This window comes from Argiope bruennichi, chromosome X2 (assembly GCF_947563725.1).
Source record: "Argiope bruennichi chromosome X2, qqArgBrue1.1, whole genome shotgun sequence".
NCBI lineage: Eukaryota > Metazoa > Arthropoda > Arachnida > Araneae > Araneidae > Argiope > Argiope bruennichi.
Window position 1 is genome coordinate 75,273,038 of NC_079163.1, and position 265,827 is coordinate 75,538,864.

Here is a 265,827-nt window from a genome sequence, read left to right on the forward strand (position 1 = left end):
CAAAATATTTGCTGGAAATGTTATTCGATTGAAATACAAAAACATACTCATTGCACATATTCTTTTTGCACACTATATAACATCTTTGATGAAATAAATATGAATGACATACTAAATCTGATAAATTCATGGAATTTCTTAGGACGACTTCATTTTATATAACCTTAAAAAAAATAATTTAGTCGACTTAAATTTGGCAATCGAGAGGTCGGCTCGCATGAACCAATGATATTATTTTCAAATGTATTGCTCATGAAGGTGCATAATTGAAGAGATTTAAGAGCGAAATCCTCATCATGATGAACTCACAATCTTGGGAAATCCAACAACGAAAAAAATTCTTCCAAATGACAAAGTAAAATGGTCCAGATAAAATAGCCTCACATTTAACCCTTTGCACTCGGATGGTGCATGTCACTCATCATTCAAGACGGTGCATAATTTTGATTGTTTATTTATTTATCTTTCAATTTTTGATTGCTAAAAACGCTTACAGAATGGTAAAAAGATGTAGATTAATTTTTCAAAGAAATTCGATTAAAAACAATTATGTGTATTTACTTTTCAGAGCTATAAGCAAATCTTTGTATTAGGTGAATTATTCATCGAATTACTTTTCCGAGTGCTAAGGATTAATTGACCTTAAAACAACATTGGAGAATGGCTGCATTAAAGTACTCTTCCGTATTTCGCAGCAAATGTTCATTGACCAACGCACTTAGTGCCTATTTGACTGAATATTGAGAAAATTTTCTGGCGTCCAAAAGTTATTGTTCTTAAATTCCAATCCAGAAATATTTTCTCAGTTGCACAAACATGTATTTTTTTCTTCAATTTTTTTACATCTTATATTCATTATTTTAAACGGATTATATTTAGTTTAATCTTTAATTTCTGGAGCATGACAAATAATATTGAGGAAATAGGCTTTACTTCAAATTCGAGATCTTAATATTCTTATGAATATTTCGACTTCATTTTAAGGGTTTGGAATAAATAAGTTTAATTTTTATTTCTTATAATGTTTTTTTTAAAATTTGTTTATTTGTTTCTCAACAACACAAAACAGATTACAATTTAGAAATCAAATTTTAATAGACTAGAACTTTTTTTATATGCAACTCTTCATGTGGCATTAGATTGCGACCTAATAGCTAACCTAATAGCCTCACCTAATAGCTAAGAAATACATTTCACGAGTCAAGCGTCTTCCGATTGATACAATGTGAGAGTGAGGTAATAGCTCAGATTGTTGCTTCTACGAAGCTTAGTCCAAAACTACTAAGTCTATAACACTTTAATCTAACCCTGTATACTTTTATTTATTTTATGCTTGTAAAGACGGCATTTAATTTTTCACCCAATTTTAGATTTATTTCCTGGTGTCCTAGACTTTTGAAATTTAGTACACTTAAATATCGCCGACGAAAATATATTATTTTAATTTTGCAGAACTTATTTAGCAATTAATTGATTAATTGGATTAAATTTGATTCAGTATTCGGTGTCGTTATCTGGCACTAAATTTGAAAAAAAAAATGAAATTTAACAGTTTATAACATTAATTATAATGAATTATGAAGCAAAAAATAATTATTTAAAAGTCATTGTCTAATAGAACTTAAGAAATGCTGATTAGCAAGCTTCCTTAAGCTCTATTTTAAATGCTTTAAATTCATCTTTACACCTTTGAAAGTGATAATGTTTACAAACACTTGAAAATATTTTAACTCGCACCTTTTTTTAATATTTATTTTTTTTCCCTTCAATTTTCAAATCGAAAACGTCCTTTCGATACAAATATTTCTTTTATCAGCGGCAAAATCCAGTTCTTTTTGGTTTGGGTTATTCAATGTGGGCTGATTCTAGTTCAGTATCGAAGTTCGAGGATACAAGTAGGTTATCTAATAGATTGCACGTAACGGAATCGTAGTTTCATGCATTTGTTACGTAGACATGCTTATCTCTAAACTGTTGTCATTGTTTCCTCATAGATTAGTAACATAGTTCAATTGGATAGGAAACTACCAGTGAAACGAGATATATTATATACGCCATTTAGCGCGCAAATCTTTAGTTATATCTCTTTGAAAATAACCGACGCATTACAAAAGAAGAATTAAGTGAAAGACAGTTAAATATTTGTTTTCACTTTTTTTATCAGGATTTTTAAAAATTGTTTAGTAATTCGCACATATATACTATGCATGCGCTTTGTCGTAATTGCTTTTTTCTGCGATGTCTTGTGGTAGTGCCTAGAGAGTTCCATTGCAACGAAACTCCACCTTTCATAGGGAGTTAAATGCATCGAGGATCAACAATCCTTCGTCCGGTATGGTGTGGTAGTTTGCATAGAGAGCATGGGGTCAGTTGCAGTCTGACCATGGCTCAAAATTATAAGGCCAATCCTCAAGATAATCCTCGTGTTGCTTCTAAACGGAACATTAACATAACTGAATAAAACACAATGATTCCTTTTCTGACCAGAAAGAGAACAAATCATGTAAATGAGGTTCCAATTATTCCCAATTTTTTATTAAAAATCAAATCGTGAATTATGAACCTGGTTCTATTATTGACACTTCGTATACTATATCTGTAGATTGAGAATGTACCCTAGCTGGTTAAGTATGGTATGGAAGTTTGGAAACTGGCTCATGTGCCATCCTATATTTCTTTCAAAATAGCCCTAGTATAGTTCCAAAAATTGTTTTAATCAAACTAAGCTATTAGGTGATAAAGAAAAGTCTTCACAAAAAAGTACACTCTATTATGGTATCTGAACTGTCTAATAACCAAACGGTCTTCTTTCATTCTTATATTGCAAATGCAGCGTTAAAAATTGTAAAAGCAATTTATATACATAAAAAAAGAGCCAGATTTCATTAATATAGCTTTATTTTCTGTAATCACTTTACTAATGCATAGCTGCTATAAATACATAAACTACTTGTACTAAACTATGAGTATTTATTTACTGTTACTTCTCATCAAGATTGCAAAAAATCACAGGTGGATATTTTATTGATAATAGCATATTTATTTTGATGTATCAAATTTCTTAGATAATAAACTGCTTTTCACTAGTACACTTTAAATAATTTGTTAATAATCTTTCGTTAACTTATTCCAAAGAAAATTTATAAAAGAAATTAATCTTCAAAGGAGCTATTCTAATAACTTATCATTGAAGCAGAACTCTTGCAGTATAGTTATTTCAATAAGGAAAACGCATGAAATTTTTAAAAAATACATATTTGAAAATTTAATAATTTAGTAAAATGAAATTATGTCGATAAAAACATTAAAACAATGATATATTATCTAAAAGTAAATCAAGTTAAATAAAAGCTCATAAATACACAGATAAGTTAGTAAATGATTAATAAGAAAGGCAGAGTTGGAAAAAATTTAATTAATTGAAATTTGGAAAAACCATTTACATTTTGGGTTTTTAAATTTGACATTTTTAAACACCTAGCTCATTTATTTTTATCTGTTATACATTAGAAATGAAATCAAAGATTACTTTTAGTTTTCAGTTACACTAACTGATTAAAAACTCAGTCAGGAGTATAAAATGAATTTATTTTTGCAAAACCATTTACGAATCCCTGAAAAAATAATAGGTTCAAGTTTATGTCTTTGAAATAATGGATTATCTGTTGAAAGTAAATGAATGAATATATTTTGATATAAATCAATAAATATTTTATCCTTAAAAGTAAAAATTATTTCTGTTAAAATATATTTTAAAAATCTTATTTGAATATAGAAATATACGTTAGGAGGTCCCGAAAATTGGAATAAGCATTTATTTCCTTTACGAAAAAGGAAAAATTCATTTTATATATTATTGAATTATTAACTATATTTGACAAAAATAATAAGTTTGCTTATAAATTTATTTTCATAAAAAATGTATTTTACCATGTAAGAAATTCCTAATCGTATATTTAGTAAATTATTTCCCACAGATTTTAATTTTCTACCTTTTAAATGTTACCTAAATTCATGATATTAAGTTTTATAATTGTCAACCCAAAGAAACCTCAACTTCGTTTTTATGCTCTCAGTTTTTATGCTTCTCAGAAACAGCCATTTTTTAAAGTTAAACCATTAAATTAAATGACTAACTGATAGTTAAGTTCCGAAAGTAGTAAAATAGTACACTGATCCATTGAGAATATTCAAATGTACAAAATTTCAAAACGGTAGAGCAGGTCAAGAAATAAGTAAAGCCTCGAGTACGTAGCTTTGGCCTTACAAACAAAAAAACAGTGGAAACAAATCCCGTATATACTGATACGTAAGAAAGGTAAAAAGGCACTCAGTTATTAAAGTGAAGAATATTAAAAAATTATTATTTATTGCCATATGTGATCTATCAGGGAAGATCACGAATATATAAATTTAGCTACCGTTCATCTCCTTCAAAAACAAATTTCCCACTCAAGATGGATTTTTAGGATAATGTGTCTCTTGCGTGATATGCTGCGATATACAAAATTATTGACTATTTTTTTTGATGTACTCAATTATCCGTATATATTAATTACATTAGTCCCATATGATAGTAGAATGTCACTGATGAAATTTTTAAAATATGCAATGCTTATTCACAGTCTTTTCAAGTGATATCTAGAAGATTGATATATTACTAGATTATACCCAAGCTTTATGTTTCTTTATTTAGTCTTATTGTGAAATATAAAAATCGTTGCGACTATAAGATTGCCCTGAAAACAGCTGCTTCTTCCGCAAATATGACTTTTTCACCGATATTATGTTTATATTAGAAACTAACTTTACCAACCACAACCAGCCTTAGAAAAATCCGAGTGGTATAAATAGATACTTTATACACTCCAAAAATAGTCTGTACATAAAAAAATATGGTAAAGAATCTTGCGAGAAGCATGCATATATTTATTATGTACGTAAGTCTTCAGATTTATTAAAATTCATTAAATTTTTTACGAATATTGCTGAAAGACAAATAAGGTTGTATTTGTTGAAGAGAGCAAAGATAACGAAAATGTAAAATTAATAGCAAATTTCTGTTATAACAGCCATATCAGTAAATATCCGAAGAGGTACTTCGCTAAAATAAACTTTATATCGAACGGATGTGACAATAAATCAGTCTTAAACTATAAATATAATAACAAACAAAATACTTATACATTTATATCGCTATATGACTTCTAGTGCTGAGTGATATAGTTTTAAAATACGGATGGCGTTAAAATAATTTAGAGTTACGAATTTTAAACAATTAAATAAAATAAGAAATTAGAAGTTTTACTCAAAAAGAAATGACCCTTAAAATAAATTGATTTCAGCATTATTTATTATGTTAAATCGCAATAAGTTATACAAATCTATATGTTTAAAATAGTAAGGATAACCAAAGAACCAATAGCCCTGCCGAAACCACTGAATCTATTTCAATAATTTTGGTTTCATATGAAAGCTCATGACCCTTAGATATGTCATCAAGGATCGCCTACTCTTTTCCCTCACTCCATTTTTGAGATAAATCGGAAAAACAAAACTGCGTAATGTATTCTCTATGGAGAAATCTTGCGACAGATTTCGCAACCCCAAACCGATTTCGATAAAAATTTCATGTGAAAACTTATGATCCCTAGATGTGTAAAAATTGTCTAAATCGATATATTAGTTATTTTATTTAGTGACATTGATAGATTCATTCTGTCAGGGTTTCCCCACACGGAGAATTTACAGAAAAGTATTGTTTTGAAATATATCTCGGAAATAGAAAGGTGGTGAGAGAAGGGCGATTTTGATTTCATATGAAATTCATTTGATCTTTATGCGATCATTTATGATAATTTCATATGGAATAAAAATTGTCAAATGCCGTATAGTGTTGGATTGGAAAGGTTCTTTGGTTTTGCCGATTATTTTAGATATAAAGATGATGGATGAACAGCTAGTCGCCAAAGGATGCTAGTTTCAGATTAAAGTTCATAGAACTGAAATGATCATAAGAAATGTTCAAATAATCTAAACATTATGGGAAATTGAATCGTTTGGGGAGAACTTATTAGTTTTTAATTTATATCTTTAAAAAACCATCAATAATAAATCATAGTAAAATTTCAGTCATTTTAATTCTTTACTATATTTAGGGGAAAAAACATTTTTAAAATATAAAAGTATAAATTCCTTTATCTTTACCAAAACGTTCATGGCTCACTGAAAAATAAGTTCACATTTCACTCTTTAGAATATTTAAATATCGGTTGATGGTAGTTGAATTCGTGTATTTTGATTATAACTCCAAAAAATAATTTTTGCACCAAGTAAAAAAAATAAGTTAGTGATTTGAACTGAATTCTTTTTAAAAAATCTTATTTAGATAAGGAAATATATAATGGAAGTCCCCCCCCCCAAATGGATCAAATATTGCAATCAGGCATATGCTTCCAGTTGCAAAATTTCATTAAATAAGGCACGAGAATATTTTATTTCTGTAAAGTTTGATAATAAAAAAACTGCAAAAACTTTTATATGCAGATCCCATAATGAAAAAATATAAATAAGCAGAATGTTTCTCTTATGCTCATCTATAAGCAAGAAAAAGTTTTATGTTTCGCTCTGAAAAATGTGCTAAGATATTAAAAGGCAAATTTATTAGACCACTTTTTCATGCCTCAAACTAGTGTGCGAGGACATTCGTTGTGCTTTTGTGGGATAATACATATACATAAAAAAATTAATAAAAGAGTGGGATCAGAAAATAAAAATTCATTTTATTAATTCTTATTAAATCTTATAAATGGTCAAATAGCATATTAATTTGAAGTGTTCAAAATGTATACTCTCGAAACCTTTACAAAGCTGCATTCTTCCAAGAATACATGCCTACACGCAGTCCATTTTATCACTTGTGATATCAAGACAAGCTTTCGGAATTCGTAATCAAAATATGATATATCAACAGGAGACGTTTTATTCACACAAGAATGTAAGTGCATCCTTAAATAAAAGTTAAGTGATCTTGGAGGAAATTCAACAGGTTCTTGTAAACTAATCCATCTGTCAGAGAATTCTGCTTTCAATCGATGTATTATAGGTAACGTGTGGTGAGGAGAAGCACCATTTAATTGCGATCACATGTCTAGATATACTGCCAAAGGTAACTCATTAATTCAGATATAACGCCATCCAAAACTAAATTAACGTGTTGTTGTTGTTTCTGATCCCAGGTGGTATAGCTGCGCTATACCGCCTCCATGAAACCAAAGATCTCTAAAAAGTCCAAAAACAATAGCGGATCCCTTAAAATCTCAAAAATAGTAAAATGTAAACATTTAAGAATATGATTGGGGAAGGCTTGATTTGCCTTGCACCAAGGACATTCAGCAAAGATTCCCCGTCATTGTTGGAAGGTGAGGGATTTGGTGTGTCCACTCAAAAAACGAGAGAGCCGTTTGCTGTTTTCTAGAGATATTCAGACGGTGACACCAATCGGGACTATTACCAAAGTACCAAGGGTGAGCAGGTGGGGCTCTCCAAAGTGCACTCGGCTCCATCTTTTTGATAGATATTTCAAAATAAGTTAGTGTTGCGTCACCATGAAATATGCCAGCTGAGGCAGTCTTAGCTAAGTTATTCGCTATCTCATTACCATTTAAACCAACATATAAGGGGACCCAGTGAAAGTGTATAGAGTGTTCTGCGGAGAGCCTGGCAATTAGGTCTAAAATATAAATGAACATGTCATCATTCAACGTCCTGTTGTACAAAATAGGGCTATGCAAAGTTTCTGAAAATGGCACACCATACGTTTATAGAAAATTGCTACTGTTGATGAATCACTCGTGCTCAGAATGGATTTTTAAGTTTCGAAAGTTATCGTTTCGACGATTAATGCTTTTATTTTGATTAAAGTGACATTCGATTCTACATTCTACTGGGAAGAAAGTTGATTCTATCAGAAAGTAGAACCTAATTGCAAAATAGACGTAGGTTATGATCAGTGAGTCCGCAATTGATGTATGGATGTCGGTTACTATGTTGAAATATTCTTTGTACTGTCGCTTTGAGAATGTTGAGTTTTGTACAGAATGTTAGTATTCTAGCATACGAGTAACTTGAAAAATAAGCTAAAATGTCAGATTTGTATCACTTATATAACGCTTCTTCATCCCTTTTCCACTAGGGAGAATAAAGAATCACGTAGCTTGTAGTCGTACAGTCGTTCTGTAAATAGACTTTCTGGAAGAATACCGAGAGTTCAGAAAAATCATTTATAATCTTCTGCATTACGGTCAAACATAATGTGATCAACAGTTTTTAAAAAAGTCCCTTGTTATTGAAATATGTCATTATTTAAGAAAGATTAATATCACTTGCATAGTTGTGGGCAAAGAATTTTATTTTCTTGCTCGGTATTGCAATATTTCTCTTAGATATGCTAATTGCTCAATATCTCAAATTTCTCTTACCATCTTTACAAAATCGAAATTGCAGCTTTCAATCAAACAAACCGAACGATAGTAAGCATGATTAGCTAATTTCTTTCAAATCAAGATGATTGACTGATGTACTACTAGAAAATATGTACATACGATTGTTTTATTTTTCTACTGAATAAGATTGAATTTCTAAGACAAATATCTTCCTCTAAAGGAGGATAAGCTTTTCTAAATTTAAAAATAAAGATATCTCTGCAATTTTTGTAGATAAAATAGTGAAATTTTACATGTATTTAGATCAATACAGGACATTCCTTTTATTTACTTGTTGTTGATCTACAAAACTTTAATAATAAAGCTTTTGTATGAGATTTATTAACGGTATTTCAGTTATCCTTAAAGAAACTCTAAGACTTCGAAGTATGTAACATTTAAACGGCAATTTTAAAAGCCAGAATTCAAAAACACTAAAGAAAATTTTTGATAATCATATTCTGGCATTCAAATAAGATAATATTGCAGTATTCCGTCTTAAATTGACATTCAGACACTGAATAAATTTTTAATCCTTTACAAACTTTAATTATTCGGTATGGACATATATCTACCAAACAGCCACTAAGCTAGCACGCTCAGTCAATGGCGTAACTAGGATAGGATATGCAAAGCAAGTGCCCAGGGTAGCATTATCAGGGAGCATAAAATTGAGAAATCAGTTAGTTGCACATACTTTATACCTACATTTTTCTAAACTCTTATTCCGGATTCCTAAAATGAAAATGCTTCCAATCATATGTGGAAAAACATACAATCCTTTTTAGAATTTGGGACCGATTCAAGTAACGTTTCCTGAGACAAAATAATAAATAACTTTATTTGAAAGGGATATGATGACCAAAATCAAATTTATTTAAGAGAAAGCTCCTTAAGGCATTTTTCAAAAGTTTTTATGTCACTGATGAAGATATATTTGATAATCCTCAAATTTTTTTTAGAAAAGTGGAATTAATATACTGATTAATTCCAGAAGCTACCTCAGGTTTCTTTATGATATACACGGAGATATAAAGTTATAACTTCCATGTTCATACTAGCTGGATATCGACGACTTCTAAAGTTCGTGATAAATAATTAAGTGGCACTCTTATTGTAGTAAATGCATGCAACTCAACTAAACAGACAATGAAAATCCCTATCAAAGAAATCTTAATTCGCGATTTTGCATTTGTAAATTTTCTTTGAGTCCAGTGTTATGCCATTTAAAAAAAATACTCTTTATTAATTTTTTTCTATCAAATCGTCGTTTTCTATGTAAAAAAGAATTATCAGTTTCATTAAATGCCTCAATCTGTTATGAGAATTGTTTTGCAACAATTTTTCCTGCTTTGTTGAAAAACGGTTGTCATAATATTTCCTAATACAAAGACAAAGAAAAATCACAGAAGGAAATTTTACGTTTCTCGTGTTGGTGAGGCACGCATCAAAAGCGGGCTTTTCACTCATTGTTGCGATATCACTAGATAACGTCATTATGTTAAAAATAGTAACTACATGCAAGATAATTTACAATATTTGATTGCAGAATTTATCTGAAATATTTTTTTTTTCAATTTAATGAAACGTTTACAAATAAAACTACTCATATTTTCAAACAGAAAATTTACTGATCAGATAAATTCACTTTAACCGGTTATTAAATTTTTTTTTTATTTTTATTTTGAAAGGACTTAAGTAGCAAATTATTTCTTCAAATGCATTGAAAATATGAATTTAAACTCAAAAATAGGCTATGCAAAGTAAATATGAGTGGAATTAATTCTTGGCTCAATTTGTCTGTAGCACGGAAACAACATATTTTCTGCATTTTATTCATATCTGAATTTGCGATTTAAAAACATGAATAAGCAAGAGATTAAATTAAAGATTTTTGAGATATATTTGGTTTAAAACAACACTTCTACTTTTGTTATATATCATAGCATTTATTCATTACTGAAGGTTGTATGCAGATCATTATTTTAGCTGAGCTGAATGCAAATTCAATGAATAATTAATTAATAGTTGTTATAGCTGCATAATCTAAACTTCCAGTTCAAAAGTCTGCTCTGATGTGTTATAGCCTGGATCATATTAATAGATATCTGTTATTTAGCACTTTCTAGAAGAATAAAATGATAGAGTTTATAAACTTAAAATGATAGAGTATATAAAATGATAGAGTTAAAACTATATTACATTATAAAAAAATATAACTTATTATTTTTATTATAATGTAATTAAAGTGAGGCCTACCACATAAAAATATTAATTTAGAAATATCTACCATTATTTCCTTTTGCTTCATTTCAAATAAGTGAAAAAATGTAAAATATGAAGATTATCATGAAAAATATGCAAATTACCACCACTAATATACATGGAATATAATTTTAAAACTGCATTTTTATGTAGGCTAAAATATTCTAAAATTAAGATTACCGTTGTGTTATATTCAGTATCAAAATTTTTGTATTTTTCTTATTGTTACGCTCATTGATATGGATAATTTTAAAAAAATAATCCCTATAGTTTTTAGTTAAAATAAATTTCTTTCCCCGTATCTAGCAAAAATGTCCAACTATTCGTTTGCTATCAATCGGGAGACTGCAAAATAAATACTTTAGATTGCCAGAAACTTCCACTATCATTTTTTTTAAACTAAATAGTGTAAATATGACATACAAATATATTAGGTCCAAAGCCGGTTTGGATTGCTACTGGTTGTGACAAGCGCCAAAAGATACAAAAATTCGGAGAAACAAAATATAAAAATTAATATGCGATTTTGACTGTAAATTATTGTTAACTGCAAGATACTGAGAAAGATTGCTTTCATAGTTTGCCCTCTTGTTTCAGCATTTTTCGAAGTTAAGATATGATTACGATAAAATATATCTTGATATTTGGCATCAAGTCAGTCCTGATGTGAAGAATCCAAAATCATATAACTGAACCATACAGACCTATAAATGAGCATATGATTGTCTGTTCAAGGAGAATATCAATGTTATCTAGATATTATCAAGCCTCGTATCTGTGGAAGTTATTGTATTTGATTGCAGTGACGCAAGCTGGTAATCTCATTAAAGTTATTCCTCTACTCTTAATTGCAAAGATAATTAATCCCTTTTCTTCTGTGAAAAAAAAACGATATCAAAATATAGGTTGCCCCGAATGACTTAGTCTTATAAGCAAACATTGAACGCTCACAACAATGAATTATAAATAATCAAAGAACTGAATATCAATATTCATTAGCTAGCGCATTGTTTGCCAAAGTAAATTAATTAATTTCCAAATGAGTTCTAGAAAGATTCCATGGTTCTTCTACAATCAGTCTTCGAAATTCTAGTGAAATCTTGTAAAATACGTTGGTAACATGAAAGCTGTTGTAGGTCTTCTTTCCCAAATATTTCCACATTAGCAATCAAAATTCATTAAAAATTATTTAAATTTGAAAGATTTTGTTAAAATATGCCAAATAACGATTTTTATTTTAATTTCACTTCGACTGTTATTATTAATTAATATTTCATTTTTTTTTATTTGCATTTAACAACGGTGCCGTTATAAAATTTTTCCAACGAAAATAGGATTACAGAATTTATTCCATAAAAATGCGTCATGAATCTGACACTTTTATGACCTGTGACTTATACATTAAGTAAAGTATGACAAATATTATGTGACTAAGTTCACTGATCCTTATATATGAAAAGACTTTTCAATCAATTATCGCTTCACTTTGTGAATCAAGAGTCTGAGTAACAAAAAATTGAGCAAATAAAATCTTTCAGCAGTCAAGTTAACAAAAAAAAAAAAAAAAAAAAAAGAAAGAAAGATTCTAACTATTGTATAATGCATATAAAGTTATAAAATAGCTACAATGTGTTGCACTGTGCCTAATAAGATAACTCGACATTAACGATAAGTTTTTTGAGCTCAGATTAAGTGCTAAATAAAGTTAACACCTTGGAACTAAAAAAAAATCGATTATTGTCTTGAAACAAAAACTATCATTTATCGTAATTCCTGCATAATTTTATTAAAATATTAAATTTATCCAACCTGTAATATAGGATTAAACCAACAATGTACTGGAATGAGAACATCTTTCAGCAGTGATTATAATGCTTTTAAAGAAATAGACAATAAAAAATTCTAAAATATCTCCTTAAAAGAACTCAATCATTTTCTAATTCTTATCTCCGAAAATATGAATAGTATTTCAAATAATAAAGGTAATAAGTTTCTATTGGGGGGGGAGAGAAGTAAAATATTAAAGTTACAAGCATTTAAGTTTTATATTTTAATTCTGGAAATTCATATTTTTTTATATTATTTTATCGCGTCATGATATTATGCAGAAATTATTAATTTTAGTATAACTTGAAATTATAAAAATACTTTTAAAATATTCTTTAATGTTTTTATTATATTCATGTTTTAAACTACATTACACATTATATTAATGTTTGAACTGAAATTAAAAACAAAATATTTATTCCTAAATATGCTTTGCTCCAATTGTTGATATTTTATTTCATGATTTAAATACTTAGTTGAAATAATTATCAATGCAAAAAAATTATTATGAAGTGACACCCTACTTACCCTTCAATTCCACCGTACTCAATTACATATAGCAAAAATTATATAAAAAATTTGTAAAGCATGCGATAAAAAATTAATGAAATTTTCAGTAAGTTCTTTTTTAAAGGAGATTTTCGTACCGCATTTTAAGTTTGTTAAACTAATAAAAAAAGTTCAGTAAGAGAATTAAAATTTTAGCTTATTAAAAACACGAGGCAAAATTTCCTAACTGCAGTCTTCCTTTCAAGCTAAATTTTTTTCACAGGAAATTGAATTTTGATTTATTAGACGATCTTGAAACAAGTGACGCAGCGACGGAGAAGATGTACATAAGTGGCATTGATGTCTCCGTCGTCATTTTTAATGCACTTTACAGAGAAAAAAATTCAGTGTGCTAAAGTTATTCTTTAAGACAAAGTTCGAAGAAATAATAACACGCTGGGAGCCATTCACACCTGCTAAGCCTTTGAGACAAATGGGGAGAAAAATAGTATATTGTGGCATGGGGGGACTCCCCCCCCAAATGCAATTGCATGGAATTTCACAAGGTTGACAGAAGCTGGAATTACTGCTGATTTCGCTTAGAAATAAAATTGGATTTTCTTTGATAAGTCAGATTAGCTTCAGATTTCGAAATTGTATAAAATCGATTGACAAGGACCGGTAAAAAAAGTATACAGAAAATGCAAGGGTATACTAATAGTTTTTCAAAAAATGATGTAACATTAGTTTCTCAAATAATTGGGTATAAAAAGGTCTTTGTATTTCTCTTTTTGTATTTTCGGAAAGAACTTATACGTATAAAATTGGTGATGTTGGTTAGGTTAGGTTTGGTTATATTAACGTCCCGTTTGAAGCAACACTAGGGCTATTTTGGGACGGCCCTCGTAATTTTGAACCAAGGTCAGATGACGAGGACGACACCTGAGCTAGCATCCCCCCCCCTCCTCTCCCCACCACACCAGCGGGAAAATTGGTGGCGAAGGTGCATTGCAAATGATAATGATTTCTTTAATTTCTTTTTATTGTAGAAAGTATTATTTTGGCATGATATGAATTCAGAGTATGTTCAACCCATGAGCATGATTATTGTTAAAAAGTGCAGCACATGAAGACACAACGACGCCAAATGAAGGAGAAAAATTTGGCTGACTGACGATATGTGATTAAAACAGGATACGCGAATTCTAATCATTCTATTCCCCTGGGCCTTGTAATGCTGAAAAAGAAGTTTGCCATACATAGAGCTTCTTTTAAATTTTGATAATAGCTGAAGGTAAAAGAAATATATTTTGAGGACCAAATTTTTTCCCTAAAAGTAATTAAAGGTGAAAAATAAGAGGAAAAAGAAAAGGATGATGATGAAAAGACTGCGAAAGCTAATTATACTAGATTTTATGAATTAAGATCTGGAACTTGATTTTAGAATAAGAAAAATATTATTCCTTTTATTGATTTCGTATTTTATATTTTTGGTATTATGTTATTTTACTTTTTTTAACTCATTCAACTTTGGTTTCTTTTAAATATCTTTAATATCATTCAATTTAGTTTCTTTTAAAAATAAAATATCCTTCTCGAATAGAGATTTGAATGTCATAGTCATCCTAAGCACCCTAGCCTTGGATGTTCATCTAATTTTTTAAATTAATGCTGTGCTAAAAGATAGGAAAGAAACTGATTAAAGGAAATATAGGAATTCCTCATGATTTAATGAAATAGTATTTACAATATCTTACACTCAGCGGACCCAGTTCAGCAATTGCACCATATGGAAATTTTAATAACTGAATGATATGCTAATTAATATACTGTCTATTTGATGATATGCTAATTAATATACTGTCTATTTGATGATATGCTAATTAATATACTGTCTATTTGATGATATGCTAATTAATATACTGTCTATTTGATGATATGCTAAGTATATTAATTAGCATATCATCAAATAGACAGTATATTAATGTCTATTTGATGATATGCTAATTAATATACTGTATATTTTTACAGGGTAAATTCAATCCTAATGCATTAGTGGTGCAACCATTTGCTCCTTTCCAGACTCAAAAGATGGTATGGTATTTTGAGATTTAGTGGCGCAAGAGCCAAATATGGCTATACTGCTCCAAACAAATCCAGACTACATTCTATTAGCACATGCAAAAAAATACATTCTATTAGCACATGCTTGTAATTTTCAGATTATTGAATGATGTTAAAAATTACTTTTTTTTAAAATTTATAATCGAAAAATTTCACTTTATGTTGTAGGCAACAAATAAAAAGTAATTCTACAGATTCACATCTAAGTAATTTATCATACATCATATCATTTTCAATGTTATATTTTAGACTTGAAAATAAAAAAAGATAGAATGATTGATTGATTGACTTTATCAGCTTCCCATCGATAAGGTAATGATGTTGATGCTTTATTACATCAACAGAGATCAAGGCTGTAGATTTTCTCTATTATATTAATTCTTTTCTTTAAAATAAAAGAAGATAAATTATTGTAATGATTTTGATTTGTTCTGCTCTATTTTCTTAACAGAAGAGTCTTGTTTGATTCTTTTCTAAACTCTGAAACTTGTACAAATTTCCACTAAATATTTTTTATGCAAATTGACTTCCAAAATCTTCTGGTGTCATTCAGTTATTTTATTCAATGTAACAGGTAACTTTATCTAAATTAATTTTAAAATAAAAGTGTTAAGTGCTCTCTGAAGTTAGAATAGCACATGAAGCCTTAATTTTTGTTTTAATATAATAACAAAAACTTTCTCAGAAGTATATAGCAATGTTTTACGCTTGTTATAAATTTGCTACAAAATAGTTTAGCTTTAAAGTTTGTTAAGTAGTGTAAACCATAGTAAAAATTAAATCGTAACTTATTGAAAGTATTTATACTGCACTCAATTTTTCTGTCATTTCCTCACATTTATAACACTACTCTTACCGAATGTATAGAGAACAAAAAACAGTATCTTCTTAGATTTTAAAGGGTGATGAAATTAGGCACGTTCATTCTGTAAACATTATAAACGAGTTTTTTTCATCTAAAATAATTTACACATTGACTTGTTTCCATTCTATTTCATTTTGGATACACTTTGCCTTTAAAATGCAAGAAAAAAATTGAATTAATGTGACAATTTAAGTAAACATGACTGATTGGCAATCCGGAAAAAAATGTCAATAATTAAATAAATTCAGAGCCTGAATCTCCCGTTACTTTTTAGCAGATCAATGCATTATTTCTGCAGTGAACTATTATTCATATATAATTCATTAATATAATTATGAGCATAATTTTTATCTTTCTTTAAAAAAAATTAGTCTTGAATAATATAAGTACAGCTTGATTAAATCATTTTTTTACCATATGTTTGTCTTTAAGAAGGAAAGTGTTTTACAAGTAAAATTTCAATTCAACAACTGTTAAAATAATAATTTTAATTTAACAATTGGCAGAAAATTAATTTTTTTATTACTTTTTCTGCATTTAAACATTCATTTGTATTAATTAACGTAACTTTATACAAAATCATCATGCGATGTATGTTTAATAAGCTTATTTTATTCTAAATATTTTCTTTCAGAAGAATCATGTATATTGATTTTTCCAAAGTAAAAAAAAAAATTATTTTCTATATATGTATTGAAAATAATAGCTTTATTCCATCATAACTATGATACTTATACGTTTTGATAAAGTTCAATACATTTCGAAAACGACTACAGCTACCATCGAATTCCTGCCTTTGGGGATAATTCTATCAAAAGTGAATGAAAACATGAAAATGGGCAAACAAAACTAATAAATTAATTAGTTAAATCAAAATAAGAAGAAATGCTTTAAGTTTTTATCACTGCGAAATTTCATTTACAAATTATAGAAGAATTCAAAATTTAAATTACAAACTCTTAGGAAAAATAGGAATTAAAGGAAATCGTGAAAAAGAAATATCAAGAAAATACTAACCAAAAAATAATTTTTTACTTATCTGTCAATGATTTTAAAACAATAAATGTGATGATTGGATAAAATTGAATTTTTTACCATCTAAAGAATTAAAAACAATAAAAACAGCAGATAAAAGAAATAAAAGAATTTTTTTTTCATTAATTTATGGCCGTAGATATCTGAAGCATATTCTCAATGAGTTATTTGAATAAGCGAACAATACTTTAAACTTAAACAGAGATAAGCATTTTTTATGATTACATTTTTATCGCAAAAAAAAAGAAACATAAAACAGCCTCAGAATTAATTTAGAAACTTAATAGAAATATAAAATGAATACAGAATTTCAAAAATGTTGAATGCTATTATTATGAAATTTTTAACCAAAAAAAAACAGAACTGAAAAAAATGGTACTTGTAAATACAATCTAGTTTCAATTTGACAGTAACCATGATCAAACAATAATAATAAAAAAGAATCCAATTAATATTTCACTCCATTCACCAAGAGATTATTTTATATCAAACCCACTTAAAAATATTTCTTGCAAATGTTTACATTTCTCCCGTTGTTTATTTTTAAAACATAAACAAATGTATGGTTAAAAAAATCTTTCGTTGTTTACGATTTTATTATTTACATTAACATCAACGCAATGCATTTTTTGATTGCATTTCAAAAAGTGATCATGATGGCGGACGGCTTCATGGTTTCTTAAAAACATTTTTCATTTTTTCCCATTTCCAGATTTTGAAGTTCATTTTCAAAAAAGTATGAATCGACATGTAATCGCGTGCAGTATATTTAAAAAAAAAAAAAAAAAAAAAAAAAAGATAAGCTAGCCTGCAAGATAAGTTAGTTACCTAACTTGCATCACGCTTAATCACGTGAATACGTCACAGATTTAAAAACTCGGGATGGGAAAAAGCGCAAACATGTCAAGTCGTATTTCACAATATAAATAACTTCTTAAATCACAAACAAAAGTATTACTCACTCAAATTTGCTTCTCATCAACCAGAATTCTGATAAACACGCAGCACAACCAAAGACAGTTCGTTAAAAGTAAGATGAGTTAGGAACTTGTAACAATGGTTGTTGTCCTTTCTTTCCAAATGTAGAGAGCAAGTAAATTCATCAACATACACAAAAGAACACAACAAAATGAAGTTTCAGTCAGTTTACTGTTTCAGAACAGTATTAATGATGCAGTTCAGTCCGTAAAGTTTTGACCAAAAGAAGTACAACAAAGCAAACAGTTCAAGCAACAAGAAATCAGAATGAGGTCTACAGAAAAGTCAGTAGATATTGAAGTGCTTCATTGCTTGTAGATAGACTTAAACGGTTATGAAGAAAATATTATCTTGCTTATTTAACTGAAATATAATCCACAGCTCGCCCCTATAACAAGAGTACTTTTTGTACGAAAGTATTATGAATGATGTCATGAACCTTGCCACAATCATGACAAAGTGGATCATTTTCGAGGCTAAAATGATTCAAAAGTCCTGGTGTTTTAATTGCTTTGCTGATTAGTCTGGACAAAACTACATCTTTCCTCCGATTTTTGGTTCAGGTAAAGAATGCGTCAATGCTTGGAATATCTCCCAAGGAGATGAAATATATACTGTTTCGATGATTATTAATTGTTATATGATGCGACGTTTTTTTTTTTTTTTTTGCTTGAAATAATGTTTTAGGAGAGATTCATTCAATTCAAGGTGTACATGCTGTAACTTCTTTGTCTAAATGATCTATTAGCTCATTCTAGATTACATTCGAGTGACCAGGTATCCATAGGAAAGATATTCTTTTATTTAATTTGGATGAAATGTATACTTTGAAGGCTATACGTTGTATGACATTTGGAGATTGGATGGAGATATATTACAAGGATGCAAGCGCAGAATAGCAGTCTACAGTAAAAATGGAGTTGACTGGATGGGTTCGAAACGTAAATTTTAGCCGAAAAATAGCAAACAAAATGCGTGAAATTAGACTATCCTAAAGTAAACCTCTGATCAGCATTTTGGTACTAAAAAAAATAATGCCACCGACGAATCGTGAAAATTTGGGTTAAAGGAAGTTGGATAACCACTTTGCAATGTTGCCTTTTATACCAAGCTGTAAACATTTAAAAGTAAGGCCATCAGTATTGATAGAATCATATGCACTCTTGAGATCAAGATTTATACCAACAAAATATTTTTTTTAAATTCATTGGCTTTTATGATTTTTATTCCAATATTGAAAATTGCGATTTGGTTATCTATGAAGGGTATGAAACCATACAGGCTATTGTGAAGTTAAATAATAAGTAATGCGCTATGTGAAAATACGTTTAATTCCTTTACAAAAAACCAAAGTTAGGGTGATTGGACGATATAAAGATATTTTGGGTTTGTTTTTGGTTTGGGAATCTCAGCAAAATCAAATTGATGCTGAAATAATTTGAAGTTGATCGTTATTGTGATTTTTAAACCAGTCACTGGGATGATGTCAGCTCTAGAAGTAAAGTTTTTAGTTCTATGGATTGCTTTCTTAAGTCCCTAAATTTCAAATTTATTGTTAAGGAAGGAGTTTTTCCAGAAAAAAAATCTAAAGGTATAGGTTCAATATTTTTTGTTTGATTATAAAAGCCATTAACAAATCATTCACTTTGGTGTGAGGGATCAGTTATTTTGCAAAATAAAGTTGTTGTATTTGGAATTCAGATTCATATAATTTGAAAGTTTATTTAAAATTAAAAAAAAAAAAAAGATTTTTGGATTTCGAGATGTAATAAATTATTTTATACCGATATTCTCTTTTCGTCTTTTTTTTTTACATGTTAACGTAAACGACTTACGAATTCCTTATGTTTTATCCGATCTGTCACAGAAATTTTTCTGACTTCTTTTTTTTTTTAAATATTTATTTTTTTATAATTATGGACAAGACAGATTCCATCAAGAAGGTAAGTTCTATGCGACAAAAATTTAAAGGAAGTATCTTGAGTAATTATCTCGGTTGCATTTACCGAGATTTCTTCTATGGAATACTGGTTGATATTGTTAAATATTTTGTTTTTATTGTGCAATTCGCGACCATTTATTTGCTTTCAAATTTCGATTGGCGCTTTCTAATACCGATAAGGAAACAAGTATAGGGTTGTGATCGGTATCGAAAGTTGAATCCATCACAAGCAAGTGGTGTGATTATAAATATCAGTCGAACAAAGAATTAGATCTAAGACTGAATGACTGATTAACACCGAAGTTGTTACTTAATGTTGTTGAATGGATGGTCTCCAAAGAATGTGGTGCATATTAAAATCACCCAAGATGAAAGTAGGCAGGGACAAAGAATAAAAGAACTGTTTTGTTTGATCAATATCGAAACCTTGCGGAGTATATAAATTAATAACATTAAATTTGAGTATTCAGTAATTAGATATCGACTGCCAAAAGTTCCAAATTCAAGTCTTCTCTGATGTTGAGGGGAATTATTCTACCGGACTTGCTTGCAAGAATGCTTATTAGAAGACTATCACCTGATCTATTTTGTCTATGTGTTCTGGAAAATGTCCTGCTCTGAATGGAAGATGTTTTCTATTTTGAAATTCCTCCCGAAAAACCCAAAAAGGGGAGGAAGAAAAATGGAGGACTTGTAAGACGGAGCTTAACCCCCTTACTTCCCTTACAATTCCATTGTATAAAATCATAAAAACTGACAGTTTATACTAAAAAATTATAGAAACGGAGCCCATCTTGAGACTTCAAAAAGATCAAAGGAAAAGGGTTTTTAAAACGGGAGGCAACCAAATTCAAAACCGAAATTTCAAAAAAAAAAAAAAAAAAAAAAAAACCCTTACCTCTCCCCCCCCCCCCCTTCCTTGTTTGGAAGAAATGAGGTGGGAGGCCGTAGAGGGAAATTTCTTATGTTGGTGTTTGTAGCTTGTTTGGCAAGAAACAAAGCATAAACAAGAAGAAAAAGGGAACAATCTTTTTTTTCCTTAGCAAACCAAACTTGAAGGATTACCTGTACCCATTGCGTAGGAATAACCGTAGGTTGATGCATGATTTTTGTTACTTTTTTTCTTCAGTTTGGAGATTTGCTTAATTCTCCTTGATTAAACATGTTGTCAAAATTTTGCAATAGTGTTTCAATAGTTTTTTTTTTTTTTTTTAATTTCAATAAGCATACTTGTTGCTCTAATTTCACCGAGATATTTTTAACAATTACTTCAGCTTTTTGGTTTACAATTTCCTCGTCATCATTCACAGACATATTTATTTTGACTGTATTAGAAAATTTGATTTTAAAGATTGTTGGAAGTGACATCTCACCTATCTAATCATTAAATGATTTCGACATTTAAATTCTAGCATTTTTCCTTCTCTGATGTAATTGGGACAAGATTTTGATGTCTCTGGGGGAGGCCCCAAGCAATTGATGCACTTTTCAGGAACTTGGTATCAGCTTTCGTGTGTTTCACAACATATATGAAAGATATGTGTGTTACAAATTCCAGATGGATGCAAAAAACTGTGACATGTTATACATTATATTGATTTATCTATAAATTTCTAAATATTTTGATTTGTAAACCAAATCTTAATGGATTCTGGTAAGGCAATGTCAAGTATGGCAATGAGAACAAGAGGAAGATTCTCGAGTAGAGTTGGATTTTACAAATCTTCTCATTTAAATAATTTCGTTGTCGCTATTGCGTGCTATTTTCTTAGCTAATTCTTCAAGAGGAGTTTGAGTGGGAATGTCAAAGATCAGGAATCTATCTATCACATTTTCCCAAATAACACAGGTCGAAATGGGGATTTCAAGGATTTTATCCAATAACGCACATGTGGGCTGATGTCATGAAGACAATCTTTCCTTGTCCTGAAAATTTCATATTCGAAATATTGCTGTGCCGATTGATGTATTGTTTGATGTAGGCTTGGATAAAGAATGGATTTGCACGAGGGGTTTTGGATTTTACATATCTGGTACGCAATTATGTTAATTGCTTCATATTGTCTTTGATCAGTTCGAATGATAAGTTCATTAATGATTTACCACTCATAAAAAAGATTTCGCTAGGTTGCAGTTTGATGTTATTCGAATCCTGCATAATTGAGATAACATTTGCCAAAGAGTCCAAAACAGTGCAGACCGTATGATTCAGTTTATCAGAGTGCATAGGGAATATAAGGAAATAGGAAAAACGCTTCATACGATGGAGGAAAATAAAATAATCAAATTTGTTCTAGACCTGAAATTACCAGTTATAACTTAAAATGTTTATTTAAGTTTTTGATAATTAGATTATCACATCTCAAATATATTAGTTTTATTAATTCGATAGTGTATGGTATAATTTCATTGTATCTCTTTATAAAAAACTGTGAGCACAGATTTTTTTCATAGCCGTTGAGTTTTCACATAGTTAATCCTTTGACAACTATTTTACAAAATAACAATAACATATTTTTCATTTGATTCGTATAAAATTATTAAAAATCTCAGATTTCTGAAGTTATTTTCGTTCTTCTAATTTTTTGATAATCACGTTTTAACGAAAATTAATCACTTCTAATTAATTAGTACACCCGTAGTACAAATGTTTTTTTACAAAGAACGATTAACAGTATCCTTTTAACCCCTTCCAGTAAAATGACGGGTATAGATTGTCATTGGTTTTTCATGCCATAAAGCACAATGACCAGCTATACTCATCATGCGACTTAAGTTACTGTTATATATAATTACAAATTTGGTTTAAAATTTCTAATGTATTGTATTCGGCAGTACTTTTATTACTTATGTTGATATCATAGATCACTATCACATATTTTTTACCATTAGATCATTGTGGTACAAATTACGGCTAAATAGTTGTTAATCAATGGATTTCATTCTTATAAAATTTAACGTGATAATCTGTCTTACTAAAGGAAAAACATACTGTAAAATAAACAACGTAACGAATAAGAGTAGTGCACACTATGAAGATCAAGGTGATTGGAGGGATTCAGAAAAATCAGTAGAAATAAGCATACATTTACCTGATACAGATAAAGAAACTAATGATAGTGAAATATTACCAGGAAGATCGAAACCCGCTAGCGACTAAGTGATTTTATTGAATGCTTGCTCTGGACTCATAGACACATCATCAGAAGAATGGGTTTGAAAGAAAATAAGATGATGTGTCTAAAATAAAAATAAAAATTATGGGAGTGCCCAGCGTAAATGCGAAAATTAAGTGTTAATCCGAAGTCGTTAGAGGTATGAACTTACGAATTGAAATTATATCCATATCAATAAGGCAATTTTAATTAACAATATGTAAGAATTATAAAATGTACTAAGTATTCTTAAATAAAAATGAAATGGTTGTTTCATTCACAATTTTTCATCATTAAATCCTGCTGGAAGGGGTTAAGCTCGTATTTCGTAATCATGTATCTTCGGATTTTAATTTCGAGACACATTTCATTAATAACTAAGATGAATACTTTGATGGAAAAAAATTTAGCAAAATACACTTTTCAAAAATTAATCTAAAAAAATAATACAAATTTATTTCAATCGTGAGATTTCAATCGTAATTATTCGCAAGAAAGTTTCTCAACCATTAAAGAAAGTTTCTCAACCATTATGAAATAAACAACATTCTACACCTAGAAAAGAATAAAAATAATCCAAAGTGGTCACTGTTTCTTTCTGTCTTTTGACCTACTGAAATGAGTACCACTAAAATTCGGCGTTACAGAATGAAAACAAGATCAAGTTCCTTTTTAAGGCACACGTATTTCCCAGAGGCGTTTCTTCAGACTCAAATGGATTTTCTGACTTGTTTTCCTCAGCAGAAGTTGAAATAAAATGCTTGTGACTTTGTTTTGAATCTCAAAATGTGTACATCGAAAGAATGTTGGTAATTATCAGATGACACAAATTGGAATTTTTACAATTTTTTTTTTTTTTTGACATTTTTACGAGATAAGAATGTTAAATCTTAAAAGAGAACATTACACTGAAATTACAAGATGCCAATTACGTCTGTGACCAGTTAAAAAGAAATGTAACTTTGTAAGCATATGTAATAGCAAGAATCCGTGTAAAGGAAGAGATTCTAATAATTCATTGAGTTTTATTCTATTAATATAAACTAATATTCCATGAAATAATATGAAATCTAATTATTTATACATTTAATCACTTTTCATCTTTTAGCGATATATATTAATACAACACATAATTAATTTCAAATCAAGTAATAGTTTTTTTTATTTTTAATGCAATTATGCTATTTAATTCAATTTAATACCGGTACATTATATGAAGGAATATTTATTTCCTTTGCATTTACTCGTTTCAAAATTAATTCCTTGAATTTTTATTGTTTCTCTCTTTATTCAGAATGAAATCCGTTTTTTAAATTTTCTTTTTGAAATTTAAAATAAATGTTTCCATTCCCTTTTATAAAAAAATCTTTAAATCAAAAATGTATGAGCTTGCTCTGAATTTCTAAGTCACTTCTTCAAAAAAAGCTCTACAAAACAGAGCATGCTCTTATAATGTTCTAAGCTTAATATGCAATTTTAATACAATTCTATTTTCTGTTCCATTATTGTGATTAGTTAGCTCAAACGTTTTTGTGTATTCGCTCAAAAGCATTGTTTTAATAAATATGTCAGAAAATATATTCTTGTTGTGCCATTGTGATAGATTGTACCAAATGAGTCCTATCAAAGAAAATCCATAATTTTCATATTGAAAAAATAATTTAAAAAGAAAATTTCGTCAGAGATTTACTGAATTCTCTAGTGGGATCAATTTAATATGCTCGAATTTTAATCTTGTTCCAAAAAAAAAAAAAAAAAACATCCTGGTAGTGAAGATTGCTTTTAATATTTGCGTTTGGATTCTAATTTAAATCATTGTGCATAGAATTTATATTCTCCAAAAAATTCTTTTATCATTTTAGCGGAGCACTAGATAATATCCGCGACTTTATAAACATTTTTAACGTTGAATCAGAACGGACAAAAAAAATAAGATCTAAAAATGTTTCATAGTTTTTTTTATTATTTCAGTTTAATTTCCATAGGAGTGCCTTCTGAATATCGAAATATATTTATTCAAAAACAGAGTATTTATGATATTTAGGAATATCGAATAATATCATTTTTTAATCTCTAAAAAACCCCAAGATGCAGAAAAAACAAATCTTCCAAAAGAAATACACATATGTCTATTCCCCTTTTTAAAGTGTTCCAAAATTATAATCCAGTCTAACAAATTATTTTAATATTTCAAATTTTCTTTACGTTTGATTATAACATTTCTAAACTCATTTTAATGGTCCATCCGATCCAGTTATCGAATTTCATCTTTTAATTTTCCAGGCAATATACCGAGATTTGCCAATCTACAGTTTAAGGTTTGAAAATAAACTTTAAATTATAGAATATGCATGGATATTTATGTAAGCCTGAATATGTAATTGTAAGCCTGCATATGTAAGAATGAATAATAAGTGTAATATTTTGATTTTAAATTATTTCTTTAGATGGAAATCTTTTTGATGTTGCACTATAGACTTGCCTGCATATCAAAACTTCTCCTCAAATAATATAACTCTTTTTTAAACAAAGAAATTAAAATGTTTTCTTCATATCCATGTTCTCTACTTTGAAAATCAAGAAAACATGTTTCTGTTTATACTTTTTACAGCATCTCAAAGAAATATGCATTAAAATAAACTTGCTATATATTCTTTTGGTTTATGGTTATCAGCACAAAATATTGTATTTTTATTTTATCTATAACTTTTGGACTAAAATTTTATAAACATACAATCAATCAGAATAATAATTTGTACTCTCTCGTAGTTCAAATTTAAAAGACTAATTACGTTTTCTTTCGATTTATGCTAATTTCAAAAAACTCTTCAATTTTTTGAGCTATAAACGTTGGTGATATTTATTTTAATGCACTTAAAGTCAAATCTACTTACTACTAATGTAATTATAATAAAGGCATTCATGCCCAATTTAGATTTCAAATCTTGAATTATGAAACCAGAAATGAAAACTAATAAAGATTATGGAAATAATAAGTAGCAAATGAACTGGTCACGTATAGAATGCTGAATCAATTTAACAAAGTAAACAATTTGTCTGACAAACTTAGACAATTTTCTTTTATAATCCTTCTTAATCTTTATTTGTAACAATGAAAATAAAACTACTTTTTATCACGCTAAAATCTCAAGAGACCTTGCTGATAGTTTTTTAGGTGACATATTTTTCGCGGGCGTAGAAAAATATGTCAGAATGACTGGAAATCTCCAGATCAAATGGATCATCTCAAGAGCAAACCCACATTCACACACATACACACACACACAAAAAAAAAGAAACAAGAATATAACAAACAGGAACAAAGAGTTTCTGATTACATACAACAAGATATCTGCTAACGATTAAACAATTTTTATTCACGTGAGTGCACGTGACAAAATTTTTGTTGCATTCATATCCTTGAACTTGCCATAAGAAAAATACGCCTGACCGTTTTGTGTTTTTAATATGAATAAATTTTTTTCTCTTTGAGATAAACTTTCTTTAAATATCTTTTATCCTAATGGAAAATGTTAAAGAAATCATTTACAAAACTGTCCAAAATATATTTTAAGAGATTATAGCGTGTAATGCTCTTAATAAAAGGCCCCAAGACGATATTTTACGTGACTGCAATATCGAATAATTCTATGACCTGAACAGCTCGGGTGCTCGTTTTTTTTCACTTTTTCTCTCATATATTAAAGAGGTTATCACATTAAAAACACATACAAAAAAATCTTTATTTCTTTCGTTATCAAAGAATGTTGAAAGTATCCAGAGGGAAATCCAAGTTCTCTTTCAAATTTTGACTTTGAAGGAAATCATTATAACATGAGGAAAATTTATTAACTCAATTTATCATTCCAAAAAGCATCTTGTGTTAATCGTGTCGTACTTGTCCTCAGTTTATGTTTTATGTAGATTTTAAATCTTTTGCCCCGCACTGAGCTAATAAACTGGAATATTTCTATTAAAATAAATCTATGCAACATGATTTTAAGTGAACGGGTAGCTTTATGTAGCATTATTTTTTCAGTCAATTTTTATAATTCATTCAGTTCTTGATTCATTTAAGGGGAATGTTACAAAGAAGCCGCATTTTTAAATCAAAACGTTAACACGTCAAATTATCAAACTAAATAACACAGAAGAGAAAAAAAAACCCTTTTAGAATTACGTGTTATCCATTCCAACAAATGTATGAAACATTGAGAGCTGACACATTGATAAAAAGAACAGGTCAGTATTTTGAACAAAACAAGTCAAATGAATTTGCCCTTTTAGCAAACGTTATGTTTCTTTTTGATCAGACTATATATAAAACATTTTTTTGTAAACCTAAACATTTTTTTCTTGTAAAATATGATATAAGCATGCCTTTTAATCATCAAATTCGGGTAGAATTGAAGCAGTAGAAATTTCCAATTTCGAAATGAATAAAGTTATTCATTTTGGATTAAGCTTAATTTCAAAAATCAGAATATTAATACAATAAAGGGTTCATCATGGAAAACGAAATTCGATATATATATATATATTTTTAATTATTGATCTGTAAGTTTACAAGTACATTGATTAGTATGAAAATCTAGTTTTCTTAATTTATGATTTTATATAAAGAATATTAAGAATTTAATTATTTCGGCTGAATTCAAACCACATGGTTTGAGTTTGATTGCAGCGTTTAATCTTCTGTTATGCAAAGATTCATTTTTTTTCTCTCAGACTTTCGATTAGGTGAAAAGATAAAACTTCTCAGTTCTTATCTCTGAGATGCTCTGGTCAATGTACTAATGTTCACCTGAGATATTTTGTCAACTGAGAAATCTTATCTTATTCTTAAACATCCTTCGAGTAATATGATATATCGTTATCTTCCTTTCACTTTCTTGTTCATTTTCTCACTTTCAGAGTGAGAAAGTGGCAATCTAAGTTCAAATTTCATTTATTATTTTCCCACAAAAGTTATTCCATTTTAACAATATCTTTTTATATTTTTTTATTCAATCATTGTTTTCATTTTATGATCTTATATAAAAAAAGCTATCTTTTAATGAAATATTTCAGTTTGTAAGAGACATATCGATAATCGCTTATCAAGGAAAAGTTACACACGGGACATTCTTTTTTGCCTCTTACATTATATTTGACGTTAAAAAGTGAAGCGCGTGTTCTTTTGTTTGTCTTCGAGGCGCCACGAATAATTGACATCTTTACGTGCAATCACTACTTACGGCGTCGCTAACTAATGATTGAAAATTGTAAATTAAATCTACATCTTAATTTTACTTGTTTAAATGTTTTCGTTTAAAATATCCCAAATGAGAAAATAAATAATTATATTTTTAACCAAATTTTGAATAAAACATATTTTTATGCATTCTGTCTTGCAAACAATTTTACATTATATAGACATGACCGGTGTAGTATCTAAAATATGGACGATTTAATATGTTAGTTCTCACTTCCATTTAGATGCTATAGTAGAACCTGATTAACGAACTTATCGCTGGAAGGAACGTACCTCTTAATGCAATGGAATTGCGTATAGTTAACTCTATAAAAAAGAAAGTTCTTTTTTTCAAGCCACAGTAGCCAAGCAATTAGCTGTCATTCAGAATATACCAGATATTTAAATTCTAGAGCGGAGGTTTTATTTGTATTTCCTTTATTGAATGATGGAATCATACAATTATTATATACTAGCCGCCTTTGGCGACCAGCCGGTTCGCCAATCTTAATGTTCGTTAAAATTTTAATAATTAAATATTTTATGCAATTCCTACATTAATAGCTTCTTCATCAAAATATTTTAAAACTTCAAATTTTGATAGTCTTATAATTCACTCGTAATATTATAAACGTCTTCAGTCATAACGTAATATGTATCTCTCTAATTTTCTGTTTGTTCCCGTAGAATTTATACTATAAATTAAAGTGGAAAGGATTAATCTGCAATTAATATAATATTTTTTACTGAAACAAAGTATTTTTTTGTAATATGATTACTGAAAAAAGTCACTGAGCGTTTAAACTTTATGGGCACTAAAAAATATCTTTCCTAATTTAAGTAATATTTCAAGAATTTGTCAACAAAATATTCTCAGATTCATCATGACCAGAACGATTAATTAAAAATGTTTAATTTTCAATGCATCAAACACTAAGAGAATAAAACGAATCGTTTAAAATAATCGGTTGAAAACAGGTTAAAAAAAATAAAAAAACGATGTACTTAAAACTATAAGCGTATACAAAAAATATATAACATAAATACAATTTAATTACAAAAACATGCAACGAACCTAAAAATAATTTAAATCATCCGTTGATAATGGTTGTCATGTCAACAATCAGAACACAATGCGCATGCGTGAATTTTCAACGCCAGTTACGGTAACGCAAATGCGTGAGTTTCTGAGTGAGCCAGTTGGGTTAACGCTATGCAGATTAGAAATTTTTAATTTCCTTTATTCTGTTTTATTTTAATTCAAAAGTACTTAAGAATGAATCTAAAAGATCGATTAATTAACAATGTTTAATTTTAAATGCATCAAACATTAAGAAAATAAATAGAATCGTTTCAAATAATCAGCCGAAAAATCTTAAGCCTAGCCTCATGACTGTTGGGAAAAAAAACTGAAGCCGTACTCATTTGGCGGTGGGGAAAATGAAAATATTTTTTTGGCGGGAAAGTTAGTTTTTAATTAATAATTAAAATTCTAATTAAAAATTCAAAAAAAGGGCTATCCTATCTTTTAAGTTAGATCAAACTGCACACGGTGTGCAAATTTGATTAAAATCGGTTAAGTAGTTTAGGAGTCCATCGCGGACAAACAACGTGACACATAATTTATATATATTAAGATTGCAGTTTAATTGATTTGAATTCAGTGTCTTTTTCATCATCTGCGACGGCCAGTCATTCAGATTATAACAGATTCTAAATTCCAGAGCGGAGGTATTATTTGTATTTCCTTTATTGAATGATGGAATCATACAGTTATTATATGTTGCAGTTTAATTGATTTGAATTCAGTGTCTTCTGAAAAATTATTAGAAATCCATAACCTTCTTTTTCTTGTGGATAAAAGGGGAATAAATTACAGAAAAGACAGAAATAGAAATTTGAACTGAAATTTCTCTTATTATTTTTCTCAAATTTATTCATTTTAAGCATCATCTTTAATTTTTTCAATTCTACCTTTGTTTCCATTTCATGATCATCCAACTATTTTACACAGATATTGAAAGTTATCAAAGAACATTTTATTTTTCTGACGCATTATCGATAATGGCATAGTTGGATAAGAAACATCAGGGATATTTTTCTCCCATCAATTCTTGGAATTCGAATATTTTCATACAATTTCATTACGTTCTGATATCTTTTAAAAGATATTGCAAAAATTAATTCATGAGAAGATTAGGTGCCACTTATAGTGACTGAAGTCAAAAGAATTCTATTTAAAAACTTTTGTATATAAATAATATAAATATTATCTAAAAAAATTGGAAATCAACTTTCATGCTTTCTATTTTTGACAAATTATTTTACAAGAAAATGTATATATAACTATTAAAATTTTCGTATTAATAATTCTTTTTAAAAAAATTAAGTAATCCTATAAATTATCCATAGCGATGATAGGAATTTTGCCTTCTGATGATACAATGAATATAGACTATTGTAATAAAATGAATGCAAATAGCCGCGACGAATTCAAGTGGATATAAGATGAATCTGTGAAGAGCCGCTGAGCTGATTTTAAATCTCATTTGTTTATATATTCACTGAATTCTTAATTACAAAGTTAGCAAAAATAGAGAACAGATTATAAAAAAAATTCATAAATACATACAGATAGAATATTAACCAATTATTGTTTAGAATGTGGTTTATTTATTTACTGCTTTCAAGATGATAACCGAAACACTAAAATTTCTTAAAAGATAACTTTTTTCGCTGGTAGAAAAGAACAGAGCAGAAAAGAAAAAATCATGATGAAAATTGGCGGCATATATTCTACTTTAAATTTATAGTCATACCTCATACTTTAAGTTTATAATTAATAAATTCATTATCATATCATTTATTATAGTTTTCCCATAACGTTGCCTTCTATTGTTAAATTCTATGATGTTTATTTACAAAACAAATGCCTACAATAAAGAATTTATAGCAAAAGTGAGGTAAATAAGTTATAAATTGGGATCCAGAAATCGAGAATTCTTTATAGCCGTATCATGAGAGCGAATAGATATTAGTCAGTAATTCCGAGAGCGTGAAAGGATTTCTTAGAATTATTCTGTGTAATAAAAATGTTATCGCATCAAGAATAGTGAGGAGTGAATAATACTGTGAGTTAATATAATGCTAAACTACAACTCCTGTAGGGTCCGTGAAACGCAGCTGATTTATGTATTTAAGTTAGTTTCTTGATTTCTAAAATTTAGTAATTTAATAGTTATTTAGTTGAATAATTTTACAATTTTATATTTAAGTTAGTTTCTTGATTAGTCAAAAGTTAAGATAATTTTTAAGTTAGTTTCTTGATTAGTTAATAGTTAAGTTAATTTTTAAGTTAGTTTCTTGATTAGTTAATAATTAATTTTTAAGTTAGTTTCTTGATTAGTTAACAATTAATTTTTAAGTTAGTTTCTTGATTAGTTAATAGTTAAGTTAATATTTAAGTTAGTTCTTGATTTTTAAGATTTAGATTAGTAATTTAATAGCTATTTAGTTGAGTAACTTTACAATTTTAATAACTTATAAAAATTGTGAAATTAATTAAAACTGATCATTCATAATTTATTAAAAGTTTAAATTATTAAACGAAAAGAGTTCAGCATAAATTTAATAGTTTAATTACAATGTATTGTATTATATAATCATATTTAACAGCTAAAATAAAAGGTTAGTATCTCATCAAATATAAGAGGTTATTAGAGATAATCATCATGAATTAATCATAATTCTTGAATTTGAAGGTCAGATTCAGTAAAATTGGAAAACCTGTGAATTGAATTTCAAATTTGAAAAAGCTTTAGCTTTAAATTAAAGACAGAAATAGAAAATTAATGATTATTTAATTAAAATAATACATTGAGAATAAAATAGTTATAAATTAAACAAAGTTCTGCTAAATACCCGGCCGGTTTACTGATTCTGTCGGCAAATTATCACGGAACTCTCTAACTTTCAAGTTCTTATCAGAGATTGGAGGAACAACTAAGAACATCATGATTTAAAAGCTTCTGAATTATCGGAAAGAATGAACTTAATATTCAAGAAACAGCGCGCTTGTTTTCATATCTTTATGATAAAATTCTAAAAAGGATTTTCATTATTTCACCAATTTTTTTGAAAATTTAATTCTTTATGAAATAAAAATACGCAGATGACCAAGAAAGGACAGAAGAGAAATTTTTAAATGAGAGCATTCGGCATAGTTATCGGAATCAAGGTGAATTTCCATATCTAAACACAACCACAAAATGTAGAAAAAAATAGCATTTTTCAACCTTCTCCATGATCATACGAAAAAAGATTAAAATTTTATCGAACATTTTCTCTTTTCATTGTCGCTTCTACTTTCAAATCATGCGTTTTATTCACGTGGCGCTTCTTATCCGCGATACGGAAGTATTTAATTCTTTTCTTTTTTTTTTTTTTTGTGTGTGTGTTTATGACACACCTTACAATGATAAAATACTCATCTTTGCTATTAAGAGTGAGGTATTAGAAAATATTTGGGGATTATGATAACAAAAATTCGAAACAAAAGGATTACTTGAATCTTCTTCTTATTAAATTATCTTCTTTTATTATATCTTCTTTTAATTAAAATATCTTTATAATTATGTCTTCTTTTTCTGATATTTCTTGAATTTATGATCGCTCTTGGATATATACAAAATACTGTTCGTACTCTAATTCAAGCCTAAGTAAAATAATTACACAATGCTATATTAGTAACTTGAAATGAAATGCGGAAGTAATTAATATTTTTTCGATATTTTCATTTTTATTATTTAAATATGAAAAAATCTCCTCTTGTTTATTCACACACTGATATTACAAAATGTTCAGGGGGTTATAACTGACTTCTGTACTTAAATCCTAACTCGAAACTATGCATCTTTAAACAATTTTTTCTACCCATACATCTTGCATTTATGATCAGTATTCAATAAACACAAAATACTGACTTGTTGTTAATGCTAGATTCGGTAAAATAATTTTAGTAATAGCGTTAAGTTCATTTACGACTTTTGTGAATTGTAATAAGATCGCTATGTTTTCTGAACAGGCCCAGCTTTAGGTGGAAAGTAGAATTGCTTGGGAGGATGGGGGCTTCCTAAAAAAGTTATAATGATTATGTATTAACCGAAGGATTATGCATTATGAGATACTAAATACAAGAAGAGAGTTCACGTGATAAATTATTTGAGCTAAATAATAAATTTTTTAAAAATTTTATTTAACTATTGTAAATTATATCGTAAGACATAAAAATCAGAATCAAGCGATGAATTGTATTGGAGAAAAAGCGTCCAAATTGTTGATTCTTATTGACGTCCAATTTATTTCTCTTTCTTTTTTCAAATATACAGGGTGTTTCAGTGAACTGTTTCAGAACTTCTAAGAGGGGTAGGGTACATTCTGACAACTCGAAAACATAGAGCAATGTGGGGTCGGAAATGCTTTCCTGAAGCGGTGTTGTACACAGAAGCACCATAAAGAAAAGAGACCGTAAATGAGAAATCGTTTTAATAATACATGAAAAGAAGCAAAAGGTGCATGGATTAAAGTAAGTATTCGTAGTTTCTTCCACGTTCTACAATGCACGCCTCACATCTCCAACGCATGGACATCCGAACATTCTAGAATACTCCAGGCATATCTCGAATCTCTCCGGCAGCTACTGCGATTCTTGCAACGAGCTCCTCAGCAGTGTCAACAGAGGTGTAATAAACTAGCGATTTCATATGACTTCAGAAATAAAAATCTAGACATGATAAGTCGGGTGACCGAGCAGGCCAACGCACGGGACCCCTACGTCCGATCCACCGTTGACCAAATGTGACATCCAGGTAGTTACGAACATTTCCTCTATAATGGGCAGGGGCTCCATCGTGTTGGAACCACATTGTCTGTTGCGTCGATGCAGAAATCTGTTCATCTCTCAAAAGTTGTGGCAATACTTGCTGTAGAAAGAGCAAGTACGTAGGTCCGGTTAGACGACCCGGAAACAGGTAAGGTCCGATGAGGTGATCTCCCACAATACCGGTATTGCATGCGTGTTCCGACCGCCTATATATGGTCGTTATGCATGTTGAAAATGCCTTCCCTTGTGAAGGATGCCTCATCGGAAAACAACACTTCAGCAGGAAAAAGGGGATTGTGCCACATTTTCCCAGTGCGAAAGCAATACGAGGTACATAATCCTCCGCTTTCTGTGTCTGGACACGCTGCACGTGAAACGGATGCATGTCTTCTGCTCGGAGAATCCTCCAGACGCTGCAATGGGAAACCCCGACTGCGTTTGCTACACTTCGTGTACTCGTTCTTGGATTCCCCTGTACATGCTGCAGCACATACTGTTCGGCGTCTGCAGTCCATGTTGTTCTTACCCTGTCTCTGTGAGCTCTTTCTAATGAACCTGTCTCAGCTAACCTCTGGTGCAGTCTTGCAAAGAAATTATGACTGGGAATACGCCTCGTCAGATATCGTTCCGCGTACAAACACTGTGCGGCTGGCCCTCGACAATTTGCAGCCCGTACGCCAAATGCATATCGGCTAACTCTGCGATCGTGTAATCATCCATCTTACTAATTTGGCGTTCTTGTGTGGAATGAAGATCCCCTGCACGAAAGCTCGGACTTTTCGCACAACGCCATCTACCGCGTCAGGAAAGCCTATGGGTATATGATTTTGTACCCTACCCCTCTTAGAAGTTCTGAAACAGTTCACTGAAACACCCTGTATACATAAAAATGTAGAATAGCCTAAATATTACTCTTTTAATTTAGCTGTACACTAAATATGACTATAGCGAAGAATAATAGATTAAAGTCCAGTATGTCACTACAAGTAACGCTGATGTTTCAATGAATGAAAGCTTTTGGAGCATAATCGATGTTCGTGACATTACTGAAAAAGGATCAGCTTATATATTGTTAGAAAATTTATAAAAGCTTACTTTAATTGTTGATAATCTCTGCAATCAAAGCTATGATAATGGCTTTAAGATGAAAAGTGTTCAAAATGACATTCATAGACACAGTTTGATCATGAATTCTTATTTTATATACCGTATGTTTCGCTTACATTAAATCAAATGATCAATGACGCGACATATGTTAACTTCTAAAATATTAATATTTCCAATATAGTTCAAAAAATTTATAAATATTTTTAGTTCCTGATATAAAAAAAATGGAAAAATCTTTTTTTTTTTTTTAAATCTTTTACTACTATTAAACAACATTAAAATCCGTATGTGAGTCACAATGGAACGTAAATGTTGATGCGTCCTCTTATAAATAGCATCAAAATCAGATTTTCCAAAACTGATTTTGAGTAAAAAATTAAATTTAGTGCCTTTGTTTTGGTTTTATATTGCACGAAACTGGACTTTTTATGTGGCTTAATTATATGGTATAAGATCGTCAGTTGTGTAAAACTGCTGAAATGGGCATCGCAAAACATAAATTCTTTTGTAGACTCCTTAACATTTACATCATATTCATGTAAAAACGTAATTATTTTGTAAATAATGCAAATGAATGGCATAATGAATAATGCGCATGAATGGCAAAAAAATTCCAAAGTCTCGGCTAAGTTTAAAATTTTTTAAAAATCATGAAAAACCGCGTAAAAATAATAATTTTGACAATGGAAAAGAAGAAACGAAATTAAACAAAATAGGTAAATTTAAATTACGTTTTATTTTATAGTGTTAGATACAATTTTAGACTCACCAATAACCCAATTTAATCAAATAAAATATCGCCATAAAATGTTAATGTTTTGTTTAATTCAAATAACATCAATATATCTGAAGAATAATTTAAGCAAAACTCTCTAGTTTAAAGAGAAACAAGATATAAATGAGAATGAGATTTTTGAAGGAAGCAAACTAATCAAAAACAAAATATCTGTTACATGATTCCGGCTTTCTAAAAGACACTTTTTAAAATAAACTGGAGACATGTTCTAAAGAGCATTTTTTGTTAAATTTGATCATAAATTCGAGAAATTTTACTTACATTATGCGTTTCTGTAATAATCGGAAAAATAATTTTTTTCGCATGAAAATTATCTAGGAATTATTTAAGACCCATCATGCTACAAAGAAATTTCAGGTGGAGCTTCATTAATTTCAATTGAGTTAAAAGTTCTGCGATTTAGTAATGCCAAAGATATCGTTGACGAGATTCCCTCTTCAAAAATGAAACTTTGTTAAAAAAATAAATAAATAGGCATTTATGTATTATAAAACTTAGTTTTTTTTTAAAAAAAAATTGTTATATTTTGTGTTTTATTGAATCATTATCATTTCATTTATAAAATATACTTTGACAATTGCATGTCTTAAGTATAGTTAAGTATAGAGTCAATGTTAAGTATTTTAGGCATTTTCTCATAAGCATCTTTATTATTAATGATCTCTATCATCAATTTTAATCATTAATATCATTTTTGTTGTTCTTTTTCAAAACATTTAATTTTAGTGCATTAATTTTTGGGGCAACATTTTTAATAATAATTTTCTTTAAAATTTTTCCTAAATGATTTTATAAACTTTTTAAATAGATTGAGGTGAACATATTTTATACAAATTTATTAAGACGCATTTATAAAGACGTTATTAGACTTTATTAAATTGTATCTCCTTTTACTTTATTTAGTTATTATTGAAAGAGTTTCTGGAGACAGCTCTGAACTGAACATAGGGCAGCGGTGGCCTGGTGGTAAGGTCTCGACCTCGGAAGCGGAAGATTTCAGGTTCGAGAGCCAATTCCGCCGAAGAACCGTCGTGTAAGCGGGGCTGGTACACATTAAATCTGTCGGGGTCAAACGCCCTCCAGCTAATGTGATGTGGAAGGTTGGAGAAGTTGTGCTAGCTGAGGTATCGTCCTCGTCATCTAACTGCTGTTCAAAATTACGAGGTCCGTGCTAAAATAGCCCTAGTGTTGCTTTAAAACTGAACATATGTATAACTCAACTAAACTAAAAATGGGAGCTAAGCATATCGCAAAATTAAAATGTTTCATGAGAATAGGATTGATGATATTGAATGAATCTTGAAGTGCTGGTGAATTGAGCAGCAGGAAAAAACTTCGAGTACGAACGTGGGGCTTTTAATGAGATGGGGCGTTATTGGAGCTTTAAAACACCAATCAGTGAGGAAATAGCTGCATAATTTTATTTATTATTTTATTTTATTTTTTTTTTTGAAAAATTGTGCCTATTTTATTTGAAACCTGTTTTTATTAAGACAAGTCTAGATGATAAATTTGTTGGCTTTATAATCCATTTTTTTTATTTTGAAATAAATGAAATATATCATAATTTTAGTTTTTATATAAAGCAGGGGTGGGCATTAAGTCGATCGCAATCGACCGGTGGACCATCAAGACGTTTTGGGGTGACCGCCTTTACTAAGATCTAAGACGAGCATACTAAAAGGAACATATTTATGGAACATTGTATTCTCTTTATCGCTTCAGAAAAACGAAATTTTTCTCCTTCAAAATGACATAATTTTAAAAGCACATTTTTCAGAACCTAAGAATAATTTTTGGAATATAATGGACGTATCCTAATTTTAAGAAAGTTCCACATCATTTAACATCATTCTTTGGTTCTACCTACCTGTGTGAATCTGCATTTTCAACGATGAATGTAATTAAGACAACATAACAAAACGCCATCCTGTGCCCCGGGTGCCCATAACACTAAGTTATCTAACCAGTTGGATGAGTATAAGATGAAAGGGGAAAAAAAAAAAAAAAAGAGGGGGGGGGAGAGAAAAGAAAGAAAGAGACGACAAACCATCCAGAGATCTCCAGAGAGAATTCCATTGGTGTCACATCCTACACGATTGTATTTAATGTTTTGGCGAAGTAATAACTAAATGGAGGGAACAAGAATACCTAAAAACAAATGGTGGCAATGGGTTGAACTTATAGAGAAATAAGATTACTGATTAAAAAGGAAAAAAGGAAAAAAATTGATAAATTACATTGTGAACATTTATATGACATGTATAAGTATATAAACAAGTATTGTAGAGTCAGAAATCTGTAGCGTCCACCTGGGTCCTGGGATTTTGATTTTCTTCTTGAGAACGTGGATCTGTAGGGTATTGCACTTTTGAGGGAATAACTTCGGCTGATTTTGACGTGGCAATTATCTTTTAGCTATTGTGTGGTTTTGAAAAGATCTTGGTATTTATGCATATGATTTACTATCGAGTGAATCTTGCTGCATGAAAGGGTATTTGATGCAACTTTCCTGTACCATTCTTCCTCGGGACTTCTTTCTGGCTTCCTCACGTGCCATGAGAGAGTCAGTAAGCACTCGGTGTCTTAGTGAACTGGGAAACAACAGTCCCACAACTACAGCACGTATCGTTCCCGTCTCACAGACAACCCCTTAGAATCCAGTGCAAGATTAGCAATTAGTAATTATATGCTAAGATATTCAAGATTGGGGGATAGTATGCAGACTAAGTCTTCTACTAACTATAACTACAAGAACTAAATTTAGAGGAGAATGATTTATTTTAATATATTTTGAATTTTTTAATATTAAATGCATAATTTTATATTATTATATTTGTAGATATGTAGGTAAGTACATATTCCTTATTTATTATTAAATATAAATATAATATAATAAATAACGTAGACTTACGCCATTGGGTGGACCGCAATACATTGAAAAAATTAGAAGTAGCCGCCCGTACCCTGAAAAAGTCTACCCACCTTTGATATAACGAGTATTTCCTCCTTTTATTTCCCTATTGTCGTTTTATGACTGATGGCTAAGATCACTTATAATTTTTAAAATATTAACTATATATCCTTTACATATATCAGTGGAAAATTTCACATTTTAAATCATCTCACATGAGTAAAATCCTTCCTTTTCCTACCATAAGTCTGAAAAGTTATCAAACAGATATTATATAACAACATAAAAATAGATACTACAGTTGTTGCTCAAGTTGTATATACCTATCTTAATAGTAAAGTGAAAAATATAAACATTGTGCAAAATATTTTTTAATAAAAAAGGAAAGAAATTATTTGTGTTTTAAAGTGACATATTTAAGAAAATGCGAAAAAGAATTTTACTTAAAAAGTCATTAATGCAATAAAGGAGGAAAAGATAAACACACGGCAAGATTGTTTAACGTAAAATATGGAAAGTATCATCACTAATGATTCAGCCATTAGAAGAGAAATTGGTTGAAAAGCATTTTGAATTAGACTTAAACGAAGCTCAAAAACATTTTATGTTTTATCAACTGTTCAAACATGTGATTCGTTTAAACTAAAGTGAATAGATTTATGTAGTAGATTAAAAGATGTTAGAATGTATTATTAACAGTTATAATATCCAATACATGATTGGAATAATTAAAGCAATAGAGCTAATTTAAGATGGCATATCTCACAAATATTGGGATTTTCAACAGCGAAAATGCATGGTTAGTAACAAAGTTATCGATTAGCAAAAGTTTACAGCTGAAATTATGAGTTCAGCAAGCTAAAAATATTTTACAAAATTACATAAAGAGAGGTCATATCTTTCAAAAAAACAAACAAACAAATTTCTGTTGTTTTCATCAGAAAAGAACATGTTTTCTCTTAAGTAATGATAATCAAAAATATTACCACAAAGATTCTTTTAAAAAATCATTGAATCGCAATGAGTTTTTTTCAACGCAAACAAACCTTTCAACAAACTATAATCTTCCCTCAAAATAGCCACTGAAATGCGTTTTTCATGATTCACTCTTTTGGGGAAAGACGTAGATTTGGCAATAGGATGATTCCATGGTCAATTGAATGAACGTATTTTGAAGATACGTCATCCTAATACTACAATTAGGAAAACATCTGACCCTCAAAGTTTTCTCGGCATGTTACTATTATTGAACAGATGTGTATTTCGTTAGTCACTTTTTTTATCTTTCATACTGATTAAATCGCAAAATATGTTTTATTCTGTTGTTTGAGTTGGTCAGTTATGCAACTGGAATGTGACATCTTATGATTATTAGTATTAAGCTAAACGTCTATTATTCGTATTAAGTTAATAATGTATTTTCACGAACGCAAAATGAAAAAAAAAATGAGTAAAGTAAATTCTAAGAAAAAAAATTCCTTTCGAAACTATGAGAAATATAATCTTTAACGTGGCATTCAATTTTTTTTTTCACAGAAATCCAAAAAGAAAAAATATTTTTTCAGACGCAAAAAAAAAGATGAATCCTTCTCTTAATTCACGAGCTATTCATTTATTTTCGCAATACATTACGGAAAACCAAAAATTGGATTCTACGATTGTGACATCAAAGTTCCGTCACGTCCATTAAAAAGATAAAAAAGAATATCGCAATCCTGGATGCATTAAAGTTTCGCAATACAATGAATGCTAAGAGTCAAGTGATTGTCTGCTATCATGCGGATACTTTTGTACATTTTTTTCGTTCAAAGTTTTACAGATACATTTATAATATACATTTAACTCACCTTTGGTTTATAGATATATTATATAATGCACTTTTTAGTTCGACGATTTTCAGATAAATTTGTGAGATGCGATTCATGAGCGATTATTATATAATCCAGAATTAAATGGTCAGTTGATGTTTTAATTAAGCAAAAAATTGTAGTTTCACAATCTTACAATAAGAGACAGGGCAATGCTATGCTACCTTTAAGTTTTATCAACTAACAATAAGAATTGGATTAGAATAAAACCAATCGACATTTTAAAACAATTTCCTTAGTTAAGATGCTCCTACCTTTAAATAAATACGAATTGTAATGGACGCTGTTACTTCTAACTTATTAATTAGCCTTTGATAGCGCTAGAGATACAATTCATTAAAAGTCAGAAGCATCGTGATTATATAATTTCAAATTTATTAAAAAGTTACATTTTAAATAAAAATGATTAAGAAATCAGTATTCGGGCTTTCTGAATCGTTTAATTATTATTCAAACTTAAAAAATCAAATGAAATGTTTCATCAGACGTTTTTTATTATAATCACATTCTAAAAGCATAGCTTGCACTACAAGTGGCTTTCGTCTAACCTAAAAAAAGTTCTTTTGAAGATTTATGAATTACGCGACCTTCTACGTAGAAATATTGGTCAGGAAATCGTCGAATCAATCGGTGCATTTGTATGAAATTTTAATTTTTTAAGACAATGCTTAAGACTTAAATAAATGCAGACACATGACTTAAAATGTCAGACAAGAGATTCTTCCAAAGAGAGAAGCGAAAAAATCAGCAGCATTCCAAAAGAATATTGCATCATAGAATCACCCAAATATGTTTATTATATAATTCATTTAATAAGGACCAAAAAATGTTTTTAAATACTAGGAGATTGTTAAGGCCCAAATTGAATTCATTCAGGTTTCAGACTGATTGCTTCATTGTATTTTAATGATACAAAAACGAGATAAAAGAGAAAAGCTAACTTTAACCGTACGGTTTAAATAAAAAATATAAGATTATATGTTTAAGAATACACGCTTTTACGATTTAGAAGAGAAGAGAGGAGAAAAAAAAAGAATCCAAGTAATAGATACAGTATAATGGAATCAAAATCATCAATGAAAAATTGATGAAATGTTGTTAAGAAAATCATATGGATGATAAAAAACAAGTAGACTTTGCAGGAGTTTTTCCTCTCTCCGAATCTTGTAAAGTTAAGGACAATGAAAAAAAAAACCCCAGATGAAATAAAAATTAAAATCTGACAATTATGAACATGCAATCGCTTATAAGACTCTAAAAACTACAGACTTTGGATGCACTTTTGAAAATAATGTAATATCACTGATTTTGTTTTAGCTATTTATTGGAAAACTATCTTAAAAGTATTAACTATTTCAATCTACGAAAAGTTGAAAAGAGATAGGAATATACGAACACTTCGAGAACTGTCTTTAGAAATAAGCGCCGCCGTTTAAATTATTATGCATTTTAACGGATATGAAAATATTAAGTACATATAATAGACTACATATAAAATAGTTTCCTTTTATTCTAAGAAATAGCATGTATTAAGCAATACTAAAGTGCCAGTATCTTAGCTAATAGTTCTGGGATGGTAAAGCATAATTTTTAACTTCTCATAATTAAAAAGTTCTACAATGCAATAAATAAATTTTTTAATTTGTTTCATCGTTAAAAATTAAAATATATGTGGGCTTTAAGAAATCTAAAAATCTTCCAAATAATATTTTGAATTATTCAGAAATTTATCACCACTGTCTGTTAGATATCGAACCCACCTAAATGATACAATACTGAAATCTACGTCAGCAAAAGTCTCGATTTTCTGGATTACCACCGCACTCGAAATTACACTCTAGATCTTCAGAAATCAAACGTGACTGAAGGAATAATGTGTAAATAAAATGAAAAAATTTTTTATGGATTTATTTACACGCGTAATTTTTATATATATATATTTTTTTATTTAGAGAATAGAAATAGCTCAACACCACTTATTCATCAACGATAAGAAACACTCCAAAGCGGTTGAGTTCTGCCTTTTAAAGATAAGATATTTCAAGATGTTTTCATTTGAAAAATACTTAATTTTAAATTAGATTTGATTATTAATAAATTTTTAACTTTTTATCAATAAAAAAATTTATATGTATTGTATGTATTTTAGATTTATTAGCTGCTGCCCAGAATGTGCATCACTAATCATCTTGCTCTTCGGTGGAATTATAAATCTGAGAGAAAAAAAAATTCAAGTAATAACCACAAAAAAGTTACCCTCGCCTTTCCGTAGCGTCCGGCATCATCATCGTTGCGACAGAATTTTAGCGAGAACTACGGTTGAATCCTAACCGGCAACTGTGCAACTTCCCGTGCAGGAGGTATGTCCCGTCATCGGAATAGAAATAGCAAGCCGTAGATCTGTACTGTACTGTACTTTACTTACTTAGTTTACTTTTTATCTGTACTTTACGTACTGTAGAAGAGAGAACCAGCCACCAAATCGGAAGCTGCTTTTTCTTCTTACTTAGAGGGAGCTAGGAGTAGGTAATTTCGAGTAATAAATCAAAATAATGAACAGTAATTACAAATGACCAATTCTGAATTGTCTGAAAACTTCAAGAAATCAGCATCTGATGTAAAAATACGTTAGTGGTAATTCACAAAGGCCAAATTTAGAAACCCAATTGATTGAAAAAGATATCTGATCTCCCCCTCCTCTAATGAATAAAAAAGAAAAACTGAAATTTATTCACAATCGGAGATAAATGTACTGATATTTTTTTTATAAAAAAAAGCAGATATATTCAGAAAGACAAACAGGATTTATTAAAAAATCTCAAATCTTTCGGAATGTTTAGAATTGTTTTTTCCGAATGAAAAAATATTGGAAAGAAAGAACTGGGTTTGTTTATAAGAAAAAACACCAAATCTAATTAACCAAAATGAAATTTGACAATTTTTCTTCCTTTTCCAATTTTTCTTCCAAAACGTCATTTCCATTTAATGTTCTCTTTATAAAATTTTCGAAGGAAGGAAGTTTTAAACTGCTTTTTCCATAAGTAATCACAACTCAGTAAATCACATGTAAAATAAATGAATAAACCTAAATAATTTTTGAAATTATTTAATAGATTGCTGTTTTCTCATCATCATCAATGTAAAAAAAGAACGCTTTTCAAGAAGAGAGATGTTTTATAAAATAGAAAAACTGTGTATGATAATTCTTTTAAAATAATAAAGCAATATTTCAGATAGATAGATTAATTAATTAATTACAATGGAACGTTTAATGATAACAAATATAATTGCATTTAAATTTGAAAGCAATTCGAATTTAAATCATCATATACTGATTTTAAAGTGCTCTCTGTAATATAAATTCGAACAAATAATTCCTCTAAAAATAACCCATCAATCTGGATTTGTAAACAGTCCAAAGCAATTGAAAATTAATTATTTAATATCCCTAATAAGAAAAAGAATTCACTAACGATAACGAATTCAAATTTAACTTTCGTTTGAAAACAGACCATTGAACTTCTTGTAAAAACCGTAGACAGATGACATCACTCGAACAACCTTTTTTGAAAAAGAAATCATTAAAGTCATTCAACAGTGAACATGCGGCAGATCACTTTTCCCTCCTTTCAACGAAACGTAATCACGAGGTCTGTAAAACCATGTGCTTTCCATTTTTGTTATCTTATCTCGCGCTTACTTCACAAGCCGTAATAAAACATACATAACCAGCATCAAAACGGAAGCTTCAACAGTTCGAAGAGACATATCTGTTCAGCGCGGACTACTGAATAAACAATAGATTTGGAAGTGCGTATTGGAAAAAAGTTCCATAGAGAATACTGATCGAATGCCTACTGGAAATATGGGGAACAATACGCAGGTATGCTGCCTTTCTTTCTACTCGAAATATTTATGATAGTGTTGATTTTAAAATATTTTCTTTTGTTTTAAAACTGAAGTAATCATAATAAAATTAACTATTTTTCAGAATTGTTCTTCACTAATGTTTTTTGCATTTTGGATATAACAAATTATTTTAATTCAGTTTAAAAAATTAATTGGGGTCTGATTTGATTTATTCCTAGTTTCAGATCTGTAATCACTATTCAGTACGTTAGTGTCATATTATAATTTAAGAAACTTCAATATTTTTATTCACTGTCTTTCATATATTACATTAGCAAATATATATATATTGCCGATGTATCCAATTCAGCTTATTGTTTTCGAAGTCCTTAACGATGTATACCGGTGAAGGATATCGTTAATTCCGAAGTGATTTTTTTTATCAAAAAGGAAATATTTTTTACTATTGGTATTAAGGTATGCTAATAAAATCTCCCGAGTTCTTAAAATTTCTATAAAATTCGATGCTATGACTAACAGTAAGACTAACCGCTTTATTAAGTTTGTTGGCTTACGTATAATTTTATCAAAGCAATTTCCTTTTGTGTGAAGTTTTAAAACTGTTTCACTAAACATGTACATCACTGATTTTATTTTTAAATAATTCTAACATTTTCTATTTTTCCATACAAAGAATTCTCGGAATTTTTGCATATTTGAACACTTTAATTTTTGTCTTATTTTTTGCTGCTTTTCGAAATTTGCCTTTATTTCAGCTGAGAAAAATAATTAAATAATGCAACGGTGAGTTTTAAAAGCAATAAATATACTAGATATTTATATATTTTCTAATGGTTATTGTTATAATACGGCTTACAATATCAGAAATATTACTTTTATTGACTTTATTATATTCTTCTTTTTTTTAAAAAAGTTATATTTATGCCATAATTATAACTTTTGCCAAAATGTATCACTAGTCATAGCAATGATAAAGAGTTCAAATCATTCATATAAAACTTTCTTCCAGGTGACCGTCGTTTCTGTACATAGCCCATTAATACAATTCTCTGCCTCTGGAAGTTATTACACATCATATGCCATCAGCTTGAAGGTAAACTAAAATTAATGTTAAATTTAAAATTAGAAATTCAACTACTAATATTTTATTGAAAAGAAACATTTTTTGTAAGCAATTAGCTGCATATTTCTGTTTCCATCTTCCAGAGTAACAATCCTTGTTTCACTCATTCCTATTCTCAAGTTCGGAGGCGTTACTCTGAATTCCTGCATCTGAGACGTCGACTGGCAGCTCATCATCCCACTGTGTGAGTTTCAAACTTTTGCAATCGTGTGCAACATAAAATTTTTAAGTTCTGTTTTTGGTTTAAGCATTGTGAGTAATTTAGACCTAAAGATTTTATATTTTAGCAAATTATCTGCCATTTATTTTACTTTTACTAATCTAACTTTGAACAAGAAATGTTGATAGGACTATCAGTTAACTAAAAAACGCCAAAAAAATCTACTGGATATTATGAACAAATTACAACAAATAAGTTTCAGCATTAAATCTGACATTGGAACTCTGTACGAATCTGTTCCTTGGAAGCTAGTCTTTATCCTAAAACTCGGCTTTTATTTTAAATTATTTCTAACAAGAATATTTTCGGCATTCATGAATCCGGGCCTGTACGTTAAGTTTTAAGTTAAGTTCATTTGCTAAAATATTTAACAATGCAAAAATTGAAGTGAATCGAACATAAAAACTGTATTTAGTGTTTTCTTAAATTTCAATGAGAAGCTTTTTGAAAAGAAAAAAAATACGATTTTCTTAAGCAGTTTGAAAAGTTTTATATCATTTTGCATGAAATGCTTGTATGCAACTATTTATCTGAAATTCGGTTAGTCTCTATTATACATTAGCAGGCCGTCTCATGGGGATAAAATTTTTTTAAATAAAATATCAATATGCATTATCCTTTTTAATAAATGTGCAAACACAAGGAACATTAATTTTTCCCATAAAATGTTTGGGCCAAGATGGCCTGGTGGTAAGATCTCGGCTTCGGAGGGTTTCTGGTTGGAGACCCGATTCCACCGAAGAACAGCCGTGTAAGCGGGTCTGGTGCACGTTAAATCCGTCGGGGTCAAACGTCCTCCGGCTGGTATGGTATGGAAGTTTGAAGAGGGGGTGGCAGCTCAGGTGTCATCCTCGTCATCTGACTGCGGTTCAAAATTACGAGGTCCGATCCAAAATAGCCCTAGTGTTGCTTTAAAACGGGACGTTAATATATCTAAACTAAACTAACCTATAAAATCTTTTTCTTTTGCGTGCGTTAAACGTCTATGCATAGAAAGTATCTATATTATTTTATCCTGCTTTTAACTATTTCTCCTATCTAATCGTCCTTTCTTTTCTTTACTTAGTAGTAATCCACCTGCTCTTCCACCTAAGAACTATTTTCATCGATTTGATGATGCTCTTATTGAGGAAAGAAGAGGTGGCCTCCAAAAATTCCTAGACGAGTAAGTATACAATAGCTTTTTCTTGGCAATTTAATTGAAAATGCTCTTAATGCTTATAATTTTCACGACAAACTTTCAAGTACAGTTGTACTTGAGCATTCAGAATGATCACTCATTTAAATTTGTGACTAAAGACAGAAAGATATTTCTAAATAGCACATTAACTTGAGGTTTCGCTTTCCAAATCCAAGATGCTACAACACATTTATAATCAACGCCTAAAATATAAATGGAATAGGAAATATTAAAATAATTTAACTATATATAATTTAAATTTTAAAATATCATTGTACTGAAATCTTTTTTTTATATGGAAAACAATGTCTCGTTTCATTATTACACTCCATCAGTCTTCTATGGAGATGTTTGAGCAGAAAAAAGGTTCTGTTTTAAATTATTAATATTTAATATTTAAAATTAAATATTAATTATAAATTAAAATTAATATTTAAAAATTTTAATAAACTATACTTCTTGTTTAAAACGTAATAGTGTTTTTTATGTGTCTGTATCCACTTATTAATTACGCGAATTTTCTTATGAAATGTCAGGATAAATTTGGATTTTGTTTTAATTAAAATTATGAATAGTTAAATTATTTACCATGCCGTAAAGGATCTTTCAGTTGCTTTTATAACAACAGAAGAAAATTCTTTCGGTAAGTCTAAAGAGAGAATATTTTGTCCATCTTAGAGATTCCACCGCTAAAATCTTGTGCGTTTATTAGATGACGAGTCATTGACTACACATCATTCCGATTAAGAATATATTATACAGCTAATGTTAAGTTTTAAATTACGCTGAAGAATATATGATTCCTCCTCACCCTAATAAAATATTACTTTTACTTTCAGAGTTTTAATAATTCCCGTCTATCTGTCTGATAAAAGCTTGCATATGTTCCTTCAAACATCATGCAGCATGACAAAAATTGATGAAGAATGTATTGGTGACATTCCTGTCCCTCATCTTATGGATGAACAACTGATGGAGAAGCCTTTCGCCATATCATCAGGATCAGAAACAAGGTCAGTAGATTTTTATAAAATATGTTCTTTTCTACAAACAAAAATTATAAAAATATTCCTTTAAAAATTTCTCAAGCATTCTAAATTTTATTCTCAAAGCACTTGGACAAAAATTCCTCGTAAGAGAATTATCGATTCTTAATGGGCAAATTTAAAAGTAGATAAAATTTATAGTAGAGTATAAAATTTGGTAAAATATAAAAGTAGATAATAAAGATTTTAAAGTATAAAATTTAAAAGTAGATAATCTGTAATCTAGTAACTTGTGCAGAAAGAATTTGCTACTTAACATAAATAAATAGTAAGTCACATCCCCAAACGAGATCGGAAAATGTGGGTAAGTTAGAACCATGCACTTACAATGCATCACTAACAGAATGTTCAAGATCATTTAGGAAAATAAATTTTAAGAAAATAAATAAATAATACATACTATTTCACATTCTGATGCTCAGATTACTTTTGATTTTGTAAGAGACTTTAAAGAATTAAAAAAAGAAACAATTGAACTCCGGTTATTTATAAATTCTATTTTCGAAATTAATTAATAAAAGAATTGACAACTTGCTGAAAATTGTTTGTAACGAAAACTAGTTACTAGTGAGCGAAAAATCAAAGTTTTGTTTCCTAATATAATTTTCTATTGGCAACTGACATTATCATAAAAATTGAAATTGCGCAAAGGCCATATCTTTATCATTATACCTAATTTCATGATGTTTTATCGCATGTTTCCAGATGAATCATGATCCAATTTAAGATTTTTCTTCCTCGATATGTAATAAAGTTCAATATTACCTTTTGCAATGGATTGATAATCATCCTTCCATACAAAACAACTCTCCTTCCATAAAAGTTTACGCATACATTTTTATTTCTATTATTGAACTGGTCTTCCGTTCATCAGAAGTTACTGTTGATACTTCTGAAGAAATCGGTCACAGGTAAACAATCTAAAGATGTTATGTCACTATACGAAACACTAATCCAAGATACTAAAACCGTTAGGAAGTAAATTACTTTTTCGGTTTCTAGTTGTATAGTATAATAAAATTTGTTACCGTGGATGGTTCAAAAATTAAATCACATATTGAATGATTACCATAAATTACCCTCCCGTTTATTATTACGGATTCTATATTAGAACATATTTGGTAAACGTTATATAAAAATGCATTAATAATCAATTAATAGCCAATTATAAATGTCAATATTTCTTTTATACTATAATAAAATTTATCTGTACTGTACACTTAGGAACATTTTAACTAAATTCGAGTTATTTGTATATAAATGTACATATAAAAATATAAAATGTAACAGATTAAAAAATGGGCTATTCTAGATTATAAAAGGAAATATGCAATTATTTTTCTACTGAATTATCTCCCCCGAAATATTTCTAAACATGAAGTAATTTGTAAACATGATTTTTTTTTATCATTTAGTATAATTTAAGGACTCCGTAATTTTATTAGTTATAAGCAGAAACTTTTAAAATTATTGTTAAAATACTCTTCACGTCCCTTGGTAGATACTAAATTCCTCTTTATAATTTTACAGATTTTTTTGAGAGATAATCCATATATGTTGTGGAAATGAAATGTAACGATCCCTTAAAGCAATGAACCATTATTTGCGGTTCTTTTGAATTTAATTATATTAGTCTGTTTTACTGTAATATTGTTTCAAGATAATTTTCGAAAATAATTTCGATTAGAAACCGTATAAATTTTTTTCTCTTAAAAATTTATTTTTGTTTCCTTTGTGATTTGTTGCTACAATTGCATTCTAATAAATGCATGAATTTTCTTTACAGTTCCAATGATTCATCAGAAAATGTAAGCAAAATGGAAGTTAGCACATTCCATGTAGAAAATAAGACTTCTGGATTGAGCACTGATTCGGACAGTGGCTATTCTTCAATGAAAAGTTTGAAGAATAAGAGAGTTACTCCTTCGATACATATCAGTAGACCTTGCTCAATTCCGAAACGACAAGGCAGCCTTGATTCCAGTCCTTGCTCCTCTATATCAAGTTTGGATACTAGCTATTACTCTCCCATGGATTTCAATAAATCTCGTCGTGTATCTTTTAATGAAAACGTGACAGTAGCTGTTGTTTATAACCAACTCTGGAATATTGCTACCGAACCCATAAGAACAGGTATATAAAGATTAGATCAGCAAATTGTAGAAAGTCAACTGGGGCATTCCTCTCACAAATATCATGTGATAAAATATTGGAATGTACATATTTATCTGACAAAGCAACTAACTCATGTGAGTAGATATCATAAAACATACAAGTCATATGAATGAAATTCTTTTTGCTCAAACTGTAATCTTACATACAGATTTCATATCAATTTCATAATAAGGTTTTTCTTTTACATGTATCGTTTGTTTTTCATGTTCATCCACATCATTTTCGCTTGTAATCTAGTCACGTATTTATTTCTAGTGTATTGAAAGAAACAAAAGCATGAACATTGAATAGACTAGTTATGAAGAATCCTTATGACTGGTATTATCTGGTATTATTAATTACGAAATAGCAGATTCCATTATGTTACCTTCATAATATCTTAGTTGTTTATCTATGATAACAGATTTTTCAGCAATTGTGTTTGATCAAAAAGATAACTATTGGCAAATTGTTACACTTTAATTTTCTACCAGTGGAATGCATGATAAAATTGTAAAGATTTTTTTAGCTGATTACAAGGTTTTTGCATTATGAAAATCATTAAATTGATTTTTGCAACCAATTCATATTACGATAAATATAACTTGGTATATTTAATCAGTGAGATGAAAGAAACTGAGAAAAGTAAAACATATTAAATAATCCAATAATCAAATGCTAAAGTTTGGAGTTTTTATAAGTGATTATTTTTCTCTGTTATCAAAATTAGAAGTAAATAACGGTCCCAAAATTGCGTTAGCGGGCATACGGTACAAAACGAAATCATTATTAAAACTTATAATTATTATAAAATTTGTAATATCGTTGATATTATTTACTATAGATAGAAATATAGAAAATATTTATCCAAATCTAATAATATCAAAATATTTCTGCCTTTATTTATTAGCATATTAGAAAATACTCAAATGTTGTGGGTCACTCGGTTATTGCTTTAAACAAGTAAAATTATCGTGAATTAACAATCACAGAATTTCTAGATATGAAATAACGTAAAATATATTTAGTTTATACAACAAAAAAACATATTAAATTTATGCAAATAAAAAAGGCAGAAATAATCACCAAACTTCATTAATTTTATAGTACTGAGTCATGCATATCACGTCCAGTGATTTTTATGTGAAAATGTTTAATAAAGTTTATATTGTCGTTGCGTTTATTTATTAAGTTTTTTCATCAATTGTAGGAAAATGTTAAAAAAAAGTTGGCATTTATACAACAACTTTTCTTGAAAGCTACATTCCTTTATGTTGTTGAGAAAAAATATTCTGTTCTTATATGTTTATTTCATTTTCATTATTTTTAATGTGCGTTTTTTTTTGAACAAATGTATAAATAAAGTCATTATATTCTAAAGATGGCAAGTCTTCATTTTTGTACTTTCTTTCCTACTTTCATTTAGTTGCAATAACATTTGATTTAAGCTTTTGTATGAAATGAAATTAAACAGGAAAAAATATATTAGAAAAGTTTCCTAATTCTGCTTCTCTTATCAATAAAGTATAAGTTCATTTGGAAATAAGCTTTTAATAAATTTGTTATAAACTATATCAGCTGGTTGATTTTATTCATTTGACAAAATATTTGAGAAACAAAATATTAATAACTAATAATAACTATAATAATATTTGAAGAAATATTTTTATGAATACAGTGTAAAATACACTGACGGAAAAAAAATCCCAACACCAAGAAAAAATTATTGTAGAGTAATGAAATTTGGACAATGCATTTGCCTAGTTAACATGTTTAATTGATTAAATTTTCAAGATCACAAGTTAATTTAAGCTCAAGAAAATGCATTTCAAATGTGAAATTCTGTTACATTAATAGTCTGTGTAACCTCCAGAATTTTGAATGCAAGCCTGCAAATGTGCATGCATTGTGTCATACAGGTGCCGAATATCACTTGTATGACACAATGCATGCTTACCATGCGTGTTCCATGCTTGCTTACTTCATTGTACTGGGACGGCCAGTACTGGTTGTGGATGATGCAGGAGTTGTCGTCCAATGATATCTCATACGTGCTCAGTTGGAGACAGATCTGGTGATCTCGCAGAAAAAGGTAACATGTCGACACTCTGTAGAGCAGGTTGCGTTACAAAAATGGTATGAGGGCGGGCGTTATTCTGTTGCAAAACTCCCCCTTGAATGCTTTTCATGACTGGAAGCATATTAAGTTGAATTACCAGATTGGCGTACAAATTTGCAGTCAGTGTGTTTCTGTAGTCAAATTACTGCTGAAGAATAAGGGGTTGTATATAAAATTTAATAACACTTTATAGTTTCACCTAAAAATTTTCCAGACGTTCCGGTTTTTTTTTTTTTTTTTTACAGCTGTGTTTGATTATAATTTATTAATTACGGAAAGACGCATTTGGCATTTGATGTTGAAATATAGCAATGAAATAGTATATTTGCATGTTCGTTCATTGCTGCATCAGAAAATTTAATCATTCAAGAGTTCTCTCTCTCTTTTTTCTCTCTTCATTTTAAGAGTTATTGATATAAATAATTTACTGTGAGTACTTAAAAATTCTTATAAATTTTAATTATGTATTAATTAAATCTCAAAGCAATTGCTTGCATTTATTTATTAGAATATAAAGAGAATATTGTTTTAATGTTGAGAACTTATTAAGATATTTGTTGATTCATATCTAAGAAATAACTTCATTAACAATGTAAATTTTCAATATTTACTAAAATTTATTAATTTAAAATGACAGAATAGAAACACAGGGCAAATATTATTTTATGGAAAAAATATTACTTTTCTGGTTGGTATATACCAGCGGTTCTTAACCTATAGGTCGCGACCCAAAATTGGGTCGCGAAGCATATTTCTTGGGTCGCGCTGTCGAACCAAAAAAGTTAGTAATACACCAAATTTCAGGCATTTTAGAAATGACGACTTGAATAAATATCAACAATCGAAAATGAGAACCTTGTGCTTGAATACATTCATTAAAACTGTATGACTTGCATTTTAAATTTAAAAGACTTAACATATGTATTGATATTTTTTTTTTTAGGAATAAGTTAAAATGTCAATTATTTACAAAAAGTTATAAATATATTTTAATTTGGTCAATAAAAATTATTAAAAACACTTGATTATTAATTAAATTTTCCTTGGATCGAAAAGTACTTTTGTTTATCTTTATTATTAAAAAAATAAATAAAAAATTTGTAAGTTAAAAAAAATAATCGTCGTAGGATTGAAGATTTTTTTTATATATATTTCTCAAATTTGGGTCGCGGCTTAAAAAGGTTAAGAACCACTGGTATATACCCATTAATATTTTGCAGGTATACTGCCAAAATTATCCAAATCAAAAGCTCTCCTTTTCCTTCAAAACGAATCTGCATACCCACAATAGCTGTTAAATACTAAAATATGCATACTACGAAAAAATGTCCGATGTTATGAATACAGCAATCAAACTCCGAATTTCTAACCAAAGAGAACGTTTGCTAGCATTTTTTTAAATTATGTTCTTTGATTTAAGCAATGCACAAAATATATAATACCAGCCAATTTTCAAACGATTTGCAAGGAAAGAATATTTAATTTGTTATTTTATATTTAAAACTGTTTCAAGAGCTGGTATGGGGGAGATTGAGTTTTGAAAAATAATTAATACTATTTAAAATACAGTTTTCTGAAACAATAAGCAATTTAATACATTTTTTTTTAATTTATTATTTTTACATACTTTCCGATATTTGTAAATTATGGATTGGGCCTGAAAGTTGGTCAAATTTCGTAATGGAAATAATCTTATTTACTATCAAATTTGATATCCATTCAATAATCTGTCCCGATTTATCTATTTTCGAAAACTTTAATATCATCTTCGTTAACAGAATCATTTTCTAACGAAGTAGAAATTTGAAGTGACAAATCCAGCATCTTCCTCATCAATTATATCAAATCAGATTTATCTGAATCTTCAAAGATTATTTTATTAATTTCTTTTTGAGTTAAGACTTTCCGATAACCCGGTATTTTAGCAAGAGATTTTAGTGGCTGACGAGCATAAAGCGTACTGTAAATTAAACATCTGCCCTCAAACACTTTCTGGAGACACCAATCAACACGGTTCTATGTCACTCGCGCTCGATAAATTTCCCCCTTTCCGCTCAAGTGTCAAGAAAGACTACCACATTATAAACTTTATCTTTGCATGTAAGATTTGGCGATTTTACAATGTACGCCAAATGGTAATCAACTCACTATGAATGAGAAAGATACTCCTTGTCTCTGATAACGAAACGAAACTTCCTTGAGAAAAATGCTGTATAATAGTGAGGGTGATTCTTGCTTATTCAGAGATTTGCTAGATAGCTGCTCGGAGTCCAGTTTTGTCAGTGAAAATGTAATAAATATTTTAGGATTAAAAAGAAAGAATGCTAGAGTGGCTCTAAGTGGAATAAGTGGGGTTCAAGCAGGAACCACACGTGGCTCAGTTAATTTAAAAATTGGGTCAAGATTTAGTGAAGAAAGTTTGACAGTTAATGCTTTTATTTTAAATAAGATTACTTCTCAAATCCCAGTTGAGAATATTAACATTAAAGAATTAGATTATTTGAAGGGGATCCCTCTATCAGATGAAGATTTTTCAAGGCCATCAGCATGTGATATAATTTTAGGCTCTGATTGCATTTTCTCAATCCTTCGCAATGGAAAAATGAGCGGGCCTGAAGGACAACCTATTGCGCAAAGCACAATATTTGGTTGGGTTGTCGCAGGTCAGTTTCGAAGGGATTCTATTTCATCATCGTACACGCAATCGCATCTGATTTCGGTCGAAAATGATTGTAACTGATTCTGTTTTGCAAAAATTTTGGCAAATGGAAGAGTTGCCGGATAAAAAGTTTCTTGTGTCAGATGAAGAAGAATTTTGTGAAAATCATTTTAAATCGACTTACAGAATAAATGATCAGAGTCGATTTGTTGTAAGATTACCTGTTTATAAAGACATTAATCAGTTAGGAGATACAAAGGGAATGGCTGTTTCTAGGCTCCTAGCAATGGAAAAGAACTTTAAATTTGACTCAGAATTTGAAATGGAATACAAGAGTTTTATGAGAGAATATGAAGAATTGGGGCATATGTCACCTAATAAAGATTTTGATTCTTCTAAACCGGATTACTTTCTTCCTCATCATGCTGTGCAAAAGAAAGACAGTATTACAACCAAACTTCGAGTTGTGTTTGATGGATCCTGCAAACCGCCTAACTTTAATTCGTTGAATTCAGTTTTGGGGGTAGGAAAAATATTGCAACCAGATATATTTACTATTCTTGTCAGATTCAGACTAAATAAAATTGCTTTCACTTCCGATATAAAGCAAATGTATAGACAAATTTTAATTGATTCAGAAGATCAAAATTTGCAAAAAATAGTGTGGAGAAATTCACCTGATTCCACTATTAAGGAATACAAACTTTCTACTGTAACTTATGGAATTTCCTCCGCTCCATTTTTAGCTACTAGATGTTTACATCAAATAGGCTTGGATTCTCAAATTATAAATCCTGAAATATCTAAAATAATTCAAAATTCCTTTTATATGGATGACTTGATGGCTGGAGCAAAATCTAATGAAGAAGCAATCGCGTTAATTCAAAAATTGTCGGAAATTCTAGATGTTCGGGAATTTCACTTAAGAAAGTGGCGTTCCAATTCCCCACATGTTTTAAATAATTTAGCTGAATGTCTAAGTGCTAATGAATACAATGTGGAAATTCATCCCGAAAACTGTTCTAAAACTCTGGAACTTATTTGGAACTCTTTAACTAATTGCTTTGTTTTTTAAAATTGACTTTAATTTTGAGAATGAAATCACCAAAAGATCTTTTCTGTCACAATCAGCAAGGCTATTTGATCCTTTGGGTTTTCTTTCACCCTGCACAATATTAATAAAAATCTTTTATCAGCAGTTATGGTTGCTGAAACTTGATTGGGATAGTGCCTTACCAGAACATTTTGCAGTTAAGTGGCGTAAATTCAAAAAGGAATTTCAGCAAATACGTCACATTTCTATTCCGAGATGGCTTCTAATTACAGAAAAGGAAATTACTCTTCATGGATTTTCGGATTCATCGGAATCAGCATATGCCTGTGTAATTTATGCGGTTCAATGATCTGATAATGGTGTTACTAAAGTCACTATTTTAGCAGCTAAAAGCAAGGTAGCTCCGTTAAAGCCTGCATCCATTCCACGGCTAGAGTTAAATGGAGCTCTCCTGTTAGCCCGATTATTATCTGTTCTAATTAATACTTTTCATGATTATGATATTAATATATGTGCTTGGACAGATTCTCAAGTTGTTCTTTCCTGGTTGTCTTCACCTCCACGAAATTGGAAGCCCTTTGTTGCCAACAGGACTTCAGAGATCTTGGACCTCATCCCTCAAAATAGATGGAGGTATGTGCCATCAAAGGAAAATCCAGCAGATATAGGATCCAGAGGTTTGTCTCCTAAGGATCTGCCAGACTGTCGTCTATGGTGGGAGGGCCCTACTTTCCTATCATCATCAGAGGCTGACTGGCCAAAGCAACCAGTATTCAAAAACCATGACTCTGTCCTTAAGGAAAAGAAAAAAACTGAATGTGTATTTGCTGCAATTTTGAAAAATGACTTAATAGATTCATTAATTGAAAAATATTCGTCATATACTAAGTTAATTACTGTATTATGTTTTTGTATTAGATTTATAAATAATTGTAAAACTGGTAAGGTTAATAATTCTACAGGTATAATTGAACCTATAACTTCAAAGGAAAGAATTTTTGCTCGTAATATGATTGTAAAATATGTTCAAACTGTATTTTTGATGCTGAAATTAATTGTTTAAAGTCAAACCAACCAATGCCAAAGAAAAGCCCACTATCAGCACATTGTCCATTCATTGATAAGGACTGGTTGCTCAGAGTGGGAGGGCGTCTTCAAAATGCATCTTTGCAGTATAATGCAAAACATCCTATCATATTACCTAATCAGCATAAATTAAGTATTCTAATTGTACAGTATTATCATATTTTAAATTTGCATGCATTTGGTAATTTGTTAATAGGTATTTTATGCCAAACATTTTGGATATTAAATGTTAAAAGAATAGTTAAAAAAAATGTGTATTAAATTGTGTTGTATGTTGTAGATTTAGAAGTAATATGTCAAAACAAAAAAATCGGAGATATTGCAATTATTAAAGAAGACAATATTCCCCCAGCAACGTGGCCTCTTGGTAAGGTTGTTGCTATACATCCTGGTAAGGATGGGGCCGTAAGAGTAGTTACATTAAAAACTTTGAAAGGCTTTTTTAAAAGACCTGTAGTTAAACTTTTATGTTACCTATGCATCAAGAATGACTTCTTGATGGGTGGGAGTATGTTTATGCGATTTTAATATTTATAATATTTTGTTTTTATTTAATTACTTTATTTGTATTTTTTATTCTGTGTATATTTATTCATACAGTAAAGATTAATACTGAACATAGATGGCGCAGTATGCGCTAACCCATATGTATGTTTCGAATGTGGGGGAGGCGCACTTAAGCTGTTTTGGTAAGAGAGTTGGTGTGAAACTGGTGCAAGTAGGCACCGCTCGCTCTTTTGTTAGCGGCAAAAAGAAGTATTCGTTCACTCTTTGTTAGCGGCAATTTCTACTTTAATTGTATATAGTATTATGTGTTACCTTATATATGTGTAATCATCGTCCATGTGTTGTTATATGTGTGTGTGTGCAAAATAAATAAGAAAAGAGACAAGAAAGCGTCGTTCCTTGGCTTAAATACACACAACCAGCTACACTGACCTATAACGAATTATCTGGATACAAACACATAAACCTTTATAAAAAATTGTTTTTATCAAAAACCATGGAAGGTATTAGTACAAATGTAAAAAACAAGTTGAACAACAGATTTGTGAGTTTTGAAAGAATCCACCAAATGTCCCTTTTCAGATTTCTTGCTTTAATGCCGTTTGATTTTTAAAGTTGGTACATTAAACACTAGTTAATAATTCTCGCAATCTTAATGCATTTGACTTTAAACGAAGAAAGCCGATGTTTGCAACTGTATTAGTAACAATAATATATATATATATATATATATATATATATATATAATTACATCCTAAATAATTTCCTAATTTTTATTTTAAATTTGCCCATGTTAACCTCATTTTAAAATGGTTTCTTTATTTCCTGATCCAATTCCATTTTTTTATTTAATTAATGCTACACATGCTCTAAAAACTACAAGTCTCAGCAGGTTCTCACACTCCGATTGAAGGGATAAAAATCCTTAATGCTTGCAACATTCCTTTACAGATACCTAAATTTCCCTATCCTAAATTTACACGTGTCAAAGAAATCCCTATCAAAATCTCATTATAAAATCACTGAAGGAAAAATTTCCCTCTCTTTTGCTTCTTCTGCTCTTGTATCGCGATATAAACGGACTTCAGTTTTCATCATTGATTATTGTACATAATATGCTTCCCGAATGAAATAATTCAAAGATTTAAAATCTTCAAAGATTTCTTCTATTCGGCCAGCAGCTGATTAAATAAATGTGTGTGTGCTTGTGTGTAATAATATCTTTCGATTTAATTTAAATCCTACTTAATTTTCTAATTTTTATCTCAAATTAGTGCACATTACATTATTCTAGAATTTTCTTTTATTTCCCATCCAAATCTCTCATTTTTATTTAATTATTTCTAACACGCGCTCTAAGACATTGCTGATTCTGATTCCCACACACCGAGGAAAGGGATAAAAGTCTTTAACAAATACGGTATTGTTTCAAAGATACCTAAGACTCCCTTTCCTAAATCAACACGTGTCAAGGCAATCCTTATCAGAATACTCTTATTAAAATTACTAAGGGGAAATATTTCTGCGACTTTGCTCTTGTTTTCTGGTGCGAGGAAACGTCTTCCACCTTTCGTTCCTATATAAGAATTTTTTTTTCCCCGTGAAAAAATAAATTGAGGTTTATACAAAATTTGCCTTCATTTGGTTCAAGCCTTCATTTGGTATAGCATTCAAAAACTTATTCTATATATATATATATATATATATATATATATATATATATATATATATATATATATATATGTAGGGTGTTGCCGAATTCGACCGACAAATTCAGAGAAGTGATAGGAAGCACCAAGAGGACAAAAATTCACAGTACAATATAGGGTTCCAAACGTAGTCTAGAAGGTAAAAATTTCAGAAATATAAGGTGTCCGAAAATTATTGGGAACTGTAAAAAACGTATAAAAAAATAACAAATATTTCAACTATGAATTTTTTTTAAGTGAAAACACAAATTCTTAAAGATTTTTTTCTTCTTTTTTTTCATGTAGGTAACATACCGATTTGATGATCCAGGGAGTCGTAAATTATTGAAAAAGAAAAAGTAGTTTAGAACTCCTATCTGCAAAAATATTAAAATTTGAAGAAAAATAAAAGCTTGAAAATATAAAGAATACTATACTTTTTAATTTGGTATAAGCATGTAGTGGAAAAACAGAGGAATTTTTAAGATATTCAAGAAAAACTAAAATGGGCACAAAAAAACACCGCTGCAGCATCGGCATCGATGTTTTCAGAGGGTGTTGCCAAATTCAAAAAAACAAATTCAGGATGGTGATAGTAGGCATTAAGGAGATAAAAGATTACCAGAAAATATCGATCGCAGGGTTATAAGGTCGCAGGTAACGTTTATTCAGTGGAAATCACAAAAACAGATTTCGAAAAGACAATGGGCCAGGTGAGGAGAATGGCCCTATGAATGCGAAGATTAGGAACAAGGTAATCGAGAAGAAGAAGCCTTTTCGTATGTAAATTTTTCATGCGTTCGAGAAAAATAAAAACAGCGAGCAATTATCCATTAATGAGCATTGAAGAATTGATGGACGTTAAACTTCATTCGCAAACAACTAGTCAGATTTCACGAATGTAACAAAAATGTGCTGGTGCTCCATCATGCATTAACCAAATGTTCTGGCGTACAATTGTCGGTGTTCCCTGCAGTAAATCCGAAGAAACGTGCTGGAAGAAAACAAGGTACTTTGTGCCGCTGAGGCGTTCGGGTAAAAGATACTGTCCAAACAGACAACTCTGCCCAGATGTTAATATCAAACTTGTGTTGTACGGTCGACGAGATATAGTGATGTGGAGATTTTCGAATGATCAAAAATGCATATTGTGCGTGTTGAAGACATCTTCTCTCGTAAAGCAGGTTTCATCTAAGAATAACAGAGAAGTATGCATCTTCCTGCTTGGCATCAAACATCCAGCATGCGAACTCCATTTGCAATGAGTAATCATCATCGCACCGGAGTTGGACTTTCTGCAAGTGGTACAAGTTTTTCTGTATTTTGAAGGATCCTGTCTCCCACAGCCGTCGATCGATGTATGCAAACATGATATGGTGAGTACAATGCATCCTCGGATATTGCACTTGGTACATTATTTGTGATAAGTTTCCATTGTCATCTGTTCGGCCGTACGTTAAATGCATATCCGCATATGTGTCATTCGTGAAATCTGACATGTTGTTATCGAATGAAATTTAACGACCATCAGTTCTACAATACTCATTAATGAATACTTGCTCGTTCCTTATATTTTCCTCAAACGCAGAAAAAATTTACATAGAGAAAGTTTCTTTTTCTCGACTACTTTGCTCCTAATCCTCGCATTTATGGGCCATTCTCTTCGCCAGGCTCATCATCTTATCGACTTGTGTTTTTGTGATTTTCACTTAATAAACGTTACCTGCGACCCTATAACCCTGTAATGTATATTAATAGGCAATCTTTCATCTCCTTAATGCCTATTATCATCGTTCTGAATTTATCTTTCGAATTTGGCAATACCCTCTGCAAACATCGATATTTTCTGGTGCCCATTTTAGTCTTTCTTGAATATCTTAAAACCTCCTCAGGTTTCCATAACACGCTTATATCAAATTAAAGAGTATAAAATTCCTTACATTTTGCAGGTTTGATTTCTCTTCAAGTTTTAATATTTTTCCAGATAAGGGTTCTAAACAACTTTTTCTTTTACAGTAATTTACGACCCCTCTGCATCAAGAAATCGGCATATTACCTACATGAAAAAAAAAAAAAACTTTTAAGAATATTGTTACGAAATTTTCCTGATTCGTTTGAATAGTGGGAGTTATACGGTGTGAAGAACGCTCAATCAGCAGTAAAAAAAACAACGACGTTTATTTACACGAAGACACACAGGACAGCACAAAGACGACAACTATATACAGCATAGAAGACGATTATCTTCAGACGAGACGTGCAGCATATAACAGCATACACAGCAGCATACAACCAGACTCTACTGCAGACAGTAGGGCACAGCTTAGTTCAGCACTAGCTTCACTCCGTCGCTGCTCCGCTTATCCCTGAAAGACCAGTTCTTCACCGTTGATTCCGACTACTCTCCTCAATTCACGGCGACTGCGGCAGCTGCAGGTTGCTCCTTTTATACGTCTCAGGAGGCGGGGCTAGAAGCCTTTCAACCAATCAGGAACGTTTGAGGCGTAACTCGGTTCCTACTGGACGGAACTTGAAAATTATCGATGTTTCGGGTATAATATATTTGGGCGCCAAATTCGTCACCAAGTCGCCAAATGGTCGGCAAATTTGTCGCCAAGCTCCGGGACCTCCGACGCGACACACGGACTCCGTCCGATACAGATGACTGTAAAACATTCTTTCCGATGATGGAACCAACTATGCTGGGAAGCAGCATTACAGATTCGTAACATTATGCTTTCACGTAAAAAAAGTTTACAGTTGAAACATTTGTTATTTTTTTATTAATTTTTTCCAGTTTCCAACAATACTTGAACTCCCTATATTTTGGCGATTTTCACCTACTAAACGTCGTTTGGGACCCTATGTCGTATGGGGATTTTTTATCTTCTTGGTGCCTACTATCAATTTGTTGGTCCGATTCGGCAACACCTTTATATATATGTATGTGTATGTATAATGACATTTTCAAATCTAATTTAAACTTAATTAATTTCCTAATTTTTATCTTAATTTAACCCATATTAACTTGAATCTAAATTCTCTTATTTCCTGATCCAGTTCCACCTTTTTTATTTAATTAATGTGCCACGAGCTCTGTAAAAATGCTTAAATCTGCACTTTCATACGCTTCGAGTGAAGGGATAAAAAACTGTCAAGCCAAGCAAATTCTTTTAAAAGATACCTATAATTCCCTTACCTAAATCGACACGCGTAAAGAAATTCCTATCAGAATCTCATAGTATGTAATGACTGGAGATAAATATTTCTACCCTTTCGTTCTTTTCTCTTTCGCTCTTGTATTATGATGTAGATTGATGTATCAAGTCGCTTCTTGCTTGTATATAAAATATGACTCCCGGGATGTAATAAAGCGAAATTCAAAATTACAAATCTCTTCGGCCACGAACCTGATCCAAAAATATATGTTTTTACATTATAAATAGAGTCAACAAAATAGCTTTATGTGCTTAAAAATTTCAAATTATTAAAAGAAGTAAAGTTAAATTCCTGGGAGAATATGCAATTCGACGTTGCGGTGATGTGCCGTGACTCTCCGTTGTTCAGAAGATGGTTTCGTAGATTGTCGGCCTCGTCTGGTTCTGCTTCAAGTTCTGCGATACCTCTCAGCATAGTTTCCGGTCCAGGACGCTCATGGAATACCCAATATCATTTGCTATCCTTAACTCTGGTGCCCATGCTTCCTTTACTGCCTTAATTCATTTGTGCTCCTTGTCATCTTACTGAAGTTCCATTCAACCTTGCCTGTACCAAATGACCCATCCAGATTTCTGAGATGTCATTTTCGTGTTTCATTTTCACCGCAATAATGATAATCACTTTCCTTCAAGCTTAAAAATGTTGCTCTACAGTCCAGTGTTCGAAATTTCGCCTCTCTGTGATTCATCAAGAAGTGGTTAGTGTTAAAAAAATATCCATCAGAAGTTCTTGACTCAACATTCGAACGATAACAAGTGAATCCATCAATAATATTATTATTATTTGCATAAATTCAAGATTTATATTGTATATTTTTAATTTTATTTTGAATTGCATGTTTAAATTTACTGCAAATGATCTTTTTATAGTATTATTTAAAATATTGAATTTTTGAATCTTTTATCAAATTTATTATTCAAAATTTATGCATAATATTAAATTGTGTTGCATTTGAAATTTATTTTTTTGCTTTTTTAAAATCAAGAAAAATGATTTACTCAAATAAATTAAATTTATCTAACCCCAAGGTTTTACATTAAGAAAAATAAATAAATGAATAAAAGTAATGACACATGATAATTTGAAAAAAATGTGTGAATACCTCAGAGGAAATTTTTCTACACCTCCGATTGTAATTTAAACAATCATCTGTCATTTATTGTATCAGAATACCTTCATGTTTAGTGTGCATACAAACCCTGTGAATAAAGAAAAATAATAGACCAAGGTTCTTATATACTTCATGACACGTGATAAGCAGCATATGGTAGTAAATACCTCAGGGAAATTTTTTTATTCCTCTGTCCATAATTAAGCTATCTTCTGTTATCACTTGCGTCAAAATACTCCCAAGTTTCCAAATACAAATGTTTTGTTTTTTTCAATTGCCCAAGTATTTTTTTATATTATTTATGTCCCAAATGTTTATTATAAGAGTATTTTGAATCGTGTTTATTACATTCATTTACAAGTGTTTTGTAAGAAATCTTTGAATCTTGCATTTATTATTTTAAGTTCCAAATGTTTTATATGAAACCTTTCAACTTTACACACATTATTTTCTTTTCCAAGTTTTCCATTTGAAATTTTTAAATTTGATGTATATTAGTTTCAATTTCAAGTGTTTTATTTAAAATCATAATTATATTGACATTTCATTTGGGTGAAATCATAACAATGTTGATATTTTATTTAATTATTTAATATTTTATTTCTAATTTAATAATTTTTTAATATTAAAGCAACAATAATACAGATAAACATGCCATAGACTATCTTCACCAAATTCAGTGAGCTTCTACAGAATAATGGCTGGAAATAACATCTTTGCAAAATATCATTTTATTAATTAATATTTTTATATTTTTCATTATTTAGGTTTACATGAGATTGTTACAAATATAATTCTTTATCTTTTAATATTTCTAATATCTTTGTTGAAATAGATTTTTATGTGAATATAAGGATAAGAGAAACTTAGGTATCACTTTTAATATGCTTTTAAATTTTAAACTCCTATTTGGAAACCACTGTAAGGCAGGGTTGTGTGTCAAAGGGTCTCAACGCACTTCCACGTCTTGAGGTGGAAACATTTTTTAATTATATTTTAAAATCTAATTTAAAATTAATTAATTTCCTAAATTTTATCATAATTTAATCCATATTAACTTAAATCTAAAATGTTCTCTTATTTCCTGATCCAGTTCCACCTTTTTTTATTTAATTAATTCGCCAGGAGCTCTGTAAAAATGCTTAAATCTCCACTTTCACACACACATTTCGAGCAAAGGGATAAAAAACTGTCAAGCCAAGCAAATTCTTTGAAGAGATACCTATATATGTTCTGTTGGAATTCCTGGCTTAACCATAATATCATGTAACTCTTTTGCGCACACGCGCTGGCGACGTCAGGAAGGAATCCCATGATCCAAAGTGTGTAAGAATGGAACCAAAGATGGTTGTATGCTATATAAAGAATTCGTGCACGTAAAATGAAATATATGTAAATATTTGTATATAATTATCTGTGCCTGTTGGAATTCCTGGCTTAACCATAATATCATGTAACTCTTTTGCACACGCGCGCTGGCGATTTCAGGAAGAAATCCCATAGTTCAAAGTGTGAAAGAACGGAACCAAAGATGGGTGTTTGCTATATAAAGATTTCGTTCACGTAAAATGAAATATATGTAAATATTTATATATGATTATCTGTGCCTGTGTTCTCGTCCAGAAAATAAAAAGGATGATCAAAATGAGAATGCCTGGATTAATGATTTCGATTTTTAATCCAGGCATTCAAAATCGTGATTTATAACATGTGATCGAATTCATGATGTGATTAATTTATATTTATGTGATCCAATTCATGTTGGAATACTTCGATTCTTCTGATTTAGAAGTTCCCGGAATGACAGGTAAGAGTTAATTTCTCTTACATTTCGATATTTTTGAATTTGGGGCCATGAAATCCCCAAACTTTCTTTTCTCTTTCGCTCTTGTGTTGTGATGTAGATTGACGTAATCGTCGCTCCTTGCCTCCTGGGATGGAATAAAACGAAGTTTGAAATTTAAAAAGTGCATCTCTCTTCGTCCACAAAACTGATTCAAAAATATATGTTTTTATATAATATAGCAGAATGTAATTTTGGCCATTTTCTGTGTAGTAATAGGAGGATGTATCAAAAGTAGGCGTTACCTCTCACAGATGTTCCCTGCCATGCTCATCATAATCCAATATTGAATTTTGTAAGTCTGTTCGTTTTTCGTTCGATCAGAGTATTCCGCACTGGTACTGGCCATTTTCCGTGTACTGATAGAGTTGAAAAAATCGAATTCTGAACTCTCGCCCTCTACGACAAAGATATATGTATAGCCGCAAAAAAACACGAAACAGTAGGGTTTGAAATATTGATTATTTTATTTTATGATCATTAATTATGTTTTTCAACTATTTTATTTTCATAATTGAAAAAAAAAATGCTCGATAGTATTTGACTTGAATAAGGGAAATATTTTTTTCCATTTTCAGTCTAATACCGCGTTTTGCTTATGAATAAACAACTGACGAAACCAATTTTGCTTTTCCTAAATGATTAAATCACTTGAACAACTATTGAGCTTATGCAAGATTATATTTCATGGCTATAATTTTTGTTAAATAATAAAATTTACTAGACCTGCATCAATTTATTCATGCTGCGTATATTCTTTTATAAGTAGTTCAGATTAGAAAGCCAGTGTATTCCATATTCAATTTGCGATCTATAAAAGACAAACGACACCATGCCCAAAGTATTTGCCGATTGTCGATTTTTTTTTTCTATAGTTAATCAAGATTTGAACTTGATCTCAATGATGAAATAAATAAATAAATAGTGCCTAGAAGAAAGATTTTTCTATAATATTTTTCCTCCTGATATCATTAGTATAGATTGTTTGCTGTAAGAAGTGGCAACAAAATATATTATTTGTGTATATGTGACTAAATTCTCAGGTTTTTGAAGTTTTAGCAATGTGTCAGTCAAATATTTTATTTCTAATTTTAATTGCAACCATGTATACCCGCTAAATTTAAAATTTTATTTTTATCAATAACACAATTTACGAATGCATTGAGTATTTTTTCACCAGAGCAAATTATTCATTAAATCAACTTAGCGTTTCAGTGATCGGAAAGAAGTAACCATCTTGCTAATAATTTATATTTGTGGAAGTTCTCGTACATGCATTTTATTATTCCATTTTATTCATCTTCTGAAGGAAACTATGATATAGCAGGAGCTTATTTGTGCGTAAGTTAAATGCCAAATATTATTGAATTATATTTTCTGTTTATGAAAAGGCCAATGCACTCTCAAAACAAGTTTATGCTAACTTTCGCATGTCATATGCTGCAATTTTTTTTTTTTTTTTTTTTTTTTTCTTAATGCGCGATTTATTTTTCTGTCATATCTGTTATTGTGTTGTGCATACATTTTTGTTATTTTATTTGTGTATATTTTTTGTATGCTGTATTATATTTATCATAAAGTCATATATTTTTATTTGCAAAGGTAATAATTATGTTTCTTTTGCATTAATATATATGTGCCATATTATTTTACATTCTGATAGCTCTGATATAATGTTGCTTGTGAAGAAATGTAAATAAGGTAGTATGATTAAATGAAAATGTCTTTTGGATCTATAAAAGTGTCAATAAAAATTATTTAATGTGATCAGGATTATATAATGTTGATCTGCTCTATTTTTAAAAGAACTATTATCAGGTATCCAGAATGTATTGTAGTTACTTCATCAATACTATATGGATATTGAACTTAATGACATATTGATAAAATTAACTCATTTTATTTATGAATTTCATTCATTTTGAAAAATAGTTCACAATGGCTTCATTAACATATATGTTCAAATTATAATGATATGTCATGGAGGTATTTTATTTGTTTGAATAATAATACATGCAAATTTTATTTTCATTGTTTGAAAATAATGACATTATATATTTATTATCATATCTTCATTTTAATATAAATAAAATTACATGACAGTCATTTTTCCTCTTCATAAACATGTTTATATTTGGATGCATGTTTCTATTGCCATGCAAAATACCTGGAAGTATTTATAAAGTTTTTATGATTAATATCATTTACATAGAAGCACTTCTATAATGCATTTTTTTCAATGAAAACAGCTTTTAATTTGTTATTACCTGCTGTCATTCTTAAAAATTATATGATGAAACAATTTTCATAGATGTCAAGAATTTATCAGAAAATTGAGGGAGTTCTTATGCTTTTGAACAATTGTAGTAAAAGCAATTATTAAGTATCTTTTTATTTAGCTATAAATTCAGTCCAATATAAGAAATATATTTTTCCTTGTGGTCCATGAATTTTGGATAGGTGAACTTTTTAAGATTCAAAACAAATATCTGATGTAATAACCATGAATTGATTAAACCAGAGAAAAAGTAAGTTATTTAAAAGTTCAGGGCTGTGTAAGATTTTAATAAATTGCAAGTAATGCTACGAAATGCCCAAAATATATTTGGTACGCCTGGAAGTTCATTTTTATTCTATACCATATACGAGGTTGCCATGCCACCAGGGAATTTAAAAATAATCATAAATAAATAAATAAAAATGGGAAAATGCAGGGAAATTTGAAAATTTTAATAAAAACAAAGAAAATACAGAGAATTTTAAATTTGATTTTTTTTCTTTTACTCCATCTAAATTATGCCAATTTCTACAATTTTCCATACTGTTAAACCATATTACATTATAACTAGCACATGAGTGTTGTTCATATATTTCCTTGTTCAATTTTGTGTGTAGCAGAAAGTGTGTATTCTGTGCTTCGTTTCTTTGCAACAAGCAAACAAATTTGAAATTCGTATGTTAGTTGAACAAAACAGAATTGTCATGTTTGAAGCATTATATTTTTGGTTTTTATTTAGAAATATTATCCTTAAATATGTAACTTAGAAGTTATAGTAATGATCTGTTACTTATTCAATTGTTTTTTTTTTATTGAAATTATTTTATTGAATATTTTATAACAATGCCCTTTTAAAAGAATATCAAATATTTTCAAACGAAACATAATTTGAATATAGTTTAACTGTTGCACAACTTTTTGCACATATATATAACTTATCTGGCCAAAAATTTCAAAGGAAAAGAAAGTAGTTAATGGGATAAAAAAATTTCTCTCATCTTGCATGTTTTTTAAATTTTATAAAGAAATGTAGTCATTAAATATCAGAAATTGAAACGTACCTGAAAAAAGGCTTATTGTGTACAAAAATTTAGAAATTTGTAACATAAAATAAAAGATTACTTGTTGGATTGTCTTTAAAAGTAGATGCATAGAAAAATCCATTTTAAGAGCATATTTCTTTAAATTTTGAAACATTTCAGAATATATTTTCACTAACTAATATATTCTTTTTAATATAATTTAATACAATAATTGGTTTTTAATTCTTTGTTTAATTCGTTTTAATTCTTCTAACTCTTTTTATTTATCTTGATAAATATCTTTGTGGGAATGTACTATAACAACTTTTTAAGTATTATAAAAATACTTTACATATTTTTTATTTCGTTGATTTAATTTTTTTAATGGAAATAATTTAGTAATGTGCCCAATTATTTCAAAGATGCATATAATCAAAGAAATCTGATTAAAGACCATTTTTTTTTTATTCTAATAAGAATAAAAAAGAAAGACATAGGACAGGAGTAAATAATTTCTAATAATTCAAAATAATTGCTTTAAAATTAAATAATGGGAGAGAGATTAGAATATGACATTTTATTTGATAATACTAGGAATGTAATACAACAATACTTGAAAATCTTTTGCATTCTTATGAAGTTTGTACAATTTCATTTTTTCAGGACGTCAATGATTTTATATAACTATTGGAGGTTGATTGTTGAAATATTATACTAAATCAAATTATATATTAAATGAAATTTACCTTATTTGCTATGAAAAAGTTGTTTCTGAAGAAATATTTTTAAAATCAGACTGTACTTTAAGCCTATCAGCCCTAACTCTCCCAAGATTTTTCTATATGATAGGGGCCTAACTCGGGTGCTTTGGGACATTTAGTCGAATTTAAAGGATAAAAGGTATTTTGAAAAAAATGCATCACATTTTTGCTAAGAGGTTTTCCTCTACCCCTGACAGTGGTTGATGAGCGATTTTTCAAGTCATGCTATGCATGTGAAGGAAAAGGATATGTCAAATGGTAACTAAAGGGATAAAGCATTATTTATCAGTAAAGAAAACTTAAATTCAATGATTGGATTTTTTTAAAAACATTTTATTACTGTTGCCATACATTTTCCACTTTTTTTGTGCATATTAAATATTTTAATTTGTATAGCAATTAAAAAAATTATTTCCTTCCTCTTTATTTTTATTAACAGAGATTATTCAAATATTTTTTTGAAATCTCTTTGCTCATGTTTTCTTTTTTGTTACCTTGTTTAATTACAAATTGACTAATTTTTAAAAATTTATTGCTTTACCAAAAAACTCCAATTAGATATTAAAAAAATTTTTTTTTTTTTTGTCAATTGCTGTTTTTTCCCCCCAACTTTTTACAGTTAGTACATTTTAGAAAAACATGGCAACTGTAAATTAAAATCCATTGTTGTATAAGATATAGAAATTAGACAATTTGATGCACTCAGCTTCAATTTTGAAGAAACTTCTACAAAAATAATTGAAAAATTATAAAACGATTGAGAAATGTATACATGTGTGCGAATAGTACAGAAAATGTTATATTTATTACCTTATTTGTCAGAAACTTCCCAATTGTATAGAAATTCAAAAATCTTGCTGTTTGGAATAAAATTTATTATGTCTTAATTATGAATTTAATATAAAATATTAATTTTAATTCAGAGACTAATTTGAGTTACTGTATGAATTCTATAAGATGTATATTGCCAGAACATTTCCCCCCTAATTATGTACTTTAACTGCGGATATAAAGATTTTTTTTTTAGGAAGATATAGAAATGTGTTAAAATACTATTCACAGTCATCTTTACTGAATTTTTGTTAGGAAATTTAGTTTTAGTTTTGTTAGGAAATTTAATATACAGTGTAGAAGAAAAAAAAAAAAAAAGATTTTTTACAAATTGCATTCTGTATTATTGCTGTTATTTGGAAATTAGAGATATGTTTTCAATTTTATATTGGCATAATAATATTGTATCGTGGCAAAATAATAAATTTTAATGGTACATTTTTTAACCTTTTCATTAGGTTCCTTTCATTTTATCGAGTCACAAAGACCTTATTTAATATGGCACATATCTACAAAGTTTGTAAAAGTATTATTGATGAGTTTAAAAAACAAATAAAAGCATGCCCAATTAATTTATTTACTTTAATAATTAAAAACACTTGCATTTTCATGATTCTTGTTGCTAAAATAATTTCCCATTCATTGAAGATTTCATGATAATTTTCATATACTTTATTTAAAGGTTCAAAAATATGAAAAAACATTAATTCTAAAATACAAACTTACTTAAGCGACTTTATTTTTATCATCAAATGTTTTCATGCTTGATAAGAAAATATTGTTTTGAAAAAAATCCAAAGGAAATATGAAGATAATAATGTTTTATGTTACAAAGCACACCCTTCTGTCAAACCACAAACAAAAACAGGGGGTTAAAAATTGACCATGCATTTCAGTTACAGCTCAGTAGGCATACCCTTCCTGTAATTTCTCTGAAAAAAGATGATTCCATTCAGTTTTCATCCATGAAAATGGCTCAGAATTTTGAGGCATTCGAATTCTTACACTTACCGGGCATATGAAGTAAAACATTCCCAAATTGTAGAATATTTCTTATTCCAGTGAGAATTCCTTGGTTCAAGAATGATAAGAAATTAATGATCCAATTATAATAAGATAACAGCAGGGAGTTATTGGAAGCATATCCTGTTTATGAACATTAATATGTCATCTATTAGAAATGCATTGTAATTCCCTTCATAAAAAAATATCTAATAACTTAAATGTTGGGTAGAGATATGTGTTTAGGGCATGTTATTTAAAAGAGTCATAACTTTAACAATGGAAAAAGAATATGATTTGGTTAAACAATAAAATTGATTTGAATAGCACTACAACAGTAAAAAGTACTGTTACAAATACTAAAAATGAAATTTAAAATTCAGAGAAAATTGAACAAAAATCAAATAATATTGAATGGTAAAATTTTAAATGTGTGCTAAAGGGAAAATTGTTTCAGTTCTGTAATATGTTCCAAAGTTGACATGGGGTCCAAAACCAAATGTTTCATTCTAAATTAATCAAATTCTAGTCAAAATTTCAAAAAAAGTCCCAAAGTATATGTACCTATTCTCCTAAGTACAGTTGCAATAACTCTCTGTTTGGAGCATTTACAACTATAATTAATGAACAGAACAAAACCATATTTCATATAGACTATGGGAGGCATGAGCAAATGAATCATCCCCTCTTCCCCAAGAAATAACAAATGAAAAGAGGTATAAAAAATGTACGGAAAATGAATTGTACGAAGTTTCAACAATGTTTGCTTATATATATATATATATATATATATATATATATATATATATATATATATATATATATATATGTAATATTATTTGTTGTGAAGCATGATGCAGTTTGAAGACAATGAAGATACTTTTAATTTCGTGACGTCGTTTTATTTCATTTTGAAGAAGCAAGCATATGTACAAGCGACGAGTACACAGAACGACACAGAAAGGAATGAGGGAAGAGCTCTCAGACATTTTATCCCTGGTCTTATATAACCTATGATTTTGATAGGGAAAATACTTCTTCACAGTGCTAATGTATTATGAGATTGCGATAGGGATTTTCATTACAGGCGCGGAGGAGGTAGGGGAAACACAGGGAGATTTTAAAAAAGAATTTGCATGATCAGCGGTATTTTATCTCTTCACGCGTAGTGTGGGAAAGTTAGATTTTAGCTGATTCAACAATTTAACAAAGCTTCTCTTGAATTAATGAAGTAGAGACAGTGGAATTGGATCACGAAATAAGAGAATATTTTAGAATGAAGTTACTATGGGCTAAATTAAGATGAAGTTACTATGAAAATTAATTAAATTGAAATTAGAGTTAAAATATTACATATATATATATATATATATATATATAAAATACAGATACAGAAATGAGTGACATACATTCCTAGTTTCACTGGAAGTAATCTTTTATTAATCAGTAGATAGGTCATCTGGCCTAGTTGCAACATTTTTAATATGTTAACTTTCCATATGTACAAGAAATTGCATTGGCAACTAATTTTATTTTACTATTATTATTTTGTAGAAATAATTTCCCCAACCCTTCCATGCATTTATGGTTATAGTCTGCATTTATGGTTGCTGAGATTTAAATGCTGCACGTGCTGAGATTTAGATGGATTTTTTTTTTCTGTTTTTTTAATATTAGCTTCTGATGCCTTCCAACAGGTGTTATTTTATGGCCATCCTATATGTTTTTGCCTGGTCCTAGATCTAATGGGCTATCAAAGATTGTAGTTTGCTTTTATTTATTTGTAGAGATGAAGGATTATGATGGTCTATATTTATTGAAATGAAAACTGAGAATTTTATTTAGAAATGATTTACTGATCTGTTGTCACTTTCTAAATATGTGCATTAGATTAGATTTCTAAATATGTGCAAAATTGACTCTTTTATTGTGTCTATGACAGATTACATAATTTAGTTAGTTAAATTAACATCTCTTTTTAAAATGACACAAGGGCTATTTCGGAATGGACTTCATAATTTTGAATCACAGGCAGATAACAAGGATGATACATGACCTGGCACTCCCTCTTCAAATTTATGGTTGTTGCTGTTTCTTATGGCACTTGTCATAGACAGCCTGCTGATGAAGTCATTGATTTTAAGCCGATAAAGCGTCTCTTGTTTCAGTAGCGCCATCTAGGGCCAAAAGTACGACTTAGCTACTCATATGTCACAACCTTTTTTACGGGGCGGACTTCATTCATGCATTTCATTCACTTAACCACAGATCATAACTTAGACATGAATCAGAGAATGATCACCTCTGAACTAGTACCTCCAGTGGTATTGTCTCGACATGGAGGACTTTGTGGCCACGACAGATTTATACATGCACCAGCCACCACAAACACGGGGAGTCCCAAGGGATGCAAATCCAACTCCCTACCAACCAGGCTATCCCGGTTCTTCAAATTTACACACTACTTTAGCAAGAAGTCATTTGGCTCTGATAGATTTAATGTGCACCACATCTACTTATATGGCAATTCTTTAGTGGGATAGCATCTTGGAATCCTCCCAGTTTCAAAACAAAGTCCTTACAACCAGGTCACTGTGTGTATGACAGAGATGTAATGACCACAGAGTAAAGGGGATGTTATTCCTTTGGTGCTTTGAAAACAAAACATTTATGCCAACATCACTTTAAGTCTTTTGATCCAGTCAGTTAATTATTTATTCTTGCCAAGCCACTGATTAAAATTGGAGATAGGAATTAACTGCTTCTGAATATTTACATCTTTCACTTTGGTATGTAATCAAGTACTCACTTTTGCCCATTAGCCAATAGAGGTTAGTATCTGAAAAATTGGATGATGTTGCGAAGCCAATCCCCCATGCATGTACCCTTTAAGCATGTGCCAGTAATTCAACTATGTGATTAGAGTAGAAAAATAAATAATTCCTTTTTATGCCAGTATGATTGAGCTAGGAAAATGAGAGCTGTTAATAAAATTGTTGATTAAAATGTGGATGAATCATTTTGCTTTTAAATCTGAAGATAAATATTTTGCCACTATCCTATTATTTCTCCATAATGGTAACTGTAAAAAAAAAAAAAGTTGAAATAATTACAATTTTAGTGACCCACATCTGTGGTTTGCTATGTGCAAACGAAGTGACTGATAGTTTAACGAAATTTTACTACATTGTGTCGAATTTGCCACTGGAAGCCTCCACTCTAATATGAGGTATCATTATAGATCCCAAAGAAGTAATCCATATACTGCAATTAGAATGCATCTCATTCAAAGATGTGGTTAGTTGTTGCAGCAAAAAATTCTGAAATTGCTATCTGAAGAGGAATTAGGGGAAAGCCTTCAGAATTATTAAAGACTATGAATCATCAAGCTGCTTCACATAATGTTTCAAAAAAACTTATGCTGGAACTTTTCTTGCAGTAAATGCCAACTTCTCTTCAAACTATTTTGGCATCTCTTACACCAATAACTGTGGAAAAAGCTATGGAAATTGCTGATTGAATCCTTAAAGTGAACTCTTCAAATATTTGTCAACTAATACAATATCTTCAGCCAATGATTCTTCAGGAAATTGAAAGTCTTAATAGGCGAATCGATAAACTTACAATGAGATACAAAAAACAAGATTCCATGCAGTGATTTATTTTCCCTTCCTGAGGAAACAATTCGTAACATTGGAAATTTTAGGAGGCAGCAAGGAAATGCATTCCTTCATGCAATTTTTCGACAAACTCATCCAGCAGGGAATAAATGTGACAGCTTCCTCTCTGCATCATGTTTCATGACGCTTATTTATCAAGGATGGACCATCGAACATTTCTTGTAGTATACAGCAACTGTCAGCCACGAATATATCTCCCATCAATATATATGGTAAGAGACTTTTGACTGTAGACTTGAATTTGAGAAGGATATTTGATGGCCTTTTCTAATTCCATCTGTCATTGGCTATCATAGGAGCTGACTTTCTATACTATTTCAATATTTTCCCTGATCTTCATGATAGAAAATTAGTAGATAATGCACCAAACTAAATACCCATTTAAGCTTATTTCATCTGAAATTCATTAAAATAAACTTATTTCAGTCAAGAATATTTTTCATGACATATTAAGAGAGCTTCCTGAAATTGTTAAACCTCATTTATCTTCTATAGAAATAAACATATTGTAAAACATTACATTGAAACCTCTGGTTGACTTGTTTTTGCCTTGCCTAGCCTAGCCTAGCCAAGCCAGTTAGCTCCTGATTAGTTAAAAGCAGCCAAAACAGAATTTCAGCATATGCTTGATTTGGGCCATACAATACATTCTAAATGCAACTGTGTAACTTTTTTTTTACATATAGTACTTAAGAGAGATAGTAATGATTGGAGATTAACATGCCTGGAATGCCCAAACTCTAAAGGATAAATACTCTATTCCTAATATTTTAGATTTTACTTCAGAGCTACATGTTGAAATAATTTCTTCACATATTGATTTAATTAAATCTTATCATTAAATACCTATTCATGAAGATGATAGTCATAAAATGGCCATAACCAGTTCATTTAGGCTTGTAAAAGGACTAGAATGTAGGTGAGGCCTTTGCAACACCACCACTACTTTTCAAACATATATTCATGAAGTTCTGAGAGGTATAAATTTTGTGTATATTTTCATCAACAATATTGGTTGCATTTAGTTTAGTTGGAGGAAGAACATCTGCAAATCTTTGATTACTTTTTGAGTATTTGGATCAGTAGAGATTGTCTATAAATCTTTCTAAATATACATTAGGTGATCCACATTTTTAGGATTTCGAATATGTAATGGTGGAATAAAACTTTTACCAGATAAAGTAAATGCTATTTTAAACTATGAATAAATTCTATTACACAGTTTCATAATTTTCTTGGCATATTACACAGCTATAGATGTTTCAATAGGCAAGCTTTCGTAATACATATACTTTACCCCTTCCTCCATCCAGTAAACTTTTTAGGAAGCATAAAAATTGAAAAGTGTTAAAAGTTAAAGTTAGCATCAATGGACAAATAATGGACATTCATGGATAAATAAGGTTATTACAGCTTTTGAAAAAAGAAGAAAACCCTTGCACAGGATACTTTATTACATCATTCCAAAACTAAATGCACCACTAAGTGTTTGAGTTGGGGCTTCAGATTTTGCTATTGGTGGTGCATTAACATAATATAGTGATAATCTCTGCTAACCATTGGCATTCTAGCCATTATAATTGACTTCTTCTCTAAAGAAATGATCTATATATGATAGAGAACATTTAGTCATTGATATGATGGTCAAATGATTCAGATACATGTTGGAAGAAAAAACTTTGTGATTTATATTGATGAAAAACGTCTTATTTATATCTTTCAACAAAAGACCGACAAATGCAGTCGATATAAATTGAAACACTACATGTTTTTCCTCTGAGGGTGACACCAATTAAATATTGTTGATGAAAGCATACACAAAATTTAAATCTCTCAGAATTTTATCAATAATCATTGAAAAATAGTGATGGTTTTGCAAAGGCTGAACTGCATTCTAGTGAAACAAATAAGAACCATAGAAATAAATTGGGTTGATAGCAAAAATCATTCAGAGAGAGAAGTATTTGCGCGGATAAACAAGAGATCTTTACTAATAAGACTGCTAAGAATGACGATATATAGCTTATGTCTTATAAAAAAAAAAGTTAAACACGTTCTGCTGCTTGAGCGTTTTATACCTGACATTAGAAATCACATTTAACGAAAAAATAAAAAATAATGAAGTTTTGAAATCTTACAATTTGACAAAATAAAGAATTGATGCTTTAGATCAGATTGTCAGAAAATATTCAGTGAAGTCCTCATCTAGAAATTAGGCTGGTTTTTTTTATTTTTTTTACATTCTTGTTTTGGTTGCAATAAATGCTTGGGCAACTTTAGATCAGATTGTCAGAAAATATCCAGTGAAGTCCTCATCTAGAAATTAGGCTGGTTTTATTTATTTATTTTACATTCTTGTTTTGGTTACAATAAATGCTTGCGCAATTTACAAGGAGACAACTGGATATCAAAACATCAGCTACCATGATTTTATTTTGGATGCAGTCAAGGAGCTATGAACAATAATCATTTCATCAAAATTCCCTAAACTTTCTGCTTCTAATCGAGAGAAAATCGATACTTGTCAAGAAATGAGTAATCTGTATACATTGCCATTTAATTCTTTTATATACTTTTTAATAAATTAATTTCATAGTACAAACTATTGTGAGGTAATTTATAAAATATTGACATATTTAAAGATAACTGGAATAATTTTTGATAATTTAAACCTTTTTTAATGTTTATTTTTCTTCCATTTACATATGTTGATTATTTAATAAGACTTAGAATAGTTTTTGACTTTCAGCTCTTTCATATATCTGATTATCCTTTTTTTAAATGTACGTTTGCTTATTTAAAAAAAGCAAACTTTAAACTTACGAGATGTAACTTTACATAATATAAGCAAAAAAATGCACTTTTCTTTTATTTAGAACAAGTGGTCAAAATAACAACAAATCTTAATTAAAAGTATGGGAAACGCTGTAATGTTAGTGTTGATATGTGTCAAATAATCATATGTATGCTCTATGCATAACTATGTATATCTTCTGAGATTACTTCTTGTATTTTAAGTCATAAACTCTAATCTAATACCTGCTTTACTTGCAGCAGTGAATAAACTGAAATTATGCATAATAAATGAAATTACATAGATATTGCCTATGTCATCAAAGAAAGTCTTAAAGACAAGTTATTATGTATACAAATAAAACTTTAAATTTCCTTCTGTATTATGGCCAGTCTTTTGTTTCTTGTTTTGATTTATAAGGAGATGTAATCATTGTAATTGTTTTGAAAAGTGCATTGCAACTTCCCTTAAAGTTAGCCCAATGATTAAAGAAAGTAGTAAGAAAGTAATTTATTCTTACATTTTTCTTAAAAATTGGATTAAACAATTTCATTTGATGAAATTTCAGTTGCTTGACAGAAAATATGGTTGACTCCTTATAGCTCAGAGTTAAAAATTATCTGGTCTTTTTGCCATCTATCTAGGTCCACTTATGCTATTTTTTCTATTGATAACCCTTATGCTGTAATCTGTCTCGTGTTAAGTAGTCATTGAGGAGAGTAGGACAGTATCCGACCGACCTTTTAAGATTAAAAAAATATATATATATTTCTTTTATGGTACCACAAAAAATATATGGATAGATATTTGAATGTTTCTAATATTTTTTTTCAAAAAATATAGTATCAATGACGATTAATTAAAATATCCTAAAAATGACTTTAATTGCATGCCTTTTCTGATTATGAAATTATTTTTCATTTGTAGTGCAAGAAAATATTCAGATTAAATGTTTACCGAGAAAATTTTTTAAAAAATTGAATGAATGTATTCAAAATAAATTCAATAATAAAAAATGCAATTTCCTAATATGTTATTGTGATGAAAAATGTGGAATAAAAATATCCCACCTTGCATCTAAGGCTTATCAGTCAGTAGGAGAATGTACAGAAATTTTTATATTAGTTTCTTTTAGTTTTGTTTGAATATTACTGTTCTTTTAGATAAGTTATAAATTATGTTAAATGAATTTCATATAAATCACCATTGTAATCAGGAACTTTACTGTGAAAATAATAAATATATTTTATGACACAATAAAATTAAAAAATTATTAAAGATAAAATAATTCTTCAAAGTATTTTAGAAAAAAAAATGTTATATCTCAATTTATTTCGAGCTAACTTACTCAGATAAAGATATTCCTGTTTCATGTAACTACACAGCTCATGCAAAACCAAGTTAATAGCTTTTCATTCTTTTCTTTTTCAACAAAATATGCTGTATTTTCTTAGTTTATCTGAGTGTTCCATTGGCTTACCATTTCTACTTTTTTTTAAAACTCAATTCATATTTCCCAGAGCATATTCTTCTGTATAGTGTCACTGAATATATTCAAGGGAAAATCCATATACCTTTTCTTTGGGGGATAATTTACAATTGGGAGGGGGTCAGTGATGCTGTTCCCTAAAGTTAATGTCCATTAGTGAGCTTCTGTATCTAGTTTCTTTATTAGAACTATCTGTATCTAGTTACTTTATGAACAATTACCAACTTGTGCTCGTAATAAATTCCTGCTTCTTTCTTTCTAAAAACTCGAAAAGAAAGTTAAGATTTTCATGATAAAAAGCAAATGATCAATTTTGTAATAAAGCTTTCAGAGAGGGTGGCATTCATATGAAAGAGTATCAGATTGAGTACTGTTTGTGGAAAAATCTGTCTATTTTAATCACAGACACACATACTTATGAGGCTTTTGAAAAAAGAATGACTTTTATGCTCCTGTTGTAAATGAGACATCATAAGCAATGGTACAACTCTCAGAAGGGTATTGGAACATACTTGAATCCTTTGAGCAGCAGTGAGATATATATTGCCCTGCCTCCTGGTGAGAAAATTAAAGGCATGGAAAATTCTTCTGTTTTCTAATATTTTGTTTTCAAAGTTGATTACTTAGAACTTCGACCAGGCATTTTTTTAAGATGAAAAAAATTATAGTGACTGTCAAAGGTTTAAAATAATATTTTGTTCCTTCATATTTAATGATATTTCAGATGTATTTTTTCTTTTCTGGTGTTTTTACTTCTTGACATTTTGATGTCCTTATCAAATTGGAATAATTCTGAGCAATTTCTCTTCAACTCTTATTTAAATAGTTCTGTATGTTAAAGTCTTTATTCAAGTTTTTATTTTGAAATAGTAGTTCTATAAATAAATTAATAGACACTGGGTTATTAATTATAGCATTTATATAGAGATATGGGGAATTTCCTCTTCCTTTTCTCATCAAAATACATTGTATTATGAACTAATGAATTTGTGAACTAATGAGTACACCTGTTTTTATGTATGTCTGGGGATAATATATTCAGATCACAGGATTTGCTTTAAGTTTCAGTTAAAATAACTGAAATATGCTGTACTAGTCTTCTGGAAATATTTTTCTTCTGAATGAGTGATCCATTTTGAAGGGGTAAAAGCATACTGGCAAAGCTTACAATGTTTTATTTTTGACGGCAATTTTGTATTCTGCTTGCAGTATATAAATTATTATAATGAATGAATGAATACTGAATTTAGTTTTTCATTGTAGTCCTAAACATTAAAGTATATTTTTGAAACTCCTGTTGGTCCTTGTTATTTTTAGTATAAAAAATGACAGAGCTATAAATTTTTATTGTTAGTAGATTTTGTTTCTTTTAACATTTCTTCCAGAACATAGCTTCTTATTTTCTCAATATCCATTTTTTTGTTGGAAACTATAAACTCAGTTTACTATATCATTTTTATTTGAAAAATGCTTTTACTCCCGTATTTTATTTGTACTCTTTTGATAGAATATAAAAAAATCATCAAAAGGGTTAACCAGAAATTAATTTTAATGAAGTATATTCATAATTCAAATAGTTTGACTAAAAATTCTTTGCCAAGAATTTGTTGGGAAAGTTTTCATGCTAAAATAATTTATATTGTTCTCATGCAAAGAATTCTTTGTTATTGAGACATTACAAATTTGGATGTTTATGATACCATTAATATAAAAGTAGACTTCATCAATCTGCATAATATTTCATCATCTCATTACGTGAATCATTATTCATACAAAGAACATGTAAAATATTTTTCTTTATATTCTAGGTGTTACAATAAGCTTGAACAGCAATAGAAAATACAATTTTTGATTTGAATACTTAGTTCTTTATTAAGGGGACATAACTAAACAAACAATTAAACATCTCTGTAGGCATATTGGATAAATCAAAGTATAAACCTAATGATTATTTATGTGATATTATATCGTAATTGGGGAATTTTTTTGTAACATTTTTATTATAAAATTGACCAGGTCAGTTATCTGCAATTTAACTTTTGCCTTATTCAGAACAACAAATTGTCCAGAAATTTTTTGTGTATAATTTACTTTTTGCTAACTCACTATATTAAAAAATGTTTTGAATTATCTGAAGTTTTGATTCTTTTATGAAAGATGTAAATTTTCTTGATAACCAACAACATCTAAGAACTATAATATAATAATAAAGTATTTTAACTCATTACACACAATGTCAGTTTTGAAAATTGTCATAGTTAATTCTCTGTAATTTAGATACTATCACAACATGCAGTACATATACAGAATCAGTCATCAGTTTATGATGTCCTAATTTTTTTATTTAAATCATAGAATCAACTTTTTGAAATCCTGTATTTTCTGAAAGTATATGTTTTGAAGAATATCAAAGCATAATGATAAAAAAATAAAGAAATTAATAGAATTATATTTATCAAAAATGTTCAAGCTTCATATGGCCATCAGGGAACACATATAAAATATTTCTATTTAAAAACTTTCTTCACATTTGTTCAATCTACTATATTAAGAGGATTGTATTTACAAATACTTTATGAGAAAATCTCAAGATTCAATAACAATTGGACAATACCACAGTAGAAAACCAACGAGTGTGTCCTCCATTGATTGCTGCAGCTTTTTTTTTTTTTTTTTTTTTTTTTTAATGACTGCCCTGTGTGACTGACTAGACCAGTCAAAAAGATATTTGTCAGGCCATCTTCCTATCATGCACCCTCCATAGCATATTTTTTGAGTTGTTATCCTGCTGAAAGATGAATGATTGTCAAAGTTAAGTGTGTGCCTAAGGCGTCCTAGTATTGCTGACAGTATTCAAATACAGAACCCTGTCCATATTGATGTAAATCAGGAAACAAAATCTATGTCTTGTCTAGTGATTGCACTATGCATTATGGCATAGATTCTCTCCTGCTTCATGACCAGAACTTAGTAAACTAAGGCATGCTTTCTCGTTTTAGGATGTCTCATACTATGTGCCATTCAACAGAAATAAATTGTACATAGACTTGTCTATTCATACAATGTTTTTCTATCGATTGAAGTCTAAATGATATATGTTTGAGCTCTTTCCATTTTAATGGCGCGATTTCACCAGACGGTGTTCAAGTAGTCACTTGACTGCCATTAGAGGTCCGTAAAATACCTAGAATCATTGCCACCAGCAAGCACAGTTCTGTTGATTCTTATCAAACACTCCACTGTTTTTGGTCTGCTAGGTTTTTGGCTGATCATCACCTCTCATCATTTACAGGATTTCTTCAGACATCAGTCACAAACATTCTTAAGGACTTCTAAGACCTCAAAAATAATGTAATGGGATATGCTTTGTCGAGCAGCTTGAATAATACTCTCCTGCATTTCTTCCAACAGTTTACAACTGTGTGTATGCATACTAAGAAACAATAATTGATTGAAAACAATATTAAAAAATCAAGAAATTAATTATAATACAATCAAGAATGGAGTGGCTAGAAATGCCTTTTTTGATGATTTCATCATATGGCTGTTGACGATTATCACATAGTTGGTCTTCCAGTATATAGAAATAAATGAAAATAGATAACCTTCCTGACTTTCATTGAAAATTTCAGCATAGTTTATCTGTGTTGAGTCAAATTATCTTATAAATAAATAAGAGGTCATAAGTTTACAATTTATAATGTATGCAGTTGAGATAATCTGGATGGTCAGGTTTTGATACCCATATTTTTAGTACTTGTAGTTATAAAATTAGATGACTTATAATTTTTTATTTCGTATTATGATCTATTTTGTTATATTTAAATTTTGCATATAAAATTATTACCAGAAGACATATTAAATAAAATCCAATGACAATAACTAATTTCTTTTAAAATTGAGTCTTCAAGAAGCTATCACTTTATTGTTTTTGTGTTTATTATATTAACAAATGATATTTTTATATAATGATATTATTTCCTAATATTTTCTTTTGACTCATTATTGTGTAAAATACATATATTGTGATGTTTTCCATTTGATTCTAAACTGTTTTTTTATCACTTTAGCCATTTAGTGATGATTTTCGTTATTTTCAGAATGCAGGAAGTGATGGATTTGTGAAACAGTTATGAGTCTGTGGAGTGAATTGTGAATTCACAAATCCATAAAGGTGTCATAAATGGAGGATTCCTGCATCGTTAACTGAAAGCTGTGCCTGAATGCTCAGAAAGGTGTTTATTTTATTCATTTATTTATAGCAGTGGATGATATTGTATCTGGTACATAACAGTATCAGATGTTCAAATATGTACAGACTGCAGTTATCAGATAGTTCATATCAATCCTCGATCTTGATAACAAAATACAGTATCACCCAACTCTAATCTGTCATTCTGTCTCAGCAAAATGATTAGCATAAGCTCTTATAAGGGTTGAGTGTTACTGCATCAACTGCACAAAAGTGATATAAACCAGAAGCACTGGACTGAAATGATATTGATACATAATCTCTTTGATCTCATTCTTTTTTGGTCAAGTGATACTCATCAGTCTGATGCAAATAAATGTCAGGTCAATACTATATTACTCAATCCTAGTCCACCTTTCTGCTTCATCAACACTATTAGCATGTTTTATGTGTTTTTAACTAGCAAATTACTACCTTAATATTTGTTATGAATTTTTTCTTTCATTTATATGTTTATAAAATATGCGATTAATTTTTTATGACTAAATAACTGTATTTTGCTTGAAACATTTTTTATTCAACAAAATAGCAAATAGGTAGCTCAGATAACTGAATTATTATTAGTAAAATAAATTGAATTTATGTAGAAATTAAAAGTTAAAACATCAATAGAATTTTTGAAATATAGCAGTTTAAATAAATAAATAAAATATTAATATTTGAACTATAAATATATAATTGAATATTTAAAAGCAAATTAAAAATGAACTTTTGTCAATATTTTAAAATTTTTAAATATCCTTACTTTTTAAGAAGGCTTTGAAAAACAAAAAGTATGGGGAAAAAATTTACTACCAAAGCTATAGGTAACAAGAAATTTGATTAGTTTTTAAAGATAATATGTATTATTTATGCAACTAATATATATTAACATTTAATGTCCACTGTTGTGAAAGGAATTGGTTACTGATTATATTGAGTACAACTGATTGTCAGTATCAACTTGTACCTGATGTAACAAAACTGTAAATCAACCCAACCCTATTTACTCTTTGCTGTTGTAATTAATAACCATTGTGTAAAAAAATTTGATTATTTTGGGGGTTAATTTACTGGAGCCCTCTATATATATTATCAAAACTCATGAATTGCTATTCATTTTTAATGAACTTGCAATGGAGTTTTTACATTCCAACTAATCTGATAGCTGTTGGTTTTTATCCAACTAATCTGATAGCTGTTGATATCACTCTTTAGAAAATGTACATTAATAAAGACAATAGGGAAAATAATGAATATTTTATATGTTTTATGTTAGCTTATCAACCACACTTATTTAATAAAATGATGATTATATTAGATTGTCATTTTTAAAAAAACACTGATATGATTTAGAAAAATCATTAATTGTATTTTAAATGTCTGCATTAAAATTAATTCATAGGAGGAATTGTCCTTTTGTATATTTTTTTCCACTTTTAGTAACATTTCCTCAAAACAATAATATATAGAATTAAATCATTTCAAAATTGCCGATCGACTCTTATCTAATTGTTTCCACCTTGTTCTGTATCAGCTGCCGATTTTCTTTAATTTCAAATTAATCAAGTTTTAAAAAATTTGAAGAATCAACATGTATATTCATAAGTTGGGAAAGAAATCCCACGAACCAGAAAAAATTATTCTAAGTTGGTAAAAAAAAAAAAATGGTTATAAATTGTAAAAATGGTTAGGAATTCACAAGCATATATGTAAAAATACATGAGCAACTGTAAAATGTGATGAAAAAATTTCTAGAACAAAATATATCGCATCATAAATAATCCCTAAAAACTGCTTATTTTTATTGGCCCATATATAAGGCCCTTAAAAGTACTTTTTATTTTTATTATTATTTTAAATCCACATGCACATTTTCTGTTTGAAGATTTAAAAAAAAAAAGAAAAAAAAAGAGAGATTTTTTTTGGGGGGTTGGCCGATAAGGGAGTAATTGGTCTAGAGTTTAAAATTTATTCAATTTGATTACTAACAGTTAAGAATTCTTCATACTTTAATTTAGTGGTTCCTACTATTCCTTTATTAACCCATTAAACGCCAAAACTCAAAATCTTTATTTGTTTTCGATGCAAACAATACAATTTCTTATTATTTTGACCTCTTATAATAGTAATTTAATATAAAAATAAGGAAATTGCACTTATCCTTAAAAATATAGGGTTTTGCGCTGCCGCAACGTCAGCGGAAAAGAAGTACGAATGTTGATCGTTATTACCGAGCACTACGCCGCATTTCCTTCACGTTTTAAAAACTAGAAATTTTTGTGAGCTTATTAAAGGATGTAAAATAGCAACTTCACAAACATTGCAGCGATAAATAGTTTGGCTGTGGCAATACTTGCAACGTAGTCTTCTACTGTCTGTAGACTTAACAATAAAATGTCCTTCGGATATTGGTTTTGAAAAGGCTGAATTTGCTCGGACGTCCTGTAGCTGATCTTTTCTTATTTATCTCACAATCCAAGGGCATCTGTAACAGATGTAGAACAACTTCTCTTCTAAAATCCAACAGAAAATCTTAATATTCTCCAAGCATTTGTTACTGAAACATCGATGAAATTTGAAAATATCGGCTACCACCATCTTTTGCCACTGACCCTAATTTTGTAATTGGAAACAAAATTGTCACACAAATCTACACCACCTATTTTCTGATTGTATTGCTCAATGCAGTGATGTTGGGCTACTAATATTTTCTTCTTCTGATTTTTAGAGTATCGAGAAACATTTTTTAGTGGTTCAATTTTTTCAAACGTTGACCCTATTGTCACAACAGAATTGTCGTGCCACCGAACAACTAGTATCTTTTTGTTTTCTTCATATTGAAAAAAAAAAAAGATTGAAAATATCTGCACTAGCTTTATCTTCTATGATTTGTTTGATACGATCAATTGAAGCTTTTTCTTACTTTTTTTGGTTGAGGCCTATCAATTGGTTCCTTTTATGTCCATCGTAATTCTTTCTTTTTCCGTTTTTTTTTTTTTTTTTTTTTTTTTTTTTTTTTAGCAGAACTTTTGGGAGGACCTAATTTCTCCTTTACATGAACTTCAACTTCCTCCGCAGTATCTCTAGGTAAAACTTCATTATCGTAATTTAAAATATTTTCATTACCTTCTTCATCACTAGCATCTGCTGTTTCTGGAGGTACGACAACAATATCGGTCTCATCTGCATCTTCGTCATCGGAATTTTGTTTGAAAATTTTTTTCCAAAGCTTCTTCTAACGTAAGATATCTTGTTCTACGCATTTTAAACCACAGAGGATAAAAAAGTTGCTACCAATAAGACGCACAGTACTGAAATGAAATCTTTCAAGAAGGATAACAGTCTACCCCCTTTTCGCTGACGTTGCGCGAACGCAACACCTGATTTAACTTCCCCCTCCTCCCCCACAGAAATACCTGCTTTGTGGAATGTACTGACAAAGAGTGACCTTGGCTGATGTCTTTCACAACCAAACCCCTATTTGTTTTTAATTTTTATTTTTTCTAAGAAAAAATAAGTTTGGAAATTTGAAAAAAAAAAAAAATGCTTAAAGTAAAACATCGATTATTAGGTGTAAAATAATTTATTTAAGTCAATTTTTTCACTGATTTGTTAGTAGTGCTATTCTTTAACATAAAACTGTAATTTATTCAAAAATTTGTTTAATCGTTATTTTTTTTTAATATTTATTTATATTGACCGTTGCGTCAACGCAACACCAGCGGTTAATGGGTTAATAGAATTTAAAGAACTTAACACCTGCCCCTCAGATGCCTTCAAAATTAGGTACTCTGAGGGGGGGGGGGATAAACTTCCAAATTACATCTTCAGATGAACAATAATCAGTTATCTTATCTTTTGATTTTTCAACTAAGTTATACAACTTTTTTAGTTTTAAATTAGCCCCCATCATATTTTTAGCATTATCGCTAATCAAAACGCTATTTTTTCCACGACGAGCAAAGAACCGTTTTAGACAAGCTATTAGCGCTTCTAAAGTTAAATCATCAACCATCTCTAAGTGGACAGCCTTTGTGGCTAAGCAAACAAATATTGCGAGGTAAATTTTATGATAAATTTCCTTTGCGTTGGTTTCTATATTTAATTAAAAATGGGCCAGTAAATTCGATACCTGTTTTGTTAAACACTGCACCAGGGTTAATTCGATCTGGTGGTAGACTTCCCATTATTTATTTAGTAACTACAGGTTTTAGTTTAAAACAAACAACACAATTGTGGAAAATCTAGATAAGTTCCTACCTTGTAAAGACCAAAACTTTTCTCTAACAAAATTTAATAAGGCTTATGGCTCTGCATGCAGATATTTTACATAATGTTGCACAAACAAATTGGTTAACTTATGTTTTGCAGGTAAAACAATGGGGAATTTTGAATCATAATTTAAATTCGATTGTTCCAATCGACCACCTACACGAATAACATTTTTATCTAGAAAAGGATTTTAAAACCGTAACTTACTTTTTGGAGATACTGACTGCCCTTTATTATTAAATGAATTTATTTCTTCCTAAAAACTCACCTTTTTGAATGAAACTAACAATTATTAATTCTGCTTCTTTGATTTCAGCAGACGTTAATGCACCGATCACTCTCTTGTTAGGATTTCTGCAATTGAAAAGAAACCTGCGAATGAAACTAAAACTTCTAATTAGCTCAAGATACTTTGAATAATTTTCAGTTAGATTAGCAATGAAGTTACAAGTATCAGTTATCACTAATGAAAAAGTGTCCGGCTGCAATTTTAGTTCAGATAAATAGTTACTTGAGTTATTACATATTAATTCTTTATCCAAAGTTGGTTTTAGTTTGTTGCAAAAACGATGGACCATTCCACCAGCGAACTTCCGATTGAAGCCTTTCAGGTTCTAGACCACGTGATACCAGATCTGCAAGATTATCTTCTGAACACATGTGGTGCCACTGAAAGTCACTTGTCAGTTCTTGGATTTTACTCACTCTATTGTTAACGAACACCTTGAGTAGATGTGGTGATTGTTGTATTCAGGATAATATGATATTCGAGTCTGACCACAAACGAATAACTGATATAGCTAGTTTTAAGGACTTGACAACTTTTGTCACAAGTTTAGACAACAGCAATCAGTTCAAGTTTAAGAATTGTGATTATCTTTAATGGGGAAACTCTGGATTTACTACAAAGAAGATTAATAGTGATTTTTCCATTCGATGCGATACACCTTATACATATGACGGCTCCATATGCTTTTTCACTTGCATATGAAAATCCGTGAAGTTCTACAACTTTTAAATTTTCCATTAGAACAAATCTGTTGATGTCCAAATCATTAACCTTACGAAGTGAGTCCAGAAACTGGGTCCGTTCTTGAGATTATTTTGTTGGAAGTGAATCATTCCAATCTATATTTAAAAGCCAAAGAGTCTGCATGAAAATCTTTGCCTTTGTAATTAAAGGTCCAAGCAAGCCAAGGGGATCATAAATTTTTGATAGAACAGTTCTCTTTGTATATTTAGCAGAATTATCTACAGTATTCTAAAGGCAAAGCAATCAACTTGAGGTTTCCATAAAAGTCTCAGAGCTTTTACTTCGTTTAAGGAATCGAACAAGTAGTCACTATTCAAACAATTATGACTCAAAAGTTGAGGGCTATTAGAGCACCATTTGTGCAGCTCCATCCCACAACAAGCGAGCATTTGAGTAAGTTGGGTTTGCAGTTCTTTCGTAATATCCAATGTGTCTGATCCAGATAAACAATCATCCATGTAGAAGTCTGACATGACAATAGGTGCTGCTATTGGGAAGTTTTCACCTTCATCAATAACCAATTGTTTCAAGGTTCGTGTTGCTAAAAATGGCGCGTAACTTGTGCCATATGTCACGGTTTTTAGTTTGTAAATTTTGATAGGATCAGCGTCACTATTTTTCCATAAAATTCTCAAAAGATCTTGCTCTGATTCCTCAACTGAAATTTGCCTATACATTTTTTTAACATCCGCTGTAAATGCAAAGCGATGGGTTCAAAAACGACACAAAATTGAAAACGGTTCTTCTTGAACAATTCCACCCTTCAATAGTAGAGAGTTCAAAGAATATCCAGTTGTAGTAGTTTGTGAGGCATTAAAGACAACACGGAGAGGAGTTGAGCTATTCTGTGGGCGGTATACACCTTGATGAGGAATGTAATATGTAATATCGGGCTCTTCACAGTCGACTACTTCTGACGCATGACCCACGCTTTGATATTCGTCTATGAAATTTTTATATAGTTCCCACATAATTGGTTCTTTTTTTAACCGTTTGTATAACCAATTTAATCTCCGAAGAGCGATGTCTTTCGATTCGCTTAGTTGAGAATTACTTTTTTTCTCTCATTGGCATTTTAACCACATAATGACCGCTATCCGTTCTAGTATGAGTTTTGACGTAATGCTTCTCACATTTCTTTCTTCATTCCCTTGATTAACATTTTCTTCTTCGACAGATTCAATTTTCCAATGTTTCACTTAGATTTTCAGTTTCTCTTGATAGGCCACAATGCATTCGATTTTCAGCTATTGGATTTTCAATTGTTCCACTAACCACATATATAAATTCAGAATCATGCAATATTATTTTTTGTTCCGAAAGCTGTATTCTATTAGGTTTCAAAATTTTCTAAAGAGATCTCCACTATTAATAAAACGTCAATTTTCCCAGGGTTATTAAATGATGGATCAGCTAAATTAACATTCTTTGGCCAATTAATATGAGAAACATCTATATATTTCGATGAGGGTATGGTCTGTTATTTTTGGAACAAGAAATTCTAAAGACCTTGAAAAACTAAAATCGTTTGAAACATTAGCCTTTATTTTCGACTTAACGGACATCTCTAACCCATTAATGCCAGAAGCCGCGATTTTTGTTTTTTCTTTCTTTAAATCTAATAAATGTATACAATGAACGCGTGCATAATCCGACGTCTAAAATTGCTCTCAAACACAGACTTTCTCCACTTTTAGAATCGATATAAACATTTGCTGTAACTAACAAGATCTTTCGTCAAAAAACAGCTGGTGTTGGAAAGCAATAATTCTTTTTTCTTCTGCGCTGTTAATACTTTCAAGGTCACTGGGCCTTGTAGCAGAAACACTTGAATCGAGAGATTTATTGGTATTAGAGATTGGCTCCGGCAATGAATCATTCGATAAAACATTCTGCTTATAGAAGGCACCAGAACTATTTAATTCTTTAGAAATATGTAACAGACTATTATGCTTTTCCCGCATTGATTGCATAATAAATACTTCGATGAATAACTACTTAAACGATGACCCGTCATTAAGCAATTAATGCATAATTATTTTTTTTCTTTGGCTGCATCATATCTTTCTTTAGGAGAGAGTTTTTTAAACATATCACAAAAATATACTGGATGCGATAAATTGCACAAAATAATTTTTGTATTTTTCGCATTAGAATTCAACACAAAACTTTTGTGAATCTGAACGTAGAGTGTGTAAGAACGATTCTGTGATCTAGAGGTGGCATCCAATTGTGAGAGGTGTCCTAATCTAACAGTCTACCTGAAGAGGCACAAGGAATGTGCCTGAAAATAAAATGGTGTTCACCAGAAAGAAGTGAGTATTATTTGAAGAGAATTACATTAAGTGGTCCGTCGACTACGCAGTATTGAACCATCGAGAGTTTTGAGAAGTCGGCGAGTGTTTCTGTTTTGCCGCGTGTGTTTACTTGATATTGTTCTCAGTGATTTCTGAATCGTTTAGAGTGATCTCCAATGGATATAAAGTGTAAATTCCTATGATTGAATCATCCGATGATGGGATAATTATGTCCGTTTTGGTTTCAGGGTAACTGTGAGTATACTTTTGTTCTTCAAATTTGTGTATTAGTTTCGTTTTTATGAGTTGCATATATTCAGAGTTAGTTTTGAGAAGTCGGCAAGTGTTTCTGTTTTGCCGCGTGTGTTTACTTGATATTGTTCTTAGTGATTTCTGAATCGTTTAGAATGATCTCCAATGGATATAAAGTGTAAATTCCTATGATTGAATTATTCGATACTTTTGATTTCCAAATTTGTGTATTAGTTTCGTTTTTATGAGTTGCATATATTCAGAGTTCTCTTTTCAAAATGCTTTCAAAACTTAAGAGTGAATTAATTGAAGTTGCCGAGGAACTAGAAATTGATATTCCTTCGGGTGCTAAAGTAATTACTATTAAAGATTTAATTGAAAAGAGCGAGATCTATAAAGATAATTATGAATTCGTAAAAACTGTGGTTGAGTCAATAATTGAAAAGAAAAAAGATTACGAGAAAAATGAAGCACAGAAACTAGAATTGGAAAAACTTAAACTTACGCATTAGAAAAAGAACTTGAGCTTGCAAATTTACAAAAAGAAGTAACACAAAAGGTTAATGTGACAAATAGCGATTCTGGTTCTAATTTTAGTTTAGAAAGTTTGATAAAAAAAGTGTCAAAACTTTAACTATGCCAGTTCCTACACGGGCAGAGTCGTATAATTTATCTTTCCAATCGCTTGAAAGAGCTTTCAAAACCAAAAATGGCCCAGAACAATTCAAGCCGGAGATCCTATTAAATATTTTAGGCGAAAAGTTACCAAATTAATGATATATTTAAATGAGGATGAATTGTGTATGTATGACAAATTAAAGGAATTAGTGTTAAAAGAATTTCAATCCGCCCCACAAGAAGTTTTAAATAATTTCCGTAAAGCGAAAAAGCGTCCAAACGAAAGCTATATCCAGTTTGCATCGCGACTTAGTGCAGCATTTGATTATTATTGTCAGTTAAGTAAGGTAAATGATTTTAAGGGAGTTTGTGAACTCATGATTTCCGGAAAAATATTTGATTCATTAGATCGTGAACTACAAATTCATATTGGCCTGAAACAAGGAGAATCTTGGTATGTGCCACCAGATTTGGCCAAGCGTTGCTATATTTATGTATCGTCAAAATTTAAAAACGATAGTAATGTGTTTTCACGACCGCAAGTTGTAAACCATTCTCAAAAATATCGTAAAGAATACAATCCACAAAAAGAATTTGTATTGGAAGTTAAAACTCCGAAATGTGTAATTTGTAAATCTAATGAAAATCATTCCCTGATCCCTGTGTTCAAAAATATGCTCGTTAATGAGAGAATAGAGGTCTTTAAAAATGAGCAATTATGTTTTAATTGTTTAAATCTCCATAAAATTGCTAATTGTTATTCAAAATCCAATTGTTCCATTTGCAAAAAACGACATAACACTCTTTTGCACTTGAGAAATACTCAAAGCGAAGCTGAAACTCGTTCGCAGAATGCTAACGCGGGATTAAATCCAAGGTCAAATGTATTCGTTCCGCGAATTGAAAATCCCAGTAATAATTCATCACAACTGACGAATGAGTCACCTTTGAACAGTACGCATTCATTCACTGCTACCAACTTAAATCTAAACAAAATGGTTTTATTAAGTACTGCAAATGTGATGATTCAGAATAATGTAGGAATGTTTATGAGTGCACGTGCGTTATTGGATGTCGGTAGTATGAGTCATTTCATTTCAAAACGGTTAGCCGATAAACTGAATTTGAAAAAAGAAAGACGAAACATTGTGGTTTCTGGACTAAATCAATCATCTTCTGTTATTAACTGGATCGTAAAAACGAAATTTCGAACGTTAGCGGAAGCTTTGAAAACGGAATTGAGCTATTGGTAGTACCGCATATAACAGATTGTATCCCCGCCAAACAATTTGACATTGATACGCTAGAATTAGATAGTTTCAATTTAGCGAGTTTCAATGAACCTGGAGAGGTAGATATTTTATTAGGTGCCCAAATATTCTATGAACTTTTAAGATCGGGTCAAATTAGGTTTCCGGGAACAGACATTGTTTTTCAAAATACTGTGTTTGGGTTTGTTGCTACCGGAAGTGTTCCAAACGAAACTACTGTTCATTGCGGGTAGATAATAGAAGATTTGGATGCAAATTTAAGAAAATTTTGGGAAATTGAAGATGTTGAGGGGGATAAATTACAAAATGATGAGAGTTTAATATGTGAAGATCAATTCATGAAAACACATTTCAGAAATGACGATGGAAGCTATGTCGTTAAAATGCCGTTTAAAATGGACCCCCATGTTTAGGCGAGTCAAAACACATTGCTACTAAAAGATTTAAATCACTTTGGCAACGTTTGAAGAGAGAACCAGAGTATACGCAACTATACTGCGAATTTTTAACTGAGTATGAGAATTTGGGGCATATGCAGGCAACTTGCGAAACTCCAAGGTATATTATACCTCATCATGGCGTTTTTAGGCCAGAAAGTAGTACTACAAAATTACGCGTTGTTTTTAACGCATCAGAGGCAACGTCATCTGGACAATCGCTTAATGATAATTTGTATTCAGGATCTGTTGTCCAAGATGATTTGTTCGCTATTTTGTTGAGGTTTCGAAAACATTCTGTAATTTTCACCGCCGATATAAAAAAGATGTATCGTCAAATTTGGATACATCCAGATCAGTGTGATTTACAATGTATTTTATGGAAGGATTTAGAGGAAGAGAAATTACGTGTATTTAAGTTGCTCACTGTTACCTACGGAACCAAATGCGCTCCTTACTTGGCGACTAGAGTACTAAAACAAATATGCTGTGATGAGCAGGACAATTATCCATTAGCCGCTGCTGCTGGCAAGGATTTTTACGTCGACTATATAATCAGTGGTACCGAGGATTTATCTTCTGCCATTGAACTACAAGACCAGTTAATACATTTGTTAAAATCAGCTGGTATGGAACTTCATAAGTGGAGCTCAAATAATCCTATTTTGTTACAAAAAGTTCCAACATCGGACCGAGAATACAATTTCGATAACCCTAACTCAGCAATTTTAAAAACTTTGGAATTACAATTCAATCCTGAAAAGGATACATTTAGTTTTAGTGTTCAAAAAATTGCAAGTCCTGCAACAAAAAGAACAATGCTATCGGACATATCCAGATTGTTTGACCCTTTAGGTCTCTTTAGGACCTTTGATAATCACAGCGAAGATGTTCTTGCAGAAATTGTGGATTTTGAGAATTGATTGGGACGATGAAGTTCCCTTACACATAAATAGAGAGTGGGAAAAATTTAGTTCTGAACTGAGTCAATTGAAAAATTTAAACCTAGATCGTCATGTGTTATATTCTGAAGCTCTGAAAGTAGATCTGATAGGCTTCGGAGATGCTTCGAAAAATGCATACGGTTGTACTGTCTACACCAGGTCTTTGTCAAGATCTGGTGAGATAAAGGTGTCACTCTTATGCAGCAAATCTCGAGTTGCTCCCATCAAAGAAATTAGTATCCCACGTTTGGAGCTGTGTGCAGCGGATCTGCTTTCCAAGCTTACCGTTAAATAGCTGCAGAAAAATCGTTCATCAATGTATCATTTGTTTCAAAGCCCAACCAATTGCGCCTACTCAAATCATGGGCAATTTGCCCAAGGAAAGAGTATATCCAGATTTTGCTTTTAATTGTGCTGGTGCCGATTTCTGTGGGCCGTTTTATATTAAGAATAAGGCTCAGCGTAAAGGTACAGAAAATTTATATTTGTATTTTTGTATGTTTTTGTTTTAAAGCTGTTCATATAGAAATTGTTTAAGATTTGACTTCTGGTTCCTTTATAGCGATTTGAAAAGATTCATGGCTCGAAGAGGTAAATGTGCGAAACTGTTTTCAGATAATGCTAAGAATTTTGTAGGAGCTAATAGAAAAATTAAAAAACTTCATGAAATGGTTAGAAAACCAGATGAAAAGCTGGCAGGCTATTTAGCTGCAGAAGGCATTGAGTGGAAATTTATTCCACCAAAATCCCCACACTTTGGCGGTCTTTGGGAGGCAGCTATAAAGTCATTTAAATACCATCTAAAAAGAGTTAAGAGAATAAACTTAACTTATGAAGAGTTCTTAACTGTAATTGTGCAAATTGAGGGAATTTTGAATTCTCGACCACTTTGCCCCTTGTCAGCTAACGAGGACGATTTTGAGGTTCTTACTCCTGCACATTTCTTAGTAAATAGGTCTTTAACCTCTTTAAATGAGCCTGATTTGACAAATTTAAAAGAAAGTCACCTCAAGAGAAGGCCAAAGGTAACTAGACTTGTACAATATATGTGGAAATTTTGGCATCTTAATTATTTAAGTCAATTACAACAGAGATCGAAATGGATGTTTGGCAAAAATAATGTAAAATTAGGAGATTTAGTGTTATTAATCGAAGACAGTTTGCCTTGTTATAAATGGGCTATGGGTAGGATAGTTAAGTGTAATTTCTTATCATCTTACACTTACATATTACACTTTCTTTCTTTAAGTGTAAGTTCTTATCATCACCATATTATGGTGATGATAAGAAAATTCGTGTAGTTAAGATTAAAACGCAGTAAAACAGTGTAGCAGCCTGACCAGGACGAAAAGCATCGACGAAACGAGAAGTCGCAACGCAACGTCGAATTGAAGTCGCAACGCAACGTCGAATTGCCTTTCCTCTTGGAGATTTAATTTTAATTCTTTTAATTCATTTGACAATTTTGGCACGGATAATTATTCTGTCGGCTCTAAAATAGAAGACACTTTCAAATTTTAAACTTCGCTTTTATTACATCCCAGAAGGCATAATTTATGTACAAGCAGGAGCGAGGGGGCACATCAAGACAGAACAACACAAGAGTGAAAAGAGGAAACGCTAATGAAATATTTTTTCACATGATTATATACTGTGGGATTTTCATAGAGATTTCTTTACACGTGTCGATTTAGGTAAGGTAATTATAGGGATCTTTTAAAAAGAATTCGTTTAGGTTGACAATTTTTTTCCCTTCACTCGGAGTGTGGGAATTTATCGACTTCAACAATTTTAAAACTCGCGTTCGTTTAATTAAATAAAAAAAAAGTGGAATTGAATCAGGAAATAAGAGAACATTTTAGAATGAGGTTATTATAGGCTAAATTAAGCTAAGAATTAGGAAATTGTTTAAATTAGATTTTAAAATATCACAAGTTTTATTGAAAAGTATTTTTAATAAAACTCAAGTTTTACTAAACTTTTAGTAACTTTAATTTTATTAATTTTTAGTTCCTATTATTTTTTTAATTTCTTATTTATTGACACTTAAATATTTTTGGACAGAAATCTATTATTTTGCACTCTTTTTCTGACAGAAATTAAATTTAATAACTTATTTTTATGCTATCCTGGAGGCATTATGTCCACTTTCACTAGATCCCATCCCATGCTGGGGCTGAATGGCAAAGACCTTGCTGATGCCTTGGCCAAGATTGCTTCTGCTGAAGCCATGATTGGAGACAAAGCACTCACTTACTCTGAAATCTCTTCAAATGGAAATAAGCTTTGGAAAGCTAGACCTAACATTCTACTTTGGTAGATGTCCTGGAGAGCCTCTTCTTTTTAAGACTAAACTGATTAGAAAAAAACAGACCACTCTCATGATTTATTAATGTGGCTTTGAGTGTGAATCTCAAAACCAATAAAAACGAGCATTTGATCTTTTAAAATATTTTTTAAATTAATAATTAAAAGGGACTGCAACATTTAGAACGAGCACAACACTTAAAATAATGAAAGGCGAAAGGTAGGCTGTCTGCCTTTTACACAAATTAAAAAAATCTGCATCACAAGTTCGCCTTTTACGAATTGCGCGAAGTACTTCCAACTCTCTCCCTCTAGCGGAGAAAAGCGATTTTCTCCGCTAGAGGGAGAGAGTTGGAAATGACGTAATTTCCATGAAAGTGACGTAATGACAACACGCATGGGGCTAAATCTATCCCACACGGCCGTCTTGCATACCATACGTCCACGGCTGAGTTGAAGTTGAGAGTAATGTAGGTAACAAGGCTGAAATGAGAAGGGGAAGAAAAAAAAAATAAAGAAAGAAAGAAAAAAAGATTTTAAAAAACGCACATTTTTAATGGTGAATGCTTAAACTGAGCACCATTTCTTCATTTTATCCGCAGCAGTTGACGTTATGATCGGACTTTCGTGAAGTCCTATCATCTTAACATCATATCGTCTTGTGCGCAACTTTAGACCCATACCAAATTCTGCACGTTGTATAGTCACTGTGTCGTCGAGCTTATATTTACAGGCAGGTTTACGGCTTTTATTGTATTGATGTTTATTTTCCTGCTGTAATTTCAAGATGTTTCGCTTGGCTTCGATGCGTAGCTTGTCTTGAATAATGTGTTCATAATGTTCCTCTTCAAGTAGTGTTTTGATCTCGATATCCTCTTTTTGTTTCCTTTGAATACCAATTAAGAGTTGAAAAAGTGTAAATTTTGTACTACGTGTTGTAGTGCAGTTTAAAAATCGTTGTTACCGTGGTACATATTTAAACCATTTGTCCGGCACATTAATAGACAATTTGGTTAGAAAAGGAATGAATGCGCCGTGGGGCTTTTCAGTCTGTCCGTTCCCACGTGGTACTCCAGTAGTGATTTGAATATGTTCAATTGACTGTTTTTCCCAAAAATTTTGAAATTCTATTTGAAGTAAAAGAACTACCTTTATCAGTAATTATTTTCAAAGGGTTTCCAAATGTGGTCTGTTGTAACATCAATTTGTCCAAAGCATCTTCAGTGGAAGGAGATTTAACTGGATAAATCCATACAAATTTTGAAAAAGCATCAATAACAGTAAAAATATATTTATAACGCTTTTTAGTGGATGGAAGGGCCATAAAAAATCACAATGGTAACAATCGAGGGGTTTATCACCTTTTGAAATAGGATGAAGCAGTCCTTGTTTACCGCTTTTTCTAGAGGAGAGTATGCAAGGTATACAATTAGAAATAATTTCTTGGGTAATAATAATTTCTTGGATCTCGAGAAACAATTGCTTCAGTTTTTTGAGACAGCAATTGCTTCAATTTTTTTTGGCTACAGACACGATTTTGTCGATTAAGATCAACTCCCTTCGGTTGCTATAACCCCTTAGAGTTATAAGGGTCTATAAAAGTACTTTCTTTTTACACAGGTGCTTATTTTTCTTTCTGAAGATAAAATAAAATTTTCTAGAAGTTAGTTTTGTCCTAATATAGGAATACATTTTCTTTGTTTTGTCTCAACCTTCAATGAAAATTACTGATCATAAAGAAGGAAGTGATGCAGTTCACTGTTGCACTTTTGTTTCTTGGTTACTTCTTTGCAGAATATTTATTATATTTTAACATTTTTATCTATAAATTATTTAAACGTTTTTACTGCATGTAATTTTTGTGCGAAGATTTTTTTTTAACAATATGCCGGGAAAATGTGTATTCAATTCACTGTGGGCTTACAAAAGTGAACTGAACACACATTGAATGGTTGAAGGCTTCCAAAAAGAAATATAAAGCGAAATGCATATGATGCTCCAAAGAATTTGACATTTCTAATATGGGAGAAGCAACTGCAAAAGTCGAAGACAAGAATTTTTGGTATCTTTTAAGCTTAAAAAATTACCTCTTAAATTCTATAATTATAGATGGTTAGAAAACGCTACAGTGAGCTTACGTGCATTTGAAATCTGCCAAGATGTGATAGATTATATAAAATTAGTTGAAAAAAGTAAACTTCCCTTAGTTACGTATAAATCATTTTTCACTTTTTCCCAAGCTACTAAAGATAAATTAATAGTTGTGACGTTCAATTTTTTCGCATGTTTTGCAGATCACATTAAGCTATTTCTTCAAATGCAGCAGAGTGATGGCCCACTGTTGTGTATTTGCTATTTATAAGTTAGTAAAACAATGTTTGCATTTTTAAAATAATTTTAAAAGAAAATTTCTTAGCTGAATTTGAGAAAAAAAAATTAAGAAAATTTCTTCTCCTGTAAATAACTTATGTCAATTTAATTGTTCTGAGAATGAATCCCAGTATGCAATTGTTAAAGTGAGTGTAGGTATAAGAGGAGATAAATCATTGGAAAAAATCACATTCCAGAATAGAAATATAATGTAAAAATTATCTGCTTTTCAATTATGCCTGTCAGAAATGTGTTGGCATACATAATAATTAAGTCTTCAAGGAATTATGCTTTGGTAAGAAATGATATATGTATTGACCTAGTATACATGGCAGAGAAAACTAGTTGGTGTGAAAACAAAATGAAACGAATTCTTCTGTACTTGCATCAGAAGAGACAAATAGATTATGATAAATGTGATGCTATTCTAATAGAGTATATAGATTTCTTGGAAAATGTCAAACCTTCCTTACTTGATTTCAAAAATTTTAATGTCAGAAAAATGAGATTGGATATTTTTTTAAGGCAGTAAGTTTACAAAACTGCGAAAAGTTTTGAAAATTATTTTCATTCTTTCTTATGAACAAACATCTATAGAAAGAGGATTCATTATTAATAAAAAATATTGAGGTGGAAAATTTGAGTGAAATATATTTCACAGCATTTATTTTATGATCATGTAAAACAATCTGGTGGAATCCACTCAATAAACATTACTAAAGAACTGAATATCAGCATCAGCAGCCCATTCAAAATATATTTTTAGTTGAACAAACAGCTAAAGAAATTACTGCCACTTACATAAAGATAAGATGTCAGAATCCGATTTGTTAGTCCCTTTATGGAAAAAGAAATCTTTTTTAGAAAAGGAGATTGCTGAAATTGAATGTAATGTTAACCCTCTCGCTGCGTAATTCGTTTTTCAAAACAGGTTCAAAAATTGCGAAACGTTTCCTGCCAGACATCTTTGAGTTTAGAAAAGAAGCTGCAAAATGTTGCAAAACATGCTTGTATATTTCGCAGAACCATGGACAATTAACGCTATCTGTTAACGCAGGTCTGATTGAAACCAGAAAACCCGAAATGAAACCACGAACGGGAAAAGAGCGGGTTGCACAGCTAAATAGACGGAAATATGCATCCTCGCGGAAATTACGGGTTGCGTAAATATTATTACTTCTATGTTGCCCGTGGAAATTGAAGGATACTCATCGAGAGGGTTAATGTACTTGATCAACAAGCTGATCAAACCAGAGACTTTTTCACTTTCAGAGACTAAAAAAATATGAGATGCAAAAAATTATCAACAAGAAAATTGGAACAGTTGAAAGATATAATGAAATTTCTATTACTTATGTTCTTAATCTTTTTTTTTTTTTTTTCTATTAAGAAATTGAAATGTTAAAGAAATGGCCATGTCATATTTTTCTTCTTCTTAATACAGACTGTAATGCAAATAAAGTATTTCAAATGTGGATTGAAAGTGCTTGAATTAGATTTTAAAGAAAAATTTGCAGAAAAATGTTTTAAGTAACTTATCATTTAATGTTTATGAAAAATATGCTGTTGTTACTGGTGTTATTCTGTGTTTCTATTTTTTAAAACTAAATAGTTTTTTTGGTTGTTTTAGTGATTTTCATCATAACTTAGTTCCATAATCAAAATTGTTATGTTAATGTTGGTTCTTAATTTTTGCCTCTAAGGTGCTTAAAAAGTGCTTATAAACTACTTATTTTTTAAGATAAAATTTGACTACTCACTCTGTAAATAAAATTTAATATTCATTTTTTTCCCTTCAGGCTGTCATTAGTTCATTCATCTGTATATAGGATGCCTGGTGAAGGAGAAGAGGCTGTTGACAATGATATAGATCCAGATACTCAGCAAACTACTCTTTCCAAAACTCGTTCTCATTTGCCAAGAGCTGCTTCTTCGAAAGAAACTACTGAAGTTACAGAAAATGATGTTGCTACTAGTGCTACTACAGAAAAAAAGTTAAATAATAACCAGAGGTGTAGTAATCGACTCACTAAACGCCTGAAAAGAGACTCTAGTCCTGTAGATACAGTTACAAAGAAATCTGGTAAAAATAATTTTATATTTAGGTTTATTCACTTTTTAACTTTATAAGCAAAATTTTTGAAAAAATTTATAGAGTATCAAAAATGAAGGAATGGATTGAAAAGAGTCAAGTATCAGGGATGCAGTTGCAGTCCATTTGAATCTATACAAGGTGATTCAAAGTAATGTCAACAAAACGAAAAACCAAATCTGGTATATACATAAACAAGCAAATATTGTATAGGTTTATGAACCATAGACAGCTTCTGCAAGCATTGGAATTCTTTTAAGTAATACATAATGCGGGCGTGGGGGGGGGGGCAAACAACTATTAATTATTAAAAAGCTATTTACATTTTATTTTATCATGCATTAACCATTATAGTTTCTCTGTCCAGTCTGACTGTCAATGTGCAGTATGCCTCGTTTTCATATTCTTATTGGGTAATGTTTATTATAAAGGCCATATAATAGCAAAAACGTTCACATTTATTTTTAGTAATTATAACAAACCTACAATTTGTACTGAGATTTCTAAATACTAAAAGGAATCCTTACACTCACACATGTATAATAATGCATCTCATTACTTTTTGGAATGGTAAGGGTTAAACATTTAGAATGATAATGCAACAAAAGTGACTGAAAAGTTCTTGTCAAATTCATTCGCAGCACTTATATTACTTTGAATAATACATATTCTCAAAATTTCTCAATATATGTCAGATGCATTCTGCCTATACTACTCATCCATCTTAAGTTGCCATACGTAAGATGCATATCAGCTAATGTAGAATGTTATTTGTGAGGATCCACTGTTCATTTGAAGATGACATGCTTCATCTTATCATTACAGTGCTGCATAGCAACCTTTAATAACCTTTGTTACTGTTAAGTTCCTGTGCGATTCCCCTCTCTCCTCATATATTTGCTATTTCATTTTGTCTATGCTAATTTTGAATCCGCTTGTATGTACAGTGGGGGCGAAAATTGTGGACTCTTGAAAATTTTTATGTTTTATAACTTTGTATGCTTATAGAAAATGTAACGTTTCTCAAAATGCAAACTCTTACATATCATTTTAAAGAGAATTTAATGCCAATTTCTATACGAAAAGCAAAATTCAAATATTTGCTATACAAAAAAAGTTGAGAGGCAATAATTATCAAGATGCATTGGATGCTGATGACTGCAGTGAATTATCAGTACTTAGTAGGGTAGGCTTTATTTATTTTTTATTACAGCTTCATACTGATGTTTCATCGAGCTGACAACAATTTTAAGCTATTCTTTCGTTATTGCACGATTCCAAGAAACAATTATAATCTCGATTAATTCTCTTTTATTTGATGAATGCTTCATATGTACAAGAGTTTTCAAACAATGCCATAAGTTCTTAATAATTTTGAGGTCAGGACTGTTTCCTGGTCATAATAACTTTATAATAACAAATCAATGCTCTTTGTACTAAACCATTCATTCAATGTTTTTGCTGTATGGCAAGGAGGTGGATCCTGCTGAAAAGTAAATGGTGTGTTGTTGGGAAAGAGATCACTGATGGAAGGTGTACATGTGTTTGTTATGATTCTGTATTATTATGATATGAAAGTGTTTATATATTTTCAACATGTATGTTATTTCGTATTGAATGTTATTATTCTTTTCTTGTATATTTAAGGGCAGTTTTATACTTAGAAGTAAAAAAAAACTGATAGAGCTTGTGAAGATTTTAAGTTGTTATATAACAGCAGGTGACATATCAAGAATAGAAAAGTATTTTTATATGCATACAATTTGTAGTTTTTAGAATGTGTCTTCAAGTTTGTTGTTTATGCCCTAAGCAAATAATTTGTATACACCTGAAATCCTGAGATTATTCTTTGTATCTAATAAATTAATCAAAAGTTTAACAGTATTGTACATCTGACTGATTTTGCAAATATCTTTCTTTTTCTGATCTGTTGTGATAATGTGTGTGTCTTCTTTCAGAAACACAATAAAAGCTTTTTCTCTTTTGAATCTACAATAAATTTTGAAAACACAAACAGATTAATGGATAAATTTTGATTTCTTTTTTCTGTTTATTTTCAGTCTCTGTTAAACAACCTGAACCTTCTGTAGAATCAAAAACACGACGACCATGGGAGTTGTGGAGTGTTGAAGATAAAAATGCCTTTTTTGAAGCCCTCTGTGAAGTAAGTTTTAATATTAATAAACATAATATTTCGAATTTTCTATAAAAGAAAGTTACTTTTGATCATATATTTATAATTTAATGTTTAACTATGATTCTTCCTCTGATTATTTAGATTTATATTATTGTTGTGTTGTCTATCAAAAATGAGAATTTAACATGTGTCCATTTATTTCAAAGTTTCCTGGCATTCTACATTGTAGCGATGTACTCTGGTGTCCAAAAGTTGGTAATAACATAATTTTCAATTATGCGAACAATGAAAGAATTCTTAAGTCGGAATGACAGAAAACAGTAAGCTGATTATGAAATAAGAAAGAAGCGTTAAAGAACGATAATAGTTACTTTTATTATCCGATGAAACAGTTTGAAAGAAAATTGGGTGTTAGAGAAGTTCACACCTTTGTTAAAAATACAAAAACACGTTAAATAAAAATTATTTTAATGTTAATGGTTTAATAATGTATGTGTCACCTCAAAAAGCTAAAATCGTCAAAAAAAACTTTCAGTCCCAGAATGAAGCTTTGTTGCTATAGTAGGGCTGTAAATTATCACACTAGCATACCTTACATGTTTCATGGAAACACTAACTGAAATGTTTGCGTAAAGACAAGAATTTCACTTTCAACACATGAGGCCGGGATAGCCTGGTGGTAGGGCGTTGGATTCTTGTCCCTTGGGTTGCGAGTTCGAACCCCGCTGGCCGAAGACTCCTCGCGTGTGTGGTGGCTGGCACACATATAAATCCGTCGTGGTCACAAAGTCCTCCATGTCGAGAGTAATACTACTGGGGGTTCTGGATCAGGGGTCATCATTCTCTGATTCAGGTTTAAATTATGATCTATGGATGAGTGAATGAAATGCATGAATGAAGTCCGCCCCGTAAAAAGGGTTGTGCCGAGTGTTTAGCTAAGTCGTACTCTTGGCCCTAGATGGCACTACTGAAAAACAAGAGACGCGCCCTCGGCTTAAAATCACTCACTTCTAAAGTCAGTGGACTTGTATATGACAAGTGCCATTAAAAACACATGACTTTCAACACTTGAGTCTCCAAGTTTTTACGAGCAAATACACCTATATTTATTTACGTTTCATGCGAATTATGCTTAACTTTTGGACCCTAGTGTGTATATGTAATAAAATTGAGAATAAATCCTGAGAAGTTTTTCCTCTTTGAAAAAAATTATTGTATTGTTCAGCAAAACATTTTTATATTCTTCATCTACAGAGGGAAACATTCTAAAAGGACTGAAATTTGATCAGAAACAACACATACAGAATGGAAGCGGAAAGTCCTTTGATTGTTATACAACATTTGATTCTGCATTTTAAAAAAAGATTGTGATATGGTGTGACTTGGTGGAGAATCTCATTCAATGCATTAACCATGTCATTATTTCCTGGTTTCATCATCAAGCAAATGTTCGCACCTTTTAAAGGATTTTAATTTTTTTTATATCATGGAATTTAACCTGAGTGGTGTCTTCACAACCCCAATGCCAAGGTGGAAAGCAGACTGTGGGATTTTATGAGTATGAGAAGAGATTTAATTCAAATATGTCTATGCCAGCATTTTTTTGGCATGTGATTTCCAAGTGTGACAACTCAGTGTGGGATAATTCCAGAAATTAGACCCTGAGAAGCAGTGGACAAATCAGTGTGCTGTTTTTACTCTCTTGTATACGAAATATAGAAAGTGTTAAAATCGACAAAAAATTCGAACTGGGAAATTTTTATGAATCCCCATATTTTCCACCTCCATGAGTCCAAAAAACACAGTTTTGGAATTATGTTTGTCTGCAAATGGGATAACTTAAAAATGCTTTGAGCTAGACGGATGGAATTTGGTATATGTTCTTTATACCAAATTTGAAGATTTCAACAAATTTTGAACTAAATTTATTCTGATGAAGTTTCTTTGTCTAGTTGTCCGAATAAAGTTATCACAAAAGCTACAAAACAAAGAAAGCTAGATGGATAAAATATAGTACACATATTTAATATCTAAAATATAGATATGTAGCAAATTTGGAACAAAATCTGTCAAAAGATTGATCATCTATCGGTCTGTACTTTCACATGCGTTTAAACGGAAAAAAATCAAAAACGCTTTGTGAAATATATGTAGTTTGTAATGTGATTTTGAGTTAACAGTTGTATATCTATGTCAAATTTTGGTTTTAATCGATCATAAAAAAAATGTATATTTTTGTATTAAGGTGTCTCAACAGTTAATCTCCAAACCTCGCACTCTAATAAGCTCTTTTGCAACTGTTGTTCATCAGTTACTACGGTTAATAATACATAAGTACATTTATTAGAGAATGCAAAAAAAGTTTCAGAAAGACTACTCCCATTAGTTAAAGTTTGTTAGAAAGAGAATTAAGTAAATAAGCATTTATGAATTGAATTTAGCATACATAAACATACACTTGTATTTATAACAATAAACATTCAAACCCCACAAATTTAAATACAAAAATTTATCAGGAGGGAAATATTCAAACTGTTTTCAAAATGGTGCTTTTCTACATAGTGGTTGCCTGTAGCCCAATAAAAAAAAGTAGTGGAGTGTAGTTTTTTAAACAGTTTGTGAAACTCAACAAATGTGTTAATTAAATTAATAAAGCATTAAAGTATTACAACTTTTCATCACCCTCGCTTAATAGGAAGAAATGTAAACAATAATAAGTCAGAGTATTTCGTCTCCTGCTTAGTAGAGGAGCAATTATCTCTGGGTTCAGCTCATACGAGAACTCGGTCTGAACTGAGGGGTTTCATCTTTCGCCACCCCAGGTGGAGTTATCGCTGCAAGTGAGCGTAAACATCCCGGCACGCGGTGGAATTTTAAATTCCAACACTTAAAAATACATTATACATACATATACACTTAATGCATACTTAACTTTTCTGACAAATTTTAAAGAAAATTTGAAAAATTCTTAAATAATATTTGGAATAGAAACCCTAAATTTAAAATAATTAATGTAAATATATTGCAATCCAAACAATAACTAGACAACATTTCAAATACAAATATGAATATAAGATAAAGAAATAATGTATGTTTCATGAAAATACTATAGGATTGAATTATAATAATTGAAATACAATACACAAACACACTTTATAAGTATATAACAGAGAAGACATATAAAGATCATATGCTTATTAAAAATAATATAAAATTAATTATCGGTTTTAACAGGTAGTAAGCAAACTTTAGATATCGGTCGGTCTCTTTAAAGTGCCGTTTGCTGTTCTTACATTCACTACACATACACATTCATCCTTACCAGGTATTACATCAATTATTGGACCAAGTGTCCATTTACACTTGGGTAAATTATCTTCTTTTATTACTACCATCATGCCTGGTTTTGCATTACTTTTTAAAAATTGTCATTTTTGGCGTTGTTGTAAATGACTTAAATAATCACAACTCCACCTTTTCCAAATATGTTAGATTAATTTTTCTACCCTCTGCCACCTAGATAAGCGATTATCTGACATATTAATTAAATCAGCTTCGGTAATTGTACTTATCGTTCGTCCAATAAGAAAATGTCCTGGCGTCAAAGCTTCAAAGTCTTTTATATTAGAATTTCCTCAATTTTCACAATAATTTTGTTGAATTCTTCATATGGTGAATTCTTCTTGTTATTCATTCTTCTGTTAAATTAGCATTTCCGACCTCCCTTCGAAACTGATGTTTGAAAAACTTCACCCCAGCCACCCAAAGTCCGCCAAAATGTGGTGAACTTGGTGGAATAAATTTCCATTTACTAGTATCAGAGGCCAAAAAATTACTCAAATTATTGTTGTTGTTGTTTCTAATAGCACTTGCCATGGACAAGCTCGCTGACGAAGTCAGCTATTTTAAGCCGAGGGTGCGTCTCTTGTTTTTAAGTAGCGCCAACTAGGGCCAAGAGTACGTCTTAGCTACTCACGCATCACATTCGCTTGCACAGCCCCTTTTTACAGGGGGGCACATTCACACATCTCACAGATAGAGCAGATGAAGAACAACCATGCCCGAACCGGGACTCGAACCCAGGACGCCCAGATCACGGGGAAGACGCGCTACCCCTATGCCAGGACGCCGGCACTCAAATTATCATCTGCATAAATAACTATACTGTGCAGTTTTTTTCAATTCAGCTTCAGCACCAACGAAATTTGTAGCATTATCAGAAAAAAGAATAGAGCATTTCCCCCTTCGTGCAAAATCGTTTTAAAGTAGAGATAAAAGCTTAAGAAGTCAAATCATTTACCATTTCAATGTGTATAGCTTTAGTGGCCATACGAACAAATATAGCTACATAAATCTTATGAAGTGTGTCTTTACGTTGACCTTTATATTTTATAAAAAATGGGCCGGCAAAATCAATACCCGTGTTAGAAAATGGACTACTGACATTAAATCTTTCTGGGGGGGGGGGGTTACCCATTAATTGCTCTACAATAACAGGTACATTTCTTGCTATATTTCTGCCATTAATGGGCCAAAATTTCTGCCTTGTTAAATACAAAAGAGTTTGAGAACCAACATGTAAATACTTTTTATGATAATGTTCCTTTATCAAACGAGTTAGTTTACTTTTAGCTGGTAAAATTATCTGATTTTGCTGATCATAGCTTAATTTAGCATTAATGAGTCGACCTCCGACTCTAAGTAAATTATTATGATCTAGAAAAGGGTTAAGAGATTTTAAGTAACATTTACCTGGAAGTTGTTTTTCCTTGAAACCATTTCAATTTCTTTAGAAAAATCTTGGGCTTGTGCCCACCTTAACATATAAACCTCAGCATTTTTAAACTCATCTGAAGAAATAGGTCCCTTTTTAGGCACAATTCCTGTTTTACAATTGGAAATAAATGTGAAATTATAGCTAAGAATCTTAATTATTACTAATAGAAATAAGATGAGAATACAGAGTTATATTCAAATACTACTTGTGGGCTACTGTCGTATGTAGTGTGCTACTGTGTGCTGTCCTGTGTTCGTCTCTGCTGTAAATATTTGTCGTCTGTGTACTCATCGTCTTTGTATTAGTGTCTTCGTGTAAATAAACGCCGTTGTTTTCTACTGAGGCCTGCTGATTGTGTTCTCACACCATACACCCACTATAAAAAAACAAAACAAACTCGGCGGTGAGGTTAGGTATCAGAAGTGGGGTAGCAGTTAACAGTGTATGGTGCTGACGAGATCCCAACAAGTATGGCGGAAAACGTCGATATGAACGTTTTATTGGCTGAATTTAGGAAAATGCAAGGAAAAATGGATGCCATAGAAGAAGAAATAAAGAACGAATTAAAGAAATTTCGTCTTTGAAAGAAATTTTAGAAGTTAAAGGTAATAAAATCGGAGATGTCCAAGATATTACAGAAGAAATTGAAGGAAACGGCGAGAGCCAAGCGAGAGAAAAAAAGGCTGAAGATCGAATGGAGACCGGTGTCACCGAAAAGAAACTTAGCCATCCGGATGATGAACCAAGGTTCAATAATGTGGTGCACGAACAAGGAGACTGACAAATAATTTCAGAGCTGAAACAGTCTTATCCGAATGAGTCCCCTGAAGTGGAATCGGAAGTACAGGCGCTTGGGGATGGAGAAGATGAACTCCCTTTGGACGGGTCTGTTAGTGGCGACCCGTGATCGATGCCTATGGGTGCAGGAGACTCTATGTGGATTGGATTCGTCCCAGAGGTTAAAGGGACAACTTCTCTGCAAACCTCTTGGTATATCCTTGCATAGTGATACGGATGAAGACTACATGGCTGGAATCGCTGATACTTGTGGTCTCGGCCTTGACTTCCCTCAAGAATTCGGTCTTGTTGTGGATTTGCATAGGAGTGTGATGCAAAAAGGAGCCGGCGAATTTTCTGTGCATCCGGATAAGTTATGTCTTCGCAGAGAAACCCTCCCTCAAAGGCAGATGCGCTTTTTAGAAGATCCTGTGTTGAGAGCTGCGGACAATTCTCGAGTGTCGAGAATGAGCCGGGAATAGTTGGAAATACTCCTGTGAAAGCTCTGCCGGCGAAAGTGAATCCCTGGCTTTCAAGTGAGTTCCAGAAGGTGATATTCAGTTGGTTCAGTGGAAGCCGACCAGCCTGGCTAGAATTCGTTCCGGAGAGCTCTGCTGCGATACGATGTTTGGATCTTGCATCTCAAGAAGAAAAATCAAATTTTGATGTACAACCCGAAACGGCGAAGAGGTCTGAAGACAAAGTTCGCAGTTCAAAAGAATTCGCAGTTCAAAAGAATTAATTAACTACCAAAAAAATCAAACTTACCTTACTATACTTAGTTGGCACAAAATTGTCCCACTTTATTGCAGAGATCCATGCTCTTCTAGTGTTTTCATCACTTGGAAACGAAAATACAGAAACACTTGGACTATTTTTTGTGTAATTACTTTTACAATTTGGAACGCAACTATGACTAACTGTTCTTTTTTACACCACTTGCCTTCAGAATTTTCTAGAGAATACATCCAACCTCATGACGTCACGGGCTGAAAGCGTTGGGAGTTGTGAGGCCTTGTATTACGAAGGTCATGGTTAAATCCGTCGGGGCCAAATGTCCTCTCGCTGGTGTCGGAAGTGTTTTCCTCGTTCAGAATTACGAGTTCATTTCCAAAATAGCCCTTGTGTACTTTAAAGCGAAACGTTAAAAAAACTGTTCAATCAACTAACCATTCAGTGAAAGACAATTTTAAAAGCCAAAATGAATTTAAGAACACCATATGCCAAACTTCCTCTCCATACCAAGGCAATTTCTCTCATTAAGGGAATAGAACTAGAGTGTCAATGAAATGAAATTGTTGAAGCATTAGGAAGTCTCAGGTGGAACTAAAACAATTCGAGAACAGTAAATTCAAGTATTGAGTTCTCTTGGCATAGTTAATGGCTTTGATGATCTATAACCTTTTTTTAAAATCCTAATATCTTTTATAATGAATCATAGACATGTTGTATTATCATGTCGCATCGAAGAAAATGTTGTCGTTGATGAAAAGCCATAAATCAGTTTATTTAAAATGGGAAGCTGGTTGATATAAGGTTAAAATAACAAAATATTTTATTTGTGAAATTTAAGTTCTAAGAGATTAAAAATATAATAAATTCAGTCAATCTTATTCCTCTAATGTCCTTGTGGTATTAATTCATAATTTTGTATAAGATTCAAATTCATTTCTTAATGTATCAAAAAGGGAAATCCTGAAGTTATATTTATATAGAGGCATCAGCTGGATAGCAGAATCTCTTATTTTTGTGCTTGAAAAGTGGAACTTTGTACAGGAAATTTGTTTAATGTGTAAAACATACAATAGCCCTTATGTGTAAGGTGAATAGACACTACTACATGCTTCGAGAAATTTCATTCAAAATATGGATTCATTTAAATTTTTATAATTTTTGTTTGAAATTTAATTATTGAAATATAAGTGTAAAGAATAAAGAATACTGTTAGGTTGTTAATTATAATTTTTGATTTAGATTTCTATTATATTGAAATGATTTTTGTTTTTCTTTACATAGACTGAGTTTGTACTTCTATGACAAAAATTATCTTTAAATTTTGTACATTTAATATTTCAAATTACTTAAATTCATTTCAACGGTTATGAGCCAAAAATATTCATAATTATTGCTACTATCATAAAAAAAATGTAAGTTTATATCTTTCAAAATTTTCTTACAAATCAGTTGCTTAATTAGTATTTTTTTTTAATTATAGAAAAATCTGTTTATACCACCAACTAATCCATTCATTGATGTTATTATTATTGTACTTCAAAATTTTCTGATAAGTCATGCTAGAAAGTGTTGAATTTGAATCTAAATTTGCCATTCATATATTGTTAATGAGCCAATTGGAAAGAAACACGATACATAATTTACCAGTGAGAATCTGAAAACGAAAAAGAGGGTTAAAAAGAAACAAATTGGAATTTTTATCTGGTCAGGAGGGGAGATTCCCGGTTTTGAAAGTGAAAGTAAGAATTCTTAAGCATCAGTTTAAAGCCATCCAAGTTGCAACTATTAGATCCAAAGCATGTGCAACTCATTCAATTAATGTTTTTTTGGTTTGAATTTCCGCTTCCGGAAAACACACTGTTTTTCTGTCTACGCATAAGATATCTTAAAAGCTGTTTGAAACGGACATATGAAATTTGGTATATGATCTTAGCACCGAATTTGTAAATTTCTGTCAAATTTTGCACAAAATCCAATCGGAGGAGGCCTGGCTGGCTATTCAAATGTTAGTTAACATGATGACTACAAAGCAAAGAGAGCTAGATGGATAAAATTTGATGTACAGATTTAACATCTAGGCTGTAGACACATCAAATTTTGAGCGAAATCCAAATGGGGTCAACTGTCGTCTATAGGTCTGTGGCGATCCTGCTTCCATCAAAATGACTGTATTCGAAAAACTATTTTCCTAACTGCGCACCGGAAGTACGAAGCAGTTATCTACGATCAAGCGCGCAAGCTGTGCGAATTAAAAAGATCAATTTCCGGTCTTTCAAAAAATCTGTTGTCTGTCGATGTGTTAGCGTTAAAAATAAAAAGATGTTTATTTTTATATAAAAAAAGTCGTCGCTCCTTCTTTATGTGTGGATGTAACTTAACTATCCCAATTTGCAACCTTCTCCACTAAAACATCCCACATTTGGTGACTCGAAAAGTGAAAGGATAACTTTCCCAGTTTTCTTTATGCATTAAATGGCGCCATAGCGCATTTCTTCCTAATGGCGGTAAGCGTATCGTTGAATATTGTTTCTATTTTCACAGCCTAAATAATTTCCATCGGAACTTCTGTTATATAATTTGGATTAGCATTTTCATATTATTTACTCTGATTATCAGTATATTATTTGTATTTTCGTATTTCAAAGCAGTTTTGTGAAATTATATTTATAACGTGCCTTTGATTTCTTGAATAAAACATGCCAGGAGATACTCCAAATTCCGCCAACAACGACGCAACAGTTTCTCGTGTTGGCGTCAAACTTCCGCCTTTCTGGAAAGCTAACCCTGCATTATGGTTTGTTCAACTTGAGGCGCAATTCGCCTTGGCGGGAATTACTGCTGACGATACAAAATTTAATCATGTTATTTCTGCAGTTGATTCTGATATTTTGAATTGTGTAAGCGATATAATATTGAAACCTCCTGATACTGATAAATATCCAACATTAAAAAAACGTTTAATTGAGTTGCATTCTGAAAGTGAAGCTTCGAAAATACGTACGCTGCTACAAGGCCTAGAATTTGGCGACCAACGACCATCTCAGTTATTAGCTCGTATGAAAACATTGGCGGGCGATACTGTTGGCGAGCCACTCTTAAAATCTCTTTGGCTCGGAAGACTGCCAAACAGCACACAAACTATTTTAACTGCTTTGAATGAAGATTTAGCTGGTTTAGCATCAGTTGCAGATAAAATAAATGATTTGGCTGACCATTCAAACATTAATTCCGTTACTCCTCAATCTTCGAATAATCAAATAGCCCAACTTGAAAAACAAGTCGCCCATTTGACGACTTTAGTTGGCGATCTTACTACAACAATGCGCCAATCACGCTCTCAAAGCAGAAATAGAAATCGACCTTTTAAAAACAGTCGTAGTTGCTCTCGTGATCGCTTAAAAAAATATAAAGAACCTGCTGATGGCATTTGCTTTTATCATACAAATTTTGGCACAAAAGCAAAAAAATGTAGTTTGCCTTGCTCTTTCAAGAATTTGGGAAACTAAATCGGCGGTCGTCCACTGGCCTTGGCCACGATCGCAAAATTAATAGAATTATGCTGGCCGATAAAGTTAGTAAATGGAAATTTTTAGTGGATACAGGCGCAGACGTATCTATTTTACCAAACAATTATGCTCCTAAAGCTGATTCCTCTAATGAATTACTCCTCTTAGCTGCTAATGGCACAAAAATAGCTACTTTTGGTAAAAAACGCCTTACGCTAGACTTAAATTTACGGCGAAATTTTACTTGGTCTTTCATAATTGCAAATGTGAACCAACCAATTATAGGTGTTGATTTTTTAAAACACTATAATCTTTTGGTTGATGTTAAAAGTGGTTGTTTGATTGATGGCATAACTAAATTAACCACTCAAGGCAAATATACAAACACAGATTCATTAACTTCTGGTATATCCATTTTGCTTGGTGATTCAGAATTCTATGACATTTTATCGCAATTCCAAGACCTCACTAATCCATCTCAACCAACAAAAAGCAAAGTATCAACTAAAATACATCACTTTATTGAAACAACTGGTCAACCAGTATTTTCGAGACCTCGTCGCTTATCTCCCGAATTGCTAAAAATTGCACGTCAGGAATTTGAATTTTTAATGTCTCAAGGTATTATCCGTCCTTCTAGTAGCCCATGGGCAAGTCCTCTACACATGGTGAAAAAGTCTAATGGAGAATGGAGACCGTGTGGCGACTACCGTCGTTTAAATTCAATTACCGTTCCTGATAGATACCCAGTTCCTCATATTCAAGATTGCACTCAAATGTTTTTCAATAAAACCATTTTCTCCACCCTGGATTTGATCCGAGCTTATCATCAAATTCCTATTAACCCATCGGACATTCCAAAAACAGCAATCACAACCCCATTTGGTCTTTTTGAATATGTTTATATGCCCTTTGGTTTAAGAAACGCGGGACAAACCTTTCAACATTATATACATCAAGTTTTGTCAAATTTAGATTTCTGCATTCCTTATTTTGATGACATACTGATTGCATCAAATAATGTAGAACAGCACAAACAACGTTTAAAAACAGTATTTGAACGATTATCTCAGCACGGATTGAAACTAAACCCTTCAAAATGCGTCCTTGGGAAGCAATCGGTAAAGTTTCTAGGTTGTCTAATTACATCTGAAGGCGTGAAACCTTTACCGGAAAAAGTTCAAGCCATTTCTGATTTTCCCAAACCTCAAAATATATCTGAGCTAAAGCGTTTCTTGGCCATGCTCAATTTTTACCGTCGATTTTTGCCTCATGCCGCTCAGACTCAAGCTAGCCTACACGAACTTTTAAAAAACTCTAAAAAGAATGATAAGCGACTTGTTCCTTGGACTGACCTCACTACAGAAGCTTTCGAAAAATGCAAATCTGATATTGCAAATGCAGCTACTTTGAACTTCCATTCACCTAACCAGCAATTATCTATCATGGTTGATGCTTCAGACTCAGCCATCGGATCTGTCCTCCATACAACTACGTCTAATGGTCAACAACCTCTAGCATTTTATTCCCGAAAACTTACGCCCTCAGAACGTAAATACAGTACGTATGATAGGGAACTTTTGGCGATATATGCAACTATCAAACATTTTCGACACTTGTTGGAAGGTCAAAATTTCATAATATTTACAGATCATCGACCTCTTACTTTTGCTTTCACCAAAAAATCTGACTCTTCTTCTCCAAGACAACTAAGATACCTTGATTTCATTGCACAATTCAGCACCGACATCAGGCACGTATCGGGCTCAAAAAACGTTGTAGCTGATACCTTATCTCGTATTAATGAAATACAGTTACCAAAAATAGACTTTTCTGCCATGGCGGAAGCACAAGCATCTGATGAAGAACTTCAGACTATTTTGGCAAAGAATGAACTGTCACTTTGTTTAAAACCTCTCTCAACCGACCCCAATTCATCTAAACTTTACTGTGATGTCAAGCAAAACAAAATTAGACCTTACGTCCCAGAAATTTTCCGAAAGAAAGTTTTTCTATCTTTGCACAATATTTCCCACCCAGGTATCCGTGCCACTAAACATTTGATTTCAGAGAGATTCTTTTGGCCGTCCATGCAAAAGGACATTTCAAATTTCACCCGTTCATGTCTAGATTGCCAAAAATCTAAAATAGCTAGACACACCAATAGTCCTCTTAAATCTTTTCAATTACCTGCAGCCAGATTCGATCATGTTCATCTAGATCTCGTAGGACCTCTTCCACCTTCAAACAATTGCGGATACCTACTTACCTGCATAGATCGTTTCACACGATGGCCTGAGGCAATTCCCATTCCTGATATTTCTGCTGAAACTGTTGCGCGTGCATTCATAACTCATTGGATCTCACGCTTCGGTTTGCCTTCAATAATCACGACAGATCAAGGACGACAATTCCAAAGCAACTTGTTTTCTTTGCTCAGCAAACTCTTGGGTGTCCAAAAGATCCGAACGACCCCATGCCACCCAAAAAGCAATGGAATAGTCGAGCGATTCCATCGATCTCTTAAACAAAGCCTCCGATGTCATGCATCTACGAAATGGACCGAATCAATTCCTTTGGTTTTGCTCGGACTCCGAGCCGCATTAAAAGAAGATCTACAGTGCACATCGGTCGAACTAGTTTATGGCTCAACCCTTAAACTACCATCAGAATTTTTTGAATCCCCTTCAATTAACGTCGAGCCTCATGAGTTCCTAATAAATTTACGGACCTTGATGGATCAACTTAAACCTGTTGCTACTGCACCTCATGACACCAAGAAAGTATTCGTTCATCCAGCTCTGGACACTTGCTCACATGTGTTCGTGCGCCACGATACTGTTAAAAAACCTTTACAAGCGCCATACGATGGACCATACCTCGTACTCAAACGAACTGATAAAATGTTCACAATTGAAAAGAACGGCAAACAGTCCACGATCAACATTGATCGCTTAAAGCCTGCGTTCTTCGAGAACTCTCACCAGTCCTCTGCACCAGCAATATCACCACCAGTTGCAGTTCCGACTTCACCAAAACCAGTACCTGAACTGTCTCCATCGAGTCCTGTGTCACCTACAAATTCTACTCCAGTACCTTATGTGACCAGATCTGGCCGACGAGTTCGCTTCAACACTCGTTACCTCTAACTTCAGTGCCTGCTGCACTACTAGAGGGGGGAGTACTGTGGCGATCCTGCTTCCATCAAAATGACTGTATTCGAAAAACTATTTTCCTAACTGCGCACCGGAAGTACGAAGCAGTTATCTACGATCAAGCGCGCGAGCTGTGCGAATTAAAAAGATCAATTTTCCGTTCTTTCAAAAAAATCTGTTGTCTGTCGATGTGTTAGCGTTAAAAATTAAAAGATGTTTATTTTTATATAAAAAAAGTCGTCGCTCATTCTTTATGTGTGGATGTAACTTAACTATCCCAATTTGCAACCTTCTCCACTAAAACATCCCACAGGTCCATTCTATACAAAGAATGTAAATATCATATCTAAAAAACATAATGACTTAAATATATCAGATTGGTATGTAATTTTGTGACTACAATTATAGTTCTATGTCAAATTTTGGTTTCAGTCCGTTTGAAAAAATACGTCTAAAACATAAATTCAATTTTCTTTTACTACAAACTGTATACCAAGAATTAATCACCAAAAAACTCGCCAAAGATCACACGATAAATTCCCGCCAAAAGTTAATGTTTTGTTACTTGTTTACCACTTTCATGTAAGATGTTTTCTGTTTTTTGTGAGATGTGGATCATAATACTTTTATTAGAGTATGTGAGATAATTTTAGGGGAGACCACTCCTGCTGGTTTATTATTATTCCTTAAAAATGTAGCAGGCATTAAAATATTATTCATTATAACTGAAAAACAGGCATGCTAATATCTCCTTCTGTAGAATCATATTTATATTACAAGCCTAATTGGTAGTTATTTTTTCATTTTAGTATTATGATTTAGGAATGCTGAAAATCAGTTGATTCCAATTGAATAAATGATATCACCATCATCAAAGCATAAAGCAGAATGCAATGATTATGGTGGTCAAAAATGTGGTTTACAAAACATTCAGAAATACTAAAAGTTTATTAAGCATTTAAAATAACCTGACCTGCTTAACCTAAAATAACCTGACAGAACCTGACCTGCTTATGAACATTAAAAAAAAAGCCATCTCACATCCACACCTTTTATATATCAGAAAGGTTTACATATATATATATAAGAATACACAAATGCAAATATTCGCACTTTTGGATTGACCGTATTATAGACCACCAATCGGAAATTAATTAAGTTTTAGCTGCTATCTGCTGCAACTAAGCATAACACATCGCTAGATGGATGGTTTTAGTAACAGTGTTCGAATCGGAAATTCCAATCATCTAAAAAAATCTTGTAAATTAATCATGGAAGTGTAACAGAAAGTAAATGCAAAATTTGATGCCTCAAAATAGTTTCAATGTAACAATGATTTTTGAAACATAAATTATATCATACTTTTAGAGAGAGAGAAATATTCCTTTTTGTTCTCTACTTTTCCGTAATAAATAAATTTCAATAATTTTTTAATTAATTAGATTTTTGTAATTATTTTTTAATTTTTTTTCATAGTATGGAAAGGACTTTGAGAGCATCCAGACTTACATAGCTCAGAGAGGCAAGAAAAAAGGTGTTGCAACTAATATGATTAAAAATAAGAATCAAGTTCGACACTTTTATTACAGAACTTGGCATAAGATTTCAAAATATTTGGACATTAATGAATGTAAGTATTTTCTTATTCATGTAATCTTTCTCTTAGTTGCAATTTTTAACCCTTTAATTGCTGGCGAAATCCCATGTAGTTCACTCCACAGTGTCACTTAATTTTACATTATCTGCTCTTCTTGCCATCTGCGCTGTAACGTTCCTTTCCATTTTTCTAAGACATAAGCATATTGTTGGAGCTAACAGCATATTATAGAAGAAGGTATTTTATTAAGACATTTATTGGATGCAATATATTAATTTTACCTGCATTTATTTTCACAATCGTTGGTTGTAGGCATGCACTTCAAATAACAAAAAAAGAAGAAAAAAAATCTTTCAAATGAGGTAAACATTCATTTTATGTTATTTTTAATATATATATATATATATATATATATATATATATATATATATATATATATATATATATATATATATATATATAATGATATTTTAATTCTAATTTCAATTTAATTAATTTCCAAGATTTTATCTTAATTTAGCCCATAGTAACTTCATTCCAAAATATTCTCTTATTTCGTGATCCAATTCCACTTTCTCTACTTAATTAATTGAAGAGTAGCTTTATAAAATTGCTGAAACGACTAAACGCCGACGCATTCTCACGTTCCGCGTGAAAGGGTAAAAATTGTCCAGTAAGCACATTCTTTTTAAAAGATCCCTGTGTTTCCCTTACTTGTGATTGACATGCGTCAGAAATCCCCATCAGAACCTTAATAATATATTAGCACTGTAAAGAAATATTTTTCCTATCAAAATCTCAGGTTATATAAGACGAAGGATAATTTATTTCTCTCTTCTTTTCCACTTCTGCTTTGTGGCGGACATGTCTTATCCGCGTCTCTGCTTGTAAATAATTATGCTTTCCCGATGGATTAAAAAGAATTTTAAAATGTAAAATGTAACATTTTTACTGAGCATCTGTCGCATTAATTAAATAAATAAAAAAGTGGAATTGGATCAGGAAATAAGAGAACATTTTAGAAGTAAGTTAATATGGGTTAAAATAATAAATTAATATTTAAATTGGATTTTAATATATCATTACATATATAATAAAAATAACGAAATCTTAATAATTTTCATATAGTCCCCAGTTCTCTTTATTTATATTTTGTAAAAGTTTGCACTTAACTATTCGTTTCCGGTTTCGGAGACTAGCTCTTTTCGACGGCTATACTCCACTAAAGAATGTTTCGCAAAAAATTGTGCCTCCTAATTCTGAAAGTAATCGAGATCACCCTATTACTAAATTTAAGCATCTTTCCTCTTCTTCTTTTTTTTTTTTTTTTTTGACGTTTCCTGACGCATTGCAAAAGCATGGAAAGACTCTGGATCCGAGAATGAACAGTACTCTACTGAATATAACACGAAAATATAAAAATTTATATAAAAATTTGTGCTGACTGAGCATATAATAATTTTGACGATATACTACATTATAAGTATTGAATACAGTAAATTAGATAGTTAGTCAATACTCTTGTAATGAAACATTTTTAGGGAAAAACTGGATAAGTGGCAGAGGAATATAAATGAACCATTGGAAATATAACTGTCATGCAAATCGAGATTATGAAAGTTAGAATAGAATCGCAGCTAGATATAAACTGAGTTAACTGAAATTTTACTATGAAATAACTGTAAACTTTTATCCTAATCAAGCTTTTTATCTTATATTCCTTATGTGAGAATTTTTACTAAATATGAAAATAAGGAACAGGGGTCCACATAAAAAAAATTAGATTTTGTAAGTGTTATAAAATTATTTTTTTAACGCCATAACAAGAATATTTATCAAGCAGCAAAAAATCGTCGGCCAATCATTGGCCAAACATCGCTACACAGAACGCGCGAGGTTGGAGCAAGATCGCCTCCGATCTTGCTCCGACATTGGTCATGTCCCCCGGCGGGACGCGGCGCGACGATCACCCGGGCTTGTTTCCGACGAATTTTCCGATCTTTTTCCGACGTGTAATAAATATCACGGGCGACTTTATACCAAGCATTTCACGATGTGTTTTATCAAAGGGCAACCCAATACCGATCATTTCCCCATATATTTTAGTAATGGCGACCAAATGACAATCATTAGGCGATTTATTTCTGAACACTTGCCGGCGTCAAATTTAAATATTAGTTTATTGATTATTCAGTTTTCTCAAGCTCTGTAAATTAGTGTCATAATATTTAAAACTATTATACTTTCAAAATTTATCAAACGATTAAAAATACGAAACATTTTGAGTAGTTTACTTTTCTTTTTTAACCATGAATAATTTTATTTGTTACTTATTTTGATAAATTTAAAATTCCATAAAGCACTTGCTTTTGATAGAATGACATTTTCCATGATTTTAACTTTTCTTCGACTTTTTTTAACTATTATTATAGCATATATTTTACCACAATCTTACCCAATAAAAACAAATAAACAATATTAAAATTATGTGAAATAATTTTAAATTTGATTACCTGCACATCTCTCTCTCTCTATATATATATATATATATATATATATATAGAGAGAGAGAGAGAGAGAAGATTTATTTCCTTCATTTATATTTCCTATTTATTTTCATTGTTTAATGCATGGGAAGAAATGTTAACATAATCATAGTTTCAATTGTATAATTAATCAGTTTAATTTTACTTATATATATATATGTATATAATACATCTACTTTTAAATTTCTAATATTGCCTATATCATCTGTTTTTAAAAGTTATTTCATAAAAATTCAAAACAAAAAAATATATAATTCTTATTAAAAATTATTTTATTTACTATACACACTTTTATATTGCTTAATGTGAGAAATAAACAAAGAATTACTAACAAATAATGAATAAAATACAAATTTCTATTTTAATATATTTTGAACACCTGCCCCCCCCCCCTTTTTAATGCATTGGTTAAAAATTGTGTAAAATACTAAATTATATAATTCCTATTATATGTTTCTTCATTCGACAACATATTACAAGCACAAATTAATAAGTTACCTCAAATTTCAAATATTTTCATGATTTATGTTTAGTGAGATTTGGATTTGTGGCAAAATAACCAAATTTGATCTATGTTAAACTCTGTTGTTTGTTGTTGTTTCTTATGGCAATTGCCATGGACAAGCCCACTGTTACGAAGGTAGCAATTTAAGCCGGTGGGTGAGCGCCTCTTTTGTTTTTAGCAGCGCCAACTAGGGCCAAGAGTACGACTTTGCTACTCACACATCACTCATTCGCTTGCACAACCCCTTTTTACAGGAGGGCACATTCACACATCTCACAGATAGAACAACCATGCCCAAATCGGGACTCGAACCCAGGACGCCCAGAGCACAGGGAAGACGCTCTACCCCTATGCCATGACGCCGGCATGTTAAACTCTGAATATTTCAAATATGGTTCACAAAAATTCCATGCATAAAAATGGAACACTCCTTCGAATTTTACTGATTCTATTTACAATTAACTTACAAAGTTAGTAGAAAGTCATGTAGAAATTTTATACCTCATTATAAATGTTAGTGTTAGCTAATAACAATAGACAGCAATTTACAATCACAAATTAATAACTTACTTCAAATTTCTAATATTTTCTTGATCCATGATTAGTTAGCTTTTGTTTTGTTTCGCAAGAACCAAATTTGATCTATGATTAACTCAGAATATTTCATAAATATGTTTCACAAAAATTCCATACACAAAAATGCAACATTTCTTTCACTTATACGAAATCTCTTTTATTTATTATTAACTTACAAAGTTATTTCATGTTGTATAAATTTTATACCTCATTATAAATGTTAGTGTTAGCTAATGTCCAGTAGGCAACATTTTACAAACACAAATTAATAATTTACTTCCAATTTATCTTAATTCTTTTTTTTTATCTACGATTAGTTTAGTTTGGTTTGGTTATATGGCACAAGAACCAAATTTGATCTATGATTAAGTTTGAATATTTCACGAAAATTCCATACCCAAAAATGTAAACACTATTTTCAATTATACGAAATTTCTTTAGACAAATATTTTTAAAAAAACTATCATTTTCCCCGTTTTATTTTTTGCAGAAAAGGAAAACAACTATGCAAAACAATTTATTTACAAAGACCTTCATTAAATAATATTTTACAAATACAAAGTAAAATAATAATTTATTTCAAATTTTTGACTGAATTTTCTGTAATGACTTGTACAGCCAAGCAGTATCCTGCAACTATGACTTTCAAGGATGATATTGTCACAAAGTCATTTATACACAAAATTTATTTAAACTTTATTTACAATAATATTTGTAATACTTAAAGAGTTTGACATTTCTAAAAATCCACACATATTTACATAAATATTATATATAAATCATCAGCTACATATAAAAAATTATATATAAACATTTCTTTAAATTCATTTTTTCTTTTTTATCAGATTTAATGAACCTAGAAAACAATTATAATAATAATTGATCTTTCACTTCTTTTAAAAGTACAAATAAAATATTTTTTGACATTTGGAGATATGTAATTATCGAGCAAAAGTCTTATAGAACTTCATAAGCATGATAATGTTTTCATTCTGTTATTGGACTGTGTAGGCAAATTTTGTAAAAATATTTAGGATAATAGAGAAAAATAAAAATAACTCAACTAATGGGAGTAAAATTTGTTACTATTTTATGAAATTTGAAATAATTAGAAACTATTCATATAAGAGTATTAAAAAATGCCTACATAATCTCAAGTTTTAAGTTGTTTTTTTTTTTTTTTTTTTTAGTTTATAATGAATATATTTTGTTAAACTTTTTTAGCTTCATCTCAAAATAAAATTAATTACACAAATGTTATTGTAATACCAAAATATAAGAATTTTATTTAATATATATATTTTTTAACTTCTTTCATTTGAATATTTGAAACAAAAAGAAAGAAATTGTAAATGAAAAAGAAAAATAACTAAGCTAACAAGAATTAAAATCACTTGAACTGTCATTCTGAAAAAATAATTAAAGTGCCATTAAAAAATGTTATTCAAAATACGCAAAGAAAAAATTAAAGTTGTACAAAACAAAAGGTATTCCTTTCTTATATAGGAGAAAAAGTTTTCATATAAAAAACCCCAGAAATTAACCTACTTGTTGCAATGTGATAGGCTTGAAGGACATTTGGAAATACATTTCATTACATTTTTCATGCAAAGACATTTCATATTTTGGTACTTTGTTTAACACATACATTTGATAAATCCTTGGCTACTTTCACTGGGCTGAGCAATTGCTGGTCTGGAATATCTTCAATTCTAAAAGTTCTAAAGGCATAAAGTGAATTGAGGTCTCGCATATAATTGTTTTAAATTTTCTCTGAAGCTCTAAGTCAGTAGAAACCATACTCTGTCATACATACATTATAACTGCCAATATATTGTGCAAATCATTTTGTCCTTTGTTGACTTCAGGAATAGGAACTCACACAGTAGTTTCCAGTAAGAAATTATTTTGGGCTTGTATTTCGTGATTGATTTTAGAATTTATTTTACCTTCAATTGCATTTTCAGTTTTGAAACAAAAGGTGCACAAAATTTCCATTTCATCGATTTGGAGATGTATTTCATACTTTTCTGGGTTGTCATTTGGGATTCTATAGAATGCTTGGTAAAATAAATATATAAAATAATAAAATGTATGAAATATGAATTGTTTCATATATTGCCAGCTAGTTTTAGACATTTTACACAATGTCCAGGAATTCTATAAAATATTGGATTTCATACTTTTCCAGTAACACAGATAAAATATTATACATATACTTTTCTTCAGGTTCACTTTCCCTTTTTGGCCCCTTTTGGCCAAATTTGATGAACCTACAAAACATATTTCTTAATTAAAATAATGATTGAGCTTTCACTTTTTGTAAAAGTACAATAAAATACTTTTTTGACAGTTGGAGATGTGTAATTAATGAGCATAAGTCTTATGGAACTTCATAAACATGATAATGTTTTCAATCTGATAATGGACTATGTAGGCAAATTTTATAATAATGGCTAGAAATAACTCAAACTATAGAATAATAGAGAAAAATATAAATAACTCAAACTAATGAGAGTAAAATGTATGTTGCTATTTTATGAAATATGAGATAATTAGAAACTATTCATATAAGAGTATTCAAAAATGCCAACATAATCACAAGTTTTAAAGAATTCTTTTTTTTTTTTTCTAAGCATGCAGTAAATATATTCTGCTAAGCTTTTTTTAGCCTCATATCAAAATAAAAATAATTGCACAAATGTTATTGCCATACTAAAACATAAGAACGTTATTTAATACTTTTTTAAAAATTTCTTTCATTTGAACATTTGAAATTGTTAACAAAATGAAAGAGAAAAATAATTGCAATAATTTAAGACACACGAAATAAAAATCCAACAAGAAATAAAATACGAACAAGAAAATAAATGACGATAGCTCAATTAACAAAGTAAAGTTTCAGCACTTAAATGAAATAGAGAAATTATTAGTGGATCGTTAACTTAAATATTTATTCCGCTTTATGGTCGCTTACACCTAACGCTAATAACATCACATACAACTCCATGTTTTAGGTAATCAATAAATTCTGACAGCTTTAACAAAAATTATCTCTTTTATTCACTATTTAGAATAAATACTATACTTTTTACAAATATATAATAATAAATAAATTGCACTTAACAAAATTCTTGGAATGGCGGCACCTGTTGATAAATAAATTCCAAAACAAGCCAGGTTATTCATGGGAAATTCCTAGCATGTCAAATATATTCACATAGCGCCATCTAGGAAAGACGACTTTCCAGATATCAGGGCGAATATGGGGCGATTACATTGAAACGACCATTTTCACAGAATCGCCGTGGGAGCTCGCCCCGATAAAAAGGTGACCTTTGGAGGCGATAGAAAAAATATGATCCGAGTCCGATATCGCTCCGACCCAAAGGCGACTATCGCGGAAAATGTGCGAGCTTTAGCTGAGCGATCCGGTCATTAGCTAGTCATTTAGCGACCACTCTTGCTGCTTGGGTTTATCTCATTTGAAAGGTTTTTGAAATTGGTTTTATATGTCCATAATAGATTATGGTAAAAATAAAAGCCAAGTAAAGATAGCATGCTGCACCATGTATAAATGCTCTTGGTAGTTTACAACTAAGTCTGCCAAATGTATCTGTAGCATCCCAAGAGAGTTAAAGTGGTTGATAATGAAGATTGGTTCATTACAATGGCCAATTAATTTTGTAATATATTTATTTCAAAAGCGTTTATTATGAATACAAAAAGTATTCACTATTTGTGTGTGTGTGTGTGTGTGTGTGTGTGTGTGTGTGTGTGTGTGTGTGTGTGTGTGTGTGTGTGTGTGTGTGTGTGTGTGTGTGTGTGTGTGTTTTCAACAGACAAAAAAATCGGCAATATTTTTTAATTTTCCCTGTGATATTTATAGGTGTCAAAAAGCAAACACAAGAGCTGTATGGATTAATAAATTATGCTGAATTGAGAAAAAAGATTGGCGGTTGTAAGTAAATCAGTTACTAAATACTTATCATTAAGTAATTACTAATGTTTCTAGCATCTATTGACTTTCACTGTGAATATCGTGCCTATTTTATTTTTTAATTAAATCTATCACTAGCGTGCTTTTGTCAATATTGAAGTTATTTTCTTCAGGCATTTTTACTTTTTGTATGCAGCTTTTTTGTTCAGTTTGAGTGAATTTGTTACATTTACCTTTTGAAACGTGTTTTAAAAGTTGTTTTTTAAATGTGTTGTAAATTTTTTTAACTATTTGACTAAATTTTGTCGCATATTTCAATAATTTTGATTTTAAAGCATTTGATTAATACACTATTAGTTTTTCTTACTGGATTTTAGAATGAGTTTATAGAAAGAATTGTATTTAAAAGTGAATGATCACAATGAAAATATATTTTAGAATATATTTATTTACATGTATGTTGGCATTCCTAGTGCTTACATTGATTTCACTCCCTGAAAACCATTGACTTGCAGGTATATAAATTGTTATTAAACATTTTGTTGAAATCTTATCGAATTTTCCATTAATTCCATTTTTACGGCCGAATCATTAGCAATATTTAAAGTCATTGATGATCTCTCATCTCCAGAAGATTAAAAACTTACTGCTGCTGATAGGCAGTGTCTCTCCTCTTCAAGTTTTGTAAAATTTATCTGTCAAATCATTGGGAGTTGTTAAACAAAATAGCCAAATAAAAAGTATAAGAATCCTAAATTAAAGTAAAACTAAACCAAAAGGTCGTATTGGTTTAAACTCCTGGACATTCAATGTTTCTTGGAATGAAACAGGAAATTCTCTCACAAAAATGGTCTCAGAGGCGAACGAGTATTTTAAAAGGTTTGTAATTAAAGACATTTTGAAATGAGATATAAGAATATCTCATTTCAAAAATTTCTCCTAACTTAACAAAATATCAAGAAACTTCAGGTAATATTCCTTACTCTATTTTATATATTCTATTTTATCCCTTACTATGTGGCTTAGAAATAAGAGCAGACATAATAACAAGAAGTGTAATTACTTGTGATGCTTATTACTCTGGCTTTATTAAATAAATTTGGACTAGCTGACCATCCTTATTGGCATTTCTGCAACTAAGAAAAGGGGATTGACCAAATTCTTTCGAACTATTTGAAATATTCAAATCATAAAACAAACCATTGGAGCCAGCATGATCTTAATCACAAATTAATGTCATCTATCAAAAAAAAATTTCTTAAAAAATAGTTTTTAATAATTGCCATCTGCGAATTCTTTTTAGATCATTGAAGAATTTCTTTAAAATTTAATCTCTTAAAAACGCTGCCATGAATTTAGAAGCTCCTGTATTTCTCTCATGGCGAATTTGTAGCCACATTCTAAAGAGGGACTTCAAAGAAATTTTTACGTCTATACGACAAACGCTGAGGCTAAAATCCGAATTCTTTAAAGTGTTAATTAATAGGGATTCAGGTTAAATCTCTTATGGAGTGAATATAAAAAGTCTGTAACTTAGAAGTATATGTTTTGCATTTTCTTACATACACATGGAGCAGATAGATCCAGACAGAGCTGCAGGTGCAGCAGGTAGTATAGACATATGGATAAAAAAATTATAAGTTGCAGGAATTGAATTGATCAGTTTTTTATAAGTGAATTTCTAGTATATCAAGAAAGTTGTTAAAAAGTTATATAATTATATGTCTCTTTAATATTTTCATTCTTTTTAATTGATATGTCTTTTGGGGATTTTTACGTTTATGTGTATTTTACTTTGCCATAATGATATTTCCTTCTTTTCTTTTAAGGTCTAAACGAGAAAAATCGCCAAAAGCTTAATGAGCTGGTTTTCAGTGGGTAAGATTACGCTTAATTAACAAATCATTACTTTGAAATTCAAATTTTTTTTATCCTTTTAACCCTTTGCAGCACAATATTCCACTACATGGAACACCTAACTTCACTCGCTTCTAAAATCGTTAACTATAAATGGAAAAAAAAAATAGTTTTAAGATTCACCTTTAACCTTCTTTTTTAATAATAAATAACATGAAATTAAACTGACCCACAATTTGCAACTATATCGCGTTTTATAAAAGAATATTTTTTAAGGAATATTGATTTTTTTTTTTTTTTTTTTTTTTTTTGCTAAAAAATAATTTTTGGAAAATAATTCCAATATTATTTTGTTGGCTATGTTTTAAACTATTTGTTCTATATATTTTTTAAAAAAATTTATGGAGAAAGTATGCATATAAAATTAGGTGTTCCATCAGCTGGAACACTACGCCGATCGTGCTTCTCGACAGTTTGCTATACCGGTAAGAGAAGACCTGTGTCTTCGCTTCCTGTTCTCCCTTTTTCGTGGAAAATGAACCCAATTCAAGGAATATTGTTTGGCAGGGTGGGAATTCTTGAAAATGACCGACCCTTACACTAGGTCTGAAGTTTGTGGGTTTTGCCTTTTTTTTTTTTTTTTTTAAATAAGTACTTTTGGCCAGCTTTACTTAGAGCTGCGCAATTTCCTGCTCTTTATTTTGAATTTCGCTTATGCTCGTTTTATATAATGTTTAATTGTGTGTGTGTGTGTGTGTGTGTGTGTGTGTGTGTGTGTGTGTGTGTGTGTGTGTGTGTGTGTGTGTGTGTGTTAATTATATAGCTTATTTTTATTTTAAATATAATTACAATTTTTTTATTATAAACTAATGGTTTTGAAAACAGCGCTGAGAGATAAACGAAGTTTGTTCGAAACACCAAAAATGTTTCAAATGGTGTTCTCCAATAACCAGTCTGAGCATGGCGCAGTGTTCCAGCTGATGGAACACCTCCAAAATCAAAACAATTACAATCTTCACAAAATATGACTTGTGTATTTCTATAGGCCTAAATAGGTTATCTACATCTTTTTTGTTTGAGTTTAAAATTTAGTGCGCCGCAAAGGGTTAAAGATTTTTCATTTTTATTTGAACCCAATCACTATTTTTGTTTTTAAATTCCGGTATTAAAATGAAATCTGTTATTCTCTTAACTCTAAGTGAAAAAACATTTAAGTTTTTTTACTATATTTTGATTGTAATGTGTAGTTGAACTGTGATCATGTTTATAATTATTTTCTCAGCATGAATTATCAAAAATATTAAGTTTTTCTGTAATATTTCAAATTTTGTTTTGTAATTATACTTTAATTTTTTTTTCAGGGTTACAACTGTAAAACACAAGGGTAAAAAATTAAGAATCAAAACACCAGTCTGTAGAGCTTTGAAAAAATTAAATAATGTTGCAGGCAAGTGTTTTAATAAGCTTATACTTCTGTGTTCTTATACAGTTTTGTATGAGTATTTAAAAGCTACATTGTATGTAATCAGTGCATTTTGATCTTAAACTGTAGCCAAACATTAGTTACATTTAACTTTATTGCTTGTTTCTTTAAGGTAATTGTAACATATTGAAAGTTTTGATCTTCACAAATATTCATAGCATAGTATTTAAAGTAAATGAATTTATTTAAACTATGCGCCTGAAACTTTGTGTGCAGTTCGAAATACTGGGTATGTGATATCTGAAGGATTATTTTAAGTTTAAAAAAAACTGCTTTAAATAGCGAGTTTCTCCTATCTATTTCAATTAAGAATCCCGAGGTTATACTGGAAAGCAAACAAGAGACGTAACCCGAAGGAGTATTGCCTTGGTTCAGTCTTAAAAAACCACGGGCTTTGACCTGCTTGTGGACCATCGAACATCATTTCGTCTTTGAATCGATTTAAATCTCCTCTGATGCTATTACATTTGTTTTCAGTTATTCTACTATTCGTTTGCTCTTTGTTTTTAATACATTCTGTTTGGGAATACCGTGAGAACTCAAATTTGCTGCCTATTTTATTATTAACTTTAGTAGAGTTGCATTTTTATTTTATTTATTTAATACTAGCTATTCAAGCAAAAATAATTCTTTTTCATTGTCGTTATTTTTTTAACTGTAAGATTTACATAAACTCCTAACCATTGCAAATTTAAATATTTGACCTAATTCCTCAAATATTTTAAGAAAATGCCCAGTATTAGGACATGGGAATTTTAAAACTGTAATGGGTAATCAACATTTGTTTTAGCTTTCATCAGTGCTGTGAAATTCTAATCATAATATTCTCAAATATGGACCACAATCTGATTTGAAATGCTTTCTTTCGCGAATATAGCTTTATTTCATAAAAGGTGATAAGTGTTAATTCCACTATTCCATTTTTAATTCTCCCTTATGTTGGATAAACAAATTAAATAATTAGACATTAAAAAGTTTTGAAGACTTTGTGCTGGATTAGAAATATCAATTAAATATTATTAATATCATATGAAATCTGTGGTAAGGACAGATGATTGTCTGGAAAATAGATATCTTATTGCTCAGAAAAAAGAAAGAAAAAAAGAGTTAAAAAATGTGGATACTTTGCTTATCAGCAAGTTTAAGTTAAATTGTTAATATATCTGGTAGACAGATTTTTAAAAATAATTGTACTATGCATATATTGAATTTTTGAAAGAATTTTAATTTTGACTGATATTTAAGTAATTATGAAATATGTGGCTGGCAGAAGTGATTGTATGCTAGTTCACTGGTTATCTCGCTCGAGCGAATCCAAATTACTTTCATAAGCTGGTCTGAACTCTAGTTTTGATCAATAAAAGAACTCATTAGTTATCATTGCAACATTTTGAAACAAGCCTGAAAAAAATAATAGTAGAGGCTTAAAAAGGTTATGGTACATTTTTTTTTTTTTAAGTATCAACATTAAACGAATGCTAATAAAAGCAACTAGTAAGTTTAAATGACGACTGGATAGCATTCACTGAATGAAAGAAGTAAATCTATTACCTTTTCTTTTAAAAGAGATTTGTATTTTTGTATAAGGCAGAGAAAATTATGCTTAAATACCTGGCTTATCTACTTTGTGAATAATTTCGGTATATGTCTTCAATTTTATCCACAAAGATATTGTTAGTCATGTCTTAGAAAAGTAGTTTATCTGATTCATTAAGATGGTGTGCGATTGATTAAGTAGAAACTGACATAAGCTGATACTACTAGAAGGTAGTGTGATCCAATAACTCTGGGTTCAGTTTTAATCAGAATACTCATTTCCAGAAGATCTATTCCAAATCGGGCGCATGTATAGCTATTGCAGAAAATTGCTCTCAAACATTTTCAATCTGGAAAAAAAAACAAAAAAAAAAACAGTATTATTATTGTGCTTCAGCTTGTTTCAGATACTTTCACTCCAACAAGGAAAAAAGTATCAGCTAATTTGATGCAAAGATGTTTCGCAAACAAGGATTCTATGCAAGATTACTTGTATTTGTTATTCTTAATGATAGGGAAGTACCCATTTATGTTAGACATTATGAACACATTACGTGGACCGGACAGCAGCAGATCTTTACTTTTCACAAGTGCGTCCGGATTTATTCTGGGAAATGAATCATCTCCTGTGCGTATATGGAAAAAACAAGGCATCAGATACCATCATTCTAACATGGTTGAAAGACAGAGATAAAGTAAAATTGTCTGGATTGTTACACTGACCTCCAGGTCACTCTATGTAGAATCTCCCACTGAGATATAGAGACAAGATCCTCGCTCCAATGTCAGACAATATATTGGTGCTATTAGTGAGGAAGTTATTCTAATGGTCATACTACTTAACCTCTGAGCTAGACTTGCCATAGAATATCTTGCGAATAAAAGTTTATAGGGAATGGATTGACCAAGTTGATTTCTAGACCTTTATTTATAGAACCTTCTTTGAAACTATCTCGGATGGATGGATTCTTTAAGCTTTCTTTCGAGATCGTTACAGGAACTTGAACAAGCGATGTTCTGTAAAATGGTCTTTTTTCCCATTTCCCTGTGAGATAGCTTAATTGAAATTATGAAAAATCGCTACTGCCAATACATTACAAAAATGCTACGAGGGGGAGACTTTCATTTTTAAAATTCACTTATTTATTTATTAGCATGTATGTTTTGTTAATTTTTTTCCCAATTGTAGAATTTTTTCGGTTGGGGGGGGGGGACTTATTGAGGCCAACATAGAATTTGTCATTACAAAGGTTTTCTCTTCATAATGTGGTACTCAGTGAGGAGCGCCATTTTCAAATACTTCGTTAGAACTCAATTTAATATATACTGGGAATTTAACATCACCTTCCATAATCACTGTTCATTTCTTCAGATTTTTTCAAACATATTTTTAACAGCTTATGCATTATACTATCCTTCTTCGAGACTTTCCTGTTTCATTTAATGAAAATTCACTTGAGATTGACTAGCCTAGGTAGGGGTTCAAAAAAACCATTGGCTTTCTTTGGCCATCTACAAATCATATTTAATTAATTTTCAGAGTTAATGGTGTACTAATAATCTAATGTAATGTACCTATTGTTACAAATCTGTAATGTTGCTTCCCAGCACGGTAAGTTCAATCACTGGAAAGACCGTTTTACGATCAGCGCTGTTGGGAGCTGATCGGGTGCCGCGTCATTGATCTCAGAGCTTGGCGACGAATTTAGCGACAAAATAGATATTACTGGAAATTTCCAGAAGTTAAGCGATTCAGCCAATAGGAACCGAGATTTGTCTGATTGGTCCAGAAACTTCTCGGTCCGCTTCCCGGGAACTATAAAAGGGCGGCAGTCTGAAACTACAGTCAGTCGTATTCGTGTATCTAGTCTTCGAGAGAATAACGAAGCAACGGCGGAGTAGTCCAGCGAAAAACAAGCGTTGTGTGGAGTTCACGCGATTGTTGAAATGAGCTGTGTGCCGAGTCCTGGTGTATATTGTGGAAACAGCATCGAGTCGTGTATGGAATAGCCACTCGTGTAGTAATGAGTCGGCTGTTGGATGCAGCTAAAACGAGGAAACAGTGAAGAATTGCAGACGTTTGGAGAGGCTGTAGAGTGAAGCTACGTGAATTCCCTCTGTCTGTTGAATTCTGTCTGGCCGCTTCTATGATTGTTATTGCTGCCGATTACTACTTGTGAGCTACTGTGTGTTGCCTGTGTTCGTCTCGGCTGTGCATTTGTCGTCTTTGTGTTAGTGCCATCGTTTTAATGAACGTCGTTGTTTTCTACTGAGGCCTGCTGGTTGTGTTTATTTCATCGACCAATAAATCAGTAAAAGAACCACGGCTGAAGAATCCGTACCAATATAAATATTATTTAATCACTATCATTGTTTGAAAATGTTTCTTTATAGATTAGTTTCAAGACTTTACTTGTTTCTATCTATTTTGATTGATTACTCCTTATTAAAAATATTAAAAAATGTTTTTGTTATTTTACTATCAAACGAAAATTATAATTGATTAAATATAAAGAATGAAAAAAAAATATTTTTAGTTTTCTCTACTTTTTCTAAGGATTAGAAAAAGATTGTAAAAGTTATATTACAAAAAATTTTGGTTTAATTTTGATTGTTACATTTCTTAAAATTATTTGTAGCACTTATGCAACAGTTTATTTTATCAATACAGATCATGTTATTCTGTAAAATTAAATTTTAACAAAAATACAAAAAAAAAAAAAAAATTAATCTGCATATCTATATATTTGAATGCAAGTAATTTCTTAAATGAGTAAAAGTTTCATTTTGGCATCATCTCTATCTACTTTTCTTGTCATTCTTAGATACCAAAGAGCCAGAAGCAGAAAAACTTCCAAAAGAAATTGTAGTAGAATTCAGACCACATACAAATAATGCTTGGCTTCATGTGCAAAATTTAGCACAAAATCCAAGAGTACGTACTAAAGTTTGCCTGCAAAAACGCTTAAGATCTGTGATAGAGTATTTGCAACAGAGGTGGAAGCCATACAGATTAAAAAGAGTAAGTTGGCTTTTCTATTATAATTAATGACATTATCTTAAATTTTTAATACACAAATGTACTTTTAAACTCATTTGACATTGGGAAGATCACTTATATTTTATTTTTAAATAAAAATGTTTAGATGAGATTTATTAAAACCCAAGATTTGGCAGAAAGAAACCTGAAGTTATAAATATTTATATTATTATTATATTTATTATAATTTTAATTGTCTTCTGATTAATAATTGTTAAAAGATATTAGTATTTAACAAATAAATAAAAAAAATATTCAATACCATCCAATCTGAGTTCCTTCAATTTTAATCCCTTCATACGCCTTAATGAATTCCTTCCTTTTTCTTATCATTCATTAATTTCTGCTTTACTTTCATACTTATGATAATTGTTATCTATTGTCTAAATTTAAAAGCCTGGTCTTTCTTGTTAGATACTGCAGATTGTTGCACCTTAGAATTCGTGATATTAATAGCATTATGTTCATTGATGTAGTTATTTAAGAAACGCATGATGTATTGTAGGAATTTGTATTTATGCTCATTTTTCGTGTCTTCTAACAGAAGTTGAAAATTCAGGTTTACTGGTACGATCTGATGTGAAAGAAAAATATTAAAAATGCAATCATATTTAGCATTATGTGATTTTAATTTTTTATTATTGCCATTGTCATTCTAGAATATTTTTTGATAAATTTAATACAAATTGTTATCGGTATTAATTTTTTTATTTATTGATTTCACAGAAAGAACAAATCTTATCTAGTCTTCCAACTTCTTTTTCTGAAGAATTGCCTTGTGATATTCCACCTATATTGCGTGTCAAACCGGCCAAAAATGCAAAGATCTATCCGCTTACGCTGTCTGTAATGGATGTTGCTTCCAGCTCTGATGTGTGCCTTGAAAATTACATGAAACTTTTTCATAATACTCTGTGTAAAGAAAATACCAAAACAAAGAAACCTCTTTGTTTGAATCAAAAAATTCAGAATGATAAATTAAATGAGGGCTCTGAAATTGTATCAGAAAAGAATGTTCCAAATGCTGATACCCTTCCTGATCATACTGATCTTTGCAATAATTCTGACCTGCAGGAATTGTGTTTTCGAACTGTAAATAAAACTCTTGATGATCCAACTTACATTAATGTATTAACTCCTCCAAAATCAGTTCCTGAAGAATGTCCTGAACCAAGTGTAAGTGAAGCACAGAGACCTAGATCTTTTTCACCAAAATTAGATGTTACTAGCAAACGAAATGCATCTTCGTCATCTGATGATGCTATAGAAAAAGTTGATGGGGTTCCTGAATTGAATTTTAGAACTTTTGAAAGTAAATATGGCAAAACATTGGAAGATCCTAATAAGTGTAAGCTTTTAGCTCCTGAACCTGAAATTATGCAGGATAACGATTCCGACAGTACCATGACTCTTGGTGAATTTATCAGTTTAAAAACACAGAATGATCGATTTTCTCCTTTGCCTGTGCAAGAAAAAGAGAAAAGCTCATCCGAAAATTCATTAGAAGTTACGAAAGATGGTTGTTCTTCAAACGAAAGTGATAGTATTTATTACAGGACTGTAAGGAATGGTTGGACAGTGGAAGAATCTGGTTTTTTAACATTCGGTGAACTTTATCTGTTGGTATGTATTATTTCCTCTTTATTGCCTTAATTGTAGGAAAACATGTTGCTATAAAATATTGATTCTTCTAATCAAAAGCACAAATAATGCTTACTTTTAAATTTTAAAATTCTTTTTGTTATGAGAAAAGAGCTTTATCGTTTTTGAATTGAAAATATTTTCATCATAACATTTTTGTTTGATGATTGGATTATCTGGCCCGCAGGATTTACTAAAATGTTGAAAGATTTAAGTACCTGTTTTTATTGTAGGAGATATTATTTTTAAGGAAGTAATGAGGTCCTTTTCTCTAACACTTTTCAAAAATTTTCATGGATTTAAAAATAAATTAGATTTTTAAATGTTTATAATAATTATGATAATCAAAAATATCTATCTAATGTTCTTTAATCAAATTATGACAATCATTTAAAAAAATCATTTAAGATTTCAAGAATTGAACATATGCAAAAAGTACTTATTCAAAGATATCATCATTATAACTATTTCGGCCTAATGCTGCTATTAGAATTTAATTTGCTTTTGTTGTTTTTCATTTATAAATTCTAAATTTCAAGATGTTTTAAATATAGAAATTCCATAGCAGAGATCTGGTGTCCTCTTTTACTAAACAATATTTAACTTGACAAGGCTTTGTATCATTTGAGAAGAGTCTAGAATGTGATTTCCCTTTCTTATATAATCCTACCTTACATTAAATATATTCTGTGGTATATTATAAATACTCTATCATGTATATCTGGTAAATTATTTTTAACATAGATTTTTTAAAGCGTAATTTTTGCATTTTTGTTACTGACTACTGTATTTTCTTATTATGCACTTAAAAGTAGTCTTTCAAATACGGTATATTGGTTATACAAGGGAAAAGATGTTATTTGAAGAAATGTTAGCTGCAATTTTATTTCTTCTGAATAAACTATAACAAGAAACCATAGCTTGGGGAAGCTGTGGAAATAATTCCAGTTGAACCATGTAAATTCCAAAATTGATGAACCATCAAAAGAAACATTTTAATTCTTAAGTGCTCAAATGTAATATTTTTTAGAAAATTAGGATTTTATGAATTTGCAGGAAAGTGTTGACTTTAGTTTTAATATTTCAGTTTGTATAATGTATGTATGATGATATCTGTAAAATTCCATTTAAGATCCAAATTCTGATCTTTCCACTGAATAATAAGCATGTATTTTAATATTGATTTTTTTTCTGTGTAATTTGGTAATTTCTAATTTTCCCCATTTTAGGTAGTTTCTGATATATAGTGAATTGATAAGGAACCGTCAATCTCTTGCGTGTTATGAAATTAATATTTGTGTTATTGTGCAATAATGTTTCTAGAAAGTTAAAAATTTGGAGTTAGATAATTATTTCCAACAAGCTAATATTTAAATTTAAAAGACTCTAATTTCTTATGTGTTTAAAATGTTATTTAATTTGCATTTGTTAAATAAGTGTATTAATGTGGTTCCCATGTTTGGCCTCTGAAAATTTGAAATAAATGAAAGCTCAGTAAAGCAAAAGGCAAGCTAAAAGATATGAAAATAAGCTTAAAAGCAAGGTCATGAATATTTCAAAATCACGTAATTTGAAGCATAAAGACTAAGATGTGCAAAGGGAAAAAAGGGGGGAAATCTGATTCATTGAGATCTTAAAAAAATGTATTAGAATATTCTTTTGGAGGAACACAGACAACTTTTCAATATAATTATATCATTAAAGATATGTTCAAAAATGTGAATATAGCTGTGTAATCTGCTTACTTAAAGTACACAATACTGTCGCAAATTGTGTCTGTTAAATTTCTGTATTTTTTTTTTTTTTTTTTTGCATTTCTCTGTGTAAGTGTTAATTATTTCTACATACTATTGTTACTAGTCTAATTTTTCTGATGGTGTGTAGATGTTTTTAGCAAGCTTGGAATTTAACATGTTACATGTATGAATGTATGTTCATTAATATACAGGGTGGTTATAATTAAAGTTCCATTTTGAAATGGCCATAAAAGGAAAACTACTGGACCAAATGTTGTTATCAAGCTTAGTAATAGTTTAAAGGAGATCATGCATGAGAATTTCTTTTCTACCAAAAAAAAATAAAATAAAAAACTCACCACCAGAAGGCGAAATGGCGCTGTATGCAATATTGTTGGATAAAATAGAACATGAAGACAGTGTTTTGAAATGTGTTTAATCATTTCTGAAATGTGTTACTAAACATTTTCAATGTGGCATTTATCATTTTCTGAAAGCAAGTTAAATCGCATTACTGCATTATCATCAAGAGCTCTTAGCATATCCCTCGGCGTATTCCTCTTACTGATTGATAATAACATTTAACGCGAAAAGCATGGTCTTGCATGGTTAGAAATATTGTCAATTCGTAACAATGTGGCAAACAGGCTCACTTTTATCTGGAAAATCAAACGATGTGTAAAGCGCATCTGCATAAATCATTTGCTTCTTCCTGCCGTAAGCCAATTACAAGACATTGCGGTTTTACATAACCCCACAAACAGTTTTGTTTCAAAAACGATTAAACACATTTTAAACCGATGTATATATGTCTTATTTTTTATTTTTTTAGCAATCTTGCATATAGCGCCATTTCTCCCCTGGTGGTGAGTTTTTGAACTTTTTTTGGTGGAAAAGAAGCTGCCATAACCTTTGTTAAACTATTACCAAGTTTGATAACATTTGGTTTAGTAGTTTTACTTTTATGACCATTTCAAAGTAAAACTTTAATGGTAGCCAACCTGTATATAATTTCTTTTATAATAAGACTCATCTGTTGCTTATAACATTACCTCGGTTGCTATGCGCTATAACAAGAGAGTATATTGCAGATTCACAAAACTGGTGCCAATTTAAATGAAGAGGGGTGAGGGACAAGTTTGTTTTGATCAAAAAACAAATTGACAGGATTCATATAATTAATTGACTCTTATCTTAGAATGTTGCAGTTGTGCAGGATGCAATATTTTTTAATAATTTGATTCAGGCATACCTCTTCCCCTGCTTAGGTCGAATTTCATTTCAGAATTCATGATCATTCTTTAGAAGAAGAAGAAAAAAGGAAAAGTTTTAATATTTTTCAGGCAGAAACACTTATTAATCAAGTAGAAAATTCATTAAGCTCAATTATTTTGTCAATAATAAAATATTTATTGGTTTCATTCTTAATGTTTGAAAATATTTTAACGGAATCTATAGAATAAATTGATTTTTAAAGATTTTTATATTTATAATTAAATTATACATGAATTGAGATTAATTTCGAGATTGAAACTCAATTGATGTTATCTCAGTGAAGTCTGACTGCATGATCGATATGGGGAGAAAACAATTTTCGAAATAAGTAATTTTGCTCTCTCTCTTACACAGCATAAACTAAGAAAAAGTGCTGTAATTGTTAAAAGATCCAATCTTGTCATTTTATGATATATTTATATTTATTTTAAACCTCCTTGAGTTGAAAAAAAAAATGACTTATGTTTGTGAACACAAATTGTTCAAAAATTCAGTCTAGATGGCTCAGATTTTGTATGTGACCTTACACCAAATCATTGATTTGTATCAAGTAAGAAAGTATTCTGAAAGGAGACAGTGGGGAATTGCAGACGTTTGGAGAGAACGTAGATTTCCTCCTTCTGCTGAATTCTGTCTGGCCGTTTTGTGAGCTGTAGTTGTTATTACTACCAATTACTACTTGCGATATACAGTGATAGTGCGCTGCTGTGTGTGTCGCCTGTATATTTGTCTTTTCTGTGTATTATTGTATTCCTTTTAATAAAAATCGTCCGTTTCTAAAGGACTGTCAACACGTGTCAAAGAAATCTCTATTAGAATCTCAGAATATAAAATCACTAGGGGGAAATATTTCACGCTCTTTTGCTTTTCTCTTGTGTCGTGGACGGACGTATCTCATCACTTCTTGCTTGTATGTAAAATATGCCTCCCGGGATTTAATAAATCTTAAAATTTCAAAGTTTCGTCTCACTTCGGCCACGAAACTGCTTTAAAATGTGTGTTTTACATTTTATATATGTACTTAATATTGGAAATACTGTTCCAAAGAAACCAGACGGACTGGCAGTTCACTTAAAGTCCTTTATCTTTAAGAAAATTTCAAGTAAATAGCAAATTTTTCTTGAAAATGAAACTAATAGTATTTGCAAATGAAAAGCAAAAAATATAATTTATGGAAGGAAAAAATAGCAATACATGGAGGAAAAAGAACATCTATGTATAACAAACTTGAAATTCTATTTATTCTGAAAAAAATCAGTAAATAGAAATTCCAATTTATTGAAATACTTATTGCAAATTTTTTATCATTTCCAAATGTACGGCATATTTAATTGCTTTATTCATAATTAGTATCCCAGCCATTGACATGCCCTTGCCTCAGATAATTCTTGCTCATTGCAATTGTGCTTAGTAGTTAAATTTTAAACTTTTCTCAAACAAATTTGGAGCCTGTTGCAAAGTTTAATTACGAGACTTTGAAACAACTTTCACACAACAAAATGATAATTTATATAAGTTCCCTATTTATTGCATTCCACAGATTGGTTTAACGAGGATTTAAAAAATACAGAAAAAGGATAAGTGATTAAATTTTTTTCATAAAATTATTTCAATCACTAAAAAAGCATGTAATCAAATAACAAAAATAATTGAATCTTAAATTTGTAATATACAACTTCGTATATTAGAATGAAGTTGCAATATGTGATTTTTGGATTATTTTTTTCTAATTTTTTACTATTGTCAATTTTGCTAAGATTTTTAGGTAGATGTCACGGCAATTTGTTAGGTCAATGTAATTTTTAGAAAAAGAAAATTTATATATATATATATATATATATATATATATATATATATATATATATATATATATATATTTAAAAATTCAAACAAATTGTTTTAAATATTTATTGTGATATTGAGATTTTGGATAGCATAACTCGATGGTAAATTTGGGATATCATTTACAAAATAAGTGCAGTTATTGTTGTCTTGTAACATCATATTTTAGACATTGAAGTATTTAAGAAGATCATCTTCAATCAGTTTCTAAATATTATGCGATTTCTTTTTAAATATGTAATGTTTCATGTTCGAATTCTATTTCGAATCCTTTCTTTAAAAAATATTGGCACTTTCAGATAAACTTCGAGCTGTGTTGTTGGTGCTTGCTATCAGCAAATGTAATAAAATTCAAGGTATCCAAGGATTGATAGACTTGAAATGCCAACAATTTCCGTGATGTTATTGAAATAAATGCATATTCTGATTTTTATAAAATAATAATGAATAAGACGAAGACATTTTACTTTTGTAAAATCTGTCTGGTGCAAGGCTTTGTGTGCTTGCAACCCCCTCGAATCCGCCATGGTTTTTACTGTCAAATTTTGAATTTTTGAAGGTGTCCACTCTATATGTGAAATGTCCTAATGTTTCTCCATCAAGGCTCACTTTCTCTGAGCACGGCTGACCAAATTCTCTAGTGTCTGTTCTCTCTTCAACTTCACCCTGTTCTCCGCTTTCTACTTCTTGCCTTTTAATTCCATTCCTTGACAACAAGCAAAGTAAATCTATGAAAATCAGTTGCTACTTTGTTTACTTCTTGATTCTTATGGACTGCCAAAAACTCGTTATTGTGGGCTGTACCGGGCGAATCATTAGATGGGTACATCCTGAGTGGTTAGTCTGATAGGGAGCAAAGCATGGGATGCATTTTCTTGGCTCGGTATTAAGGGTTTCCCCGAGGATGACTCTGACCGTATAGATTATGGCTAGCAATAAGTTAAGGATGGAGGCTGAGCTACCGAGAGGCCAGTAGCTGTCATAACTTATTTGGTTCCCTGATGAGCGGTGCCTTTGTGTTTGAATCCCCATCAATGTCGTAGCTATAATTCGTCACATGTCTTGCTGCTTTTTATACGAATTTGAAGGATGGTATAGTTATAAGAATTATTTTATATAATTATAAGAATAATTATATATACCTATAAGAATAATTATTGTATATAGATAATTATGAGAATAATTATTCTTTTGGATGTCTTTCAGAAGTAATCGGAAATTTATATTGCAAACCTATTTGATTTAAACGGGACAAAGTAAATTTAATTTAATTAAATTAGCATTAAAAATTTATTTTTATCAACCAGCTGTGTTAAATTGATTAATAAAATCGTTGAAAAGAATTACAAATTGTAATATATATTATTACAAAATATCAGTATTAAATGCGTTAATAAATAATGTTTTGATGCCTAATTTTTTTATTCCATTTGTGATTATATACAATATTACAATAAGTATAACTGAGACGGATTAATCTTATGAAAACTGAGACTTGTGTAAGAAATATTGGGCATTTAAACATACGTCAGTAAATTTAAACAAATATAAATTGCTCTTTACTTGTTAGAAAATATGTTCGTTATGCATAAATTAAGAACGTTTGTAGAATAATTAAATCCTACAAAGCATTTATAAATAAAATTCTCATTTTTTCTGGAATCTGTAAGTGACATTATATTAACTAACGATTAAAAATTATTGCTTGTTACAAGGATAGAGACTATTCTCCCAATTTAAAAAATAGCTTCTGTTCATGAAATATTACGGCAATTAATGAATTTTTTAAAAAACTTTGATTTCATATTTTTTGCTGCTGACGGATTTTTTAAGTATATTTATATATTATAGCAATGTGGAAAACGATATTTGTTTCAAGGAATGCATGATTACCCGCATTTCAATGCCAAATAAAAAGCTATCGATATTTTAAAATGTGTGAATACTCCCTGAAATGCATAGTTTTAAGGTCAATATTGGAAACTTAATGCAGTGGGAAAACTACTCGTAAGAATGTGTTGAAATCTTGCATGTGCCCAAAAAATGATCTTGTCCTTCGAATTATGCGGAAATTTAAGTATGTTGCAATTTAAAAATTTTTAAACTCTAATTTTGTATTTTTTTCACATATTGAATGTTACTTTTTCATGTTAAATATATATGCAACATGTGTCGAATACCTTATATTTTTATAACACAATAAATTTAGGGCAATGACTCAATAAGATTTTAAGATATGAATAAAAGCTCAAAATTTAATTTTAACATGAGAGTCAAAATTTTGTTAGCTCATAATTTCGCAACGAATAAACCTAATCTAATGAAACTTGATTTCTTAGAATAACTTTTGATGTAGTTTTAAAATTTGATATGAAGTGTAGGTGTTACCATTGGAAATTTTGAAATTTGCTGTATTTCAATTTATAGAGAACCCCTTGCGAAATTTTTAATTAAAAAATGTTTAAGAATATGTTATGACCTTTCTTTATGATTGTACGATGAACGATGCCAGAATAAAGTTGGACCCCCTATCCCCACGATTGTACTGCCCTGAAGACGCATATATTTTCCATAGTCTTGATTTTTACTCATACAATCTGACTTGTTCATTTTCTCACAACTGACAGAAATCACGAAAACTATGGTCAATACTGTAGATGTTACAGAATCTACAAAATGTTATTGATTCTATTATACTATGTGATTACGTTCAAGGTAAATTTTTTTGAAAAACTCTGTAAATTATAATGTTTTTGAATTTTCGCATTAAATCGATTGAAAAAAAAACATCAGGAAAGCAAAAAATATTATTTAAATATCAAAAGTTTTTTTTTAATAGGGGTAAAAATTGGAGGGTGGGGCAAAAAAGAATTATGAAGCAATTTTTTTTTTAATTTAAAAGTTTATAAAAAGATTTACTCAATATCTTGCAGATAGCTTTGAAAATACAATTCCTAGTTCAATTTAAAAGTTTATAAAAAGATTTACTCAATATCTTGCAGATAGCTTTGAAAATACAATTCCTAGTTCAATTTAAAAGTTTATAAAAAGATTTACTCAATATCTTGCAGATAGCTTTGAAAATACAATTCCTAGTTCAATTTAAAAGTTTATAAAAAGATTTACTCAATATCTTGCAGATAGCTTTGAAAATACAATTCCTAGTTCCGGAACTAAAAAAGAAACTCTCTTTTAGTCCAATCATTAATTATGGGCGTTCGACTGATAAAAAACATGAAATTTTCAGTTATTTTACATTATGAAGCATTAAAACAACTATAGAATATTTTTAAATGAAGATATTGTTAATTCTCTTGTTCAGGAACTACAGGACATATTGAGAAATTATTATAGAAAATTTAAACAAAAAGTATGCATTCGATTTTAATTCCATAAGAAAATTAAAAATTTTATAAAATCGAATTTAAATATAGTAAAATAGCTTTAAAACATGTGTTATGCAAATATAAACGGCAGCTCAACTTCCCAACGAATAAGCTTAGAAACGAAATTCAAGCGGTTTTATGAAGACTGTTCAGAAATTAACAATATTGCATTAAAAAATATTTGATATTTTGCAAAAAATCGACTTTTTAACGTAGTACCTACATTAAATGCACGTCTAATAGAACCATAAAGTGGTTGCCCACGTTTAATAAAATTGGCCGCGGTGTAATGAAACTTGTCATGACAGTTCCAGATAATTACATCACATTTTTTTATACGTACCCTACAATAGAAAATCTTCCCGTTTTTAATCTTGACAGAATCAGTACTCGTCGCCTTCACCGGCTTAGTCAGGGGGGATCTTAGATTTCCTTCTTTCTTCCATTATTTGCACTACTTCAAGCAAATTGTAATGGAATAAAGTTAAAACTACAATTGAGATCCACAAAGATATCTCATTTCCTATTCTGAATATAGGAAATGGAGTGATTTCTTCTGCCTTAAATGTTGCCATTACTCTGGAGGACGCATTTCTACAAGTTTCCGCAGCTGATTTTTGTGCGCCTATTTTTGTGGCGATTCGGACTGCCGCGGAACGGAAGTCATTGCATTTTCTACCCTGAGATTTTTTCCCTACAATTTTGAATTTAGAATATACGAACTGCTAATGGCCTTTTTAAAAATAGATACCATTCCTGACTCAGATGGGATCGCATATAACATACTTCGCCGTTTGACTACACTTCGCTTCCTTGTCTATTATATTAGTACCTAGTTCCTTTCACTAGGTACTAAGCTCGCGTGAGGTCACTCCCCATACCCAGTTCCTCTAACCCTTTGCACTACTGATCTGTTACGCTAACAAGTTCTTCATACAAGATACTAGAGTGTAGAATTAATGTCCATCCAGAAGAAAGCATGCATTCCACCGTTACATAGTGGTTTCCGCAGAGCTTGATGAATTTTCTATAATAATGTTTTTTCGAAGACCAAATTTCGTAATGCCTAATGAGGATTCACATGAAAGCATTCTCCTTATAACTCTTTTTATTGTTCATTTTAGTAAGATATTTATTTACTTACTTCTATCGAAAACATTTTGTATGAAGATGATTTTCAGATTTCCTATCAAGATAGCTATATGCATTTAATTGAGTGGCAATTGTAAGTTTCACATAACAAGTTGGTTACTTTGTGCAATTTCTCCTCAGAGAAGTCGATGCATTTATTTTGCTGGAAGCAAGGCATTCATTTGGAGCCAACAATCCGTATTCGGAATGCCGCCATTCTTGAGATTAATGAAATGTAATTTTTGGTAATAATATTTGACCATAAGCTAACTCACTTTCCTTCCGCATACCTTACCTACTGAAGAAATGTGACTGGTCATTGAATATTCTAAAAGTACTTTTAAAAAAGCTTTTGTGGAGCAGTTCTTACTTTCTTGCTTTGAATTTATCAAACAGTTATTTTATCTCTCATTCATTACGGTTTGTAGTATGTGGTTCACCATGGTCTCCCGTTTTATCCTGACTAGGTACTACCAATGCATTACTCTGCTTTAAAAATTTGCTCAGGAACTCGAAAGTGAAGAATCTTTGTTGTCTGTCGTCAGCTACCACTAAATTTACAGAGCTCAAAATTATCCGCCCAGTACTGTCTTCAAGGCTTTATCTATCCTGAAGCATCTTATATGTTCTATGACTGTTCATCTTCGGATATTTTATGTAGTCCACCCCTCACACATTCTTCCATTTTGTGAGAAACTGCGAATATTGCTTCATAATTCATGTGACTATTCAAACCTTTGATTTCTTTTCCTTTCGTCCCCAGGATATTTCTAAAATTTTTATATTTAAACCTCTTCTCTGGGTTATAAAAGCCGACAACGTCACTTATTATTTTCCAAAAACTTTGTAGTTCTCATCGCAGTTAATATTCGGCTTTTTTTTTGCCACTTTTTACAGTTAATTCGGAGTCAAATGGTTCTGTAAATTATAATACTACTTTTGATATGAGCATTCATAGTTATCATCTGCATAATTCTTTATCGGTTTTATCCTCTAAATTAGTGCCGATTTTATACACACTTCAATTTCATTCTCTACTAAACGCAAATTTTGTACTTACACTGAACTGAGTTCCTTGAACGCTCTTTTCCAGTTTCATAATTGAATGCACTTAAATTGTCATAGAAATCCTGGGTCTTTAAAAGAGATTACCAAATATGAACTCATACATTTTATTTATTTTTTTCATTCCCAGTCATGTCGGAATAGTTAAAAATGATTTGGCAGATAACGTTGCGAAAACAGCATCTTTATTTCTACAAGGAAAAATTCCATGTAGCAATGCAAAAATTCTTTTGCCCATCATCTGCATTCTCAATGACAAGAATCATGGTAAAACCAGTTCATGAATAAGCTTTATTTTATAAAGTCCCTTATTTCATTCTAGCCTTATCTTCCTGTACATGAGTTGGCTTCAAATTGACTAAACTCTGCATTATTCATACTCTTTTCATACATAAATATCTTTTATTCGGCGAATAAACTCCTACCCGCTGGATATACCAAGCTAATATAACCATTGTGTCAGTAGCGTAGCGATCGGGGGGGGGGGTATTTTTGCTGTAAATGCAATTGGAACTAAAGATCAATGCTTTATATCGTTATTTGAAATGAAATATCATGAAGGAGTGAAAAAATAATGCCATCTAGATCACTGGTAACGACTTGGTATCTTAATCACTGGTATCTTAATTTTCGTGTTCATCGCATGCTCTTTAATTCCATATGATTGGAATTGCTTGCTTGCCTCATTGCTTACATCATTGGAATTGCTTCGTTTTGAGGTGGGTGAACATCTTAACCAAAACTTTTTTTCTATAAAAACAATGCAATTTTACCATTTTATTTAAGATTTGAATTTGCTGAAATTTAAGTCGTATTATGGTATAATTTAGTACGAAAGTAGTATGCTATTTTGTCAGACAGAATTTCAGGCGAATTTTCGTTATATTCAAGCATTTTGCCATTTCTTGATGCAGTTATCTTAACTGTAAGATTAGCTAGGTTGGATACAGGCTAACGTTTTGAGGGGGGGGGGTCTATGAAAAGAACCAGATCGGTCTTGAATGAGGCGTTTGGGACTAAACTGTGCTTTTATGTGCTGTATGACTTTATTTTAAATACAAAATTAGGGATGATATTTTCAAAATTTAAGTAATTAATTTCGTCGGAAATAAAAGGAAATATTATTTCAAATGGTTACTTAAAGTTTCCATGGTTGGCAATCTACGACATTAAATTTAACCCAAACTTCGATCAAATAATCCTCTATATATAATATATGCAGAGTATATTGCGACTTTTTTTAATTTATATAACATATATCTCTCTTGTATAAACGCGTCATCTTGATTTGCTGTATGGAATACATTACGTCTAGTGTTTACAACAGTGACTTTACACGAGAGTCCTCGGCGGCAATTGACTGCTTATCAGTGAAAGTTTCTTAAAGAAGACGGGATATGCAAGGTCACAAAAAAGATGAATCGTAAAAATAAATCGGTATATTTCATTCTTTTACTTAACAAGTTCTAATATTATTATTTTTCTATCAAGCGTCATATATTTAAATAATATAGTTACGGAACTTTAATTCCACTACTAAGTCCGTAAAGTCAACGCACTCGCTTGTAGTGGGTGTATGGTGTTAAAACAGTCAGCAGGTCTCAGTAACAAATGACGACGACTTTTATTAAACGCGTAGACACTAATATAAAGACGACAAATATACAGTCGAGATGAACACAGACAACACACAGCAGCACACTACAACAAACAGTAGCCCACAAGTAGTAAGTGGTAGTAACATCAACCACAGCACACAAAGCGGCCGGACAGGATTCAGCAGAAGGAGGGAATATACGTAGCTTCACCCTACCGTCTCTCCAAGCGGCTGCAATTCTCCACTGTCTCCTCGCTTTAGCTGTATCCAACTGCCAGCTCACTACGACGCGGCTGGCTATTCCACACACGACTCGATGCCAGGACTCGCCACACAGCTCAGGACAATAAACGCCAGGACTCGGCACACAGCTCAGTTCAGCAATCGCTTGAGCCCCACACAAAGCTCGTTGCTTCGTTATCCTCTCGATACTTAACTACGGTTGACTCCGATTGATTGCAGCTTGAGGCTGCCGGCCTTTTATAGTTCCCGGGAGGCGGGCCGAGAAGGTTCTGGACCATTCAGGCGTATCTCGATCTCTATTGGCTCAGTTGCTTAAATTCTGGAAGTTTCCAATGTTATCTGTTTTATCGCCAAGCTCTAAAATCACTGACTCGGCACCTGAGCAGCCAATAGAACTGATCGTAAAACGGTCTTTCCAGTGATCGAACTAACCGTGATGGGAGACAACATTACAGATTTGTAACAATATATATTATCAAACAATCATTTCTTCCAGACAACAAAATATACTTACAGTTTGGGAAGGGTCCCTTGGCAGGGAAGGGCTCCCCTCCCTTCTATCCATTCCTGATGTCTGGCGCAAAATGGGCAACGCCGCTTTTGTATCATTAAATCTTAGAAATATAATCTAGTCTCGACTCGTCTTAATTTTTCATCATGCTTTTTTTCCCCTTAATAATCTGAACTTCTTTTTCCACTTTTCAATATTTTCGTTTTGGATTCTTATTCATTATAATAAATTTAAAGCTAACCTGAATTTAAAGTATAAATTTCGTTCCAAGTTGGGGAAAGAATTCGTAGAACGGAAGCTAAGAGTATCATAATTCACTGGCAAGTATTAATTGCTTTTTCATAAACAACCTTCCGGTCTTCAGTGAATTTTCATTTCTGTAAGAGTCGATGGAATAGTTTTTATAGGTTTATTTGAATTCTTTCTTATAACAAAATCACTGGTCGCCATTTGATTTCAATAGTATGCATAATTTTTATATAAAATTTTTGTCTGGTATTTAGAAATTTTATTCGGTAAATAAAAACTGTTTTTCTATTTAAAATGCAAAATCCCTTCACAGTTCGTAACGTTGTCATTTCCGCTATTTTTTATTAAAGTTCTAGACATTTGATGGTGTTTTTTAGAGTTCTAGTCATAATGTTGTGTCAAGTCTCTATGCCCATACATCTAGTCATTTTACAATGGAATGGGCATGAGACAACTGGTTAATTAATTTATTTTTTTAGTAAACCCTATTTTTTTTTGTTATATTTTCAGTTTGGAAAACCTGCTACATTAGTTCTTGAATATGAATTTGAACCATCTGATTGTGAAGATCTCTTTGGAATATCACAGAGTACATCTAGCAAGACGAATGCATTAAATAAAGTCCTGGAAGTTGCTCTGAATTACTTTATGGATACAAAAAATAAGCAGGTACATTGCATTGTATGCATTTGGTTTTTGTTTCATACATCCATAAGCTGTGCGAGTAGGTTGATTCCTGTTGAAAATATGTCTTAAAAATATTTAATCTCTTAGGATAAATTAAAACCTAATATATTTCATTTAAAAGGAATTATCCAATTTTTTCTACCTTTTCGTAATCCAGATATCGCATGTTTAGTATATAACCTGTGTAGATAATTTCAATCTGTATGACAGCTTAGCAGTCTAATAATATTTGTGCTGTCTTTAGGTTATAATAAGTTTCAGAGTTAGATTGATATCCGCTTTTGTTGTATCAAGAACAGGCTGATACTTACACTTGATTGCATCTAATACTTTTGTACCTGGCACAGCCGGCATCCGAGTCTTTTCCTAGGAGTGAAACCTAGTACTCGGTTGGTACTAGACGTGGAGACTGGAAGCTGTTACTGATATGAATATGACCCCGCATTGGGATTTGGCTTTTTAGGAAGAAATATTTATTACGATATGTTGGTGACAGATGGTTGAGAAGAGGAAAGGAAAAGCTTTGCTAATATAGTTAGTATGAAATGGTGGGGATTCTTCAGTGATATGTTCACAGTTACTGGGGGTAAAGGGCAGTAATGGCTGAGGATGATATATATATAGAGAGAAAAGTCAAAAGAAAGTAAACAGTCATGGTTGATATAGAAATTTTTTTTTTTTCAAATATATTATTGACTTATCATATAAAGTAGATATATACAATTGTTAACTTATTCATGTAGGATGTAACAGCTTGTATAAGTTTAATTAAATCAAAATGCAAAAAGAAATAATTCGACTAAAGCAGAAAAGCATCAGATTTCATGCGTCAAAAAAAGTAAGCAAAGAACACTGAAACCTTTAACTGTTTAGGCATAGCTGTGACAAGTTTTTTTTTGTTAGTTCGTGAGGGATTTTTTGTCATTTTTCTACGGCAATTTGTTTCAGCACTTCTCTATTAGAAATGCTTCATTGCCGAACATTTTTATTGATATATGGCCCTAAATTTTAAATGGAATATAGATCAGGTGACTTGGAAGATGGTCGAAAATCTTTGGTGTTATTTGGGATCGTTATCTTGTTGGAAGATCTAGCTTTGTGACAATCCCAAATTCACAACACTAGCTAGGGGCAACATTTGTAAAAAATAATATTTAAGTTGTCCATTTTGTTCATTATAGATTCAACAAACACTAAATTACAGATCCCTGCTGCTCCCATACACTCCCAGATCTTAATGAATACACCCCCATGTATAATTGTCTTAACTGAACACTTATAACTGAATTCTTCATTTTTTTGGTCTCCATATTTTTGCGAGCTTCTGTGTGCCAAATAATTCAGATTTTTTTTTATCACTAAATAAAATATTATTACAAAAATCTAAATCCTTATTTAGGTTCTTTTTCACAAACTGCAAATGTTTTTTCTGGCTCGATTTCGTGATGAATGATTTCTTACATGGAATCCCGCCATGTAACCCGTGTTCGTGAATAGTCCTTACAGTGCTTGTACTTACTGTCTTCGCTGATCTTTGTGAGGTTCTTTGAAATATTTAACAGCACTTGCAGCTGGATTAGATTTGATCACTCGTACTACTGCTCTCACTTCTGTATCAGTAAGTCGTCTTCGACTCCCTCTTCTCTGAAAATCTTTTAATCTGTTTGTATTTGGAATATTTGTCAAGAATTTTCTTGACTGTGCAAGACTACTTTCAACAATTTTTTCTATTTCATGTAAGGATTTACCATTTTCCTTTAAGTTTATTATAAATTTTCTCGTTTCTAGTTCTATTTGTTTCCTCATCACAAAATCTCCCAAATTTTTCTAGAAATTTGCATAAATTGAGTCAAAATATATGACTTTAACTTATATCAAGATCCTCTAAGAAAAAAATGTTAATATCTATAAAATTAAAGTATTTGAAGGAGAAAAAGTTATAAGTGCTTACTTTTTTTTTTATGCATAAAGTTTGATGTTGTTAGGTTCAAGTTGAGGGTTGTTTTTTTTTTTTTTTTTGTATTTTATTTTAATTGAATGTTTATAAGTTATTCGATTCCGCTTAAATAAGTTAATAATTGTATATATCTATTTTATATTATAAGTCAATAATATATTTGTAATAACACATTTTCTAAATCAATCATGGGTATTTACTTTCTTTTGACTCTCACTGTGTGTATATATATATATATATCCTCATCCAAGCCTGCTCATAGCTTCACCGAGGTTAGGCGGTGAACTAGGCTCTATTGACTTAATACTTTGCATTAAATTGATATAGTATCACTCAGTTCATAAAATGAAATCAAGGAGATTACCAATCCCAATCAATAGAGCCCAACAATTGATACCGAGTACCTGATACTTTCAATCTGTATCACTTTTATGTAACTGTCACATTTGTATGCCTGATACAAATTATCAAACTGATATAGTATCACCCAACCGTAATAGATTTATTCTTCAAGTGTTAGTTGAGATTAATTTGAATAATTTCTTTAGTTTTTAATTTCATTTTTACTTCTATTCTTGTAAACGGTTATAATGATATTTTAGCTTCCTATGTGGAGGGGGAAAGAAGTTCTTCAGCTCTATAACATAGCATAGCAATTGCTTTTTGATGAGTAAAGTAATAAATCATGTATTTCTCAAATAAAGTTCACTTAAATTGTTGTTGCCCTGATTATTTTTTTTAAATAGAGGGAAATAAATATGAAGGTTTCTTTCTTTAGAAATTTGAAAATTTCCTACAGAAAAATTTTCTTATAAATGCAACATCTCGCGAACTTTTTTGTTTGACATATTTTTATGCATTTAATACTAAATATTATTTCATCACAGAATTTTAATTGCTCAAAAAATATTTTTTTAACTATGCTAAATAAAAGTTGCAAGTTTTTTTTATGCCTAATGAAATAATTTTAATATAATTCTGAATTTAAAATGCTTCTATTCGTTTTTTGTTAAGCTTAATGTTTTAAAATTTTTGCTGCTATTTCATTGCTTTATTTCTTCAAATATTTTGATTATTGGATTATACTGAATGTATATTGATCCTGTTAGGTTATTCTGCTTTCAACTTGTAAACTATTGTTTAAATTTTCTGCGAGGAAATTAATGCACACTATGTTAATAAAATGAAATGTGTATTTTGTGGATATACATTATTATAATTTACATATGTATTGTTTTCTTTTGTTTTATGTATTCATTTTCATGTCATTCCATCTTTAATTTATATTAATGCATATTGATTGTGTTTAATTTAAGATTCATGTGTTATTTTATCTATTTTAATTTCAGTTACTTGCGAAACAAAAGGGATCTTCCAAATCTACAAAAGTGAAAACATGCAGTGCAACAGAAAAATCAACTAAAGATGCCTTGCCATTTTTGGATTCTAGCTCAGATGCGAATCATTCAACTAAAGGAACTGTTGTTCCAAAAGACATTATTTCCACAAAAACTCCTATAAATATTTCTGATAGTACTGTTTCTTCTGTTGACAAGCATGTATTTGCAATGCCTGTTGGAACAGCTCCTCGAAATGTAAAGCCTGCTGATCAAACCTCATTAAAAGAAGAAATAGGGGTATGGATTATAATAGTATTGACTTTCGCCTCTTATGATCTTTCATCTTTTAACGTAACCGAAACATTTTTAAATGTTATTAATTGCCTTATTGCCTTTGAAATGAGACTGCAGAATTTAAAGAATGAGCTGCAGAATTTATCTTGTGATAGAAGAACAATTAAAATCAACCCTATAAGCAACTAAGATTTTTTTCTTTTTATATTTGAGTGCAGCCCAAAATAGATAATTCATATTTATTTCTATGTTTGCTTTACATTTCACGTGTAAGATATTTTTATAATTGATAAATATTTCCAATATTTGTAGAAATATAAGAAAACATAGTTTAAAACTTGGTTAAGCTTGGCTTAAATATATATTTTAACAGCTCAAACCTGAGAATTCATTTTATTCTTAAAGTAAAAACTTGCATGAAATTATTCAAATAAAATACAAAGAACATTTGAATTTGTTAAAAATGTGTCATAATGAAAATATAAAGCCATCTTTTGTTATATCATGAAAGTACTTCAAACTGGCTCTTCAGAAATGCGTTTCCTTTCATTCTAATGATAATCTTATAGAGTATCTCTAAAGTATTTTCATGAACTTAACTTTATTTTCATTTACGTCTTCACACCATGAGGAACATATAAAATTTTGTTTCTAAATAAAATTACTTGTTTATGTAACACCATGACCAACAAACACAAAAAAAGTCAATAAAGGTTTTTACATAATACTAAGAAAAGTAAATTTAATTATAAATATGGAAAAATTAGGAATTTTCTTCCACCTATTTTTTTATGGCATGGGGCTCCGAGAAATGCTGCTGGGATTAATATTTAAGAAGCAATGAGATATGGAATACAAATCTTAGTTTACCATTTAATATTTTTATAGAAAGATTGCATGTTTATTATTTTTTGTGTTTCTCAATGTAGAAACTTTTGCCTGGTACCCGCAGAGGTTGTAGAGTTCGTCGAAAGCCACTTGTTGTCCAGAGACCTTTATTGCCTCGAGAAGGCATGCCAAGGCCCATGACTGTAGTTCATTTTGTGCCTTCCATTTCATCATTAACTACTGTCATACCTACGAATTGTGCGCAGCCTGAAAACAAAATTAATATACCTCCTCCTAAAAAAGTTGTACAAATTCTTCAACCAGGTAAATGCCAAATAGTCTTATGAAATTTTACAAATAAAATAAAGATGGTTTCAACAATTTTAGCTCCAGGTATTTCTAAGATTCATAGCTTTTTCTTCCTTGTGTTTACATAATGCTGTGCAACATGACAAAATTCCGAACCAGTATATTAAAATAATGTTATTAAACTTTAATATGAATTGTATTTTTCGAACTTTTTAACCTTTTATTTTTTTTATTCCTTTTGAATTGGAATTTTGCAATCAACTTTTGTATTGAAGTTTAATTTTGTATTTTGGCAATTTATTTATTATTTTATTCAAATAGCTTGATATAATTTGTAATGCTCTTTCTTCCATTTATAATATTACGGATGTTTAATTCGATAGTTGCTTTAAAATAGTTTCAAATTTGAATGTAACTACATTTCGCTAAATAAAATTGAAGGACATTTTAAAGGTTTGAATATGTTCAGCATCACTTGCTGATTTCCGGTTTTTATTATTATTATTTAATATATATTGAGTTTTCTTATGCACTTAAAATTGCTTTCACACGTTTCAAGAGATAGTGTTTGAAACTTCATCCTCTAATTTTAAAAAAATACCTTGCAAAATAGTTTTGATTTTATATTTTCATATTATTTTTTAATGTTTGCTATCAAAAAAGTTATTCCAATTCAATTTATATGCATTCAGAATTTGCCCTTCTGCTCAAGTACACTGTATTTTTTTTTTTAAGTAAATGTAGAAAAACAAAATTAAGTAATAATTTTTCAGTAAATACTACGATTTTTTCTAAATGCGTAACTGATTGCCGTGGGTTTTAAATATTTCTTCTGAAATGTTTGTTTGAAAATTTCACTTTTTTCGAAGAACATTTCTCGCTGTTATAAGTTGTTCCTCTCTAAGATGTATTCTAATCATGGTCTGTGTTTATTATCCTTTTTTTTTTTCCAATTTGTTCTGCTAAAAGTTTTTTAAATTGCTTATCATGAAAAGTATGTATTACTTAATTCAAGAAATTAAGTGAACTATAAATAAAGTAAAACACAATTGAAAACAGTATCAAATCAGTTTTTATGACACTTATTTAATGTTTGTTCTTTTTATGAGATATTTTCAGATAAAAGTAAGCAGAATTATTCTTTGCATCCCTATCCCAAATAAAATCTTTTACTCTGAGGGGAGTGAAGCTAAAAGTCATTTTCTTTTTAAATCGCTTAACATAATTGTATCTGAAAACAGTTCAGTTCTTTCTTTGTATTATGAATTATAGATAAATTATTGGATTAGTTCTTAAAATGTTTGTTATTCAATACTCATATCGATTTTTCTTCTTGAAAATTAACAGCGGGGCTTAAACAATATCGTTTGGCCAATTACTGAAAAACCTATCCTGCAATGTCAATGTATTGAATATCCAATGTGTTAAAATGCAATATTTTTGTAAATATACCTTGATAATTTTTATTTTATATTGTTTTAATATAACTAACTCTTTTTATCTTTTTAATGCATATGCAAAACTAATCTTTTATTGTTTTTAGGTGCTCCTATTGATATGCATCCCATTCAAGTTCCTATAGTCAAACAAGTGCATACAGATTCTGGTCAGAATTTGGTTTTTCAGCAGAGCCCCATTCAAGCTTCCCGTGTTATTGTAAATTCCACTGTTGGAAATTCAATTCAGATAATTAGTGATTCAAAAATATCATTAGGTACTGTTAGTACACCGAATGTCACAAGCTCTTCCATTCAACCCATTAAAGAGAATCAGCCCAGCATAGAAAATAATTCTTTAATATCTGAAATTGAGTTGCCATCACCTCCAAGTTTAGATGTAAGAATTTTATTTTTTTATATTCGTTAAATTTATTTTTTATTAATATTTTTCTGCTATATCTGTCATTATAGTTAAAATACAATTTCGCTAGTCTCTCTCTCTCTCTCTCTCTCTCTCTCTCTCTCTATATATATATATATATATATATATATATATATATATATATATATATATATATATATATATATATATATAATCTAGTTATAATATAATTAGTGGCATGCCAGTTCTGTCGTTCATTTTAGCTGTAGTCACTAGACTGCATCCGAATTACAAAGCTTTCATTGCCTTTATCATGTGATGCGTTAATAGCAATGCTTCTTTATTAACATTATTTAATTGAAATGCTGTTTTCTTATTAGTTGTAGATTGGTGCATGATGCAATAAAATATATTTTAAGTAATTATTTACTTACATGTGGGATTACGTTACAGAGAATCATTTGATATTCCAACTCCATTCACTTTGATCTCCATTATTTTTAGTTTCCGTCCATTAATTATATTTGCTCCAGGATTAACCCTTATCGTGGCAAGATTGCTTTTTTGAAGAAAAGCAAAAAAAATGTATATAGGTAGCTTCTTTACGCTATAGAAAACATCAAAAAATAAATAAAAAATCGTGATAAATAAAAAAAAGAAAAGAAATTTTATAGTGGATATTTTTATAAAGTTGTAGGTATGGTATACTATACAAAATGAACATAAGGGTTAATCATGTTATGTTTTCATTTATATTTGTTGTTGACACTGTATTGAAGTTTTCAGAGGGATAGGCTATTTTAGGTGACATTCTCTTTGTTTGGTCAGTTTCTGGCTTACTATGCCCGACCCAAATTAGTGTAATGCACTTTTTAAATAGGTAATACACAGTGTTTTGACCTGAGGAATAAGCAAACTTACCAGAAAGTTGGATGCATTTCATAAGCGAAACTCATTTTGTTTTGATATTAAATAAAGCTAATATAATAGAGATTGTATTAAGAAAATAGTGTGATGGTAGTTTGAAAATGAAAATTTGTAGATTTCAATTTCATTAAGAAATTTCACATCAGAGTATATATTTTTCGAAGTTTATTTTGTTTATTTATTATACTAAATTGTATTAAACTACTGGTTTCCTTGAAATTTTGAAAAAAATGAATTAAATTTGTTAAAATGATATGGATATTTAATCACTCCAGAATTTTACTCTAGCTTTAGAGTAAATTGTGTATATATATATTAAACTATAGAGTAAGTGTGTGTTAGAGTAAACTGTATATATAAAATATTGTATTTTGTTGAAAGAAACCTAAAGTATATATACTGTTAGATTTGATCAATATGAATAAATTATAAATAAAGCATTATTTATAAGTGCAATATTAAAAATGTAGTATCAGTGAAAAAGAAATTCAAAATGTTGTACAATACTAGTTGAATTGTTATTATATAAATTCAGAAACTTACTAATTTGCATCCATAAACATTTTTAGCTAATGTTTTGTGACATTGATTAAGTTGCACTTTTTTTTCTAAATGTGAATAAGATTATATAATATTGATTCCTTCATGCTGGTAAGAGAATAGTTCATCATTTGATTTTGTAAAATGAAAATTGTATCAAACTATTGCTATATAAATTCGTAAAAATTTGGAAATGTATTTGTAAATTACAGAAAATCAGTTTATTTCTTAACTAAACATTGCATTGTTGTTTTTCCTGTGTCTATAAATAATGCACATGGTAAAAAAGTAGCATACTATACTATTTTTGTGGGGTTTTTTTAGTTAAGTTTTTGTGTTTATACTGGAAAGAAATCCTGTTATATAATATGTGGTACTCATTATTTAAAATGCTATATCATGATCTTTCTTTCAAGACTCAATTTTGTATTGACATAAGGAGAGGAAGATATCTTAACTGCACTTAAATGTCAGATGACATAGATATTTTGTTGAATTTTGTATCTAGAACTTTTCCTTAATCCTAATAGACTGAAGTTGTGGTTAATAAACTATGTTTTTCATAGGCATTGAATCTGGGTATTTTGAACGAATCTCAAAATAGCACCATTACACCAGATGACACATTTGTTACCATGCAACAAATGGCCATGTTAGATACATCGAATAGCACATTATCAAACATCACTCCTACCGTAGGATCATCGTTTTTAGAAGGTAAATATAGCTATTTTGTAATAATTTTAATCATGCGAACTTGTGTGCTGGAAATTTTCTTAGGTCCACTTAATAGTGGTTCAATTGGCTATTTGTTAATTTATTAAACTATTGAATATTTATTATAGGTTGAATCTTCCTTATCACTATTTTATTTCTTCTACGAACTTAAATTTTCTGCAGTGTATTTAATGAATGATTCCCTTTTCAAAATACCACTTTTCTAAAATATCTATTATTATATTATATATCTTATTTAATTATGCCTATTCAAGAATTAGAAGTTTGTAAATATGTGTATTGAGAAGGGAAATTTGCTTTCTTTTGAAAAGTTTTGTAATTTTTTTAAAGAGGTTTTTAAAACAGTTGAACTCCATCAATTATCTGTAAATCGGAGATAAATGCGAAGACATTCTTATATTCCTAAAACATAATATTTAATAATTAATTGTATGCATGTTTATTGAAATTCAAATGTATATGCTTATAAATATTTAAATAAGTTTCCGTCTTATATATTTTAAAACTATTATTGCTATGTATGTTAATAATTCTTGAGTCCTTTTCCGAATAAATGCATACTATTGTTAGAAAGTTTTCTTTATGATGTACCAATTTATTTTTCTTGTCAATATCCACTTAAAATTCTTCATACTTTTATTACTTGGAAAGTATATACAGTTGTTTTACTAAGATGAATAAATTATTTACTTTGCATAAAATGTTATGTTATTAATCTGGTCTTTGTTGAAATGATTTTTAAATATTTTTTTCATGGGTATTTAGTTTATGTAGGGAATCAATCCCACCTATTTATTTTAAAAATCATTTTGAAAATTTTCCACTTTATATTTTTACTTTCACATTTTTTTATACTTTTAACTTTTATATAAGGTCTAATTAATTTTGAATATTGAGAAATTCCAAAGTTTAATAAGAGTCAATGATATTTGAAATTTTATAGAACAAACCAAATTTTATTACCTATGCCAAACATTAGGTATTTTATAAAAACTTAATGAATGAAATACACAGAATCAAGTTTTAAAAATTATAAAATTGCTGGTAATTATTTTTTTCTCAGAAAATTCAAAAACTATAATATATTGTGTAATAAAAAAAGATTCTTACAAAAAGCAATTTAGTGAAATGAAGCCAATATCAGAGGCGGCGATAGCAGGGGGGGGGGGGCAATTGCCCCCTGTGGGCAGCCTTTTGCCCCCCCCCCCCCGTCGGCGAGAGATTGCGAGTTTTGTCGGGGAAAAGTCTTCACCACTTCAGGATGATTGTAGAGAGTTGCGCATCATCAGACATGATTATTTAAAAACCATCTTAAAGTTAATATATTGTAAACTTTCCAAATATCCAAGTAATGGTTAAAGCGATTTAACTATTTTGGCAAAATAATCGACAGGGTGCCAGGTCAATAAGAAGACGTATTTTGCAAACAATTTTTGATAAACCGACTAAGAATTGAATGCAGTTGAGACCTTAAGTTCGCAGATTTTCAGGCATCTGATTCAAATATCGTTCATTCAGCTTATAATTTGCACTACTTTCGGAAATACAACCGACAAGGTAATAAGTGAATTAGATATTGACAGGGTTATAGGCGCATTTTGCGGACAATTTTTGGTCTGTCGACTATGAACTCAATGTGGCGATTGTTGATGTAAGTCTGCAGACTTTCAAATATTTGATTAAAATGCCGTTCAACGAGCTTATAATTTGTCCTACAAAGTGAAAAAGACATTTGCATTCCGCTGACAATTTTTGGACGGCCGACTATGAATTAAATGTAATGAATGTTGAGCACTATATCCACATACTCTCAGACATCTGAATCAAATGTCGTTCATCAAACTTTTAATTTGTACTATTTTTGGCAATATAACCGACAAGGCGACATGTGAACAATATATCACATTTTACCAAACATTTTTAATCGATCGACTAAGAATGCAATGCGAGGGATGTCGACGATGTTAAGTCCGCAAATATTCAGATTTAAATGCCGTTCATTCAATTTATAATTTGTACTATATTTAGTAGAATAATCAATAAACTGGCAAGTGAATAAGTTATCGCATTTTTTTCTACTAATTTTTATCTTTCGGCTAAGATGTTATCATAGGTTATGAAGAAAAAAATTGTTTTCATCGAGTAGTCTGATTACCTGCCAGTGGAATTATAAGGGAAATTAAAGTTTTTATATTACACATGAATACGGCGATAGAGTTGGTTTCGCTGACTCATCATTCAAATTCAAGCTCTAAAATAAATTTTCATCGTTTTCATCTAATTGTTACTTGCTCGGTTACGAACTAGTGATTTTTTTTAATCTATTTCACTATGAAAATTGTCTGACAAAAATCTAGTTAATGGTTAAATTAAATTTCATAAAGCACTCTTTTCTTTCGCACTCTTGTGCATATGCATGTTAAGAAGAGTTACTTAACTGTAGCCAAATTATGTGAATTCAGTATAAATTCCTGGAATAAGTAAATTGCTTAAGTGAAAATTAAGTTAATTTAGCAGTAAAATATCTGTTTAATGCAGACTAATTTATCAGGCAGCAATTATTACAGTAAGGAAATAAAACCGACCACAATTGACGGCAAGAATAAATAAATATATGTGGTATGATAGCTTTTTAGCTACACTAAAAAATTTATTCAATTGTGCATTAAATTTGTTAAATAAATTACTACCTAAATTCTTCAGCTTTTGCATTCAGTATTATAACTATATAAATGGGGAGCGTATCTTTAAATTTTTTTTCCAATTTCGTGGCAAAGACTATATAATTACATGTTCTTCTAAATTTTGAATAGACTTTGGATAAGGATGTCTTGATAAAAAGATGATTAAAATAGTCATTCATAGAATATTTATATATAACATATTAACCTCTTGATATACGAATTTACTTAATTTAATTAAATGGCACGTCGTTTTTGGACAATTATTATTATTTTAATCCCTAGAATAATAGAAAGGTATTTGAAGTAATATTGGATTTTCAAGTAATTTGTACATTTTAAATTACTTAATACTTTCATTTAATTGCTGATTTAAAATTAAAAATTTAGCAATTCTATACGCGGGTCAGACTTGTCATTGTATATGAAGGGATTAAGAAAAATCAACACATGTAACTGAAGCGATAAAAATAACTTTTTGAGAGGCTTTTGGGCTCACTAGCAGAACTTCGTTGGAAAAAAGTACTTAACCATAAGAACGCATGACTAAATTGCGCTTGCCCCCCTGTCGGAGTTGCCTTGCCCCCTCGTCGACAAATCTCTGCCTTCACCTCTGCTTAAATTGTTTTATCCATGATCTTTTCTTTAAAATTTATGTGAAATTGTAATTATTGCACTCCAGAATATCTTTTAATTCATTTTGCATTTTGTCAAAGCTTGCACACTTCATGTAAAAATACTTTTAAATAAAATGGTTTAAATTGTTTTATTCATGACCATTTCTTTTAAGATTTATGAGAGAAATTATATAGATATTGAAATCCAGAATACCTTTTGATTTGAGTTTTTCTTCTTCTGAGAGCTTGCATACCTCATGCAAACATGTTTTTAAATAAAATTGTTAAATTATCTTATGCATGCTCATTTTTATTTTTAAAAAAGGAGAGAAAATATATATTAGTTCTCCAGAAAATTCTTAAATTAGAGTTGTATAGCTACTGTTAAATATTGCACTTTATAGATATTTCGTAATATAATTGTAGAAAAAAATTTTAAAAATCTGATTGGAATGTTAAGAAGTATTATAAAGATAAAAATACTTTATATTTAATTGAACCAGTATTTTATAACAGCCAAACAATGTGTTTACTATAGAGAAAGCATGAAACTACATCACTTTTCCCGTTGGGCCGTTGAGATTGGCAGACTTCTTTGGATGACTCGCTCCAGTCGTTTAGAGGCTTTGTACTTTAGGAGGTGTTGAGTCATAGCTTCCAAAAAATGAAACAATAACATTCATGTTTGTGTAACATGGAAAGTCACTCCTTTTTTCTCTTCCCTTTTTTTTGTGAATAGCTCATTCCAGTTTCCATTTGCGAGACAGTTGTTCTTTTTCCATGAGATTTCCGAATTGCGGCTAATGAGCATGAGTGAAATTTCCATGAAAGAATAGAATATATTTCTCGGGGGCGAATAGCAACATTCAAGGTGCTGAAGTAACGTGGCAGTATTTAGTGTACCATACTTGAATTTATTCAATGGTTTGTTTATTATTTGAGAAATTGTGAGTTCATTCAAAGCAGATTAAAGAATTTTTTTAAAAAACAATGAGGTGCTCAAAATCCGTGTTTAGTATGAATGGGATGAATAAAAAATAAAAAAAATTCTTATTTTGCTGAATGGCTTTGATAAGTTCTGCAAAATTCTTTTGTTGCGTACTGCTCGCATTCCAAGAAGATAATAAGCCTAATTAATATGGGAAAACAGTCATTTACTAGGCATGTCAAGACAATAAACGTACAAGACTGCTTGCCAGTTTAAAAAAGTCATCATTGATGTTATATTTAGTATCTAAAAAGAATACAGGAAAAGATGACATGTAAAATCCGAAAACGTCAAATTTAATTCTCAAAATAAACCGATTTTGAACTTGTTAGTTCAAGAATAGTAATTTAAAGCTGAATTTTTGGGGCATTCAAACTTGTTGCGTCACATTCGTCATTTAATGCATTCAATGAGCGGAAGTATTTTCACATATGTTTACTGGAAGTGAAAAAGCTGAAAAAAAATAATAAATGTGCATTAGACCGTCCATAAATGTCGTCCCTTACTTGTTAGGGATTAGGTTCATTAGCTCCATGAAACTAATGACTGCAAAATCTACAGAAATTGATGCCCAAATATTTGAATTGGCGAAAATGAATAAATAAAACAATTAATCTTGCTTTGTAATGTTTTTTGTTAAATAATCATTAAATGATTTGCATCATGATAACAATGTTCAGTGTTTTATTTCACCCGAGTCCTTAATTTTGTGTTACCTGCAGTTAAAGAGCATGAGAGGTAATATATCCCCCTTAATATATAAATTTTGCCTTGCTAAATTCTAGATAAGAAATAAAGATAAAATTATTTTTTTCTATGTCTAAATATAAACGTTGCAATATGCTATTTCGAATAATATTAAATTGTTGCTTCCTTTTCTTGCTTTTTCTATTCCTTAAAACCATATTCCATTATAACTATCACATGAGTGCTGTTCTCGTATTTCTTCGTATCATGAATATATGTACAGGGAATTTTTTTGTAGACCCTGGAAGATATACCCTTTAGGAATTGATAAATTTGTAAGTCCAGTGTCAGTTGATGTTTTATGAAATGGAGTTGTTGCAAATAGTTCACTACTGAATTTCAGTGAGTTAATATATAGAATCATTTCTATCTTTCAGAAGAGTCCATTTCTGTTTTAGATGTTTGAAAGTGATTGACGATTTAATTTCATTTTTCCTATTTTATTTTTAAAGCTTTTCTTTCATTCCAGAATTTGGTATTTCTAATAAAAGTAAATTGTATGATCCATCTCCAAACCCAACAAATTTTGGTGAGGATCAGCTTTCTACATTAAAGCGAAACACTCCACCAGGTAGCCCTAACCATCAGCCTTTCAGAGTAAATTCGCCTGAAATTCAGTGGTTCAATGGTGAAGTGAGTAAATTTTTTCTTTTCATAGAGAGGATTTATTTCTTTTTTTTTTTTCTGTTTCTTGTATTACATTTTGATTCGTCTTATTTTGAAACATCTCAAATGGTAATAAAAATGCATATCCTTTTTAAACATTTGTTTCTTAAATTCTTTAGTTTTATGTAGCGTTATTTTTATCTTATATCAAAGAAAATATTTCAGTTCATTTTGTTAATATTTTGATAACGTACATTATGTGTGAAGATCTCTTTCCTAAAATAATTTATCATTTCTTTAGTGTCTTTTAATTGGTTTGTACTAAACAGTAATTTCTTTTCTCTTTACAGAGATGTTTAATAACAAAATCTATATATATTATCAATTTAGTTCATGGAATAAATTTCAATTTAGTTTATGAGATCTATCTGAATAATGGTTAAAGTCATGAAAGAGATTCGTTTTATTGTAATTTTTTTTTTGTTAGATTAAATATAATCAAAGCTAAATGGTAAACTAATTTGAGAAGTAAATTTTGCCTGTTTTTCGTTATTTTAAATATCAACATAATATTTAGATAATATGAAAAACTAAGCACGCCTTCAAAAGAAAAGGAAAGCAAGGTCAAATCCCTTAGTGCTGGGGTGGAAGCATTGGTGTGAGATACGAAAAGTATATTTTTCTTATTTTAAAGAGTATATTATTTTTATCCGTGGTAGATGAGCCTTTTTTTTCCCCCATTAATTTTCTCAAACTATAAAACTTGCACATTCTCATTATATTATTTATTCCAAATTATAAGTGAAAATGAAATATTTCTTTTGGGGCCACACATGCCTGAGGTCCAACTCAGGTTTCTTCTCCGTTGAAATTACAACTATAAATTAAATCAGATCTGAGGAAATTAATAAGAAAGTTAACATTACTTCTCTATGACTGCTCATTCATTTTATATCTATAATGAAACTTTTAATGTAAATACTGACTTACCTTCCAAAAAATTACTATGAAGCATTATGCCTTTTGTTCTCAGCCCACTTATGAAATAAGCACCACTGTGCTCTTAAAAATTTCAGAATTTTTTTCTCGTTTTAACTCGACTAGATTTTATGAAATTTACTCAATTTTATTTATTTAATATTAACAGAAAATCATTCAATTTCACTTAATCACACGTCCAATAAATAGTTCACGATCAAACAACAAATCATTGGTAGAACTTACGAAGATCGGATTTTACTTTATCATATATTTTGTATAGAAAGAGAAAATATCGTAAAGGAAGGATATAGCAAGGATATAGGTGTTCTTTTTGAAAAGTTAAAAAGTTATTTTATAAACTTTAATAATTAAAATTAATGTATTATATTTATACATTTGTTAAGATAATATGTGGTTTCTATCGAGTTTTGGATATCAATAACATAATAAAATATTATATACTTTACCTAAAAATGGGTTGGTATCAATTTGTCCCTTATTCAGGGAGCATTGATATACCCTTAGGGGACATTGATGCTTTCAGTTAATTACACTCATGTCCATAAATTAAGAATAATGCAAGTTCAGGAAAAGAAAAAAGTCAGAAGCAAAACAAACGTATATTTATTAAACAAAAGGTATAGAACAAAAAAAAGATGCTATATCTTTGATATCAATAATAAAAATTGCGAACTATTTACAAAAACCAATATTTCAGGGTTGGTATAATGGTTGATACATAGTATGTCTCCCAGACGATGCAATACAGTCCGTACAACGTCTAGGCATGCTGAGTATCAAATTATCGATCTGATGCTGTGAAATATTGCACCACTCATCAAGCAATGCTCTCCGAAGTGCCGGTAGACATGTAGGTGGTGGTTGACGACCTGTAACTCGTCGGCCAGCATGTCCCACACATGCTCCACTGGATTCAAGTTCGGTGAAAATGCTGGCTAGTCCATACGGGTGATATCCTCCGATCGAAGGCATTGGTTTACGATGTTTGAACAGTGAGGATGGGCGTTGTCATCCATAAACACGAATTCTGCGCCCATAGCGCCCCAAAAAAAAACGTTCTGGCGCTATGGGGAAGGCATTCTGGAACGTGTTGTTCCAGAATGACGTTCCGATAGATTTGGCCTGTCATGGTTCCAGTTTAAGTATGCAGGTCAGTTCTGGAACCCAGAATAATTCCTTCCCAAACGAGCAATCCTGCACCACCGTAACGGTGTCGTTTAGTGATGTTCTATTGGTGGTAACGAGTACCTGGCGCTCACCATATGAAAATTCGGGAGAATCAGACTGCAAGCTAAACCTGGACTCGTCGGAAAACATAATACAAGCACACTGTTGCTGTGTCCACAATGCATGCTCTCTACTCCAGGCTAACGTGGCGACAGTGAGTTGCAGAAAGTGGAACACATCTGACAAGCCTACGAGCATATAGACCAATCTGCCGTAAGCGTCTGTACACGGTCTGTCTTGAAACTGCCGTACCAATGGCTGAAGAGAGCTTACAAAACAGGTATGATGCTGTGCTCCATCTGTTTCTTTTTTTCAGTAACTACCGGCCCTCATTCGGCTTTGTAACTTGGAGGCGACCTATGCTGTAACGTCTACTCACATTACCATCATCTTGGAATCGTTACCAAAGCCTGGAGATGACACTCTGGGCGATTCCAAGTTCCTAGCATACTTCCAGCTGGGTACGCCCACATTCCAGACGGCCGATAATTCTACCACGTAAAAAATCATCCAAATACATCCTTTGTGTCATAACTATGCAGTTATTGCACTGAAAGGTTTATAAAGGGCTTGCGAACAATTTTACTTCTTTGTCTGTGTTCCTTATACATCACTCTCTTGCACTCACGTCATTGTGACGTACTATCGGTGTCATCTGGTGGATTCCTACAATTTGCATATGATTTTTGAAGATGTGTGTAGTCACTTTATGGATGATATATGTATTTTAGAGTTCGATTTCCGCATGATTCTGAATTATCCGTAATTTATGAACATGAGTGTATTTAAAATAATAATGATTGACGGGTCGAAACAAAATTTGTTTTGTCAATAATTTTTGTATTCCAAATCACGGTTTAGTTATTAAACTGACACAATTTTACTTAACTAAATATTCCTAAAAAGTCCATAAAAATAGTAAAAGTGGAATAATGTATACAACATATATACAATATATTTATAGTACAGTAGTACAAATAAAACTCTGAAAATCTATATATGACTAAATACAAATCTAGGATTCTAGAATTTATATTTTCTTTTTCACATTTATAAACTTCTAGTAATGTAATAATCACGCAGTAAATCTTAAAACAGCTATAGTAACATAAAAAAAATGTCAAAATAATCCCTCCAAATTCTTGGTGGAATGATTATGTTTTAAACTGAAAGGAGATGGCATTCCACTGTCTCCCTTAGTGACTGCTGATACTGGCAACTTCAGTAAATTTCTGAAATATAAATTGATGCATCATCGCTCACATCTGGAAACGTAGATAAACCAAAAAACTGATTTTCTTCCCTTAAAGAAGAAATAAAATAATTATGTCACTGTATTTGGAAATATTTTTTCTACAAAATGTTTTGAATTTTGCCAGATTTAAGTTGATTTGCATTAACCCTGAAAGCAATATCTCATTTGAAGAATTGTCATTAATGGAATGATTAGATTCTGTTGAATTCGATATTAAATTTTTAATCGTAAACTCGAATTTATTGAATCTGTTTAAAAGGTTGGTCAAAACTTTGTAAGATATTTTTTAGTGCATTTATGATTTTTGCTCTCTGCTTCTCACTATTATGCAGCTCTTGCATATTTCTTAGTTTCTCTTGCTACCTTCTCCTTTCCTTGAATTTAAAGTCGGGACAAAGGTCACAGATTCAAGTGTGGCTTTGGTTATTTTGTTAAAAATCATATGTGTCAAATAGATAAAGGGTCCGATATCGTAAAAGGTCAAATAGATAAAGGGTCGAAATTGTGAATTAGATAAGTGGAATTTAACATATGAATTTATTTATTACCACAATTGTAGGTATGAATCAAATTTTGGATCGTATCATGCGTCTTGCCACTGTGTCAAATCAATTTTATTTACTCTAAAACGGAAAATTCACCGCCAAAAGGTAAAAATTAACTAAAATTTAAAGTAGTTTGAAGTTTTTTCAAATTATTATGAAGTAGACAGAATTGCATCTCAGTTCAAATGTACTAGCTTTGCTATTGCATTTTTACACCATTTTTTTTCTCAAAATAATGCTGAAGTTTTAAATATATTTTTAAAAATATTGAATATCTTTTGAAAATTGCATTTATTTTGTTCAGTTTTGGTTTAATTATTTTGCAACTGCAGTTAATAAATCTTTTACATTTTTAGAGTACTGAATTATCTCTTAATACATTCTTAAATTCAGTGGAATCGCCTACTAAGTTGACATGTGCATCAACATCAAATGTCTCAACAGAAAACTCAAACTTTGACCCAATTGCAAGGTTGGCTCCTGTTGTAAGTGTTATTTTATTCTGATTTTTTAAAATAACTAATTGCTTTACTGTCGTATTTTATTTATAAATTTCGGCATTTCTTCACTTATTAGAACCTTTAAATCTGATTCAAAAATATTCCTTGTTTATATACTCAGAACCTTTAAATCTGATTCAAAAATATTCCTAGTTTATATACTCCGCATAAATCTTAATGGACGACTCCAACAGAGCTTTCTAAACTTTTTTTCATTTTCAATGCCAAGTGTCAATAGAAAAGTAAAGTAGGCCAATTAAACATTATTTGATAAAAATTAAGTTGAATGTGTATAAATGTAGTTATTTATGAAATTTCTAATCTATTCATTAACTTTATTAATTACTTGTTTCTATCTGAAGAATCTGGCAGAAGTATGTATCTCAGTGTTTTTATAACTACAAAAATTTTCAACTTCATAAGTACTTCAATGATGTACTTTGTAAGTTCTGACTACATTGAAAGTTTTTGAAAATATTGTTTCTGGCGAATTAGCTGATCAAAATCAATAAGTACTTACTGACAGTATATTATATTTAACTTTGTATTGCCGACTTGAATGAAATTTAAAAAATATGTTGCATATTTTTTTCTTCTCGCCAAATTTTAGCTGAATTTGTGTATTTATCAATTGTTTAACGTGCTATGTATTGTAATATACTTGAAGATCTCCTGTTAGTAAAATATCGGTAAGAGCATATCCACTCAATAATGAATAATATTTTTCTATTTTCCTTTATACAGGGTGATTATAATTAAAGTTTAAGTTTCAAACACTACAAAAAAAGAACCACTGATGGGAATGACGTTGAACGGCATGTTATTGATGAAGTGGAAAGCGTATGGCAGAAGAAAAAATTTAGTTTCATATTTTAGCAACAGATGGCGCTGTAAGCGGCAGAAGATGTAAATTAAAATACCTGTCATGCACGCGACACATTTCAATGTTATAAAATCGCCAGGTACACGGCTGTTCCTCATTTCGCGTTTCAGACGTTCGCCATGAGTGTCTCACTGCAGGACCTCTCTCTGCTGGTAAAGCTGTATTACAAGAACGATGATTGTGCAAAAGTTCAGTACACTGAAGGGTATAAAAGAAGGCGTTGGTCCAATAAGTGCCGTGGGTCTGAAGAAAATGATGCAAAAATTCGAAACGACAGATTCGTTTGATGTGCAATCTGGTAGAGGGAGAAAACGAATGCATTCGACGGTAGTTGAAGTGGCCACAGCATTACAAGAGGGGTCGGCCAGTGGTGTGCAACCGTCAGTGCACGAGGAATTGCCCGAACATTGGACAGGCCTACGAGCACAGTGCTGAAAATTGTACGAAACATCCTGCAATGTTATCGATACAAAATTGGCTATGTGCAGGAGTTGCTTCCGTCTGATCTGCCAGCAAGGGCGTTAGAATTTCTTGCTCGCATGGAAGTGGATAATGAATGGCCGTGGAAAATTTTGTGGACAGATGAAGTCCATTTCCATCTGAGAGGGTACGTCAATACCCAGAATTCTCGAATATGGGCAACAGAAAATCCACTGGCAACGCACCCCGTACCACTTCATCCTGAAAAGGTCACGGTGTGGTGAGGCTTTACGGCATCATCCATCCTACAGCCATATTTTTTCGAGCAGACGGGTGCTTCCGGTCCTGTTACCGCTAAAGTTACTGGTCATCGTTATGCTTATCTTTTGCGCAACCACGTCATTCCAGCTCTACAACAGCGTGAATGTGTGGATGGAATCCTATTTATGCAAGATGGCGCTCCCGTGCACATCCCGTGAAGCAGCTGCTGAGGCTCCATTTCGGAAGTGCTCGAATTATCAGCCATCATTTTCTTACAGCCTGACCGATCACCTGATCTTACTCCGTGTGTCTTCTGGCTGTGGGGTTATCTGAAAGATGTTGTGTTCCGTGCTCCAATTGCAAATTTAGCGGTATTAAAGACATGCATTTCGCAACACATTCTGAACATCACCCCGAAGGCACTGCGATCTGTTGTGGAACATGCTATTTGTCGCTTTCAACTTGTTGCACACAACGGTGGACACCATATCCAACATGTTTTGCGCCAGTCTCGAGATATTTCCGTACTTCTTTGATGAATGGTTCTTATGCGGTATGTCGCCGCAAAACTCTTGAAACCGATTTGTCCCTTTCGATGTGATATGTACAGTCATGCAAATAAAACTACTCAGCAATTCTAATTTGTCAATGCGTTTTAATGTGTAACTTACACCTTAGCCATTGTTTTACGAATCATTTCTCATTTCTCGTCGTGATTCTGCCGCTTACAGCGTCATTTATTGCTAAAATTTAAAATTAATTTTTTCTTATGCCATACGCTTTCCGCCTTCTTCAATAACATGCCTTTCAAATTTGACATCACTCTCATCAGTAGTTCTTTTCTTACAACGTTTTGAAACTTAAACTTTAATTATAATCACCCTGTAGATTGAAAAGTATATACTTTATTTATTGATTTCTTATTTTAGGTTGATTCTCAAGTCCGTTGTCTCCTTGATGAATGCAGCATTGATTTTATCACAAAGTTTGAGGACCTTGCTGATGTGATAAATAATTCATCAAGTAACGATAGCAAACCTACATGACGACTTCATTTGTATAAATCTACCATAATATCATATTGTAATATTTGCTACAGTCATATGGTAAAGAGAGATATAATTTTTTCATAATTAAGGGGTTTTTAATTTTAATATCTAAGTACTTTTCTACATAAAGTTATTCAATTATGTATTTACATTTGTAATATAATTGTATGTTAATATGTGAAAATATCTGTAGATAAAATATTTGTAAATTTTGAAGAGGCAAAATCCTTTGCAGCTTTATAATTAGTTGAACTTTTTTAAAAAACAGAATTTGTACAGATTATAAGTGATGTGTAAAGGTGATTTTGTATTCTGCCTTTTCCGTGGAATATGTATTTTTAAGTAGTATTGAAATAGCATTCAATTTTATTGGCTGTACATGTAGATACTATGCTTTAAAATGCGACTTTCTTTTAATGGTGTTATTAATATATAATTCAGATTTAAAAAAGAGTATATGAAATGAGAGAGAGAAAGAAGCCAGTTTATTTTTCAGTATGGAGGGATGGGCATAATGTTTGCCTGTATTCTGAAACACTGAAATGAGCCTTACTTGAAAACAATGAAACTTACTGGGCAATTTCATTGCCCTAGGCGGCTACTTAGAGATATATAAAGAATTTGAGGGGGGGGGATGGACTTCTCTCAATAATTATTCTATGTATATTACTTTTTTGTTTTATCTAGGAGCAAAATTTACAGAAATGCATCTCAGAATTCTTGCCTGCTGGGCCAGTGTTTAATTAAAAAGCTCTTAGTCGCAGAATAGCACCAATTCCTATTAACATCAAAAGTTTAAGCCACTGAAGAGCTTTATCTCTACAGTATGTTAAGAATAGTTTGGAAATAATTTTATTCGTCCATAAATCTGAAGTGTATATGTGAATATTTTTTATAGTTAAAATATCTAAATTTATCCATATGACATTCAAATATTCTCCTTCTTAGTTTTTTACCATATATTAATTGTTTTTTCTTACTTTCTTTAATATATTTTGATGCTTCAAAAAATGTCTAATTTGTAATGTTACTGCATTAATTAATTTGTATGGTTAATTCTATATAATTTATTTTTAAAAAGTGAAGTGAACTTATGAGTGTGCTCAAGCTGAGAATGAGAAATTCATAAATATGAGTCTCAAAAAGAATTGCTCAATATTTTGAAGAACTTTTTTCAGTTCTAATAAAATTTTGTGTGGTTTTGAATAATTTTGATCAGAAATTTGTGTTTTAATTAATTTTTGATCTTTCAAATAGTTCAAAAGCGAAGTCTTTTTGTCCTTCCCTCCCCTTTCATTTTCAAAATGAAAAATTTTAAATGCTTAAATAATTTTGAAAATGGCAAGTCCTTATTCTTGTAGAAGTTTTACACAGTAGTATATACTTTAAATTAACTTAAATTTCCTGCAGAATGAATAAACGTGAGGATTCCATTATTACTATAATGCTCTGTTGAAGGAACTAAATTCTAATTTCTTGCTGGCAGTAGTTAATATCCATGAACCATTATACTATCTTTTCACATAATATTCTGATTTTTTACCAGACTAAATAATTAAAAGTATCAGTGAATATTATTTACTCTTTTGTTTCTACTCACTATGTATATTCATCATTGGGTGGATGTTCTTGAAGCATACATGAACATCGTAAATGTATAAGGTCAGATTATGTGCCATTTTTAGAATCTAAATACTCAATTTGATCTAAAAATTTTCAAACGTTGCTTTGAGAATGAGCCTGATACTGATAATGCATTGAAACTTCACATCAATTTTTAAAAATAAAAACCTAAATTATTTTTATTTTATTTGTTATATATAAAATTTAAATTTATGAAAAGTTGAATATTAAAAGTAGAAGACGCTTTTAACTAAAGGTAACCACATTTGGAAATTTTTTTAAAATATGTTCTTTGAGACGAGGTAACTGGTTATTTTGTTACCCATATGATTTTATATTTGAATATTTTGCTTTTATTCTCATTGCTGTGCTTGCATTGCATTTTCTTTTTTTGTAATTTTGTTTTTTATACTTTTTTATGGTTTTTAATTACATTTATTGTTTAATATGTTTGTCTTTGTTCATTATGGTTTTAAACAGCAATTAATGTGTTAAATATTTTTTATTTTTATGAATTCAATTGTTGAATTTCAAAATATATCACCATAAAAGAAAGCGTTATGTTGTGCATGCAATTTTTTGAAACCACAAATTGAATATCACCAGCATCGACTGAGCCACTATATTAGCTATTTCTTAAAAGAATATATTATTATAAAGAAAGCAATGCATAAATAGGTGACTAATTCACAGTGCATATAAAAGCTGTAAGACGGATTGTATTGACAAATTTTAAATTTGAAGATAGGAATGGTAGGAATATATTTTAATATTATCATATTAATTGATCCATATCTACAAATTGGACTGTGTTTCTTATAAAGCAATTCAAAGCATATTCCTACAGTAAAATTAATTAATTAGGTGTAACAGTAATCGTTTTCTTTTTTCTGGCTGTTCGAGGGGAGGGGGCGTTGCTAGGGCTTATTTTAACATTAGGTATATGTGCCAAAAAATCCGTGTTACAAAAAATTGGCTTGTTAACAGTTGTGACCATTCGAAAAGGTTCCATTGTATATAATTTCAAAAAGATAAATTATTATATTTTCTTCATTTTATAAAAATAAAATATTTTGGTTTCACACTGGTAGTTTTGAAAATGTTCAAATAAATTCAACATAAATACGTCATTTGTTTTCCGATTTCCCCCTCCCCTCTCTTTGTGTGGAATATATTGTCTGATGTAGCTTGAAGAATCAGAAGCTATTTTCTTTTCTGTATTTGAGAGGGGGAATATTTTAATTATTTGTCTTACATCTTTCTATAATTCTCATATAGCAAATGTTTTTTTATTAGTAAATGAGCTCAGACATCAAGGGTTTCACTTGATGGCACGCGACACAATATTTTGGGCACATCATCGATCTAAACGGTTTGCCTTTTAATTCAAAATAACAAAGTTTACTATGAAGTAATTCGAACAAACGCGTTTCATAGCAAATACGTCGATAACATTGTAAATTAATCTTTTGTCTAAACCGGGTACAAAATCTTTTAGTAGATGTGACGTTAATTGATTTGGTCAATATGATTTTCAGGATACAAATAAAGTTAGATACAATTTAAATAAGTATTGTGATCCTGGAAGGCAAAATTCGACACCAAATTTTGATTTCATAAAATAAATCAATACTCTCGGTAACGTCCTTGCAGCACTTAAGATCTTTAGTCAGTTTGTAAATATTGTCCTAATAATTTTTTTAACCTATGATGCTTTATTAATATGTTAAATCTCAATTTTTTTTTTCCTAATAAAGACACTTTTGATTATGGTTAGATTTATGTAGTCATCTCTGCACGTTTAGTGAAACTCTTAAGTTCACAACATTGCCTTAGATTGCATCAGTGTGCAAAATAGCATGATAATATTTAAATATATATTATTGAGATTAAAACAAAGAAAAGAAAACTTAAGCATTTTTCTTTTACAAAATTACAATCTGCTGTGTTATGGCTTCAGAAACGTGGGTCTTTATAAAGTTACACCCCTTGGACCGTCACTGTGTAGTTCAAGAAATGAGCAGCTAATTCGCATAGGCTTATTTTCCTAGCTGTTTTTTGTTACAAACTTATGATGAGAATACAGCTCTAAATTTTATTTAATAAGTGTTAACTTGATATTTTTTAAAATTATATCAAATTTTTTCCATTGTTCTGTTAGAATTAACTTATTATTATCAAGGAATAGGCATTAACTATTGAAAAGACGTTTTAAATTTAATATGAATGAAATATTTATCATTGAATACATTACCTTGCATGAGAAGATAATATTTTTGAACTTCTGATCCCATTTCTTTTTATGTTCATCTCTTTTCGCTACTTATTGTCTCACTATCATTTTTAGAATCCTCAAAGCATTAAATTTCTGATTATTTTGTATTGATTGTTTTTATTATATTAATATTGAGCCCTGATTTTTTTTATAAGCATACTAAAAGCTTCTTTTATTTTTAAAAAAAAATCCTTGTTAATGTGTATATCATCACGCATTCTTTTATGGTGAAAGAAATGTGCTGCAATATTTTATTATACTATTATTATTCACTGATTATTATGATTTTTGATACAAAAGCCATTTTTGACTAAACTGCACTACACAGATTCGTAATTCAAATGCAGGTACTACTAAAAATGTTTTTGAAATGCAAAAATCCCTAAAAAATATATAACTTGCTAAAAACATGAATAAAATATTTAATTGCTCATTGTGAAAAATGTAACAATCAAAAAATAAAGTTAAAATATGTTAAATATGAGTAAGAAACTGAATACCTTTTTGAACATTAAAATTATTTCAATTGCGTTTTTCACCCATCAAGTCTGACAAGGTTAGAGTTGATAAATATTCTGTAAGATTGTGTTTCACCATTAAATCAGCATGACACGTAGAACACATTGTTTCTCGCCGTTTCTCGCCAAAAATGAGATGCTTATGAGTGAAACGAATATGCCCTATACAGGGACGAATCAGTTTCACATGAAATTTGGGAAGAATAGGCCACAAACTAATGGTATGTTTGCCAGATTGTAATTGCATGCAAATCTTTCGGCAAATTTTCTTGGCTCTTATATTGTTTCAAACCATCGACTTTCATGTTAAGATTTCTTAACTTAAGGAATAAAAATAAAAAAAGAAAGAAAGAAATTCAGGAGAGTTCTGGAGAATTATGACCCGTTTTAGAAAGTTTTCATCTGCATTTGAATACAATAATTCCTCACTACCTATGATATTGTTGATGTTTTGCTCATCATTCATGAGTTAAAGCACAGATTTTGCTTCAATACGATACGTTTCGGTCAAAATTGTGTAAGATGAGTATTTATTGATATTAGATTTTTAACAATCTCGTTAACATTTTAACGATTATTGATTTGATGAATCAAAGAAAACACTTCCGTGACTCAAGCATTTCCATTTAACATGGATGACCGCCCAGTTTTCTGATTAGTGTTACAGTAGCGATTGTGTCAGCTTCTTGGAAATCATTGAGTAAATATCTTGAATAATTTAGAAGTTAGGAGGCTAATATTAATCCACAAACATAATGCATATTTTAAAATAGTTTCAAACATTTTTTTTAGTTCAAAATAATAATTATTTACTACCTCATTTCATAATATAATTATTTTATTTTTTCTTAGTTTTTGAATGATTGCTAAGTTTTAATTTATATTTTGGATTGGCAAGAAATAGGAATAAATTCTGAAAATTCTTTTACTTTTTTCTTTGCTAATAACTGAAAATTTAATATGATCAGCAAAACATTTTTATGTAGAAAATGGCTTTCACTTAACTCTTCCCTTAAATTATTAGAATAATCCATAGCATCCATATCAACAGGCATTGAGTGTCTTATCCAACTATCTCCAGGAAAGAAAAGGTTATGGGAAGTTAAGAAGCAAGTTAAAGTTTTTGTCGAATGTATGCAAAATTTGCCAATCTCATTGCTTTTATTTTTGAAATGTAAGAAAAATAAAGTTATTGGTTGACTGTACCGATCATAAAACAATGACAAATTGAAATAATGTTATCAAAATAAATGAATAAACTACAAGTACAAATTTAGTATTAATACTGCACAACAGGGTTGAAGGTATGAACATGTTATTACTCTAATTTAGTTTTCTTTTCTAAGAGATCTTTTATTTCTGATAAATTCGTAACCTTATTAAAATATCTTAAGATGCTGGAAGTGAAGGAAATATGAATAAAATATTTTAATCTGTATACATGTTTGTTATCTGTCTCACTCTTGCAGCTCATACATAAATGTTTTACATGATAATTCCAAAATATAAATGGAATCTAAACAAATTGCTAATGACCACCAACCTTAATTTTTGTTTTCCTAACATAACACAATTTGATGTTAATATTAATTTCTTATAGTTGGTTTCACTTCTCTGCTGACCATTTATTAAACAGTTATCTTGAATAAGTTTTTATATGGAATATTTGAATGTGCAATACGTTTTTTGTTTGTTTGTTTTTGTTTGTGCATTTTTTGCAACTTAAATAAGTTGCTGGAAAATATTTAAATAATTGTTTGTGCAACCCAATGTATTAATTGTGAATTTCTATCTTAGTGGTTATATAATATAACAGTATATTTATTTGCATATGTTCATATTTTATGTTATGTACAAATATGTAAAACTGTACCGATTTTTATGCATGTGGTGCCATAATTATTTTTATAGGTACTACTGGCTAAATATGAATTTAATTTTGAAAGCTATGAATATAAAATTTATGAAAGTAGATATTTTATGCATAGTTTTTGTTTGGCTGTGTAGTGTTAAAAAATTTGGTACATTTTATTTAATTTGTTTTTCTTGTTTACCTGTATCATATGTTATTGAGAGTGAAGTGTTTATAGTAATGTTGTTACGTGTAACTTCCTTCGATATATTGAACTTTCTCTGAAAAGCAATAATTTTCCAGAATATTGTCCAATGTTTTCCTGCATTATGAAAAGGGTTTAGCAATACTGAAACTATGAGAGGGAAATGGTTAACAATATTTATTTGTAATGTTTTATCGTTTTTTAATGTATTTTAAATATGGTTATGCAAATAATTTGCAATCTAGAAAAAAATAGTTTCAATTTCGTGTTGCTATTAAATACAAATGAACTGTTCCAAAATTTGAGCTTATGTTAATTTTATTTCTCTACCTGCTTTTTGATAGTCTAATTGCTGCGAGATTATTTGATTGCTTGATATTAAAATAATATTTTTATTGCTAAAATTAGTTTTAAATGATTTGTGTAAGACTAAATCATAAAAAATAGTAAGAAAATGAAAACAACTTATAGCAAATTCTTTTAAATGGCTATCTTAGTTTGGCTTGTTCTGCATTCTTAATTTAAATCTATGTATCGAGTGAGAAAAAAAGCAAGCACAAATAACATTTAACTTATTAATTAAGCTTTTGAGTAATTTTTTTAGAACAAAAGTGACTGGTTTGTTTAGTCTTAAAATTTTTTGAAAGCCGACAATCATATCAATTAATGCGATTTTTATCATTGTTTTAACTTATCTTTTTATTTAAATTTTATCATGTTATTTAAAATGTTTCATTTTGTAATGAATTTAAAATGTGAAGAATTGTTTCAAGTAAAATAAAGTATTAAATGTTATTAAAACTGTTGACTTGTTCATTGTATTTTTCGAGAGTATCATAAGTTCTGTTGGATAAAAAAAACTCGGAAATTTTAAGATAATTTTTTTTTAATTTATTCAAAATTTATCTGCAGAACTTTCCTTTAATAAAATCCTTAATATCTAGAGATGATCTCATCGTCTAAGTTGGCGAGATTATGCTTCTCCAATATTTTTCTGTAGACTGAGTTTTATTTTAAAATTAATATAAAGAGAATCGATGCATTTTGATTCTTTTCAGTAAATAATGTTTTTTACAATGTCACCTTAATAAGAAACATGACTCTTTCGGTAGACATTTTTTGCACAAATTCCTGGATTAGATTGTTAGTTTTAATGTCACAAGAGCCTGAAAAGGCTATACTGAGCTATACATTTGGTCAATAAAAAAAACAAATTGTGTAAAAAGTTCAAAGAGCGCACAATAAAACAAAAGACGCATTAAGTTCAATGATAAAACTCTAAAATAATGTGGCGACGCGTTTGTCAATAAATAATAATGGAGTTTTAGATGTGATAAAAACCAGTTGCTTTTAAAAACTTAAAAATGTTCTTGTGGGGATTTTCCCCGACAACGTTCGCATGTCCATTGATGAGTAGTTAAAATAGCGTAAACGATAAAGATTAAATCGGGACATTATGTTAAAATATTAAGAACTGTTAAAATTACTTGACATCTAGAACAAAAAGGAGCTCGATCGCCTAATAAAAGATGTTGTGCGCTAAGCGAGCGAGACCAATGCGGAGTCTAGTCAATTTGACATCGAACTCAGCATTAGAACACCAGTCCAGAATGTAATTGTGGGTTTGATAGAATGTAATTTGATTTGTTGATCCTACGATACTTGCCATATAGAATGAAAACGATGCGCAAACGAGTTCTTCGCATCGTAGAATGGTACTTCAAGCTGCATAAACAAGGACGCTGTTTCTGCAGAGTTGTCCACATGAACATTTCCTGTTATTCCAACATGGATCATATCCTGACTCGGAATCCACTAGTATAAAATTTCATGGTCCCTATTTTTTTAGAGTTCTTAAGAGACCCAGAATTTCCGGGACGGTGCGATGAATTTGATTTTGAAAATGAGAAAGTATTTCCAAAGAACTCATGCGGTCGCTATAAATACAAAATTTGCGTTCAGTAGAGAGAGAGAGCAATTGTTTGTAGTGCATAGGGAATTGCTTTTAACTCAGCAGAAAAAACTGAAAAAGATGCATGCAAACGATAACTGATTATTTGTATAATAAAAATGATACCAGAACCAACATGACCGTCTGACTTGGAACCATCTGTGAAAATAGGCATATAAGTCGAATACTGACAACGATGGGAACTAAAAAACTTCTGGAAGATAATAGAGGCCTTTGTCGGTTTCTCAAACCCATGAAAAGGATTTAAAAAAGAAAACTGAGGAATATCCCACGGAGGGAATGAAAATAAACCAAATGTATGAATACTCACATCAAGGAGTTCCGAATCATCGAGGAGTGCTTTAACTCTCTCATTAAAAGGAAGAACGTGAGAGGGTCGAGCCAAATAAAGCCACCGAAGGCGAACAGGAAGCATCAAAGAGTGCATAGGGTGTTTCGGGCTGATGGAGTTCGGAAGTAGTACTGTACAGACATTTTTTTTGGCGCCGTAAAATTAATGCAACTGGTGACAGACAATATAAACTGGGGGGGGGGCCTCCGAAATACCTTGCAGAACCATACATCCGTAATCAATGCGTGAAATAAAAATTGCTTCGTAAATTCGAAGTAAAGATGTACGATCTGCTCCCCATGTGGTTCTTGATAATATCTTGGGAATATTCAATGACCTATCACACTTCTTCCGCAAATGTAAGACAGGTGGAAGGAAAGTGAGCTTACGGTCAAATATTATCCCCCAAAATTTAAATTAATCCACTACAGGAATTGCTACATTCCGAATATAAATTACAGCATCCAAATGAATACCTGCAAAAGTGAACGCAACGACTTTTTTCCGGAGAAATCGTTTCCCCGTTATCATCACATCAATCAATAAGCGTATTAACAGCAATTTGTAGTTCCATTGAATGCATATGTTTTGGTGAAGATCATATGCGGAGATCTGGAGATTATCCACATATAAGGTGCTTTGAACAGATGAAGGTAAAACATTTAGAATTTGACTAAAATGAATGATAAAAAGTGTACACTGAGGATACTTCCTTCTGGAACCGCTTCAGCTTGAATAAAAGGATCAGAATAAAAACTGCCAATTCGAACACGAAATGTTCGTGAAGTTAAAAAGTTCTTTAAAAATATAGATAGATTTCCTTTAAAACCAAAATTTAAAAGAGTTGATAGAATTCCAAAGCGCCAAGTTCGATCATGCGTCTTTTCAACGTCAAAAAATATAGAGATTAGATGATTCCGATGGACAAATGCATTGCGTATTTGTGTCTCGAGAAGGACGATATTATCAGATGTTGAACGTCCCCTGCGAAAACCATTCTGTATTTGCAGAATACATCCCTCTTCTCCAATTCAAAAACTAACCTGAAATTGGCCATTCGCCCAGTGTCTTGCACAAACAACTTGTGAGTGCTATAGGCCTGTAGTGCAAGGAGTTAGAAGAGTCCTTACCGGGTTTAAGGATGGGAATCACAATAGCTTCGTGCCATTGTGAAGGGTACTTATATTCAATCCATATACGATTAAATAAAAATAACAGATTGGAAATAGAAGTGTTAGAAAAATGGCGAATCATGTTATATGTGATTCTATCTGGGCCGGGACAGGGGATCTTGCTTTAAACAAGGCTAAAACCAATTGATACATTTTAAACTCAGAATTGTATGGAAGGGATCTTCGGGTAGAAAGCCGCAAAGCTTTTCTTTCCACGTGATTCTTAATGGCCACGAATGTAGGCTGGTATGAATCAGCTGCGGAAATTTGCGCGAATGCTTTCCCGAGCGTATTGCCAACATCTGAGGAATGGGAAATTGTCCCATTTCCTATGTTCAGTACAGGGAATGAAGAATCATTATAAATTCCGTTTGCTACTTTAACCTTCTTCCAAACCAATTTGCTCGAAATCGAGGATGTAATTGATGATGGTGAATCCAAGACTTCCTCTGATTACGACAGCGAATTCGCCGTGCATTGGCTTTGGCAAGTTAAAAAGCAATAAGGTTTTTTGTTGGAAGGTACCTACGAAAATTATTCCATGATTTCTTTTGTGCTCTATAACTATCACGGCAAGCGTCATTCCACTACAGTCTTCGAAATTTTCGTAGGCGTGGGCAATATTTTGGAATGCTGCTGTTATCTGCATAAAAAAAAGGATTAATAACTTTTTGGACTGCTTCCGTCACATCTGAAATTTTAACCATTGTCTCGGTGATCTCTGCAAATTACGTAAAAGCAGTCCAATCTGCCCACTAGAATAGAAAACGCGGAGGACATGGAGTCGCACCGTCTCTATCAGCATGGAAGACAATTAATGGAAAGTGGTCAATATTATAGAGATCTCTTGCAGCTGTGAAATGCAGAAATGATAGCATATTAAGAGAGCAAATGGCTAGGTCAAGACTATGGAAGCTACGTGTGGGTTCATGGAAGCACGTTTTCTCACGATACTAATGAGAAAACGTGCTTCCATGAACCCACACGTAGCTTCCATAGTCTTAGCCTAGCCATTGAGCAGACAGACAATTATTTGTAATAAACTATTCAATCTGTGTACTCAACACGAGAATTTGTACTATCCGAACCCCAGAAAGTGTTGTGTCCATTGAAGTCGCCGAGTATTAGAAAAGGAGAAGGAAGCTGGTCAATTAGATTGTTAAACTGCTGTTGATTAATCATATCATGTGGTGGCAGATTTATAGAACAAACTGTAACAAGTGTTCTTGTATGAACCTGAACTGCCACAGCCTGCAATGCAGTATGTAACTTTAGAGGTGTACTGGGAAAGGTATTAGAAGTTAAGATACAGACACCTACAGAATTACTTATTCTTGCATTCTTACGGACAATAATATAACCACGGAGTTTGAGAGTATAGAAGATTTAAGAAATTTTCCTTCATTGTGAAACAAGAAGGATGAAAGTGATTAATTAGATACTTTATGTCATCGATTTTGAACCTGAGACCACAGCAGTTCCAGGCAATGTAGTAAGTGGAATGGGGAGTTTTTCCTTAAAATCGTTGTCTTGAGCATGCGAAGTATCGCAACTCATAGAAAAGTCCTCCTCCTCTTCGGACAAATGGAGCGAAATATGATCGGGACTATTGGGCACGCCAAATCAGGACGGTAAGTCTTTGCGAACTAAGCCCTCAGTCGCAAGTCCCAAATCGACAGAATTCTTTACAGTGAAAGAAAACAACTTTTCCACATCTGTTTCAGATTTTTTTAAAGTTAAGTGATTAAAATTAAGTGATTTTAAAGTGCCAGTGATTTTTGAGAAGTAGACCCGAGTTTCTTTCTAGTGCGTTTGGTTGTGACTGGAACAGAAGTAGGATTATGATCCGATTCAGTATATCCAATTGTAAGTGAAACCTCGAATTTAGAGCCTTGTGTAAAATATTTTAAATTATATTGGATTCTCACCGTTCTAAGCTGTGCCTTTACCGCAAGAGCATAGGTGGTTCCATTTGTAGGTGTTCTAGCTCTCACAATTAGTTGAGCCTCAGGGAATGATACCAGTTCTTTTACTTTCACTGCAACTATTTTTTTCTGATTTACAGGTGGGACATATACGGAAGAACGAAGTATGTTTTCCTTTGCAGTTCACACATTTCTCTTTGGGTGAACATTCAGTACTTTCGTGGTCAGCTACTGCTCAATGGGGGCAAATCAAAGTCCCGCGGCAGTTAGACCTTTGAGTGCCGAAAACACTTGGCCTTGAAGCATTTTAAAGGATTTGGTATATAAGGTCTTACGGACAATTTAATGTAATTGGCCTTTATTGAATCTGGTAGTTTTAGAGAGTTAAACGTTAGAATTAGATGCTTCGTATTAAGTAGCTGCCCATCTCTTCGGATTGCAATGCGGCGGATATGTGTCACTAGAGATGCATAATCCACGATTTTTTGAATAACAAATATTTTTGCTATTGTTATTTTTAAATATGTGCTCCAAATATCTGTTATTTCAATCATATTATTAATTAAAAATTATTACTTAATATTAAATATAAAATGTATTAATTGTAACATTGAAAAAATTTAAAAATTAGTTTTTAAATTTATTAATGCTTATTTATACTCAAAATTAATTGTATATTTTTTAAATTAAAATATGCGTGTTTCCTAAAAAAATGAATCGCATCAAAATTTGGTTTAAAACATCTAAACAAATTCTGAATCGCAATTAATTTATAAGGAACAGAACTATATGGCATAGAGCAGTTGCAAATTTCGTCTTGATAAAACAGAGATTCTAGAAAGCAAATACAAAGTCGCAATTTTACTCCTGCTAACAAATTTGACAATCAAATTCTAAACCGTTTTATAATTGGATTTGCAAGCCTTAAAGCTCTTCATAATAAAATCATTCGTGATAAACCAATGCGCCTGACTGCTCACTCGCAGCATTCCAAATCGATCAGAATTAAAACAGGTAATTAATTGTGTTGGAATTTTTAAAAAATACCTTTTAAAAAAATTGTCCAAAATTAATGGAAAGAATTAACACAGTAGGACTTATAAAATCACCAAAATTAGAAAAAAACAATGAGTAAACAATAATACTTTCAGAACAGTGTTTTATTTACTTCAAAATAAAAAAAAATGGTAAAGTATAGTAAAACTATGGAAAAGGGCGGGACAATGATAATGTGTCTATCAATATGACTTCATATCTCAACAAAATATTTGTCTTATTCTTTTCAAATTTTAAGAGAATTCAAAGGTCCAGAGATAATTCCAAATTCAAATATCGCTATTTTCATTTATATTAGGGTTAGTTCTTAGTTCTGGATTTAAAACCACCAATAAATGTAATTCAAAATTTTTCATTACATTCTTTCTTTTTAAAGGCAATTAATTCTTCTGATAGAGGGGTGAAAATCACATTTTCCAGTAGTTTAATACTGAGAGCAGCATTTTCACAATTTTTATAGCTCTTAGAAGGTGCTAAAAGCCAACTATTCTTTCATTCGATAACATCAGCTTCAATAACAGGAATAAAAAGAAACTGCTTTTATTCAGTTAAAATAAGCTTACGACATTATCAATACTTTCCTGTTTTTTTATTAGTTTTCCTCTGTAATTATAAGGGTAAGCAATTTTAAATATTCTATTTCATTTTTAATCTCTTTGAATTGATATCTGTAGAGTTTTCCATGACAATGGAAGCAGATTGATCGCATTTGAAAGTAATAATTAATATATTGTTTCGTTCATGGATCTTTATGAAAATGCCTAAAATATTTTTAAAATCTTGTTTGATGATTTTGTGTTTATCAGTGTTTTAAAGTGCTTAATATATAAGGAGATAATATATTTATTTTCTGTATCCAAATGTTTCAATTGAACAAGTTCCCTGTTTTAAACTTGAATTAAGAAAAAATAAAAATGATGTATTTGTCAATAATAATTTTTCAATTTTTATTCCGTTTTAAATCGAAATTTAAATGCTTGGGCTCTGTAACGCCACCCTATTTAGAAAATAAGCAGAGACAAAAATAAATCACTGTCACTTTCTCCTTTTAATGGGTTTTTTTGCCTTACTGTGGAGGGTCGCTAAATAGTTATCGCCAAGTAGTAAACAAAGCGAGCGATAGCTCACTGATTGGTTAGCGTAGGTTACCCATTCGTTTCTTTCCTGCAAGTGTTATGATTCGTTGATCTGTAAGGTGTGAAGTGGTTCTTGTGTATCCGCTTGAACAAATAGCTCTTAATTTTTTGCCTTCACTGTAATTAGGTTTTGTGCATCCTCTTTGGCACAAACTTCCATTTAATAATGATATTATTAAAAAAGAATATTAATAAAAATGAATAATAAACATTCAGTTATATGCTAATTAGTATATTAATTACTTATATAATTGAACGTACTTTTTTAAAAAATAAATTACTTCCTATAATAATAATTAATTTGTTTAAATATATGTTATTATTTCTTAATGGCATCAATATATATATATATATTTTTGCTATATTTTAAATATTTAGTATCATTTGTTTATTCGTATTCTATTCCTTAAATTGTATAGAATAATTATTTCCTGTATTATTTTCAAACTTAATTTTTTATAACAATTAATATTTTCTTTTTCTTTTCAATTCAAGTTTCGGTATAAAACTGACGTCAATGTTGACAAAAGAGCTAAAAGTTTAAAAAATTATTTTATGAATAAAGTACTGTAAAAATGATAAAATGAAACTGTGCAAAACTATAGGAATGAGCTTACATTATTCCTGTTCCAGCTATAATGCTGTAGTAAGAAAGAAAAAAAAAATGATGAGCCATATTCAGTAAATACCAAACATTCAGAATCATTTCCAAAATACAATACAACTTTTCAAAGCACAGCAGAATAAAGTCTCTCTACACAGCAGGAGTGAGATTAAAAGTTAACAAAAGATTGAACCAGCCAGGGATTAATATTTTGATATATTATAGATAAAAATGCAATAATTTCATTTCAAATTCTGAGCAATAGATATAAGTTATATGTAGTATATAAAATGGGAAGAAAAGAAAAAAAAATGTTTCAAAATAACAAGAACTCCAGTTAAAAGCACTTCAAGCAGTTTGTTTCAAAGAAGGGTTCAAGAGAAATTTACCAGTTTATTAAATTTAGTAGTTAAAAAAAAAAAGATGAGTGATGCGTAGTATGATACCAAACTTTCTAAATCATTTCTTAAATTACAAGAAAACTTTTCAATGCATAGCAGAATAAAATCTCTATACACTGCAAAAACGAATTTAGAAGATAACAATAGAAAAGTGCTGAGTATGAGAAGTTGTAAGACAGGGTTTTCCTTTATATTTTCAATTGTTTGCCTATTAAATTTAATTTAATTTAACTAGAGAAAGACATTTAGTATTCTCAACCAAAAAAAAAACACATTTTGAAATACTCTGATATGAAATTTTCATTACATTACATATCTTATATTATGACTGTTGGACATTTGGAAAATATACATACAGAAATTTATTTCGGATCCGAATTTTTATGGCGTCCTTGTGTTTTTCCAATTCCGCTCTATGATCTCAAGTAAACAAACCGATTCGAACCCGACCATTTTGCAAGTTTCGTGATTTGTGGTTGGCAGCAACTGCAATGCAAGCCTCTTGTAAGTATTTTTTAGACTGAATATGAGAAGTGGTTTAAGTTCTTCGGCCGAGATGTTAGCTGTGTGCAACTGGTTTGTTGCTTCAACATTTTAAGATAATTTCTTTCAATTTGTTTGAATGTTAGACAGAAAGGTTGAATGGTTCGAATCTGTTGCCCAGAGTCTGGTAATGTTAATTTGAACTGTGATTTTAACATTTATTGTATTATTTGGATTACTCCAGTAATGAGCACATTGACTTTATAATCAATAAAAGTTATTTTAAGGAAACTGCTTTCAACTTTATACCTCCTTGACATAAAATTTCACTGTAAACTTTGCTAAAATTTGGGTTAATTTACTCAGAGGAATAACAATGACTATTTGCAAATTAAAAATCAACGGTGGTTCTTACCTTAATGTGAATGGTCGCCAAAAGGTTCTCGCTAAGTAGTAAAAAAAGCGAGCGATAACTCGCCGACGTCTGCTATCGATTCGTTTCTTCCCTGCGATTGTTATGATCTGTTTTTGTGAAGCAATTCTTGTTCATATAGTTCTTTGCCCTCATTTTAATGGGGTTTTGTGCTTCCGCTTTGTCTTAAACTTCTATTTAGTAATGATATTATTAAAAAAGAATAATAAAACTTCAGTTATATGCTAATTAGTAAATTAATTACTTATATAACTAAACATAGTTTTAAAAAATATTACTATTAGTAAATTAATTACTTATGTAAGTAAAAATACTTTAAAAAAATTACTCCTACTGTAATTATTTTGTTCAAATGTATCTTATTATTTTTTTTAATGATATCAATCATTCTTTATTACATTTTAAATATTTAGTATCGGTGAGTTTAGTCACGTTCTATTCCTTAAATTGTAATTTTTTTCCTGTATTATTTTCAAACTTTTTTTATAAAAATTGATATTTTTTTTTTCCTTATCAGTTCACGCTTCGGTATAAAACTGATGCCAATGTTGACAAAAGAACTGAAAGTTTAAAAAAAATTATTATATGTATAAAGTATTGTAAAAATGAAAATGCAAAACAATAGGAATGTGCTTGCATTATCCCTGTTCCATTGATATCTATGTAATCCTTAGGTTTCCTTTGTTTAATATAATATTTTAGTGTGTTTCTTTTCAGAAGTTAGACTGCAATACTTGGATAAATGGGAGGGGAATACACCTAAATTTTGCATAAAATCGGCAAATCAATTCAATAGCATTTTCTTTCTTATCTTTTATGTATTTTTATGAAAATAAAAACAAAATCCTATATAATTTCTTATAAAATTAATATTATTAACATTTTCTGCATATTGCTAAAGTTTTTATACAAGTTAAAAGGAAGTATTAAATATGGCATTTTTACAGGATCGTCTATAAATAATAGTTTGATTAAATCTGTTGATACAAATTTTTTGGACCAGCAATTGGAGCCAAGAGCATTTATAATTTTTTTTTTAATTCAACGTATAAAAAAAAATTTCTTTTTCTTTTTATTCATTTTTTGAAATTCAGAATTAGAAAATATTGTGAAATATTTTTACTGTTATATATTTATTATTAACAAGCTCAAGCTATTTTTTCAGTCAATGGGTCTGAACAATTTCGCTGAACTTTTATAATACCATGAAACGGAATCTCCAAAATCTGAATCCAACAAATTAATCAGCAATATTTTATTCTTCTAACAAGTTCAAGAAAATGAATTTAGCCGCACGATAAGGTGGAAAATGTTGTGAAACAAAATAAATAAAACAATTAATTCCAGGAATATCTAATTATTTTAAGACATATATGAAAAATTGTTACTACTTTTTTTTTTCATTATTTTCAGAAAAGGATATGAAATTAATGTTACTAATTTCGCCATTGCTCGGTTAATTCATTTTCGATAATGATTAAGTATATTTTTTAAATTTAACGGTGTGAAAATATTTTCTCCGAATTTTATTAGATTTATAGGCGTTGCTTCGATAGTTATTTTAAATACTTTTTTTCTTGCCCAAATATCGAAGTAATTTTTAATAATCTAAGAAAGTATTCAATCTCGGTTCACAAGAAATGTAATGTATCGGGATATATTTGATTGGCTCAATTGAACCACGAGCTATTTCAGTTTGAAATTCTTTCAAGAAAATTTTTCGTAAAATATATAAATTTCTAATTAGTAAAGTAAATGATAGAGAATTTTTATAATATACAAAAGAAATTTCTCTGATAAGTGGAAGGAGGATTAGCTATACAATTGTCAATTTCTGAAGTAAAGAAAGTTCTTTGGCACTTTTTAATATTTTTAAAACATTAATTCAATAATAAAACATACAAAAAAAACCCCATCTGCTGTATTTCTTTTCACAAAAGAGTGCAATGGAAGCATCTTGATGTGATCGCGGCTAATATTAACATTCACTTTATATTGTCAATCTTTTGGCCTCGAACTGATGTATTAGAATTTACACAAAAAATTTCCATTTAGTGTGATCACAACATCGCTTAATGTTATCAGTTTTGAACTAAAGAATTGAAAGATCTACAATTTGTAACAAGAGATTGACATTCTTGGAATTCTTTGCCCTCTTCTAAGAAATGTGTTGTTCCATGTAAGAGACAAAGAGAGCTGAAGCGATGATGTTCAGTGCATGCAGAAATAAAGAGATTTTATTCAAGTTCAGCAACTGTTGAGAATCGTTTGTGAAAATCGATAGAACCAGCAAATAGAGCTAACAGTCGAAAAAGTTTGTTATGTTTTTATAGTAAGTTCTTTCACTAGTGTGAAAAATTTTGAGGCAATGTCTTCAGTCAAAATTTTTTGAAGGGCTCTCTTGATTTTCAGGAATTTTTTTTATTAGTATTTTCATAATTCCTAGCATGAATTTGAAGAAGAGGCATAGGTCTTGCCTACAATTAATATCGGTCAATTTACTGGCTAGTTGTCCTGTGGCGCCATCTCTTGGACTTTTTCTCTAATAAAAGCTGTTACAGAAAGAAGACAGAAATTAAGGTTTTTTGTAACGGTAGAATTAATCTTAGTGAGCGTTTGGCACCCTTTAAATGAGGCTGTATGCGGTTTCATTACAGTAGCGTATTTAGGAATGAAGTTTCCTTCTCCTTTATTTGGACATTTTCTGGAGTCGTGATTTTCAGCGCAGTATACATAACGAACTTACAGTTGACTTCTTGAAATGTGATGGATAGAGGAAATACTACCTACGAAAATTTTTGAGTACTAAAATACAACAATTTTTTGGCGAGTGAAGAATTGAAGAATGAGAATGTATTTTTCATGCTGTTAAGTTACAAAGACGGAATTAATTAATTTTTTTAAGCTTAAATGCAGTTAATACTTATTCGATACAAGTAATAATTTGCATGCACTCTTATTCAAGACACGGAAAATAAAAATAATTGGGAGAATGCAAATTCGATATATCAAAATATTTAAGATTTCTTTTTTAATTTTCAGCCTTTACAATATATTAAAGACCAATATTTGGTCATGCAACAATAAGTTAAAATAAATTTACTCAAAAAAATATTGCATGATTGTATCGAACAAGAATATCCTTTTACAAAACAATAGAATTGCATAGATATTCACATCTTAAAAATTTATATTAAATGTATTATATATCACGGAATTCAAATTTTTGTGCTTGTAATTAGATTCTATCGCGCTTGATAACTAAAAATTAAATTTCAAAAATTTTAAATATGAGGGCTTTTATTGAAGAAAAAATGAAGGGATTTGTCAAATGTGATAAAGTATATTGAAAACTTGCGTCTTGTAAAAATTCATTGAAAACATTACTGCAAAGCACATTACGAATATAATGCAAACGATTATCATTTAAAAAATTACTACATCGTTAAAAAAATTCAATTCAGACTATCTTCAATAGGAATCGTATGAGTTGAGTAGAAATGTCAGATACATAGAATAAAAAAATTAAAAAGAAATTGACACATTTTTAAAAATTGCTTAGGACTAGAAGTCATAACTTTTATTACTATTATAAAAGTTAATTTTTAAAATATGAACATTTCAGTATTTCATATATAAACGTTGAAATACGGAAATTAACGTTGAAGTTCATTCGGCAGCTTTTGAAAAATTGTTTCAGTCTTGGAGATTATAGACTGAGAGCTCTGGTACTCCATGAACGTTTCATCCTCAATGACATTTTTCGTTAAGAATCAGCCGCATCCAGATATCATAAAATGAATTGGAATACATCGAGAACGAAAAAATGTAGGAATGAAGTCTATTAATTGCAATAAAAGCAGGCTGGAATGCATTTCATTTAACTATAAAATTTACGCGCTGCAGCTCCACCATGATTATAATATGCGTTGGAAATGACACTCCAAGAACATAAATTCAATTTCCTACTGTAGAGGCACTGCGATCGTTTGTATAAACTTCAACGAGAAGCTAATGTTTTCGATACCACCGAAGCACTTCTTCAACTTCACGAAATGACTATTTTTCATATTCCGCGGCTAACCAAATGGTAGTCGTTTCAAATATATATTGAGATTCAGATAAAGACACATAATTTAACTCCAACTTCAATCGCGTTGATCAAGTGTGATAACAAAATGAATTGGAGTAATTATCCTCTTTCTCTAGGGCCTGATTAACTACATCTCCCCAGTTTCTTATCTGGATCTTTTGGTTTATCTTTTATAACTGTAGATGGCGCCAGTTGTGAAGTTGTTTTGATGCTTGGTCTAAAGACATCTTGTGAGCTTTCTTTGGAACGAAAGCTGTTCTGTAAACTAGATCTGTGTTGGTAATTTTCCAAGCTTTGATAGGGCCTGGGAGTTACAACAGAATTTATCTGCTGTAGGAGCAATATGTATTTTCACTTGGAATGCTTTATTAGAGTGGAATTTAATTAGAATGTCAGTGAGGAAGGACAGTGATTTATTTATGTAGAGGAGATCATTGAGCCACATTCTATTAAATACTTTCTTGCATGAAGAAGAATACTTCTTGTATAAAATTGATTATTGAAACCGAGTTTTATGATGTTTCTGAATCAAAAATGTTGATGTTTACATCAATGTTTGAGTCATAAGCTATATTGCTCGTCAGGGATGATGTCGAGATCTTTGCACTGATATTTGAGTCTTTTCAATATAACTTCCTCATGGATTTTTCCCAGGTAGTCAGGAAGCTAATTGGTCCAGGAATTTCAAGAAGTTCTGGATTATTTTTTCCCACTTTTGTAGACGCATTAAAACATGTGTGATTTTCAATGTGGGGAGGAAGGATTCTTTTGGAGGAATGTGTACATGATTTCGGTCACAAGTGTGATTGTATTAAGAGTGTAGTATTTCGATGTTTCGTTTGGATTGTTATCCGGGTGTCTTTTTTCTTAGTTTTAATTATCTAATAAATTGCAATAATTTTGTAGGAATATTAAGTTTCAAGTTACCTGATTGATTTGGTTCTTTTGGCCTGCAAAAATGATTTTAGCGATTTGTCTGTTGTCTTAAAGTTGATAATTATTTTGAAAAGTACTTTAAGTCGTTCGTGGCCAGAATTAGCTTTATTTGTAAACGCTTTTTCGTGAACTTTCGGTTTGCTCCATAAATGATATTTTATTCAGGACATAGATTGAAAAACCAGTCTATTCAAGATTCTTGGCCAAACGCATTAATATCTCTTTTGCTTCAGTTGCTAATCTAATAAACGTATACTTGCACCTAAGATCAAATGCAATATGTTGTCTTTTTCTATATTTATTTCTCTGTTCATTTTTTTCGAGGTTAATTGGAAGATGTTTTCTTTGGAGAACATTTATGACTCTGGACTTGAGGTGAGATTGACAGCTGCTAAAATGAAGCTGGTAAGTTTTACAATATTTTCGTCGATTTTGACAATTGAGTCGATTACTGGATATTTTGGGAGCAAATTTATGATGATTTGGTTGAATTTAGCCCAGTAAGTGATATAAACTATCTTGGTTATATCAGGAATGTTGGCATTAATATCGAGGGCAACCGGATTGTAGTCGCTGATGTAATCGTTAATTAAATTGGCCATTCCAAAAAAAAGAAATTCTTCAGGATTCCAAAAATCAAGTGTGCTGGGACTACGGACATTATTGGGAAAGAATGTTGATAAGAACATAAGCAATAAGTTTAGATCATTGTAGAAGAAAGCGTGGATGATCGTTCCCTTTTTGATTTGTTTGCCTGAATTCCATTCGCTGTGTTTCGTATTAAGTCAGTCATTGCTATTCATTTGCTGTTTGTATTGAAACTACTGCTTAATTCTTGGATAGAAATATTACCATGCGGAGGTCAGTAAATATTTTAAATGTTTGGTTGGCTTTTAGGGAGTTAGATCGTGTAGATTATGTTTTCAAAAGAAAAGGGGAAGCGAATAGGATGATGGCCATTCGAATTTCAAATAAGAATAGCTGCGTTACCCACTTTCGATGATTGAGTCAATCCCTTCTACAGACAGAGTAATGTGGGAATTTTAGCTCTTTACCAGTGAGTTTCTTGGAGAGCAACAGTATTAGGATTCCAGTATCATAAAAAAAAGAAAGAAAGAAAGAAATGTTCTTAAAAAAACTCAACAATTTTCTTACAATTTGTTTAGTTTTTTCATGATTGAGTGGTTTGATTCAGTGTAGAAAAGATATGGCACATGAATCATAATGATAAAGACAAAGACATATGATTTGTATATCCCCAATATTATGGTTAACGGTGAACTTCATTTTTATCAAATAGAAGACGAAAAAAATAATGAAATTCTTTAAAAATTGAAAAAGAAATACTACAAAATTTTTTTCGATGTATTTAGATATTGTTCGTTATATTTTTATGTTATACGTTATTCTGATTTTGTAAAGTATCTTATTAATATTGCTCAAAGTTCTTTTGAGAAGAGAAAGTCTTTTTTTTTTTTTTTAACTCAGAAATATATGGCCTGATATTTTCTAATATTTATTTTTATTCTTTTCATCTGCCATTCCTTTAATGGATTAAAATATTTGTTTTTTGTCTTAATGAAAAACTTCAGTCCCTTTGAAGGAATTTGTTTCATTGTTTCGTTAAGAAATAAGCAAAGCTAGTTTCCTTACAGAATCCTTTTTCTCAATAAAAAAAATATAATTACTTTCTAAAATGAGAACAAAAGTTGCTTCAGGTAGTTACTTCCTTTTGTGACGCTAAATGCAAATATGTGTGAAAGAAAGTATGTCATTCTAATTTCAAGCCATTTTTAGGTGACTTCGATTTAAGTAATGTATTCTTTCTAAAGAGATATATTTCGAAGAATGTTATATTTTCTCTTGTTCCTTCGTAAAACAGCTTTTTTTTTTTTAATTTAATATATTAAGGGTTGTTACATTCAGTTCAATCTGCCCTAATATGAAGTGAAATATCACTAATGTATTGGATTTATTTGCTTATACAAAAATTAAATTAAGACTACAGTACAAGAACTTGGCTCTAGCAGTGGGAAATTTTTGACACTGCCTTTTGATGTATGTTGTGTTCATATTTTATAGCTTATTATTAAAATGCCAGAATTTAAATTAAAAAATTTATATATTACCGACATGATACTTTAACCTCCTTACTACAAAATTAAGCATATATTTTAAGGAATTAAATTCAATTTTATGATTGTAATTTATTCAGTAGTTAATTCTTATTCTAAATTACTAGTATATAAACTCTACCGTAAAGTAAGTTGGGCGTATACTCTTATCCAGTTTACAAACTATTAAAATTTGTTAATAAAAATGACTAGCGTCGCAATCGCAACATTTCTCCATATGGGTTGGGCGAATCCATTGCAAACCTTACTTTTCACTGGTAGGAACGTTTGAGCGAAAAGGACACCCGGATAAGTGTTGCCATTTATACGTTTAATTGTATCAGAACGCTTTTCCCGGTGTATAGGGAACGAATAGTATTTTTTTTTTCCCCGAAATGATGTGTCGATATATTAGCGTAAAACATTTTTCAGTAGCCTTTCTACTTGTTCATTGGATATTTAATACAAATTCCATTTAATCATATTTTATTAAATGATTAATACAAAATTCTTTTCATATTTTATAAGCTTTCCTTTGTATATTATTTCATTACAGGAATGCTGGAGAAAAATAAGTGTTAATCGTTCAGTACAAACGAAAAAGTTCAGAGTTTTTATTTTCATCAGGTGGCTTTTACCTTTTTCTACTGTTTTTCTTTATTACTTCTATTGCTGTTTTTAGAGAGTTCTGAATTTCCTAATATTAATGAATCTCGAAATTATTTAAAATAACTTTTTGCAGACGAATGTTTCCACTGATATATATTCAAAGCTGGTGATTTACTGATCTTGAAAAAAAAAATGAACAGTCATTGTTTCGTATTTGTAAAATCACGTCCCTTGTCGCACTTTGTAACTACACCAACATGGCAACCATGTAATATCTCAGAACAGTTCTAAAACTGCCTCGCTAAGCACGCATAAAAATAAATGCATTTTTACAGTCCGCTTTCTCTGTTCATTCACCAACGCAGCTCCGCACAGTAATGTCTTAGCCACTTGAGTGGTAAATCTGCTAGGGATACTAACTACCACCCATTAATACACAGGGAACCACAACCCACCATCCATCTAATGGGTCGCCACTACGTACGGTACAAACGTGGAGGTTTAGACTGTTTGTAAGAAAGAAAACAGGATGGTGACAACTTCTAACGGAGAGCTCCCCCGCCAGATATTGAGGGATGGAAGAAGGAAAATAAAGAGCAGCAAGATAATGTAGAGGAGAATCCGGAAGGCAGAACAGATCACTAGGGTACCTCGTGAAGCCAGTCACACCTTAAGATGTATGTTTGGGAACTTTAAAGTCTAAAATAACTACTTTGGCAGATAAATTCTTTCTTATTCAAAATGATTTAAATAACCGGAGAAAAAAGTGCAAATCATGGTCAAATTTTTGCGAAAAACACTTCACAAATATTAAGGCCATTGTTTTATATTTTCAGAAACATCAATAATTGCCACACACACTCGCCAAATGGACATTGTTAGGAAGACTGAAAATTTCACTGATCCACTTAATTTTCTAAAAATCAGATGCTAAGGATAGTTTTACACTTCTAAATTCCACTACAACTGCTGTTAATCATTTATGAATCCCTAGACAGCAAAGTCCACCTCCTAGAGTTTGGTGCTTAGAATTTTAATTACATTAATATTCTGTTTTAAGGTAACAAGTGAATTGTGGAGCAAACCTCATCATTATGAACCCTGCTCAGATGGTTAGGGCTTCACTTAACCTATAATTCATCTCTAAACTTCCATGCCAAAGCAACAGGAGGCAATTCGATCTTTCATGTCATATTTAACATGCCCAACATGCATGGCAAATCTTTGGTAGAACTTAGTTTCAAACTTGGAAACTTTAGTTCTGAAATTGAGACCTTATGAGCAGGCTACCAAGACTTATGATTTATTTCAAAGCAGTGATATCAAGTATAAAATTTGTACATATCAAAGAAATAAATTGTTTCAATTGATATCTGAATCATTTTATTAAAAACACACACAAAATTTATAAAAGGTTAATATAATATACAGCAAGTAAGATTTTTCAGGGTAAATAGAGTAAAAAAATATCACTCACATATATACATTAAATATCAAATTGATAAAAAAGAAAAATTATTTAACCATGAATTATACAATATTTCATTTCATATTCACAAATGATGATGATAAGCATATGTCAAGTACCAAACACCAAAATTGCTGCCTTGATATGGCACATTTATATATATGTTATAAAGAGAATTTATAAATATCTACACAATTCATTTGATTTATAAGATTTTCAAACTGCAGCCTTAAACAAGAGATCTAAGTATGAGAAATCTTGTTAACATATTCTATAATATCTATATGCCTGGTTTGATACACTGAAATTAATTTACTACAAAAATTCAAAAAATATATATTTTATATTAAGTACACCGGGGATGAAATTCAATCCATGAAATTTTACTGTAAAAATTTATTACAATAATTAAAATAAAATGAGTATCTTTATTATAATTATATTAAACACACCGGGGGTGAAATTCAATCCATAAAGATTTCCAAGCAGACTGGAAACAAATTGACATAAACATGAGCATAAGTCAGGATTCCCACTCAATATTATATTTAAAAACTTTTGCTTTCCGAAAATGCATGAATTTACACAAAATAACAAAAGCATTTGACTTTAAAGGTTGATGCAGAAAAACAAAAATCAATATAATCGTTAAACAAGAAATATCTGAAAGGGAAGGGAAGGGAAGGGAAGGGAAAAAAACTTCCCGCTTTCACGCAGTTACTTTTTGGAGTTTTGAATTTAAAAAAAAAAATAATCTACAATAGAGCTGCCAATACTTTTTGAAATTATTATATGTTCCTTAATAAGTGAGAACCCTGAAAGATTAAAGAAAATAATACAAATTTGGATATATACAAAGAACAAAAATGTTTTCCCAAAACCAAAATAATTTTTAATATACATATTTTTTCTTCCTATTTTAACATTTTCTTCTTCTTTTTGTATTTCACAAGTATACCATCAATCATGATATTTCTAAATAATAACTGACATAACACTAAATTCTTTTTGTTTACACACAAATAAAAATTCAAATACGGAATTGTAAATTTCTTTAATTATATAGTGATGATTTATTAAATATAGAAAGAAAAGAATCACATCAACTAAAGAAATGCATAAACACTAAATAAACCTTTTTGATTGTTTGCATACATATGGGAGAAAAGTGTACAAAAAAATATTCAATACTACCAAAGCAATCATTACCACATGCAATCATGCATAAGTTTTTCAAGCAAGAGGTAAAAAGTAGAAAAGAATCATTTTCAACAAGTACCAATTAAAATTTGTTATGATCCCAGTATAACAGGCGAAATTTCTCCAAGCCTTCAAGAGAATTACTACCTTAACATTAAGGAAAATTTTTGGGACAGAAAAGCTGAGAAAAGAGCTGAAAAGCACGAACAATCTAATTTTCCACAGCATATTAATTAAATATATTTAAAATTTAAATAGATTTTGTCTTTTAACAGAAATGTCAAAACAGCATTTTATATTCAAACAGTAGTAAAATAACCGATTATAAGCCACTCATAATTTACATTTAGCTGATGAGATTTTAATGAACTAAAATTTCAAAATTATCTAACATGAATTCCACATAAATGAAATAAACATTGGGCATTCATAAAAATAGAAAAAAATTAACTCTAATCAGATTCAACTTATTAAATAACCCCTGGTCCACTTCCCATGCTGTTATAAAAACTAAAAAAAACTGGTTAATTTAGATGTAGACATTAAGTGTTTGGAAATTAAAGGCAAAATGAATTCAGCAATTGTTTTTAAGAATAAAAGGTCAGACAATGAACTTTCAGCTTGATCTATAATGTAAATTAATTCTGCAGAAATTGGCACCCTGAATCCATAATATGAGCTCGAAATGAGTTTTCTTTGCTTCTTTTCATGAATAGCAATTTATTTTTCATCATACTATGACAAAGCAAATCACATATAATCACCACTGCAATACTTCTACAAAAACACTTAACTCAACAAACTGGCTTAAATTTCCAAATTATAAAAAGAACTGTTAGAAAGATAAACATCTCAGTTCTGCTTATTACCTGATTGCAAAATAGCTTGAATAAGGGCCAATTTAATTTAAATTAAGCAGAATTTATTACCATACTGAATAGTAATACAACACACTCTATTCCATGGATGGTTCTTATAAAAACGCTCTGCTTTCACAAAGCAAAACATTTTTTTAAAAATTCAAGACAAATCACCATAATATCAAATTTCAACATACAGAATAAAAAAATAAAAAATTAAAAAGAGAAGTTTTACATATATATAAAAGTAATAAAAAAAATCAATTTAAAAATTAATGAAAATTTTTTTTATCTTTGCATGATCTTACACATTGAGAATAACTCAAAGATTTGCTACATTAAATTCTGGGAAATTAAAAAAAAAATTACCATTTATTAACGCATAACATTAATGGAAAAGAAAAAATTTAATGGATAACAAAAAACGGAGATTTTATCTATACAACGTCTGGGTGTGTGAATAACAAAATGGTCAGAGAATTTTATTCTACAAGTAATGCTACTTATGTTACAGGTTAATATAAAATGTAATTGATAAACTGAAATTAATATTAGATGATGTAAAAGAAGAACGAAAAAATATAATTTATTTTCAAATCAACAGTTTTTGTTACAATAATGGTAAAATCATGATTTTCCATTATAATAATGGAAAATATCAGGAAAACAATATGAGATTCAGAAAATTGTGATTTAATGCATATAAATAAACAAACATCATATATACATCTAAGTATATACAAACAAGGAACATCAATACAACATAATAACACCCTCAGGATTCTTATTCATTGTAAGTTTTGGTTTCCTCTTTTCCCAAGGTTGCCGGACAGCAAGTGTAGTAATGATAATATTAACAGCAAACAGTATAAATGCAGACACAGCAAACCAAAAACTATAACCAAACCAAGCCTTGTCTCTTGAAGTCCATTGTTGGTCCAGTTCTTCTTTTGTCATGACATTATCATGAAGCTTCGTGTAATATTGAATAGCCCAACTAAGAACACTGCCAGCAGAAAAGAGAGCTATAAAGAAATACATAATTTACTTAAATACAATAAATAAGTTAAAACAATGAAGTCTTTTTTTAAAATCCAGCTGTTCTTTCACTTAGTTCTGAAGAAATGAAGTTGCAGGTAATTTCTTAACCTTTTCATTTTGTCTCAAAGGAAAAATCTGCAACCCTATCAGCATACAAAATTTTTTTTGACCAAGTAAATTTAAAGTGGCAAGAAAAAGAAAACGTACAATAAAACATTTGTAAATGATAATATATAAAGAAATATCTTTATTTGAAAAATTTTCATAAGTTAATTTCTACAAGTACTTTTACTTATGACACTGAAGAAATTGATCATGGCACACTAGGTAAAATATTTGATATCCAAAATTTTAAAAAAAATTATATGTGGCATTGAAGCCAATTATTTAAAAAATCCTGGTTTAGATGAACAAATTAAACTTCCGCCCTATCCTTATCAATATTGTACCAATAGTTTATAAAAATGGTTGCTTAAAGGAGCAAGAAGATGCAAAATTTATTTTTTAATTATCATTAAAAGTTATTATTAGTTTTATTTATTTTATTTGAAATCATTTCATAATAGTTTGAAAATAATCTGAATGGCACATAAGAAAATTGCAAAATCCAGCCTTTTGATTGTAAGATTAATCTCTAATCTGTGGTGTACAAATGTTATCCGTGCATCAAAAAAACACAATTTTTAACTTGCCTGAAATTAAAGACATTAGTAAACGTAATAATACAAAACAAAAATGACCGGAAATCCATGAAAATCTCAAATGCTCTGTGGATACATAGTTGAACCAATAGGACAATATATTTCCAGGATATAAAATCTCATCTAACTAAACTGTCAAGAAAGGAAAACAAGTAAGCGATGAATATTTATGTTTGGAAACCAATTAAGTTTTTTTATATATATAAATAATTTTATAATTAAATATTTATCATAACAAATATATAAAGTTCTAATCACTAGTTAGAACTTAATAATCTAAAACTATTTGGATTCATTAATATTTTATTAAATACAAACGTCTTTAATTGCTCATTAATAACAGCAAAAATTAAAAACACTACTCCGAATCTTTATTACATAACTAAAAAATTAATTTACATGCTGTCATTTTCAAGTATACGTTATTTCTAATAAGAATAAAGTAATAGTTACAGATTTTTAAAGCCAATATATTTACTTACTATAACTGCTAAAATATCAGACTTATAAAAGGAAAAGTGCTAATGCTATGCATATTATATATCATGTGTAAGTAATGTACATAATTTTGTACAAAATAATAAAAAATGCAATGCATGACAATATCAAATGGAAATGAAAATACCAATTTATTACTTTTTGGAGTGATTGTATTGAGATATTTATCTCAGATTTGGATCAGTTTGAAACTCTAGTCTTCATAGAATGCTGTTGGCCGATATGAGGTTGTTGCACGATTGGGAAACAAGGATTCAGTTAGGAAGCTTCAGAGCATCCATGATACATCCCTCGATTTGACATTCTCAGATTTCCATCCATTTGTATCCAAAAAGAGGGCCATTTCCTCTTTGTGGATACAAAAGGAGGAAATGGAGAGGTCAAAAATTTTCCGTTGATGACAATCTCATATGGACCAACAGTAGTCTATGAAACCAGGATTTTTCAATTGATCCAACACATGGACAAATGCCTCAACATCAATGGCAGTTACGTTAAAAAGTTAAATTGTAACACTTTCATTTCTATTCCACACAGTCAAGCATTGCATTTTTTTTATTACTATGTACGAAATTATGTCTGTTACTTATTGATACTCCAACATACTATTAGAAGTCCAAACACTTCAACATCAAGTGATTTGGGGAAAAAAAATTACAAATTAGAAAACTTATTAGGAATTTTATGCAAAACAGAATAAGAAAATAAGAAATGCAAAATAATTTTTATATCATATTTTTCCATAACAAGTTTTAAAATGTTACCTCCAATTCCATTCCAAAGATACAGGCCAGCTATTCCTGTAATAACTTCAACGGGTGTCACAACAGTATTAATGACAGCAAACACAGCACTAATTAATGCAAATAACATAGCAAGACCTAAACACATAATTGTCAACAGCCATAAACTGAAGGTAAAAAGTTGAGGGTTTTTCACCATTTCTTGTTGAACTGGAGAAAGAGAGAGAAAAAGCCACATTTAGTTCATTTCATTTTAAATCATCAAATAGTATTTTTTTTAAAAAAACAACTAATAATAAATTAAAAATAAATTTATAAGATACTTTTTACTGAAAATCGCCATACTTCAGAATACAGTATATATATTTTTAAATGAGCTACAGACGATGAAAATTCAAATTGACATAAGTGCAAAAGCTAATCTAAATAATCCTGCAATCGAACCTAATATATATTTACAGTAATTTATGTATTTGGTATGAAATTTATGATTGCTTGATTAGTATTTTATGTACTAAAAATAAGTTAAATATTTGAATATAGAAATATTATTTATATTTCTACATTTAAAATATAAATTGCTTAATTTCAGGGCAATTTTGCTCAGAGTCACATAGAAGTACACATCACACCATTTCCCTTCAAATTCTATGTACATTCAACTTGAATTTCCAGGCTAAAAGTAAAACTATTTTAGTGTAAAAATAAATTAACAATTACAAACTAAAACAATTCACTAAATGCTATTAAATATATACTTATAAGACATTGTATATTATATATATATGAACAATGCTGTTTAAGTAATCTTTTCAATTATTCTTATAACACCAACCTTGATATACGGTAAAACTTCTCTAAGCATCCATCCTTCTCAGTGACCATGATTGTTTGATACTGAATTTTTGACCTTTAATACATATTTATAAAATAGCTTCTAGGTATGACTATTCAAACACAGTAAAGGTAGGTATGGTTGGAACTCAACTTTGATGAAATCCATATATCTCGCTTCCCTAACTGTTTTTTTTTTTTTTTTTTTGATTAAGAGGAAGGGGAACAAAGATATGTACTTTCAAAACAGCAATAATAATGGAATAAAAATTAATCATTCCTACTCAAAGTGAAGAAAAAAGCGAGTTTTGCTGTTTTGCTTCCTGCCAGGAAGTAGATTTTAAGTGACTGTTTCCAAACACAGAACAAGAAGCCATTTTCACCATAAGCATGGTCTTTTTTTTTTTTTTTTTTTTTTTAAATCTCCGATTCATGTGTACGTTCATGTGTAATTTTCTGAAGCTAGACCAGCATATGTAAGTTCTATGTCAAAATAATAAAAAATGGCCAAAAAAGATAGCCAAATCTGTCAATTGCAGGAGAAACAGAAATAAAACCAAATTATTATAAGCTCAGTAGTCATTAGGAAAACTAGATATCATCACCCAATCCTCTATAACTACTAACAAATCAACTATGGATTTGCTTTTTCAGTTAAAAAAATTGAATTGGAAAGCTACCTTAGAAAATAACTAAAATTTCCACGCAAGTACAAATTTATCTTTATGATTTAAATAAATAAATAAAAAAAAAATCATTCTTTCAAAAACAGTAAATTAGGCCAAGCTTAAATAACTATTTTGATTTCCTAAAGTGAAAATCTTTTGAAGCAGCCAATTGTTTGGAATGGAAGATGGCTTTTGTAGAGAGATTTCACTGTGTACTACAGTGTTTAGAAAAAAATGCAGGACTGGAAGGTTGACATCAGGTAAATATAAAGCAGTGAATAGTTTTTAAGACAACTGAATCAAAATAATATTATTAATGCCATAAACAACTAAGTTCATTCAGAAAAAAATATGTTAAGCATATGCAGCTGAAAAGGATTAAAATTCAATAAAAAAGAAATCAGAATTGTATGCATAATACAGACATTAAAATCTTCATGAACCATCTTCAGGTTTTATTACAGCAAAAGGGTCAATCACAAATTTTGAACACTTCAGAACACTAATTAATATTAAATAAAATATAAAAAAAGATTTCAGATAACACAGAAACCAAATATATATTATTTTTCATAATACCAGAAAATATAAACAATCTTCAATTAATGAAATTTAGTAAATGAAACTAAAAGGAATGGAAAAAATTGTAATTACAGCAAGATGAAAGAAAAGATTTTAAAAATGTTTTATGAATGTTAAATTTTATTATTACAGTCAAGTTAGCTTTTGCACAAGTATAATGGGAAGTTACGCAACCCTATCAAGATTATATGACTGTTAATACTATCATTAAGTAAATATGGAACAGTAGCTCACTGACATGATTGACAGTAACATCTTGATAAAGGCAAATATTTTCATTATACTCAGTAAACATCTTAAAGTAAATTTCACTATATTCAAATCGGTTATAACTCTGCAGCACATAAGAGTATGAAAATTTATAAAGTAATAAAATATATCATTTTTGAGAATTCACTTGCATCTTAATTTAAAAGCCATAAGAATTCTCATTCAAAAACAGAACAAATGAAAAATAACGTAATTTGATATCTTTAAAGTGTTACATTCTATTCATAAGAAATAAGTTGGTGAAGTTCAATATACAAGATCTTTAAGACAAATCGCAAAATCATTGATGAATGAAGGTTGCAAAGAAAGACAAGCTACAAGAACCATCATAAAATGTACAAAATATTTTTTCAATTTGTCTTTCAGCATTAATGCAAATCTTCCACATTAAGGTTAAGAACATCAAAATTTGAACAATATAGATCAAAACAGCAGACGAATTTTATAATTAAAGAAAAGAAAGCAAAAATCTTTACTAGTGCAAATATGCAGGAAATTAATCAACAAGTTTTTGCACAAATCTGAGCTATTCAATTTATTTCAAGAAATATTCTGTACATAAGAATCCAGGAAATTTGACAATCTGCTGGAATTCAATAAGTCTTAATTCACAACATTCAACGATCTTCCCACCATATGCGCAATATGGAAACCGTCAGTAGTTTACAATAATGTGTGGAAGAAATTGTATGAACAAATTTAAATAATCAAGACTTTATAACCTACATACATATAAAACTGGAAATATATTTGAACTCTATACAATTCCACATCTCTTGATAGATTCAAATGAAATTTAACATGCATGTTTCTTAGTACCTAGAAGGAAGAATTGGGCTATTGATAAGTTTCTAAGCCCCTCAAAGGCAGGGGAAGGATGCAGGTAAAAATATTTTAGGTTTTTCCTCCATAACTTTTGAGCAAATTACCACAAAATTTGTTTACACCATTTTGAATGTAAAAAATGTTTATTTCATAATTATATCAATTTCATTACTATACAATTTTTCTACGATTTTCAAAACCAATTCAAACAATTTTTATCAATTTGATTTTTTTTTGTATGACTATAAACTTTGTTATTTACATGAGTTTTTCATCTTTCTTATATACTTATAGAACAGGCGAAATCACGGTTACAGTGGCAAGTCCAATATAAACAATATCGCTTTCCATCAACTTTCTGTTTTTTGTTTGGGTAGCAATTTTTGGAATATCGGATAATATTAAAATGTCTTCCTAAAACAGATCAATTAACTATTTAATAACTTATATTTTTCAACTAAAAATCTTTTTTGTTTTGATAATTTTCCTGTAATCCAATTTCCATTTAGAGTAGTCATTTGCAAGGGAAAAATATAAATCTTGAGGTTAAATATTCAATTAAAGTTGGCTTCTTTGTTCTAATGAAAACATTCTTCATTTGCAGAAAACTGTTCTACATTCAGTCTTCTGAATACCATTTCAAATATTTCAACAAATGAAAATGTTACGAAAAAGTGCAATATTCATCGGAAATGGAGTATCAGCACCATTCACTCAAATGTTTTAAGAAAAAATATAATAAGAGGTATTTAGACACAGAAACAAGGGCATGTTGAAAGACATTAATTTTTAAAGAAACCAACTTAATAATTTCTATTATTGATAAATGAAGAATTATAAATATCACATAATTAGGTTAGCTTAAACAGGCATTTCTTTTATATGAATGCTACTTATTCATAAAAAAATAAAAGTATATTCTAAAAAATTACAAAAAATATTTTGGTATTTTCAAAATTCAAGTTTTCTAACCAAGATGGCAACATGTTACAAATAAAAGGAATAAAATCTATAAATTATAGAAAATAACATTCCATGTATAAGGGTAATGATTAAACTGTTTTAAGCAGAACTCTTATATATTGCTTTTACTATAGCTTTTTATTAATATGTGCAACATGCTAAAATTCAATTTAAGGTAAAATCTCCAGTTCAGTATAGTTTAGTTTAACATAGTTTTGAAGCTACAATAGAGATTTTGAGATGGATTTCATGATTTTCAACCATGAGCAGATAACAAAAATGGACGTGAGCAAACATCCTTTACTCTAAACCATACATGCAGATATCACTGGATAATAGATTAATATGTAATAAGACAGCGAAAATCATGTATCTTCAGTGAAATAAAGTTATGAATCAGCAACCCTCAATTTCAAGGCTAAAATTCTGCCACCTGGTCAAGATAATATGAAAGACAATTACAGTAGAATTTTGTTAATTTGAATGTTTTTAATTCCAATTCATCATTAATATAGATTTTAATTAATCTCTTGAATTTCCTATTAATAAAATGTTAAAATATGGAAATTTAAATCCCTTCTTATTTAAAATAAAAATTGTTTATATTTCTGAATTGTTCATATGTCTGTGCCTTTATAAACATAAGTAAATAATCTTTTAAGGCTCATAATTAATTTGAAGCCTTTACACCTGTATAATATATTCAATAAAAAATTTCTCTTTTATGAAAGCTCAGAACATGTTAATTGTATTATTCATATTGAAGTCTTGGTGTGCAAATTTTAGTCTTATGATAGAAATATTTGAAGCACTATATACTATTCCTTTATTAAAATCGCTAACTGTTTATTAAATAGGAATCACTAACTATTAATCTTTACTGCAGTATTCAGTTTCTTTTACTTTACCCATTTTTAGAATCCCCTTTTCTTATACAGAATTTTTTTAAAAATACAAATCCAATTTATATTGTAGTATAATGAACTACGGATCAACTACGCTTTACTGTATATGCAAAGTTGAATATATAAAGTAATACTTTTATCAGAAGTCAGTGCTTAGTGGTAAATGATAGGTTTATCGGAAAGTGCAGTACTAATGAGCTTATAAAACAGCTGCTCAGCAGTATTTTATGCTTAATTCCAGTCATACATAATCAAATAGTATTTTATATAATATGCACTAGGATCAAATTTATAACTAAGAAAATAATGGTGAGGTCACAGTAATTAATTTTGTAATGTTAAAGTTTTAAAATACTTAGAAACAGTAGGCAGAGATTTTGAAACAAAGTGAATTAGACTGCCGTTTAGTTTAGTAAATATTCAAATAATTATTACTCTTAAAATATAAATTATTAACTTTAAAATATTAAACAATCTGCGACATACCATTAACACAAATTTTAAAATGTAAAATGTTCTGTTAAAACTATGAATAAAAACTTTTATATAATTGAAATTCAATAACTAATGAGAAATACTCAGGCACATAGTAAAGATAGAATGAGAGGTGCAACACCACCATCATGCTGATATTTCCAGAGTCAAGATGTTGGCCATCAGATAATAAAACTGAAGAGATAATCATATTTCATTCTCCAAGCCAATAGTATAATAAATTATTATTCTGTATAATAAATACGACTCCAATATGAAAAATAACATGGAAGTTCTACTTCTCAAATCAGTTTTTTTTTTTTTTTTTTTTGAATATTTACCAAAATTATTTCAATTTTCTTTTTTAAAGCCATTGCCTGCGAAATCAACACAATTATGTTTTTCCTCAGATAAAGATGTCAATTCTGCTTCCTGTGAACATAATGCACATATTCTTTAAATTGTTTACTTTCAAATTCAAAGGAGATTTATTTTTACACTGATGAGCTGATAACTTTTATTGCTGTTTTAAATTTATATCAATTCTCTAGAGTCAACAAGCATCGGATTACATAATTAATGCTATTAGTTGGAAAATGATAATGTTTCTGAAAGCAAACAAATAGAAATAAATTACATCAAATTTTATAAGCAATGATGAAACCTATGATGTCTAAACAATCAAAAACCATTTATTTTTTTTAGATATACAATATGCAAGCTTCAATAAACTAAAGAGACTTTGTCTACTGCCTATAAAAATTATTCAAATAAAATTTATTTAGTGCACTAAATAAGATAAACCATATAAATGCTTTGTTAACTTTAATCTAAAAGTAACAAGGTAAAAAAAGACAAGTAAATTACAAACATAATGAAAATAAAATAGATGCAGTTTATTGTGATCATTTTGCAATTTAAGAATTTTAAAAACATTAACCAACTAATAACAATCAAGTAAATCAGTAATCAAGTAAAATCAGCTATATTTTTATCATGTTAAAAGGGGGGAAATGTATTTAGACCATAATATTTTTTTTTTCAAATATAACAAAAATATTCTATAACAGTTGCCAACCAACAATTATTTCTTAATGGTTCACTTGTATATTGTTCTTACTAGAATCAGCTTTTTTTTTTTTTTTTTTTTATGGGTTTCAAAATATCACACGTGTTTGAGTTATTTCAGCATTCTTTGGTGGGTTTTCATCAACACATTCCTCTCCATTTGTATCAATAATATTTATTATTTGACAGGGAGGCCAGCATTTCTACTGTTTGAATTTCCCTGACATTTTTCGGATATTTCTAATATCTCCAGAACAATGTCACTTTATTTTATTCTCTTTCATTATTGCACAATATGTTCTTAACTTTATTTGAAAAAGTTTTCTACTCTTTTAACTAAAATCAATGTAAAATAAAATTTAATGCTCAGGGAAAAAAAATCCCATCATTTGCACTTATTGAATTTTAGACAAGCTTTAATTATGCAAAACCCTTCTCTTTTTTTACAAACATATCAACAAACACAAGAAGATACACACACATCTAGACTTTTGGCCAACCAGTCATATATCAGAACTGTTTGTCAAATTTACTGTCGAAAAATGAAGTACAAAAGTATAAGCACTTTGGTGGAGTGCTAAAGAATGAAATAATTTATTTCCTTCCAGCGTTGTCTCCTCTATCCATAATGTTTACCAACATGGCAATCAGAACCGAAACAATAATTTTACTAACAGAAAAAAATTCATTCAATTCAAATATAAAACCAATCTCTGCATAAAAATAAGAAAAATTCTTATATCAAAATTGCATTGACTTTTAGCCCATCAGCTATAAAAAAAAATCGTCTGAATGTGGGCTAAATACTTAACTTGTAAAAAAAGAGGGGACCCCCCCCTTGAAAATCGATTTGTCACTATCCTCTTTTTCTTTATTTGCTTAAAAAGAAAAATGTTTTCGAGGTATAAATTTCAAAAAAGATAGCATAAATGAATTTTGTAAATTTTTATGACAAACAGTTTCATATACTATCAAAATAAGAAAATAGCTGCCCTTTCCTTTTTGAAAAATTTGAAATAATTACAAGAGAAATATGTACCTATAATGCATCAAACAAATAAATTTCTGGTGTTCAATATTATTTTAAAATTATAGAGCATTTTGTTGAATGTAGGAAATTTTAAACACAAAATTTTAAAAAAAGTTAAAAGAAAATATTAGCAATAACATCTATAACATCCATCTATGTGAAGAATTTAATAAATCTGTATTCATAATGTTTAAAAATAAAAAATGTTTTAAGGAAATATTAGTAATAACATCCAATACTACATAATTCAACAAAAAGATCTCGAGAAGGTGAAAAAAATAAGTACAGTAAAATATTTATTTAATTAAAATAAATTGTTTAGGAATTATAATAATGGGTCAATATTTTATATCGAGTTTTAAATATTAATACCCAGAATTTATACTTCTGCTTTCGTAACAAGAATGATCAGTGCCATATATATCCTTTTAAATAACAAACCCACTAAAGCTTAAAATCATTAAGGGTAACAGTAGCTGTGTTTTAGTTAGGCTGCCTATTCCCACAGTACGCAAAACCATTTTCGCTAATAACATCAATAACTTGAAATTCTGGAAAAAAAAAAAAAAAAACTTTTGTTGAAAATATACATTAGGAGGTGAGCATTAAGTCAATCATGATTGACTAGTGGACACCAAGGCATCTTGGGAAGACCATCTTTACTAAGATCTATTCATATTAAGCAGCTTCCACTGTACTCATCAATGAACAAACAGATAAAAGTCCTGTAACATGCATATCTTAATCAGAGCATATTGAGGGAAGGCAAAGAATTGGGGGGGGGAGGTACTAATCTCCGAAACACCAGTCATATTAGGTATCATAATGGCAAATGTTTATTTAATGAAGTTAATCTAAGAAAGCAAAATTTTCATTGATGCTATTTTCTTCAGAATCCAAAAAGTTATCAACGTATTTGTAAAAGAGCAAATAATAGGACCAAAGAATTATCCCTGAAAATCATTGCAAATATGTTAATGAAAATTTGAATTTTTATCCTTATTTTTTATTCCCTTGTTACTAATATAATTTGAAATGTTAAGATTATTAATATTTTAAGATAAAAACATCTTGCAGATATATTTCAAAATTGAGTTCTAAATTAGTTCCACTATATCCATAATTTAAATTAAAAGGACGAGGTACAGCTTGTATATATAAATAAAGAATTATTACTACTTCATTAGAATATTTTCCATCAAATGTGCCAAGATAAATTTTTGATGCCAGAAATAGAAACTAGGCAAAATGGTGCATTCTAAATTAATGCAAATTTCAAAAATTCATAACAAAAAAAAAAATGCTCAAAAATATTCTATTTGCATGAATATGATCACAAAGATACTGAATTTTTCTTTTCACCATGCAGAAGACAAAAAAAGTCCACAAAAGTAACCAAAAGAAGTGCCAACATGTCACGAGACATTTTATGCAAATCAGGCTAGCAATAAAATATCTCATTTCTTCCCCAGCTATGGAAGGAGATTCGCATAGAAGACATAGACGATTGTATAGATATGAAGAAAGTAATGATAGAAACAATAAACCAACTACAACTGCTTCACTGAATAGAAGAAACTTAAGTAGCAATTGAGGCAACTCGATAGAAACTACATTATCCCAAGTATCAAAACTTTGCAATAGCTGTTGCTTAAAAGGAATTATTGGCATTAACAGAAATACGTTAAGAACCTCAAGAAATCCCTGAAGTAATTAAATGCTACAGGATATTAAATTCCACATATTGTATTAGAGCATAGAATTGAGAAAACTGGTAGAAAGAGTTGAAAGGATGGAAGAAAGCCTACGAAAAATGAAAATGTGCAGAATATCCTGAACTGCCTAAGAAATCACTCTAAAAAACCCCAATGGAAATAGACTCTAGTCACATAGAAAAGAAACAAAAGCACACACAGATGGACATGCACGAAGTTGAAAAAAGAAATCTATATACCACAGATAATGAATGTTTTCAGACAGTTCCATAAGAAAAAAAATGCCGTTTAAGTGCAAAAAAATGGAAGAAGCTAGAGATGAAGTTGAAACAGCTAACAAATCTGAAATCCTTAGAACAAGCAATACCAATTAAGAAATCATTACCAGTAAACCCTGAATCATCTATCTGAAAGTAACAAGCCATTACAATATAACACTATGACAAATCCAAAGTAAATTTCCAGCAGTCTAAAACAAAATTCTAAGAAATATGACATATATCCAGTATATTACATAAGAACAGAAACTAAAGATCACTGAATTCATTGATCATAAGAAAGAAGAGTATATCTTCTCAGAAAACATTGCAGACAGATACAGATCAATAAAGATAAAAAAGGACAAGCAGGAAACACTGAAAAAAAAATGAAACATGAGCTCGAATTTAAGAAGTAAACAGTAACAAGAATTTCTTAGTTAAAAAACTACAGAGTAAAAATTCTATTTATTATTTCACCTTGAACTGTAGAAACAGCTTATGTCCTAAACATCTATAAGGAATAAACAGTACTTCACCTCAAGATAAAAATCAAAACATTTAGAAAGAAATTATGCGAAGATCTATTTTAACTATGCATGTTTTTTCCAGGCTGCGAAAGCTACAACCAAAATGCATGAAGTGCAAAGGTGCATATCAGACTTGAAACTGTGAAATATAAGAAAAGATCAAGGAACCAGTCTGGGTCAATTATAATGAAAATAGGCATATCAAAAATATTAAATCATATTTCACTATCTAAATTCATTTATATATTAAAACACCATAAAAATATTTGTCTCTAAATGGGAAAGTTGAGTATGCATTTTTACTATCTCAGCCCCCCCCCCAATCATAAGCAAGATGCTCACCATGTCTCAGGAAATGGTCTTATTATTTGCTTCGTTAAACAAGTATTTTAAGGCTAAAAACCTTACTGTCAAGATTATAAATATTCTTTACTTGCTTTTTTTTATTTGTCATTATTATAATTTCTACTTTAAATCAATTATTTGATTTTGAAATGCTGACTTCCAGTTAAATTGCTACAAGTGGTATATTGCTTACTAAGAGAACTAAACATTAAGCTTAAAAACTATCAGCATCTACCAACTAAAAGTCGCAATTCATTATCTTATAAAGTTAAATATGTAAATTAAAAAAGTGCGAGAAAAGAAATTTCCAAACCAACTTTAACCCTGAATAAGGAACCTCCTCTCCCTATCTAGCACAGAGGTCCTTGCACATTCTTACTTCTTTTGTTGGAGAAAATTTTTATAACCCCATTTCAAAAGGGAAAAATTTATAATAAACCTAAAACTAAAAAATATGAAGAATACAGAATAAAAAGAAATTAAACTTAAAATATTTTTTCAGTAAATTTTAATGAAATTTTTGAAAGCTAAAAGGGCCTACTTACAAATATTAAAGACTAGGAAAGAAAATGCCAGAAAATTTGGGCAAGATTGTTCTAGTATTCCCACAGGGGATCAAGCAATTCTTAATTTTTTTAGGTTTAAGGAGAAATGATGAAACACATTATGGAGGGCGAACTTTCAAGACAGGAAGAAATGTTTAGAAATATTAAAAACATCTGAAAGTTAAAAAACAAAAAGTTATATTATATGTAATGTAGAAATAAAGGAATTTTCCAAATATTATTGGGAAACATACTAATATCCAGTAAGAAAAGAATGAAGTTAACCAGCTTAAAAGGAAAACAGCTGATATTGAACTTAATATACATGGCACTAAAGTCTACTGAAACAATTTTTGTAAGTTTAAGCCATTGTCCAATGAGGAGAACAGCACTCTTCTTAAAATTTGTATAGTGTCCACATTACCAAAGAATTAAAATCACAACTCCTCAATTACTCAGCTGAGATTTCACCTTTACATTCACTTATTATTCAGAAAATGCGATTCCAGAAGTTTCTAATCTTATTAAAAAATCCCAAAACATCATTCCCCTAAATTACGACTTCCTTAATATTATTACATTCTGATATTCTTTGTCTTTATTTAGCTTCTCGATTCTAAATTTTTAAAAAATTACTGAATACTCATATATTTAGTTCATATGCAAACAATCTTTTCACATAATTTTAAAGAAAAGCATTCCTTGCCATTATTTAAAAAAGTTTCAGATGCAAATAAAGACAAATTTTAATATCCCTTTATAATAAAGGCTTGTCTTATTTCCTCTTTTCTTAAGAAAAAGACAGTTATTTCCTTGAACAAAAACATTTTGTTACATATTTTTCTTATTGGTGCTCTTTGTTTCACTGAGAACAGACCAGATTAAACAATGATTTAAATTTACTGATGCAATGTTGTTAAATGTAAAAAATGAAAAAGTCCTGGATGAGTAGAAATCAAACAATATTTTAAATATTGTTTAGAACACACTTCATTTCTAAACATTATGAAATTTATTTTGATAACACAAACAAAAATTATGATACACAAGAATTAAATTTTCCAGAAAAAAAAACCTTTAAAGACCTATAAATTTAAGAAAATAAAAGATATAAAATAATGCATACAAATCTGGATTATTAAACAGGCAATTACCTAGATGCCCTACATTTTTTTTTTATTTCAGTGCAACTAAATTTTACATTTCTATGTCATTTATAAAAGTCATGCATTTAAACTTATCCAAATTAAAATTAAATATTTTTTTAAATTATGCTTTTTTATTTTTTCAAATTAATCTGCAATGCAGTTTTTTTTTTTTTTTTTTTTGTACTTGACTGAATGACTTGCAAGTCAATATTTCTAACAAAATTTGTATACGGAAATATAAACTGCATTGAGAGTTTTGTAAATGTTTTAGTACTCTGTTTGTATTATTTTTAACTTTAAATTCCTTTTAAATGCAAGTCACTGAAATCAACACTTTTGAAGACAGCTTGAAACTAAAAATTCTATTATCCAAGAATTTTTAAATATTGGTATTATTTACTATAACATCCAATATTTAAAAACTGCTTATAGAGAGAATAAAATAAATATGAAAAATAAGAGGTTCTAAACTTGAGAAGGAAGTGAAAAAAAGGTCCAAAATTTTACACTGTCTAAGAGCAAGACTGAACAAAAATATACGAGAAAGGCTGGACTATAACTTTTATTAAGGAATTCAAATATTTTGGTTAAAAAACTATCTTCACAAATAACAAATTCAAAAACAAAATTCCAAATTTGGCTGCTACCAAAGATATAGTTTCACAAGTGGGATTGATGTGTGTCTGTGCATGCCTGAATTAAACTCTTGTATAAATGATCTTACATAAATTTATATAATTAGTTTACTGAAAAATTAAATATTAACAGGCAAAATAATATACATTAATTTTATTATATTAATATAACAAACTAAATATTAATAATATTGCAAATGTTATATCCAATTACAGCTGTGTGCAAATTTAACAAACTTCTCTGGGAGGTTTGAATTTAAAATTATAAATCACATCACTGTTCCAGTCAATCATAATGAAAAATGAGTTATCTAATCAAAATAAATGCAAATATTTACACTTTTACACAGCAAAACATTTTAATCAAAACTGTTGTTGAAGTAAGAAAATTGTCAGACATATTGAATCTTTTAAATAAAAAAGCAAAAATGAACTGTTTTCAGATTAAACAATTATCTATGATAAGCATGATATAATGAAATAAGATGAGTATTACTGATAAAAGTAAAAAACATGAAAATATTCGCAATAAATTCAACAAATAATACTGGTGGAAAGTTAATTTAAGAAATGCGCAGCAATACTAATCTCGTATTGTTTGTGTAAATAATCAAGAGCACATTGATTGTAAAATGCTTCAAACATTCATATAAAGGTAACATATTTCAGAATCATGAAACTACCGCTGGATATCACGATTTTGGCTAAAAAAATTTTGATTTTCAAATGAAACATGAAAATGGCTAACAAAAAAAAACATATTTTACAGAAGAAATTTATGAAACAATATGAAATATATATTTAAAAAAAAACTTAATAATCAAGCAAACTGTTAAAATATGATTAATATTTAAGGATTGAATATTAACCAATAACATTGTAAAAGGTATATTTTTTACTTACTCCATATATGACTTTTTCTATCACCAAAGCCATAATTCAATGTTTTAGAGCCTTCGAACAAACCAAAATATAATTCGCCACGGAATTTTGTACTGTCACCTGCTGTCGCGTTACTAATGCTTGCTGGTAGTCCGGTCTTCATGGGTCTAGCTACAATCCATCTTTGTGTAGCAAAAGCTGCAGACAACAATGCTAAGCAACCACAACAAATGAAAAATGTACAAAATGTTAAAACACGTTTCGTTAAGTCCGTCCGCATTTTGTTGCTCGTCTATACTAATCATAGACTCACAAAAATTCGAACTACTTCAAACCATTACCACATCATCGGTCGGTACAAATCATTCGTTGGAATACAACGTATCTGAATTTCACTTAAATGAAAAGGTAGGCACAAATGAGGAGAAACAAGCAATAATTCCACAAAATTGTAAAAATATTTCCCTTTATCAAACATAACAAAGAAATATCTAATTTATAATTAACGACATGACGGATATTTTACACCAATTATGGCTTCTTACGCGCATGTGGTTAAGAGCAACAGGTGAGGAGAACAGGTTTCATTCGTCGCCGAACCTTAGGTTATTCACCATCCTCCGCCATCTGTCTGGCTGTCGCAAAGCAGCAACGAGCTGTAAAACTATGCCAATTTGGCGAGCTCGATTCCCCCACGAATTTTTGATTTTCTTCTTTTAAATATCTGACAGTTGCGAATAGCCTCTTTCATATTCCAACTAATAAAGAAACAGAATAACTACAAGTTATACCTACTATCACTTAAAATGCTATGAAACTGTTGACGTGAATAGTTTAAAAATGCTTTTATTACAGTTACAAAATATATTATTACAGTCGGCTTTACGCTCATTCAAGCTGTGCAGCTGCTGGGGGCACCAAAGGGTGCTAAATAATCACTATAATTTCTTTTGCTGTTATAAATGATTGCGTCACTGAATAGAAATTTAAACTCTTGTTAGAATATCTGAAATTAAGACACCTTCAAAATTCTAGTGAGGAGAAAGTTCTAAAAATCACTTTGTTCTTAATCCTTTCTCGAATTAATCTTTTAAATATCCCCGTAAACGCGTTTCAAACTGGAAAGATTCGAAGCCTGATTTCTTGTTTGAGCGGATGTTCAGCTAAACGTGAATTCTCAGTTACACGTAGATGCCGTTTTCTATTCCTGAGATCAATGAATAAACGTAATTCCCTCTCACTACTAGGGTTTTAAGCTTTTCGTTATAAATTTCTAGAAAGCAAATATTAAATTAAAAATTAAACAAATTATTTCAATGGTTACATATAAATGCCCCAACATCGGAAATAGAAAAATATCTTGCAGATGCTTATTTTTAAAATAACTTTTCAAAGAAGCTATGCAAATTATTTAATATGATATTGTGTTAGATGATAATTTCTTCTTAATTTCATATTTTTTCTCATTAATCATATTTTTGTACAATTATATTAAAATTCTAAAATTAAAACATACACATTCTTAAACTTGTAACATACAACAGATGCTATAGCCGGAAAAGAACATGTGTTACGATTTTACAATATACAATAAAAAGTTATCTTAATTCCTAAAACCTATCGTTTTTATTAAACAGTGTCTAATTAATCTTTACTTATAATAAAAATAAGAGTGTGCGTGTGTGTGTTGGTACTATACAGGCAGACTTAGAAAAAATTTGGAGAATTTTCGCGATAACTTCCAAAAAGTATTACAATACAAAAATTATTTTTTCATCAACTTAAAATTAAAAAAAAAAAAACTATCTTTTCAATGATACTATTTTTTGCCGTATAAGTTTTTTCCCCCTATTTTAAATCAACTTTTAAAGAATATTTTAAGTATAATTTCCACCAAGAATACAAAAATTCGTAAAAATTATGAACGAATATTAAACGTAACATGCTCGATAGTACAAAAACATAAGAATTCTGAAAGAATACCAAAATTATTGATAAAGGTCACTATTAAAGTTACAGATATTTTTTCGTTTTTGTTTAACTTTTTGAAACATTATCGATATTAATGTAAAAAATAATGAAACGTACAAAATAGAGAAATTAAACTTCTGTCCTTAACGAGAATCGTTATTTGACAAATCAAATTTTAAAGCAATCAGGAAATCAAATAATGTATTCCTTTCTGAGAAAAATCTGTAAAAGATTTTAATTTTTGTTTAAAATATTGTGTTCATGAAGAAAAATACCACATTATACATTCTTTTTTTGTGTGTGTGTGGGAGTTAGAAATTAAGTTACAACGTTAAAAGGCTAGAAATAGCAGAGTGCATCTATCCTTTATGAATTTTAGGGGAATTGATAGAAAATAAGGGGAATGCATAGTAAAATGATCAGGTTCCTAATTAGTATAAATTATATATCTATCAAAATTTGGAACTTAAAATGTATTTTGCCGAAGAAGCTATAAAACCAAGTTTCATAAAATATTTAATTGTAAATTTGAGCGAATATTAATTCTGGCGAACAAACTGGTGGCCAAAGGCGGCTAGTCATTAATATTTCGTTTTTTTAAAATACTTTTTTTAATTATAGAAGACCAACTCTCTTTAATCATTAATATTTCGCTTTTTTTTTCTTTTTTAATTATATAAGACTATTAATTCTTTCATTTGCCCAAGCGAGAATGGATAAAAAAGTAAGAGTATTCCAACCAAACACTGGATATTGAGGAGAGGAATCTACAGAATTTATGGAGTGTGGGAAATTTTAAAATTTTTTTTTCTTCCGTTTACATAAAATAATGATATGATACATTGCTTCTCATAAAATAACGCTCAACATCTGGAATGACTAATTAGAAAAATGCCGATCCTGAAAATCTAGAAAACTCAGATATTATAAAATGAAAAAATATCATTTAGCATCCAGATATTTTAGACGTTTTTCATTATAGTCTATCTTTTTAATCTGAGAATCACCTGTAAACATATATATTGATTATTCAGTTTTTCTATAAAACAAGTATTGAAAGCCATATAAACATTTTTGTTGTTACTGTAGTTACTGCAAGGCAGATATCAGAAATTTATTAAGTGATTGCATGGATTCATTTTATTATATGAATATTAACTCTTGTTTACTGTAATAATATTAAACCTATTTTTTGAGAATAGAAATTGCTCATTGTGAAAGAAACCAACAAAATGATGATTCTATTTCAAAACATGTTTAAAATTTCATGGATGGTTTTAAATAGAGTTTTGTTGTTGAATAATTATTATAAAGATTATAATATGGATTATGTTCTTAGAATTGAATTAGAATCTTGATTTCCAGATCAAAAGAAAAGAAGAATACTAGTAAAATAAATAAAAAAGGTTGAATGATTTGCAATTGGGTGGTATTTTTTTTTATTCGCACATTTCGATCAGTACGTGATCTTATTAGAAGTGCATTGTAAAAAAGTTAACCCCTTTTTGAAATTTTGGAGTCATATCAGGCGTAAAATAAAAGAAACATATTAATCAAAATAAAAAAAAAGTGTCCATTAAATTATATTATAGATGTACTCTTCTCTCACCCAAAAATCTTGCTGCACTCATGCCAATAAAACATGCATAATAATCATAGACTGACTACTCCAACCCGTCTGAAGGCACACAGAAAAACTTGAATGGCCGGACCGCCGCGATAGCAACTATGGCGGGAACTGTAGTTGAGTCTTAAGGGCCATCACCTGCTACGGTACAAGCCTTCCCTAAAGAAGTACGTCCCATCATCAATGGGGGTAGCCACTTCCACCCGTTCATGTACCTTTAAGGGTGGCGAGAACCAACCCCCATACCGGAATCTTCTCATCCCCAGTTACGAGGTGTCTCCCCCCAGAGGGACAACATGCATAATAAAGAAGACCGACTGATTCTGTGACTAAAACTAAAATAATTAAAAGCAGATATTCCGCTATTTGCAATAAACTGTAGCAATACTGGCACAAAAATAATTAATTTTTTTATGATGAAAATAATATAAAATAAATAATAACATAACTTTCATTTTGCATGATTCAAAGACAGCAACTTTTGAATAATATAACAGCAGAAGACCCTAGTATTTGTTATTCTATAAATTATCTTTGTTCTAATTTAAAATGAAATATATTAATTGTAATGTTTTAAAATAATATTCCAGCTGAGCAATATTACTCATTATAATGCACTGGCTAGTAATTCATTCTTAAAGCAGAGTTCATATAGTTTCCAGATTAGAAAATTTTGTAACATTCTTTAATAATTCATTAAGATCCTGTAGCCTTATTTATGATCCTGTTTCTGAGCCAAAACTGAATTATCATAAAAACAACGCATATATGAATCTAACGATCTCTTTCAATTGTAATCTTTTTTCAACCTTTTTGTTGTTGGTACTAAGGAGAACAACTAGACAGATTCCTTCTAACTAGTATAAATCTATAAATATATATGGATTTTTTTTCTTTTTTACAAATGTGGAAGTCAAAATGTTGTGAATAAGTATGCTATAAAAATCGTTATATCTGTAGTTTTGGCATTTAAGTTTACATTAAAATCCCATTTTAAGATACATGAGGACCGTATGAACAGCAGTCAAATGACGAAGACGACATTCGAGCCAGTAACCCTTCCGATCCAGGTCCCTACCAAGGCGCAGGCAGAGGGAGAGGACACAAAGATGTCCATTAAAGAAGTCAAGAGTTATATTGGCAAAATCTGCAGCATAAACAAAAATTCAAGGAAAAGACCTCTATAGTTAATTGAAAATAGCGTGTAATCCAAAAATCTTTCAGAAAATAAGTACATTTTGCTGTTTATTTACCGCAGTAAGTCCGGGGCACTGCTCCTGACTTCCACAAATGGAAGGACTTTAACACATGAAAGGCAGATTTAATGTGAAAAAGGCTTGTATGTTCGGTGGATATTTGTCGGAATCAGATCTCGAACCATATTAGATTTGTAAGATAAACTTATTTGTTTGATTAAAGAGTTGTCAGTTCATGGGACAAGCATCTATATGTCAATGCAGCATTTTTAAAAACTGTCGTCTGTAGTGTTGAAAATGTTGAAATTGAGAATAAGTATTATAGATACATTTGCCAATGTATAATGTTTGTTAATAACAAGAAAATTCTTTAGATCAATTTTAAGCATTTTCTCTCTTTTGTTATTAACAAAAGGGCAAATAAGTCTTGAATGCTTTAGAAAAGAAGTGAAAAAAAGAAAAAATTGGACATAAGAGTGTAATATGACGATTGTACCTATGTGTCTTTACTTAAAATTCAAAATTCTGCAGCCAACGTGTAAGCCAATAGTTTAGTTGAGACTGCTGAGAGTAGCAAAATCAGAGAGCAATGTTAATTGTAAAATCAATTAGAATTGTTTACGGGAGCGATACTGCGAGAATATATCGAAGTAATGTGATATTTTGGAATTTTACAAACTGTTCTAATTTTTTTTTATTTGTTTCCATTTAAATGAATTCTAGTTAATAAATTAAAATTTTAAATTATTTCTTTTACTATTAAATCTGCTCTTACATTTAATGCTGACAAGAACATTTAAATTAAAATAATTCAAAGAGGATACTTCATGTCACATTTCGTTGAGGTTTAACAGGCAGCCGTGTGGTCGTAAATTAAGTAACGTCAGAACGCTCCAACCAGGATGGGATGATGAGTGCGTAGGAAAGAGATTCAACAGGAATCAATTCACCCTCTTTTAAAACGTTTAAATTATATGATTGCTGTATCTAGGTACAGGGATCGTAAAATAATGTCAACAATGATATAAAGTAAATTTTGCAATTATTAGTTTATATTTTAGTTTTGATCAAACGTTAACATTATACACACTAAATTCAAAACATAAATATAATACCTTAAAGAGTTACCTTTTTCAGTTTTAAATTAATTGCGAGTTATAATAAAATTAAACAATTTCAACATAAATTATGTTATGGGCAAGCAATATCGAAAATATCATGCGAATTGCAAGTGGCTTATTACTTTTATTAATCTCACTGGGGATGAGAGGCTCTCGTAATGGTAGTTGATTCTGCCTCGCTGTTAGGTACACAAAAGTTGTGAGAACAGTTGAACCCTACCATGACTGGACGTGTCTCCTACGGCAAGGGTTATACAGTGGCCGGCGATGGCTCTTAGGATTCAACTTTAGTTCCCGCCAACGCCGTCGTGGTGGTCCGGTCAATCAGATTTTTCTGTGGTCGGTGTTGGAGTAGCTGTTTGCGGTTATTACATTTATTAATTTAAATACCAATGATATTTTCAAGGACGGGAATAAGAAGAAGATTCGCGAAGTTTTATGGAGATATTTTATGCTTTATTTCTCTTAAAAATCCTATGAACTTTTCTCCTTTCGAATTTCTCAATATGGATTTTGATTGTCGTTTTTTGTGCTAACTGGAGCTAAAATTTTATATATATATAATTTTTATTATTATTAATATATATATATATATATATATTATTTTTATTATTATTAATATATATATATATATAGATATATATATTCATATAGACATGAACGAACACATTTCGTTCAAACTAAATTGAAATTCCATATATTTAGTATAAAGACCACATACCAAATTTCATGCCTGTAGCTCATTGCATTATTAAGCTATTGCGCTTACAGAGCGATCGATGGGTATAATTCATAACCGATCATTCAGATCTGAAGATCGAATTTTTTTTTTTTTTTTTTTTTTTTTTTGACGATTACAATACTTTCTACTTGTATACTTCGCTTACGTGAGAATAATAAATATGATAAGTAATATCAGAACGGCGTTCTGCATCCACTTCATCCCCTGCAAACAGTTTGAATTTTTATTAGTTAGATCCTTTTCTTAAATTGCTATTTTCCTTATCGTCTATCTTTGTGGCATTTTACCATCTATGACTATAATGGCTGTTTTGACCTACGGAGAAAAAAAATCAAACTATAACAAAATTTCTTGATTATTTCATCAAACTATGTCATGAGCTTCCATTGCCTTAGCCTAGTCTGACGGAGAGTACTATAAATTATAAGAAAGTCATTCATGCTTAGGTGTTAGATGTAAATGGTCTGTTTATTTTAGTTTTGGGATACAGAGAGCATCATGCAACAGGAAACGAGGATATGAAAGTAGAATACAGCAAGTATTTAAAATTTCTTTCCCTAAATTGTAGTCTCCTAACCTGGCACTTCACCTATCCTGCCCCTTTAGTAGTCAAGCGTTTTCAAATAGGCAAGTGGGGGAGAAGGTCATTCCATGCTGATGTCAATGACCTTGGAATGATGCAAACAATAATACTCACAAAGAATTATATTTTATAAGATTTGCTATAAATAATAGTTTTCTATATAATTTTGTATATTTTGTGCAATAAATATAGATTTTGATATTAACATGAGTTTTTTTTTTTTTTTTTTTTAAATAATTCTACTAATCCTCCGCTTTCGTTAATTCATCAGCTTTCTGATCAGGTATCTGCCTGATTACTAAGAGAGTACATTGCAAATATCTGAACAAAATGTATTTTTATATTTTTATAATAGATTAAAATGAGTAGAAGACATAGAACTCAGGTATGTTTTCTAGATTGTTTTGCGTAGTTATTATGTAGTAAATTTTATCGCTATGAGCACTTGACCTTTATGTGCTAGAATCAAAACGATTTTAAGAACGAGTTTTCATCATTGCGTGGGATCTGAACCTCAAGGACAAGACCGGAAATAGGGCAGTCTTCATAATATAACTATGTTAGGATGTCTTCAGACAGTAAAGTGGGATGTAAGGATTTGTTGTAAAGAGTGGGAATTTCAATTTTTATTATTTTTTAAATTTGTACAGAAGCACTATATGAATTTCTGTTATAGTGTCCGCATTTGAAGAAAAAGAAATATCTTATTATTCAAGTGCTTAAAACTTTTATATCTATAAGTATATACCTACAAGGAAGCCAAAATAAGCGAATCAAACATTAGATTTTTGAAAACAATGAAATTCAATAAAATCTTTATCAATTATTTATTTTTAGAATTTTAAAATTGCTTTTCCCCCCTATCTTTTTAAATATATTTGCTTTTCTTCCTTTTCTGGTTTATTATGATAATTTAAAGGAACTTTGGAGAAGAAGAAAAAATAAAGACACTTTTTAAAAACACTATTAAAAATTTGGTGTATATTAAAGTAAGTTTCTCTTTGTCCTCAAAATTCAATAATATTACATTCTACAATAGACTTATTTAAGTGAAACTGAATATTCCAATTCTATGATTATACTAATATAAATTTAAGCTTTACATTTTCAGCTAAAAAGAAATCACAACTATAAGCTTTAAAGATTATGTTGAGCGACATGTGTATATAGTCTAAATTTAGTGTAAACTTTGGTTTTAAAGTTTACAGGGTAAAGTTTGATTTTCTTGTTGGAAGTATTGCATACTGACTTCCAACAGTCATCGGTAATATAGCAAGAACAAATGGCGACGGAATATGGTATTAGTTTTCGCACTCTCGTCGTGTTGACTTTAAAAAGTGATCGATACTTTCTAATACATTGCAACATACCATAGCACTTAGTACCCCATCCAAGACTGGATCCGAGAGCATCTATGTCCTCTTCCACCTTTTTTGACACGCCACTGAGTAAATATTTCTTATTATATATTATATCTTATTATATAATTATATATTTCTTATTAAATATATTAACACAGTTAATCAACAAATGGTCGTATATTTTTCGATAGCAAACTGTTAGAACAATACCTTCATATGTTTATCAGTCATCTTCAGCACAATCCATACATTTTAAAGGAGTTCAAAGGATGATTTATTTCTAAGGTTACAATATTTGAAAGAACTATAGAATATATATATATGCCCTATAAAGAACTCTAAATGTAATATTTTAAACCACAGCATTGATCTAAAGATTTATGGTGGAAGTTAACTGCCACTCATTTATTCTTATCATTACTGCAGTAATAAGCCAGAGAGACATGATTGCAACTCAAAACTTATTGCTCTCATTTAGAGGTTGGGATAAATAACTCATTGTTCATCGTATTTGGTTACCTTAAATTCTGTTTGTTATAATATTTCAGATTATTATAAATTATTATTATTATTCACAAAATTATTATAAAATAATTTTAAACTGTGCTTCATATTAGTGTACACAAATTCATTAGTGTAGCAAATTTAAACCCTAATCCTTAGACGATCTTATTAGATCGTAGAATGACTTAAACGGTAGAATAGATGAATGTTTGAAGCCTCTGCTCACAACTAGTAATTGCTAAATCATCGTAACAAAAGTTTGCCTACTTTTATAAGTGGTTAAGTTGCCAACTTTTATAAGTTTTATCAGCGATGTTAATTTAACCTGACATAGCATTGAGAAGAATATTCTAGGATGGAATTAAATATCAGTGATGAAGAAACTGATTTTTATCAAATGAATAGTTAGAACATTTTCTATTATAAAGGTACAGAGAACATTTATTAGCGACATTTCTGTGAAAGTATATAAGTAGAAAATGTAAAATGAGTGCATAATCGAAAACCTTATAATATTATTATGCTTCAGTTCTCTGCTTGCTAAGTATTTTAGATGATGAGGCAGTGTAATTATATTATAGATGTTAAATATTCGTTACATTCTAACTATCCTTGTACCATCTTTAATTATGTGAAGTATTTCAATAAAAAATAATTCACAATTTCAAACATGTACTTGTCGTGCAGCATACTCATAACTCTCAAACCTTTTTAGACTTAATCACTTAAGAATAGTATCAAAAAATCATAAACAAATGTTGAACATTTGCAGTGTCTCCATTCGATTATACAAAAACGGTTCTATGTATATCTGACATTGAAAACTAATTATAACAACCTCAACATTTGGTGAAGGTATATTTAAACAGCGAAAAAAAAAACTGATAATTTATTTTGAATGGATTAATTGTTGCAGAATCTATAGTATACATAATTTCAAAATGTGATAAGAACAATTTATGTTAGTACTGAGAAATAATAGGTCTATAATAAAAGCATAAAAAAAAGTAAAAAAAGAAAAGTAAAAAAAAAAAAAAAAAAAAAAGAGGCAAAAGGATAAATTATCATATTCAATGTGTAATGCATTTTTAAATTATTAAAAAATATTTTTTTTCACTACATTTCTTTTATTTCATAGCACAGTGATAGTCAATTTCTGTTGTCTACAATATCTTTCCGAATATCTGTAATATCGGAAATAAAAGGTGCGACTGAATAACAAGCTGCTATTTTTCGGATATCTAAATATTAGTTAACATTGCAAACATAAATGCTCCTCCGGAATTTTACGAGTCCTTATTTTATAGGAGTTCTGTAGATATAAAGAACTGATTCTGTCCTCACTTTTCAAGTAAAACCTTTAAATTTTTACTATTGCACGAGAATATTCAGAAACATTTTTTGGAATATTGTATGGACAAGATAAGTTGATGGATTTTCTTATATTATAACTTAAAATAATTAAATGAAATAATAAACACATCCATTTTCAATAACCATAAAAGGCTGAATCGGAAATTATTTATCAATCCCACGAACACTTGTAACTTTTAAAGTGTTTTCATTCTTAAGATGCGTTGAGCATGTGATGACGGTGTCTCAACAGGATTGTCTTAACAAACATGAAGACTCTAGGCTGGAACTCATCAAAACTGTAACCAGTATTTTGGGGTCTATCTTCCAATAAAAACCACCTAATGAAATAATTGAGGAGAAACTAAGCCAACTATTCGTTGATTAACCATTCATAATTATTCATATTGGTGCGTTTTAAAAATAGACCTTGTAAGTCAAATTCCGCAAGCCCTGATCGTATATGTAATAAACTTTAAGAATTACATTATTAATTTTTTTCTATTCTATATCTTTGCTCAGCAGTCATATATATTTGTGCAAATTATATAACAAATATTAAAAAACCAACTTTATTACTAATAACCATTGATATTATCCGTAACTATTATTACATGCATAGTTTAGGATTTCCTCGCTGATTATCTCTGCATAAATAATTTTTTGAATTAATATACACGTTTATGTAACATAAGAAATCTATGATTGTTTGCTTACTAGCCCTACTCATATTTTTTTCTTCTTTTAACACATTTAAAAATGTAACTAAATAAATGTTTTTGGTTCGAAACTAAAATAAAATCAGCACGGTACATTTTTATGCACCCTTGGATCCCTCAAACTATAATAAAGGAGGCAACAATACATAAAAAGTGTGCCAGATGTGGCATCTCTGGAATGTTTCGGAGAGGGGGGAAGTGTCAACGACCGGAGCAGCTGGAACGGGGTCCTTAGACGGAAGATGCCAAAAAGTGGACTTGAGAGTTGTAGTTAGAGATGTAGTGAGGATAAATGGCCCCGGGTCAAAGCGCGGTATCTCCCCCCTCACCCCAAGTTTGACAGGACTTCGATAACTCCTTTGGCACGTCTCCCGTTGTACATAGTTAAAGCTTAATGCAATGCATTTATTCAAAAATAAATAATTTGATTGTTACAACGATCTGCTTATCAAAGAATTAAAAAGTATTGTGTTCTTTTGGAGTACTCTTGTATTTGATACTTATTTTCAAATTTTTAGCATTACAAAAAGTTTTATACATGCATACGAAACTGCTTGTATTTATTTTAATATACAATATTAAAAACAAACTTTTGTTTTGACACTTGCTTCTTTCGATAGGGCACTTGATGTTAAAATGTCAAGAAGTTGCTGAAGCCGATGAATTAGAATAAGCGAATTTTAAAATGAAATTTGAATGTGTTATATATATATATATATGAAAACAATATTAAAAAATCCCCTATCTTCGTGTTTCTTTCCCTATATTAGTGCGCATTTTAGAGCAGTTACTTTCCCCCTCTACATTCTTGAAATGTTATTGAAAGTATTCTATCAAAAGCTGCAGTTAAATTACTCTCTAAAATTTCACCTATTTTTTCCTAAAATTTTCAGAATTTTTTTCAGTATTACAATATATTTAAATATTCTTTTAATATACATAGTGGCTTGATCGAAAATCACCTGTTCTGAGCGCTGTGGGGGGAAAAACCCAGTGGTCACAAGTTTTAGATTTTTTAAAAATTTTAATTTTAGTTGTTAACGTTCTCGTTTTGAAGCAACGCAAGGGTTATATTAAATCTTGGTCAGATGCAGGGGACGACACTTACGTCGGTACTCCCCTCTCCAAACCTTCACTTCAAATATCTCTTTTAAATATAATAAAAGCACAAAATATAAATTTCACAAAAAATAATGTCACAAATTTTTCAAATGTCGCCCCCCCCCAAAGAAAAAGAGTGGCAGGGTTCCTAGACAATTATTTACTTTGCTTATTTAATAATCCGGTCTTCACTGCAGAAGAATCGTGTTAAATCGTTATTTTTAAACTAAATGATAGGCACATTCTAACCCTTTTTTTATTTTTTATTCATTAATATTTTTTCACGATACTTTGTTAGAGAAGGTCGATGAAGTATTCTGGTGGAATTATTTATAATAAAAAGCTACCATAAATTTTAAATTTAGCAACTGAGGGGAATAAAGTTCATGTTTATTATTTATTTTTTCTAACAATGCTCATAGATATTTTTTTATTTATTTTTTTGCATGCCCCATTCTTATTAATGAATAAAATATTTCATTAATAAAAAAAATCCTAGTTAATAAAATAAATGTCGAAAAATCATAAAAAAAATGAAAATGAATAAAATATTCTTAAACATGGTAGGTGTCTTAAAAATGTGATGCAAGTTCACAAACCGATTTTGGATTAAGGTTCAAAATTACTTGAGCCATTCTCCTATTTCAAACATCAGTAATGAATCGAATTGACAGAATTGGTAAATGTATGTTGTACATTTTTACTCCCAATTAAACTGCCCAAAATATAATAACAAAGTATTTAAATGAAATCGTATACTACAGCCGACTTTTTTTAAATATTAGTAATCAATATTCTAAATAATAAAACTTCAAATCTGAAAAAATTCTTTTCATGGCATTCTTTCTATATCCTTATAATACATAGATAAAAGTTCCATGTCTTTCTCTGGTGATTCAACAGTTTTAGTTTTCTAAATACTCTCAATTTCAACTGTCACTTATTATATAGCCGCTTTAAGGTTGGAAGTTAATTTAGCAGATAAAGTCAAATATATATATAAAAAAATCCATATATTCAAAATAAATATTATATGTACCCTTTCCAAGAATTTAATAAATTCTTCTACCTTGAGTTTTGTAAGGCATTTATGTAAAATATCTGTCTCTTTTACTATTGGCGTAACGCTTTGAAATAGGCAGTGCACCACCCGTTACCCTGGCATTTTGCACATAAACATGTCTAGTAAAATTACTGAATGAGATCGAGACGACAATGACCTACACACGCATCCGTTTGTTTTGGTCCTATCCTTCATTCCTCATGATCACAAGAAACACGCACTCTTACATTCGCCACCTTTGACCACAGGCTGGTAATGGACTCTCTCTTCCTCCCCCCCCCCCCAAATAGCTGTAATTCAAGAGATGATTCTTTTTCTTTCAGGTCTCTTCTTTTAATTTCGATACGGCAAAGGTGAGGGAAAACAGGTTTATGTTTCTTCCTTGAAATGGAATCGGAATGTGTACCTGGAATTCAAAGAGTGACCCAATCAGGGTCGTCTTCCTATTGTTGCGAATGATTCAGGGTTACCTAAGGAATCTCAGTTTCTCTTCATTTGGCGATACTATCACCCTTAAATACCTAAAATATTTATAAAATACTCATGTGTAGCTATTAAAACTGCATCTATATTTCGTTTCTATTATTGAATTCAGTTTTAGAATATTATTTTAGCAGAGTGCTTCTTCTAATGCATCACTCAGGATTTTTTTTACTTTTGTTCTACACATAAGTAGTAAGTTCTCATTCATATATAAGTCTGCTTTCCAAGTCATTCTTGACTCATAAAGTGTGTAGCTTTAATTCATACCATATTTTTACCGCGTATATGTCTTGCTAAGTATTTCGAAGGGAGTTAAATTATAGTTTAGTTATTGAAGTAATATATATTTAGAACATTATATATGTATGTGTGAGGGAGAGTATAAGTGTATGCGTTTATTTTTTTGGGGGGGAGGGATATTAGTTATAAAGCTGGTTTCTGCCGAAGTATAGGTATAAGTAACAGATTTTGATTCTTTACAGCTATTGATTGTATAAATGGATTATAATACACTCAAGTGTAATTTTAAAAATTACTTTCACTAAACTTCTTTTTATATATTTATGCAGCTACGTGTTGCGCTTATACACTAGCGAGGCTATGGTTTTGTTTGGGAAATAATGCATCTAACATTAATTAAAAAAAAATATTACTTAGACAATAAAATTGAGTTTTGTAACACAAGGTTTATGTAAACGAACAGTACCGATGAATTAATCATTCATTTTTTTTTTAACATTATACATCTCAATTTAAATTTGTGAAATTTTTTTTAAAATTTCTTACACTAATTAAATGTTTCAAATAATGTGGAATAAGTTATAAATATTGTTGTTATTCAGTGAAAAAAAATGAGACGTTTGAATTACTGAATACAGGGTTGCCGAATTTATCAGCTTCAGTACAGCATAATATTTAGTAATTAATAAAAAGCAGGAAAGTTAAGAGGAAAAAGAGCCTCGAAAAGTAAATTTCGCTACATCTAGTTTATCTATTGTTAAAATAGAGGCGGGGAGGGAAAACAAGACAAGAAAAGCATCCTATCATGTATGCAAGTAGCAATTTAGAAATTTCTCAATTTATGAGTTATGTACTTAACAGCTTAAATGTGGCTAGTTTTTAGTAAGTCAATAACTTTCTGCTGAAAATTTATTTTTGGATATTGCATGAATGGAAAAAAAGCTTAATTCTAGATAAATAATATCTTAACTAGCAAAACAGCAAAAAATCACTTGTGTAATCATTTGTGTTCATCATCGTCATTATGAACGTTTGATTAATGATTTTTTGAGCTCTATTTACATTTTAACAGTGGAATTTAAACATACTGGCAGTAGACATGATTTTAGTAAATAAAAATTATCGAATTCATAATGAAATTTATTGCAGCAAGTATGAATGCTTTACATTTGCCATTATTTCATGCAATAAAAAATCTGAAGAAATAATAAGTATAATGTGTTTTATTCTTTTCCTAATTTTATGAATTTCGTGCCTTATAATATTCGAGCATGACACATTGACGCTATTAGTGAAAATTTCTTGTAGCATGCATATATGGGCATTCGAAATGTTTCTATTTTTATAAAATTAGAAACTCTGAATAAGTCTAATCATGCCCAGACCTAAGCCGTCAAATACGTGCCAAGTCATGCGGCACACGACGGCCTCGAATCAAAAAGGCTCTGGGCTCTATTCCATTAAAAAATTCAAAAAACAGAAATTATATATATATATATATATATATCTTCAAAAAACGAAATTTAACCTTTTATTATATCTACGGTGATGGTGGAATTTTTTAACTCATTGAAACAAGCAATTTGTCAAACTGTCTATCGGAATAGGAATATTCTCGTCTTTTTCGTACGTTTTTAATGAGAATACATGATGCTGATTTGTATATGAGGGTAGATGGTTGAAAAATTGCTTATTTATTAAGTTGAATCTACTGCTGACTATTGCAATCATAATAATCTTTGCAATATTTGTCTTTTCAAATTCAACATTGAAACTGTTGTCAGATACGAGATGATAGTATGTATGGTAGTTTTATGCATTTTTTTATGCAGTTTCATGCAGCAATTTGTTTTTTTAATAAATATAAATATATGTATAATTCTTCAATAGATGTGTTGGAGAGTAGATTTTAACAAAGAAAAAAAATGCCTACACATTTAAACAAAAATTAAAGATAAAATGTAATTTTTTAAATTTTCATACTATTTTTATGTCAATAAAACTTCATTTCTAGTGTTAACCATAAGCCATTTCCCCCTAATATCGCCACTGCATAAAAGCACTCATTAGACATTTGCACCACGGCATCATTTAGGCTTGACGCGTACATGATTCTACAATAACATATTTCATGAATTTATTTATATTGTTTTCCTGGGTTTATTTATAAAGAAAATAACGAGTTATCAGATGATGATATTTTCAAAAACTATTTTTCCCTAAGCTAAGTGCTATTTTTCCCCTGATGATGAGTTTTTGAACTTTTTTTTTTGTCGGAAAAGAAATTCCCATGACCTTTTCTAAACCGTTACCAAGTTTGAAAAATTTGGTCCAGCAGTTTTTCCTTTTATGACCATTTCAAAGTGGAACTTTAATTATAACCACCCTGTACTTAAATATTTTCAAGGAATATTTAAAAAAACAGCTAGAAAAGGCTTTCTCAAAACTAGTTTTTCTTTTTTGACCGTCTCATTACACGCTGAAAAATGCACTGCTAAAATTGCTCTTCAGATGCTGGATAGTACAATAATTTTCATTATTAAAATTCACAGACACAAGACATAACTAATAATAATCAGGTGAAGTAAATGAAGGGTGAATTACAAAAAAAAAAAAAAAAGAGTTATGAAAGGAAAGGCCCACTTAAGAAACTGAGCCAAGAAAAATAACAAAAATTGTGGTTCGATAACTAGTCTTAAAATCATGCAATGATTACCAAAGAATTTTGAAGGTTCATTAATAGAAAAAAAAAAAAAAAAAAAGGAAAGGAAATCTTAACTAGCGCAAAAAAATTCATTTTGCTTTAAAGGCAAAGTAACTTCAATCATGCGTCCGAACATTTTGCCTCGTTGTTATAATGTAAGAAAACTAAAATTTCTATCATTATTTATAATTTTCATTTAATCACGTATGGATATAAAAAAAAGAGAAACGGTTTAAATCATACTCGAGGCGAAAGTGTTCAAATTTTTATGTTATTTTATAATGTTAGGCTTATATTTCTCACCATATAAATATTTCAGACAAAGCATTTTTATTTAATTATTGAATAGAGAGAACAAATGAGGTATTTGATGAAGCACAGAATTCCTACCATCTGAGATGCTAACTTTTTGATGTTGTGTTAAATGTTTGTAAATTCATTGCGGAAATTCACAAAAATTTCAAAATTTTCTGAAATGTTTGAGAGCTTGTCCAAAATAACTTTTTCTTTTCTTCTTTTTTTTCATCAGATTTAAATTAGTTAAAATTGAGTCATTATTAAAAAAATGTATAACTACATTGAATAAAATATCTCATAAATTAATCGAAACTTGAAAATTTGATAAACGGTTAAGTATCTAGGGAAACTGTCTTCTATGTATCTTTTCTCAATAATTAGGAAGCTTCCATTTTATAGTAAAAATCTAACATGCCCAAAATTCATTTCTGAATATTTAGAATTTTCGATAGAATAATAATATATGTTTCACAAATATTTTTTTTAGTATATGTTATATTAACGTCCCTTTTTAAAGTAACACTAAGGTTATTTTGGACGGACATCGTAATTTTGAACCGCGGTCAGATGACGAGGACGACACAAGAGCTGGCACTCCCTCTCCAAACTTCCACATCACACCAGCGGGAGAACCAAATATTTTTGAATCCGATCTTTTCGCGAGTTTTAATTCATGAAAAGTGATATCACTTTTGTAGTTAATTAAGAAATTACTAGTTGCAATTATTTTTTATTATTTATTATTAATTTCCTTCACATTTTTGCAATTATTTAAGAGAAGTAGCATGTGAAAAGACGAAAGGCTTGAAAGTTTATGAGCCGAATTAGAGAGTTCTACATCAAATTTCCTATGACGGAACAATATGACATCGAATTTGCATGAAAATTACTAATAAGGAGTAAGTGTTTGCATTTCCAATTTCAGTATCTTAGCAGAATTTGTCTTGGCACGAATATCAACAATGTCTAAAAGAAGTACAACATTTTTTTTAAATATGAAAGAAATAACAAAATGAGCATACATTTGATGACATTTTCTGTAAACAGTAAATCATTAAAAGAAATGGATGGACTATACAGATTTTAATTGGATATAATTCAGCAATTAAAAATCCACTCTCAAATGTTCATTTTGTGATAAAACTATTTCCATAGAATTCTAAAGAAAAATTTTCAATGCCACATTTTTACAAAATTAATGATTGTATTATATGATTAAACTGCTATGCAACAGCATCGCAAATCTCACTCTGAGGTATAATTTTCAATTAAAAAAGCGTAATTCGTTCTTAATCGTATAATGTACCCAATTATAATAGAACATTCTAAAGCTAATTCTGCCTTTTCACAATTCAGTATACATTTCAATTTCATTACACACACACACACACACACACACACACACACACACACACACACACACACACACACACACACACACACACACACACACAACAAAAACAGGGAAAAAAGAAGGGAAAAAAATTATGAGAATAGAGTTAGAGTAGTTAACATAAGTGAATGAATAATGTTCACTTCTTTTGAATTGTGTAGTGAAAAAATAATTAAATAAAATCGTCATATTTAACGGTTTTATATTGAGTGAATATTTGACACCCATTCATATGTTGAAATAATTTATATAATACGTAATTTTTTAACTTCACCCAAAAGCAAACAACATGTTATATGACACACGTTTATAAAAAAACATATTCGTTTATTCGGAAAAAAAGCTATTCAAACAACAACAACAACAAAAAACCCACTTTTATTATTAAACCATAGTTAACAAAGTAACATACTTGACACTCCATTTTTGTTCTTCGTAACAGCGTTGGATTTTAATCTCATTTTTCAAGTTATATTTGTTCAGCATTCTTTTGCAGATTAACATAACTAAGGATAGAAAACTTTCACTGTTTTATATGACAGCGATAGTCATTTTTTTATTTATTTATATTTAAACGATTACAATTCTAGGATCAGTTTGGGAAAATATGTCAATAAAAGCATTCAAATCTTATACTACGAAATACTTTAGAATTAGGACGAATAATTATTTCCATTGAATGGTAATTGCATTTTCTTTTATATCTTTTTTTTTTCCTTCCAAAATTCCATTAGTAATCCGCTTTTGAAAACGCGAGTGTGTCCTTTACTTTGCGAAGCAACAAAACGCATGGGAGATTCAGGAAAGCGCTGGGAACGGATTCAGATTCTTTCACTTTTCGGATGATTTTTCTTTTGAAAATTATATGTTAAACCGATTAATGCAATGTATTTTCATTTTCTTCTCTTAAGTCTTAAGTTGTTTATGCATTCTATCTCTTAGAGTTCGCGCAGTCGGATTTAAGTATGATGTAATAACGCACTTCATGAGATTGCCCTAAATTTGACGCCGTCTTTACATCCTCATGCCACAAATGATAAGAAGGTAATTTTAATAAAATCAAAGAAAATGACTTGGCTTTCGTTCGTATCGAATTAAAAAAATATTATCATTAATTTGGATTTTTATTAATGAAAACTATACTTTAATTTGGAAATCATTTTCGCCTGATCCTATTCATATTCCGCCGTAATATTGTTCTCAGCAATGATTATTCAGCATTTACACTTTTTTTTCATTATTATTTCGTTCTGCCCAACATACCGACAATTGGAAGAAATATTTTGTTTTCTATTGTTGATAAAAGTCCTGTGGTCTCTCCCCAAAAAAATTTAATTTTGAATTAAGTGCATATCCATCTTATGTTCAAAGTTTCATCAGCATTATACGACTCGAGTTAATATCACGGAGAATAATGTTCGGTTTTTATTCATAAATGCAATTAAATAATTCTGAAATTGATCCTAAGTGGGGTTTTTTTTTTTTTTGAAGTTGCTGATATACTTGAAACACCAGTTATCGATACCCTGTACAATAATATTCTATATTTAAATTAAAATGTGTATTATTTCATAGAAACATGTATTATGCTATTCACTAGTGATGCGGCTGATTGTAAAGTTCTATCTATTGTCACCTTAGTCATTAATTATAAAGCCTGAATCGCTTTCCGACACATTAGACATCTAAAATCATCTATATCAATGTCAATCATTATGTCTCAAAATTTTCTTATATAATTTGAGTGAAAATGAAATGTTCCTACATAATTTGTGTGACAATAATTTGTTATACTAAAAATATCGGTAATACTTTTACTGAGCTTATAAATCTAATTAAAGTTTAATAAAAGTATTGTAGTAGGCAGTCATAAACATCATAAAATTGATTGACCATCTGTTCCAAGTTTAAAAGGAAACTGAAAATTAGACTTTTTTTTTATAAACGAGGTTATCGCCTGCGTACTTCCATTTGAAATTTAGCCATTTTATGCCCTGGATTCATACTTAGACGTAAGTAAATCTTGTGCCACCATTCTTTGAGGACAAAAATATTTAACGGTTAAATACCATTATAATAAATAACTTAATTTTAATTGAATGAAAGAAAATAATTTGATGACAGCAGTAGAATATCCCATTAGGCAACAACAGTCTGTTACGTGCTAAATGTGCTCGCTTCGTGTTTCAAGATCCCAGGGGAGGCTGAGGGCTGAAAAAAATTTACACCGCCACATATTTCCAAAATTTGGCGCAGTCAAGTAGTATTATTCAGAGAAGAGTCTCATAAATTAAAACTTAAAGCCAAGAAAAAGTTTGCGATGTAAATTTGAAAATGTAATTAATGTTTATTGAAATTATTGGGCTAGTAAAATATGTTGCTGTTATTTGTTTTGGAAGGCCTTGCCATTTATAAGCAGTTACGGTCGAACATGTCCCATTTTTGAAGTTTTCCTGTTTACCATTTCGAGTTTTCTCTAATATTACAAAAAAAAAAAAAAAAAAAAAAAAAATCATGGCACAAGAAAATCATTCAGCTGACATCACAGAGATGGTGATGTTTTAATTATTAGTGATATTTAATAGAGTAACATAGCGTCAATTACCTTCTTTAGTCAGCAATTTACTCTATGCCAATAAGAAGATTAAAAAAAAAGTCCTTGATTTTTACATATTAACACAACAATAGGTTATATTGGGGGCAATTTTTGAAAACTATGTTTGTGAATTAGTTTATTAATAGAAGGACTTCAATTCAATAAAATACAACATTTCTTGAATAATTATTTGGTTAATTCAGAGCTTAAAAAATTCTGACTATTTTAGAAATGACATGTTCGTGTTTAAAAACAAAACTAAAATGACAGCTATCTTAGGAACTTGCATAGTAATAATATTCTCTCTTTTTTTTCTTCTTTTTTTTTAGTTTTAGATTTTCGTATTTCCTCGAATACAAAATACGCAAAACATTGCAAATGTAAAAAATTAAATGGAGCTTCAGATTTTAATAAATCTCTAGATTTCAGACCTCACTTAGTTTCCCTCCACAACTTTTTGAAGTTATGCCTACCTATCTATGAACATGATTACACATATATGAAATGAATTAGTCAAATGACACATAGATGTGCTCTTTGTATCAAAACTGTAAATTTGTAGCAAATTCTTGACGAAGTTCTTCAAAAGAAAATCTATCTGTAACTCCATGCGCAAATAAAAATAAAACGTAAAAGCGAGTTGACTAATGGTCCATTCGTGCGCGCGAAAACCCGATAACAAAGCATAATATACTATACAGGGTGATTTCAAATTCATGGAACAAACTCGGAGGAGAGGCAGAGAACAAGGATAAGAATAATATTCACTTGGTCGTAATCCATTTCTTTAGTCAAAAATACAGGGTGTCTCCATTCAACTGAAACAAGATGTTTAGTTTCTAACTTCTACACTAGTGAAGATATTTTAATGAAATTTTCATCAGTTGTACATTTATTTAAAACAATCGTTTAATGTGCAGGTATGCAGGGCGTAAGGGGTGCAATTAAGAAACGAAAAGAAAAACAAAGCGTTTAGTGACGCTTGTCTAGACAAGTACAATATTTAAAAGAACTATTCAAAATTGGTTTCCCAACAACGATACATACCTGACAGAGTTGGTGGAGCGATTTGCGTACATTGCCAAAGATGCACGTATTTCACGTACTCGTGAAGAAGCTGTGGATATTTGAGCAACGAGATTTTTACACGAGTCAGATAGATGCGCATACACAAGGTTCTTCGGTTGTGACCATAAAAAGAAATCGCGGCAGTATAAATCGAGAGATCGGAATGGCCAAAGGACTCCTTGACCATATTCGATTCATTAAGCCCCCAAACTCTTTATTCTCTTTCCTTTTCATTAACTCCGTTCATCTATCTTTTCATTTCTTATTATCTGTGTTTGCGTTTCATTACTTGCACTCATACATTCCTACTACAATAAATGATTATTTTAAATAAATGTACAATTATTGAAAATTTCATTAAAATATTTTCACTAATGTAGAAGTTGGAAACTAAACATTTTGTTTCAATTGAATGGAGACACTCTGTATTATTAAGAAATGATTTGCGACCTGTGTTTCCTATGTGAATATTATTTATATCCTTGTTCTCTACCTCTCCTCCGTGTTTGTATTATGAATTTCGAATCACCCAGTATAAACGAAATTTAGTATGTGATCTTGATTTCAAAATGGAAGATTTGTTAAAATTTCGAACCCTCTATAGAAGAGAAGAGGTTCAAAATGCATTCTCTATTTTACTTAAATACTACAAAATCACTAAAAGCGCTATATAGTGTTAGTATTCAAGAGAGTCGAGGGAAAAATGTTTCCGATTTATAAATACATGAGACAGAATTAACAGCTGTTGACTTAATAAAAGTTCTGCCTAAGTTTAAAATATATAACCTGTTCTAAACAAAGAAAACAGACAGACAGTGAGTTGAACTATTTCTCTTTTTTTGCAAGAAATGATTGAATTTTTTTATAAATATTTTTTGTAATAGAATTATCAATAATTTATCCTTGAAGTGGTATATGAATATTTGCTTCTATTGACTTTTTTGCACAAGAATAGAAATATTACACATAACGGACATTTAAAATAAATAAAAAAAGTAACATGTAAATTTTTTCCACTTCATTTGGTGTTATAAAATTTTTATTTTAATTTATCTTTCGTATTTTTGACAAGAGAAGGTTTTGAAGCAGTTGAATAAAACAAACATTGCTTTCTTCATTATATATCTCGAAATGGTTACTAAGAGGGAAATGCACATATTTTCAATGAAAATGTTCTTTATACCAAATTAGCTAAACTTATTTCATCCGCCGCTTTTGTCACAAAACAGCGTTTTAGAACAGATTTCTATAAAAGTGCGTATTAAATTCCTTTTGTTTACTTTCAGTATTTTTTGACTCACAGAACATGATGACCACCGAGGCGCGTATCCGCCATACGCACTGTCAAAACTCTTTGGAATTTCTTTTATCCTGAACGGAAATCTGATGCGATTTCTGATTTTGTATGAAAAGGAAGTGCGTTGAGTTACTGATAATCAGCACTCTGTAATGAAAATGCTACATGTTGCAATAGTAGTTTTTGGAAGGATGAAAACATGTGGATTTAAATGTTTTCTCTTTGAATCCTCAAATGCTGCGCACAAAAGCAATTGAAAATTTCCGATTGCAGCCTTGGCAAATATGAAAGCAAAATTATAAGTACGAAGTGAATAGCTCAAAACTGTAATTTATGAAGAATACGTGATTTGAAATGTTTTATATATTTTTCAAGTGAACTTTATGAATAGCTGAGATTAATTTCATGTATCTGTAGAAATGTTTACAAACTAAAACTAGAGTTTCACAAGCTGTTGACTAGATATGAGGAAAATGTAATCGTGTTTTTTTTATTATTTATTTTACTTTATTTGTTTTTTAAGCTTTGAATTTCATAGTCATATGAGCAAATTCAGTATACTATATAATTATCTTATGGCGACCATTTTAACAAAATGGAAACCAGGGTTTGCGCATACGGTCACACACTAAAAGAAGAAATAGTATAATTTTAATTATAATAGACGATGCAACTTATAGTAGCTCTACAGTAATTTTTAAAAGTATATAATCTTGTCATAGACTATTTGGTGAAGGATTATATAATAGCTCTCAGTCTCGGCCGATTTTAATACTTGTGGAATTTGAAAATGGTATTGTCACTTTTTATAACATTCTAATTACAAAAAAATATACTGCTTTCACTCAGTCGACATTGTAGTGAAGACTTTTTAAAAGTGTTTGTGTGAGACGTTGACTCACCGATCTGTAGAATCCATCAAAAAGGATGAAAGATATTTTTTTTTCGATATTTTTTAAAATTAGAAACAACGTGGAAAAGTTTTTCAGTTTTTATGTCTATCAGGTATGCTAAATATACATCTGAAAGGGTAAAGTTATGTGAACATCTTAGAACATTCTAATACTTGATTTCTGAACGTTCTTTATCATCTGTTATTACTCGGCAGATTCTGATTTCGTCTTTCAGGTACGTTAGACTACTGGTTACAAATTTTTCTTGCTGCACGAAATTAACAAGCAAGTTAATCAATAGGATTGTTTCTTCCATTTAAGTGGAAACATGACCTTTACACAAGAAAAGAAACAGATACTGATGACTGATTCAGTAAAAATAAAGGACAATCTATGAACTATGAGGTACCTAAAGCTAAAGGTCAGCTACATGTACTGAAGAGCAGCAAAAGTGATTTAAAATGTATGCGTACAAGGCATAGATTAGTTGAGAACGAACTGGAACCACATCACGCCTCAAGAACAGAATGCATTGAAACCACACAGAATTCACGGAACAGTTTACTATAAAAACTTAGTATGTATATTCAAAATATGATATTCGTAATAGCTAGATATATAAATCATAGTAATTTGAGTTATTTTGGGGCATCCTGTGGGTTTTTTATTAACAAGCAAGACAGTATACACCCTTTGCGAATAGATTTCAAAATTTTAATTTTAATATAATAATGATATATACTCGTAAGAAGCTTTCGAAAGGATCGTTAAGCTTAAATAAATAAAAAAAAATTTAATTTTTACAAAACAATTCTTTTTGTTGAGAAAGTCCTAGAAATGTCAGAAATATCTCCTAAAAATTACACAAAGACGCCGGTAAAAGGAAATAATTCAGTAAAGAATAAACAATAGCCAGACACTCGAAACAAAATAGTTAGGTATTTAAAATGAGCTTGATCATGAAATCTCCATTCCTGTATTTTCCAGAAATCCCTTCTGGTCAATTCAGGGCGGCCAAATGAGCCTACGTGGGCGTATGCGCGAAGGTCTCTTCGCTCACAATGGGTCTGTGTGGTCAGTTGTATGTTTGTCGGTACTGAACCGTAGAATTCAGCGAGGCATAGAGCTAATGACCTTCGTGGGTTAGGAAGCGCTTTCATTCAAAATAAAAAAAAAAATTCTCTTAACTTTAAAAAGAAACTTAAGAAAAGAATCAACAATGAAGAAACAAATTGAGAACAATGAAAGGATAATTATGTTTCCTGGATCGTAACTATTTCTGGGTATTTTTCTAGAAACTTGAGCATGACTGAGGCTAAGTTAATATTAGCTCCATACTTTTGTTTTACTCTTTTTTCAACTGTTTTGGGTAGTAGTTTCACTCGAAATTATGTCAAACATTTAATTTTGTAGAATCATGGTTTTGTTTGAGGAGAGATCGTCACTTTCCCGCCCCTCAACAGATTTACTGTCTCAGATGAGCTTTCAAAGTTTTGAAAATATTTTGTTAATTAATTTGTCACATTAACTTGACCTTTCCTGAAAAATATTTATCAAACTATGGACATGCGATATCCACTATATAAACTTATCAGCAGTAATAATATGAAATTAATTAATTTAAATTAACTATAGCTGAAATATATATAATATTTTAAATAAATATTAATGAAATGCTTGAAATTATTTCTATTTAACTATAAAAAACTTCTAATTTTAAAATTTTATGTTTTTTATTAACTATTATAAACCCTTTTTATCACTGAGAAAGAGCAAATTAATAGTTAATTTTAATTACTAAACATTTGTATAATAATACGTTAAAATGATTTTTTTATCAAGGATTTTAATTTTTTAAATTTTGATTTAACATTCGAAAAAGAGGAAAAAGAAAAAGAAAAGCATCTAAACAAATTATTTCTGTTTTTCTAAAATTTTATTGACACTTTCAATTCTTTTTGAGTTTACAGCTTTTTATTTGTGTAGGTTTCATAAACTTAAATGTCAATTATTAAATTCGCAACTCAGTGCACTGAATTGATTTACCAATAAATTAAATAAAATAGGTAACGAAATGAAAAAAATAATTGACACATTCATCAAATATAAATTAAAATATATTTTTGCTACACTAATTTTGGCTCCCGAAAAGGAAAATTTGAAAGCTTACGAAACATGCGCACTAATGTCCAAAATTAAGATATTTAAATGGTTTCATCAGTATCTCGGAAAGTAATAAACGAAAGTTACAACTAATGCTTCAAAATCTTCTGTGTCGAATAAGTAAGCATACTCGTGAGTGTGAGAATTCTGTTTAAGGGAACAAGCGTTTAAAGGCATATAGTAATTTCCCAGTTTCGTTCCCTCTCATTCCTGTAAGAATTCCTTGGTTTTTCCTTTATTTTTTCTTCGAAATAATTGAAAAAAAAAATCAGAAGAAAACATTTAAAATTAATCATCTCTAACATTTGGATAATGGAATGAAGTAGACAATCGGTAGGATACTCGAATCAAGGCAGTCTCAAACGCAGACTTAAATACAATGACCAGCATTGTGTCTAATTTATGGATACTAGATAAGAGAAAACCTGGAAAAGGCCGTACATAAGTTACATAGGCCGTGAAGATAATTTATTCATTACAACAAGGAATATCAGGAGTACAGCAACAACTTTTTTTTTTTTTTTTATCTTTATGAGGGAAGAAAGCCGAGTTCCAAAAGTTATAATATCCAGAAGATTAATCTCTTTGGAAGGTAAGCTATAATTTGTGCCTCGCTTACTTTTGCGCACAGTAGAGTTCATTTAGCACAGTACAGAAAACATGACATTCGAAATGGGGTTAGAGGGAGATTTTTTTATTCGCTAATAACAGCATAACTACTGAATCTAGATGTTTATTCTTCTACGTGCCAAATTTTATCTATCTAGGTTTTTGCATTTTGTACTTTAAGTCGAACAGTCAGACAGACATATTTCCTCTTAATGGAACTGGCTCAAAATTTTATAGAAATATACAAATTTAGTGCAATGACCATATACGAAACTTCATCTTTCTAACTCAAACTGTTTTAGAGCCATCGTGTTCACAGAAAGAGGTCACAATACTAAAAAAATGTTCAAGCTCAGGAACCTCTAAAACGAGGAGATCCTTTAAAATTTCGAGTTCGTCGAAATTTTGTCGATTATAACAATTTCTACTCATAAATGAGAAAGTAAAAATAGGAGAGTGTATAGAGAAAATTAATAAATATATAAATAAGATGAAGTGAATAACAAGCAAGTAAAAAAAATAATAAATGATAATAAAATAAAAGAATATAAAATAAATGAAATAAATAAAAGTAAACAATAAATAAGTAAAAGCACAGGAATAAAGTAGAAAAGTGGAGTTGCAAAATTCGGAGAGTTGCTAAATTTTGCATGAGAATTTATAAAGGTTCGGTTCATATTATATTGCAAAGTTCACGAGCAACAATGTTGGAAACAATCTCTTTGGACAAACAACGAAACTTCATTTAAACACTTAATTCTTTATTGCACCATTAATTAGGCACCGAGTTTCTTTCATTTTTTTTTTTTCAAATATTGCTATGGAATAAGATAAGTGTAACTGTGCCCTCAGCTTCAACACAGTAGTATTTTTTTACTTTTCTCAAAAATCTTTTTTGATGTGTTTTGAATGAGCCATGTTTTGTAAAAATTTGATTTAAGAGAAAATCTTCTTGAAATTATTTAGCTAAGATCACTTCGAAGAATGTTTTAGTCCAGATTCCTTTATTGGACTTTCCCAATTTTTGTAACCAAATGTTCAATATATTTTTTGCTTGCAGATATTTTTGATTTGTGTTATTGAAGAGGTGAAATTGTAATTCAGAGTATTTGTATTTGTTATGGTTTTTACAAACATCTATAAAATCTTTATGGGCTTTAATCCAAAATAATTTAATATTATTTCTTTGTTCGCAAATTTTTCTTTTAATGCCGTTAATTTATTTCTTTTCATTAAGTGACTGAATTGCCAAAAGTACTGATCTTACATTTGAAATAATTTTAATATCAGTAAAGCCAAAATTAGTTGGACATTCTAATGATTCCAGGATTGCAATCGTTTCTGCCATGGAATTGTACAGTTGTCAGAAAGTTTAAATGTTTTATTTACTTTTCCCTCTTCAGTTTTGAAAAGAACCCAGTCATATCCAATTCTATTGTTAATTTTGGATTCATCTATATAATAGCGATACTCTAGTAATTTTTAAAAAATAATTGCCAGTCCATTAAGAGTAGTTCCGGTTTGATAATATCGGAGAAGTCGAAATTTGGAAAATTTTCAAAACTGTCTGATATTGATTTCTTTAAGAATATCAAATTCTATTTGCATTTTAATATATAGAGGGGGCAGCCACTTAAAGCCGCGTTCCTACGACCTGTGCGCCTGCAGACACTGCACAATTTCCACTATTCCCCTCTCTTGCGGTTTTCCGGGGTTCTTTAATGTCTGTGTACGCGATCCAGAGTTTCCCGCAAATTGTCGGTAAACTGGACAGACATCAAAGAACCCCGGAAAACCGCAAGAGAGGGGAAATAGGGGAAAGTGTGTCATGTCTGCAGACGCGCAGGTCGTAGAAACGAGGCTTAAGACTTGCGAAATTTTATTCGAAACGGTACTATAAGCTTCCGTGATTGCTAAGACGGAATTGTGCTGCATTTGAAAAATTTTATTGTTCGTTTTAAAAGCTTTCTTGAACTGTAATTTTTTACCATAGCAAATATTTATAACGCAAAAGTGGAATACATTTCTTTAACGGCATTAGTTTTAAACTCCTCTGTTGGTTTTTTTATTCATCTAATATTCTCCATAAAGTTTACTGTTTTCTTATAAATTTCGTTTAGATGCGAAATATATGTGATATTTGGGTGAGATGTGATGCAAAGATATTTCAGATTTTTTGGTATATGCAATTCTATCACTTTCAAGTGTATTCGAGGAAAATGTGTGATGCCCTTTTAAAAATTTATCATAGTTAATTTGGATTTGTTTGTGCTAATTTTTAAGGTGAATTTATTTGTCCAACTCTCAAGATTCTCTGACTACTGATTAATTTAAAATCATTATTTAGATGCAACGTTTGTTATTAAGTTCAGATGTTTTTAAAATGGAGAGAAGTGTTATTATATTCTGATATCAGTATTATATAACTCAAATCTGTGATAGTAAAAGGAAAATACATAAGCCCACGAAAATAGCTGGGTGCATGGAAAAATAGGCTGATATCCGACACGTGCATATCGCGAGATAAGCAACTGGAGTGTTAACTCCGTAAAATGAAAGGAGGTAATTGTAATTATATCATCTGTATAAGTCTGAGTTTTTATATTATCACATAATCACTAAATTAAATAAATTAAGTTTAAATTCAGTATTATTAATAACTATTATTCGGTATCACATAGAACTTGGCCAATTCGAGCATTCTGAACTCAAATTCATTAATAACTCAAATTTTTTCTCTGGTCAAGGAATTTCTTATTGCCACAATATTAAAATAATGTTTACAATTATAATTTATTTTGGTTAATTTGAAGTAAAAACTAAAATCATAAAAAATTGCATTTATTTTTTAATTTTTTGGTAGTTAAATATATCCGTTCCTTGCGTCCTTCATGTCTTTTTACTTCACTTGACAATGTTTTAAACCCCCCTAAAAAAGCAATTCCAAAGTTTGCATTGTATTGCTTTGTATTTACTATTTTAAAAAAGGCCATGCCTGTTAGATGCAAACTGTACTCATTATTTATAATTTTTAATGCACATTTGCTGTAGTCAACATACTGTTATATTATTCACTTAAGTACTAAAAAACTGTTTCACATTATTTTTGCACTGTTTACCACACACTAAGTAAACTATTCCGGAGCTCTCGCCTAATAGTGCACCAGAAATGACTAATTGCTTCAGATAATCATTCGAAACAAACTCTCTAAAATAGCCTCCAATCTGAACAGAACTTGCACAAAATTGCGGAAGAACGTCCGTCGACTCGGCTTCTTCTTGCAAGATTCAAAAATCTTCTTGTAGAATTTCAATAATGCCCTTTCATTCAACTGCGTTTAAAGCTTTACTAATAGGTAGTGAGAATGTCAATAATTTTCTTTAAAACGTCCTCCCGCTGGTGTGGTGTGGAGAGGAAGGGGGGCAGCTCAGGTGTCGTGCTCGTCATCTGACCGCGGTTCAAAATTACGAGGTCCGTCCCCAAATTGCCCTAGTGCTGCTTTAAAACGGGATGTTAATATAACTAAACTAAACTAAATTAAAGTTAACGATAAGTTTAAAGAAAAGTTTTTCAGTTACGAAAAAAGTTCACGCAAAGTATTTTTTGCCTTTGCGGAAGTCGAAACGTCTACTGTTGGGAAGTTCAGTAACTTTTTCTAATTCATAGGTAAGCCTACTAGAAATTATTTTCTCCAAGTTGATAATAGACAAACTAGCTTGTAGACCGAAGGAATTCCAAATATTTCTTTTTTCGGGGATCAAGAATATTGGAAATTTTCCAAATATATGGAAAATAACTTGATTAAAGCAATAATTTAAGATGGATACAAATCCTTCAGCGTCATTAAGAATTAGCTCCTGGATTATTCCAAATATTAAACTATCAACTCTTGTTTAGATCCACTTCCTGAAATACGTCCTATTTCCTCTTAGAGTAATAAGTAACCTCAAGACGGATCTGCCGTCTCAACAGGGAAACTTCTAATCTTGAGAAATGATAGTTCATTGTGAATTTCAAGCTATCATTCAATATTTTAGTGACTTTCTAGATTCTCCTGAATTTTAAACTGAAATTCTTCAGAAAAGTTTGTAAAATTATTTTTATCCACATATGAAAAGAATCAAATATATTCAATTAAAGAATACTGAAAAAAAAAAATTCTAAGAGAGTTTTCTTTAACGATATCTCTTGTATATTCATTTAGTTCTTTCTTATAATTTTTCTTTTGACCCTTATGAATATATTTCTTATAAGTAATTTTCTTTCTGTATCATCTATCACCCCTTGAAATCTTCCTTCCAAAGTCTCAGGTCTCATTTCTTGTTAATTCCAAATCCATGCTCCTCTAAATTTCATTTCTGGGTCTATCTTCATAGACGGTGCTTTTTACAATTCCGAATGCGTAACTTTTACCTATAAATTTATTTATACACCTATATTGTTTGTAGCTGTATACGCTTTACATGCTGTTATTCATGTAGTTGTATTTTTGTGCTACACTGTCAATTTATATCCCATTAATCCTGTATTGTACACTTTATCTATTGTATCCGCTTCTCTTACTAAATTCATTGACAAAGAGCCGCCTATCGATGCCTTCCTTTAAGCTTATTCTATAGTAAAAATTACTTGTTTCTGTATGCCTAATCAACTCTTATAGATTATCCCATGATTTTAGAATCACCCTATATATAGTTCTTTTTTATTATAAGTACTTGATTATTAATTAAAATTATTTTTAATCATTAAAGCTTTCAATTATCATTATTATTTTACAATTAAATTTAATTATTTATTATGTAATATTTGCTAAAACTTTTTAATATGAGAAATAAATCTTTACTGCCATTCTTAACATCTCGTAAACATTTTCCGTTTTCCCTCGCTGTTCTCATTTCTAATTCGAATTTTTGGATAAATAGAATTTTTATTCACTTGTGAGCTTCGAATGAAACAAGTTTCAATGTAACTGAATAGGTGAAGATCTAAATAAATAGGTAGAATTGATAATAATATGTTACTGGATTTCTAATATTTTTTGAAATTTTTTATTTCAATCGTGATAATTGTTTAGAGGCAAGCATAATTGTCTAAGATATAAAGACAAATGCGAATTCAATTTTTCTCAAGATTTATTTATGTAAAAAAATTAATAAGCTTATTTAAAATTTCAGATGAAAACTTTGAATTATTTAGCGTATTTCGCTTCATTTATTTGAAATGCTAAAAAGTATTGAATTTCAATCCAGTCGCAATGTATAAATTAGCATTAATTTGTAGGGAGATTTAAAAGATTGATATTTAATTCTAATTAAAAGTTCCTTTTTTAGTGCGCACAAGATTTATTTATGTTTGAAAATGTATAGATTTTTTTTTTTACTATTTTAGTTTTGGATGCAAATTCTCCATCGTTTACCGCAATCGTGACTTTCACCACGAAACAGACAAAAAGTGGAGGTAAAACGAACGGTTGGATGCCATTCTAACGAAACGCAAAATTTATCCTCAATTCACACTTTTTATGAAACAAGAACGCGTACTGCAACGAACGGCTGATGATAAATCACCGCCAAACCTTCGCTGCAGATGCCAACAATGTCACCCATTTTTGACAAAAAGAAAGATGAGAAATATGCTCCGCAGAATGTGTGTTGCGGATAGATATAGATATTGCCACATTCAAAAACGTCTATCCTTAAAAGAGCTATTAAAAAAACTTTTATTGTAGTTACGACAGGAAAACGGTCTTTATCAGTCGAAATATTAATTTGACATATTTTCTGGAACAGACTAAAATGCTTTTTCATATCTTCACGCTTCATATGAAGTTACAAAGTTTTTATGAATGTATGATGTAAATTTCCGAGATTAGAAGCACGATTTTTATTTTCGAAATAAAGGAAAGAATTACAAAGGACAAATATTTCTATTTTGTCCATGTCTAATTGTATTTTGAAATTTTCTTGCAAGATTTAACATGGATTTAAATTCTGCTTTAATAGTCTTCATCTGAATGCAACCGTGATTTGTGTGGGAATCTTTTAGCCTGGAAAATATTTATTTACATATCTACTTATAATTTTATCAATACTAATAATTTTAAGGACGAAAAGCATATTTAAGGTTGCGGCATATTCTTTTGTTTTACTTTTATCTTGTTTAACCTAGAAATATATTTCAATATGCAACTATGATTGCCTTCTTAGAGGTTAAAAAATATACTGCACAAATATTTGTCAGAATTTTTTTTTTTTTCCAATATGGAAATTAAGTTCTGCCAATGTCTTTTTTATTACAAAGTTTTTATGATTAAGTATGCTCAAGACTATATTTAAATTTAAGATCTTAATTTACTTTTATATTACAACAATACTTAATATGTCGATTATATTGCCTGGTAGAAATATTCCTCAAAAATTACGATATCATCAGTTTTTGATTTTCACAAAAGAATTAAAAACTAATGAAAAAGGATTTCTTTATCTATTCTTTCATTATAGAAATTATTGAGGAGTATTTATTTATATACTAATTTGCTCAGTTGCTCCAGTTTTCTAGCGTACAGTATAAAGTAATAATAAATAAATAAATAAAATAAAAATAAAATGGCAATGTCAGTTTGAATGTTGAAAAAAATTTAATACTATGTTTGTTTTAACTGAACAAATATTAATACCTATGGATTTTAGAATAATGACCGTCGTAGTTTAAATATTGACACAAATATTCAATTATTTTGAAAGTTTTTAAATAAAAGTTATTTTATATATATTTATAGTATGGTGATCAATTTACTGACGGCTGTTTACTTTTTGAAATATCTTTATAGTTTAAACAAGTATTTATATATTTTGTTTTATTTTCGGCCAAAAATTATGCCCTTTCTCTCTTTACCGCTTTTGTCCCTTGAAGTAATTTCATGACAGTGAATTATCGTTATTTTTAACTCTCCACCCCCCCCCCCTTTTCCCTCCTAGATCTGAGTATTTTCTAAAGAAATCTTTTTTACACAATTTGGAAAGATTTTTTATAAGCGTTTCATGATTGCAATATTACATTAGTACAAATAAAATGCAACGGAATTTAAACTGCCTTTGTTGAACGATAATTTGACAATACTAATTTTCAAGATAACTTTGCTATCTATTGCATTGTTTTACAAGAATCGCGGACTCTAATGCCAGAAGCAAAAATAAATTGGATATATTTTTTTGGCCTGGGAAAAGTTCTATAAATTTCTCGTCTGGCTGAACAACCTATTTTGCAAATAAAATGTAAATAGCCTGAATTAATTTTTTTTAATATGACGAAAGACCATGCTCTTGTAGTCTGATGTTGCATCAGGAACTTATAAATGATAGCAAGCGATGCGATCGAGTTTTGAGCTAATGGTTTAATATATATATTGTATATATCTATAAAAGACAAAACAGAGAGAAAAAGACATGGTTCTCTCAGACAAAAAGAGAGAAAAGTTGAGGTTTTTCCTTAAAGTGAAACCGTTTCTGTGAACAGATTTCCTTCGTCACTGACATACGGAAAGGTAAGTAATATCTCCAGAATTTTCTAGTTTGCTGATGGGATCAATGCCTTCTGTTTAAAATAACCCTATGTTAATGTTAATTGAATTTATTTTTAATAAAAAAGTTTTTGGTATTGTATTAAACATTTAAATTATATATCCAGTAATTTAAAAAAAAATTTCTGAGAGTAAAACGAGGTGATTCTTGGTTTGCATATTTCCGGTAAATTTAAATCCAGGAAATAAGAATTTTATTTGGCGTATCTTCGGTAGACTGGAAGATTTTAAATGTTTTAGCTAAAATACATTGTAACTGATTTTGGATTTCAATACTGAATTCTGTGCCATTTGGAAAGTTGTGGCTTATTTAAGAAATTTGTCGTAATGCATACTGAATAATTTTCTTAATTTGGATAATTTTCGAGAATCCAGGAGATCAGAATTCCAGGATATTTAAGGGTTTTACTTCAATATATTTCTCAATTAAGGTTGATAAATAGAATGTGTTTAGCCTAAAATATATCATAATTTATTTTATTACAAAATATTATTTTTAAATATTAATTAATCTAATACTGAATAAAGATGACGTATAAAAAATGTGATATTATGTAATATTCCGAAGCTTGATATCTTTTTGTATAGATTTCGAGTGAAGTGTTCTATAATATATGATTAATTATACTGTGGCTTTCGATTTCCTGGTCTCTTTTGAAAAAACTGCCATTAAGAATACAGTTCCATTTGACTACTTCAGAATGAAGTTGATAAATCAGAAAAATATAGTTTTTCTAGCTAAAGTGCAGAAAACTGATCTTCAGACTTTTGCCGCAGAGACTGATCCATAAATAAGCCTAATCCCTATATCCTGAGTTGAATCTGTCCATTCAGTTCTCAACTGACTGCGAAGAAGAGATTTTAATCTTCTGCTCTCGGATGGCTCCTCTCAGACACCATTTAAGACAGTACATAAGTTTTTTTGTTTTATTTAATTATTTTTTAATTTTGATCGTTAAAAATATCTATAGAGAGGTAAGAAGATGTAGATTAATTTTTCATGGAAATTTAACTTAAAGCATTTTTATATATTTATGTTTGAAGCAATAAACAAGTCCTAAGCATTTGGTGAATAATTATGCATCAAATTACTTTTCCAAGTGAAAAGGTTATTTTTTTAAATTATGATTTTAGTCAAGATACAAAAGGAGAGAAAGGAATAAAAGAGGAAAGAGAGAAAATACTATTCTTTTAAAGAAAATGCAGATAGAATTAAAGAGCAGAATCAGCTACAGGAAAAAGTGAAATCTTCATTAGATGCACATTATTTGATGCAAATGTTTGATCCCAAACAGGGGATATAAATTTAAATCTGACTGTATTCGACAGTTAGATGTAATTCTACCCGAAGCGAAGAGACAAAAGTTTCGAAAGGAGTTGTGGTTTTCATATCTCATTAATTTACTTCCAAATGTATAGCTCAGCTGATTGTTAGACAATCAGAAAAAATGACCGATGGTTATGAACAGATATTGTTGAAATGGCACAAATTGTCAGCCGAAGTTTAGTAAATGTTCATTAAGAAATTGAAGAATGCTGACGGAAAAATTTTTAGAACGAGCAAAGAAATTATTTTCAAAAATGGGCCAACGGATTATAAATAGAAACTTTCATGCATATGAAAGATTTAATCATCACCGATCAAATGAATCGCCAAGTTCTCTCAGAAAGTAAGGAATACTTTACAGACGAATGGACGCGTTTGAAATCTCCAGAAGTGCTTGAATCAGATGAATATGATAGTTTACGGAATGAGATGAAAATGAAGAATATAACCATAAGAGAAGTATTCCAGAGTCAAAGAAAATAATTTGTCATTCACCAGAAATATGACAAAAAAAAAAAAAAAAAACCCACAGAAAAAACAATTTAAAAAAAACAACAAAATTTGAAGAAATTTTTGAACAGTAGAAAAGACTGAAATGTCATCATTGTTTTTTCATGGAATAAGTATCCACTATTGAAGAAATAATAGGGGCCATCACTAGTACTTCTTCACTAGACTGGGCCATCAATGTACCAGATAATGACCTGTTACCAGTTTAGACATACGGGTGGAGTGAAAAAAAAATTAAAATCATAATGCTATATGAGGAAAATTGCTTCCTATAAAACTTATTTATAATACAAAATCTTAACTAAATCAAATGGTGGCCCTTAAACTTTAAATATTCAGCATTTTTGCTTAATTCATTATAAAATGCATTCGTAAATTATAATAGCTCTGATATCAAGCTATGAATGATTGAAATAAGTTTTTGACTCTTACGACCATCAGAATCGAGACCCTTCCTCTTTTAGTATGTGCACGCTAGCTGGAGTCGGACTCTCTCTTGCTGGAGTCGTTACGATTAACTTTGTTGTTGTTGTTTCTTATGGCACTTGTTATAGACAAGCCCGGTGACGAAGTGAGCGATTTTAAGCTGAGAGAGCGTCTCTTGCTTTCAGTAGAGCCATTTAGGGCCAAGAGTACGTCTTAGTTACTCATGCGTCATGACCCTTTTAACGGGGCGAACTTCATTCATATATTTGATTCATTCACACACAGATTGTCACACATACATTCGCTTGCACAACCCGTTTTTACAGAGGGCTCATTCACACACCTCACAGATAGAACACAGGGTAGAGAACAACTATGCCCGAACCAGGAGTCGAACCCGGGACGCCCAGATTACGGGGAAGACGCGCTACCCCTAGGCCAGGTCGCCGACACTATCATCTTTAAATTTGGTTGTATTCAATTAGACTTCATATTTCATTAAATTTGAACTTGTTATTTGTTTTCAAGTTTTCAGCGCTTATTACAGACAACCTTTAGAAAAAAAATTTGTACCAATAGCTCTTTTTGTCAGAAATTTTGCAGTAGACAACGAACAAAAATTCATTTGTATGTAACAAATAAACAAACCATTGTAAAGTATTTCGCATAGAAAGCTCAAGTTGTCTTACGAATACCGTTATTAGAATTTATAACCAATAACTTATAACTTAAAAAAAACATATTTCTGTCGGAAACCCACATATTTCGGCTTGTTTTATTAGTATTAGAATTTCCAGATGTAGTAACAATATAAGCAAAACATATGTATATACTGGATTTGAAATCTGAACATTTTCCTCTTCTGTTATGATCTTTCCAACCTTTTTTTCCTCTCTTAACCAGAATTTAATTCGATGATGAGTTTTTTTTCTTCAATTTACCTTTTCAAATCACATTTTTCTCTCTTTTTCTTCCGATTTTGCTAAGTAGTGGTACAAATTTCCATTATATATCCAGAACGTGCAAACATCCAATTTGAAATTTTCCTGAATAAACTAAAAAGTGAATACAAAGAATAGCTTGATTCATTTAATTAAGAAATTCGTCTAGATAATTTCTATTGTTGTTCATTATTATGATTAGCACTAATCGCGAGCTTCCTTTTAAAATGCGTATACATACAGATAATTTTTTTTTTCTGTATATGGATGGCAACTCTTTATTCGAAAGAATTGAAAAAGGTATTTTCTCAATATTCACACCTTGAACATTTTTTAGTTGTATAGTTACTCGAAGCAGCAGACTGAAATAATACATAAGTAATAACTTCGTGACAAAACTGATTCCCTAGATTTCTTCCTAAGATTATAAAAGTAAATCATGACTTCCATAAGCGAAATCCTCTGATTAAGACTGAGCCACTGCTTTATAATATGATTAATTTCTCATTTCAAAAGGAATAAATAATATATTATGATAATATCATACATCAAGATGGAAAATGCAGTGAATAATGAATCTTATTATTATTTTCACAATTATGTGGAGTTATTTATGATACAAAAAATTTTTAGAGTAATTTTCAAATTTAAAATTCAAAACATTTTTGAATAGCTTATCTTGAATCTTATTTTACTAATTAAATCTAGATTGTCTCATATTATTGAAGGCAGTTTTTCAGTTTGAACATAGGAGTTGTTTCCTTTTGTTTTTAAACAATATTTACAACCCTTTTTATAAAAACAGTATTGATATTAAAAATAGAAAAAAATTTTGGTGAAACATTTATACCCAAAGAAAAGGCAGCAGAAAGTATTCCAATTATAAGACAGAGGAAAGAAAACTATTGGAAATAGGATCCTTCGGTAATGGGACCCCTTTTGAATTGTCCAAGTTCTGATGAATATGAAGATACATAATATAAACAATGCGAAGAGAGACATGCAGTTGTAAGTTTAGATTTTCCTCAAATTATGCAAATGATAATAACTTACAATTGTTGCTATAATTTTTTTAAATGCAGTTTTTAAAACTTATGGGATTTATAAACAAAGACGATTTTTTAAAAGTAGTAGCAAATCAATAATTCGCTTTTCACATAATACTGTACTCTTTTCCAATATACGTGGATTTGAAAAAGTAAGAGTGTTTAAAATAGCCACATTTTTGGGTCATGAATTCAATTTTTTTAGTAGTATACTAAATATAAAACACTCTGCTAAAAAGTGACTTTTTCCAATTTTAGTAGCTCCACCAGTATTCAAGTAGCTGTAGTCACTATTCCAATAATATTATTTTTTTCTGAGCCAAGGAAATTGGACTGATCTCAGCAGAAGAAAAGGGAAGCTATGACAATGTTTAAGGAGATGGGAATTTTTTAGATGAAAAAACTAAGAAATTTAAAATTTCCTGTACTTTCCCGGTTTTAAGGAAAATTTCACAAATAGTTGCTTTTTTCCTCTTTTATAGATTTTCCGGCACCGTGGCAATTCTGTAATATGCAAAGAAAATAATAATCAGTACAGTACCGTCGTTTTTTTCAACGCTAGCGGGCAGCACGTGCTCCTTACCTGTTCAAGGTGCTTTTCCTACCTTTTAGCTCACGTAAAAAGTACTTCCATTTACAATTTCTTCTGCAGAATCGGATTCACATTTTAATGTTTACCATCTACATGAAAGGAAAGTAAATAATGATACTGGATTTCTGTAGAATTTTCTAGATATTTCATTTCAGATGGGAAAATGAATAAATTTACGTAAAACCACCCTTTTTAAACGAATTTATTTATTTTCACATGTTTCATGCTTGGAAAAATAAAATTTTCATTCACTTTTTCATGTATTATAATTCTGACATTTTGTACTATTATTGATGACAATGGAAAGTTTTAATAATTTTAAAGCTCCCAGTTATCAATTAATATATTAATTTAAGTAAAAACAGATTTCATAAGGGAGTCCAGAAATTAATTTGAGAAATATTAATTTTCAGATTTTATAATATTGGTAACCATGAAATATGATATATATTACAAATTAAAAAAGAAGGAATTAATAAAAATAAAAGGCTTTAAACATTTTTTAATTAGAACAGCAAAAAATAGAAAATAGTATTTTTTTAAATCGAAAATTAGATAATATTATTAAAAAAAATTAAGATTAAATGTAATCACAAAAAGAATTTATTGGATATTCATTGAAAATTTAACTACATTATAAATATGATTAAAATTTTAATTTATTCAGGAATATTTCTATTAGAATGTTACGTTTTTAAGGCTCTTTTTGGACACATATTTTTTGATAAAATATCAATTAATCTAAGAATATTATAAAAAGGTAAGAATTAAAAAAAATTATTCTTAGAATAGAAATATTCACAAATCTAATAGAATATATAAATTATGTACAAATTTGAGCATTTACTCTTAGACTTCTAGAATATTAATAGAAGGTAATTTTCTTCAAGGTGAAATTTTATATTACTGCTTAGAATACGGGCGCACACTTAAAGATGGTCGATTTCGTATAGTGATTCGCATTTAGCCGCGTTCGATTTCTGGAAAAGAATTATGTGTTCTGCGTCTTTTTTTACATTCAAATTCTCTGAAATGAATATGAATAACTTTATCCAATTCACATAACGCAGTAACTAATAATAGTGTTTTATTGTTTCCCTTGATTCTGAAATAATGGATAATAAGTTTTTTTTTTAAATTAATCCCCAATGAAATTTCAAACTTAATGAATGGCTTAAAATATCAAAGACTTTTCTGGTTCAATTAAGATTGTTTAATTTTTTTATATATATAAAGTGTAATTTTAGGTTAGGTAAATGAAATAAAGTAAAAAAAAAGGGGGGGGGGAGGATGAACTGCTTCTCCCTGAACTCAGTTCAAAATACAAGTATTTCACAGTTTCCTTTTCCTTCAAATGTCATTTTTTAATTAAAAAATTTTCCCATCAGAAAAATTCTAATGAATTTTAAAAATGAAGAAGGTCCTCCACTGTTTTAAATGTAAAATACACTATTTAATTATAAAGATGTTTAAACCTAAAGATGTTCTTATCTTAGACTTATTAAAACATTTATTTTGAATCATGTATTATCATTTGCTATTTTTTAAATGTTGTTACTCTAATTCTTGAGCCTGTTTTTCAACATCGTCTTAAATGATAAAGTAACATATTTTCCTTCAGAAGAACATTTCTTGCGATAAAGTGGTTAATGCTTTTTTTTTTTAATTTTTAAAAACCGTTCCAAGTTATATTTAATTCTCAGGTCAATTAATTTTTTGGAAACAATTCTCATCTGGCAAAGGTGTTATAGACGCCGTAGCGCCATGGAAACAAGATATATGTGTGTGTGTATAAAGTGAAATATGATAATGGGATGAAAAAATGCTACTATTCCACGGATGCAATTTACTCTTGGTAAATTACGGGTGAATTCTGGAAACAAAAATATTATATTATGCCGCGGGCACCACGGGTCTGCGGTCTACCTCAAATTAGATCTCGTTGAACCTCAAAAAAGTTGCAATTTTTTATTTAATTTAATGGCCTTCTTTATTTAGCAATTTCATACATTCTTGATGTTTCTCTCATTTTAGTTTTATATTTCCATATATAGTAAAAATTTCATACATATGATTTTCAGTTCTTATTTTATTCTTTTAACCTGAAATGAAATGTTTTATTTAAAGCATTGCAAATATGAAATCGCCTTATAATGCCATTTAAATAAAAGACTGTTCTTTAATTCTTCATTTAATAAAGGTATTTCTCTCATGCAAGACTGTATTCGTTTCAAAACGTTTATAGCAATTTAAGTTGACATATTATTCTAATTTTTGAAATTTTTCTCCACTGTAAAATGGAATAAAAGACAACGGTATGTCTGATGAGTTTAAATAATACAACAGCCTGATAATCATCACAAAAAAAATTCAAAATATTTAATAAACAAAAATCAGTCCTGAAATTTCCTTCATTTTAAATTCCCGTATATAATACATGAAACTTTCAAAAATGGCCCATTCCTTTAACTAACACACGCACACGCACATGCACACGCACACACACACGCACACACACACACACACACACCACACACACACACACACACACACACACACACACACACACACACACACACACACACACACACACACACACACACACACACACATTTTTGGAATTATGTCTGTTTGTGAATACGATAAATTAAAACCGCTATGAGTAAGGCGGATGAAATTTTGAACGAGAGTATTAGAGAAAGGAATTTGAATTTAGAGGAAGTTTGTTTGACTGAGAACAAGTGAATACGATAACTAGACCCCTTAAACAGATAGATAGATAAAATTTGGCGCATAGTATAATCATCTAAAATGTAGAATCGCGTCAAATTTAGAACCATATCCATCAAGGGGTTGACCATCTCTCGGTCTGTTCTTTCAAAAACATGTAAACGCGATAACTCTCTCTCACACAAAAAAAAGCAATGATTTAAATTAATTAAATTTTTCATGTGATTTTGTGGCTTCAATGGCAGTTCTATGTCAGATTTTGGTTTCAATCCGCAGGAAACAAAGGTACTCAAAGTACATATTCGTTCTCCTGGTTCTTTCATATTAACCGCATGCCACAGATTAATCGCCAAAGATCACAACCAAAATTCAATAGAAATGCTAGAATCACATCAAAGATCGATATTTCGCAACTACTGTTTGCCAATGCCATGTATTAATACAAAAGTATCGGTTTTCTTTTACTTTAATACAAAATCCACAACTCACATGTATGGAACTCTGATAAAAATCTGAACATTCTAGGCATTTATGTAAAACACCTTTATTATAGGATATGCGAGAAAATTAATGGGGAGATCCTTCCCACGGGCTTCATGATGTATTTTGCTCATCAAAGTGCAGCATTTTCACACAATTAGCCTTAAGCAATGTGCAAACATACGTATATGTGAGAGGTTACTGATTTTGCAAGTAGATCAATTCCTTGGGTAAACAAAGATGACTTTTTTTGTAACATCATATAATTTTCTAGGACAGCATTTAATTACGATGTGCTGCTAATAATTAAAAAAAACACTTCTCTGGAGCTGACACACTAAAGGGAAAAGTATAAACAAATAGAATCCCTTACCAGAAAAGCATAAACAATGGACTCATATTATGCTGCATAATAATATTGGTAGTAGCAAGTAAATAATCTCCAGAGACTTTACAACTAACACTATAAATCCAATAAAAAAGGCATACAACCAAGACCCTTTTGACAAATTGATATGAATAACAAATAAACCACATTGGTATTGGTAAATATTTCTTTTTCATATTAAAATCGATAAAGGGAATCCTTATAAGCAGCAACTAATGCAGAGCAACATTTTGCACGAAATCCATTTATGGCATGAATTAAATTGTAGGATAATGTATTTGGTGAACGCTAAATGATATACAGGATATAAGATGGTTTTAAAAATGCATTCAATCTTAAACTATTATAAAACGTTACATCTGTATGCATTATGTATGTATATGTACAATGAGATTTGCATGTTGCATGTTGGCTTACTTTACCATATATTTAAATGACACAATTTTATATGTTTCCATCTTTATTTGAATGCATTATGTAAATACTCTTCAGAATTTCATTCAAAATTTATTAAAAATAGAATTTTAATCAACAATTCAAAACTATGAAATCTTCAAAGTTAAGCATCTAAATTGAACACATTTTACATAGCAGGTTTTGTGAGTTGGTAGTAACACATAATAAACCACTTCAGCTGCTTGAATGAAAAGTTTAATGCTAGCCACTGACAAATCCATAGCAATTAATGAGCAAACAAAATTAAAATACTATATGCAATTACTATAATTATTGTAGGATAGAGTTTTTCTACTTTAACTATGTAACAACATTGTGATTAAAGCTTCCCTGTATGTGCTTCAGCAAGGAAATGCTGCAATATTTATCATTATTTACATAGATAGAGTTAAATAAATATAATATATGTGATAGAGTGTTGTAAAACTCCCAAATTTGCATCACTAATTTCAAATTTGTTCTTTTTTGGACCGATCGATTACAAAAGTACTTGAGAACTCTTAAAGTAAAGGTCCGCAAATCGATTTGAATATAAGTCAGGAATAATGCGTGAAAACTTTAGAAATAATTTGCAAATGTTATCTTTTGTTATATTTTATAAACAAAATTAAGAAATATTAAAAATATATTCACATAATGGTTGTCCATTCATTTGCCGATGTCGCAAAAGTAGAGCAAAATGAAATAACAACTTTTGATGTATTACTCACAATGCAAGATTAGAAAAAAAAAATGCCTCGTATTATTTTTGAATTTAGAAAGTTTGGAAACGGAAAGTCTAGAACTGGGAACGGAATATTACAATTTTAAAATGCAATAAGTACTTGATATTTATTAGACACATTTCATAATTGGTAAAGAATTGATAACTTCCACAGAAAACACTCTTCAATAAATAGCATTTATGATGTAACAAGGTTTGCCAGCAATTTTCAGTTTTATGCAACATAAATTTTTTTAACACTTTAAAAATTCAAACATATCCTTATGTAATACTGGAATTAATGTGGATATTTTTAACTATATTTTGTAACCATAATTATATACTGTGTATTAAAAATGTTATTATTACCTTGTTTATGAAGGTAGACGTAACACTCATTGTCAATGTCGTTAATTTTAGTCACATAAAAGCAGCTTGAAAATTATTACAATAATTATATGAAAATGTTTATGATCGAATATTAAATGAATAGTAGAAAATAACTTTAGCGGTAAAAATACCGAAGTGGCAAGAAAAGGTAAATAAAAAAGTTAAAAAAAAAAAAGAAAAAAAAAGACAGACACACAGACAAAGAGAAAGACACACAATACAATAAATTTATTTATTTATTACAAAACAGAACCGTTAAAAACATTTCAAAGTAAACAATGTTCCCTCCTAAACAGTTCCTAAACATTATAACTAGGATAAAATTTGTTAGCGAAAAAAAAAAAAAAAGTTATTGCATGAATGCAGGAGATATTTTGAAATATTTGATGTTAACTATAAAAAATATTGTTTATGAGTTCATAAAAATATACTTAGAATTAAAAATTGTATTTGGATTCTTTAAAAATTGCAATAACTGATTAGTATAAGATAATCACAAAATATTACCCAGGTTTCAAAAAGTATTATAAGTAGGAAATAAACTAAATCTCATAAAAAACGTTATCATTTCAATATTTATTTATGCTGTATCTGGTGGTTCCGTGGAAGTACGTAAACAAAAACTTAATAACTGCTTCTTCTTTCTCCTAATTAACACTAAAGAGTGTAATGAATATTTTTAAAATTGTATCATTTCAAAACCAGTTGATTATTTGTAATTATTCTGCATCATTCAACCTCATCTAATATCAAAAAGAGTTTATATACAGAAAAACAAAACTTTTTTTAATGAAAAATTCAGTAAGTATCTTCAAGAAATTCTCTTGAATTTCTAGAAGATATGCCTAAAAAATAAAGCTTTTAATTTTTGACATATATATTAAATAGCTTTTACCCGCGTCTTCATTCGCGTGGAAATTTTGATGTGTATGTATGAGAGCTGACGGTCTGATCAACACTCGGCAGTGTCTGTCTAAAATCGCCTGCGAGCAAAACGGCAAAGCCGCCCATCACCGACTGATTGCCACGGATGTCCTGCAGGCCTCATTCAGCCTCTTCAGAGCCTCTAATACATGCTTGTGTGATTAGAGGTACTGTGTAATTAGAGATATTAACTTGTACTGCTGCAATGATGGCAAGAATGACTGAACTGTACAGACTCCGTGGAATCGTACATGATATGCCACATATCAGCCCACACGAGTATGAATACAGAGCTACGGGCTGGACGTCACATCCTTCCAAACATCTCCAAGCACATCAAATTTCGTTGGAAGACGGTGGGTCTCAGAATGTAGTACTCGGGATCTATACAGATGGATCAAAATCCTCAGCAGGAGTTGGGGCTGCATTTTGTGTCATGCAGGATGCAGTGACTATACACCAATGGTCAACCAGCCTATTGAAAGAAAACACGGTCTTCCAAGCTGAATTACTAGCACTCAACAGAGCAGTCAAATACGCAACCTCTCTTCCTACATCAGATCCAGTTACTATTTACGTCGACAATAAAGCAAGTATACAAGCCTCAAGTTCTCCAAAATCCAATAGCCAATTAGCAAGAGATACATTTACCCTTCTTCTTGCAAACCCTCACATTAAAATCTCATGGATCAAGGCACATGTAGGCTATGAAGGGAATGAAGCGGCTGACAAACTAGCCAAAACAGCGGCTAATGCTAATCAAGATCGGAATATAATGAAGCTCCCAAGATGTCATCTGAAGAACATCCTCCAAACCGATATGATGACAATATGGCAAAAGGAATGGGAAGAAGGCGAAACAGGCCGCTCCACATTCAATATAATACCGAAAGTTTCTCTATACGCTGCCAACTGGAACAGAACGGATGTCCTTTTCTTCACTGGACACGGTCCATTCCCGACATACCTACACAGATTCCATCTGGCCAACTCTCCTTACTGTAGCTGTGGGGAGATAGGATCCCCAATTCACTATGCCACCGAATGCCTACTGACTCTGTCATGGCACATGAGAAAGCCAGAAACAAGTCTCGAAGAAGAATGGTACAGGAGAGTTGCATCGAATACCCTATCACGTGGCAAGATCCACTCCATAGTAAACCATATTCACAAATACCAAGACCTATTCAAGACTACACATTAGCTGAGACCAAAATGCCACATGTCAAAATCAGCCGAAATTATAACTTCAAAAGTCCCTCAAAAGTGCAGTTCTCGAGAAGGAAATCAAAACCACAGGATTCAGACGGACGCCACAGATTTCTGACTCTTTAGTGATTACTTATATGCTAATATATGTCATACAGATATTCTCAATGTAAATTATCAATTTTTCAGTTAGTAATCTCATTTCCCTGTAAGTTCAACTCAAAGTCACCATTTGTTTAAGTATTCTTTTCCCCTCTATCCAGTTATTACATCACCAAAATATTGAATATAGTCATGTAGGATTTGACACCAATGTGATTCTCTCTGGAGAACCCTGGATGGTCTGTCGTCTCTTTCTTTTTATCTTCTTTCTTTCTTTTTTTTTCCCTTCCATCTTGTGCTCATCCAACTGGTTAGATAACTTAGTGTTATAGGCACCGGGGGCACAGGATGGCGTTATGTTATGTACTGCTGCAAAAGGACTCCCCGGTCGTTGTTTTTGGTGATGTTGCATTTTGGGGTATATTCGTTTGCAAGATTAAGCTGCAATTTGAAAACGGAATGTTCAATATAGCCACTGTTAAGCAAAGTTGCAGCAATGCCAGAGGAAGATAGAGCCAGAGCTATATTGCGGTCCTTGCGGAGTTGGGCAAGCAGGAGATTCAGTACAAACGTCTTACCCGTATCCTCTGGTGCGTCAAGAAAGAATAATCCCTCCTCTCCATTATTTACTCGGTTCAGAATCGTTTTGTAGATTTGACGCTGCTCGGAAAATAATCGTGGTATCATTTCATTGACCTGCGCTTCTAAAACCACGGTGTCGTAGTTTTGCTCCTTCACAACTTCGCTTGATAATTCATCTCTTCTCTGCGCTGAGGTTAGGCCGAAATCAGTGAGACATTTTCCAGATATGGAAATAATTTTATCCTCAATCAATACCAAAGCTTCGTTAATGATTAGGTTATTGTGAGTGCCATCCAGCCTATGCACGATATCTTTTGAGAAAGCGTCCTTGTATTTGTCCCACAGCTGGAGGGGGTTTGAAGTCCGCAAGTGCTCACTAAACTTGCAAACAGGTCTTCTAGCTACTTTCATAGCCCGAGCTTTATTACTCCTCTTCGAAAGAGTAGATTTGCGTTTTCTGGGCATTTCGAAAAACTACAAATAACAAATCAAAAAAATTAAAACTAACCTAAAAACCGATGCACTTAAAACTATAAGCATAAGCAAAAAATATATAATTAACATAAATGCAATTTAGTTATAAAAGCACACAACTAACCTAAAAACAAATGATTTACATTGTAACCTGAAATAAAACAAAACAGCGAGTCCGTATTTCTTTAAAATCAAGTCAAGTCTATTTTATTTATCGATCGAGATTGAGATAGCTACAAAAGTATAATACACATAATTTTTTAACTTTTAATTAAAATGAAAACGCAGTTGTAAACAATCAGAGCACACTGCGCATACGTGAATTTTTAACGCCAGTTGGGGTAACGCAAATGCGTGAATTTTCTACGGCAGTTGGAGTAACGCAATGCAGATTCGAAATTTTTAATTTCCTTTAATCTGTTTTATTTTAATTTAAAAGTACTTCAGAATGAATCCGAAAGATCGATTAATTAACAATGTTTAGTTTTTAATGCATCAAACACTAAGAAAATAAACATAATCCTTTGAAATAATCGGTCGAAAATATATTAAGCCTAACCTCATTAGTGTGGGGAAAAAAACTGAAGCCTTACTCATTTTTAGCGGGATTTGGTCTCAGATTTTTGGCGGGAAAGTTAGTTTTTAATTAATAAAAAATTAACCACTCAATCAACCGGAATAATTAGTAGACTATGTCCTATACCAGACTATAATCTATCTCTGTGCTAAATTTCATCCAATTCCGTTCAACCATTCTGGCGTGATTGACTAACAAACATGAATCCATCCAAACTTTCACATTTATAATAGTTGTATAGATATAAATATTTGCAAATTTTCAAGTATATACAGTTGAAAAATGATATAAATGCAATGTAAGTAGTATAAATAATTTGCAAAACTAAACTACAGAAAATAGCATGGATGGCACAAAAAAATGCAAAAGGTAGGTGAACTATAATAATTATATAAAGTTAATAATAGAAAGAGACATGCCAAAAGATATTTATCATCACGTTTATAGAAAAAGCACCATTTTAATGATTTAATAAATATTTTTTTAAAAAAAGAAATAATACAAGGAAGACTTATCATAAAGATGTTTATAAAGTGGAGTAATAATATCGCCCTTTAATTAAATTTATCAATATTTAGGATTAAAAATATTATAATCTAATCATTATATTCTTTCTTTCACAGCAAAGAAAGATGATGCATTGAAAAACACTAAAAAAATGTAAAAAGTTACGAAGCGTAAGCTTCATACAAGGGATTTATTCAATTAAGAAAAAATTCCAGTTAATAAATATTTCTTAAATAATGAAATACACACAATACTAAATATATCATATTTAAATAATGGGAGTAGAAGATAAGATAATAAGACAAAACAATACAATAATGCTAAAAAAGTAATAAATAAAAAAAAGATACAACAACAACAACCTCTTAAAATAACAAAATACTGCACAACATAATAAGGCTCTTCAAATTTTGAGAGTTAATTTGCCAAAAAATATCAAAGTGTACAAGGACTTTTCAAAAACAGTTAAACATGTTAAAAAAAAATTACCTCTATAAAATATTAACAAGAAATTTACAAGACAGAAGAAAATTAGTATAACAAAATAACCTAACGAATTTTACAGAAATATTATTATATAACTGTATTATTTAAAGTACATGCCATACAAGAACAATTTAATTGCAAAAATCTCATGGATGAAGAAATTTTTTTTTCATGGCGAGAAATAAAATTTGGAACTTAATTGAATTACCTGAAAAAGAAATTCAATCAAACCTTACTGAATTTTTAAATGAAAATTATATGGAAAATAACAAGGCTCGTCTAGAAACTCATGCTTTTTCTCTACTTATCAGTATGTCATCTTTAAGACTGGGATTAATCTCATTCTTCAAGAAAATTTTATTTTTATATCATGGATGTGAAAATATCATTTCTGAATGAATATTCTGTTGGAAGTAATACATCTGAGTTAAACACAAGGTCATGGTGTTGGGATAGGAAGAGTGTGTAAACTAAATTCAAGTCCGTACAGTCTGATACAAGCAACAAATACAACAAGTTTTGCAAATTCCAGCATTCTCAAAACAAAGTGATATTTAAACTATTTATTTCTAATCAATGTATTTTCATTCGAAGGAATTTATGCCAGCGATTTATTGATAACTAGATATGACTTGATTGAAGCGAAAACTGTCATCAATATTTTGAGAAGTGAATTCGACTTATCTGCATCTGAACCTGCTACTAAATTGCTGAGAATAAAACTGATGTTTTCATCAACAGAACTACGACTTGTTAAAAAGAATTATACTTTTAAAATGTTTCAACTTGGGTGATTTCAAATCTTGCTCTATACCATAGGAACTTAAATACATTCTTACAGGCTTCACAAATGGTGAGTTATTTGTAAATTAATAGGTTCATTATGGAATCAGATATAAAAACATGAGCAAATAATTTATTTCCAGTGAATTATCTCAATCAGCCACTGGAAAAATTTACTACTGCTGCCTTGACTAGACTGAAAAAGATCTTCAGATATCTGAAAGGTGCTATGAATTACAAATCAGAATATAAAAAGTTAGATCATCCTAATAGTTAGATGACATATATTGAAGCATATTAAGCTTCTGATACTACTGAAACCCACTTTTGAAGAATCTATGTCGGTTTATATACTAATTTTTGTAATTGTTCCATTTCATGGAGCTCAAAAAAACAAAACTAAGCATATTTATTATCTTTTACAGAAGTTAAATAATGTCTTTAGGTAAATCTATGTAAACCTTCTTGATTTTATAATAATGATATAGATGAAATTTCCCGCATTAATAATGCTTCAATAGTCAAATAGCTAATCAATTTGCTATCAAAACTGTAAATGAAAATGTGTGTGAAAGATTGAAATTGTTGGATATAAAATTCAAATTCATAAGACAGACTTTAATTAACAATTCACTTGTTGTTAAATATATGTTTATATAATTTCAAATTACCGATCTTTTGGCTAAAAGTTTACCTAAATATAAACTATATAGAG

At 30.2% G+C, this 265,827-nt stretch overlaps 5 protein-coding genes across 7 annotated transcripts in view; 3 read left to right on the forward strand and 2 right to left on the reverse strand.

The window, feature by feature from the left end:
- The first annotated feature begins 44,678 nt into the window (after positions 1-44,678).
- LOC129960869 (sorting nexin-10-like) lies at positions 44,679-51,941 on the forward strand. 2 transcript variants are annotated; one of them, XM_056074575.1, is made up of 6 exons: positions 44,679-44,845; positions 45,842-45,925; positions 46,039-46,139; positions 47,245-47,340; positions 48,195-48,368; positions 50,188-51,941. In XM_056074575.1, exons 1-6 carry the CDS (start codon positions 44,813-44,815, stop codon positions 50,540-50,542), a joined length of 843 nt encoding a protein of 280 aa, XP_055930550.1. In that variant the 5' UTR covers positions 44,679-44,812; the 3' UTR covers positions 50,543-51,941. The 2 variants fall into 2 exon arrangements, with proteins under 2 accessions (XP_055930550.1, XP_055930549.1); XM_056074574.1 differs by having other exon boundaries at positions 44,680-44,845; positions 47,242-47,340; positions 50,188-51,940.
- Positions 51,942-55,276: 3,335 nt separating this feature from the next.
- LOC129959803 (uncharacterized) lies at positions 55,277-83,834 on the forward strand. Its single transcript, XM_056072695.1, has 3 exons — positions 55,277-55,337; positions 56,912-57,156; positions 83,769-83,834. Exons 1-3 carry the CDS (start codon positions 55,277-55,279, stop codon positions 83,832-83,834), a joined length of 372 nt encoding a protein of 123 aa, XP_055928670.1.
- LOC129960142 (protein cramped-like) lies at positions 66,879-178,071 on the forward strand. 2 transcript variants are annotated; one of them, XM_056073318.1, is made up of 18 exons: positions 66,879-67,182; positions 83,799-83,933; positions 101,533-101,816; positions 103,886-103,989; positions 118,389-118,542; positions 126,026-126,097; positions 127,906-127,954; positions 129,295-129,380; positions 133,778-133,974; positions 134,719-135,615; positions 149,179-149,337; positions 152,662-152,949; positions 153,876-154,098; positions 155,627-155,919; positions 157,938-158,088; positions 163,612-163,775; positions 168,134-168,262; positions 170,771-178,071. In XM_056073318.1, the coding sequence occupies exons 3-18, from the start codon at positions 101,564-101,566 to the stop codon at positions 170,885-170,887; spliced, it is 3,336 nt and encodes a 1,111-aa protein (XP_055929293.1). In that variant the 5' UTR covers positions 66,879-67,182; positions 83,799-83,933; positions 101,533-101,563; the 3' UTR covers positions 170,888-178,071. The 2 variants fall into 2 exon arrangements, with proteins under 2 accessions (XP_055929293.1, XP_055929294.1); XM_056073319.1 differs by having other exon boundaries at positions 66,879-67,178.
- Positions 178,072-196,012: 17,941 nt separating this feature from the next.
- Positions 196,013-215,451, reverse strand: LOC129960617 (clarin-2-like). Its single transcript, XM_056074156.1, has 3 exons — positions 214,837-215,451; positions 201,161-201,349; positions 196,013-199,181 (listed from the first exon to the last, which is right to left on the reverse strand). The coding sequence occupies exons 1-3, from the start codon at positions 215,093-215,095 to the stop codon at positions 198,910-198,912; spliced, it is 720 nt and encodes a 239-aa protein (XP_055930131.1). The 5' UTR covers positions 215,096-215,451; the 3' UTR covers positions 196,013-198,909.
- Positions 215,452-261,864: 46,413 nt separating this feature from the next.
- Positions 261,865-265,827, reverse strand: part of LOC129960926 (uncharacterized) — a 14,888-nt gene continuing 10,925 nt past the window's right edge. The window contains exon 3 of the mRNA XM_056074670.1: positions 261,865-262,759. Within this exon, the coding sequence (XP_055930645.1) occupies positions 262,058-262,750 (693 nt within the window). The 5' untranslated portion in view covers positions 262,751-262,759 and the 3' untranslated portion in view covers positions 261,865-262,057. The remainder of the gene's footprint in view (positions 262,760-265,827) is intronic.

What these genes read in the sequence shown, in the direction of transcription:
- LOC129959803 (XM_056072695.1), top strand. Translation starts at nt 55,277, where the DNA reads ATGAGCGGGCCTGAAGGACAACCTATTGCGCAAAGCACAATATTTGGT. An exon ending in ATTTGGTTGGGTTGTCGCAG is followed by an intron (nt 55,338 to 56,911) that starts GTCAGTTTCGAA and finishes GTGCTTGGACAG; the next exon opens with ATTCTCAAGTTGTTCTTTCC. An exon ending in CTGACTGGCCAAAGCAACCA is followed by an intron (nt 57,157 to 83,768) that starts GTATTCAAAAAC and finishes TTATCACTTTAG; the next exon opens with CCATTTAGTGATGATTTTCG.
- LOC129960617 (XM_056074156.1), bottom strand. Translation starts at nt 215,095, where the DNA reads ATGCGGACGGACTTAACGAAACGTGTTTTAACATTTTGTACATTTTTC. An exon ending in TAGAAAAAGTCATATATGGA is followed by an intron (nt 201,350 to 214,836) that starts GTAAGTAAAAAA and finishes CTCTTTCTCCAG; the next exon opens with TTCAACAAGAAATGGTGAAA. An exon ending in TCTTTGGAATGGAATTGGAG is followed by an intron (nt 199,182 to 201,160) that starts GTAACATTTTAA and finishes ATTTCTTTATAG; the next exon opens with CTCTCTTTTCTGCTGGCAGT.
- LOC129960142 (XM_056073318.1), top strand. Translation starts at nt 101,564, where the DNA reads ATGCCTGGTGAAGGAGAAGAGGCTGTTGACAATGATATAGATCCAGAT. An exon ending in AAAATTAAATAATGTTGCAG is followed by an intron (nt 129,381 to 133,777) that starts GCAAGTGTTTTA and finishes TGTCATTCTTAG; the next exon opens with ATACCAAAGAGCCAGAAGCA. An exon ending in CATCACCTCCAAGTTTAGAT is followed by an intron (nt 155,920 to 157,937) that starts GTAAGAATTTTA and finishes TGTTTTTCATAG; the next exon opens with GCATTGAATCTGGGTATTTT.
- LOC129960869 (XM_056074574.1), top strand. Translation starts at nt 44,813, where the DNA reads ATGCCTACTGGAAATATGGGGAACAATACGCAG. An exon ending in CATATGCCATCAGCTTGAAG is followed by an intron (nt 45,926 to 46,038) that starts GTAAACTAAAAT and finishes TCCATCTTCCAG; the next exon opens with AGTAACAATCCTTGTTTCAC. An exon ending in GCAGCTCATCATCCCACTGT is followed by an intron (nt 46,140 to 47,241) that starts GTGAGTTTCAAA and finishes TTCTTTACTTAG; the next exon opens with TAGTAATCCACCTGCTCTTC.